Below are 288358 nucleotides of genomic sequence, written 5' to 3'. Positions count from 1 at the left end.
GGACTCCTGGGCGGTCTGCATAAGAGAAGGGGTCCCTCTATAGCCACTCACCAGGATCCCACCATACTCCTGCCAGTGGACAACACTCCCAAGCCCATAGCCTCCAATGTCCAGTCTCAAGAGCTACTGGGTCAGGGTCTATGACGCAAGTCCTCCCACAGATGCCCACAACTGGGATCCTCTGGAAACAACACTCTACTACCTATGGGGCTTCTACTATAACTCGTTGTAATCGTCCCCCACCCTGAAGCTCGAAGAAAAGGGTTGGGACAGTCTCTGAGCAGGCCCTGACTGAAATGAGAACCTCTAGTCGTGTGAAGGCTCCCATCCACCGGGGTGCTACTGGCTCGAGAGGCGTGAGCCACTCATCTGGAACTGACTCTGAGATGTCGTGACACATGCTCTGCACCCCTCTCATGCCCTGTAATAACTGGACACCCTGCACCTCCTCTTACAAACCTGTGAACTCTAGCCAGTCACCTAGAGAGCACGCTGGACCTGCTGCCATGGGACCCCAAGAAACATGATGCCGACTCCGAACCAAGTGGCCTCTCTGAGTGCTAACCATGGGGTTCTAGATGAGAGGCTGTCTCGTAGGCGCTCCTCCGTGCACGTCAGCTGTCTCTGCTCTAGGCCACGCCGTAAGAGCTCCCAAGATCGAAGAAAACTCACAGCAAAGCGGTCCTCCAGTCTCCTGCTCAAACCAACTCGGCGCAACTCTGTAAAGATCCATCTGGTCGAAGGTTGCCAAGGGCCTCCTGACTGAGGCACCCTGGCATGAAGCCTCTGCAGCAAGAACTCCTTCCAGGGCTCCTCGCCTGGAATAATTCCTCTGACAACAAACTTCCCAAGAAGGGCTCTGCTCTGCTCTGCTAGATCAATGATCCCAAGCCCTCCCTGAGAACAAGGAAGTGTGATGACCAACCAAGCCACCTGACCAAAGAAAGTTCCTGATCAGCCTCTCTACCTGGCTGATACAAGAACTCGAGAAGATCTAGCAAGAAGTGATGTACCACATAGTCGCCAGCAAAACCTGGTTGGCAACTACTACTCTACCAGCCAACGAAAGTCATGCTGAGCTCCAATGTAACATCTTTGTCCTGATGGACAGGAGAAGAGGAGCAATCTGCTGCTCGGGGGACAAGTCCAAACCAACCTGACAACCCAAGTACCAAACTGCAGTCCCTGGAGGGATCCACGTGAAACCCTCTCCTGGCATCCAATCTGGCACAGGAGCACTGCAAACCAAGATAGCCACTATCTTTCTCCAGTTGATAAGTGCGCCCGATGCACAGCAGAAGGTCTCCAAAGTCTGCTCACATGTGTGTAGATTGGCCTCCTGGCCCTTTGAGTACAAGGCTGAGTCGTCAGCAAACTCAGCTTCCAGAAGCTCATCTCCCCGTATAGGGAGTGCTAAGCCCCTCAGACCAACCTGCTGTGACACCAAAAATCTGCTCATCGCCTCCGCATAGAACAGAAAGTGAAAGGGGGCAAGAGGACAACCCTGTCTGACTGATCTTGTGAGCATGAAGCGCTCACCTCTACCTCCTGCCAAAAGCACCTGACTGTGAGTCTTTCTGTACAAAGCACCTGACCCCTATGATCCAAGCATCTGAGAAGCCCATCCTGCGTAGAGTGCCCTCTAGAAAGTCCTAGTCAACTCTGTCGTATGCCTTCTCAAAATCAAGAAGAAGAATCACAAGGTCCTCCCCACGGAGCAGTGCGAGGGTAGAAGCCTCCCAGAAAGTGAAGATGCTGTCAAGGATACTGCGTTCCTTGACAAAACCTGTCTGAGTCCCATGTATAAGGCTCTCCAAAAGTGGCTAAATCCTCAAACTCAGAGCCTTGGCAAGAATTGTGTAGGCTGAGTTGAGGATGGTGATAGGGCGCCACTCTCGAATCTCATCCAGGGAGCCATCCTCCTTTGGAATGAGGTAAATCAGGCCCTCACTCATGCTATCTGACATCACTCCTGTGTGTAGAATGTATTGAAAGGCACTACAAATATCTGGGCCAAGCAAGTCCCAATACTCCAAGAAGAAGTTGGGAGTCAGCCCATCCTCACTTGGACAACTACCACAAGGGAGGGCCCGAAGAGCCATGTGCAGCTCCTCAACCTGAAGAGGCATCTCTAGCCTCTGGCGCATCTCCTCAGTCACAAGACAAGGCATCTGTGCCCAAACTTGCTCCCTGCATGCATCCTGCCACTCTGACTGGGGCTCAGCCGATAGTAACTCACGGTAAAAGTTAGTAGCAACTGCACGCATATCCTCGCGCTCACAAACAACTGACCCATCGGGTCTCCTCAACTGATTGACCTTAACATGCGAGTTCCGAGATCCCACTGTCTCAAAAAAAGCACCTGTCACTCTATCACCCACCTGAGTCCACTGAGCTGCCTGTCGGTGAAAGGAAAACTCATGACGCTTCTCCTCTGTGCAAGCAAGCTCCTGTCGGGCCTGCTGTAATTGCTCCTCCAACCATGGTCTGTCTGGATGCTGCTCATGCATCCTCTGTAGTGAAGCAATGTCTCGTCTCAGACGTTGCTCCTCCTCTCTCGCTGCAGCCCGTCGAGCCAGAGACTCCTGGAGAAAAAAGTGGCTAAGCTGAGCTAAGCCTAAGGCCACTCTGTCTGCAGGTAGAGCCTGGCTATCCATACCCTCTATCCAGAGAGCCTCTACCCTCTCTCTAAGTGTTGAGTCCAACAAGACCCGCTCTGGGATGCGAAGCATCGTGCTCCCACTCCTCTGTCTGTCTGCCACTGTGAGGATCACTGGTGCATGGTCCGAGAAGGATGTCCCTAACAGGATGCCCACTGATCCCCCAAGTCACTGAAGTGGTCACTAGTGTAGAAGCGATCTATCCACGATAGATTCACTCCTTCCACTCTGCGGTCCGACCTAGAGAAGGGAAGACTCTCTGGAGGCCTCACACAGCCTGAGTGCTTCCATGTATCTGAAACCCTCAAAGTCATACACAACCTCTCCCAAGCTGCTAACTCGACTCCATGCACAGTAGCATGGCTGCCTCCAATCCTGTCAGAAGGGTCCTCCAACATGTTGAAGTCTCCTCCTACACACCAATGGTCAGCCTCTGGCAAAGACTCAATAATCTGTGACCAAAACTCTGCACGAGCACTCACCACATTGGGCACATAGATGTTCAGGAAGCTCACAAGGCCACCCTGAACCTGCATAGTAATCCACTCAGCCCTGCCTGGAACAATAATCCCTCTTCCCACAATGGCTTGCTGCAATGAGTCCACAATAGTCATACATACCCCACCCTGGATGCCTCCAAGTCCAAAAGCAGCTGACCAAAAGGTATCATATTGTCCATGCAAAATCTGACCACATTGCCGAATGCGGCTCTCAGACAGATGGTGCTCCTGAAGCATAAGGAGATCAATCTCTCCTCCCACAAGGCAATGCTGAAGCTCTTGATGCAATCGGCCCCGCTGTCGCTGAAACTGGGGCCCACCTAGTCCTTGCACGTTCCACAAGACGATGCTCATGGGGAGCGAGAGAGAACAAATGATGCCACAGCAGCAAGACAGATCGTCTTCGAGGCTGGCTTGGATGGGGAGTAATCTGCATCTGAGCGTCCTCTAGGTAGGCGAGACTGTAGTGAGTGTCTCACCCAAGCCCACGCAAAGCGAGCCGTGCGTAAAGCAACCTCCTCTATCTAGGAGTCCTCATGAATGTATACATAGCAAGGAAAACATTGCATATCAGCAAAAAAGTACACCACAATGTGCCTACATCCTGCTGAGTCTGGGGGTGTCACCGCAAACTTGGCCAGTGGCCACAAAGTGTGCAACAAATCTGTAACTCCAAGTTCTCCCATGTGGTGAGAGAACTCAAGAACCTGTGTATGCAACCATCCCACCACTGAGTCGAGGGACCACTCTGTCTCGGTCCTAACACAGAGGGGGAAGGAGAAACCAACTGCTGAGTCCAAGGCCTCTGTCCCCCTAGCGGCGAGGAACAAAGCATGGACCCTGAAGCAGGCTGCCTCGTGGTCTGCTGCGGAATTTCCGAGAAAGTGAGTGAACCTGTAGTCGAAGAAATCCAGCGGCGTCGGAGGTCAATACTTGTCAGACCACGAGGGATAGCTGCAAGGGAAGATGTCTGAATCTGCAGAGGGGGCCGCAAGAAGGGCTGACCCTCTCTCGCTAGGCGACTCGTGGCAAAGGCGCTGCCGAGAGATCTCCTAGCCGCCGACGAGGGACCAGTCTCTTGAGTCGACTGTGGAACTGGAGCAGGAGGGGGGGGAGAAGGAGCTGGGGGGGGGGGGGGGGGGTGGCGGAGGGGAGGAAAAGCGAGGTGGGGCGACAAAAGTAGAGGGGCGAGGTGGGGAGTGGACGGGAGAAGAGAGCGGGGGGAGAGAAAGAGGAGGAGGAGGAGAACTCTGAAGGGGGGGCGACTGGCGAGGGTGAAGCGGAGGTGGAGCCTGGCGTAGGGGGCTCCTGTTGCTCAAGAGGACTAAAGCGGTTCCCCGTGGGAACCCACTGCTGCTGAGTAGGCACTTGAGGGCCACTCTGAGTGCCAGGCTGTCGCTGTGGCCCCTAGCGTCGGCGGCCACGGGCCTACTGCTGCTGCCACCCCTCCTCTGTTGGAGCCTCAGGCTCGGAGGGTGACTTTGAATATGTGCGCTGTGCCGCTGGCTGCGGCCCACTGGCTGTGGCCCAGCCTTGGCAGGCTGGGGTTGAGAGTAATGTGCAGATCGTGGCCTCCTCCGTGGACAGGCCTTCGATAGGTGGCCCATCTGTCTGCAAATGAAGCACTGGTTTGGGAGAACCGAGTACTCCACACTCTATCTAAACCAACCCCCACTCACCCGAGGTAGAAGGATGACCTTCGGGAGAGTGTGGGTGCCTCTGACCAAAACTCCAAGTGAGGGGATGCTAGCCGCCTTGGTAGCTACAGATACTGCCGTACGAGGAGTCTCCAGGATAGTCCCGATGGCGGAGCCAATCCTGGAGAGAAGTGGTAGGTACTCCCTCCGTAAACGCAGAAAGAAGACTAAGATGGAGATGTTAGCATCCTCTACTAGCACATCTGAAGTCCGCGGTCAAAACCATGTCGCCACTGTCAAAAGTGGGTGCGTGATGCTCGAATGGCAAGTGGACTCATAGCTATGATCTTGGAAGCCATCTCGGAGGTCTTGAACTCGATCTGGTAGTACCCCTGTCCGAGAATCTAGACATCCAAGATCTTGCCCACCTCTACGAGAAGGTGGGCTTGGAGAAGGTTTAGCAGCTCTCTTCTGCTAGGACGGGTGCCGAGAATTTTGCAGATGACCGTAGTCGCCTGCAAATGCTCAACCTCAGCGGTAAGGCTTGCTTGCTGTGTCGGCAATAGATCAAGTCGAATGGTGAGCTCAACGGGGTCAGGCGAGGGGGCTTCAGATGAGTCCCTCTGTGATGGAGCTGTGGCCTCCATCTCTGTCTACTGCTGTGGCGAAGAAGCGGACGGTGAAGAGAATCTTCAACCGAGCACGCCGAGCACTGTCTGAAGAAACAGTGTTGCAAAGCCAAGTGCAGGAACCTTCTGGAATGACGAAGACGGGGGGGGAGAAAGGATAAGGCAGTGAGCTAGCATTCAAGGGGTAGCGGGCGGAGGGGGGGGGATAACGGTGCGAGAAGGGGGCAGCAGACGGGCCAAGGGGCAGTGCGAGGTGAGTACTGATGCGCGCAGATGGGCTGGGCTGGGCAGAAGCGCGCAGGCGGGCGGGCTGGGCTAGGCAGAAGCACGCAAGGGCAGGCGGGGGACGGGAGGCAGCACGGGGGGGGGGGGGGGGGGGGCAGCAAGGGTGGGGGGGGCGAGCAGTAGTAGCGAGCGCTGGATGCACTTATCATTGTGAAGCAAATTTTAGGTATTTGGGATTGTAAGAATGGAAGGCTAAGGAGAAAGGTTGATGCCATCCGTAAACTCTTCAATCAATTTGAAGAAGTACAATTGTATCGTATTCCTAGGAAACAAAATGATGATGATGATTTGCTTGCCCAAAAAGCAGTTGCATGTGTGGAGAGTGAAGTGCAGGTCATCATGGAATCAACAGTGATAAAGCAACCAAGGTACCAAGGGATGGAGTCATCGGCTCCCATTGTGAGCTACATTTTAGAGGGCGAGTTTCCAGAGGGCTTCACTAAGGCTCAAAAGCGGAGGCTCATTAAGAAGGCGAGTTCATGTTTGTTTTTGGAAGGTGCCCTCTACCAAAGGGGAAAAGATCAATTTTGTAGGAGAATACCGACAACCAAGGAGATTCCAGCCATTCTTGAAGGTTTGCATGAGGAAGCATGTGGTGGTCATTTTGCACAGGAACTCACTGCACAAAAGATTTTGCTTGCCGGGTATGTTTGGCCAAGCTTGCACATTGATGTTCAACATTGGTGTAAAATCTGCCACAATTGTCAGATTAATGGAAACAAGCACCTATTACATGGTCCACGTCAGTTAGTCCTTGCAAATGGTCCGTTTGAAAAATGGGGCATTGATGCTATGGGTCCATTTCCTAGGACCAAAAATGGAAAATTGTATATCTTGGTGGCCATAGACTACATGCTAGGTGGGTATAAGATTAAAGTGTGGCAAGAGTAAATGAGAGGACAATTAGCAAGTTTGTGTACACTCACATTTGTTGCAGATTTGGCACACCTTTGGAGATTGTTTCTGATAATGGTCCAGGATTTAGGAAGGGCTTGCTCACAGAAGTTTGTGATGAGCTTCACATTCTACATCGGCATAGAACACCCTACTATCCTCAGTCAAATGGTTTGGTAGAGAAGGCTAATGGCATCATTGCAGGAATCATCTGAAAGATGGTAAAGAACAAGACAAAGCTATGGGATGACTTCTTGGATGGAGCATTGTGGGCCTATCGGACTACCAACAAGGGAGCGACAGAGTTCACACCCTTTCACCTAGTCTATGGTCAAGAAGCTTTGCAACCCATCGAGCTCAACATTCCAACAATGCAACTTCATGGAAAGGTGGCACAAGGAGAAGACGTAGCATGGGAAGATCGCCTTCTCACCCTAGCAGAACTAGAATGGAAATGGGAGGCGGCTTATGAGTGCTATAAAAGAAAGGCTACGCAAATAAATGACAAGCTCAACAAAAATGTCAAAGACAAAGGTATCAAAGAGGGAGACCTTGTACTAAGGTATGACAATCGACTTGATAATCGGTTTGATGCCAAATAGAGACCAGATGGCAGGGACCATACATTGTCAAGAAGATCTTCAACTCTAGCTACTATAAGCTCATGGATTTGGATGGAAAGGAGCATGCTAAGAAGGTAAATGCCTACCGACTAAAGCCATATTTAAGACGCCTCCTTCCAAAGAACTGCCATAGGGTCCACTCTTTGCTAGTAAGAACCATTCTATGCTCTATATTGGCACCCTATGGCGTGAAGGCCATATGGTCCCCTGTATGCTAGTAAGAACCTCTCGATGCTCTATCCTATGACCCCAAGCGCACAAGGTTCCCTCTATGTTTTGAAGAAACCCTTCATGAGGGTTTTTTGGCAACCTATGGACCCAGGGCCATAGGGTGCTCTCTATGCCAGTAAAAACACTATTTTCTCTATATTGAGAAGACCTTCTGGGCTGAAGGCCATAGGTTCCCCTCTATGCTAGTAAGAACCTATGCTTTCTCTACGTGGACACCCTACGGCCTAAAGGCCATAGGGTTTCCTCTATGCTGGTAAGAAGCTCTCTATGCTCTATGCTCTATATTGACATCCTATGGTCCCGAGGCTAGAAGGTGCCCTCATTGTTTTGAAAAAACCCTCATTGTTTTGGCACCCTATGGCCCCATATATAAAGTACTATTTGGTCTCTCTATGCTAGTAAGAACCGATCTATGCTCTATATTGGCACCCTATGGCCTTCAGGCCATAGGGTCCTCTGTATGCTAGGAAGAACCTCTCTATGCTCTACACATCCTATGACCCCAAGACCACAAGGTGCCTTGTATGTTTCGAAGAAACCCTTCATGAGGATTTTTTGGCAACCTATGTACCGAGGGCCATAGGGTGCTCTCTATGCTAGTAAAAAACACTATTTGCTCTATATTGAGGAGACCTTATGGGCTCAAGGCCATAGGGTCCCCTCTATGCTAGTAAGAACCTCTGTTTTCTCTATATTGACACCCTTTTGCCTAAAGTCCATAGGGTTCCCTTTATGGTAGTAAGAAGTTCTCTATGCTCCTTGCTCTATACTCTATGCTTTATATTGAGATCCTATGGCCCCAAGGCCACAAGGTGCCCTCATTGTTTTGGCGCCCTATGGCAACAGTTATAAAGGACTATTTGGTGTCTCTATGCTAGTAATAACGGATCTATCCTCTATATTGGCACCCTATGACCTGAAGGCCATAGGGTCCCCTGTATGCTAGTAAGTAACTCTCTATGCTCTACACAGTCTATGACCCCAAGTCCACAAGTTGCCCTTTATGTTTTGAGAAACCCTTCATGACGGTTTTTTGACAACCTATTGACCCAGGGCCATAGGATTCTCTCTATGCCATTGAGGAGACCTTGTGGGCCGGCGGCCATAGGGTCCCCTCTATGCTAGTAAGAACCTCTGTTTTCTCTATATTGACACCTTGTGGCCTAAAGGCCATAGGGTTCCCTTTATGCTAGTAAGAAGCTCTCTATGATCTATGTTCCAAATTAATATTGACACCCTGTGGCCTAAAGGCCATAGGGTTCCCTTTATGCTAGTAAGAAGCTCTCTATGCTCTATGCTCCAAATGAATATCCTATGGCCCCAAGGCCACCAGGTTCCCTCATTCTTTGGAAAAAACCCTTATTGTTTTGGCACCCTATGGCCCCAGGTATAAAGCACTTTTGGTATGTTTATGCTAGTAAGAACTGATGTATGCTCTATATTGGCACCCTATGGCTTGAAGGCCATAGGGTCCCTTGTATGCTAGTAAGAACCTGTCTATGCTCTACACATCATATGACCCGAAGGGCACAAGGTTCCCTCTATGTTTTGAAGAAACCCTTCGTGAGGGCTTTTTGGCAACCTATGGACCCATGGCGCTCTCTATGCCAGTAAAAACTACTATTTGCTCTATATTGAGGAGACCTTGTGGGCTGAAGGCCATAGGGTCCCCTCTATTCTAGTAAGAACCTCTGCTTTCTCTACGTTGACACCCTATGGCGTAAAGGCCATAGGGTTCCCTCTATGGTAGTAAGAAGCTCTCTATGCTCTATGCTCTATTCTCTATATTGAGATCCTATGGCCCCAAGGCCACAAGATGTCCTCATTGTTTTGCACAAACCCTCATTGTTTTGGCTCCCTATGGACCCAGGTATAAAGCACTATTTGGTCTCTCTATGCTAGTAAGAACCGTTCTATGCTCTATATTGGCACCCTATGGACTTCACGCCACACGGTGTCAACATAGAGAAAGCAGAGGTTGTTACTAGCATAGAGGGCACCATGTATGCTAGTAAGAACCTCTCTATGCTCTACACATCTTATGACCCCAAGGCCACAAGGTTCCCTCTATGTTTTAAAGAAACCCTTCATGAGGGTTTTTTGGCAACCTATGGACCCAGGGCCATAGGGTGCTCCCTATGCCATTGAGGAGACCTTGTGGCCTGAAGGCCATAGGGTGCTCTCTATGCCATTGAGGAGACCTTGTGGGTTGAAGGCCATAGTGTACCCTCTATGCTAGATAAACTTTTATTTTCTCTATATTGAGACCCTATGGCCTGGGTTCCCTCTATGCTAGTAAGAAGCTGTCTATGCTCTATGCTCTATGCTCTATATTGACATCCTATGGCCCCAAGGCCACAAGGTGCCCTCATTGTTTCGAAAAAACCCTCATTTTTTTGGCACCCTATGGACCCAGGTATAAATCACTTTTAGCGATGCTGCAAAACCTTGTATAACGACGGTCATAGAGATGCCCGAGAGAAAAAAAAAATTGGTGAATGCCCTGCCACCCATCAACCATATTGAATGTTTCAATAATTGAGTAAACCTAAATGAATCCAAGATAAACCCAGATCCACCTTTGAAAGAATGTGCAAGGTTAGATATAAACCCAAAGTAGTCACCCACAAGAAAATATAACCTTTAACTCCATCATCCATAGTATTGTTTGTAGAATAAAGATACAAAACTGACAAAAGTAAATTGATGAAAGTAAATCAATGACAATTGTACACATCATAGGCAAAATCATTTGATTGTTAAACTTTGCAAATGTAATAGTTACAACACCATTGTCATTATTGAATAAAAATACATGGTTTTCAAAAAGACGTATAAACGTCATCTCATGATACATATGATATGACAAAAGGAAACTAATGCTATCTAGCTACGGCTAGACTGATGTTGTCTAATCAGACGTCTCATCGCGTCCAAGCAGTGTATCTGTCGGATTCCGCAAAGAAAAAACAATAAGACAGTTTTCTGTAAGTATAAACATATAATTTATTAAACAATACAACAAATAGAAAACTGTAAACGCTAATACTAACCATGCCGCCGTGAGAACTCAAAATTTCCATCAGAGTGTTTAAGTCCTTTCTGCCTACGTACTTGCGATCGTACGGTGTGGGGTCACATCATGTCATCGACCACTATCAAAACATACAAAAACCCTAAACCCTAAACTATCAAACCTAAAGAGCACTGCAAAAACACTTACAAATTCGGCCTCAAATGATGCCCACCTGCCGCTCCCCAAATGGTGCGAGATCCCTGTCTCTACTCGCACTCTGGCTGCCTCCTTTTGTTGCTTCCACTTGTTGGGATTCTCGCGCGCTGCTTTCTTCGCATTCTTCCAATCTTCTTTGGCCAGCCAATCTCGCTTGTTCCACCCATGCTTAATTGATTTTTTCACTTCGGAACGCTAATGCTTGCAATATTCACGCATTCGAACCTTCGTCAGCTCTTCATTGAAGCGGTCATCCCGTCTTGAAACGGGAAACTCGTCATGCAGCATGCTGGTGACTCTGCCTTTTAAATCACTAGGTACTTCACTTCGGGTGTTTAGTATGTAGTGTGTAAACACTAGAAAGCAAAGACCGTGCATGCGCAAGATCACCTTCTTGCCTTCATCATCCAAGATGATACCGCCTCCGAAGTCGACGGAGTAAGACAAGCCCTCTCGCTGGTGATGCTTGAACTTGGGTGTTCTGATAAGGGTCTCTAGCAGTGTGTCAACGGGGGTACGGACATCAGGTGTCGTCTGGGCCCCAAAGCGAGGAGTGGTGACTGGAGTGACTTCTGGAGGAGTAGCTAGTGGGAACGGCCGTCAGCTGCGCAAAACCTCGTGTAGATGGCGATGTCGTGGCTGGTGTGGAGGCGGGCAAAGAAGGGGAGGGTAAAGATCCTTGTCGAACATGAGGCAGTGTCAAGGCATCGGCGGCGGCATCCCCACAACAACCGCCACTGCCACCACTAGAGCGTTGGTGCCTAAATGAGTGTGAAGATCGTCTCCTCGACACCGAAGCTTTGGAGTACGCTGAATGCTCCGAAACAGATGGAGATTCTACAAGAGTAGGAACACGTGATGGTGTCTTAGAGCGATGACGCTCCACGTACCACTATCTCTACTGGGGTGACAAAGAAGAAAGAAACTCCTCATCATCCATACGTGCATTAGACACACGAACATTTGAATTTAATATTGAATGAATGGAGAAGAAAACATGGACGAGTAGAGAGAGAGAGAGAGAGAGAAAGAGAGAGGGGGGACTCATAAGGGGGAGGGATTCCTTTGTAGAGAGATTTCATAAATTTCTGTGAGTTTGTAAAAGCACTGCGCTCCGGGTGCGATGGAGACTGAAGCTGCATCACGAAGGTCTATTCATAGAAGTTGCTTGCCCCACCACTAAATCTAATTGATCGGGTGAAAAAGATGTTGAGAAGCAGTAGTAGTGCTTCTTAGTGTCTCTTTCACCCAATCAGCTAGATTTAGCGGTGGGACAAGCAGCATCTATATTGAGCAGACCAGCTTCGCAATTACAGCTTCAGTCTCCATTCCACTCGAAGCACAGTGCTCGTCATCCCTGCTTGTGAGAACATACCTAGAGCATACGTACCTAGAGTGGACACAAAGACCATTAAATACAATGATGCAGTGATGCATATAGACAAAAATGGACAAAAAGCCACGTGAATACAATATACATTGAATGGAGCTAAATTGTTCAAATACAGTATTTATGCCTTCAAGAGGTCTCTCTCTCATCCTCGCAAAGCTCAACATAATTTTCTATGTCTATATAGAGCTCTCCGTTTAAACAGATGTCCTCTGTTTCATTTTGTAGATCCTCTGCATGCACCCCATAGAGAGTAGTAGCTTGATGCTCTTCTGGTACCACCTCAGCGGCTTCTGATTGAGCATCTTCTCCGATCTCCTCCATTGATGCTGTTGTGATTGGCACATGGTAGCCTTCACATGTTCGTGCTCTACGAGGGGCTACCTCTATGACATACCACCAGTTTGATGTAGACTTTGTAGGATGAAATATCACCTACCAGAGCCACATAACTTACATAAGAGCTCCAAGCATATAACTTTTAAAATTGGATGTTAACTATTTACATACTTACTGTTAGAAGCTGGACACACCCTACAGAAAATGACTGCTTGGCAAATTATTATTTTTTATAATTACTCATTTATTGAGAAAACCCGACATTTCACCTTTGTAAATATTGGGGCTTACAGAAGTTTCTAGATTGTATCCCAGTTTTGACATTTAGATTGAGTAGATGGTTAAGTTGGAACATTAGGGTTTTAGAATTGTAAGGTATTTATACCACTTTTTGACCTTAATGAAAAACCTTTTGTCATTTTAAAAAAGTTTTGAAGTCTGTGAGTGAGCGTACTGTGTACGAGAGAGAGTGAGAGTTTCATCTTGACTCTACACACGCATCGATGGTCGGAATCGAGTGCGGACAAGTGCAGCGTGTTGCCCCCGACAAGAGCTACGTGCCAATACCTACATTGTGCGCGTACGGTCTAGTTTTGCGAGCTCCATCTACAAGCTTCATCTGGTGATTCAGTGAGCGTACGCTGTCCGATTTTGCATTGCAGTATATCCACGCGTTCACATTGAGTAGAGCTACACATTAGGCACTTTAGTTTTCAAAAAAGACGACCTGCAAATTTCGGCCAGAAATCCTACGTGATTTTGCAGTAGGTGTTTTGGGTTGGGATTTTCGTTCATAGACTTTAGAGAGAGCGATCTATTGGTGTTAGTAGGGTCTCCTTCAAGTTTTGTGTAATTTCAAGATTGTTTGATGGGTATTGGGCTCTAGAAAGCCGTGGTAGGAAGTTTCCTCTTATGCACTCCTAAAGACTGTAGCTTAGACATTGGGTAGAGACCTCTGTAGGAATTAGTAAGGAGTCGATCGAGTGTAGGTTGACACCCTATGCTTGCTTCCACGTGCCTGCGGGTCAAGCTTTGTCCTTAGCTGATAAATCTTTTTCAGTGAGTTCTCGCTGTGCTGACGTCCGTCGTGGTGTATCCGTCCAACATTGGCGCCGTTGCCAGGGACGAAAACCCTAGGTGGGTGACCGAGACTAGTCCTTGAGGATAGGGATTCTTTGTCTTACCAAGAGTCTCGTTTACATTTAGATAGGATCAGAGAATAGAGGACTCTCTAGGTCTTAGAGGGAGTCTAGGGAGCGTGTGTCTGGCCTAGATCCTTCTACTTAGGTAGACATAGGTAGTTTTAATTGAGTTGTGTTGTAAAGAGTAGAAGTTGGAGTGGTAGTAGCAGTGAAAGGAGAGCTTGAGAGTCCGGAGAGGCCAGGTAGCAGCCAAAACACCATTATCACCATTTCACATGAGGAGTAGGAGTAGAGTAAGTAGGACATCATGATTCAGGGTCTAGATCACTTCATGCATGTATACTTGCTTGTTAGATTCATCACAAGGTTATAAAAGACGCAAAAGTGTGTTTGAAGCTGAAGTGAAGTCCAAAAGTTGTTGTGAATGTTTTTGATAGAGCTGTAGAGCATCAGGAGCATTTTTGTCAGGAAAAAATTTAATTTTAAGCCAGGTGACATCCTACGCGTAGGATGTCTACAGGCTAATCTGGTGGGAATTTTGGAATTTTGAGTTGACCAGTGTGTTTAGAAGGTAGTTTTTGTCCTATTTTCACCTAGAAAGTGGAAATTTGACCATATCTTGACAAGATAAGGCCGGATAGACAGAAATTACCAGACATCCTACCCAAATTGTGCCAAGGCATTATTTTAAGACCAAAACCATAGGATGGCTGCATGAGCATGATCTGCATGATATACTGAGTGACTGAGAGAGGTTTCATCTCATTTGGGTGAGAAAATTGGGTTCTAAGCAGACTTTAGCACTTTTAACTGAAAAAGGCTAGAACAGCTAAAATTGGGGACTTTTGAAATCCAAACCAAAATCTAAGCATACCACTGGGTTGTTGACATCAAGCGGAAGCTATGGGTCAAGTCTGGGGTCAAACAGACCAAAAAGATATCCTACGCTTAGGATGTCATCTGTGTGATTTTGCACTCCAAATCCAGATTTGAGCATACCAAAGTGATCAGCACCTCAAGAGGAGTTTGTGCTGTGCATTTGAATCCATTATGAGCAAAACGACATGATATACGTAGAATGTCTAAAGCAATAAATTGAAGCTAAAAAGTTGATTCTAGGCATAGCAAGGTGTTGTATAGCCTAAGGCAAGCCTCCTAGTCAATTTTGGTCCAAATTGGAGTTGATTAGACTGATCAAGACCAACATCAGGCTGTCAGAACAAATTTTTGATCCATTGACCAGCTTATACGTGTCCAAATCAAAAAGTAAAAACAGCTATGGACTCAGAACATCAAGGGGAATCCATAGTGCAAAAATCCACGAAAAACAGAGTAGGAGACATCCTACTCGTAGGATGTCTACTAGGGCTTAGTGAAGAGTAAATTTGACTGAGCTTATACAATGAGGTTCCATTTGACTTAAGGATTCCAAAACTTCTTTCAGAAGTGAATTTGGACCTTGTTAGACCTTTTGACGGAGCAAAGACATAATTAAGACTTTTGAGGTAAATTGACCAACATCCGAGGGAAGTACAGTTCCAAATTAGTAGACCTAATTCAGAACATCAACAGTGTATAAAATACAATAGCGGTTGAGGTCAACTCTCCAGTTATACCAATCATTTCTAAGATCACCTCTAGCGGTTAAATGCTTTGATTTGGTTGCCAAAATTAAACGCTTGTGTACAGGTATATTGAGGCAAAGCAAGAATTTGTGCGGAGAGTGATCCTTTGCCAGGTGAGTGGTTGGATTTGTAATAAATTGCATTGCTAAGTTTGATGAATTTAAGATCAAGAAGACACATTTTTAGAGACCAAAAGGTGGCAAGTGACCAAGGTAGCTTAGTGTCCACCAAAGAAAGTGTAACTCAGGCAAGGCTAGATCCACTAGCACCGATTATTGAGGAGGGTGATACTGACACTTCATCAAACAAATCCTTCTTCATGATGGGTAGTCAACAGCCAGGAGGTTTCACTTATGACGGACCAATGCCAGGAGGAAGCACCTCCATAAATCCTTTGAATGATTCCAAGTTCACTGTAATCTTCTTAGAAGGAACAAACTCGAGGGGAGCCCTAGTTTATTCTGACTATCGAGGGCCCAAGTGCATTTGTATTGAAGAAAGGCCGGCTCAGAGACTGGAGATAATTCGAGTCTATGATGATGGAGATAGATTCCAAGACGAAAAGGGGAATCACTATCTGATAGTTAGTAACTCTGAGGATTACAATAGATATGGAGATAACATGGCAAAAGGAAAAACGGTTTCAAAAACTCAAGAACCACTTCCAAACATTGATCGACCTGGAGCGATTTTTATGTATGATAAGAAAACGACCAGGGTTTCAACCTATAATGAGAATGTGGGAGTTTACAAACATGAGAGCGAGGGAATAGTTTCTTACTTTCGCTGCAAAGAACCATACCCAAACGAGTTAAGCAAAGATAAGATTCTTTACTTATTCTCTTATGAAATTTCTATGGGGAAGGATGTCGTTTTTGTTGATAGGTACGGGCGAGAATACCAACGTATTCTCCCAAAGGATGTAGAAAAGGCAACAGTTCTAGGAGCATCAATATATGCCCCCGATGAAGTGCCAAGAGCCACCTACACCCCTAGCAAGTTGACAAATCCCTTTTCAGAGGAGTATGACGCGACCTCACATTCTACTCGACCGCAAACATTCAACAACCAAAACCAACCAACAACTCAGTCATCATTGCAGACATGGCTTTGACAGAGTGCAACATTAGAGCAAGACCAAATCCGAGATGGTTATCAAGCCGCATGAGGGCTAAGGGGTTTATAAGAACCACCACTCTATGCACGGTATCAAGGAGAGAGTAAGCCAAAAACTCAAGGGTAAACAGAGCTTGGAAGACCACCCATAGAACGAGTTCGAAGAGATGAACCATCTCTTGCAAGAACTATTAGAAATTATGGCTGAGGAACACCATTGGGAGAGGAACCAGCCTACTACAAAAGACCAGAGGAGGTATATCGTTTAGGACGTGGAGATCCAATGATGATATTTGTAGACCATCGTAGAACTAGACCTTCTCAAGTGCAAAAATGGGTAAACAAGAAATACACGGGAAACAGGGATCCTAGAGATCATGTAGCACCTTTGTGCATGTAATTAGAGCAGAAGAGGTGTTAGAATTCCCTACCCAATTTGCAGGGTTTGGACTAACCCTAGAGGATGACAATGCTACTTGGTTTGATTATGTGGAGCGGAGAGACTTTGACTTTATGGAGGAGGTGTTTGACGAGTTTATTGAGGAATTCTCACAAAGGGGGATAGCTCATAATACAGTCTCACAAATCCATAAATTCAAGCAGAAAGAAGGGGAATCTATGCGAAAGGTAGCCCTAAGACTAAAAAGATATGTTAAGTTCTGCCCTGTGGAGGAACTACCAACTCAGTCCAGACTTATGCTTATATTTATCCAAGGACTAAGGAATGCAGATCTCCAGAAGGACTTACATATGAAGAGGAGCACGATGTCGAATGAGTTAACTAAGGAGGCTCTCTACCTTGTAGATAATTGTGCGGTCTACAAAGAGGGTGAGTTCAAGGATCTTGACAACGATTCATCCTCACAACAAAATGGAAGCAAGTCTTTTAAGACAGCACCTAAAGGAGAAGTAGCTGTAAACCAAGAGCAGCTTGTAGAGGAAGTGCTAAAAAAGATTAACTTGTACACCAAACCCTAGGCTAAACAGCCCAAGTGGTGTGCTATTGAACAAAAATGGACAAACCATGGGATGGAGGAATGTTATTATAACAAGGGATATGTGAGAGAGAGACCTTATGCTCCCCAAGCTCAGGTAGCATCTCCTCTAATTCCATCGATGCCTAGGTATTAAGCAGGAAACCTACCAGGACCTGTAGGTGTAGAAACACCACAACAGTGTTGGGGCAACAACCACCCCTACGAGAATTACGACCAGTCGGCATAAGATACACACCAATAGTAACCGAATCAGAAGAGAAGGCTTTGGTGCCTATGCATGCATATTATGAAGATCCCAATGGATATGCTACAAATCCTGACTATAATCCATCGGAAGAACCATGGAGCATGATAGGAAATGCAGGACCACCAACCGCTGCACAGGCAGCAAGAGAAGGAAGATATAGCTTGGATGAACGAACATTGTTGTTCATAGCCAACGGAGGCATGGGCAGGTAGAGACATGCATACCAACAAAGAGGAGCTCAAGGAGCACCTCCACAGCCGAAAGGACCCTTCTACAAGTGTGGCGGAGACCATTGGATAAGAGACTGTCCTCATGATGAAACCATTAGAGTCAACGCATATTGCACCGAGTGTGGAGTTACTCATTTGATTCTTGATTGCTCTAAGAACCCGAGCAAAGGAGCAAAAACTACCTTGAACATGCTGGAAGCAGTGCCTTCCAGTGGAGGATCAAAAAACGAGGCAATCATACCTATTCAGGTAGTGACACGAGCCCAAGCTCAAAGAATGACAAACGAACCCATAATTGAAGAGCCAAAAACCGATGCCCCAAGTTCAGAAACAAAAAATTTGAGAAGCACTTGGAAAGCTAGAAAGGTGCGTATGAAAGCTAGGAGAGAACGAGAGCAAATAGCTCTATCCGAGGAGTTAAAACACACAAAGGATAGATTAGAGCGGCTAGAGGATCTAGCTAGCCTAAGCTCACACACTGCAGAAACCATAGCACCCAAGGAAATAGCAGAACCCCAAAGTACAAGATCAGGAGGATCAATACTAGCAGACAAGGTAAAAAAGCAGTTAGATGCAATTTTAAAAGCTTACGAAGCCAGGCTCAAAAAGAACCAAACCCAAGAGCAAAGGTGGATGACTTATCCATATGCTGAAATAGAAAAATAGAGGTTGGAAATGTGTAGAAAGATGATTGAAACAGCTCAATCTTTGATAGAAAACCCGACTTGGTAAATGTGCAAGTACTAGCTCCAACCCCTATCAAACCAGCTTTAGAGGAACAAGTAGCAACGAAGAAAAGACTCACAAATGCCTATGAGTCTAGTGGAGAGCCGATCATAGTGCCAAATACAACAGATGAGATAAGTGACGAGTTTCAGCCTAAAACATTGGTAGAAATGGGTAAGGATTGTAACGTTCTAGATGATCTATGGAAGCAAATCCGTGAGGCCAACGAAGCTAATAGGGTGAGTTACCACATGAACAGCACGAGAAAAGAAAAAAATGAGATCTTACCTCCTATTGAAGAATTTGAGGCAAGATCGCAAATGAACTTTGATATACATTCACAAGGGGGGATCAATTAGTTTCGGGCACAGCCAACCAGACTCGCTGAAAACTCTACCCTCTTACCTAGGAGAGTATGAAGCCAAGTCTGAGGTGAGAGCAATCCAATCTCAAAGACTTTCATCTAACAGAGTGATGGATTCACAAGGCTTGATTGAGTTATTGTCCACCCCGGTGGCATGCACAATCACATTAGCCGAACTCCTAAGGTTACGATCAAACATGTGGACCACAGTAGGCAAATGCCTAGAAAAATTTGGAGTGAAAGACCCCACCTCGAAGCTTCAAGAAGGGATCAAAGAATTGGACAGGCCTCAACTAAACACTAGGCGAGGGAGAAGATGGAAACACCACGCTACCAGTAGAATTCCAAGGAGTAGTTTCCAAAGCTATTCTTGACAGTGGAGCAGGAGTTGCTATCGCCACCAAGGAAAGCTGAAAAAAATAGGGAAAACCAGCTTTGAGAGCTACCAGAATGAAATTGCAATTGGCAGATGGATTCATGGAGAAGCCTCTAGGACTCTTAGAAAAAGTGATTGTCAGCTCATGCGGAATCGAGTATGAACATACATTTGCAATAGTCGATTTCGACAAAAATAACAATTACGAGATCGTCTTGGGAAGACCATTCATGAGACAATTAAAGATGGTTCAGGATTGGGGTTACGACCACATATACCTCAGACACGGTGAGACAACAACCAAAATTCATTTGAAAGACCATAGTTACAAGGATGTGAACCAGACACCAGTATAAGAGTTTGATTCAGCTACATTGGCAGGGCCGGAACTCCCACCATGGTTAGGGCAACAAAAAGAGCTATGCATGTGCGGATCTTCACATTGTGGGAGCTTAAAAAGAGAGGAATGCGTCTTAGAAAGAGCTATTGAGGACAAGGATTATATTCCAGAACCGTTTCCTAAAGATGCCTTGGAACCTCTGGAATGGGAACACATACTAGCAACCTTGGATGTCTATACCATTACAGATAGTCCAACAACAAAATTTTGCGATAAGGATGGCTATGATGTGCTACATTATTACATGGTAAGCCTTATACCAGGAGGAGACGAAATGGTAGAACCACCAGAACAAGAAGAGTTTTATAACTTCTCTGAGCATTTGGAGGTAAATAACAATGCAGATAATGAGTGTTCAAACAACTCAAGTGAGCGTGGGGAGAAAATATAGAATATCAAGTTTTATGATTTTGCTAATCAGCTCCCTAGACGCCAGGAACGCTATAGGAGAAAACGGACAGAAAACAAAATGAGAGAAAACTGATGCCCAGGATAAAAGATAAAACTGACTATCTAATGCTTGTCAAAGCAGAGGATTGTGTAAAAGATCAAATATCAGGAAGATTCTCAAAAGTTCTAAGGGAAGGAACGCGAGAGGAAATAAGACAAGTATGGAAAGCTAAAACAGAAACAAAATCACAAAAATCACAAAAATCTCAAAAATCAAATCGAGAAACAACAAAATACCCAGAGTGGACCAAACTGGAGCATAAACAGAAATACCAAGAACTACAACGGTCTTTACGAGAGGTATGGACTACTGAGGGAGATAGTGATGGTAAGGGGGAGTTAGAAAAATAAAACATGAATGTACCATCACACTATCGGAAATTCACCATCCAGGACAGAAAAATCATAATGACACCACCAATCAGGGAAAGAACAAACCAGGAATCTTACGATGGTCCGGAAAATGCAAAAAAGATAGACCTCGCTGCACCAGGTGAGAAGTCCCAGACGGTATATATCGCAACCAATTTATGGCCTGAAGAAGAAGAACTGCTAACACAACTTCTCAAGAAGTATAAAGATGTGTTTGCATGGTCCTACAAAGACCTCAAAGGAGTTGATCCATGGATATGCCAACATACAATTCCTTTGAAATCAGATGCCAAACCTAGCAAACAACGTCCTTATACATATAATGACACATTTTCTAAAAGAATCAAAGAGGAGATTGACAAGCTGATAGATGATGAAGTCATCTATGAAATTGAACATACAGATTGGGTGTCACCCATTGTGGTTGTCCCCAAAAAGAACGAAAAATTACGAGTGGGTGTAAACCTCAAAAAGGTAAATGCAGCCACCATAAGAGATAATTATCCCTTGCCAATCAACAGAACATGTACTTGAGAGGGTGGCTGGGAAACTGACTTATTCCTTTCTAGATGGGTTTTCAGGGTATAACCAACTGGCAATTGCAATAGAGGATCAACACAAAACAGGGTTTGCCACAGAATGGAGAATATATGCGTATCGAGTTATGCCTTTTGTCTTAACTAATGCCCCAGCTACCTTTCAAAGGTTAATGACGCATGCGTTCAAAGAATACCTGAGAATATTCTTAGAAATATACATGGATGATCTTTGTGTACACTCTCTTCTACGAGAGGAACCTATGGACCATTTGCAAAAGGTATTTGAAAAATGTAAAACATATTGAATCTTTCTTAACCCGGAAAAGTGCATTTTCATGGTTAGGCAAGGCCGCATCTCAGGACATATTGTCTCAAGAAATGGCATAACCACTAACCTAGACAAAATCAAAGTCATAGTAGACCTACCAGGGCCTGCTAATGCGAAACAAGTGCAATCCTTCATGGGACACTGCGGGTATTATTGAAGATTCATATATATGTATGCAGCCATCGCACAACCTCTGTATCGTTTGTTAGTGAATTTCGACTGGACTAAGGAGTGTAAAACTTCATTCCAAAAGCTGAAGGAAAACCTTGTATCAGCACCTGTACTTAAAGCACCAGATTGGGAAAATATATTCCATGTTCACATTGATGCTTCTGCATATGCAATCGGGAGTATTCTGGCTCAACCTGGAGACGGAACAATGGATTTTCCAGTTTGTTATGCAAGCCGACAGTTAAATAGTGCGGAAAAGAACTACACAACCACCGAAAGAGAGGGGTTAGGAATGATTTATGCTGTAAAGAAATTTCGGCATTATTTGCTCGCAAACAAATTTGTGTTCTTCACAGATCATCAAGCTCTTTTGTATTTGGTTAATAAACCATGCAATACTGGGAGGATTGTACATTGGTTTATTATATTGCTAGAGTTTGATTTCACAGTGGTAGTCAAAAAGGGTAAAACTCATCTACAGGCGGATCATCTTTCAAGGCTACACAACGGGGAAGCTCCTGAGGGAGTAGATGATGACATAACAGATGCTTATCTTTTCAATATTGAAATGATACCTAGCAACTTTAGTTTAATTGGGAACCAACTCTATAAGCGAGGAAAGGACAATCAACTTAGAATCTGTGCAAGTGAAAGTGAATACCTGCTGACTCTAGAACACACACATGGAGGCATAAGTGGAGGCCACTTTTCAGGTGCGATAAGACGACAAAAATTGTCTTAAACGCAGAAATATGGTGTCCTACATTGCATATGGATGTTGATGAGTTTGTAAAGCGTTGTGACCCATGTCAGCGCACCAAGGTGCCGGTAAAGAGAGATGAGATGCCACTACGACCAATGACGGGAGCAAGGGCATTTACAAAATGGGGCATTGATTTTGTGGGACCTATTTCACCCCCTGCATATCGCACCCATACCCAATATATCATTGTGGCTACGGACTATCTCACGAAATGGGGGGAAGCCAAGGCAACACAAAAACCAAATGCACGAACCACTGCACAATTTTTGTATGAGAATGTTTTTATACGATACGATTTACCAATAGAAATTGTCAGTGATCGAGGAACACATTTTCTTAATGAATTCATTGAACATATGCTAGAGGAATTCATGGTCATACATAGAAAATCTGCTCCATATCATCCATAGGAAAATGGACAAGTGGAGGCCACAAATAAAACACTATGCATGGTTTTGACTAAAATTGTATCAGAGTCAAGAACAGACTGGGATCATCAGTTACACTCAACACTATGGGCATATAGGGTAGCTTACAAAACATCGATAGGAACGACACCGTACAACATGGTGTTTGGCCTAAATGCTATATTACCCATAGAGTTTTTAATTCCAACTCTACGAGTAGCGAAACGCTTAGAATGGACAGGGCATGTGCTCTCTTCAAGAATAGATGATCTTGAAAAGCTAGATGAACTTCGATGACGAGCCGTAGCTTCGATCTATGCTAAACAGAGAAGACAAAAGGACTTTTTTGACAAGCATGTGCACACGAAAGAGTTCAAAACAAGTGATTGTGTACTTGTTTATACCTTGAAACAACATGCCAAGAAACTTAAAAAGCAAGGGATGGGACCCTTTGTGATTAGTGATCTATCACAAAGTGGAGTTGTCAAGCTTGCTACATTAGCAGGTGAAGAAATGTCAAATTGGATTAGTGGGTGTCGATTGAAGAAATATCATTTACCACTAACACAGGATATGCTTCAACAAATCCATCAAGAAAAACAACGGATGAAGGAGAAACAGAGGGTACCAGAAGAAGCTCAAGCAGAAGCAAAAGAACGCATTGCAAAAAGAAGGCTTCTACAACAACAACAACAATCTAGAACATCGTTGCCAATCAGTGCCATTCGACTAACGAATTTTGATGAAGATATAGTGGAGCCAACAATTGCAGTGAAAGTGGGTAGCAATCAAGTTGAATCGACGGCATTTCTTGATTCTGGAGCTCAAGAAAATTTGATCTCTTAAAGATTATACAAACAACTCAAGCCCACATGTCAACTTCATCCTACTTCACAAGTGCTGGAAAGTAGTACATCACATTCGCTAAAAACATTGAGCTAAACTATATTGCATGTACAAGTACATCAATATGTTTACCCTCACAAGTTTTATGTGGTCGAGGATGAAAGCACACAACACCCCATGTTGTTGGGATAACCTTGGCAAAAAGAGTACAATGTGCAAATAGATTGGAGTGTAAAGCGAGTCAAAATTCAGCATGCACAAGAACAACAGGTGGTAGCCTTTGCTTAGCAACCCCAGAAGAATCAGCTGCCAGCAATGCAATCACTGGATAAAGAACCAAAAGGAAGGGTGACACTAAAAAGCACACAAGGAACTGCCAACCATGCTCACTACATGCATAAGAAGTCACCTACCGCAGTGAAAAGATCAAGGTTACCAACACAAGAAAACAAGTATGGGTGCAGAAGTATAGAAATGACATGGCAGACAAATCACAATACAACAGAAACAGATAGTTGAACCAAAAACCAAGGAAATAAAAAAGATATGGATCCCAAAGAAAATGCTCAGCAACAACTCCAATACGACTCGCATCTGGATCCCGAAACCGATGCAAACGAAACTCCCTTCATTACAAGCAACATCAGAAGGCAGACAACTGCATATGAAACCAACAAACCGATTTATGTGGGGTGCCAATCAACAACAAAACAATGGCAACCGAGGCAGTATCAATAAACCTATAGAAACCGGAAAGGAAAAGCTACACATGGAAAGCAAAAGCGACAAGGTCTACGGCCAATTCTGCCACAAAAATTCTCTCCAAGGAGACGACTACATCTCGACAGTAGCGGCAACACTCGTGACTGTTGCAAGAAAAACGATCAAACAAAGAGCGGTAGAGTTAAAACTTTTACTTGCAAAGAAACTCCGCCCACCAAATCAACAACAAACAGGAAACCTCGACGGCGAATTCCAATAATCATCTTGCTTATACCCTTCTCTTACAAAGCATTAATTTTTCCATCTATAGATGGCTGGATAGTTCACTATGTGGGAACGTCTTCTTAGAAGATGGACACAGCGAATTACTTAGTAATTACTACAGTAAACACGAAGTGTATAAATAGGGCCCATTACATTGTAATCGAATCGGCAATTATTAGCATTTGGGTTAGCGCCTTGGCTATACTTGTACTTGAGAATCATTGGCAGTATTGTCGGCTGTACTTTCTCTCTGTAAATCATATTCGGTGTAATCTTGATCTGTACTCCCAATCATGACGTATATTTCAGTTATACTTACTTCTCGTCCAGTCTTCTGAATCTGAATCTGAATCTGAACCTTATTTCCAGTACATAAGTCTGATTCTTATTCCAGTATCCACATTCCAGTCTAGTCTCTTATTCCTGTCCAGTCTGTTGTCTGAAATCTTCCTACACTAGTAGCTGAAATCTTCCAACACTGGAATTAGCTGTCTCAAGAGATCAGCTCCAATTCCATTTTGGTGATCACGATGGATCAAGCTGAAGCTCGTTGACTAAAAGACTCTTCTCCCAGTTCGAAGTTTTCAGCAATGGCACCAAAATCCAATCATGGCCGGAAATCCACCATTCGTGTTGACCCCATTTCTGAGGAGTCAAGAAGGGATTCTGACCCCAAACAAGAGAAGATGATTGACACTGAGGCTTAGGAGGAGCATAGTCAGGCTGATGAGGCGCAGGACTCACAGCACTCCAGTCATTCTCGACGCAGACGGGCATAACAGGAAGCACGGAAGTCAAAGAGTTCCAAGAGGTCTCGGTCCCTACAGAGAGATAAGGATACCAAGGGAGGTAAAGAAAGTCACCGTACTTCTAGCAGACAAACCAGAGAAGACACTGACACTGAGACAGAGACAGAGATTGATTGGGATGCTGACACTGACAATTGCAAGAAGACTCCCAAGCGTCATTGTGAATCCAAGAAGAGAAGTGGCAGGATCAGTAGTAATCGGAATGATTACACAGCTTCCCTGAAGATTTATTTTCCAATATTCAAGGGAGGGAAAAAGGATGATCCAGATTTTCACATAAAAGCTTTCGAGAAGTATGCTGAACTGAAAAATATTGATGAAGATGACTGGGGGGAATATTTTCCACAAACCATGAAGGAGGCAGCGAGGAAATGGTATTACCATTACCCTGCTTGCGAGCTCAGATCATATAACAAATTGCTCAAAGACTTCAGGTTGGAATATTCTGACAATAGAGGGGACAAAGATATTCTCTGTGAATTAGATAAGATCAAACAGAGAAATTTTTCAGTCTGCAGTTATGTGGAAAAGATCAAGGAGCTAACCAGGCAGTTGCAATAACCGCCATCCGAGAAGAGATTGAGGGCATGGTTCCTGAATGGGTTCAGAAGCAAGAAGCTAAGGGAACAAGAGGTACTAGCCCCTACCAAGAAATTCAATGATCTAGTCCAAAGGGCATTAAAGCTGGAATAGCAGGCTAAGAAGGAAAAGAGCCACAAGAAGCGAAGGACCAGTAGCAGTAGCTCTGCTACTGAAAGTTCTGATTCCAGTGAGATGTCCAGTAGCTCAGAGAGTAGCTCTAATGAAAAAGCAAAAGAGAAATCAAAGAAGGGATCCTGGACCAAGAAAATTGAAGAGATGGCTAGGCAGATTTCCAAAATTAGCTATACAAGACAGCCAATTCAAAAGATGGAGGCTTGGTGTTCAAGATGCAAATCCAAGGACCATATCTCCACTTAATGTCCGCAATGTACCTACTGCAAGGCCTTTGGTCACCTATGGAATAATTGTGGCATTAGAATTCACCACTTTAAGAAAGGAAAAGATCTGTCAGTGGTTGCCTACTCTGAACCAGTGAAGGTAGAACCAGTCAAAGTAGCTCAAGAGGAGAGACCAGGTACCAGTGGTACTGGTCAGGGACGTGGCCGATTCCAACCAGGTATGGGTAGAGGCAGAGGAAGAGGCAACTTCCAGAACAGGAGCATGAATTGCTATACTTGTGGGAAGTATGGTCATTTTGTGGCCCAATGTCCAGATGCACCTGTAACGACTACTACTAAGGCTAAGGCACCAAAGCCAGTCCCAGTCAGGGTAGTTACGAGGAGCAAGGGGGTAGTCATTGAAGAAATCCTAGACACTTCAAAAGCACCAGTCAATCCTAACAGCAGTACGTGGGCTCAACAAAGAGAAGTTTGGAAGGCCAAAGGTAAAGAAAAGGTGGTAGATGAGTGGCAAGAGCAGAGGGAACTAGCGGCTAAAATCACCGAGGATTTAGCTAAGAAGCTGCCAGATCAGCCAGAAAGTTTCGAAGCTAGAGTCATTCAGAGGATACCAACCCAATTGACTGATAAAGATCAATCTCGGTACCGACCATAACTGAGACCATGCTGGCTGTGGTACATGGAGTAGCTGATGAAATGGGAGTGGATGGAAAGAATGAAATCACTGCAAGAGAAGAATGGCAATGTGAAGATATTAGTTCTGTGAGGTCCCTGCCCCTTGTCCAGATAAGCAGAGTACCTTTGATAGGTCTCCAATCCTGAGAAGGAAAAACCAACGGACATTGCCTTAGCTACTATGTAGCCACGGGCATGAACCGTTAGTGAAGGATTGGTCCTATCTCGCTATGGCGGAGCGTGACCACCATAACCCTATCTAAAAACTATCTATAATCAAATATACCTAAAAGTATAAATCTTAGAGTGACCAACCTGTGCGCTTTTTTCCCCATGTTTCAGAAGCACAGCCCAAGGTTTGTCTCTTTTAAGATTTATGACTTAAAAAAATAATTTCTAGCGTTGGAAAGTTACCCGACTCATCGGGTCCACCCGTCCATAGAATGATACCGTCGGGGTATCATTCTCCCACTTTCCACACCACACTCACCCTTCTTTTGTTATCTAATTACTACCACATTGTTTAAACATACATGTTCCTTTACTTTATTTATGATACTGGTTCGTTAAAACAGCCCTTCAAATAGTATTACAAACAATAGTCAAACAAGAAATCATTCAATTTTAAATCAACAACCCTTGGATTAGGTTCACTCAAGAATCTCTACTAGCGCTATTATGTCCGATCTGTATATACATTATTTATAAAAACCCTTGTCCTCATGAGCATCCCATACCGCTCGATAAGTACTCGTTGTGCTAATTTGGACGTACTCCCGTCACAGCAACAACGGTACCAATCTGGGCATCATCCTCATGCCACGGAAAAACAAAACTGCAGTATCTAGTTAGGCTAATCTGGGTGTACTCCCACCACAGCATCAGCGGTGCCATCCTGGGTGTCATCTCACGCCTCGACAACCGCCACATAATACCAGCGCTAATAAGTAGAGAGACTTGAGAGAAACCATACCGAAGGTTTTGGACAAACATTCTTTCCTATAGCAATCAGTTTAACCAGACAATCTTTCCTACTTGTCAAACGTTTGACGAGTTTCTTGGGGTTAAGCCCCGTGGTTTTGGTCCGTGTCTTCTTTTCATAAGGTAAATAATATATTCCTATGGTCTCGCATATGCAATGATGCATAACTTGAAATTGCAATACTAACCTGTACCATAGCTCCGATTGGTTCGATTAGTGGAGACATAGCATGTTCCGCAGGGGTTCCACCGTTACTTGTACCAGCTTCATGATCATTAGCGCCTTGAGTTCGAGCACGCTTTGGAGCCATTTTTTTGTACTTATTAGTCCACTAGAATTTTTTTGCTCTCTTAGTGGTTTGTGGACACCTTCTCTCTAAGAGAAGTGGCAGCACTTCGTGAGCACTATAGAGGCAATCTCTATGTCTAAAGTGTGAGCATGGATGCTCTATTTATAGCAGAAAAGAAAACATCCAAAAATATTTTCTCAATTTTTTTTTAAAAAAAAAATTAATTATTTTTTAATATATATATATATATATATATTTATTTATTTATTTTTTCCCCCCCCCAAAAAATCATACCCGCGTTTTTGGTACCCTTGTGGTACCCATCAGCTTGACCACTTTGTCATTATCATCAAAAGATAACGCCACACATGCCCCCCCTCATTAAGATTAGTCAAGACTAGCCTCTCCTTTTCATGTGACAGTGTGTCCCACTTTGTCCCCTCCTATGTGAGTCCAGGTGAGTCCATGTGCCTTCATTTGTTATCCCTGTGTATTCTTTTGTCTTTATAATTATTTTATTTATTTCCTTAATGATAATTTACTTTACATTTTTAAGTTAAACTTTAGAGTCTTATATTAACTTTACAGTAGTAAAAGAAAATTCTACAATGAGTAAATAAGTCTTGCAATAAGTTAGTTATTGATTCATATAGCTAAACATGTCAGAATTTTGTAGCGTAAATTTTAAATTTTAGGTTTTCTCAACCTACGATTCATAATATGAACTCAAATATCTTAAATAATGAGTGATGGTTAAAAAAATTCAAATGCGTAATAGAACTTGTGTGAAATTTGAAAGTAGAGACCTTACAATCTCCCCAACTTAGAATTTGAGATGCCCTCATCTCAAGAACAGTGAAGGGTAATCCTTAAGAAGGGATGTCTCATCTTCACAAGTAGCATCTTCTATAGGGAAATCCTTCCATAGGATAAGATTTTCTTTGATGGATCTATTCCTAATCTTTCTCTCCTGAGTTTCTAGGATAGTATCAGGTTGGAGTTGTAGAACATCTTGAGCACGTAAAATGATTTGCTCATCATCAAGGACATAATCAGGGTTATATACATAAGGTTTTAACAGACTTACATGAAATACATCATGCACTTTGAGCTGAGAAGGGATTTTTAGTCTATAAGCTTGATCACTTACAACCTTGATTATTTTGTAAGGTCCACAATATCGGTAGCTAAGCTTCTTATACCTTCCGAGAGATAGATTGCTCTTTTTGGGTTTTACTCGTAAGAAAAATTTGTCACCTTCTTTGAAAATCCGATCAGATCTTTTTAAGTTGGCGTACTTCTTTTGTCGATCTTGAGCCGCTTGAATATCCCTTCGAATAGCTTTGGTTTGAGCTTCCATTTCTTCAAGCATTTTCTTTGAGGCTTCTACCCTTATAGTGGGGTCAGAAAAGTTAAGAGGTGATAAACATTCTTGACCATAAAGAGAATTAAAAGGTGTCATTCCAATACTTCTATGAGTAGAGGAATTGTATGCATACTCTACCAAGGGTAGGTATTGAATCCACTTGCGAGGTTCTCTATTGCAGTAGGCTTCTGAGGATGTCTTCAATTACTTGATTTACTCTTTCAGTTTGGCCAACAGTTTGAGGATGATAAGGAGTACTAAAACATAATTGGGTTCCAATAGCTTGAAACAATGATACCCAAAACTTTGAAGTAAACTTGGCATCACAATCATTGACAATCCTCTTGGGTAAACCATGAATTATGAAAACCTCTTTCACAAATAGACAAGCAATATCTGAAGCTGTAAAGGTTGTCTTGACTGGGATTAAGTGAGCCACTTTAGTAAGCAAGTCAACTATGACCATGATTGAATCATATCGAGCTTGGACAAAAGGAAACCCGGCGATAAATTCCATGCTAATACATTCCCATTTCATTTGGGGAATATCTAAAGGATGTAATTTACCTGGCATCTTTAGTGTTTCTGCCTTGATCCTTTGACAAGACAAAAACTACTTGACATAGCGAAGGACATCACCCTTCATACCTTGCCAATGGTAACTTCTGCGAATTGCATTGATGGTTTTGGCATAACCTGGATGTCCTGAAGTTGGGCCATCATGTGCTTCATATAGGATAGCATTTCTTAGGGTAGAATCCTTAGGAATGCATAGTCGATTCCTATAGTAAATTTTTCCATCTTCTAAGGAATAATGTAGAGGTTTAGGTTGATTTGATGATACCCTCTCTTCACATAGGATACTAGCAAGCATCTGGTAATTTGCATCTCTGACAGCAGCATCCGAGACCTTGTCTAAAATAGGGTTGTGAGCCATGGAAATTGCCCTCAAAAAAGCTTTACGGCTTAGGGCATCTGCCACAACATTATCCTTACCTGGTCTAAATTTAATATCCAAATCATATTTGTGCATGAGCTCTATCCATCTCCTCTGTCTCATGTTAAGGTTAGGTTGGGTAAAAATCCACTTAACACTCTTGTGATCTGTTACCAATTGGAATTTGCGTCCCAATAGATAATGTCTCCATAGCTTGAGAGCATGAATAATTACTAGCAATTCTAAATCATGTGTAGCATAATTCACTTCATGAATCCTAAGCTTTCGATAAGTATAAGCTACAGGCCTTCCTTCTTGAGTAAGGACTCCTCCTAATGCAAGGTTACTAGAATCTGTGATCACCTCGAATTCTTGGGTGAAATCTGGAAGTTTTAAGAGAGGTTCTAAAGCAAGATACTCCTTAAGCTGTTTGAAGCAAGATTCATGTTTTTCTTCCCAAAGTATCGTAGCTCCTTTCTTTAGCAAGTCGGTTAGTGGTGCATCTTTAAGAGCATAGTCCTTTACAAAGATCCTGTACCACCCTGTGATACCTAAGAATCCTCTAACTTCGGTTTGTGAAGTGGGTTGAGGCCATTCCACAATATCTTTGACTTTGTCAGGGTCAACCGAGACTCATTCAGGTGAAATGATAAACCCTAAGTAACATACCTTAGGGGTAAAGAAGGTACATTTGCTTTTCTTTGCATACAACTTATTTCGGCGTAAAAGCTCTAACACTTTCCTAACATTTCCTTCATGCTCTTCCTCTGATTTGGAATAAATTAAGATATCGTCAAAGAATACTAGGACAAAATTGTCCAAGAATTCTCTAAAGATATCGTGCATCACATGATTGAAAGTTGCAGGAGCATTCGTAAGTCCGAAAGCCATCATTATAAATTCGTAATGACCATAACGAGTGTTGAAAGCTGTTTTGGAGATATCAGCCTCCTGGATTCGAATTTGATGATAGCCAGATTGAAGATCAATCTTTGAGAATATTTTGGCTCCATGTAATCTGTCCAGCATCTCATCAATATGAGGAATTGGATTTTTATTCTTGATGGTAACCTGATTTAAGCCCCTATAATCTATGCAAAGTCGAAGAGAGCCATCCTTTTTCTTTTGGAAGAGAACAGGTGCACCCCATGGAGATGTACTAGGTCGGATAAACCCTTGGTCAATCAACTGCTTGAGCTGCTCCTTGAGTTCTATAGCCTCTGGAAGTGACATCTTGTACGGCGCTCTTGAGACTGGTTCACTACCTGGAAAAATTTTGATTTCATGGTCTACCTCCCTAGGTGGTGGTAGTTCAGAAAGTTCAGCGGGGAAAACATCCGAAAATTCTTCTAGCCACATTGGTTCAGGGTTGGAAGAAGATTTTTCTACTTTGTTTAGCTTGACTACAAAAATTTGTTGACCCTTGCGTAACCCTTTCAAAAGACGATTAGCTTTGACCAAGTAAGCTTTTGGTCGTCCATTCTGGCCTTGAATAGTGACTTCTTGACCTTGGTTGTCCACAAAAGTAACACTTCCTTGGGCACAATGGATATTGGCATTATGACTGGCTAACCAATCCATTCCAAGAATTCCATCATAGATTCCTATGGGTAAGGTTCGAAAAGTAGCAGAAGTAGAGTATTCTTCCAACTTGAAATCTATTTTTCCCACGGTGTACTGAGATAACACCTCCTTTCCATTGGCTAATTCAACTCTCATTTTTCTTGCAGGGTGTTGATTAAGTCCTAACCTCCTTAAACATTTAGGTGACAAGAAAGAATGAGTACTACCACAATCAATAAGAAGCTCAAATTTTTCACCTTGGTGATTTGCAGGTGTTTGAATGACAACGTATTGTTGTCTAGCTTGCTCTTGGGTTATCAATTGCAGCATGTCGAGTTGCTCTTTCCTCTTGTTCTTCTCCCAATGTTGGTTCTCCTATGATAGCATTGACTCTCGCAGCCATTCTGCGCCCTCGACCTCGTCCTCCATTTCTTCCTCCACGATTTATTATTTGGCCTCGTCCTCTAGCTCGATTAGGTGTATTTGTTGCGGAGACTCGCCTAGTACATACATTTCTGAAATGTCCTAGCTCGTTGAATTCATAGCATCTAAGATCTGCATTTTGAGCTCCATTTGCTGAAGCTGCAACTATTGGATGAGTTTGGTGAACTAGGTGAACTTGCCTTTGGTTCCACATCATAGGCCGTCCTCTCCTTCCAGCATTCCTTATATTTCCATTTCGCACCCTTTGAGAGTTTGACATCTCTTCAGCTAAGGGTTTAGCTCTTAAAAGAGCATCTTGCAAATTTATAGGCCTTATGGCTTCTAGACGAGTATTTAAAGGAGCATTTAGCCCTTGGCAAAAACGGGCTACTTGTTAATCTACGGTCATTGGCGGAGCATAGCGCGTAAGAGTTACAAATTTGGAGTAGTATTCTTCCACTGTAAGATGAAACTGACGTAAGTTGAAGAATTCATTCATCTTAAGGGATTCGTGTGCAGGTGGAAGATAACGTCCTTTGACAACATACTTAATATCTTCCCAAGTTTTAGTGTTTTGAGCTACTTGATTATCTTTGCAGTGCTGTTTCCACCAAAGCTTGGCATCCCCCGTGAGAAGAAACATAGCCAACATTGCTTGGTTATCGGGAGTAGTACCAGCAGCAGCAAAATAATCTTCCATCTGTTCAAGCCACACTTCTGCATCGCGCTCAACTAGGGCTCCTTCCCCTTTGAAAGAGGGAAGTTTAGCTTGCTTGAGAAGTAGCTTTTTCTCTTGAAGAGATGTGTACACCGCACTCTGTACAATATAGATTAAGTGAAACTTTGTTGGATACTCTAACTTTAATCCACTTTAAGGCAAGACTTGATCATACAATAATACAAAAAAAAGATAATATTAATCCAAACTTTATTTATACACATATTATTTGCTACCAAGGTTGGTAGTCTTTAGGTACAAGGATTGTGATGTCTCTATATTTTGAGTTTAGTGACTACAAAAGGATAGGCTAAAGGATCAAAATAATAAGTTTCTTTTGACCCTTGAAAGCTACGAGATACACATATGGGTCGAATCCTACCACCATGGATAACTTTTGTAACTTGGTTATAGACCCATTGAGTCTGAGATACCTTTTCTCCTCCCAAGGTAATGGTAGCATCCGGATTCTTAGTACCAATGAAAAGATACAATTCGATGACTTTTAACTCCTCTGCCCATCAAAGTTTCTTAAGGTTGGTATCCATGCACCATATCTTGTCAGCATCGATGGTATAGATTCCTCCAGATGGACTCCAGTTGATGCCCCATCCTCTATGCACCCTTGGAATAGGTGGTGCAAACACCCTATCCAAAATCATCATTACCCTTTTTTGAAACTGATAATTTGGTGATTGGCATGCATTTTCAAACATGATGGTGAACACCTGGAATTTCTGGTAGGCTGAATGAACATTTTCCTGTACCAGGAAAGTTCAATCTTCCATACCATATAAAAATTCAAATCAATTTTTCTACGTTCTTCTATTATTTCAAACATTCGCATCCTTCAATATCCAAACATCAATCTAAAAATCTCCCCAAGCTTTAACCTAGGCTCTGATACCAGTGTGAGGTCCCTGCCCCTTGTCGAGAGGAGCGGAGTACCTTTGATAGGTCTCCAATCCTGAGAAGGAAAAACCAACGGACATTGCCTTAGCTACTACGTAGCCACGGGCATGAACCGTTAGTGAAGGATTGGTCCTATCTCGCTATGGCGGAGCGTGACTACCATAACCCTATCTAAAAACTATCTATAATCAATTATACCTAAAAGTATAAATCTTAGAGTGACCAACCTGTGCGCTTTTTTCCCCATTTTTCAGAAGCATAGCCGCAAAGGTTTGTCTCTTTTAAGATTTATGACTTAAAAACATGATTTCTAGCGTTGGAAAGTTACCCGACTCATTGGGTCCACCCGTCCATAGAATAATACCGTCGGGGTATCATTTTCTCACTTCCCACACCACACTCACTCTTCTTCTGTTATCTAATTACTACCACACTGTTTAAACATACATGTTCCTTTACTTTATTTATGATACTAGTTCGTTAAAATAGCCCTTCAAACAGTATTAGAAACAATAGTCAAACAAGAAGTCGGCCAAATTTAAACCAACAACCCTTGGATTAGATTCACTCAAGAATCTCTACTAGCGCTATTATGTCTGATCGGTATATACATTATTTATAAATACCCTTGTCCTCATGCGCGTCCCATACCGCTCGACAAGTACTCGTTGTGCTAATCTGGACGTACTCCCGTCACAGCAACAATGGTGCCAATCTGGCGTCATCCTCCCACCACGGCAAAACAAAACTGCAATATCCAGCTGGGCTAATCTGGGTGTACTCCCACCACAGCATCTGCGGTGCCATCTTGGGCGTCATCTCACGCCTCGGCAACCGCCACATAATACCAGCGCTAATAAGTAGAGAGACTTGAGAGAAACCATACCGAAGGTTTTGGACAAACATTCTTTCCTATAGCAATCAGTTTAACCAGACAATCTTTCCTACTTATCAAACATATGACGAGTTTCTTGGGGTTAATCCCCGTGGTTTTGGTCCGTGTTTTCTTTTCATAAGGTAAATAATATATGCCTATGGTCTCGCATATGCAATGATGCATAACTTGAAATTGCAATACTAACCTGTACCATAGCTCCGATTGGTCTGATTGGTGGAGACATAGCATGTTTCGCAGGGGTTCCACCGTTACTTGTACCAACTTCATGATCATTAGCGCCTTGGGTTCGAGCACGCTTTGGAGCCATTTTTTTGTACTTATTAGTGCACTATAGTTTTTTTTCTCTCTTAGTGGTTTGTGGACACCTTCTCTCTAAGAGAAGTGGCAGCAATTGTGAGCACTATAGAGGCAATCTCTATGTCTAAAGTGTGACCATGTATGCTCTATTTATAGAAGAAAAGAAAACGTCTAAATTTTTTTTCCAAAAAAAAAATATTTTTTATTTTGTTTTCCCCACAAAAAATTATACCCGCATTTTTGGTACCCTTGTGGTACCCATCAGCTGGACCACTTTGTCATTATCATCAAAAGATAAGGCCACACAGCCCCCCCCTATTAAGATTAGTCAAGACTAGCCTCTCCTTTTCATGTGACAATGTGTCCCACTTTGTCCCCTCCTTTGTGAGTCCAGGTGAGTCCATGTGCCTTCATTTGTCATCCGTGTGTATTATTTTGTCTTTATAATTATTTTATTAATTTTCTTAATGATAATTTACTTTACATTTTTAAGTTAAGCTTTACAGTCTTATATTAACTTTACAGTGGTAAAAGAAAATTCTACAATCAATAAATAAGTCTTGCAATAAGTTCGTTATTGATTCATATAGCTAAACATGTCAGAATTTTGTAGCGTAAATTTTAAATTCTAGGTTTTCTCAACCTATGATTCATAATATGAACTCGAATATCTTAAATAATGAGCGATGGTTAAAAAAATTCAAATGTGTAATAGAAATTGTGTGAAATTTGAAAGTAGAGACCTTACAAGATCTTCAAGCTCTGACAATCAGTCTGACCAAGAGAGAGAAGAAATTCATGTGAAAATTTGTGATAGAATTCAGAAGCTGACTGTAGAGCTGGAGGATATAAGAAAAACCTTGCCTGAGGTGGCCAACTTTATCAAACAGCGCAGGAAAGCTGAGGCAGAGGCCAGAACAATGGACTTGATGGCTATCCAAGATGATGAAGTTCCACTTATTCAGGTAGACTACAAGGTCAAGAAGCAGTGGGAACCTCTCTCAAGCGTTATCCTGGATGGAGAGGCAGGAGTCAACATAATGGGATCCCATCTTTAGCAAAGACAGAGTATCACTAATATGAAACCAGCACCATTTGAAGTATGAATGGCAGATCATAGAGTCGTACAGGCGACGAGTATGATTGAAAACATGTAGATAAGAGTTGGGAGGGAGAAATTCAAAACCAGTTTCCTAGTCCTAGATGTGCAGGGAGTATATGGGATGCTACTAGGGTGCTCATGGTTGAGAACAGCACATGTTGTTCATGACTATGCAAACCAAACTTTGACCATAGAAGGGGTCAGTGGCAGAATCCAAATCCAAACCAACAATACTAGGAGCTGGAAAAAGGAACTGAGGCCGAAGGAGTTGTGACAAAAGTATAGAACCAAGAAGATCAAGGGAATGCTAGCGGCTATGAACATATTCCCTTTGGAAAAAATTGACTTGAATGCAGGCTTATTGAACAAAGATCATGCTGACAAGCAAAGGAGACAATTTCCTGATCAGTTTACCGAAGTCAATATAGGGAAAAGAACAGTTCAGCTAACTGGAAGGATGGTGGAGCTAGCTGATACTGGTATAGTAGAGAAACCAGTATGTTATGAAGAGTACCCACTGGATCAGAATATTGATTCAAAAATGAATGGAACATCTTGGGATTACGCTGAAGAATCGACCAAAGAAAAGAAGGCGGACCAAACTGGTTGCTGCAGACGACCAAGAAGTAGAAGAGTGGAACCTAGGATCAGAGGAAAATCCCAGAATGATCAAGGGTAACAAGAACCTCAACCGGACAATGAAGGAAAAGGCACGAAAAATGTTCCAGAGATATAAATATGTGTTTTCCTGGGAACATACAGATCTGAAGGGAGTAGATCCTGAAGTATGTCATCACCAAATACCACTAAAACCGGATGCTAGGCAAGTACGATTGCAAAGATACCGGATGAACCCCAACTATTCAAAAAAGGTCAAGGAGGATATTGATAATCTTCTCAAGGCTAGGTTCATTACGGAAGTGGCAAGTAGTGATTGGCTATTTTCCATAGTCGTCGTCCCCAAGAAGAATGGAAAATTGAGAGTTTGTGTCGACTATAGGAAACTAAATTCCCAAACTATTAAGGATCCATTTCCCTTGCCTTTTACTGATATGTTACTTGATGAGATCGCAGGATATGAAATGTATAGCTTCATGGATGGTTATAGCGGCTATAACCAGTTACAGATCCCTCCTGAAGATAGAGCCAAGACCACTTTCATCACAGAGTGGGGAGCTTTCATGTATCTGGTGATGCCTTTTGTCCTGTGCAATGCACCAGCTACCTTTCAGTGGTGTATGATGGAGATGTTTAATGAATTTCTTCATCAATTCCTGACCATTTTCATGGATGACTTCACTTTCTATTCAGATGAGGAACAACACCTTCTATTCCTAGAAATGGTTTTCAAACACTGTCAGGAGAAGAGGATTTGTTTGAATCCATTCAAATCTGTTTTTTGAGTCTGGGAGGGACAGCTACTGGGACATGTGGTTTCCCGCAATGGAATAGAGATGGCCAATGACAAAATTCAGTGTGTTCAGCAAGCTAAAGCACCCAGAACTGCTTCAAAGTTGAGTTCTTTCTTGGGTTATGTGAATTTCTATAGAAGATTTGTACACAAGTTTTCTTCTCAAGCAGTACCACTATATGAGCTTACAAAGAAGACCAGTAAGTTCAACTAGACTGCTAAATGTGAGGAGAGCTTCCAGAATCTGAAAAAAGCCATTACCAGTAAACCAGTCCTTAGGCAACCAAATTGGGATATTATTTTCCACGTACATGTCGATGCTTCGGGATTGGAAATGGGGGCAATATTAGCTCAGCGAGACAGAAGAACTGATTATCCGGTTTATTTTTCCAATCGTAGATTCAGTCAGGCTGAACAAGGCTATACAACTACTGAGAGAGAAGCCCTTGGAATGGTTTTCAGCGCTACAAAGTTCAAGCATTACCTATTAGGAAAGTTATTCCATTTTTATGTAGACCATCAAGCTCTTCTGTTTCTGATTAATAAAGTCATTATTCAAGGCAGGTTGATAAGATGGATGATGTTCCTTATGGAATTTGAATTCAGAATTTTCCATAAGCCTGGCCGAAACCATTGTGGAGCTAATTTTCTTTCAAGAAGTACGGAAGGATATTCAGAATCACCCTTGAGAGATGAACCAGTGGATGCTGATTTATTTCAATTAGAGGAAAAAGACTTAGCGGATCCTGAATGGTATGATATTTATCAATTTCTTTCCCAAGGTGCCTTTCCAGCGGATTGGAAGCAGAATCAGAAGAAAGTTCTGATCATAAAAAGCCTGAAATTTACTATCATAGGAGGGTTACTTTATCGACTTGGTATTGATGGTATACTTCGACGATGTGTCCCTATGAAAGGAAGAATGCAAGTAATTACAAAAGCGCACAATGGTGAATCTGGTGGACACTTTTCCAGCGAAGTCACCTACAAGAAGATTCTGCAAGCTTGTCTATGGTGGCAAACACTAATTGCTTATGTCAGAAGTTTTTGTAAAACTTGTGACATATGCCAAAGAATGGGTCGACCAATAGCTGCAGATATGACTCCCTTGATGCCAGTCCAACCACTGGGAGTATTCATGAAATAGGGACTAGATTTTATGGAACCTTTTAAGAAGTTTACTCCCAGGAAGAACAAGTACATAGTAATGGCTACTTGTTATGTAACCAAGTGGGTTGAAGCCAAGGCTCTTCTTGGCAACACAGCCAAGTCAACTGCAAGGATTCTATTTGAGAATATTGTCTACCGATATGGATGTCCAGTACAGATTGTGACTGATCAAGGAACACATTTTATCAATGACACTATGGAAATCCTGTTGGATATGCTTTCAGTCAAGCATCGGAAATCTACTCCTTACTATCCCAGATGCAATGGAAGGGCTGAGAGTAGCAACAAGACAATAAAGACTATTCTCACTAAGGAGGTGCAAAAGAAACCAGACCAGTGGGATTTGAAACTTCAGATTGCTCTATGGGCTTATAGGACAGCTTATAAGGTAACTACTGGAATGACACCATTCAGAATGGTGTATGGCACTGAAGCTGTGGTTCCTATGGAGTTTGTGATCCCAAGTCTGAGAATGGATGTGAAGTATGGCTTAGACTTCAACCATAATCTTAAAAAACGGCTAGATGAATTGATGCAATTAGATGAACTCAGGCAAAGGGCTATGTTGGAACAAGAAAATGTTCAACAACAAAGCAAGCACTGGCATGATCGCCGAATTAAAGTTCAAGAATTCTAGAAAGGAGACTTAGTGCTTCTATATCAGTCTAGACTGGGTCCAAAGAAGCCAAACCTAAAGATTGCCTGGGCAGGACCTTTTGAGGTAGACTGGGTCTTCTCCAATGGCACAGTCAGACTGAAAGATTTATCTGGATCGTTGTTGCCATGAGTATATAATGGGGCAAAGATCAAGCTTTATTATTCAGACACCAGAGAAACTGGGCCAGAACAAGGTACTAAGGAACTGAAACTTGATGATCAAGAGATACCAGAATCAGACATTTTCGGACTTTTTCATGTGCACCAGTTTCAATTTCAGAACCAGTACCAGAAGAACCAAATCAGGTTGACCTTAGCATCGGTCCCAATATGGTCGAGCCAAACTAGAAATCGATCCAGTATCAGTGGGGACACACTTTCCAATTTTTAAGCGCCCAACGGTCAAATGGCACGCTAGTAGTAATTATTTCATGGATGGGTTGCAGTCTTGTCCAATGCATTTCTGCCACGATATCAGCGACGCACACAAGTTTAGGAACGACGAGTGGTGGAGCTTTTATGGTGCGAACACGTATAGCAGTCAAGAGTGTTAGCATTTTTCCTCATAAATCCCCTGCACGACGCTTTCCTCCTGCTAACCATTCGCCATCGCCAAGCTCGCTACAGCCGCAAACCTCGACCTCTGAAGAGACAGTTGACTGTCAGATAGCCTTGCCAGCGACACCAGGAAACGGCTTTGACACGACAATTAAGTCATCTTCTCGCATGTTTCATCGTCATCGTCTTCACAGTGTATGGGTAGAAGGAAACGCTCAGAGAAGATGAAGGAGTCTCTTGAGGAAACTCCAGGCCATAGTTGCCACTGCAAAGCCAAGCCTTCCCATTATACCGTACAGTAAAATCCAGCGTTATGTATTCAATGACTCTGCTACAACTCTGGGATCTTCGAGTTGTGTTGCAAGCTACAAGAATTTATTTTGACGCAGACATCATCAAGCAAGTTCTTGATTCTTTCGACATTGAAGATGGCAATGCCATGCTAAATGGTAGGAAGGTGTCAGTGACATAAGAAGCCACAGCATTTGCATTCAGAATGCCCAACGAGCCCAAACCTTCTGTGGGAACTGCACAGCAGATAAGTATAGCTCTGAAGGAGGATGAAGCAGCTAAACGTAAGCGCAAGGCAAGTGGTCAAGGAGTTCCAGTAGCAGGACTGGAATCTTCCACTGCTTACAAGTTTGTAGCCGAAGCAGTAAGCCTTAAAAACAACCCAACGTATGTATCCAAAAAATTGTTTGCTATGTTGTTGGCCAAGATATTGGATCCACAGATTCCTATTAATCTTTGTCAAATTCTATCGCACAATGTACTCCAGCAGACTGCCAAGCTAAAATCTCAAAATGTTTTCAAAGCTTGGTATGTTTGGCAATTCCTGTATTAGGCTACTGCTGCAGATGTTAATGAGCAGGTAAAGAAGGCTTGAAGTGAGAAGACAATTTCTGAGACGAATAACATTGAGTTGTCCTCAGATGACGAAGAAACGAACAGTCAAACTATTTCAATAGACCTAAAAAGGAAAGCAACTGTAGAACAGGCTGGCAGTTCAAAGAAGCCAAAGACTACACTGACAAAGAGCAGTGAGTTTTTGAAGCAGATAGAAATCCAGGTCAAGACAGTAAACACTGAGAAAGCTTTAGTGATCCAGATAGAGCAGCAATCTGCTCAGAAGACTTTGCCTAACCAGACAATAGCAAAAAGTGCAGTTGCTACTAGTTCTAGGAAAGATCAGGCCAAGCCAGCCACTTCTGAAAAGATAGAAGACCAGTCACAGGACAAAGACAAGAGCCAAGTGGACAAAGGAAAAGGTTCACCTTCCACGACTCTACCAGGTGGAGTTCATACTCCCAATACTGAAAACATTCTGCAGCTGGTAAAACAGGACAAGTTGCAACAAATGAAGACTAAACAATTGAAAGGGCATCTTCTGCTATGCAAAGTTGATTATGCAACTTTACCCTACATAGCTCTAGTAACAATATATGAGCCTACTGATTCTGATCCAACCACAATCAAAGACATATGTTCAGTCCTCATACAGTCTTCTTGGAATACCATTGTCAGTTATATGGGACAACTGATGGAGGCTGCAGGATCACAAGATAAAGTCAAAAAGCTTAAAGCTGACTTGACGGAGGCACAAGATCAGATTGAAAAGCTCCAGAAAGCCCGGGAAGAGCAGAACATACAACACAGGGTACTGGAAGCTCATTCAGAAAGGACTAATGAGTTGTTAAAATAAACAAAAAGTTAGCTAAGGCTGAATCTGAAATAATGATCATAAAAAATCAACGAAATGAAGCACTAAGAGTTGCAGAGCGGGCTGAAACAATGCTCAGGATGAAGCGGGAGGAATTCAAAAACCTGTTAATGCTCCATACAGCTCTGAAGGCCTCTTTGACTGAAAGATACATCTATAGCAGCTTGTCTGAAATTCTAAATCCATCACGCAATGCTGTTTTCAATCTAGAGAATTTGAAGTCCTTGATGGAAAGTATGCAGAGTGATTTGCAGGACAAGGTAACTGAGTATAATAATGCTCTAATGAATCAAGCTATATTAGATTATATTGAGCAGCAGACTTCTCCGGATGAGGAAGAAGAAGACCAAGAAGATGAAGCTGATCAAGAGGAGGATGATCAAGAAGCTGGGAATACAAAGGATGATGATGATGCCACACCACCATCTCCACCTCCAGGACCTGGTATTGGTGAAACAGGGACAACTGAAGGAGGCCAGTCACAGCCAAACCAGCCAAGCTAGAATGAGGACCAGCAGGAAGGACAGGAAGAAGGGCACCAGTCGGGTAACCAGCAGACTGAAGAGCAGCAGCCCAGTCAACTGGGAATCAGCCACAACAGATCAGTCCCAACTCTGCAGAGATGCTAAAGGGAAAATGAAAGTGCAGGATGAGGGACTAGTTGTTGATCATCAACATTCACAGCAGCTCATTACCCTGAATAGGAAATTGAGACATCAACAGGCCTCCATAACCAGACAGTATCTGGAGGATGATGATCTCTTGACTGATTTGGAAAGATTTCAAAGGCTATATGTTGGAGCCACGGAAATGGTAGAACATTGGAAATCAGCAGCTTTCCATGATAAAGAAGCTTGTCGTTTACCTGCGCATCCTAGTACAGTCCCAGCTGCTGGAATGAGTTCCTGAATGGATACTCAATGCTGATAAGAGAGTGGCAAACCCGCACTTGCAAAGGCAATCTACTGCAGATTGTCGCTCCCTTGCCCTGGAACTAGAACTTCTACTGGGTAACAAACCAACTTACCGATGTATGAAGGATGTTAGGGTACAACTCAAGGAAGTTTTGGTGCAAATGCAAACTGCTAGAGGTGTTTTGGATCAAAGAGTCAAAGCCATTCTTGAGGAGGACCAGACAGCCACTAGCGAAGGACCTCAGACGAGAATGTCAGTCGGAGCACAGGCAACTGCTCTCTGAACATTGTTCCAGCGAGTGAGAATCACCAGAAAGATGATGCAGCAAGAGAACCAGGCTGTTCTCAATTTCTTATAATTTGTGCCTGATTCTCCAGTTCTCTTGTATGCTGTTCCAGCAAGAGAAACAGAGCTGCCAAGATTCTTTCCAGCACTGTATCCTCAACATCCAGAACCATTTGATCGCCTCACATACTTCAAAATCACTGACGAGCTTCAGGATTGGTATGAACGATCGACTATGGAATGGAAGACTTGGTAGATGTTGTTCAATGATGCTCTCCAGATCAATGATATTCAGGCACTGAAAGAGGAGATGCATAGGATCCAGCTGTGTATGGGCCAGTGGAAGATTCAAGTCAGAGGACTGACCAGGATTACTAATCAGTTGCTACAACTTACGGTCGAATCTTCTAAATTTCCTGAAAAATACATTGCAGCAAAGCCGGGTTTGGCACCACAGTACAGGGAGATGGCTGTGATTCTTTTCGAAGCTCGAGTCAAAACTAATCAGCCTCTTCCGGAAGGATGGATCCATACTAATTCGCATTGTCATAAGCTGGCCAGAACCAGACTTAGCAAGGGCAGGCGTACACTCTATGATCCTGACACCAAAACCTATCATTCCCTCACGACTTATGAAGTAGAGATGACCACCGACGGGCGGGATCAGCTTGAGCAGGAGGCCATTTACCGATTGATTCAGAAGGATAATGTTGGTATTGGGACTTCTCAGGCAACATCCAGGTCAAAGGGCAAATGGAAGACGGTCCAATGGAAGGATACTGGGTAGTTCCATCTCAGAATTCAATGGTGACTTTTCTCCTCAGCGGGGGCGGGTGGAGATGACAGCTCTACCTTGGCTTGATGAGAGCTACACCTTGGCCTTTTCAGCTGCCTAATCGCAATCTTTGTATGGCCATTCTGTTAGTGGTCAGGCCGGATTCCCAACATGAGAACCAGATGATGGATTTTTCAGTCTCACATCAGAATTAGACAGGGGAGTTTTTCAGAAATTTTGGAATCTTTCCAAAATTCATGAAAGAAGGGAAGGATGTAGACGGCTAAATAGTTCACTATGTGGGAACGTCTTCTTAGAAGATGGATAGCGAATTACTTAGTAATTACTACAGTAAACCCGAAGTGTATAAATAGGGCAAATTACATTGTAATCGGGTTGGAAATTATTAGCATTTGGGTTAGCGCATTGGCTATACTTGTACTTGAGAATCATTGGTAGTATTGTCGGCTGTACTTTCTCTCTGTAAATCACATTCGCTGTAATCTTGATCTGTACTCCCAATCATGGCATATATTTTAGTTATACTTACTTCTCGTCCAGTCTTCTAAATCTGAATCTGAATTTGAACCTTATTTCCAGTACATAAGTCTGATTCTTATTCCAGTATCCAAATTCCAGTCTAGTCTCTGATTCTTGTCCAATCTGTTGTCCGAAATCTTCCTACACTAGTAGCTGAAATCTTCCAACACTGGAATTAGCTGTCTCAAGAGATCAGCTCCAATTCCACCATCCATTGACCGAGTATGCATAAAATAGGGCCACATTACACGGACAAGCATTAGCACAATTTTTTCAACCCATACATGGCACATACACCGAGGTGATACCTTGTCGTCTGGGAGGACTTGGGCTAGGAGGGGGTGAGGCATTCTCAAATGCGGACCCAATGGTAAAAAGAGAAAAAAAGGGCATGTTTTTTGACTATTTTTAAGGGATGTTGTTTGATTGCGAATTTTTTTGGACTGACCCAAGTACAAATGCCCTTATACAGCATGAATCTACAAGTATATGGGCCAAACGCCAAATCAAGCCCCTAGGTGTGGGTATATAAGTAAAAATAGGTGTGTGCAAAATTTTCTGGACTGACCCAAGTACATATGCCCTGATGGGGGCTTTTCACAAGCCAAGCTCCCATACCCCTCTTCTCTCGCCCCCACCCCATGAAAACCCCCTCTTAGGGAGGGAGTGATAAAAGGCATTGAAAAAAGTAAGAAAAAGATAAAGTATGATTATGTAAATATATGAGAAAGGTAAAATAGGCCACCTCATGCCTGTGGGGCAGCCCATCCCCACCTTACCTCCTTTTTCTTCATTGTTGCCCCGCCGTGTGTCCCTTTTCCTCTCCTCCACTCAAAAGGTCAACCCCCTCTCTCTTCCCCTTGTCCTTTCTCCTTTCTCTCTCCCCTCAAGCTACCCCACCTCTCACCAATAATGCATTATAACTCACCAATAATGCACCCTAACTCACATGCAACTTATGCTATCTTCCAAAATAGTATACCCCACCCCCCTTTTCTCTCTCCTACACTCTCCCATGATCCAAATACCCCCCTCTCTCTCTCTAAAATTCAAAATCTCTCTTGTCTTGTAGCCAGATGGCGTCCCCCACACTCACACACACTCAATTTCACTGAAAAAGGTGCCCACAGACCCATCCCCACCCAGTGGTTACCTGATTTTCTTGTGTTCACACACATCTGCACACAGATTCACCTCTTAACACACTCCCCTCTCTCCCCTCTTGTAATTACTTTATTCTCCATGTCACCTCTCACTTTTTTTCATCAACCCATCTCTCTCTCTTAGTCTCTCTCTCATGAGACTGCTGTTCTGGCACATATACACACAGCCAGACAAGTGGGGCCCACAATCACATGGCCTATGTAGATAATGATTTCTTCATTTCTAAATTCTAGAATTTCTCCCCCCTCCTCCCCTATATAAAGAGGGGTCACTATCACACTAAACACACACAACATGACCAAAGAACACACTATGCACTGTGTGTGCCTAGTGCACACACACACACACACACCCACACCATCACCGTCACCGCAATCGCCATGCTTGTCTTGAGCATGACCTCTACACCCTTGGCTATGGAAGATGAAGGGAAACTAAATGAAGGATGATGGCCTTAACCCTCGTGCGAGTCTTCGCCATCAACTCCCACCTATCCGCCATCTGCTCTACCACTCTCTCCCTTCTCATTCCCCTACCCTATGCTCCCAATTTCATCACCTTATTCTCTAAATAAAGCTTGAGGTTTTGTGAGTATGTTTTCTTGCAATGTTTTGTCCATGTCAGGTGTACGGAATCACCACCTAGTCTTGTGTTTGGAGTGAGCTTGTGTATGTGTGAAGGGTGTGCGGATTCGCCATCCTTTTGTGGTGCCTAAGTACTAAGCCGCTATACCCCCTCCCTCACTCTCTCTCTCTCTCTCTCTCTCTCTCTCACTCTCTCTCACTTGCTCTCATTCCCTTTCCTCTTCATCACTACTCCCAAGCATCCATCTATCTTGGATGAAAACTTTGTTATGGTGGTGTGTTGTTTGCGTCCTAACCGCTGAAGCTAGGTGGTGCCCCCTGTTTGCTTTACCGTGACAGCTCGAGGCGCGCCATTCGGCCCCCGGTGTTTTAGAGGCCGTCGGGGTTCGGGGTTCGCTTTGCTCCTGTCAGCCCTTATACAACATGAATCTACACATATATGGGGCTAAACTCCAAATCAAACCCCTAGGTGTGTGTATATAAGTAAAAATAGCCATTTTTCGGGCAAAATATTGGTAAAACGAAGAAATCCAATCATAAAAATTGCATGTGAGTGTATATAATGTTTTGCGGTGATGATTTTGATTTATTATGATTTTTGGGGATTTTTTGGGTTTGATTTGCTATTTTTCTTTTAATTTTGCTAATTTTCAGCAGAAAAACTTCAAAAATACAAAAAGCAGGTGAACAATAGTCGTAATGAAAATCAAAAAGTATGGGGATGATCAGTGACTATAGGACAACCTATGGTACAATGGGGGTGCAATTATGAGACTGGAGCGGAAAGCGTGTTTTGGCAAGATTTTGACCGAAACGTCAAATTTCTTGTAAACTGGGCAAATGGAATCCAAATCAAGAAATTTTTTAGCCTAAACCGCATCTCGCAAGAAGCTGGGAGCACATGTCAAATTTCATGAAAAGTGGGTCGGGGACCCCCATTATAAGAATTTTTCACTTCATTTTATGCTCATTTCCACTAGTGACCTTTGAGAGAGCGCTCCTGCCACCTAGAGCGAACGGAACTTTGTCGCGAAAACTAGCGTAGGGTTCACACAGAAAGCGGGGAGTAGAGACCTACAAGTAGAAGTGGCCACCTAACGGCCAACCCAAAAGCAATGAGACTTCATCGGCAGCTTACCCTAGCATAGGAGACCAGTCTTGGATGCCCAAAGACAGTACAAAACCATCAGGAAAAACCCTAATTCCTAGATCCCCGCAAGAGGCCACCAAATGGGAAATCGGCAGAGGCGCCCAAATGCTACCAAGATTCATGGGTAGGAGCATCTCGACATGCGGGACAAGTCTATGTAGCCCACATGACCAAAAGGTGACCCAAAGCGACACTAAACTTCAGAAACGGCATCAGACACACAAAGCGTCAAATGGCTCTCGCGGTCAAACCGCATGTCCGTTTGCCACCAATCTTCACGAGCGGATTTTCTAGACCACCAACAACGAAGTCCTATGGTGGTAGACCACCACAAGTCATCGAAGACATGTAAACGCAACCACCGGTGCTTCTAGAGCGACAAATTGCCAAACGGAGCTCCGGTGAAGCCAAAGTCGACAAAAACCATACGGCATGGATCCCCAAGGGATCGGGAAGCTACAGTGACCAACATCAAGAAATTTCATCGCCGAAAAGCACTCCAAAAGTTAGAAAACGGCTTGGAGGCTCTGAAATCCACACAGGGAGTTAGTTTCTATCTATTTGACTTTTCTGTTGAAATAAGGCTTAAAAGGGACTCAGGGAGACTAAGGGCAGGCACTAGTAGCATCTTCAATAAAAATTTCATCAGGAGACAGCCTACGTGTAGGATGTCTTAAGGCCATTTTTGGGCACAAAACCCAACATTCCTCATTGCACAAAGTTTCTAGATAATCTTTACATGCTAGCCACCAAGTTTCATCACATTTGGGCCAAAATTGACCTCATATGCATGAAAAAAATACAAAGTTAGGGCATAGAGGCATTAATGGGCCATAGACCTACCAAAACTTGTCCAAATCATATGAAACTTGCACAATACATTCATGGGCACATTGCCAACAAATCTGAGTGGTCACCTGCAAAAAATGATGAAGTAGACATCCTATGCGTAGGATGTCTAAATGACATTTTAGGCCTATAGAGGATGTTTTTCAATTACAGATCTATTCATATCACCTTCAACAGCTCATATATCAATTTTGAAGCCATTCTAATCATTTTTGAGCCCAACACCTCCAAGATACACTTTTTTGAGCCTAGAAACACTACACATGGTCTTACCAACATCAATTCTTGTCCAAATCAAAATCCAAGAGCATGGCCACGTTCCACAGGCCAAGAGCTACCCACAGGCCAAGAGCTACCCACAGAACAAATCTCAAGCTATTTTGATGAAATAGAAATCCTACGTGTAGGATGTCTCCAGCTCAATTTTGATCTTCTGTGCAAAAAATGACATCATGAGAGCCATTACCATGGTCCAAGGAGCCCATATATCAAATTTCAACCCATTTGGATATCATTTGCCACCTGCTGCGGATATCCTACCCAATTTGTGAGCCTAAAGCCTGAATCTGCCCAAAAATGCACTTTTTGATTCCCAAACCCAATTCCAATCACGTAGCCATGTTGCACAGACCAAGGACCACCAGCATGCCAAATTTCACCAAAAACTGATGACATCCTACGTGTAGGATGTCTAAAGGATAAATTTTGGCCTGAATGACACTATGAGCACATGCACAGTTTCCCAAGTTCCTTTTAAGTTTTATTTTCAATTTTCAAGTCATTTGGATAGTTAAAACTCAATTTCTCTGCTAATATGGAAAAAACGCTAACTTCGGACTACTGAGTGCAAAAGGATCTATGGCAGCTACAAAATCACTGGAAAAGAAGAAGAGGATGACCATAAAAGACTATTTGGAACAGGTGGAGCAGTTTGTCATACCAGAAGGAACTCCAAAGCCAACCAATATGTGGATTCAAGAGGACTTGCTAGAGTCAAATGATCTGAAAATCTACCAAGGCGTGTTCAAAGACACTGAAGGAAATGTAATAGAGCTACTCCTGCTACCGCAGGAGCTCAATGAGTTTGTCAGAAGCAAAATGGCAGAGTACCTGGAGAAGACAGATCTCCATAGTTATTTTGAAGTTGTGCCAGCTGGAATTGACATAAAAAGAGTATGGGAATTTGTGACTCCAATCAAAGAAGATGGAGTGGCCAGAGTTACGGATCTACAGGGCAAGCCAGACACTTTGATTGTAATCACAGAAAAAGTAGTGACAACTGCACTAGACCTCTCCAACAAAGGGGATGGTGTAACCAAAAGAAGAGATGAAGTAACGGTGTACACAGAAAAGAAGAGCAACTACACCTTTGAAGACATTGCAAACCCCAAAGTGGCCATCATGAGTCAGATGTATAACCAGTATTTCCACATGTGTACAAATTGGCCATAGACGTAGAGAATGCCGCCTGGAGCAATTGCCACAACATTCACCTGGGCAATGCAGAAGAGCAAGACGAAGGTGATCAACTATGCTGCCTATATCCATGATAATCTGGTGAAGATGGGCAACAAGAACCCCACCTACATTGTGTCGGGTGAGCTGATCACAAAAGTGGTTTATGGGGCATTGCACGCCAAGGGAAGATGGCATGACCCTCCATCACAGAATGACTGGCTAAGGTTGAAAGAAGATAAAGAGGATGAATAGCCAAAAGCACCTAGGGTAGCAACACGTTTGAAGTACCGGTTAGAGACCGTGCAAGAAGAGCAGCCAGAGTTGAAGAAGGGAAAGAAGGAATCTGTACAAGTGCCGGTCAAAGAGACAAAATCACAAAAAGCGGCATGGCTAGAGCGGCTAATGGAAAGCTTCAGAGCCGAAAGAGCCCTCAAGAGGGATTTGAGCGAGCTATGGAAGCCATTAGGAGATTTCGGAGGTCTTTTGGAGGGCCTTTTGGAAGAGAGAGGAAAATAAGCTCCTCCAATGAGAGAAGAGCCTACGTTACATAGAAAAATAGATTGATATTAACAAAAATATAAAAGGTGTCCGTCTCCTCATTTAATAATCTAGTGGTCCTTGAAGACGATCACTCTCTTTCATTTAATGCGAGCACCTTTTTCAGAAGGTAGATGCAGTGCATTTGATACGGCTTACGTCATCACTAGAATTCAAAAAGTTACAAAACTATCAAGTGGTGGAAGATTTTGAAACTTTTGATACTGTCAATGCGTCCGGAACGCCCAAATATCCTAGAAATGAATGTCCAATTGCCTAGCTCCGACATCCAAAGAGGCAAAGAATGTCAAAAACCCCTAAAAGAACATTTTACTAACGGCGCGCGAGGGGGCATTCCAAAATTTTGGAATGCCTCATTGCGCGCCGTTAGTAAAAAGCCCCTTTTTTCCTCTTTTAGAGAGCTTTTTGAGAGGAGAATGTCAAAAAATCTCTAAAAAGACCTCCATCTATCACATAGGTTTTTTCTTCATCATCTTAGCCTTAGAGATCATAATTTCGGGTCTATAGGAGTGAGCACACACACCCATTGTTACAATTCTACAAAGTGCATTTTGATCACACACACACACACACACACACACAGAGACAGACAAATATAACATACACACAAACACACAGAGACACAAATATAACATACACATACACAGACAGACACACACACTCACAAACACACAGACACACAAATATAACACACACACACACACACAAACACAAAGAGCCTCTCTCTCTCTCTCTCTCTCTCTCTCTCTCTCTCTCTCTCTCTCTCTCTCTCTATACTATAGGCCCGCGTAGAGAGGCACAACCGGTGTGCATGTCTCTATGCGCGCCTTTAGTACTGTGCATCCACCAGTGTATGTGTTTATGTGTGTATGTGTGAGTGTTATAGAGAGAGGAAGTAAGGCGGGGGAAAGATAGAGAGAGAGAGAGTCTTTTTATTACCTTATACTAACGGCGCGAGGAGGTGTTTTTTGAGGTCAAAACATGCTCCACGCGCGCCGTTAGTAATGGGAGTCTCTCACTCTCTCTCTCTCTTTAAATATGCTAAGCTATAGAAAGAGAGAGAGAGAGAGAGAGAGAGAGAGAGAGAGAGAGAGAGAGAGAGAGAGAGAGAGAGAGAGCATGGTGCAAAAGTGCAATAGAGAAACATGGGTAGGATTTCTTGAAAGATAATTGTCCAAAACTCACTAAAAGGAGCTTTGTACTAACGGCGCGTAGAGGGGCATTCTAGCATTTTAGAATGCCTCCTCGCGCGCCTTTAGTAAAAAGCCCATTTTTTGGGATTTTTTGACATTTTTTGCCTCTCCGGATGTCGGAATGAGACAAGTATACATTCGTTTTTAGGGTTATTTGGCGTTCCGGACGCATTGGTGGTGTCAAAAGCCTCAAAATCTATCACTATTTGACAGTTTGTGACTTTTCAACTTTCAGTGATGATGTAAGCTGCCTTGAATGCGCCGCACCTGCCTCCTGAAAAAGACGCTCACATTAAATAAAAAAGTGACCGTTTTCAAGGACGATTGGGAATATAAATCTACTTTTTAAAGTGTCTGGTTGTCCTTTTGGACGTACTCACAAGGTGCAAGTGCATTTTAAAAAATGTTTCTAGAGAGAGAAATACAATTTCTTACAAGGCCCTCCAAATGACCTTCGAAATTTTCTAATGCATCATTGGAAACCATGTCGGGATCATCCCGATGGGTGCACAAAGACAAATTTGAAGATTATATCAAAAATTTTGAGATCCTGGATGCTATGGCAGAAAATATCCCAAATATACCATTTACAGAAGTAGAAGTGGATGAAGTACGGCGGCAACTGCTAGAAGAGTAGGAAGGCCAAGAGAGAGAGAGAGAGAAAGACAAAGGCAAACAGGGACTTCAAGAAAAAGCCGGCAAATCCACCATCCAACCCGGAGACCAGCCCACCGCCATCACCACCTCCTCGTAGCCCTCCACAAACTCAACAAAAGGAGGAGCTCGACAAATCTGAAGATCAAGAAGATTCAAGGCAAGAACAGAGCCAAGAGGAAGAGAAAAAAGAAGAAGCTAATCCCAAAAGTGAGCATCCAAAGCCAAATGAAGCAAGGTTTAACACGTTTCTTGATCTAATAGCTGTTGGATATTCAAAAGAAGAGGCAGCCACAGTCACATTTGACTTCGCAAGCACAAGGCCCAAAGAGCAGATGCAGAGCCTGCGGTTAGTGGAGCTAAAATAGATGGCCACTTATATAGTGTACCTGCAGCCACCCACCAATGATTGGGATGTGGTGATGACCAAGCTAGCCGGGCTCAGGGTGCAATCAATGGCCACAGAAAGTGAGGTTGACAATCTCAAAGCCAATGAAATTCAGATCAAGGCCGAAGCTGACTCTCTCCAAAAACAAAGCCAAGGGCATATAAAGAAAGAAGTAGAGCTACAAGACAGTCTAGCCACGGCATTGTAAAGATGCCAGGAGATGGAAAGAGAAAATCAGGCAGCAGCTCAAAGACTGCAAGAAGCTACAAACGAATACAGAAAACTAAGCAAGTCATTGACAAATGCAGAGAGGGAAAAGGATAACCTAACCCTACACCTTGCTAAAGAGTCCAAGGAAGTGGAAGCCATGCAGAATGCCAAAGAGAAGGCAGAGATAGAGCAAGAGGCTAGACAGGATGAGGTCATTGAGCTCAAGGACGAGATTAAAGCTAAAGATCAAACCATCCAATGGCTACAGGCATCTCCTGCCAGAGTCAAAGCGACTAGCTCGACTCACACCACTTCAGAGAGTCAACTTTATGAAGAACAAATGAAAGAGCTCCATAATGAGTTAATTTTAGAGAAAAAGCAGAGGCTGATGATGGCCAAGGGGTCAGTAGTCATGCAAACCCGCATGGAAGAAGAGCACAAGGCAATGCAGAAGGAGCTGGAAACCATCAAGAGAAAGCTCGAGGAGGCGGACAAGATAAATGCCGGTTTGAATGACCTGCTTGTGAATATGGGAGAGCAAGCTGAAGCATAAAAGAAGACATTCCAAAAGCAAATAGAAGAGATGAGAGGCCAGCAGGCAGAAGAGCAGTTCAGCACCGGGCTAGGAGCATGGAAGGATTAGATTTAGAGAATGTGACAGATCCTGTGGACACACCCATGCAAGAGGAAATCCTTGTAGGACCCTCTCAAGAGCCACAAAATCTGACACAAGAAGAAGATGTAAAGTTGCGAAAGGCCATAGAAGCGGAAATCAGAGACACGGCCAAAGAAGCCTTGAGATGGGAGCAGAGGGTCTTGAAATCAATGACTATTCAAAAGATAGATGCCAGCAACCTTCGGTGTGAATGGATATAGCCCTCCCTCCCATATCCTCTGCTAAAGTACGAAGCTGCTACAATCAACAAGCGAATCAGAGAAGAGCCAACAGTGCCACTGTACACAACAGACATCTCCAAGCCTGAAGGGGTAAAGTTGATAGTCGACTCTCAGCCCAGGTGGAGAAAGGCATGGCTAACAAAGTATCCACAGTATCTAATCCATCTAGTAGAGGCACCAAAAGTCATCAAAGTTGATAGTCGACTCTCAGCCCAGGTGGAGAAAGGCATGGCTAACAAAGTATCCACAGTATCTAATCCATCTAGTAGAGGCACCAAAAGTCATCAAAGATGTGGAAGGCCCAAGAGCTATTGCAAAGAAGCCAACCTACTTGGCTAAATTACCCGAAGCTGCCAGGCTTGAAGGCAGGTGAGAGAATAAGTGTTCAATACATGGTGAAAACCCTAACGGACGCCATCAAATTGTTCACTGACTTGCCTGACCTATCTTGCATTACGATGAGAAAGATTTGCAAAACACTTTTGGCAGTCTTAGAGAAGTTCAAACCAGGCCAAGGGACAGACAATATCTTCTTCTTTCAAGATACATATAGATGTGCATACGATCTGTCTGGTCATCCTTCCAAGGAGGTGATACATGCATTGTATCAAAGAGTCATGTTTTGCCATCCTATCACCTCCAGGCCTTTGAAGAAGCTTTCTACACCGGCTTCTTCACAATCAGCACTGACATATTCGGCCCGACACTACTGATTCAACATGCCAAATATGAGTCACTGCTCAAGATGAGAGAAAGCCTAAGATAAAGAAGCATCTCAATAGCCATGTTAGGGAGGACATGAGCAAGGAGGGGGGGAGTGTTAGAAGCTCGACACACCCTACAGAAAATGACTGCTCGGCAGATATTATTTTTTGTAATTATTCTTTTGAGAAAACCCAAAATTTTACCTTTGTAAATATTGGGGCTTACAGAATTTTCCAGATTGTATCCTAGTTTTGACATCTAGATTGAGTAGATGGTTAAGTTGGAACATTAGGGTTTGAGAATTGTAAGGTATTTATACCACTTTTTGACCTTAATGAAAAACCTTTTGTCATTTTAAAAAAGTTTGAAGTCTGTGAGTGAGCGTACTGTGTACGAGAGAGAGTGAGAGTGAGAGTTTCATCTTGACGCTATGCGCGCATCGGTGGTCAAAATCGAGTGCGGAGAAGTGCAGCGTGTTGCCTGCGACGAGAGCTCCGCGCCAATACCTACACTGCGTGTGTACGGTCCGGTTTTGCAAGCTCCATCTACGAGCTTCATTTGGTGATTCGGTGAGCATATATTGTCCGATTTTACATTGCACTGTATCCATGCGTTTGCATTGAGTAGAGCTACACATTAGGCACTTTAGTTTTTGAAAACGACGACCTGCAAATTTTGGCCAAACATCCTACGTGATTTTGCACCAGGTGTTTTGGGTTGGGATTTTGGTTCATAGATCTTAGGGAGAGAGACCTATTGGTGTTAGTAGGGTCTCCTTCAAGTTCTGTGGTGTTTTGAGATTTTTTGATGGGTATTCGGCTCTAGAAAGCGTAGTAGGAAGTTTCCTCTTATGCACTCCTGAAGGCTGTAGCTTAGACATTGGGTAGAGACCTCTGTAGGAATTAGTTAGGAGTTGGTCGAGTGTAGGCTGACACCCTATGCTTGCTTTCACACACCTGCGGGTTGAGCTTCGTCCTTAGGTGACAAATCTTGTTAGGTGAGTTCTCGCTGTGATGACGTCCGTCCGCGGCGTATCCGTCCAACACTTACTTGTTCACAATGCCTGGGTAGTACGAAAGTGTCTCTTAGGTCAATCCATTTCTTAGTTGAATCCACCTCAGAAAAGCAGAATCTCCTCTACGCACAGTAGCATTGCGACCCTCCATGATTATCTTGAACCATTTCACATTGAACAAGTCGACAAAAAATCCTCTATAATCGATCCTCAAAATCTCTTGTAGCGTGCCAAAGTAAGTGAGTTCCACCACCACAAGATGTACATCAGAGGACCGTTGTCGAGTAGACTGTCAAATTTTTCCATGATTCCATATTCTTGAGTATAACGCTTTTTGTCGATCCGTTCCACCCTAAAATGTCGACCTTTACACCACGCTGCTGTGTATGACTTAACTACAACCAACAAAGATTACGAGTGGCCGTTCAAACATCTAGAAAGTCAATAGTTGTACATTGCAAACTTACCTCTGTCGCTCATGAATGTTGGTAGGCTCTCCAGACCCGTCCGATAAGGCATCGATGGTCGTCTTCCCCGTCTCCACTCAATTCGTGCCCTTTGTCGCTCTTGCTTTGCATCCTCATATTGTGAAATCCACTTTTGCATCATGGGATTGTGAAGCATGTAAAATCGGTTGGTTTTAGCCTCTAGATCTTCCATCATCTTCTTCTCAACACCGAGATTGCACATGAAAATACCATATATGCGCTCATCATCTATGGTTCGCCATAGCGTGTCCCAGGCTTTATCAAATCTGTCTAGCCACTCGTCACTGTACACTAGGGACTTTGATAACAGCCAACCTTATGCCATGCTACCCTCCCAACGTGCCTTGTGATGCACATATCCCTTGAAAGTTTTCATGAAACCTTTTAAAAAGAACATCCATCTGGAATGTACTATGCCAGATATTTCCACCTCATCAATTATGTGAACAAGAAGATGCACCTGAATGGCTATCATGGTAGTAGGAAAGTGTTTCTCAAACATGCACACAACCTCCGCAGCATTTAGTTTAGTGAATGGTATGAAGTCTACGTTGATCTCCTTTTGTGAGATCCATTGCACCAACTTCGCAAGTTTTTAGATTGTGTTACTGATGTCAAGAGACAAACATCCCTCAATGGCCACCGGTAAAATAAACTACAAAACACGTGTAGCAATGATATTAAAGTCCACACAAAAATTTGTTACACAATTCCCACTATGATATATTCCACTATGAACATACCTGACACATTTTATGCAAGTCGTGTGACTTCAAACCGGTGAGCTTTCCTTCTTTAGTAAAACACGTTCAGAGCGAGTGCATTACGCCAGTGGGGGTGCGCAAAGATCGAATGGTCTCTTTTACTTTGCGTTCTTGGGCTTCTCTGAAAATCCATGGCGCTTTAGGGAGTTTTATCGATCCATCAGATGCTGTCTGCGGCTAATATTGCTCCATACGATCCACATTTCTAAGGTCAACCCTAGCTCCCAAAGTATCTTTCTTGCCGGTTAGTTGGTCCCATAGCAGATTACCCACATTCTTGAATATGTGCATTGGATCGAGCAAGTGATTGATCATGAGTCGGGGCCAATATGGTAACTCGTACCATAGAGAGAGTCTCTTCATCCCTGGGGGGAAATCATCATCACACATCTCCTTCTGCTCTAACCATGCTTGTGCAGACATCCTCGGTGGCTCTCTTCCCAAAAAGTCATCGCGTAACATATGATTCTCTGGAAGATACGCTTGATGACCTTCGTAGATTTTCTTTTTCAATGAGGGTGCCCGACGTGCATTTAGTGTAGGTCCACATGTGACACATGCTCTGTATCCGCTTGTTTGAAGCCCTGCATGTATACACATGATAATAGTTAAGTTTGAGAAAAACCAAGATTTACAGTGTTTGAGTTTAAGTGTAAATCAACTGAGCATTCTGTTAGTCCGGGATAGTTGCATATTCTTCACTTTATACCGCCCTGGCACAATTAAGCTTATCCATAAGTGCCCCTTCTTCGTAGTCAACCACGGGGGAATGTTGTAGTTGAGGATGACAACAGGCCATAAATTGTAAGATTTTGATCTTTGACCAAATGGATTTACGCCATCCATAGCCAGGACTAGGCGAAAATTTTGAGCTTCCCTGGCAAAACCCGACCATGTTTCATCTATATGTTTCCAGGTTTTGCAATCTACAGGAATCTATAGCACACCATCCGAAGATTTATTCTCCTCATGCCATGATGCTAGGGCGGCTATGGACTTACATTCAAATAAATGCTTGATGTGAGGAAGCAGAGGAAAATGTCGCAAAACCTTTTGTGGAATTTTTGTTCCATGGAGATCTACTCGATATCTCTCGGAATCACATTTCGGACACTTCTCCATGTCTATGTATTCACCTCTGAAAAGAATGCAGTCGTTAGGACAAGCGTGGATCGAATTGTAATCCATCCCCAAGTTTCACAAGATCTTTCTTGCTTCCTCTCTGGAATCTGGCATCACATTATCAGCTGGCAGTATGTGCTCTTTGAGCAATCTACACAACAAAAATAATACGGTACAATTGTGTAAAAATGTATCAGATCATTATACATCTAGAGTTTTTTATTAAAGTAAACACATTGCAATAGATCACCTGAAAAGCGTTGTGATGCTAGTGTCACTCCATACAAACTTTGTCTGAATGTTGAGAAGAACCAGGACCGCCTTCAATCTAGACACACATGCTCCATCATACAATGGCGTATTGGCTTCACTTTTCATATCATCATAGATAAGACTTTCTGAATCCATGATCGTCTCGATCATTTCATCGATCTTGGGCTCAAACATTGCCTCGTTGGGAATGTGGTTTGCATGATCATCCGCCGAGTTGTCAGAGGCTACATCTTGTGGCCTCACATATGCTGCTTGACCAAAGCGCCTGTGAACACGTCTATTGGGTTGCGAGATCGCTGGCTGTTGGCCAGTGTCAGAGTACGATGAGTTATAATTGGCAACAACTCGATCTATAATGGATGGATTGAACTCGCCAGATTCGCGAACATGCTGCAAAGAAACGCATCTTGTTCATCGCACAACATGCTTGCATTGATTACAAGGACATAAGATCCTCGTTGAGAGATAGGTATTTCGGTTGGACGGCCCCACATCCTTGTCACTACTCATAATGAGGGTAAAATACTTAGAACTTGGACAAAAAATTTAATCTTCTATTGGCATTCTCCGTATTTTATCTCTCTCTCTCTCCCTCTCTCTCTCTCTCTCTCTCTTTGTTTACACTGTAAACTACCTCACATTCTCTAGTCATGTCCAATCCACGCACACCTCAGTCTAGAGGTGCACGGAGATCCGAACCACCGAGTTATAATCTCGTCTTTATTGGTCAATGCCTATATTTGTGGGTACAAGAAATCTACACACCCACATCTACATGATAGTGGATGTAGTGGACAAAACCCCTTTGCCTCTTCTCTAGCTGTAGCATTTCACACCATCTTAACATCTTTTCACAGTAGATCTTTGTTCGAGGGATTACTTAACATATTACATGTTGGCCTCCAATCTGAGTATCATGCCATTGAAAGAATTCCAGCTCAAGGTCGCATCCGTAGAGAGGAAGAGAGGGATCACCGTTCGTCTAACTCTAATTTTTTACCGTAATCTCAAAGGTAGACCTAATATAAAAACTCAATCCGGAATCTAATCTTAAATCTAACCTAACTAAACATGTGGTGATTCGCTCCATTCAAGGGTAAAAGACATACCAATGGGGCTACTAGTTGTGTACATGTGAATGGGCCTCACTTCATAACACGATTTTAAATTTCAAATTCATCGTTTTCTCGCGTGTGCACGCTCTCGCTCTCGCTCTCTCTCTCTTGGCAGCAGGAGCCGAACATGCAGGTGGAATTGCTAGTCCGCATGGTCCATCAAACATAAATATATATCTAATTTAATCTTAAACTCAAAATAAACCTAAATCTAATCTAACATAAATCTAACCCAAAATTAACCTAAATTTAATTTAATCTAACTTAAATAAACCTAAATCTAATCTAACGTAAATCTAAATCTAACCTAATCTTAAACTCAACATAAACATAAATCTAAATGTAATCTAACCTAACCTAATGTAAATTTTAACATAATCTCTTTCTCTCTTTGTTTTCTCCCCTTACCTCTCTCTTTCATCTTCTCCCCCTGTCTCTCTCTCTTTGGTTTTTTATTCTCTCTCTCTTTCTCTTTGTTCAACAGGCTTGAGTTCAACTCCTTGTCGGCTAGATCTTTAAGGTCTCTTGGGATAGTTTCCTACGACGTTAAAACTCTCTTCTTCTCGGTTGTGTGTATGTGTGTGTGGGTATGTGTGTGCACCCATAAAAAGAGGAAAATGGTAAACCTTTCTATCACCCAAGTATGGTAGATTGGTTATGTCATTTCCCTCTTGAATAACAGGTCTTCAGTTCAACTCCTCGTCGGCTAGATCTTTAAGGTCTCTTGGGATAGTTTCCTACAATGTTAAAACTCTCTTCTTCTTGGGTGTGTGTGTGTATGGGTGTGTGTGTTTGCCAATAAAAAGAGGAGAATGGTATAACCTTTTTATCACCCAAGTGTGGTAGATAATTGGTTATGCCATTTCCCTCCTGAATAACAGGTCTTGAGTTTAACTCCTCGTCGGCTAGATCTTTAAGGTCTCTTGGGATAGTTTCCTACGACGTTAAAACTCTTTTCTTCTTCTTCTTCTTCTCTCTTTTCTCTCTCTCTCTCTCTCTCTCTCTCTCTCTTCCTCTCTCAATGTGTGTGTGTATGCATTCTTTGTTTATGCATGTGTGTGTGTAGTTTGTTTATGCATGCTCTCTCTCTCTTTCTCTCTCTCTCTAAAAAAAACAATGTGTGTGTGTGTGAGAGAGAGAGAGAGAGAGGGAGAGAGAGAGAAAGAGGGGAAGGGAACATGAGAGAGAGGAGAGGGAAAGAGCATACCTGGCTCTCCTTCCTCTCCTTGTGTATGTGTGTGTGTGTGTGGAGAAGAAAGAGAGAGAAAGGGAAATGCGGGTTACCTTTGCTTGCTTGAGCTTCAGATCTGAGTTTTCGGGCACTCTCGGTTTATTTTTTACCCCTGTCCGTGTCACTATGAGCGCTGTTAAGTTACAAATAAACTAGCAACGCCCATAGCAAAGCCATGGATTTTCACTTTTAAGTGTTACACTGCGAGCGTCGCTAATGTGAAGTACCTCTTGTAGTGTTTGTCAGTAAAAAACACTATTTTCTATATATTGGCATGATGTGGCTTGAAGGCCATAGGGTCCCCTATATTCTAGTAAGAACCGCTCCATGCCCTATATTGGCACCCTTTTGCCTAAAGTCCATAGGGTCCACTCTATGCTAGTAAGAACTGATTTATGCTCTATATGGCACTATGTGGCCTGAAGGCCATAGGATCACCTGTATGCTAGAAACCACTATGAGGGTTTTTTGCAACCTATGGCCCTAGGGCCATAGGGTGCTCTCTTTATGGCCATAGGGTTTGTGGTATACTAACGAAACCTCTCCATGCTCTATCTTGGCATCTTAAGGAGATTGTGCTGAGAGGCGGAAGTGAAAAAATAGACCCGGTGGCCTCTACACCAAGACTATGCACAATGGCCTCATCATGCGGAATACGCAATAGGGGCACCACCTAGCAAGATATGCGGTTAGGACGCATACATATACACAATGAAACATGCCATGGAAAACAATTTCAAGATTCACACCCAAATGTGGAATGGGGTGGTCAGAGAATAAGGTGAGAGGAGTGGTGAGTGAGTGAGAATGGGCTCGCTACTCGTGCATGTAGTAAGGAAGATAACGAGGTCAGGGATACATGCAAGTATGCTCACTTCTCATACAAAAGGTGGTGAGTCCGCACACCTCAAGATGGAAGTAGCAAGATGATAGGAATATGAGAGGGAGAGAGAGTGTGTGTGTATGGTGGCGAATCCGCACACCTTAACATAAGCAGAAAAAAAAAATGGCAAGGAACAAGCATATACCATACTCACAATGAGATGTATCCAAAGCGACACAAAGTATCGCACCAAGATGGAGTGTGTTGATTGCTTGCAAAAGATGAATACAATAGGTAGCGTATGGCAGGAAAATGAGAAGGGAACAAGATTGTAGGAGGCATAATGGAGAGATGGGAGTTGATGGCGAGGAATATCATGAGTGTTTCCACCCTTCTTCTTCTTGAAATCGTGCCTTCAATCCTTAATTACAAGTGGTGTGGAGGTGTGGTGCTCATCTTTTGTGCATGGTGATGGTGATGATGATGGTATTGGGATTATGTGATTAGGGTTCATGCTACAAGCATGTAAAAGCATGCACAAGAGTGTGTATGGATAGGGGTGTGTGTGTGTGTGTGTGTCCCTTAGTGAGATCTCATGGCCTCCTTATATAGGGAAGGAGGGAAGGTTTTATCAATGTTTCTAATTGAGGTGAGTGTCCCACTCTGGTGACTAGGAAAATGGGGTGCATGTGACTGTGGCTCCCATCTTGTCTCCTCATTATTTAAAATACCACAGTCAATAGAGAGAGAAGAAGAGAGAATGTGGGTAGGATGTAGAGGATAGGAGATATTTACAATAGTCTAGCTTTGGCTAGACATAAGCTTATTAGGGAGAAAAGAGAGAGGTAAGAAATTTATAAGAGAGGTTGTCGAAGGTGGATAGTTGTTGATGAGGATGGATCCTCCAAAAATGGTGATAGAATCACTCTAGACTTGCCAAGACCTCATTAAAAGATCCTTGTCTCTTGTAATCATGCTTGAAGACTTGTAGAATCATAGCCATTCTAGAGGGAAGAAAATTGGGGATGGCCTATGTCACCATTACACGAGAAAACTGGGGTCCACTACAAAAATCATAGCTCCGCGTTCATAACTCCAAAAATTCTGAAAAAAAAATTGAGCTAAAATTTGAGATCACGAGCTACATCTTTCATGTTGAACGCTTCTTCAGATTCAGGGTTCTTCTTTACTTAAACAATTCAACCAAATAATGTATTATTTGTGGCTGCAAAAGTCTTTTGGTGGTCCCCTTTGAGTGGACTTCTCTCTTGCCTTCAAGTGTAAGCTCCTTCATGTGTATGAAAACATGACCTAGAGTTTTGAAAATATTGGCAATCATCTAGATGGAGGTATTATTGAAATTTGAGAGTGGGGTTGAGGTTTGAAAATGAAAACTAGTGAATAAAATATTTGGTAGGGTGGAATAATATATATACATGAAAAATATATTAAAAAATACTAAACTATATAATGTAATTTATATATATTTAATATTTAAGGTCAAAAGAGATATCAATAAAGAAAGCTTACTTATTTATGCTACATCGTGATTGATTAGCATAAGTCTTATTTATTTAATAAAGGATAAAACTTTTGTGAAAAAGGGAAGAAAAATCAAAAGTAACTTATATAATAGGAAATATTTTGGTAAAAGGGCAAAGATATATGGGGGGGTTCCCATGCATGGAAAATCTTGCCTCATTAGCCCTCCCCCAAAGGCTAGAGATATTCATGCCTCTAGCGTTGTAGTTGATTCTTCTTCAATTGAGGTGGAGGAGTCTCCCTCCTTGGGGATTTCCATCATAGGTGCTTGATCAAACCTCAAAAAGTACTGCTTCAACCTCCATCCATTGACACGTGTTTTGTGGAGCCTACCATCTGCATCCATCAATCGGTAACTGCCATTGGCGTAGTGCTTTCTAATGACCAATGGCCCCTCCCATCTGGGTGAAAAAATTTTATCCTTCCTAGTGTCAAAATGTTATCATACCGTAGGACCAACATACCTTTCTTGAGACCTTTTGCCCTAAGTTCCTTGTTGAAGGTAAGTCGGCGTTGCTCTGCCTGTGCTGCATAATAGTTGATAGCATCTTCTCTATCTAGTTGAACCCTCTCTAGATCAAGAATGTGGTTGTGGAGATGAGCATTAGGACGTTCCACCTGCCCAGCTAGCACCCTGAGACTAGCCAATTGTACTTCAATGGGTAAAATGGCTTCCTTACCAAACACCAAGTGATATGGTGTGAACCCAAGGGATGTGCGAAATGAAGTGCAATAAGCCCAAAGTGCAGCCATAAGATGCTTGTCCCAATCACTTTTGTGATTGTTTACATGTTTAGTGATGATCTTGCAGATCATACCATTTACCTTTTCCACCAAACCATTGCATTGTGGGTAGTAGGGAGTTGAGTGTCGTCGTGAGATACCTAACTTCTCCATTAGCTCTCCTACAAGGTCTCCTCTAAAACCTGGTCCCCTGTCAGAAATTATTTCAAGAGGAGTGCCAAAACGGCAACAAATGTTTTCAAATATGAACTTAGCCACTTCCTTAGCTGTAATCCGGGTGGTGGCAACTGCTTCAGCCCACCTGGTCATGTAGTCCACACCCATGATGATATAAAATTTACCTGATTGGCTCCTTGGCAAAGGCCCAATAGCATCAATTCCCCATTTCTCAAATGGTCCATATGAGATTATAGGAGTCTGTGGCTCATATGTGAGCCTCCTATCCCCTGCCTTTTGACATTCCTTGCATGTTTTACACCAATGATGCACATCCCTATGTAGACTAGGCCATACAAACCCGACTTGTAGAATCTTTCTTCTAGTGATGTCAAGTGCAAAGTTTCCTCCGCAAACACCATCATGGCAACTTGAAATGATTTCAATGATCTCTCTAGAGAGAGGTACATGCCTAAGAATTAGATCCTTACCCTTGCAGTAGAGGTCGTCATTGATAAGGCGGTATTTTGTTGCCTTGCGCACAAGCCACTACTTTTGGCCCTTAGTAAGATCTTTAGGACACTCTCCTGTGTCCAAGAAACTCATGATATCAGTCATAGCATTACTACCTTGGAAGAGAGTCAGCTTCAATTTGATAGCACCCACCACTGAAACATCTTGCAGCTTCTCTCTAGCTAGAGCATCTGCTTCTTGATTTTCTGCTCGAGGGACATGATGTAATTGTACAACTTGAAATTTTCCTAAAAGTTCCTTGACTTTGCGCAAATGGCCTAGCAAGCTATGATTTTTACAAGCCCAAGTTCCTTGTATTTGTTTTATTAAAATCATGGCATCACCAAATACATTTAAACGTTGAATGCCCTGTGTCACACACCACTCTAACCCAAGAGTTAAGGATGCATATTTTGCCTCATTGTTAGAGTGAGAATCCAAGAGATTCCCAATGGAGGAAACCTTATCCCCTTGCTCGTTCAAGATGACAATGCCTGCTGCAGCTTTGTCCACTTTCCTTTTGTAGGCTCCATCAAAGAAAAGAGAGTGAGCCTCCTCTACCTTAGGGACTTCCAGCACAGGTGTAATATCTTGATCATTTGGCTTTATCTTTAGCTTCTTTTCATAGTGGCGATGAGTGAGAATACCTCCTAGACTCGCCCTTGTGGAGTTCTCCACTTGCATTGTGTAGTCAAACTCTTGTAGCCTTGTGAGTCATTTGGAAATCCTAGAAGAAACATCCATGTGCTACATTACATAAGGAAATACTTCTTCCATTGTTAAGATTATGAATGGTCTAGACAATAAATAAGAGCGAAATTTGGTGGTAGAAAACATTAATGCAAGCACCATGTGCTCCACTACCGTGTATCCCTTTTCTGATGGAGTCATCATTCGACTAGAGAAGTAGATAGGACGCATGAAAGAAGTTTGAGGATCCTTTTGCATCAATACAGCCCCAAGTGTGTCATTGCCCACACTAGGGTTTACATAAAATGGCTTGTCCCACTTTGGAGGTGCTATGGTGGGAAGTGAAGCTAGAATTTGTTTTACCTCATTGAATTGTTGCTCATTTTCTTCACTCCAAGTGAAGATCTCTTGCTGGGTAACTTGTTGTAAAGGGAGAACCACTTGGGAGACCAAGTGAATGAACCTACTCAAATACCTCACCTTTTGAAGAAAAGAGACCAACTTCTTTGTTGTGGTGGGAGAGGTCAAAGCCACCAAGGCTTGAACCTTGCTTGGGTCAGCTTCAATGCCATTGGCCGAGATCACATGGCCAAGAAGAGTAACCTTGCTTTCACCAATGTGGCATTTCTTCACATTGAGTTGGCCCCCCAAAGCTTGTAACCTAGCTAGACCTTCATAAACTTTCTCCAAATGAAGAGAGCGAGAGCTATAGATACAAAAGTCATCAATAAAAAAACGGATTGATTTTCCAAAGAATGGATGAAAAAAAAATGTCACATATCGCTGAAAAGTGGCTGGAGCATTAGTGAGACCAAAAGGCATAACTCTGTAACCAAAACATCCCCATGGTGTGATGAAGGTTGTCTTCTTTTGATCTTCTTCAGCGATGCTAATTTGGAAGTAGCCCGAGTAGCCATCACATACCGTGTAGCGCTCATGTCCTCTTACCTCATTGAGTATTTCGTCTTGAAAAGGAAGAGGAAAATGGTCCCTCTTTGTGGCTGCATTAAGAGGCCTGTAATCAACACAAATCCTCCACTTACCATTCTTCTTTGGTGTGACTACCACTAGAGAAACCCACTCAGAGTCTTCAACAGGATAGATAAAATTGGCTTCTAGCAATTTCCTCACCTCTTTGAGCAGGGCTTCTTGTTGAATTACTCCTAGCCGCCCGAGCTTCTGCACTACAGGTTTACTTCCCTCCTTGAGCTTAATGTGATGTTGAACTACTGTGATGCCAGTGATTTTATCATATTCATCAATGAACAATGTGGTAAAATCACTTAGCATCAAAATATAATCTTCATGCTCCTTCCCACACAACTCACTAGAGAGCATTTTATGTAGCTTACGTGCTTCTACCAGAGGTTGTATACTTGGTGTCTCCCCTTGGTTTGATGATGAGAAATCAGGTTGCTCCATCTTCTTAGGGTCCTTGAGAATGATTCCCATCACCTCAATGCTACTGTCACTTTCTTCACTCACTGTTGACTCCTCCTCTAAAGGTGTTGAAGAGTCACCACTAGAAAACTCATCCATAGAGGTTTCTAGATCCATGTTGCATTGCCGACCTTTCTTCATGTCGTAAAGTATTGGCCTCCCTTTTTCATCCTTCATCTGGATTATGCCGGTGTCCCAGTCTTGCTTAGCTCTCATAGCATAATACAAGGACTCCCTAAAATGATAGGATAGCCCTCCCCTTTGTGTGGCATGACAAAGATGTCCACATCTACCTCGGTGTTGAATGCCTTTATCCTTACTCCATTTATGACACCAACACATTGAACTTTTAAATTATTTTCCATTTTGGCTCGGCATGGTGCCGGCCCACTCACCTCTAAACCCAAATGGTGCATCATGTTTTCACTCATGACGTATATTTGTGCGCCACCATCGATGTAGATATTGGAGATGTGTTGCCCTTTGATGTAAGCATCCATCACTGGTAGTATGTCATCTAGATTCCTCCCAGAGATAGCCCCAGCTATCTTTGGCTTTGGTCGTCTAGTGCTAACCATCTTTGTCCATTGTCTCCTCACCCTAGGTGGTAGGTGGAGTAACTGGGGCCAGGTGATTTTTGGGCCCTGCACAGAAACATCTTGAACCAAATCATATGGTTTAGAACATTCACCCAAGGAGAAATCTACAATGTCAATTTTATGTCGTGACTTGGACGGCTTTTTTCTAGATTCCCCTTTAGTCTTCATCTTTTCTTCCTTTTGGGAAGATTCACCATGCCTAGCGCGTTTTACCCCTATGGCATCTACTCCTTTAACTTTGGTCTTATCCTCCTCCACTTTCTCCTTTCCTTTACCTTCAAGACTGATGACGCTTACTATTTGATTTCCAATTGGTGGTGGGGGTAAGGGTGGAATGAGAGGTTGTGGTGGTGGTGGTGGTTGTGTTTGAATGGGTGGTTGTAGGATTTTCACAGGTGGTGCTTGTTGTGGTGCCCTCGATGGTGGTGGTTTTGCTCTCGGTGGTGAAACCTGGTTTTGCTTGGCTCCTCTGTTGAAATTATGCCTTCTTGGGTGTGGACAGTAGTGCATGCCATGACCATCCTCCCCACAATTGTAGCAGTGGTATTCTTGGTTTTGCCTTCGTTGTCCCCTCCCTTGCTCTTGGTTGTGATTGTGTGCATGCCCTTGTTGTATCAAATGGACTGAGAGATTCTCAAGTTGATTGGTGATTTGGTTGAGCAGGTCTTGTTGATCTTCAATTGGTTCTTGTGGTTGAATCCTCTGGGCGGCTGTTGTAGGTGGTGCTAGAGGTGGTTGGGTCCTAACGGCTTCCTCTTCATCGATATTCTTGGCTTGTAGGCGCAACTTCTTGTCTTTAAGGCATGCCACTTCAACTGCTAGCTCATACGTAGCAGGAAACCTTCCCTTCACCTTCTCTTTAAGAGTTGGCCATAACCCCCGATCCTTCTTTAGGAAATCAGGTGCCCCCTCATCCTCTCTTAGCGATGCAACCCATCACCCCCATAAATCTACAAACTTTGACTCATTTGATGCGTATTCCATCATACTTCCCTGCTTCAACTCTGTCAACAATTGCCATAGCTTCTCTGATGTTGTGCCCTCTCCAAAACGCTTGACAAAGGCTGCTCTTAATAAGTCCCACCGTTCCTTGGTTGCTTGTGCCAAGGCATTGTACCATGATCTTGCCTCCACCTTCATTAGAAGTGGGAAGATGGGCAAGCGTGAAGCATCATCATCTCTCGTAGAGATGACACATGCTATTTCCAAGTTGTCTAGAAAGTCTGCAGCATCTTCACCCACCTTACCAGTAAATGTTGGAAATGCTACACTTGCCATTGTGAGAGTGAGAAAATTAACTCGACTTAGATTTTTTTTATTTTTTATTTTATAGAGATTCAATACATGGGTGCTCGGTGGATGGAAAACATACTATACAAGGATGAAAATAACTACATCAAAAGACATTTCATGATTAATCATAGGGAGGATAAAGGGTAGAGAAGAGGTGTTTATCTCTTGCAGTTGTTCTCTACCAAACCTGGTTGTAATGATCTGCTGATAAAACATCTTGCGGTCCAAGATTACTTTGATTGATTGAATTCGTTGTGGTGCATAAGTTTGGTTCCTTGTAAAAGGTTGATATGCTGGGTCCATCACATGATAATTCGAAAAGGATCTGTCCTTTGTGGTGGAAGGTTATAGTCGGAGGTGTAGAGCTCTTCGTAGTAGAGTTCAAATTTATAGTACCACCGGACAAGGTTGTCTTCATCTTCTAGCTCTAGGACTGTCCCTCTAGCAAGCTCTTGGAAAAGCTCGAACTCTCTCTCTTTGAGCAACTTCACTTTCCTGCAAGATGGAGTGCCACAGGTGTGATGAGGTAGGTGGTGAGTCTTACCACTTGTATCAATCCAAGTTGGATGGATACATAGCAAGCTGTAAATTCGTCATCACAGCCTTGATTCACAAGAAACACCCCTTGAAGGTGGAGGGTCTTGTCTTTCCGCCAAGCAAAACCAGTTTCAAAGACCTTGTCGATGACAAGCTCCGCCACTTCACTTGGTAGACGACGTAGAATCCATGCTGCTGTTTCTAGTTCCTAGCTCATGAGATGAGAGTGAGGTATAGAAAGACTTTGGAGGATTTACCCTTTTGTTTTGGAGATGGGGTGATTGTCGGCGCTGGAAAACCCTTGAATCTTTTGGTGCAAGGGAGAGGGAGGGACCACGTGTTCGTAGTAGCTTCCTCAAGTTGTGAAGGCTTGTTGTGGGCGTAGGTGGAATAGGTGGCAAAGATGTGGACATAGATGTAGAGAAGCCTGGCGCTACTTGAAAGCCTACTGATGTGAGAACGCCTGTCCAGATGTAGAGGGAGAAAATGATGGCCTTTTCTTCACTTTGGGTTGCACTCATGTCGAAGGTGCGGTTTTTGGCTACAATGTGAGCATGATGCGCTTGTGCCTTGCTTTTACGTTTGCGAGGATGATGAGAAATGTAAACAATTTGAGTAGGGAAAGAGGGTCTTACCACCTCTTCTATGCTAACAATACGACACCCTGGCAAGAGTGTCTTGATGACATGAGTCAAACCTTCTTGAAGCTCCTCCTCTTCAGTGGTCCAATTACAGAATTCAAGAAGCCACTCGTCCATGAAGAGAAGTAAACATGTCAGCCTTGTAAACTGAAGGTTTCAAGAGCCCTCCTCCGTGGGGGCACCAAATGAGAGGCGGAAGTGAAAAAATAGACCCAATGGCCTCTACACCAAGACTATGCACAATGGCCTCATCATGAGGAATACGCAATAGGGGCACCACCTAGCAAGATATGTGGCTAGGACGCATACATATACACAATGAAACATGCCATGGAAAACAATTTCAAGATCCACACCCAAATGTGGAATGGGGTGGTCAGAGAATAAGGTGGGAGGAGCGGTGAGTGAGTGAGAATGGGCTCGCTACTCGTGCATGTAGTAAGGAAGATAACGAGGTTAGGGATACATGCAAGTATGCTCACTTCTCATAAAAAAGGTGGCGAATCCGCACACCTCAAGATGGAAGAAGCAAGATGATAGGAATATGAGAGGGAGAGAGAGTGTGTGTGTATGGTGGCGAATCCGCACACCTTAACATAAGCAGAAAAAAAAAATGGCAAAGAACAAGCATATACCATACTCACAATGAGATGTATCCAAAGCGACACAAAGTATGGCACCAAGATGGAGTGTGTTGATTGCTTGCAAAAGATGAATACAATAGGTAGCGTATGGCAGGAAAATGAGAAGGGGACAAGATCGTAGGAGGCATAATGGAGAGATGGGAGTTGATGGCGAGGAATATCATGAGTGTGTCCACCCTTCTTCCTCTTGAAAGTGTGCCTTCAACCCTTAATTACAAGTGGTGTGGAGGTGTGGTGCTCATCTTTTGTGCATGGTGAAGGTGATGATGATGGTGTTGTGATTATGTGATTAGGGTTCATGCTACAAGCATGTAGTACAAGAGTGTGTATGGATAGGTGTGTGTGTGTGTGTGTGTGTGTGTGTCCCTTAGTGAGCTCTCATGACCTCCTTATAAAGGTACGGAGAGAAGGTTTTAGCAATATTTCTAATTGAGGTGAGTGTCCCACTCTGGTGACTAGGAAAATGGGGTGCATGTGACTGTGGCTCCCATCTTGTCTCCTCATTATTTAAAATACCAGAGTCAATAGAGAGAGAAGAAGAGAAAATGTGGGTAGGATGTAGAGGATAGGAGATATTTACAATAGTCTAGCTTTGGCTAGACATAAGCTTATTAGCGAGAAAAGAGAGAGGTAAGAAATTTATAAGAAAGGTTGTCAAAGGTGGATAGTTGTTGATGAGCATGGATCCTCCAAAAATGGTGATATAATCACTCTCGACTTGCCAAGACCTCATTAAAAGAGCCTTGTCTCTTGTAATCATGCTTGAAGACTTGTAGAACCATAGCCATTCGAGAGGGAAGAAAATTGGGGATGGCCTGTGTCACCATTACACGAGAAAACTGGGGTCCACTACAAAAATCATAGCTCCGCGTTCATAACTCCAAAAATTTTGAAAAAAAATTGAGCTAAAAGTTGAGATCACGAGCTACATCTTTCATGTTGAATGCTCCTTCAGATTCGGGGTTCTTCTTTACTTAAAAAATTCAGCCAAATAATGTATTATTTGTGGCTGCAAAAGTCTTTTGGTGGTCCCCTTTGAGTGGACTTCTCTCTTGCCTTCAAGTGTAAGCTCCTTCATGTGTATGAAAACATGACCTAGAGTTTTGAAAAGATTGGCAATCATCTAGATGGAGGTATTATTGAAATTTGAAAGTGGGGTTGAGGTTTGAAAATGAAAACTAGTGAATAAAATATTTGGTAGGGTGGAATAATATATATACATGAAAAATATATTAAAAAATACTAAACTATATAATGTAATTTATATATATTTAATATTTAAGGTCAAAAGAGATATTAACAAAGAAAGCTTACTTATTTATGCTACATCGTGATTGATTAACATAAGTCTTATTTATTTAATAAAGGCTAAAACTTTTGTGAAAAAGGGAAGAAAAATCAAAAGTAACTTATATAATAGGAAATATTTTGGTAAAAGGGCAAAGATATATGGGGGGGTTCCCATGCATGGAAAAGCTTGCCTCAGTGCCATATGCTAATAAGAAACCACCATTTCTCTAGGTTTGTGTCCTATTGCTTTACGACAACATGGTGTCATCCTCCATGCCAATAATTTAAAATAAACTAAATGCTCTACATTGAAACCCTATGGCCCACGGCCCAGGTGTGCTCTATGCTACGCTAAACCCCTCTATGCTCTACGTTGACACCTTATGGCCCCAAAGCCACAAGGTGCCCTCTCTCTCTCTCTCTCTCTCTCTCTCTCTCTCTCTCTCTCTTTGATTAAATGGTTTATTTGACCTTATTACCTCTCCTCCCTCTCTCTCAGCTTCCTCTTCTCTGTTTGTCTTTCTTACTCTCCTTTCTCTCTCACTCCAAATAACTATTTTTCTCCCTCTTCTCATCTCTCCCCATTCATAATAGCAGGCAGCCACTTGTGAATTTTGGGCCTCAATATCTACCAGTTTACGTGTATCATCGTCATTCAGGCACCCCCTACCACGTCTCCTCTTTCTAGGACCTCTCTCACACCAACAAAAAGCGTACAATATAGAAGTTAGTTCTTTTTTGTTTTACTGTTTTACTACTTTTTATAGAGAGAGGTAAATAAATGTTTAAAAAAAAAGATTTAGCTTACCTATGAGCGGTGTCATGAGGCAGTGTTGTGTTTGGGAGAGAGGCGCAGAGAGGGAGAGAGAAGGCGAAAGAGGCGTCACCACAGGATGCTGCACATTTGACAGAGAGACTCAGGGAGGCATTCGATGTTGCACGCTTGAGAGGCACACGGAGGGTGGCAAAGGGTGGCTATTCATTCGACAAAGGACAGCGTGAGGTGCTGTTTGTTTGGGAGAAGAGGTGCATCAAGGACGACAGAGGGGTGCTCTTTGTTTGAGGTGCTTCGAGGCGTAGAGAGGGCACGCAGCAGAGGTGGCACAAAAGAGGCACTTGGGAGAGGCGTTAGGAGGGAGGGCGTTTGGAAAAGGCGTAGGGAGCGCGCACGGAGGGCGTTTAGGAGAAGCGTAGGGAGAGCGCAGAGCAGAGTAGGGTTTTGAAGAGAGAGAGAGAGAGAGAGAGAGAGAGAGAGAGAGAGAGAGAGAGAGAGAGAAAGAGAGAGATAGAGCTAAGGTTAATAAATCTTGTTAATTCAAAATTCAAAATTTGACTTTCAAATTTTAAACCTAAACTTCCCGCTCTCTTTTATTTTGAATATTGAAGAGTTTAAAATCGTTTTCTTAGGAGGAGAGTCATACCAAAGGATAGGAAACTGAAAGAGCTTTTCACAAAAAAAAAAAGTATATAATTTTTTCAAAAAATTCAGACTTTGTCAGTGCTTGTGTTGTCTTGCTACGAGTGGAATGACACCCATGGTCGAAATCACCATCCCGGGACCAAAAATTGCATATTTAAAAATACACTAAAAAACATTCAAAATTAGAGAATTTCTCCTCGAAAAAGTGCGATATTTTTTTGTGCAGTATTGATCGGGAGACTTGAAAACCCATTTTGGAAAAATTTGGGGTAAGAAAAAAAAAATCAAAAATTTTTGCCTTTTTTTTGCACGTGCAATTGCACACTAATTGCACGTGTTTTATAAGTGTGAGCATACATGCAACATACATATATTTATACAAATAGTATTTAAACGAGGAGACCATATACTAAATGGGTTGCAAAGGTGCTGGTGTGCTTTTGCGAAGAGACTTGTAAAGGTGCACATACGCAATTTGATCACACATTTGATCATGCGATGCGTGCACACCGTTGTTTTTTATGTCCCTTCAAATATGTAAACATATCATATGGATGTACATCCATGGGACTACTTGAGACACGGTCTCTAGATATAATCAATGGTTGTGGATACACCACATGGCATATGATCAATGAATGTGGATGCACCACGTGGCATATTGTGCGGCTCATACGTACCCCCGTATGTCCTGGTTGGCTCTAGCTTTCTGAAATCACTATATATAGCACCCTATGGCCTAAAGTCCATACGATGCATATATAGCTAACCACAAAACACGAATACATAGTACCGTGTGGTCATAAATCCATAGGATCTATATATACTTAGCTAGAAACATCAACTATAGCATCCTATGGCCTTTTGTCCGTAGGATGTTCATATAGTCATCATGAAACACCTACATAAAGGGCCCTATGGACCTAAGTCCATAGGATGTATATATATAATCATATCAATACACCTACATATAGCATCCTATGGACCTAAGTCCAAAGGATGTATACAAACTCATTGTGTCCATAAAGCCACATGATGCTATATACCCATCATGAGACAACATATAGCACCCTATGGTCCTCAATACAAAACACCTTGATAAAATGTCATATAGACTAAAGAACATATGATTTATATATACTCAACACAAAACACCTACATATAGTGCCCTATGGCCTTAAGGCCATAGAATGTTATATACCCATCATGAGACAACTACATATAGTCCTCTATGGCCCTTAGGCCATATGATGTGTACATATACATCACGAAACACCTACATATATCATCCTATGGCCCTAAGGCCACAGGATGTTATATACCCATCATGAGACAACTACATATAGTTCCCTATGGCCCTTAGGCAATAGGATGTGTACTATTGCATCGTGAAACACCTACATGTAGCTCTATATTGGCCCTAAGTCCACAGAATGTTATATACCCATCGTGAGACAACTACATATAGTGCTCTATGGCCCTCAAGCAATAGGATGTGTACAGTTGCATTGCGAAACACCTACATATAGCTCTATATTGGCACTAAGGCCAGAGGATGTTGTGAGGTCCCCTCCCCATCTCCCCTAGACGGAACTGGAGGACACCTGATGGTCACTAGATCCTATGCGGAAGCAAACAAAAAAATTGGCTAAGAAGAACAAGAAGTACAGTGTATGGTCTCTTATCACTTAGTGAATTGAATCCAAGCCACTAGTGAAAAGGACTCTAGCTCCGTCCCGCAGGCTAAGCGTAATTTCTATCGGTCCTATTCTTATCTTCCAGGAGGAGAAGTAACCTCAGTGCCTTTTCCCCATAATTTTCAGAGGCATGTACACCGAGTTCCTTCCGCGCTCTGGCGTAATGAGCTATCTAATGACGTTCTCTATTGCTCAAGGCAAAGATTTCTCGACTAATCAGGACCACTTGTCTCATAGGCTTTGGCAACCTGAGCCAAGCCCCCACTTTCCACCCCGCACTCACACAGAGTCTTGTGTGGCCTAATTACTAACACATTGTTGTTCAACACTTAGGGTTCTTTTTTATATTTCCTCGACACAAGTTCGTTAAGACGGCCCTTCAAACATTGTCAAATCGGCACCAAAACATATCTTTCCTAGGAAAAATACTCAGCAAACAATATTTAATTAAAAATTCCAATGTCTTGGAGTCGTGAGGATCTCCAACCAGTGTTAACTCCATCCATTGTCAACTGGCCACCCATACAACCAGTCCATGATTCCACCCAATTCATAGAATAACTCTCCGGGTAAAAATCATGTATTAACCGCATAGAAAGCAAGCCATTGACATATCCACCACATAGAAATCAAGTCGTGGATTTAGCTCCTACAATAACTTCGCGAGCTACCGCCCTGTGATCAGTAGCGGGTTTCGACTAAATCAACATTCGAATAATGAATGAAACTTGCTTGAGATAGTTTTTCCTACCAACCATTATTTCCTACTTCCAAGCAGCCTTTCCATAAAGCATTTCTTCCTATTTACTTCAACTTAAATTAAAAAATAAAATCTTTAAAAGATACCAATGCCATTGTCACAGTTGGATTTCCAACATAGTTTGGGGAGTTTAAACATTCCAAAGTTATCGTAATGCAATGTTTATGTAAATACAAAAATTAAATTCATCTAACCTCATAAGCTTCCTCCTCGATGCCTTGTGAGATGGCCGGATTTTCTCCTCTCATTGCTGCTTTACCGTTGTTCACCATGCTGCTAGTTCCCACCTCGTGGTCGTTAGCACCACCAAACGGGGTTCTCTTGGGGGCCATATCTCACTACTAGGATTAGTTCTTTTGGAGAAACAAGAGACCATGCGTAATTCCCACAACAACCAATGAGAAAACTTGACAAGGAATAACCTCACTCTTACACATAATGTTAGATTAAATGCCAATCCTTCATACTGCAAGTATGCAAGCTAACTCAAGAATGCCACGAGATGATTAAGTCTTGAAAACTCATACCTCATCCTAAGATTATCATGACCAAAACTTCCTTCGTATGCAACATGAGATCAAGATTACTGTTCTAATTAGATGAATCATTCTAACATACAATGGTAGACTATAACCATGAAAATACCCAATATAATAGATGATTCATACACAATTTGGTAAAGCAACACAATACCCTACTTGTACATCTTTTGTTTTTTGTATGCAAGAAGTCTCATAATTATGTCCTAATTTCATGGGAAAATCAAGGGTTTAATTTCTTGATTAATCCTCAATTTGGGTGCACAAAAAGTCTCACCATATCTTAGAGAATTGTAGGTGAAGAGCTTTACACATAACTATGCATAACATGCATAACTGGAAATGATGATTATATGCATAAACCCATGCTTAATTAAAGGAAAATTAACTATATTTAAGAATCAAGGTGCTCCTTAACCCAACAATGGAATATAATCAATGAATGGAAACCATTGACAATACCCCACATATAATAGAGAATAGAATTATTTAGTGTTGTAGCTAACTAGCATAATTAAGCTCGACATAGGAATCTTCTAGAGAAAAGAGACTATGTAGCAATAGGATGTGCATAAATATAATTAAATTACCCTCAATTAAGTCCTCCTTTGTGTGTTATGTGATGTATAAAGGCTTCACAAAAGAATGATCTGGCAGCAGCACTTCCCTACACTGACTTGGGAATTGTGTGTAAAACTAGGTGAGAATGCTCCTTATATAGGCTTCTGGGGTTGCTTGATGGCCAAGGCATGCCCGTACCTCCCTAGCTCGCCCCCTCTTTCCAAAAGAGGAAGTAGATGTGTAACAAGCCTCTCACTAATCCCACTAGAGGTGTCCCCTTTTACCTAAATTAAGTGATACACATCTCTAGTCCATACTTAGCCTCCATGCAACATTCCCATATACTTGACCCAACACTTGGCACAAGCTACCTATACACATGACCCATGGCCATACATGATCGGGTTACATGCCCATGCATATCCATACATCCATATGCACATCCATGCCATACACATACCTTAGAAAATGCTAACCTTAGGCTAACTTGATCTATACTAACCCGAATTTAATTTTGAAACTTGCTAACTGAAGATAGACCTACAGGTAACGGATACGCCTACCTGCTATAAATAGCAGCTTTCAGCGTCGGGACCTATTTTTAAGGACATCTGGGTCGGTGCATAGTTTGACGAGCCAGTTGACCCTAGACCATACCGGGGGTCAAAAACTTTCTATTTTTGGGAATTTTATACAAAAATTGAATTTGACCAGAATTAAAAGTTCTACAAGGATCACAACTCAAAAATGACATTTGATTAGTGAAACCTGCTAAAACTAGAATCTTTTGCCCAAACTTATATGTAGACTTAAAATTTTACATAGGTATCCCTCTTCTAGGACAGGTGGAGACCTTACATTCTACCCAATGTGAAAGATTTGAGATGCCCTCATCTCAAGGGTAAGTCTGGGTAATCCTTTTGAAGTGTTAGTTGATCTTCCAACGTTGCATCTTCTTCTGAAAATCCTTCCACTTGACTAGATGTTCAATAATGTTCATATTCCTTAGATTTCTTTCCCACATCTCAATGATGTAATCAGGTTTTAGCTCGAGAACGCCTTGAGTAGGAATAATAACTTGTTCTGCATCGACAAGATCATCAGGATTGGGAATATAGGGTTTAAGTAAACTCACGTGAAAAATGTCATGAACTTTAAGGTTTGAGGGTAACTGCAACTTGTAAGCTTGGTCACTTACAACCTTTACAATCTCATAAGGTCCACAGTATCTTGGGCTAAGCTTTTTACATTTTCCCAAGGATAGATTGCTCCTCTTGGGTCTAACCCTGAGAAATACTTTATCCCCTAACTTAAAAGTTCTTTAAGATCTTTTCTTGTCTTCATAATGCTTCTATCTGTCCTTAGTTGCTTCAATATCCTTGTGAATTGATCTAGTCTGTGCTTCCATGTCCTCTAACATTTTCTTTAAAGCCTCCACTTTAATAGTTGGATCAGAAAATTTTAGTGGAGCTATACACCCTTGTCCATAGAGTGCCTTGAATGGTGGCATTCCTATGCTTCTATGATCAAAAGAATTATAAGCATATTCCACTAAAGGAAGATATTGAATTCATTTCCTTGGCTCTTGTGAACAGTAAGCTCTAAGGATATCCTCGATTACTTGGTTCACTCTTTCAGTCTGCCCGTCGTTCTGAGGATGATATGCTGTATTGAAGCATAGCTGAGTTCCAATTGCTTGAAAAAGAGAAGTCCAAAACTTTGAAGTAAACTTCGCATCTCTATCACTGACGATTCTTCTCAGTAAACCGTGAAGTCTAAAGATTTCCTTGATTAAAACCCTACTGATGTCAGAAGCACTATAGGTCGTCTTGATAGGTATCAAGTGAGCCACCTTAGTGAGCATATCAACAACCACAAATACAGAATTTTAGCCTCTGACAGAAGGTAATCCGGTGACAAAATCCATACTGATACACCCCCATTTCATTTGAGGTGTATCAAGAGGTTTGAGTTCCCCAGGAAGCTTGATTCGTTTGGATTTAATTTGCTAACAAGATAAACACTGCTTTACGTAAGAAAGAACATCACCTTTCATTGTTGGCCAAAAATAACTTCTTCTGACTGCATTCAAGGTTTTTGCATACCCTGTGTGTCCAAAAGTCGGGCTATCATGAGCCTCAAATAATATTGATGTCTTTAGTGCTAGATCCTTAGGTATATAAAGTCTTTGACCAAGATAAATAAATTCCCCTTGAAGAGAATAGTCTTTAGCCAGTCTAGAAGTTACTTTAGGTCCTTCGCCTTGTTGAATCTGTGTTAACAGTCTCGTTGATACTTTGGGTCATTTAAAGAAGCTTCTCTGATCCTTTCCAGAATAGGATTATTGGGTATAGAGATAGCATTGAGGAAAGACTTACGACCGAGTCCATCTGCAACTACATTGTGCTTCCTAGGTCGGTACTCGATATCAAAATCGTACTCCTGAAGAAGTTCAATCCACCTCCTCTGTCTCATGTTGAGGTTGGGTTGCGTAAAGATCCACTTTAAGCTCTTGTGGTCCATAACTAGCTGAAATTTGCGACTCAAAAGATAATGTCTCCATAGCTTCAATGCATGGATGATAGCGAGAAGTTCTAGATCATGAGTCGGATAGTTCTTCTCATGATTTCTGAGCTTGCAAGAGGTAAAAACTATTGGTCTCCCTTCTTGAGTAAGAACTCCTCTTAAGGCAAGACTTCTAGCATTGGTGACAACTTCAAAATCCTTACTAAAATCTGGAAGCTTTAGAATAAGAGAAGACACCAAATATCTCTTTAACTCACGAAAACTAGTTTCGTGCTCTGCTTTCTAATCAAAACGCATCCCTTTCTTTAGAAGTCTTGTCAACGGTGTTGCAATAAGAGCATAATCCTTGACAAAAATCCTATACCACCCTGTAATTCCAAGAAATCCTCTGACTTCACTAACAGAAGAAGGTTGAGGCCAATCCACTATATCCTTGATCTTCTCGGGATCAACTAAAATTCTGTAAGACAAGAGAAGCTAGAGACGGAGTGTCCACCACCCAAGCACCCATATAGGAAATCCCATGGCCCTTTTCCCTAGTTGGACTCCCCGTTCCACACCGCCTAGCCCGGCCATGCCCTTGTCTAGTCTGGCCTTGCCGGTATCCTGACATAACTCCCCCCTTAAGAAGAGTTTTCGTCCTCGAAAACAAAAGTGGGGAACTTCTTCTTAAGAACACTAATGTTTTCCCAAGTGGAATCCTTCATGGATCAGCTGTTTGGTTGATCGGAACACGATTCAGCAAGAGGTTCAATGAAACCAAGAGTAACATCTTGATTTTTCACATTGTTGTCCATATGAAACCTTCTTGTGTTACCGATTCCTATCCAATCATAGTGTGTAGAATCCATTTAGAACACACATGAGTATGCAAAAACGAGTTATCACACAAAGATGTACCCTAAAGAGTACCTCTTTTCACTTTCCATGAAAGTAACTTGCTAACATGACTCATCAGCCAAGTTTAAGTCCTTGACTTTTTTTCCAAGTTCAACAGTAAATGGCCTCAAACGTGAGATCCAAAACCATTAGTGCCTTGCATAGTTTAAACTGGTAGGGATTTTGTGAGGTGGTATTTCCTATTTTGCCAGTTTGTCAATCTTGTGTGCCACTGCTCGTGATTCCAAGTCATTGGGCAGTACCTTGGCACAAGGGAGAATCCTTGCTTCATGAAAAAATGTCAAAGAGCTTTGCTTTGTACAAAAGCATTAGTTTTCAATGTAAATGTATAAACATGGAAAAAATAAACAATACTGAACACAGTCTAACCTGGTCATCCTGTTGTAACCAGTTGTCTTGAGATGTGTGAAGAAAAACTCGCTCAAATGTAGATCTTCATCTCTGTTGTGCGAGAGAAAGTTGGCCTGAAATCCCTTTAATATCCTGAAATTTAAGAGTCGTATATTGAAGCCTTGCTTCACATAAATATCTTTGTGCTGAAACCAGTGTTGTATAAGCATCCTTCGTGAGCATGTAAAAACTATGAAAAAGAGTCGGCCATGCCGAGGAACTTGCTTCCTTTTTCAAGTCTACTAAGAGGCCATGCATGTCTCCTTTGATGCATCTTAGATATATGCAATAGAGGTGATGTATGTTCCATCTAGGTCAAATGCTTCATCAATTCATGGTCGATGATCAAAAGATGTATGGTAAGTGCATGACACCATTCTCATATATTACCTTATGTAGAGATACGACCAGAATACTGTAACCAGTTATGCAAATGACAATAAACCCAAAATCAACCGCGTACCTCATTAAGCACTCCTGCCGACCAATCTTGTCTACCCTAAAATTGAATGTGTTAATGAGGGGAAACTACAAATAGTACGAAAGCAATAACCCAACATTGGACTACACCGGTCGTGCTCATTAGCACCCTTGCACAGAGTCTTGCTAATGGCAATAGCAGTTATAGCCTTATTGAACATTACTGCTAGACTAGGCAACGTTGCCGCCCTGCATAAACCATGAGGGTAATCAACTTGATTAAAACAAAATTGAAAGAGGTTACCTTGTTTTTGTTCTTGTATTCAAATATGGTGTATTCAAAGCCGTGCATCGCAATCATGTGTTGATGTTGGACTACTTTGGCCAGTCATAATTCATACCGAGGTCCGTGGCCCATTTTCAATTGTCAGATAAACCGAGGTGTAAGCCCCTCAAACCGTTGAAGTTCCGTCGTACTGTAGCGTCAATAAAACGAGGACATAATGTATTGACCATGGTCATAGTTGAGCCGTAGGTAAGCTCTCTTATATGATCCGTACCATTGTCGAGAGGGTCCTTTTGTATCACGAGTGCGTGCAGGCCTAAAAGCCGTCACCATTCATGTTTGACTTCATGCATGAGTCGAGACGGAGATTAAAATTGTATGCATATTCTGCGTAAGAACTGCCAGGAACGTTAGCGGATGCAGCTTGAAGCTTCTCCAAATCCATGTGATTGCCAATCCATGTCGAAATGAGAAACCTTGTTTCCCTAATGTCATGGTGAACTAGAAGCCTTGCTTCTTAAGCACTGCTCGTCATGCATGCCTTGGACTCCGCTTTCAATCCCGCCATGGAGAGATTGCAATTCTCTTTGTATAAAATATATTAAAAAAATTGTTTGCGTCAGCACCTTGGCCAAGGCCGTATTGTGAAGCGCACGTGGCTCTGGAGCATCCCGACCCTTGCAAGCATAACCGGGCATGGGTCCTTGCCCCTACCCAAGGGATGGCCAATTTTATTTTTTTGAAAATTTTTACCTAAAGAGAAAAAAGAGCTTCAAAAAACCAGAGATGGCGATCTACAAAACTGCGTGTCCGCTGAGATGAGCTCCATGCATGCAAAGTAGAGCTTGACTGCCCACGGAAATTGCTCTACCTGGAGGTGCGCACCTGCCAAGCTCACTAACATTCGATTTCGTAAAGGTGATTTTTTCTCCCCATCCCGGCACAAGCGGCCTGTCCAGCCATGCGCTGCTCGATCCATCCCGCTCCTAGGGCACTTGCACACGGTCGCCCCCTTCCTGTCTTCAGCCTCTCACCAAAGGAACTTGCCCATGGAATTCCTCTACGGAACCCTCACGAGCTTCTTTCTTCACGCCATGACGGTTTGCCCCCAAAGAAAGAGAGAGAGAGAGAGAGATAGAGAGAGAGAGAGAGAGAGAGAGAGAGAGAGAGAGAGAGAGAGAGAGAGAGAGAGAGAGAGAGAGAGAGAGAGAGAGAGAGAGAGAGAGAGAGAGAGTTGGGAAGAGAAAAAGAGAGAGTTGGGAAGAGAAAAAGAGAGAGACCATGCATGCAACCATCAAATCTCATGCAACCTTCTCCCCTCCTCCATGGCTCCTTCTCCCTTAGCTCTGATACCAATGTAAGAGAAGGGAAGCTAGAGCTTGAGAGTCCACCACCCAACCACCCATTATATAGGCAAGCCCCTGGCCCTTTGCCCTAGTTGGACTCCCCGTTCCACACTGCCTAGCCCGGCCCTGCCCTTGTCTAGTCCGGCCTTGCCGGTGTCCTGACAAATTCCATCGGTGCATATAATGAAACCTAAATAACTAACTTGGGGAGTACAGAAAGTACACTTGCTTTCCTTAGCATAAAGCTGATGCTGACGTAAGATTTCCAACACCTTCCTAACATGTCCTTCATGCTCTGCTTCATCTTTAGAGTAAACCAAAATATCATCAGAAAAGACTAGGACAAAGTCATCCAAGTAAGGTCTAAAGATATCATGTATTAGTCAATTGAAGCTTGCAGGTGCATTAGTAAGACCAAAGGACATAATTGTGAATTCATAATGCCCATACCTAGTATTAAAAGCTGTCTTCGGTATGTCTAATTATTTGATTCTAATCTAATAATATCCTGACCGAATCAATCTTTGAAAAGATCCTGGATCCATGGAGTCTATCCAACAATTCATCAAGTCTTGGAACTGGATACTTGTTCTTGACAGTCACTTGGTTAAGTCCACGATAATCTATGCATAGCCGCAAAGATCCAACCTTCTTCTTTTGAAAAAGAACTGGTGCACCCCAAGGAGAAGTACTAGGTCTAATGAACCCATGCTCAATCAGTTGCCTAAGTTGTTTCAGGTAACGACATTTTGTATGATCTCTTAGAAACAGGTTCACATGCTGGTATAGTTTCTATTTCATGGTCAACCGAATACTAGGTTGCACCACATCCTCATCCTCTACCTCCTCTTCCTCGTCCTCCATGATTGTTTGGTTGACCTCTTCCGTTGGCATTGAGAGGTACTACATTTGCACTGGATGCACGAGTTTTCTTGCGACATCTGTTTGTGTAGTGGCCGTACTCTTGGCAGTCATAACACCGCACATCGGGAAATTCGGTAGAGATTGAAGTAGCTACCACAGGACAATCCTGATAAGCAAGGTTTTCCGGTCTGTTATCCCAGTTATTTGGTCTGGCCCTCTTTGCTAAGTAATTTCTTCTGCCCTAAGAAACTTTCATGATTTTCAGAGCTAATGGCTTGGCTCTTAACAAAGCATCTTGCAATGTTGTTGGTGTAAGAGCTTCCAATCTAATGTTCAATGGTTCAATGAGGCCTTGGCAGAACCTGGCCACTTGTTGTTCCAAGGTCATCTTGGGTGTATATCTCTTCAGAGTCACAAACTTGGAGTAATATCCCTCTACACTCAAGGATAGTTGCTTGAGTGAGAAAAAATCGTTCATTTTGATGGCCCTATGAGCTGGCGGTAAGTAGCGTTCGGTCACTGCAGACTTAATCTCTTTCCATGACTCAGAGAATCCAATAATTTTGGAATCTTGACAATGTTGTTTCCACCATATTTTGGCATCTCCAATAAGTCAGAACATAGCAAGCATAGTTTGATTCTGGGGATGAGTTCCCGTAGCTTCAAAATAATCCTCCATGGCTTTGATCCACACCTCTGCATCTCGTTCCACGTTAACCCCTTCACCTTTGAAGTTGGGGGGTTGTGCTTGCTTGAGAAGAAGTTTTTTCTCCTAAACCGCGGTATAAAGAGCAGACGTAGGTACCTACATGATTTCATAAGATCGGTAGACTGGCAATTTTAAAGACTTATCACACGGCTAAGATTTAACTTCAAAATAGACACAAGATCAAGATACTCAATTCAAAAGACTTGATTATTTATTCAAAAAGTGAATATTTACAAGGATAGCCTTACAAAAGAGGCTTAGGGTATCTCATCCTAACTTATTGTAAATTTTTGTGACCTCTAAAGAATCCGCATAGCTGGCTGACTTGGAATATGGTGATACAAATGATGGGTGTTTGTAGTCACATTTCTACAATCTTCTATCTGATTGGTATAATAGTTCTCATACTCATTGAAAATCGGAAAGTAAATTACAAGATCCAAATTCTCAGGGGTATTATGAGAAAAAGTTCTGATTCTTCGATATGGAATTATCTCCACCACTTTATCCCATACCCATTTGTTCAGGGGTTTCCCCGTGCCTCCTGGATAAGTGGGAACAGTGATACTCGAGTTTGTACCCAAGAAGTAGTACAAGTGAACCACTCTTAGTTCCTCATAGTTTCTTTAAATCCGTGGTTAGACATCCCAGCTCTCTCATAAATAAGCTCGAAGACTTGAAACTTGTGATATTCAACCACAGGATCTTCCTTAAATATCGACGCATAAGCCTTGGATTCGCTAACCAATTTTTCTTGTTTTTTAAATTTTCAGACAGTACAAATTTTTTTTTCAAACTAACCCAGGCTCTGAACACCTCACTCTGATACCAGCTATGAGGTCCCCTCCCTGTGTCACCTAGACGGAACTGGAGGACACCTGATGGTCACTAGATCCTATGCGGAAGCAAACAAAAAAATTGGCTAAGAAGAAAAAGAAGACCAGTGGATGGTCTCTCATCACTTAGTGAATTGAGTCCAAGCCACTAGTGAAAGGGAGTTTAGATCCATCCCGCAGGGGAAGCGTAATTTCGTACTATCGGTCCTATTCTCATCTTCCAGGAGGAGAAGTAACCTTAGTGCCTTTTTCCCCATAATTTCATAAGCACGTACATCGAGTTCCTTCCGCTCTGGCGTAATGAGCTATCTAATGATGTTCTCTATTGCGCAGGACAGAGAGCTCCCGACAAACCAGGACCACCCGTCTCATAGGCTTTGGCAACTTGAGCCAAGCCTCCACTTTCCACCCCGCACTAACACAAAGTCTTGTGTGGCCTAATTACTAACACATTGTTGTTCTGCACTTAGGGTTTTTTTATATTTTCTCAGCACAAGTTCGTTAAGACAACCCTTCAAACATTGTCAAATGGGCACCAAAACATATCTTTCCTAGAAAAAATACTCAACAAACAATATTTCATTAAAAATTCCAATGTCCTAGGGTCGTGAGGACCTCTAGCAAGTGTTAACTCTACCCGTTGTCAACTGGTGTTGGAGGCTCGCCATAGCATAGGCAATCTCCCACAAAATCTATCAATCCGGAGAGAGAGCATGACCCAGCTAGGGCTTGGAGGCATCACACAAAGAATGTGCGAGAGTGTCATCGGATGCAAAGATTGAGAGGATTCAAGAGGGTGCAACCTCTAATGAAAATAGAAATCATCCCAAATCAACTAATGCTAATCGCAGATCAAGCATCAATACAAGCAAATCATCGACACACATCAAGCAATGAAGTGAAAAACACTAATCTTGGAGTCTCTCAAGCACAACTCTAATTACATGCATTGACGATTAAGCACACAAGATCACATTCAAGTCGGCCACCCCAACCATGCCAATCATGGTGTTCAAATCAAGTCACACATAATCAAATTAAGCTCAAGGCTTCTTAAACCTATATACACACAAGCACACCATTAGAGGACAACTCTAATCCCTCAATCACGAGTACGTCCATTCCACTTAATCGAGAGAGTTATATAAGGTCTCCACTAATCGGAGTAGCTTAGCATAAGTAAGAGTTAGATTAGAAAAGATCAACACTTCAAAACAATGACGGAAAGTAGAGAAACATGATTGACAACATAATGAGAACTAGATTAATTAACACTAGAATGGTAACCTAACAGGACATAAAAGTGTCCTTTCAGGGTTTTGGGAAAAATTTCCAAAACCATAGTAGATCCACTCATTTTGAAAAATCCTTTCATGAGCTTATAGTTCAATAACTACTACATATGGGAAAAATGAGAAACTTGTAATTTTTCTCATCCCTTGGTCACTACAAGCCTCCAAAGTTGATGGACCAGTGCATTTTGCCCAAAACAGCAATTTCTTACAGCTGATTGCATATAAATAAGAGTGGAGATTTTTGTAGGACATGAGATAAAATGCCTCGTTAACTTCAATGGGTTGGTGACAAAAACATATGGTTGCTTTTACCTCACTAATTTTTTTTTGGGCAAAAAAAATAGGTACAAAAAAGTTGCATTTTTGCCATTTTGCGGACCTATCATCAAAGTTTCTATAGTCACACTCAATACAGATACTATATACATGTTTTCTTAGTTCCCTTTGGGCCTTTGGATTCAAAAGGAGCCATGGAGCATGTCAAAATGATAATGGATCTCTTACAATTGGAACCTTGGGGGCAATGATAAAGTGCTAAATACAGCAAACATGAAAAAACTGGGTTTAGCATTATGACCTCTAGAAACCCATAGAAAATACTCAATATCTAGCCAAGTTTTTAGTCTATGATTAGATATGGTTACTACCTACAAAATACACACAATTGGCCTAAGAAACTAGCAATATTGAGAAAGTTATACTTGCTACTCTAAAATGCATAGTATTCTTCAGCAAACAAAAAACTCAACCATCATCATATACTATGTTATATAGCATATTAGGTCCCCCAAACTCAAGGAAGAAAATTGAATTTGGATATCAAGAAAGCCACCAAAAAAATCATAAAAGCGCTAATTTTGGCCAAAAAACAGGATTATTCAATTCTTGTAAATTGGTCACAACTTTCAATTTTAACACTTAGCTCTCCCTACAAGCATCAAAACATGTTGAGAACTATGAAGGCCTAACCTATAGCCATCTAAACCTCACAAACATGAAGTTTAGAGTGGTATAGTTGCCAAAAATTGAAAAAAAGCCAAAAACGGGACCCGTTTTTTCACACAGTTTAGGTTCAAAAATGTTGTGCAAGAGTAAGGTTAATGGTGAGATCAATACTAAAAAAAAAATGCTAAGTTTTTTTCAGCTCCTAAGGCAAATTTGTGGATATATAGCACCTCAAAATTCATTTTCATACTCTTCAAATAATTCAAGCAAAATGGTCACTTAACAGGACACAAAAGTGTCCAAGGACATAAAAGTGTCCTGTTACTGTTCTAGTGCTAAGAAAGGATTACACCAGTTACATGTGATTAGCACTAGCCTTCTAAGCATGGGAATTAAGTTCAAAGGCTAGGCCATCAAGACCTACTCTAGGGAGAGAGTTCTCAAAAGGACAACTCCAGAATGACCTCTTTGCATAAAAGGGTTCCTTATAAATGCATGCACCACAAACCCTCCTACTATGGGATTAAATTGAGCTTTATGGCTAGCATATACAACTTTGGAACTCCCAAATGAGCCCAAGACCTTATACAGTGTGAATAGAAAATATTGTGCACTATAGCACATCCACAGCTTGGTGCCTAATTGGTGTAGTCTGTGTTAGTCGCTGCTAAAATTCCCCCCTTCCTAATTTGGCGCACGTCCTTGTGTGCCGGTGAATCAAGACACGGTGACATGGTAGAAAGAAATTTCTTGGAAGAAATGTTAAGCTTCAAAACATAAGAACAAGTAATGAGAACAAAGGCCACCAAGAATGAATAAAACATAAAGCACAAATGAGCAATCATGCAAAGTGATTTTTTGCTTCTAAAAGATGGATCAATCATATTCAAAAACTAGACAACATAAAGCAAAAAAAATACTCAAACTATTGTGAAGATTAAACCACTTGAAATTTCTGTTTTATGCATGAAACACAAGCAATCAATTATGACCCTAGGCTAATGAAAGTTAATAAACCTACTAGCCTAAAAACTATGTGAACAATCTTAATAAATCATTTAAGTCTATCATGTCTATGTGAATAATCTTAATAAATCATTCAAGTCTATCATGTCTATGGGCTATAAAAAAGCTCCTAATCTATTAGTACATTGTCAAAGTTTTTTGAAGCTCATGGAACTTTTGATTTAGTCATTCATTGAAAACTTAAAGCACAATCACAAGGCTACCACCCCAAGGCAAGTTTAGGTGCGACCTTCAGCTCCTTGAACCCTCAAGAAGGTGTTCCAAAAGCCTACTAGCTTACCAAGGTGACGGCTAGCCCCTATCAACCGAGGGCATCAGTTTAGGGCCTTGACCAAGCGAGCCAAGGTGATTCCCCTCGCTTGCCAAGTGCCGATAAGGCGCTAGGCCTCTCAAAGACACAACATAATAGATATTTTTTATTTTCATGTGCCTTAGTAGCATTTTTGCTACTTTTTGGGACACTTCTTTGCTTCATGGTTCATTTTTTAGCACATTTTTATTGCTTCCTTTATGAGATACTAATGGCAATTGGACTAAAAATACTAAAGCCTAATCATAGCCCTAGGTCATGACAAAAATGAGTGGAGTATTAAGACTATCACTAAGAGTCTAGGACTAGCAAGAAATGAACCTACATTAACCTAAGGTCAAGGCCAATTACCTATGATTAGCACACATAAAACCTAATTTATTTATTTTTGATGAGTTAATTTTCACAAAGCAAAGTGTTGAAACTTTAAAATGCCTAGCTTTATAACATGAAAAAACCATATCTTAGAAGGAAAATTTCACTTAAACCAAGCAAGAGAATGAAGAGATAAAAAGAGCAAAATCTTGGAAGGATTACACCTATTCATGCTCTTTGAGAATCCTTGAGCAAGCATCTTTTGTGTAGAGAAGTCTCTTGATCTTTTTATTTGCAAAAGAAACTGACTTGAAGACAAGTGTAAACTCAAGCTACAAAAGCCAATTATTGAAAAGCCACACAAAAACATTAATGAATACCTAAAGCTAGGGTCTTGCATACCCGAATTTGCCAAAGGGAAAAAACCCAAGGGAAAAAAATGCCTTTGGTTATGCAGATGATGCTCTTTGATAGCAAATTTATGCATACATATCAACCATGAGAGATAATGAGCTTCTACCTAAGCAAATTTTACAGTTTTTACCACCTCTCATGCATGATTCAAAAGTTGACTAAGTGTTAGCTTACTTAAAATATGGAATTTAAAACAATTCAAGAGATAAAAAATAATGCAACTTTGATGAAATGAAGTGGCTCTCGATAGCCAAATTTTATAATTTAAAGCTTTCCAAAAAGTTGGCTAACAACTAGATCACATGAAATTTTCAAATTTTTAGAGCAATCTATGAGCTAGAGATGACTTCAACTTGATGAAATGAAAATGATTGGCTCTCAATAGCCAAATTTGTACTTTAAAAGCTCAAAAAGTTGGCTAAAACACTAGCTCAAATGAAAAAAATTGCATTTCTAGACCAAGCTATGAGCTAGCATTACAACTTTAGTCCAAACAATTGGAATGGCTCTAATTAGCCAAATTGTTGCAATACATTGCAATGATGACCCCTCCTTGGATCAATGAAATCACACTCCTGCCACACAACCCTTCAAAACAATTCAAATCATTAGTTCTCTTAAGCATTTGGAAATTCAACACAAGCACTAATAATATGCTCAATCACAAGCCCGAAATTTTATTATCCCATGGTCATCCAAACTAGCACGATGGTTAGTGCTATGCAAGAATTTTTCTTTGAAAGTAAGCACAAAAATTGTATCAAGAAATGCACACTCTCGACCCTCTCTCGACCAAGTATCCATGAATCATTCGGTTGTTGTCAAAAGTGAAGCTTACTAGCATATAAAAATGAATTTGTCTTTTAGTGTAAAAATCTTTTGATCAAACCAAACACCATTATTCTCAATCATAATTCAATGGTCCTTTGAGCAAGCTCAATGGTTAGTGTCATGTAGTAATTTTTACATTCAATTTGGACACTAACATGCAACAAGATAATCCAATCCAAGCACAAAGTCCCAACCAAACAAGCACACTCATCATTTGTCAATGTGATTCTCATGCCCACATGCACATTACAAAGAAAAAAATTTCCTTTTTGCGACCAAGCTTTCAATCTGGATGGCACGAAACCAATGCATAAGGCTCATATTGGTGCATTTTAAAGCTCATTCATGTATTGAAGTTCTTAATCAAAGAATACCTGAAACCAATGCCCATTCCCTTGCTCCTAAACTAGCAAATATGGCATATATAGGAAATGAGAGAGAGTTTTAGGATGATGAAATTTTGAACTTTTTCAATTGGTTAATCAAAACCCAATACGATACTTCATGGACAATCAAAAACTCTCAATTTTTAGTGCTATGTAGGGGTTTTCATTCAATTTAAACCATTAAAAATGCATAATCACATACCAAGCACAAGTTTTGATGCACACTATTGCACAATGTACTCTCACAATCGAAACTTACATGAAATATGTCCTTTAGTGCAATGAAATGCCAATTAAACCAAGCACTGAACCATGAATAAGCCAAGAATTTGGTGCAATGCAAGTTCATTTATGCATAAAGATGTTCATGCAATCATAGCTCTCATTTAGCAAGTATGCCATGCATATCATAAGAGAGAGAAATCATACGATGAAGTAATTGTCATCTCTCGAGACGTTGTTGGGCGCATTTCTGACACCTCGTTTTTTTGTAAATTTGTACATACGGACATGACTCCCGATGTCAAAAGGGCGTGTGGGATTTCTTTTTGTGGGTTTTTTAGCTTGCTTTAGCAAGCACATGTACATGCACTGCAAGTCGCTAGTCTAGTGACAGCTGTCGGGCTATTGTAAGTACCCGTGACTAAGTTTTTTTGAAGTGAGCCTTGTATATAACTTGAACTCATGTAAAAACTAAAAAAATTTCAACCAAAGATCAAAAATTTGCAGGTTTTAGCTCGTTCTGTCTCCTTGGTGCTCTTGGATGCAGTTTTTTGCCCCGACTAGCCTTCTCTACATGTAGTCGTGCTGGGACAGCTGTCTGTTCGCGTCAATTTTGCTCATGGGGGCGTATGGAATCAATTTTAGTCATCTTCAGCTTTCTCGCCAGTCATTTTTCAAGATTTATCTCAAGCTTTAAAGTGCCCCAATTGGAGTTGTGCTAATCCGATTACGACTAGTTCTCTGAAGGGTTATGGTTGTGGCAGCCTAGTGGCAAATTGTGTGTAGACAGATTCGGAGGGCATGTATCTATGAATTGTGGAATTGATGTTGAAGTTTTGGGTTTTTGATGTTTGATTGTGGAAGGAGAGGCTCTTGTCTTCATATGCATTGGTCGGCGTGTGCTGTAAATCCATGCTTTGGCAGGGTTTTGCTCCTATGTGACATAGTCTCTTGGGTGGGCGACGGCTAGTAAATTCCCAAGGGTCTACTCCTATTGGACTTGTGGTGTTTCAGAATGATTTGGAAAAGATTTTTTCTTCTTGTAGTTCTCTTTCAACGCTCTTGGGTGACATCACTATAGAGGTGTTTCAATTTGCTTGTTTCCCAACAGTGTTTTGGTGCCCGCCACCGAGGAATCGCTTCAAGTTACCTTCAGTTTACAGGTTTTGAAGACATGGCGTTTAATTTTCCGGATTTTAGTGGGAAATCAAATGAAAGTTCCAAAGCTTTCATTGAGAGAATGGAGTTTGCTTGCCTTCTTGCTGACAAGCAAGACCCAGCGTTGGTGCTACGAATCTTCTACTTCTGTTTGAAGGGAGATGCTAGAGAATGGTTGGAAGGCTACGAAAAGGAGCTACAATCAGCCCAACCTCCTCAAGTCATGACTTATGAAATGGTAAGGCATGCTTTTCTTACACGCTTTCAACAGGTGGAAGACCCACAAAAGGTATGGCAGTCTATTCAAGGCTTAGTACAAGATGAAGGTCAAACCATAGAAGACTTTGTCAAGGCATTCAATGCGTTATGGGCAAAGTGGTGTGCATCTTTGGGGGCTGAAATTCCTCCAGCCATGTTAAAGAGGGACAGGTTTATTGCAAGCTTGAGGAGTAACCGACGCTTGAAGGTAGAGCTTAAGCAGCCAAGGACCTTTGAGGAGGCATTTGAAATTGCAAAGAATAAAGAGTGGAAAGCAGAGCGTCTTCATCAACTTGGAATCAATGTGGAGCCAAAGCTTGAAGTGAACGCGTTAGAGCAACCAAGGGTCCTCATCAGGGAGCCAGGTTATGATCAACAAGCTTCTCATGATGTGAATGCCTTTCGCAAGGAGATGCAAGAGGTTGTAGGTCTTATGAAGAATCTTAGTGTGCATATGATGGGAGGTGGAAGAGGTCAACGTTATGGATATGGACATGGTTATGGAAGCAATGAGGGTTATACAGGTGGTAGAGGAAGAGGCATGGCTGGAAGAGGGGATATGTTTCAACGCTACAATTGTGGTGAATGGGGTCATAAAAGCCCTCAATGTGACAAGCCAAAGAGAATGGGTGGCGACATGTTTCCTCTTCCTCCACAAATTCCTTCTCGATCTCAAGATTATGGTATTGAGATTAAAGGGGAAGCAGGACCAAGTGGATTGACAGCAGAAGAGAAGGGCAAAACAAAAGTGGTAAGCATAATCCGTTTGGAGAAGAAAGAGGATGATTTGAGAGCTATGGTCATGCCTGTAGGTAAGATGGTTACAAGAGAAAATGGTAAAAAGATGGTTACAGTGAGTGGCATAAAATGGTAACCATCTTTTTGCAACATTTCTCAACCTACTCAACGTCCTCTTCCTCATATGTGTATATATTTTTCTACGCTATTAAGTTATCTAGAGTAAATTCCCTCTCTTCGTTTAACCTTTGTGGCGACACATACATTGTACTCTTCCCAAGAATGTCACCTTAGTCATATATTTATATTACCACCCTTTTCTTTTTGCTTTGTAAATAAAAGTAAGCATACAATAACCAACTATATACCCCGAAACTTTCTTACCTCTTGTGAATTAGTAGTAGAAAAAATAATATATCCATCTTCCACTCCATATAGATAAATTCCCATGGAAATCAACTCTCCACTTGTCTTTACCAAAGATTATGGTCCCTCTCTACAAGTCTTCTATGTTCCCTACACAGGTGGCCCAATATCTCTTAAGAATATACATATAGTTTCTCTCCTTTCAAAAAGACTCCAATTGTATATTCTTTTCACAAGAAAATAATATTGGTCCCTCCTCTATTTGTTTAAGCATCATAGCCTTTTGAAAAAGCATGATTCCCCTTGGATGCATACAAGCAAAGGGCCCATACAAGAAGACTTGGAAGCAAAAGGTTCCCCAGCCTAGTGTGGACCTCCCAAACCAAATTCCTTGGTGCATGAGCGTGAAGAATAGTCCAAATTCATATCAAACATGTTGAGAAGGTCAATTTTGCCTTTTGAAGCATGTCATTCCGAGCTACAGGTAAAAAGTTATGGTCAAAATAGTGTAAATCTGTCAGATTCGCAGCAAAAGGGAATTGTAAATCAAGTAAATCAAGAGGGTGAGATCTTATTTTTCCCCTACTCATCTTCTAGAAGAGCAATGAGTGTTCAAAGTCACTTGTATGTGATGGGACCAACCTAAAGATGCTTTCTAAATGCCAAGACAGACAAGTTGAGATACCCCGCAGGAGCCACCCGTAGGGAATCATGGTGGGGCCCACCTACATTATGCACCCCTATGGAGCCTTCACGGTCTAAAATGATATTTTTGGTGAATAAATAGTCCCTTTTATGTCCAATATTCAATGAGTGGTCAAAGGACACTTAATTAGGTCTAATCACTTACTCTAATTAAGTGTAGCATAATCCCACTCCTACACAACTATAAATAGCCCCCCTTGGAGACACTCAAGGACACACACACACACCTATATTTTCAACTTCATGTTGTTTTCTTGATCAATAGTAGAGAAAACCCCAACTCTCCCTCTTTCACATCCTCCCTCCTAACCCTCCTCTTTGGAGGAAGTGCAACTCTATTCTCCACTCTTTCCATTCTACAATCTCTTACTCCATCAACCCAATAAATCATTTGTAGCACCTCAATAAGTTGTAAATACATCATGATCTCTCTCATGGTTATGTTAATGATCATGAAATCATCTTCAAAACTTTCAAGTGTCGCAATTCGTGATGGTTAGCCAGCGTCCGTCCTCCCCTTAAAAGGTGTGCGAGAAATCAAGTAAGTGTTCTATTCTCAATTTACCATTGGTTTGTTTCTCCACACTTATTCAATTGGTCTAAAGAAATTTCTCACTCCAACTCTCTTTTGCTTCATTACATATGCATGTGGATACCTCTCATGGTGATTTTATTTGTGTCACGGCATTGCATAGATGGAGATGAGCTCTCTATGCAAAGTGTGTTAGTTTGATGTAAGTGATTCTCTTGTGTGTTTGAGAGGCAAGTCTTGTGCGCATGATTTTTTTTTATGAGTGCTTGAGAGAGGAAGAGTTTGGATGTATTATGGGTATTCTTATGGGGAGAAGGTGAATGCTATTCCACAAATTGCATATTTCATTTTGATGCACGTCATTGGGTTGCATAATCGTTGATGGTGTTCAAGTGTCCAAAGTGTATATAGAGTAAGGGGGTTTTCAAAGTGTGTTGCTTGAGTGGGTGAGTGCAAGTGTTATTTTGATTGGTCTCCTTCTCCACTCCCAAAAGAAGGTGGTGCCCCAAGTAGTGTGCGTACCTCTTTACGAACATTTTGTGAGGGTAGGCCCATTGGTTTGGGTTTAGAGGCCCCATTTCAAAAATGTCGCCCTCATAAAGTGGTGCCCCCACTGAGGACATATTTCCAAGTTACCTTCAAATTTTTTAGTGATGAACAATGGAGTTCCCATCTATCCATTTCATTTTGCACAACACATTAGAGTAAATGCTCACATAGATAGAAAAGTCTTTTTCCAGCAACGCATTGTTTTTATGTTTGGTGCAGAAAGACTTAGAGAAATACTGGCATCACCCAATCCAATTATACTTCCAATCATCAATTATGAAACTTCTTTTGATGTTCATGTTTTCATTTTGTTTTAAAGGCAGGAACAAGGAGTGGTGAAGGGGTGCCCAAGGGCCATATGAAGGAACGAGGTCTTCAAACCAACAATGAGGAGTAGCACATGAATCACGATCAAAACAATGAACCTTTTAGGCCTATTGCTCGGCAATCCATTCATATAATCATTGCAACTAAGTTTAGGTTTCAATGTATCATAAGGAGGATATTTGGATCCACTGGCCTCAATGAAATCAATGCTTCAATTAATCCATTTATTCTACCTATGATAAAGTATGAATTAACAATGGATGTGTACATCTTCATTTTAATGTAATCAGATTTATAGTGTCAATAATCTTGTGCGGCCCGTAAGAGAAAAGTTTCTTTAAAAAAAAGAGATTTCAAAAAGTCTAAACAAAATGTCAAGTTCTTTTCCCACGTTCTATGCAAGAAGTGGGGAAGATGCGCAAGAGTTTCTTGACAACTTGGAGATGGCACATCTCATATCCGGGAGAGATGAAGAGGAAGTAAAGCTACAAGCCTTCCCATTGGTTCTAAAAGCAGAAGCTAAAGCATGGTATGAGACCTTGCAACCCCAAATCAAGTCCAATTGGGAGAGACTGGGAGCAAGCTTCCTCTCCAAGTTCGGGCAAGGTGATACTTCTGAAGGACTATGGAAATGTATTATTGGACATAAGCAGGTATCACTTGAAGACTATCCCTCTTATAAAGCAACCTTTGTCAATCTATGGGGTAGGTGGGAGGCTACATTAGAAAATCATGGTGGTGTACCTAACTTTTTAAAAAAAGAGAGATTCATGGTTGGCTTGTATCCACTTTTAAAGGCTAAAGTAGAGCTAAAATTCCCATCCACCTTCGAAGAAGCACGTGAGGTAGCCACCATCAAGTTTAGAAAACTACACTTCCAAGCACATAGAGCAAGGGGTTTGAATGAAGTGAGTGAGAGGGAGTCTTCACAAACCATGGAAGCACCAATTAGGGCCCCTCTTGCACAATCTTCACAAATAGGAGATAACTCTCAACAAGAGGTTTTACAAAGGCTAACTCAACAGCTTGAGAACCTCACTCTGAATCTAGTACAAGGCCTACCTCAACAACGGCAACCAAGAGAAGGGAATCGCAATCAACGAAGACAAGCTCAAGAGTTGCGATGTTGGAATTGCAATGAAATGGGCCATGGCATGTACAATTGTCCACATCCAAGGCGACTTCCGGGAGACATATATCCCCCCAGACCGCCTCCTCTCACTGTGCAGCAAGAACAAGCTCAAGGCCCACAAATCCTTCGTCGACCACCACCACCAGAAAATATACCTCCCGTCCCACATGAGGAGGAAGAAAGAGGAGTCAACATCATCAAGCTAGAAGAGGTAATAGATGAGCATACTCTAAACTTTGATGTTATGCCGGCAGAAAAACGCACAAGAGCACATGATAAGGATGAAGACATGAGAAGTGAAGGAACAAATTCACCCAGAAGGGACAAGAAGAAGAAGTCAAAGATGGAAGAAGCTGAAAGTAGCAGGAAGAAAAGATCAAGGCGAAGGGAAATTGGTATCAACGACTTCCCATTGGGAAAGGAGCTAGAGCCCTACAACATCCTGGAGGATTTACAAACCCAAAAGCCAAACATTTCATGGCCTCAACTTCTACTCCTATCAGCCAAAGTAAGAAGGCAATGGCCAAAGTTGGTAAGTACAAGAATTCCAAAAAAGAAAGCAAATCTTTCCGTTAAGGTTGTGGCCTCAAAGCTACAAAAGGATGTGGAACCCATTGTGGATGCTTACATAAGGGGTAAAATGGTGTCTAATGTATATGTTGATGGTGGAGCTCAAATGTGTGTGATCACGGAAAAATCAATGAACAGGTTAGGGCTTGAAATTACAAAGTCCTCTAATTCTCAAGCTTGGCTAGCCAACAACTCAAGTGTGAAGTGTTTGGGGATCATTGAAAATGTAAAAGTCTCTGTATGTAACATAGATGCACGAGTGGATATGTATGTCATGCCAGCTAAGGGGGAGGGCTATCCCATCATCCTAGGGAGGCCTTGGCTCATTGCTGTGAATGCAGATCAAAAATGGGGAAGTGGTCGTTTGATTCTTGAGAAGGGTCAACCGGTGGTGTATGATTGGCGAGAAGGAAAGCAACTAGATATCAACTATGAAACCATGGCAGATGAAGAGAGCGAGGAGGAGAGTCCTTACTCAAGTGATGAGGAAGCATCAACCAGTGCATCAACCAGTGAAGAGGACTCTTCTTTGGAGGTAATGGGAATTGTATTCAACGCCAACACTCAAGATGTTCCAGTAGAAGAAAAGCCAACAGACAATCACACACGAGGGGATGAAAGATGCCACCACCTTGAAGAAGGATTTGAGAAGATGCTTGCAAAAGATCTTACTTGTGAGGAGAAGAGGTCCTACATCAATAGGTTAAGGAAGTATCCCAATTTGTTTATCACTGACTACTCACAAATAATAGGTGTAGATGTAATAGAGCATCGAATTGAATTGAAACCAGGGACCAAACCCGTGGCTCAAAAGTTAAGGCGACTAGGATCTGTGCAACAAAAGGCTCTCCTACAAGAAGTGAATCGACTCTTGAAGGCTGGATTCATCTATCCAGTATCCAACTTCCCTTTCCCTTTCCAAGATGAAATTTTGAATGAAGTAGCAGGTCACGAATGCTACACTGTGTGTGATGGGTATTCAGGATATTTACAAATTAGAATAGCAGAAGAGGACCAACCAAAAACCACCTTCATCACACCTTGGGGATGTTTTGCATTCAGAGTAATGCCTTTTGGGCTCACCAATGCTCCTAGCACCTTCATGAGATTCACAATATTTGTATTTCAACCATTCTTTGGAAAATCCATAAGAGTCTTTATGGATGATTTCTGTAGTTATAGTTGTAGATCACTTCATTGCCAAAAGGTTGAAGAGGGGCTTAAGAGGCTCCATCAATTTGGGGGACAACTCAACCCAGAGAAGTGTCATATCGGTGAATCTCAGGTGGTTTTTCTAGGCCATGTGATTTCTTCACAAGGAATTCAAGTGGATCCCTCTAAAGTAGAGGCCCTTTTGTCATTATCTCCACCAACAACAACTAAGGAGCTAATGACCTTCAACCACAAAGTGAGGTACATGTCTCGCTTCATCCATCTCCTAGCAGAAGCCATCGCCCCTTTGCATAGGTTGGCAAGCCAATCTACATTTGAATGGGGGAGGGAACATGCAAAATGTTTTGAGGAAGTGAAGGGAATTCTTAGCTCTCTCCCGATCCTAATGCCACCAGATCCAAAGGAAACCTACTATGTCACTCCAAGTGTAGGTTTCGAAGCAATTGGTGTTGTTTTGATGCAAAAAGATCCTAAAACATCATACATGAGGCCGATCTATTTTGCAAGCAAGGTGATGACTCTGGCCGAGAAGGGATGCACTGAAATGGAGAAAGTGGTCTTTGCAATCTTGTTTGCGGTAAGGAAGTTTCGATCGTATCTTCTCCCTGTGCCATTTGTTTTTCTCACTTTAGAGCACAATCTACCATATGTAGTACAACACATGAGCCTCTCATCTAGAATAGCAAAGTGGGTGCTTGAACTCCAAGAATTTAAATACACTTTCCTTGTAGAAGATAGCACAAGAGCAGGACTTGCAGACATTCTCACCTACAAAGTGAGAGAAAGGGAAGGATCACAACTACAAAGAGAGGAAGGCTCAAAACAATTCAAAGTGAAGGAGATTGATAATGCCCATACTTTATGCTTTGACGGAGCTTATCAACGCCAACAAGACAAAGCAGCAGGGGGAATCATCATTTTGAACCCACAAAAGGAGGTAATGGTTAGAAAAGGTATCACTCTACCCAGTGTTCACTCTAACAATGAGGCTGAGTATGCTGCTCTAACCCTTGGGTTTGAAGAATGCAAAGAATTAGGCATACAAAGACTTATTATAAAAGGTGATTCTTTGCTAGTGGTCAGGCAAATCCAAGGGACTTGGAGGTGCAAGAATCGTACATTGTTTGAGTGGCTTAGTAGTGTAAGAGCTTTGATGAAGGGTTTTAAAGCAACACAGGTACAACACATTGTGAGAACTCATAACAAGGAAGCAGACTTACTCGCAAATGAAAAGCTTCAAATGGCGGTAGGAGGTGTGAAACTATATGAACCCAAATATCAAGGTCAAGAGGAGCTAAAAGACATTATCTTCTTTCTACAAGCAGGTGAGTGTCCCAAACACTTAGACAAGGTGCAAAGACATAGACTAGTTAAGAAGGCGACACCTTACCAGTTGATCGGGGATGATTTATATCACAAAGGGAAAGATTTGGTCTTGAGGAGAGTACCAGGTGTGCAAGAGATAGAGAAAATTCTTCTTTCATGTCATGATGATGTCTGTGGTGGTCACTTTTCTCAAGATATTACAAGTAGGAAGATTTTACAAGCAGGTTTTATTTGGCCGAGCTTACATCGTGATGTCCAATATTGGTGTAAGGCATGTAAGCCGTGCCAAATTGCTGGGGATAGACGACTAACATATGAACCTCGAGTCCCAATAATATCTTATGGCCCTTTTGAAAAGTGGGGTGTGGATGCAATAGGTCCCCTACCTCGTACTTCTACAGGGAAGGTTTTCATCATCATGGGTGTTGACTACATGACACGATGGGCGGAAGCAACAAGCACAACCCGAATCACAACTGAAGAGGTATCAAAGTTTATTTTTGATCATATTTGTAGTAGGTTTGGAACACCCCTAGAAATCTTATCAGATCGAGGCCCGGGTTTTAGGGCTGACCTTCTGAATGATCTCTTGAGGAGGTTAAAAGTGAAACACCTGCATTCCACACCCTACTATCCTCAATGCAATGGATTGGTGGAAAAAGTGAATGGATGATATGTAAGATCATTTCTAAGCAAGTTGTGGACCGGCCTAATGATTGGGATCGCCATTTGACGGCTGCTCTTTGGGCGTATAGGACATCTTTCAAGGTATCTACCCAATTCACCCCTTTTCATCTAGTTTATGGACAGGAGGCACTTCTCCCCATTGAGGTAGAGCTCCCAAGCTTGCGCGTTCTTGCAAGAGTGGCAAAAAAACCAAAAGAGGTTCTACATGAAATGATCTTAGATCTCCAACGACTTGAGCTAGATAGAGAAGAGTCCATTGATCACTACATCACCAAAGCAACAAGCCAAAGGGATAAAATCAACAAGAAGCTCAAGGGGAAAGGATTGAAGGAAGGAATGTTGGTTCTTCGCTATGATAACCGACTTGATACTCGACTTGACAAAAAGTTTTTGCAAAGATGGGAGGGACCTTTCATGATAAAAAAAAAGTTTGGGAATGGTAGTTACAGATTAGCAGATTTATCAGGAAAACTCCACAAGACCAGAGTCAATGGATGGAGATTAAAGCCCTACTTTCAACGTATCAATCCATTGATATGCAGTCATCTACCTACATCGTCTAAACTCCAAATTGGCATGGCTCCCTTCGGCTTGGCAAATGCTCCACCTATTTTTAAAGCTTTGATGTGCAAAGAAGAACCAGCCTTGGAATCTGAACATACCCAAGGCAACCCTCCCATCTCCGATTTATGGGATTGAGGTAATAAAAAACAGGTCTAAAGGAGTAAAAGAGTGCATGACACTCCTCCTATTGAAAAAAAAAAGAAAAAAAAATAAAAAAGGAAAAATGACAAAAAAAAGAGAAAAAAAAAGAAATAAAGAAAGGAAAAAAAAAAGCAACACCGTCCTCCTAAAGATATGAATATCTTTAGGCTTGGGGGAGGGCTAATATGAGTGGCATAAAATGGTAACCATCTTTTTGCAACATTTCTCAGCCTACTCAACGTCCTCTTCCTCATATGTGTATATATTTTTCTACGCTATTAAGTTATCTAGAGTAAATTCCCTCTCTTTGTTTAACCTTTGTGGCGACACATACATTGTACTCTTCCCAAGAATTTCACCTTAGTCATATATTTATATTACCACCCTTTTCTTTTTGCTTTGTAAATAAAAGTAAGCATACAATAACCAACTATATACCCCCAAACTTTCTTACCTCTTGTGAATTAGTAGTAGAAAAAATAATATATCCTTCTTCCACTCCATATAGATAAATTCCCATGGAAATCAACTTTCCACTTGTCTTTACCAAAGATTATGGTCCCTCTCTACAAGTCATCTATGTTCCCTACACAGGTGGCCCAATATCTCTTAAGAATATACATATAGTTTCTCTCCTTTCAAAAAGACTCCAATTGTATATTATTTTCACAAGAAAATAATATTGGGCCCTCCTCTATTTGTTTAAGCATCATAGCTTTTTGAAAAAGCATGATTCCCCTTGGATGCATACAAGCAAAGGGCCCATACAAGAAGACTTGGAAGCAAAAGGTTCCCCAGCCTAGTGTGGACCTCCCAAACCAAATTCCTTGGTGCATGGGCGTGAAGAATAGTCCAAATTCATATCAAACATGTTGAGAAGGTCAATTTTGCCTTTTGAAGCATGTCATTCCGAGCTACAGGTAAAAAGTTATGGTTAAAATAGTGTAAATCTGTCAGATTCGCAGCAAAAGGGAATTGTAAATCAAGTAAATCAAGAGGGTGAGATCTTATTTTTCCCCTACTCATCTTCTAGAAGAGCAATGAGTGTTCAAAGTCACTTGTATGTGATGGGACCAACCTAAAGATGCTTTCTAAATGCCAAGACAGACAAGTTGAGATACCCTGCAGGAGCCACCCGTAGGGCATCATGGTGGGGCCCACCTACATTATGCACCCCTATGGAGCCTTCACGGTCTAAAATGATATTTTTGGTGAATAAATAGTCCCTTTTATGTCCAATATTCCATGAGTGGTCAAAGGACACTTAATTAGGTCTAATCACTTACTCTAATTAAGTGTAGCATAATCCCACTCCTACACAACTATAAATAGCCCCCCTTGGAAACACTCAAGGACACACACACACACCTATATTTTCAACTTCATGTTGTTTTCTTGATCAATAGTAGAGAGAACCCCAACTCTCCCTCTTTCACATCCTCCCTCCTAACCCTCCTCTTTGGAGGAAGTGCAACTCTATTCTCCACTCTTTCCATTCTACAATCTCTTACTCCATCAACCCAATAAATCATTTGTAGCACCTCAATAACTTGTAAATACATCATGATCTCTCTCATGGTTATGTTAATGATCATGAAATCATCTTCAAAACTTTCAAGTGTCGCAATTCGTGATGGTTAGCCAGCGTCCGTCCTCCCCTTAAAAGGTGTGCGAGAAATCAAGTAAGTGTTCTATTCTCAATTTACCATTGGTTTGTTTCTCCACACTTATTCAATTGGTCTAAAGAAATTTCTCACTCCAACTCTCTTTTGCTTCATTACATATGCATGTGGATACCTCTCATGGTGATTTTATTTGTGTCACGGTGTCAGGAGTTTTTTGGAGCAAGGGATTGCGCATATGTACATATACATGCATGGTGCATCAAATAAAGAATTGCCCATTTTTCCAGAGCCAGGTGGTTATGTGGGGCCCACATGTGTACAGGTAGGACAGGGTGTACATAGTGCATCGATTTTCACTATTACCAGTACCATTGTGTTTTTTCTACAATAATGAGGAGTTGGTAGCGCGTAAAACTTCTCGAGGAAGCTATCCGCGGGCCGACGACATGAGGTAAGCAGGTGCGTCAGATGGCATCTAGTGGCGTCAGAAGGGCGAACGAGGTCAATATTTGCACGCGGATGAGGACGGACACAACGTGGGTGTTTTCTTGTGAGAGTTATGCAGAAAGGTCATCATTAGGACCAATTTTTGGGGCCACTTCACGTGGTGGCGAGATGCATTATTGGAAAAAAGCTGAGTGCCAGGTGTGTGAATGATGCAAAAAGGTGACAACTATGCACTGCGAGGTCAGTTTTTGGCCTGTTCGGGGTCCGTTTGAGGTCATCTAAAAGGCCAAAGGTGCCCAAGTAATAAAGCTAAGTGTGGGAACTGAAAAAACTGAGAGAAGACCAGAAAAAATGTGGAGAAGAGAGGAGGAACAGCCGCAGCTGTGTTTTTGCTCATTTTGGAGCCTGTTTTGGCCGTAAACTGCTCATCCGAGGTCGGATTTGAGCACTTTGACATTGTAGACTGGGGTTTTGGGCCGTTCCGGACGCGATGGCACTGTCCATTTTGCCAAATTCCTCACTCTTTTCCTGCTGTTTTTCTGTGTAAGTTTCTCCTATGAGCGAAGTTTCTTCTCCAATTTGTGATTGTATCTGGCTTCTTTTACCCATATTGTGTGAGCTATTTGCCCCATTTGTGTTGGCCCAAGCTCAATTGTATCTAAACATCAGAAATTCTCCTCTTTTGAGCTGAGTTTTTTGGGTGTGTGTGTGTGTGTGTGTCTCTGTGAAGTGGACAAGTGGATAGTTTCTCTCCTCTCACTCCAGAGGTGTGTTCCCTGTCTCGGCCAGGTGTGTTGTCTAAGCCGAGTGGTGCCCCATAGTGTGTGTGTGTATCTTTCCAAGAGTGTGTGTCGGGTCGTTATAGAGGCGCTGTGTGTGTTTTCATCCCCCTCACATTCTTTTGGCGCCCCCACTGAGGATCTTCTTCGAGTACCTTTTGCTTCGAGCTTCAAGCTTCGAGATTCGGGATTACAGGTTGCAGATTACAGGTTACAGGTTACAGGTTACAAGGACAGGTACAGGTACAAGTGATTCACACAGGTACAGGTAGCTGGAGTACAGTGATATATAGCAGTGGTGTCACTTGCAGTTGTTGTGGGTATGCATCACTTGGCGCCTATTTGAGCGCATTGTCTGCTGGATTGTACGTTAGTTGTGGAAACTTCCATTGTACGCCTTTGTGGAGCCATATATGGTTTTATTTGGTAGTCCCAGCCATTTCTGAGACTTGGTCTGGAAGATAGTCATTTCTGAGACTTGACTATACGCGATTTGCATTAGCTTTCGTGTGAGGGTCGATAGCGTGAGGTTTTTATTGAGCTGGGGGATTCTCAAATGTGGAGATCCTTTCGGTGATATAGGTAGCTGGAGCACCCTTTTCGTGACCTCGCCATAGGCTATGTACTAGTGAGTCCTACTTGATGCTCGGGTTCTATTGTTGACAGTTTATGCATACATAGACATTCTATATTTTGGGTTCCTACTGCTCTACTTCTGGGGAAACTCTCTCAAAATTTTTCCAAGTTATGATGGCTGGTTTTTTGGTATTTTGAGCCATTTATACTGTTATGCTGCTGAAATTTTGGCAAAATTAGAGGATAAGACAGGTGTGCCTTCTTGGGAGCTTCATGGTTGGCTTTAATGGATGATCAAAATGGACCTCAGTTCACTCCTTTTCATTTAACTCAAAGAATCCAGATTAATGTTCATGTGTCTAGAAAGATCTTTTTCCAGCAGCGCATAGTCTTTATGTTTGGGCCAAGAAGATTGAGAGAGATCGTGGAATGTCCTTTGCCTGTTGTCATTCCGATGATTAACTATGAAAACTCATTTGATGTGCATGTGTTTGTCCTTATCTAAAGTTGAGCTCCATTGAAGTTTCTGGGGATTGGGTAGTCAAAAGTTTTGGGTTCTTGCACGTGTGTTCAAAGGGGTTCCCAAAGCATTGTAACTTGGGTAGCCATGGCTTTCTCTTATCCGGAATTTCATGGAAGAAGTGGTGAAGATGCGGAAGACTTTCTGGAGCAAGTCGAGGTGGCATGCATAAGCAACAAAATGTGTGATGAGGACAAGATTTTGAGGCTATTTGGATTGCTTTTGAAAGATGAGGCCCGTGTTTGGTTCATGGATTTGGAAGCTAAAGAAGCAGTGGCTTCTTCTTATGGTTTGAGTCTTGACAAGTTTATAGAAGCTTTTTTAGAGCGTTTCCAGGTTGTGGAAGATGCAAATGCAGTATGGAATGAGCTCAATGCTCTTAAGCAAGGTTCTTGTCAAGGTGTTGATGCCTATGTACAAGGTTTTACAGATTTATGGACTCGTTGGTGTGTTGCTCTTAAGGATGAGACCCCCCCTTATTCATTGAAGAAAAGTTTTTTTGTTGAAGGTTTGTCACCTTGGTTGCGGTTCGAGGTTGAGTTGAAGAGGCCCGAGTCTTTTGAAGAAGCAGTATGCATTGCAAAGCACAAGGAATGGAAGTTTAAGCATCTTGAGGAACATGGTATCAGTACAGGTATGCATGTGCAAGATGGATTTGACATGGAAGATGAAGTTAAGCCTAAGCAGGTGAAAAGTAGCCTATCCTATGATGTTTCTCATTTCTTCCCAAGGTCTATTGTGAAGCGTAAAGAGGTCTTGCAGATTGATAGGTTTATGGAAGAGCCTAAAGAGGTGAGTAATGCTTTGGATACAGGATTGAAAAGTCTTGAAGAGGATGCATTGGCTACTTGTGTACCTTGTGATTCTGGGTGTGAGTGTCAGGTCGAGGTTATTGATGATGAGCACGTATCTTTAGATACTAGTTCCTTGGAAATTAGGGAAGAGGGCAAGGTTGAGAGCCATTTTGTGGATTTGTTGGATGTGGAGCCTGTTTTGAAGCCATATTTTGATGTATATGCAGTGATTGAACCAATTTATGAGCATGATTGTGGTTTAGAGTAGGGATCTGTATTCTTGGAGACTGATGAACCCATGCTAGAAGCTATGGATAGTGGTGCTAGCCATGATTATGATGTGGATAAAGTTACGTGTGATGATGAGTATGCTTATGATGATGAGAAGGGGTTTGGCATATATGAGTCCAATCTCAGCTATGTGGATGCCTATGCTAGGGATATGTGTGTTGCGGGGATACTTTTGTGCTTTGGATATCAACAACTTTACCTTCACACAATGCTTTTAGCTACTTGGGTGCATGATTTGCAGGTTGTTGCTATGGCTGGTGAAGCCAAGATGCCAGGTGATGAGTCACTTCAGTTGTCTCTATCGGTTGGGTTGAATGCGGCATGCAATATTTATGATTTTGGAACTCCAAACAGGGGGGATGTGTTAGTTCGATATGCCTATGGTGCATTTTGGTTGATTGGTGACAAATATATGCGTGGTGTTATGATGCTTCTTCTGAATCAGGCGATATGCCTTTGGCCTTTTGATCCAGGTGGAATGAGCATCTACTAGTGCTGTTGCTGCTGAGCATGAATGCTCTAGCAGGCTAGGGGGTGGGCAAATTATGTCAGGAGTTTTTTGGAGCAAGGGATTGCGCATATGTACATATACATGCATGGTGCATCAAATAAAGAATTGCCCATTTTTCCAGAGCCAGGTGGTTATGTGGGGCCCACATGTGTACAGGTAGAACAGGGTGTACATAGTGCATCGATTTTCACTATTACCAGTACCAGTGTGTTTTCTCTACAATAATGAGGAGTTGGTAGCGCGTAAAACTTATCGAGGAAGCTATCCGCGGGCCAATGACATGAGGTAAGCAGGTGCGTCAGATGGCATCTAGTGGCGTCAGGAGGGCGAACGAGGTCAATATTTGCACGCGGATGAGGACGGACACAACGTGGGTGTTTTCTTGTGAGAGTTATGCAGAAAGGTCATCATTAGGACCACTTCTTGGGGCCACTTCACGTGGTGGCGAGATGCATTATTGGAAAAAAGGTGAGTGCCAGGTGTGCGAATGATGCAAAAAGGTGACAACTATGCACTGCGAGGTCAGTTTTTGGCATGTTCGGGGTCCGTTTGAGGTCATCTAAAAGGCCAAGGGTGCCCAAGTAATAAAGCTAAGTGTGGGAACTGAAAAAACTGAGAGAAGACCAGAAAAAACGTGGAGAAGAGAGGAGGAACAGCCGCAGCTGTGTTTTTGCTCATTTTGGAGCCTGTTTTGGCCGTAAACTGCTCATCCGAGGTCGGATTTGAGCACTTTGACATTGTAGACTGGGGTTTTGGGCCGTTCCGGACGCGATGGCGCTGTCCATTTTGCCAAATTCCTCACTCTTTTCCTGCTGTTTTTCTGTGTAAGTTTCTCCTATGAGCGAAGTTTCTTCTCCAATTTGTGATTGTATCTGGCTTCTTTTACCCATATTGTGTGAGCTATTTGCCCCATTGGTGTTGGCCCAAGCTCAATTGTATCTAAACATCAGAAATTCTCCTCTTTTGAGCTGAGTTTTTTGGGTGTGTGTGTGTGTGTGTGTGTCTCTGTGAAGTGGACAAGTGGATAGTTTCTCTCCTCTCACTCCAGAGGTGTGTTCCCTGTCTCGGCCAGGTGTGTTGTCTAAGCCGAGTGGTGCCCCATAGTGTGTGTGTGTGTATCTTTCCAAGAGTGTGTGTCGGGTCGTTATAGAGGCGCTGTGTGTGTTTTCATCCCACTCACAACGGCATTGCATAGATGGAGATGAGCTCTCTATGCAAAGTGTGTTAGTTTGATGTAAGTGACTCTCTTGTGTGTTTGAGAGGCAAGTCTTGTGCGCATGAATTTTTTTATGAGTGCTTGAGAGAGGAAGAGTTTGGATGTATTATGGGTATTCTTATGGGGAGAATGTGAATGCTATTCCACAAATTGCATATTTCATTTTGATGCACAGCATTGGGTTGCATAATCGTTGATGGTGTTCAAGTGTCCAAAGTGTATATAGAGTAAGGGGGTTTTCAAAGTGTGTTGCTTGAGTGGGTGAGTGCAAGTGTTATTTTGATTGGTCTCCTTCTCCACTCCCAAAAGAAGGTAGTGCCCCAAGTAGTGTGCGTACCTCTTTACGAACATTTTGTGAGGGTAGGCCCATTGGTTTGGGTTTAGAGGCCGCATTTCAAAACTGTCGCCCTCAACAGGTACAGGTAAAGAGAAGAAGAAGAGAAAGCCCAGGAAACATTACAATGCATCCGAATTTCCTTTGGGAGAAGGGCAACCAAATTATAGTTTAAGGGCTGATTTGGTGGGTAGAAAGGCTGATGTTACCTTTGGGCAACTCATGGAGATGTGTCCCAAGTTAAAGAGGCAATGGAAGCACGTAGTCAACCCCATGAAGAAGGAGCCTGCAAGGGGTTCAATGAGAGTCTTGTCTTTGAATGAGCTACCTGATATATGTCCTACTATGGATGCATGGCATAAGAGGAAGTGCATTGGAGAGGCTTATATTGATGGAGGTGCACAGGTATGTGTTATTACTCAAGCTTGTGTATCAAAGTTGGGACTCAACATGGTGAAAAATTCAGGTTTTCGCATAAATCTTGCCAACCAATCAAGGGTGAGGTGCTTGGGAGTTGTAAAGGACTTGGAGGTAGATGTATTTGATGTTAAAGTGCTGGTCAATTGCCATGTTATGCCCGCGGGTATTGGTGCTTTCCCTCTCATTCTTGGAAGACCATGGTTATAGGCAACCAAAGCTATACAGGATTGGGGACATGGTACCATCACTCTCTACAATAGAAGGGGTGATAAGAAGAGGTTTGACATGGCTAGCAAGCAATATTTGGATGCTGATTTTTATGAGAAAAATGATGAAGAAGAGTACTCAAGTGAAGAAGAAGACACTGGGGATGAGGGCAGTGAAGTGGAAGATAGCAGTGATAGTGATCTAGATGTTTCCTCCTTGTTTCTTGAAGAAGAGCATGATGAGAAACAAAGATTTCTTAGCCTTATGGAGAATGAGGATATCTCTGGTCCTTATGAGCAAATTGAAGAGCTGATGCAACCCAAAGTTCAACCTAATGTCAAACAGGAGCTGATACAAGGTATGTTGTCTCCCGACTTGACTAGCCATGAGAAGAGTGAGTACCTACATATGATACAACACTTTTCCCATTTATTCATCACTTCTTATAAGGAAATTAGAGGCTTTAAGGGAGAGGAAATCCACATTCCAATCAAGAAAGGAGCTCAGCCCGTACGCCAAAAGCTAAGGAGAATGGGACAGGTACAACTTAATGCTTTAAAGGAAGAGGTAGACAAGCTTCTTGAAGCAGGTTTCATATGTCCTGTGAGCACTGCAGAATGGGTGAGTCCTGTTGTTGTCACACCCAAGAAGGATGGAAAGTGGAGGATATGTGTTGATTTTAAGCCTCTAAACGCAGCCATGAAGAGGGATCCATACCCTCTTCCTTTCATAGATGACATACTTGATTCTATTGCAGGGCATGAGAGGTATAGCGTATGTGATGGATTCTCTGGATATTTTCAGCTCACCTTGGCTTTGGAAGATCGAAAGAAGACCACATTTATCACGCCATGGGGATGCTTTTGTTATTGTGTGCTTCCTTTTGGTCTTATGAATGGCTATGCGTGGTATCAAAAGCGTGTCAACAAGGTGTTCTCTCCCTCTCTTGGCAAGTTTGTGAAGGATCTTATTGATGAATTTTGTGTTTATAGCTCTAGAAAGGATCATTGTGCAAAGCTTGGGATGTCATTGAAGCAATATGATGAAAGTGGAGGTCAACTCAACCCAAAGAAATGTCATCTTGCTCAACCAAGAGTGAAGTTTTTGGGGCATATGATCTCAGAGAATGGGATTGAAGCGGATCCTGACAAAGTGAAGGCTTTGGTGCTCCTCCCATCACCTAAAGATACAAAGCAACTTTCTACTTTTATTCAAAAGGTGAAGTATATGGCAAGGTTCATTCCTTTGTCCTCTCAACTTCTTTATCCTCTATAACAAGTAGCAAGGTTGGCTCCTCTACAATGGACAAATGAATGTGAAGAGGTTTTTTAAGGTATCAAAGAGGTTCTTGGTTCTCTTCCTGCTATGAAAGCTCCTAATTGGGATAAGGAGTTTTATGTGAATCCATCAGTAGGTGAGGATGCTATTGGAGCTATGCTTCTTCAACGAGGTAACAATTCCCACTACATGAAGCCTATCTATTGTGCTAGCAGGGTGAAGCTAGAGGTGGAGAGAGGCTATACTGAGGTGGAGCTCATTATGGTGAGTGTGATTTGTGCATGTAGAAGGTTTAGGCACTACCTTCTCCCTAAACCATTCACATTCCTCACTAGCTACACTCTTTTACCTCAATTGGTGAATAGCCCTACTTTGTCAAAGAGGCTCATGAAGTGGATTGTGGAGCTACAGGAATTCCAATTCTCTTTTCTTGTTGAGGAGAGTACAAGGGCTACATTGGCTGATTTGCTTACCTATAAGGAAAGCCCTCTTCTTCTTAAGGAGGATGCAGTGAAGAAGCAACACATGGAAGCTCCTGACATAGACAATGCCTATCTATTGTTTTTTGATGGCTCTTACAGGAAAGCACATGGTGAAGCTTCAGGACGTGTGGTAGTTTATGATCCTCAAGGTGCTTTGGTAACTAAAAGGAGTTTGAAGCTTGCAGCACAAAGAAACAATGAAGCTGAGTATGCTACTTTGGAGAAAGGTCTCAACCTTTGCCTTGAGCTTGGCATCCGTCGTGTGAGGGTAAGAGGTGATGCTCTTTTGGTAGTGAAGCAAGTACTTGGGGTGTGGCAAAGTAAGAATCCAAGGCTGAAAAATATGTGTTTTCAAGTGAAGAATCTGCTTAAGCATTTTGAAGCTTGGAGTTTAAGGCATGTGGACAGGTCTCAAAATGAAGAAGCACATGGTGCAGCGCAAGCTTCAATTGGGAAATTGTATGTGATAAGGGCTGATTCTCCTCTTTATTTGGGAAGGGAAGATTTAGAGAGAGAGGAAGAGTTTCTACAAATAGGTATGCTTCCATAAGAGTTGGAAAAGCCAAAAAAGTACGCCTTCCTACATCGTGCCAAAAGGTATGTGCTACTTGGTGATGCCTTGTATATGAAGGGGGCTGATCTTGTGATGAGAAAAGTGCCTTGGAAAGAGGAAATTTACAAAATTTTAGAGGATAATCATGAGGGTTCTTGTGGTGGTCACTTTTCTGCAAAGATCACTTTGCATAAAGTCTTGCAGGAGGGTTATGTGTGGCCAAGTGTTCAACGTGATGTTCATCATTGGTGCAAGTCTTGTAAAGAGTGTCAAAGCATGGCAAATAGGGTTCTCAAATCATAAATTAGAGGCACCATTGTGGCTTATGATGTGTTTGAGAAGTGGGGTATTGATGCAATAGGTCCTCTACCTATGACAGCTAGAGGCAAATGTTACATACTTACTGCTGTTGACTATCTATCCAGGTGGGCCGAAGCCAAAGCTGTTAAGCACATCACGAGTAAAGATGTTTCCTTATTTATATATGAAGATATTTTCTGCAAATTTTTCATGCCATTGGAGTTACTTTCTGACAAGGGTACAGGTTTCAGGGGAGAGTTGGTGGATTATCTATGTGAAAAGCTTCATGTGCATCGTAGATTTACTACTCCATATTATCCCCAATGCAATGACATGAATGAAAGGTTTAATGGAGAGCTCATAAGGATGCTTACAAAGATGACAAGAAACAATGTGAAGACTTGGGATTTAGAGCTACCTTGTGCTCTATGGGCTTATAGAACTGCCATCAAATCAGGTACTGCTTTTTCTCCCTTCCATCTAGTTTTTGGCAAAGAGGCTTTACTTCCTATTGAGGTGGAGATACCATCCTTGAAGATGATGCTAAATCTTGAAGAAGAGACCAAGGATGCATTCAAGGAAAGACTTTTATATTTTCAATGTGTACAATTGGATAGGGTGTTAGCTTTTGAGCATTATGAGCAGGTCTTGAAGAAGAGTCAAGCAAAGGCAAATGAGAAGGTAAAGAACAAGGACATCAAGAAGGGTGACATGGTGCTTCATTACAATAGTAAGCTTGATAGCACTTTTCAAAATAAATTTCAAATCAAGTGGCAAGGTCATTTCTTGGTCTTAAACAGGTTTCCGAATGGCACATATCAGCTTGCTGACTTGGATGGTACCCCGCATAAAGCACGTGTGAATGGCTACAGGTTGAAGAAGTATATTGCAAGGTTGATGACTGTGATTGAGGATGAGACTTCTTTTGAAGAATTTGCTAATCATGTTTTTAATGATGAAGATGAGTTGAAGACTCCCTCATGTGGTTTACAGGATCTCTTTTGTGCTGCTTATCATGAATGATCTAGCAGGCTGGGGTGTGGCAAACTATGTTGGGCGCATTTCTGACACCCCGTTTTTTGTAAATTTGTACATACGGACATGAATCCCGATGTCAAAAGGGTGTGTGGGCTTTATTTTTGTGGATTTTTTAGCTTTCTTTAGCAAGCACATGTACATGCACTGCAAGTCGCTAGTCTAGTGACAGCTGCCGGGCTACTTTAAGTGCCCGTGAGTGAGTTTTTTTGAAGTGAGCCTTGTATATTACTTAAAATCATGTACAAACTAAAAAAAGTTCAGTCAAAGATCAGAAATTTGCAGGTTTTAGCTCGTTCTGTCTCCTTGGTGCTCTTGGATGCAGTTTTTTGCCCCGACTAGCCTTCTCTACATGTAGTCGTGCTGGGACAGCTCTCTATTCGCGTCAATTTTACTCATGGGGGTGTATGGAATCAATTTTATTCATCTTCAGCTTTCTCGCTAGTCATTTTTCAAGCTTTCTCTCAAGCTTTAAAGTGACCAAATTGGAGTTGTGCTCATCAGATTACGACTAGTTCTCTGAAGGGTTATGGCTATGGCAGCCTAGTGGCAAATTGTGTGTAGACAGATTCGGAGGGCATGCATCTATGAATTGTGGAATTGATGTTGAAGTTGTGGGTTTGTGATGTTTGATTGTGAAAGGAGAGGCTCTTGTCTTCATATGCATTGGTCGGCGTGTGCTGTAAATCCATGCTTTGGCAGGGTTTTGCTCCTATGTGACATAGTCTCTTGGGTGGGCGACGGCTAGTAAATTCCCAAGGGTCTACGTCTATTGGACTTGTGGTGTTTCAGAAGGATTTTGCAAAGCTTTTTTCTTCTTGTAGTTCTCTTTCAATGCTCTTGGGTGACATCACTATAGAGGTGTTTCAGTTTGCTTGTTTCCCAACAACGCCATCAATGCCCAATTTTGTGTAGTTGGCCAATATACGCCTTCAAAATGAAGTTTGATCATTAGTGAATGAAACCATTTATCATACAAAGTAAGATTTAAAAAGTCACGATCCATCAAAAATCCAAAAATTTAGTGATATCCCATGGTCAATCACCAACAATCAATGCTCAGTTTTAACACATTTAGCATATATAAAACTTGAAAAAGATCAAGCATTATTGCCTGCAAGGACTTATCATTTAAACCAAGCACCAATGCTCAAAACCAAACAAGCCTTCCAATTCTATTCCAGCCTATGCAAGACATATGGCCGCTCACTAAAACTTTATACTCAAATGGTGGGAATGTCCGCTTGATGATGTTCTTTTTCTTAAAAAAATTGAGTCAATGAATTTTCTTTTTTATTTTTTATTTTCCAATTCTTACAAGCAGCGCTCTGCAGCCTACGAAGACAGACGGCGTAGGTGTGTTGTTAGCAGGTCCGAGCATGGGTGTGTGTGGAGGTTTGTGGGTCCACAGATGGTGGGTAAATAGGATGCACTCAGTGGATGCAATGGATGCACTTTTGTGCCACTCACCATTGCATCATCGACGGTAGCGTTAGAGACAAATTATGTCCATATCTGTAGCAAGCAGGAGATTATTGGCATGTGTGGTGTGTGTTTATCTTGTACTGCGTTCGCCAGAGTTGGGCCCCCTCGCAAACTGCACTCGCCTCTTCTCCCTCTTGCTGTCTCTTGAAGATTAGATTTCTCTTACAATTCTCTGATAGGGACCATCCCATAAAGCTTTGGAGACCTCCCTTCTCTTACGACTCATGGCATGAGAGTCTGTGTGCCTATATGTTGAGCTGCAGCCAAACGTGCATGGCGGGCTGAGTCTGGATAGTGAATGAAACCATTTATCATACAAAGTAAGCTTTAAAAAGTCACGATCCATCACAAATCCAAAAATTTAATGATATCCCATGGTCAATCACCAACAATAAATGCTCAATTTTAACACATTTAGCATATATAAAACTTGAAAAAGATCAAGCATTGTTGCCTGCAAGGACTTATTATTTAAACAAAGCACCAATGTTCAAAACCAAACAAGCCTTCCAATTCTATTCCTGCCTATGCAAGACATATGGCCGCTCACTAAAACTTGATACTCAAATGGTGGGAATGTCCACTTGATGATGTTCTTTTTTTTTTAAAAATCGAGTCAATGGATTTGCTTTTCTATTTTTTATTTTTCAATTCTTACAAGCAGCGCTCTGCGGCCTGCGAAGACAGAGGGTGTAGGTGTGTTGTTAGCAGGTCCAAGCATGGGTGTGCGTGGAGGTTTGTGGGGCCACAGATGGTGGGCAAATAGGATGCACTCAGTGGATGCAATGGATGCACTTTTGTGACACTCACCATTGCAGCACCGGTGGTAGCGTTAGAGACAAATTATGTCCATATCTATAGCAAGGAGGAGATTATTGGCATGTGTGGTGTGTGTTTATCTTGTACTGCGTTCGCCAGAGTTGGGCCTCCTCGCAAGCTGCACTCGCCTCTTCTCCCTCTCGCTGTCTCTCGAACATTAGATTTCGCTTACAATTCTCTGATAGGGACCATCCCATAAAGCTTTGGAGATCTCCCTTCTCTTATGACTCATGGCATGAGAGTCTGTGTGCCTGTATGTTGAGCTGCAGCCGAACGTGCATGGCGGGCTGAGTCTGGACAAGAGAGGGATAGAGAGAGAGAAGGTTGAAGGGGTAGTGTGATGAGTGAGTGAAAGGCAATCGTTACACTGCTCTTCGGTTGCAACTAGAGAACAAGCCAGACTGAGTGTGTGCGCGAGCAAGGGCAGGACCCAGCTTCACAAAAGAGCATGTGTGTGTGTGTTTAGAGTTACTTGACAAGCTTGGCAGGGAATGCGGGTGTACAAGACAGAGTGAGTGTGTGTGTACACGCTTTTAAGGCAACAAAATTGGGACCCAGGATTGCTGAGCTATGCAAGGTCTTCAAGGGGGCCATGATGGCGCCAGAGCAGCTTTTAGTGTGTGTGTGTGTGTGTGTGTGTGTGTGTGTGTGTATTGGTGGTTGTATTTGTTGCAGTCTAGAGCAATGATGGAGGGTGGTGAGGAGTGAATCTTGTCAGTGAGCAACCCCAACAAGTGGTTTTGAAAGCGGTGATGGGCAGGCTCTGAGTATCATAAGCGAGTGTGTGTACACACGAGCTGGAGATTCATGTTGAGAAAGACAAACGGCAAATGATGGGACCTCACGGAAAAACAGAACGAGACGAGAGTGCATGTGGGATTTTGGCGGTATGCCCGCGATAGAAATGGGCAAAGGGGGCACCATCAAAGGACCTCCCGCTAATCTGGGCCAAACCAAGCAAGTGGACAAAGAGCTGCCAACGGTGTAGCCAAGCACGGGGATGTGTGTGAGGAATTTGTTTGAGCGCATAATCAGGCCAAAAATGGGTGTGTGTGTGTGTGTGTGTGCGCGTTATTTTTGCGCCTTTTTAGGCCCCACCGAGTGTGTGTGTTAAGTGAAAAAAAAACGAGACAGGCAAGTGGGTCTCATGACCGGCAACCTCTGACTTACCCATTGAAGACACTCTTTTTTTTTTTTTTAATTCCTTTAATATCTTCCTTGAGGGGCATTCCCATTGTAGGCAACGAGGTAGTGAAAGTGTGTGTGGATTGGCGAGGAGCATAAAATCAAAATTCATACATGAGCTCCACATTCATCCTCGCAAGTGTATTCCTCTCACGATATCAATGATCAAAATTTTACAATGGTGCAAACAAAAAATGGATTCCAATCATAATCTTCACTCACATAAGCCTCAAATGAGCTAGCATGATCTACTTCCATTCTAATTTGTATTGCAAACACGACATGCGGCGAAAAAAGACCCAAATTTATGGCAAGAAAAGCATGCACACACCAATCAAAATAATTGGATGCATTGACCATCATTTTAATCATTGCAACATAAATTGCTCATTATATCTTTGAAAATTCCCAAATTCAATACCACAGTGCCATGTTCATACAAATTTTCAATCATACAATGGCATACAAACAATCTGTCCACAATTGTGCATCGATTGAGCAATCAGCTTCAACCGTTTTGTCAAATTTGTGGTGCATCTACTAACCTTTAACCAATTTAATCATCTTAATTGGTAAAATACCAATTAATCATTCACAATTTAGGCATAATTGGCCATTAATTAGGCGCACACACCTAAATTTAGGCCGTCGATTTGTGCAAAATTTTCATTAAACACTCATTGCATTTCATCAATTGCACTCTTGATCACACATACATGAGTATGTACATGCTAAATTAACTCAATTTTAATCAAAAATTGATCAAATTTTAACTCAATTTAGCATTGCACACACACAAAAATTAGGTGCACAAATCCAATTTTTTTGCTCAATTAGCAACGAAATTAGGCCAATTCCTAATGTTTGCACACACATTTCTTGCAAAATCATCAATCTACAAGCATTTAGGTGTTCAATTTGACCATAAATCTTCTCATCAAAGTTATTTAAAATGGGCACACACATTCAAATCTTGCCCTAATTTTGGCAATTAGGCCTACTCCATGACCAGAATAGCCTCACATACACATCAATTTAGTGATTTGCACGCACAATTTATGCAAAACTACCATTCCACAAGCATCTTGGCATCCTATTTGATTACAATTTCATTCCAATTTCATCAAATTAGGCATAAATTCCATCAATTAGGCACACACACCTAATTTTAGCAATGATTTAGCAACTCAATGGGATCAACTTAATCAATCAAAAATTGAACGGAGTAGGCCAATCCTCTTACAATTGATTGCTTGCTCGCTTAGTCCTTGCTCCTCGTGTAGACACTCCATTGCACACACATGTGTGCAACTCCAATTTGGTCCAAAATTGATCAAAAAATTGACCAAAATCAACACTCAATCACATGATTAGGCATAGACTAGAACAATTAAGAGTGATGATCCTCCTCAATTAAGGGGATTTAGCATACATTCCAAATCAAAATTAGTGGTTAGGTTAGCACAATTAGCATGGAATTAGTACAATTAGCACGAAATTAGTATGAATGGGATACAAAATTAGTGAAGGTTAGTGAAAAATTAGCAAAAATGACTCTATACACATCTATATTAAACCTAATTACACTACACACAAATCAAATCCTACCTAATTATAAGAAATCAGTAATCAAATTACTCTTATCTTTTGCAACCTCCACTCCACTAGCGTAGGCAACCCGTTCCCCGCCAACGGCGCCAATGTTGGAGGCTCGCCATACCATAGGAAATCTCCCACAAAATCTATCAATCCGGAGAGAGAAAGCATGACCCGGCTAGGGATTGGAGGCATCACACAAAGAATGTGCGAGAGCATCATCGGATGCAAAGATTGAGAGGATTCAAGAGAGTGCAACCTCTAATGCAAATAGAAATCATCCCAAATCAACTAATGCTAATCGCACATCAAGCATCAATACAAGAAAATCATCTACACACATCAAGCAATGAAGTGAAACACACTAATCTTGGAGTCTCTCAAGCACAACTCTAATTACATGCATTGACGATTAAGCACACAAGATCGCATTCAAGTCGGCCACCCCAACCATGCCAATCATGGTGTCCAAATCAAGTCACACATAATCAAATTAAGCTCAAGGCTTCTTAAACCTATACACACACAAGTACACCATTAGAGGACAACTCTAATCCCTCAATCACGAGTACGTCCACTCCAGTTAATCGAGAGAGTTAGATAAGGACTCCACTAATCGGAGTAGCTTAGCATAAGTAAGAGTTAGATTAGAAAAGATCAACACTTCAAAACAATGACGGAAAGTAGAGAAACATGATTGACAACATCATGAAAACTAGATTAATTAAGAGAGGATTACACTAAATACATGTGATTAGCACTAGTCTTCTAAGCATGAGCATTAAGCTCAAAGGCTAGGCCATCAAGACCTACTCTAGGGAGAGAGTTCTCAGAAGGACCACTCTAGAATGACCTCTTTGCATAAAAGGGTTCTTTATAAAGGCATGCACCACAAACCCTCCTACTATGGGATTAAGTTAAGCTTTCTGGCTAGCATATACAATTTTGGAACTCCCAAATGAGCCCAAGACCTTATACAATGTGAATAGAAAATATTGTGTACTATAGCACATCCATAGCTTTTTGCATAATTGGTGTAGCATGTGTTTGCCGCTGCTAAAGACTGGCCGCCCATACAACCAGTCCATGATTCCACCCAATTCATGGAGTAACTCTCCGGGTAAAAATCATGTATCCACCACATGATCGAGAAAATCATGAAAACTAGATTAATTAAGAGAGGATTACACTAAATACATGTGATTAGCACTAGTCTTCTAAGCATGGGCATTAAGCTCAAAGGCTAGGCCATCAAGACCTACTCTAGGGAGAGAGTTCTTAAAAGGACCACTCTAGAATGACCTCTTTGCATAAAAGGGTTCCTTATAAAGGCATGCACCACAAACCCTCCTACTATGGGATTAAGTTGAACTTTCTGGCTAGCATATACAATTTTGGAACTCCCAAATGAGCCCAAGACCTTATACAATGTGAATAGAAAATATTGTGCAGTATAGCACATCCACAACTTTTTGCATAATTGGTGTAGCATGTGTTCGCCGCTGCTAACAACTGGCCGCCCATACAACCAGTCTATGATTCCACCCAATTCATGGAGTAACTCTCCGGGTAAAAATCATGTATCCACCACATAGAAAGCAAGTCGTGGATTTACCTCCTGCGATAACTTCGCGAGTTGTTGCCATGTGTGATCAGTAGCGGGTTCAGACTAAATCAACATTGGAATAATGAATGAAACTTTCTTGAGATAGTTTTTCCTACCAACCATTCTTTCCTACTTCCAAGCAATCTTTCCATAAAGCATTTCTTTCCTATTTACTTCAACTTAAATTTAAATAAAATCTTTAAAAGATACCAATGTCATTGTCTCAGTTGGATTTCCAACATAGTTTGGTGAATTTAAACATTCCTAAGTTATCATAATGCAATGTTTATGTAAATACAAAAATTGAATTCATCCAACCTCATGAGCTTCCTCCTCGATGCCTCGTGAGATGAACGGATTTTCTCCTCTCATCGGCGTTGTTCACCATGCTGCTAGTTCCCGCCTCGCGGTCGTTAGCACCACCAAACCGGGTTCTCTTGGGGTGTCATATCTCACTACTAAGATTAGTTCTTTTGGAGTAACAAGAGACTATGCATAATTCCCAAAACAACCAATGCGAAAACTTGACAAGTAATAACCCTATTCTTACACATAATGGTAGATTAATGCCAAGCCTTCATACCGCAAGTATGCAAGCTAACTCAAGAATGCCACGAGATGATTATGTCTTAATAACTCATACCTCATCCTAAGATTATCATAACCAAAACTTCCTTTGTATGCAACATGAGATCAAGATTACTGTTCTAATTAAATGAATCATTATAACATACAATGGTAGACTATAACCATGAAAATACCCAATATAGTAGATGATTCATACACAATTTGCTAAAGCAACACAATATCCTATCTTTTCTTTTTGTATGCAAGAAGTCTCATAATTATGTCCGAATTTCATGGGAAAATCAAGGGTTTAATTTCTTGATTAATCCTCACTTTGGGTTCACAAAAAGTCTCACCATATCTTAGAGAATCATAGGTGAAGAGCTTTACACATAAACTATGCACAACATGCATAAGTGGCAATGATGATTATATGCATAAACTCATGCTTAATTAAAGGAAAATTAACTATCTTTAAGAAGCAAGGTGCTCCTTAACCCAACAATGGAATATAATCAATGAATGGAAACCATTGACAATACCCTACATATAATAGAGAATAAAATTATTTAGTGTTGTAGCCAGCTAGCATAATTAAGCTCGACATAGGAATCCTCTAGAGAAAAGAGACTATGGAGCAATAGGATGTATAATTAAATTACCCTCAATTAAGGCCTCCTTTGTGTGTTATGTGATGTAGAAAGGCTTCACAAAAGAATGATCTGGCAGAAGCACTTCCTTGCACTGACCTGGGAATTGTGTGTAAAACTAAGTAGGAATGCTCCTTATATAGGCTTCTGGGATTGCTTGATGGCCAAGGCATGCCAAAAGAAGAAGTAGAGGTGTCACAAGCCTCTCACTAACCACTAGAGGTGTCCCCTTTTACCTAAATTAAGTGATACACCTCTCTAGTCCATACTTAGCCTCCATGCCACATTCCCATACTTGACCCAACACTTGGCACAAGGCTACCTATACACATGACCCATGGCCATACATGATGGGGTTACATGCCCATGCATACCCATACATCCATATGCACATCCATGCCATACACATACCTTAGAAAATGCTAACCTTAGGCTAACTTGATCTATACTAACCCGAATTTAATTCTGAAACATGCTAACTCAAGATACACCTGCAGGTAACGGATACGACTACCTGTCATAAATAGCAACTTACAGGGTCCGGACCCTATTTTTAAGGAAATCTGGGTCGGTGCACAGTTTGACAAGCCGACCGACCCTAGACCATATTGAGGGTCAAAAACTTTCTATTTTTGGGAATTTTTCACAAAAATTGAATTTGACCAGAATTAAAAGTTCTACAAGGATCACAACTCAAAAATGACATCTGATCACTGAAACCTGCTAAAAATAGCATCTTTTGCCAAACTGATATTTAGATTTGAAATTTTACATAGGTATCCCTCTTCTAGGGCAGGTGGAGACCTTACAGATGTTATATACCCATTGTGAGACAACTAAATATAGTGCCTTATGTCCCTCAGGCATAGGATGTGTGCAGTTGCATAGCAAAACACCTACATATAGCATCCTATGGCCCTAAGGCCACAATATGTTATATGCCCATCATGAGACAAGTACATATATCATCCTATGGCCCTAAGGCCACAGGATGTTATATACCCATCATGAAATAACTACATATAGTGCCCTATGGACCTCAGGCCATAGGATGTGTACAGTTGCATCGCTAAACACCTACATATATCTCTATATTAACCCTAAGGACACCAGATGTAATATACCCATTGTGAGACAACTATATATAGTGCCCTATGGCTCTTAGGCCATAGGATGTGTACAGTTGCATTGCGAAACACCTACATATAGAATCTTATGGCCCTAAGGCCACACGATGTTATATACCCATCGTGAGACAACTACATATAGTGCTTTATGGCCCTAAGGACACAAGATGTATATTTACTCAACACAAAACACCTGCATAAAACATCATATTGACTAAAGGCCATATTATTTATACATACTCAGTATGAACCACCTACATATAGCATCATATGGCCCTAAGTCCATAGGATTCTGTATACCCATCATGAAACAACCACATATAGTTCCCTCTGTGTATATAATCATAATGAAACACCTACATATATACTCACAAGGAAATGACTTTGTGATGGTTTTCTTAACAAATATTTATTGAAACCTTCTTGCAAGTATGGATTTTAATCAAGGTGATATAGTATGCATGTTTGTAGCCACACAAAAGGTTTCCCTTGAGAGTGTCTGTGAGTCAAACCCAAAAGAGTATTTCTCGGTCATGTTTATTGGTGAAGAAAATGTATCGGTGTCAGTTGATTTGTGTTTTCAAAAGAAAGCACTTATTCCATTTCCAACAATGGATGCATTGACAGTGGGAGATGCTTTTCACAGTATTGTGAAATGGAGTATTGGGTTGCTACAACATATGGATGAGATACACTACGAAGGGGTTTCTATGTCTGAGACTCACAAAGGAATAGGAGCATTCGAGGCACAGTCTAGTGGAATGATCTATAGGGAGGTTTGGAAGGATAAGAGGGTTCAACTTTGGGATGAAAGCAAAACACATGTAGTAGCTGAAGGGGTTGTCATGATGTGTGTCCATTGGATTCCGTGAACTTTGGTGAGCTAGGTGAAGATAACATCGGTATTGGTATTGAAACATCCTATGCTTGTGAGTCTACTATTTCTGCACAATCTGATGTATGCGACATCAATCTGGTTTTTTGGCCTATCAAGAGAGTTACAAATATGGATGGAAAAGCGTTGCTACAATATGAGGATTTACATGCTAATGACGCATTACAAGATACATGCATTGAATCAGCTTGTTTGGTAGAGCCTATTTCAAAAGAACAAAAATATTACTTTATGAATAGGAAGCCAAAAATGTCCGTGAAACCTTCTAAGAGATCCAATCAAGCATCCCTATCATCTATCCAACTTGTTTCAACCATAGATTTTTGTTCTATGAAGTGTTGTCAATATACCAATATAGATAAGGTCATGGTTATGCGGAATGAATTTTGGGGACAAAGTTTGCAAAATAGAACCAACTATGTGTATGATACAATGTTGACTGCTTGGTGTGTGAACAAAACAACTGTAAATACTTGCTATGTATTTTCTTTTAATGGCAATGAGGTCTGTAGTAGAGCTTGGTATGAAATTCATGGCATTCCAAAAACTTCATTTTATCGTTACCGTGAACAGTTGAAAATGGGGTTCGACGCTCAGTGCATGGTAATGATGGTGTCATAAGAAAAGGAAGAGACCATACATAAATGGGAAGGGTATTGATGCACTCTTTTGTAGATGAAAACTTAGAGAAATGCCACATAAGAGTAGAACTATGGAAGATGGTACCAGAGAAACCTTGCTTGCAATACGAAACATGTACAAGCAAATAGACATCTTACATGATGTCAATAAAACACTCGAGAGTATGAGTCTCAAGGCAATGTCTAGCACTACATTCATTAGGGTTTGGAGTATAGAGTTTGCTAATGTGACCTTGTCAAAAACAAGTGAGTTCTTGAAATGTGTTGTGTGTAGTCGGATAAAGTCTCAACTAGAGTCAACAAAGGAAGATGAGCTGATTTCACGTTTGAAGGATGAACGTAAAATTCACATGATGCAACGTCAAAGCTGTAGAAATGGGTACTACGCCTGGCGTAAGTTCTAGCAAATGAAAAAGGATAAGTACTTATGCATTATAGATGATAAAATGGACCAAAAAAAAGACAGCAATACCTAGATTGTGAGTGAACTCAAAAGACTATGCGAATGCATATTAGTTGCAAATATCATTAACAGGTATGAACACATGGGCACGGGCATGGGATGTATGATCATTTCTCATTGAATGGTCTATGGCCTTCAGATCCAAATGCTACAATTGGTTCCCTTGCATTATGCTTACAGAATTTGGAAAGAACAGAAAACCATGGGCTAGGGGCTTTATGCCATGATGGTATGCCATGCAGCAATGTAACATTGTTCAATGCATTGAATTCAAGGACAACTCTAGACCACAAAACAGAATGATGAAAGAGAGTGAGAGGAATGCATCATCAACAGTAACAACACCGCTGGCTATTGAAGGATGTAATGGAGAGATTTGTAACTTGCAATCATCCTCCTCTCAATGTGTTTTGGATACCATGTCCACTTCCGTGTTTCAAAAATTGCCTGAGAATCTTCCGCTACAGCTAGATAATTGTGCAGGAGAGAATAAGAATCGATATATATTTGCATACTTATCCTGGCTAGTAGCAAAAGGTGTTTTCAAAACCGTGCATTTGGGATTCTTAATGTGGGTCATACACATGAGGACATAGATGCAGCGTTTAGTAGGTTCTCAGAGAGATTACGAACAGGAAGGACCTACACTTTTCCACATTTGATGGAACATTTTCAAAAATGTGAAAGTTCAGCTCCAGCGCCATTTTTGATGACGCGAGTTCCTGACTTCAAATCCTTTGCTAAAGGGTACATCTATGATGGACAAGGTTCTCTTCTTGGACACTCTAAGCCACTTCAATTTCGTTTCTTTATGCAAGGTGAAATCCCAGTAATGTAGTACCAAATTCAACCCAAATCACCTGATTGGATGCCGAGGGAGTCAGGAATTGAGTGTGGAAAAACGATGATCAAGGGAAACCAAAATTTCCAGTAGGTTGTCTAGATGTGGTTCCTATATCAGACTATGAAATGATTGGGGGGGGGTTTTGTGAATGATTATCCACTCTTCTCACTAACCTCACCCTCTATCATCTCTAACGTCTACCTATCGCACTAGGGTCAACTCAAGTGGATTCAATGTGACTCTCACACTAAAACCAACTCTAGTGATCTCCTAAACTATCCTAAGTGTAATGTAGAGTGCACCGAACTCTACGATTTCATGAGAAGTCAGCCTACCTCACTCAATCTCCTAATCCTATGATAAAAGTATGCGTGACCAATTATTGTGACACACGCTAAGGCCAAAGAAGTGCCTACTCGGTTCCTAGTACAACGAACCGGTTTCTAGTGGCCTCTTTTGTCACAATTTTTGGCCATAAGTACCTTTTATACATTTCCTCTTTGTTGGCAATGGAGATGCAATATTCCCAGTCTTTCTCAATCATGCATGAGACACCTCCTTGTGCTCCTCGTTACATTGCATTTTTTGTCCACATCAAAGAATGCACGTTGTACTTGTCCAATCAATGTATTTTGTGTATTTTGTAGGGCCCTCTCTACTCTCGTCTCTAGTAGTGGTATCAAAGCACAAGGCTACGCTCTTGGTAACAATCAGTCGAAAGATCCAAATCTAGCATTTGAGCCAGGATCTCAATGACTATGCACCAAAGCTAAGTGCACTTACATATAAAAAAAAATTTGGTGTATTAAAATCTTGTCATTTTATTTCTCTTTGACGATACCTAATTATTGCTAAGCGTTCATCCTACATTAATTTGTAATTAGAAAAAGAACCGGACTAAGATACAAAAATTATGATATTTCATATATTGAGGAAGACGTAAATATTGCTAAAATCTCATTTAGCACTTGATAAATATTAAAATAGCTTGTTAATGTTTCACGAGATGTTAGATATGACCAAAGACATGAATAGTAGAAGGAGAAATTAGCTATATTGAAGCAAACCTAGCTTCTAAAGGGTCAACCCTAAGAGGAGTAGAAGACGAGTTATATCATAGGAAAATTTCTAGGAGATCTCAAAGATCTAGCCAAAGAATCTTTGATCTCATAAGAAGCAAGACTCAAGATCTACTACACGAGGGTGATGTCTGAGGAGAAAAGCAGACAGAAGATTTGTTTCTTATATATATATGAGGAGACCTCCCCAATATATTTGAACTCTAGACCTCTCCTTCAAGGATGCTCCATCACAACTCATGGCTATGGGAAACCACCCTAGGATGAAGAGTTTATTCATGAAACAATAGCGTCAAACTCTAGACCTCTCCTTCAAGGATGCTCCATCACAACTCAAGGCTACGGGAAACCACCCTAGGATGAAGATTTTATTCGTGCACCAGTAGCGTCACTAGCCAAATTATTGCAGTTGATGTTAACCAATTTTTCTATGGCATTGTCGATAGAGTTTTTGCAACAGCAAATGGCAACGGGCATCAGATAATGGCACTCAAAAATGGCGACGCCATGCAAAAGGTGGCCACCAACCTTAATCAACATTGCACATGGCAAGCCGCTCATAGTTCTACTCACCATTTTGACGTTTCCTAAGAGCTTCAAACTGCAGTGTATCAACCATACACTATCTCTCTCTCTCTCTCTCTCTCTCTCTCTCACACACACACACACACACACACACACACACACACACACACACACACACACACACTTGGTAATAGCATCTGACCTTGAGAATCTGGGGGGCTTCTGATTGTGTCCTGAATCACTGTATCTGGCTACAAAATATGACAACCAACCTTTTACACTCAAACTAGATTTGAGTTGTTGCCCTATGGGAGTCTACCTTATGCTTTACATAATAATTACGGCTATCTCTTGCTATGGGGAAACACTATGGCTAAGTGAAGCTTTCCACTATGCTGTTTTGGTAGCATAGTACCTCTAATAACCTAACCCTATGGGAATATTCCCTTGTGGAAATAACCCTTGGAAAGTGAAACCCCTTGTGGTTCTAACTTTAAAAATATTTTTCTGTATCGAGCCACAAAGGGAAATATATGTCACCACGGATCCCCTTCCCTTTCTGATGAAGATGGCGGCTCGGCGAGGCTTGTAGCTCAACCTTTCACAATATCTCTAGGGCCTGCTCATGATCCCGAAGGGGATTGCGCACAGTGGAGGGCTTGCAGAGGGCAACCATACCTAGCATGTTTTTTGGGTGACGATTGCGAACATACACACAACCACTAACCCTATATAAAGGTGAGGGGATCTTCCCTTCAATTAGACTTGGGTCTATCTAATCCGCTACTGTGTTGATTATTAGGATGGCTTCCACTTCAAAAGTTTTTTATTCACTATCCTTAATGTGTACTATGCTTGTTTACCACACTGGCTTTTTAACACTAATCTAGGTTTGACAGAACCTCGTGCTTATGATGTATAAATGATGGTTGAATGGTTGATATTTTGATGAATCGGGTTAAGGAAGTAACCCACTCAAATGATAAATTTGCAAATTTTATCTAGTTATAAATACATACACAAATAATACCATAATGGTTATCCGACTTAGTATTTCTACTAAGGTAAGTTACTGATTTTTTTACTACCTAAATGTGTTATATTACGGTGAAAAGGGGGGAACTGTTCTGACTGTGTTGAACACTGGTTGATATTCTGGAATGTTATGTGACGGTTCATATTCCTTCAGTAAGTATTCTGGTGCGTTATGTGGTGGTTCATAATCCGGCAGTGAGTTACATTGGGATTTTGTTGAGAAAGGATTTTGGCTTACTAGTTTTTACAAAACCATAAGAACTGATTTACTGATGGAATCTCAGCTTGGAAATTACAGGTTCTAAACTAGTTATGATACATATACCTTGGAGATAAAACCATGATTATCTATTGTTGTCTGACTTAATCTCTCTACTAAGGAGGAGATGCTTGTTTGCTTTGACTTATTTACATCCCGTTGCAGATTATTGGTTAGCTTTTTTTTATGAGGGATATCTTGCTTAGTCCTGAAAACTTGTTTTTTTCAACTACAGCTAGCTTTTGAGGGGTACTGCCATAAATTGTATGTAAAACTTATACATACATGCATATTCTAGGTTTGATTCTTGGCATAAAATCTATGGATACTGATTTGTTTTTTGGTGCTTTACTGCCAAAATTTGTCATGGTATCTGCGTTAGATCTTACTCTCATAAACTGGCTATATTTGGGTATGGTTGGAGATAACTGGATTTCGCTCTGGTTTTGACTAGTACATCTTTGGCTCTGGCTAATACTACTCTGAGCTGTTTTTAGCAAGATCTTTTCTTCTTTGCTGACCTTGCTGGACTTTGTCATGCTGGCTTTGACTCGCAAAAAATCTGACATACAGCATGCTGCTAATTACTAGGATTAAGGTATGGATTCTTGCTTTATACATAATCTGGTTTGTCTTTATACATGATCTGGTTTTTTTGGCATAAATTTTGATATGGCCTTGTTGCTAATCTGGTGAGTATTGAGCTGGTCTTTTGGTGCTTTAGTACCTGAGTATGGTATGGTATTGTGATATGGGGAAGGCTATTTGCATTGACTAAACAAAAAAATTGACCTGCAGCTTGGTACTTAGATTGCTGGCTTAGATCTAGTCCTTTTTCAAATAACCATATTCACTACATCTGGCTCTTTGAGGTGATGCTACCTTAAAGTATATGTAAAACCGTATGTATACATACATATTCTAGTTTTTTATGCTTTTCTACCTAAAGATTTGGCATAACCTAGGATTGTAACCAACATATGGTTACTAATCAGGTTTTGATGCTTTTAATAGCTAAACATATTATGATGTTGAGATATAAGGGAATCTGTTAATCTCTCTACTAAGGTGGGTGCTCTTGGTTGCTTTGATCTACCTACACCTTGACTGCTGATTAGTGGTTGGCTTTTTGGGTCTTGGATATCTGGCTGAGTCCCAATTAAAAAAAATCATCTAGCTCACTTGATTTTTTTGGTGGTACTTTACTACCTGGTTTTGGTGCACTGAGAGAGCTGAAGTTTTACTTAAAATGTCTGAGAAAATATCTTTTATAATCTAGGCAGGTCTGCTCACTTGGTCTCCATGATTTAATAGAGATAAAATATTGAAATTTGGCTTCATCACAAAATAGGTTGGAATTTTTCTGGCCAACTATGGCTTAAATTTGGATAATTGTACTTCGGGCCTGCTCATTGAGCTTGAGAAAAAACTATCTAAAAAATTTTGTTGTTATATCAATAACACTTTTTTTGGATCATTGTGGCACTAATTAAGGGGTGACTTGAGTGGTTTTCTTCCATAAGAAATGAGCTTCATTTTTTGTATGGCTCTGGTTGATATTTCCTAGGCACATAAATCCAGCTTTTATTTTTGATACCAAAGAAAATCTCTTTTTGGTACTTAATGGGTGCTAATAGGTGATAAGGCCTGTTGAAAATTAATAGATTACTCATTTAGAATTAGGTTCTTGATGACTGACCTAAACCTCGGTTTTCTCATACAATTTTTAGCTAAAGAAATACATAGAATGATATGGTTTAGACGACTTCTTCTCACAGTAAATGGTTATTGTAAAAAAGAACTGTTATAACACATGAGGAAATTCTGGTAGTATTACTTTGTATGTAGAAAAACCTTGAGATATTATCTACTTTAATGTATAGGACAATAGCTAGTCTAATAATTTTTAAGTTTGACATTGATAATAACTGATAGGTTCTTTGAAGTCTGCCATACATAGCCAAGTCTAAGACATTTGTTGTCTTGACTATATGGATGCAGGTGAGAATTCTATCTTGGCTTAAAAAGGTTTAGCATGCTGCAGTCCTAACCTTGATAACACTGGATGATTTGATTGGGATAGTTATAATATTTTTGTATAAACTCATTTGGATGATACCTCATTCCTATTATGTTGTACAGATATGAATCTAAGACTAATTCTTTTTTGTACAAATCTTTGCCTAGACATCTTTAGCCAGTCGTCTTTTGAACGTCTTATTCCTTGGTGTGTATTTATTAAATGTAAATAGCTGCACACACACACCTAAACACTAGGCCCTCCTATGCAACTAGGAGGACCAGGACACTGGCTTTGGGTACTTCTTGTCTATAGGCTTTGATTGACCCATTCTCTACTTCCTTGGCTGGTTGACAGGTGCTAGGTGGTCTCTCCTTGACTATAGACTGGATTTCTACTGATAGTCCTTTTTCGGCTCTCCATAATTGCCATAGTGAGTTACCTAACCCTACCAAAATCACCTAAACACTATGGCTATTATTACCTTTTCACTGTACATAGGCGTGTGTGAGTTAAGAAAATTTTTCCACATCTCCTTAAAACCCTCAGCTATCTAGTAATTTGGGCTAGTTGAGACAAAAAAATTAAATAAATTCAAAAAATAAAATATATTATGACCCATTTGTGTGTAAATATTGCATTGTATATAGGGCCTAAATATAAGGAACTTTCATTATTATTTAAATATTTCTACTTAGGTGTGCGTTATTTGTCTATGTATGCTATGTACATTGACTCATCATTACCACAAATTTTCTTATCATTTTTCATACTCTTTATTCCATGTAAAATATCTTCACATAAGCTTCTCTTATTTTTGGTGTGAATCCACTCCAAGGGAAAACCTCAAAAATACCTTTCACCATCAGTCATTGCCTTTCACTAAATTCCTAATTCCTAGAGGTATTTTTTCTTATTTCTTGTAAATAAATATACTTCAATAAAAACAAATGAGGGTCCCCTCATTTGATTTCTTATATTTTCATATATCTCTTTTTTCCCTTTTATATTTATATATAGCTGACACTATTATAGATCCATAAATTGTTTATATATACTAGCATGTTTTTTCCAATCATATCCATGTATTATATTTTTTATGATCGACAACCATGCATACTTTAAAACCCCTAAGAATCAATTAGCTCATTCTATAATGCAAGGAGGGGCTCACCTTTGGATCCATATGCAAATTCAACAAAAGAGGGGTCACTTAAGACTTTTTTGTGTAGAAAAATAGGTATTTTGGTGGGATTTTTAATGTCCCTCTCCACTCTGAATTTGAAACGGTGGTCAAAAGAGAAAATGTGGACCAAGAGCTAAATAATCACCTCAAACATTTTGGTGATTTTTGGAGCAACCACTGATGAGCTACGATATTTGAGTGGACCCCAGTCTGCCCACTTTTTCTCACAAGTAGCCCATAGTCTTCTCTCACCTCTTTCCACACTTCTACACACACACAAACACACTCATTCCTCTCAATCCCTCACTCAAACCTGCACCTTTTATGGTTTCTCTCACCTTCTTCACGATTAACATCCCCTCTTACTCCCATAGCTATCATATGAGCTCTCCATGTACATACACCATCTCTATGCCTCTATCTATTACTTCCAAAGTACAATTCCATATTATTCCTTCTCTATATACATAAAATTCAGCATGTAAACCATGCTTAACCTCTGAAAATTAAGAGATATCAACCTAATTTTCATTTTCATCGCGATAATCAACCTTGGCGGCGGTGGCGTAAAGAAGAGAAGACGAAGAAGAAGATCGATAGTCATTTTGAGAACCTACACAAGTAAGTCAAAAACATCTTCAAGCTCCACCATCACAAGGATTTCCTCACTTCATTCAACCATCTTACTTCAACCATCCACCTCATTCTACCCATTGTAAATATAACATTAACTTTCTAGTGATTACTAACACTAACCATTAACATACAAACACAAAATAGCCATTGACCTAACCATAAAAGACACCTCACTTCAAGACATGTGCATAGTAACCCTCTCCCTCTCTCTCTCTCTCCCCCCTTCCTTAACACTCTACTTTCACCTTATCTACCATCAATAATGCTCTCTTTTGAGCACACATTCATGACTCAAGCAGACAAAGAAGGCCCACAATGTTTTGATATTTAGAAAAATCATAATCCTAATTTGTTAGCTTATAAATTAGGATTTCCAATAGTCTTAATGAGGGGTCTCCAACCTATAAATAGGCCCCTCTCCTTCTTGTAAAAGAACCTCCAATATCTCACATAGCACCCCAACACTCTATGCGTGAGGAGAGACTTAGGTGTAGCAACCACTTTGTGAGCTTCACGTTTGGTGTGAGAGAAGCTTTCAAGGTAGACATTGCAAGTAAGAGAGCGTGAGTTCAAAATCTCAAAATTACTATTGTATATGTTCCTCCATCATCAATAAATTGAGGTTTGGTGCATCAAAATCCTGATTCGACGTTCATATCTTCGTCCTTTCACTTGTGTAATACGGTTTGATGAATTCAAGGTGACTTGTGTATTTTGAGTTTCTATCAGTTGATCTTGTTTTTAGAAAGTTTTTTAGTGTGTTTTTATTGCCAATTTTGTGTCCATTGTAAGAGGCTATTGTGGTGAGAGGTCTCCCACACCCTAAGACAATGTGTGTGTGTTGGCAATGTTTAGCATTCACTAAGCATTGAGTTAGCTTTGTACAAGCTCTACGATAGCATCATAACGAACCATCTCCATTTTCAAGTCATAGACAAGGTATTACGCAAGTTCCAGTCCTCTCTCTCTCTTCCATGTTCTCTAGCTCTCTCTGCTCCATTTGGTGTGTCTCTTGGCGTGAGATTGTTTCTGTGTGTTTTGTGGCACATCTTCTTGGTTGTGACAAAATATCTCTTGCGTCCTAGTTCGCATACCATAACTAGGTGGTGCCCCTATCTTGTTTGGGTTTGGCTATGGGTTTGTTGTTGTGGTGTGCTTGTGGTTGCTCCAGCCCCAATTGAGCAGTACGACAGCCTTGAGGGGTGTTTAGAGGTCGCCTCTCTTGTTGTGCACCCCGGACTGCCTCAATTTTGGTGCCCCCACTGAGGAGGGCTTGTGTTATTTTTGTGTAGGATCAACCTTGAGCATAGTCAAGTAGTTTGCATGAATCAAGAGAATTGGTATGATCCTTCCATTCCCATTGCAAGGAAAAAGGTACACATATTTGTTAGTAATAAGTTGCAATTTCAACGTGTAATTCGTAGAATTTTAGGTCCTCTTCGGTTGGTCGAGATAAACGCTTTAGTAACTCCTTTTATTTTGCGGTACGACCTTAGTTTGGACATCTATATTTTTGTTTTGTTTTAAGCATTAGGTCATGCATAGACAATGGATAATGGCCCAATAATAATTAAGTTTTTCCCCTTCCATTTCACTCCACACAATAGAATAAACATTGCAATTAGTAGGAAAATCCATTTTCAACAACGTATGGTGTTCATGTTTGGTGCCCAAAGAGTAGGAGAAATTATCGCGTCACCAAACCCTATCACCCTGCCTCTTATTGATTATCATAGGTCATTTGATGTGAATATTTTTATTTTGTTGTAGAATAGATTGAAATTTAGAAAATATTATTTTGTAAATCTTTTTAAGAAAGAAAAACAAAAACGTGTTGTCACTTTGAAACTGATTCAATGAAGGCCCAACGCCAAATGTTCGGATATCCTCTTTTCTTTGGAGAGCATGGAGAGGATGCAAAATTATTTTTAGCAAATTTCAAGATGTCTTGCCATATCAAGAGGATAGTAACTAATCAAGAACGTGTAGAAATGTTTCAGGTGGTCCTTAGGAAAGATGATAGCACTTGGTTTGACTCTTTGCCTGAGGAAGTTAAATGGAATTACATGGAAGTTGTGAATCATTTCAAGAGATACTTCTTTGATCTCCAAAACACTCAAAAGCTATGGCAAGACATTGTTTCTCACAAACAAAAAGACTTAGATGACTACTACATGTATAAAGAAGAGTTTCTACGTCTTTGGGCTGTATGGGTGAGAAATGTTGCTAACCTTGGTGATGGTGCAGAGTTACTAAAGAAGGAGAGCTTTATAGCCGGTCTCTTTCCCACACTCAAGATAAAAGTTGAGACGGGTGCACCTGCTACCTTTGACGTAGCTGAAACTAGGGCTGTTGAGAAGTATAGAAAACTCAAGTGTCTAAGAGGAGAGGTTCCAATAGAGGGTCCTAGACCTAAGGGAAAATTGCAAGCATCAATATCCAGAGAGATTCGAGAGGTAACAACAAAGGTAATTGAAAATTTAAATGAATCCTTAAGTAACTTGTCAATTCACCTTGCACAAGCTGTAGGTCCCAATGGACAAGCAAAGAAGTCAGAAGAGCGAGAGCCACCACGACCTAGGAGAGTCTTGCAATGTTGGAATCGCGGAGAGTCTGGACATGGGATGTATAATTGTCCTTGGCCCTGTGGGAGCCAGGGAGACCTAACTTGAATTACCTAGTGATGAATGCAGGTGAAGGAACTAATCAACAACCACGACTTCTGCAAAGACCGAATGGGGCAAGACCACCTCCAAGAGGAGTGGAAGGAGTTCCACCTCTGCCAGATCCAAATGTGCATGTGGTAGAGGTGAAAAATTCAAAAGAGGTTGACATGGAAGCAAATGGCATTAAGCGTGGCCAAGAAAAAGGTAAGGACAAAGAAGGAGTCATGTCACAAAGTGATCATGGACAAGAAAAGAAGGAAAAGGAGACCAAGGAAACCAAGAGGAATCGGCGTCGTATCAACCTCCAAGACTTCCCTCTTGGACATGGTATGGCTCCGTACAACTTGTTGGAAGACATGAGAGGTAAGGGTCCTGATATCTCATGGACTCAATTTCTTGCATTATGTCCACAAGTTAGGAGGGATTTAACAAAGGGCAATTAGCACTAGGACAAAGGTAAAAGAGAGTGTGCCTGTTGTAAAAATTACACAAGCTGAAATGAATGAGGACATTACACTTGTGCTAGATTGTTACATCAAAGGAAGATTGGTTAGGAAAGGTCTAGTGGATGGGGGTGCACAAATTTGCATCATGACAGAGGGACTTATGCAAAGACTAGGCATGCACATCCATGAGACACCTGAAATCTAAGCAAGGGTAGGTGTGTAGGCATTTGTTAAACTGTCTTTGTATAGGCCTTTGGCATTAAGAAGGCAGTGGATTTTTATGTTATGTCGACCAAGGGAAGTGGTTATCCATTTATCTTAGGCATTTGTTAAAATGTCTTTGTAGAGGCCTTTGGCATTAAAAAGGCGGTGGGTTTTTATGTTATGTCGACCAAGGGAAGTGGTTATCCATTTATCTTAGGAAGACCATGGCTAATGAAAATGTGATATTTGCAGGACTGGGAGAGTGGAAAATTAATTTTCAGGAATGACAATCATAAGAAGGTTGTCTTTGACATGAAGGAGCAACTCCAAGAGGAGCTCCATGAAGAATCATCTCAAAGTGAGACGGAAGAAGATTAAACCTATAACACTTCAGAAGAAGAAAGTAGCGGTAGCATTACTGAAGAAGAGTCTTCCATCGAAGTCATGGGGGTAAGGTTTAATCCAACCAACCAAGAGACCTCTTGTCAAGGTTTGGAGGAGGTAGGTTCCTAAGAGAACCAACATGTGGAAGATGAAGGAATGTTAGAAGGTATGTTGTCTACAACACTTACAAAGGATGAAAGAGAGGAGTTCAAAGGTGTGTTAAGGAAATTTACTAAGCTTTTTTCTAAAGACTACACCGACGTGCGTGCAGTAGATGATGTTCAACACAAGATCGAGCTAAAGCCAGAGGCCAAACCTAAAGCTCAAAATCTACAAAGGCTAGGAGTCATCAAGGAGCAGGCTTTACTCAAGGAGGTAAGAAAGCTTCTAGCAGCAGGTTTCATTTATCCATTGGAGAATTCAGAGTGGGTCTCTCCCGCTGTTGTCACTCCCAAGAAAAATGGCAAGTGGAGGGTGTGTGTGGATTACCATCAACTCAATGAGGCAACAAAAAGGGATCACTTTCCCCTTACATTTCAGGATGAGATACTAAATGAGGTAGCTGGTCATGAGAAGTACACTGTGTGTGATGGCTACTCGGGTTACTTTCAAATAGGTATTGCATTGGAGGATCAGTTGAAAACAACCTTCATCACTCCTTGGGGTTGTTATGCTTTTAGAGTTATGCCATTTGGCCTGACAAATGATCCTACAACTTTCCAACGTTTCATGAACATGGTGCTTCAAGCATTCTTTGGAAAGTCAATTAGGGTGTTCATTGATGATTTCTACATTTATAGTTCAAAATCATTACATCTACAAGGGGTAGAAGAAGGTTTGAAGAAGCTCTATGACATGGGAGGTCAAATTAACCCCGACAAGTGCCACATAGGTGAGGATGAAGTGATTTTGCTTGGTCACAAAGTTTCTTACAAAGGCATCGAGGTGAATCCTTCAAAGTCAAAGGCTCTTATTGAGTTACTGTCATCGAAGAGTCTTAAGGAGTCATCTCATTCATTCAAAAGGTGAAGTATATGTCACGCTTCATTCACTAAGCTTCGGAGTTGCTTCACCCTTTACAAAAATTGACACAACAAGTCGAGTTTGTTTGGTCTGATGAGCTTGAAGAATATTTTTGTAACATCAAAGTCGTTCTGTCATAGCTACCAACACTCATGCCTCCTTGTTGGGAGTACACATTATTTGTTAGCTCTAGTGTTGGGAAAGAAACAATTGGTGCTATTTTGCTACAACAAGATCCCCACAGTACCAGGATGCGACCCATCTATTTTGCTAGTAGGTTCATGAATGCCTTGGAGAGAGGCTACACGGAGGCAGAACTCATGATGCTTTCTCTCATGTTTGCGGTGAGAAAGTTTAGATCCTACTTGCTACCAAAACCTTTTGTAATTCTCACTGCAGAAAATTTGTTCCCTTGAGTGTCATCTCAAATGAATCTTAGTACTAGGATCTCTAAGTGGATTATGGAGTTGCAAGAGTTCCAATACTCTTTCAAGGTAGAAGATAGTGTGCGTGCACAATTGGCAAGGATTCTCACTTATAGGGTACATGAGAAGGAGATTAAGGTGCCTGAAGTGAAAACCCTACCATTGCCACCACCTAAAAGTATTCCTAATGCTTTTACCTTATTCTTTAAAGGAGCTTTTCGACAAGTCACAGGAAAAGCAGGGGGAGGGCTAGTGTTGTTCAACCCAAGTGGAGAGGTGGTCATGAAAGAGAAGGTCGATCTACCAGGTTCAACTAGAAACAATGAAGCAGAATACGACACACTACTTCATGGTTTGAAGATGTGCATTGGCCAAGGTATACAACGTCTCATGGTAAAAGGGGATGCACTTCTCATTGTGAAGCAGATTTAGGCATTTGGGCATGCAAAAATGAAAGTCTAAGGACAAAAGTTTATGTCATTCCTAGATTGTTTATCAGTTTGAAGAAGTGCAACTATATCATATTCCTAGGAAACAAAATGAAGATGCCGATTTACTTGCACAACAAGCAGTTACATGTGTTGAGAAAGAAATGCAGGTCATCATGGTGGCAACAGTTGTCAAGCAACTGAGATACCAGGGGTTGGAGTCATTGGCTTCAATTATTGGCTACATTTTGGAGGGAGAGTTTCCACAAGACTTCACTAAAGCTCAAAAGAGGAGACTCATGAAGAAGGCAAGTTTCTATCTCTTCTTAGAATGATCCCTCTATCAAACAGGGAAGGATCAAGTGTGCAGAAGAGTACCAACGATCGATGAAATTCCAGCCATTCCAAAAGGTTTGCATGAAGAGGCATGTGGGTCATTTTGCCGAAGAATTAACCGCGAAGAAGATTTTCCTTGCGGGATATGTTTGGCCAAGCTTGCATGTGTATGTCCAACATTGGTGTAAAAGTTGTCACAACTGTCAGGTAGATGGAAATAAAAGACTGGTGCATGGTCTGAGCCAAATAGTGCTTGCAAATGAACCCTTTGAAAAATGGGGCATTGATGCTATGGGTCCTCTACCTAGAACAAAGAATGGTAAACTCTACATTCTAGTGGGTGTAGACTACATGACTAGGTGGGTAGAGGCTCAAAGTGTGGCAATGGTAAATTAGAAAACAATGAGCAGGTTTATCTACACTAATATTTGTTGTAGATTTGGCACACCTCTAGAGATTGTTTTGGATAATGGTCCAGGGTTCAAGAAGGGTTTACTCACAGAAGTTTGTGAAGAGCTTCACATTCTACATCTTCATAGCACACCCTACTACCCACAATCAAATGGTTTGGTGGAGAAGGCTAATGGTGTCATTGCAGGCATCATTAGAAAGATGGTGCAAAACAAGACAAAATTATGGGATGACTTCTTGGATGGTGCCTTGTGGGCATATCGAACCACATATGGGGAAGCCACGGAGTTCACACCATTTCACTTGGTCTATGGTCAAGAGGCTTTGCAGCCTATAGAGCTCAACATCCCTACGATACAGCTTCATGGAAAAGGTGCACAAGATGATCAAGAGGTATGGATGGATCGACTTCTTACATTAGTGGAGCTTGAGTGGAAAAGAGAAGCAGCTTACAAGTGCTACAAGCGGAAAGCCACACAAGCAAAAGAAAAGCTCAACAAGAAACTGAAGGACAAAGCCATCAATGAAGGAGATCTTGTGCTAAGGTATGACAATCGACTTGATAATCGTTTTGATGCCAAGTTTGAAACTAGATGGCAGGGACCATACATAGTCAAGAAGGCTTTCATTTCAGGTTACTATCAACTTATGGATTTGAATGGGAAAGAGCACTCCAGAAAGGTAAACGGGTGTCTCTTGAAGCCCTAATTGAGTCGCCTTCTTCCAAAGGACATCCGAAGAATTTTCAAAGAGCAACATTCTCATGTAACTTTTGTTGCATAACCCATGAGTGTAACTCGAGCCAAAATTCTAAGGGTCCAAACAATGAAGATCTCATCAAGGACTCTGAAGCACTCTCTTTGGATAAGATGCTTTATGAGGGTACATGAATATACCATCATCCAGGGGGAGGGCTAATGATAGCCGTTTGTCAGCTCTCCATAATTTCCATAGTGAGTTACCTCACCCTACCAAAATCACCTAAACACTGTGGCTATTCTTACCTTTTCACTGTACATAGGTGTGCGTGAGTTAATGAATTTTCCCATATCTCCTTAAAACCCTCATCTAGCTAGTAATTTGGGCTAGTTGAGCCAAAAAATTAAACAAATTCAAAAAATAAAATATATTATGACCCATTTGTGTGTAAATATTGCATTGTATATAGGGCCTAAATATAAGGAGTTTTCATTATTATTTTGGTATTTATTTAAATATTTCTACCTACGTGTGCATTATTTGCATATGTATGCTATGTACATTGACTCATCATTACCACAATTTTTCTTACCATTTTTCATACTCTTTATTCCATATAAAATATATTCACACAAGCTTCTCTTATTTTTGGTGTGAATCCACTCCAAGGAAAAACTTCAAAAATACCTTTCACCATCACTCATTGCCTTTCACTAAATTCCTATTTCCTAGAGGTATTTTTTCTTATCTCTTTGTAAATAAATATACTTCAATAAAAACAAATGAGGGTCCCCTCATTTATTTTTTTCATATATCTCTTTTTTCCATTTTATATTTATATATAGTTGACACTATTCTAGATTCCATAAATTGTTTATATATACTAGCGTGTTTTTTTCCATCATATCCATGTATTATATTTTGCATTATCCACAACCATGCATACTTTCAAACCCCTAAGAATCAATTAGGTCATGCTCTAATGCAAGGAGGGGCTCACCTTTGGAGCCATATGAAAATTCAACAAAAGGGAGGCCACTGAAAACTTTTTTGTGAAGAAAAATAGGTATTTTGGTGGGATTTTTAATGTCCATCTCCACTCCGAACATGAAGCGGTGGTCAAAAGAGAAAATGTGGACCAAGAGCTGAATAATCACCTCAAAGCTTTTGGTGATTTTTGGAGCAACCACCGATGAGCTAGGATTTTTGAGTGGACCCCAGTCTGTCCACTTTTTCTCACAAGTAGCCGATAGTCTTCTCTCACCTCTTTCCACAATTCTTCACACACACACACACTCATTGCTTTCAATCCCTCACTCAAACCTGCACCTTTTATGGTTTCTCTCACATTCTTCACCATTAACCTCCCCTCTTACTCCCATAGCTCTCATATGAGCTCTACATGTAAATACACCATCTCTATGCCTCTCTCTATTACTTCCAAAGTACAATTCCATCTTACCCCTTCTCTATATACATAAAATTCAGCATGTAAACCATGCTTAACCTCTGCAAATTAAGAGATCTCATCAATCGAATTTTCATTTTCATCGCGATAATCAACCTTGGCGGTGGTGGCGTAAAGAAGAGAAGACGAAGAAGAAGATCGATAGTCATTTTGAGAACCTACACAAGTCAAAAACTTGTTCAAGCTTCACCATCACAAGGATTTACTCACTTCATTCAACCATCTTACTTCAACCATCCATCTCATTCTACCCATTGAAAATATAACATTAACTTTCTAATGATTACTAACACTAACCACTAACATACTAACACAAAATAGCCATTGACCTAACCATAAAAGACACCTCACCTCAAGACATGTGCATAGCAACTCTCTCTCTCTCTCTCTCTCTCTCTCTCTCTCTCTCTCTCTCTCTCTCTCTCTCTCTCTCTCTCTCTCTCTCCTTCCTTAACAATCTACTTTCACCTTATCTACCATCAATAACGCTCTCTTTAGAGCACACATTCATCACTCAAGCGGACTTCATTTTTTGTATCCAAACATTGGGTTAGATGCATAAGGATTGTCTGAGCTCGATCCCATGGTCTTTTGAAGATGAGTAATATAAAACATTTCAATTTATTTCGCTATCTCTATTTCCTCTTCCACTACGACTCCTTACAACAACAAACATTGAGGACACTCTTCAGAAACCAATGCAATCCTTTCTCAGACAACGCCCAATGCTAAGCATCCACGTACACTGACGATAATCATGATAATTTTGATGTGGCGCTTGCCGGTTTTTAGTTTTAATCTTTCAATCTTTTAATGTACTTTATTTTATTTTATACCCAGGCACTGGAATAGATACACAAGGATTGTACTAGTTTGCTCTCATAGGTAATTTTGGCCTTTTGCCGATGGTTAATATACCATTTCATTACATTTCTATCTCTTTTCCCCCCTCTCCCCCTTCCCTTTTAAACCGTGATTGATATCAAGACTGCAAGCATGCTGCGGACCCTACCTTTGTATTCCCCAGCCTCGCAGGTCAATGACCTCTTGCCCCCCACACACACTCACTCGTCAATTCTGATGATATATGTACACACACACACACACACACACACATTGTAAGTGCTCTATATGATCTTTCATTGCTTGGAGCTGATGTTCGTGTCTACGTGCTATATTTAAGGTGGAGATAAGCACTGCTATGTCTCTTGGTATTTTGGTGTTTGTTGTATCCATTCAAAGATGACCATCGAAAGTAGTTCCTATGAAATTTTTCATGAAAAATTAATATTCTCTTTGGATCAGAGTACTCATAGCAATGTTTGTTGATCGAGTTAGGGCTTGCCAAAACAATTTTTCTAACTAAAGACAATAAGGGCACACCTAAAGCTTTTTTTTTGTGTTTAGGACAAAAACTCAAAGGTTTTCAAGTATTCACACAAAAACTTATAAAGATTTGCCGATTTACGTGAAGAAAAGCATGGAATCTAGCCGATGTTTTTCTACTTTAACTACTTTCAATAACACTGGTGAAATTTTATTAATCTTCTTGCGACAAAAAAATCAATGGTTTAAACACTTACCCACATATACAGTCCACCTCGCCGATATCTGACATCCATCTGTATGACTTGAATTTTGGTTTGTTCTAACTTGCATAACATTACTCACATGATGAATTTTGTTGTTGACCTTTGCTTTCAAGAAATTGTTTAGCATTTGCCGATTTGGATACTAGTCACTTCTGCAAACAACCTCCAGGTTCGTAATTTCTCGTTGTTTTCCACGGTATTTTAATTCTCCTTAATGAATCCATTCCTATATATATATACGGCTATCATATTTCTTAAGATCACATCACTTACGCAACAGATCTCGTCTGCCTATATTGCAATGACATCCCTTAGCATACTCCTACAATCATACTCACTTCTCTACTTGCTGGGAAGTTTATATTGTTGGTGCATATATTTAAGGACACAACGTCAAGCAGTTTGCAATAAGGATAATACCATTGGACAATTTGAAAGGGAAAAAAAAAGGATCTTCTACTTCCTTGCATTTTCTTATGGCATATGAAATTAAGAATCCCTAAAGTTCTGGCTTGTGCTTGCACCGCATGTAATTTCTATTGAAAGGCATTAAGCTATGCAACTACTTATATGAGTTGCGGTATTTTGAGTTAGTGAAAAAAAAAAAATTAGAATTACTCTGCTACTCAACTACACTCCAATGCGGTGTCCCACAGGTAGTACATGTTTTGTCTTTTTATGTCTTGTCTAGTCCATTGGTCACATGCACACAGATCCGCCGATTTAGCCAGTATGTAAATGCTCATCTTGGTGTAGATTCGTCGATTTAGGCAACACCAGTTATCTGTGCAGATCCGTCGACTTAGGCAGCATACTGAAAAATTACAGATTCACAAGTATAAATGCAGATTCTTCGATTTAGGCAGCACATCAGGTGTAGATTCGCCGGTTTAGGCAACATCAATCACAAAATCATGCTGCAGCGATTGGCCACCACTGCAACTGGTATGATTCTGTTACCCGGGTACAGAATGAAAGTGATTTGGATTTGGACTTATATTGTGGAATTGGAATTGGATTGGGATTTGGTATCTGATGATTACTTTATCACGACAGTGTTTATGTGATGAGAGTCGACATTATGAGACTGATGATGAGTGTGACCAATGATATCCTGATTCATCAGGGTATGACATATACTACTTATTCTAGTGGTATGGGACACTAGAATAGGTAGTATGTGGATGACGGCAGGCATAAGCTAATGTTGTTTAGTCTCATAATTTTTTCTTTTATTATGTAATGTTTTTGACACAACATACTAATCACTGTTTTTGACAAGTATTGTTTGCAGATTTTTATATTCGCAACTGAGGACAGTTTCTTTCCAACGGAGAGGTATGTTATAGAATTATATTTTATGATTTATTACAGCTGACAGGTGGAAAAGACTAGACCCAGCTTGGCCTATGCAAATGTATTTGTATATCATGTACATTTTATTATTCAAGTACTCTTTTATGAGCTTTGGCCAATTATGACCGGCCGGCCAGTTTGTAACCAATTTGACCATTCAAGAAATCTATAAAAAAAATACGTGCAAGAGGGAAATGGTCACTCTTGCACGGGGGGAGATTGCACCCAGTGTCCGTCTCATTCTTCTTCCTCTCTTCTCTCCTCTCTCGCCGTGCCAGGCGTAGCACTCCGCTCTAGGAGGTGCGTTTGCACATGTTCGTTTCCTCTCTTTCGCTTGTTGTCTCTCTCTGCTCGCGTACATCGCAGATTATGTGCTAGTGGATGTGTCAGGTATGCAGATTCGTGTATTTCGTTGTGTATAGCATAGTATTTGTATATTTTGCAGGGGCGCCACGACTCCCGTTTGTAGCATAATGGTCATTGGCTTGACTTGGGGAGAGCCAATGAGGGATCAGCAAGAGCAAATAGCAAGAGGGCTCGCCCAAGAGAGAGAGGGGGCTGATTTTTGCAAGGCATTAACACACACACACTCACACAATCTCAAGGGTGAAGCAAAGAAGACTATCTCTTCCCAAGCTTTAATGGAGAGCTCATCACCTACTCCAAGCTTGTGAGATAGAAGCCTACATCAACACTCTCTTGGCATGTGGATGCAAATCCAGCCAAGAGCCAAGCTTCAATGCATGCTCATCTCCTCTACCATGCTAATGACGAAGCTAAGCTATGCTAATATGAGTGATTATGTGAGGAGATGTACATCTTTCTCGTAAGGTATTCCTTCTTCCTCTCAATCTACTCTCATACCCTGCTAGCTCTCACCATCTTCGAAGGTGTGTGAGGTCTTGGGTCTGAGAACGGGGATAATTCAAGTTGTGTTTGCTAAGTGTTTTGCTTAGTGCATGACGCTTTCATCTTCATTGCACTAGCTAGTCTTGAAGGAACACAAAGAATTGTATTGTACAATGTCTCTCTTGATGGGAGAAACCACAATACAAAGCCTTTTGGAGGGGGGACCGGCTCCATGCAAATCCGGTCCTCAACTGTTGTCATTAGCTTAATTTCTCTCTCTTTTGAAAGTATTGTCAATGCTATCTAACTAGGTGTTATGCTTTTTGTTGCTCTCTCCACCCAAGCACTCTTGTAATTCTCATTAGGAATCTATTCTAATGAAATGCCCACTATGTTCATGCTCATTCCGCTACACACAAGTTATTAGGCCATTAAATGTTACAAGCTGCAAGTGTTTCTTACTATCATAGGTGACAGGAGCAAATGCTTATATCACAAGGTTGGGAACAAGGAAAGGGATATTGTATGCAGGTGCTATGGAGTTTATGATATGGGATTTTGATCAAGATGTCTCCATGACGCTCTACTTGCCAGGATATGTGTGCGAGATGTGGAGTTTAGAAAGGTCAAAGATGCTTTTCCAACTCAACTGGTCGGAGAGCTTGAAGGTGCCAAACGTTGATGGATTTATCTCCAAAGCGAGACTTGCTATGTATGCAAAATGGGTACTCCAATTTGGCAAGCTCAAGCTCTTTGGGTACTTGCCGGTTGATGGCTAGCAAGTCTCCACCTCGGACCTATGTCAAGGAGTGGAAGCTTAACTCGATTGGCGGTCAAAGTGGTTGTAGTCTTTCTCCGCAAGATCTCGATACCTGGGAAGTCCTTTTATGAAGCGGGTTCCATCTATTTGTGGCCAGGAGGCCATTGGCACATAGGCTTATTTGGCAGCATACGAGGCAGTGAGTTTGGACCCACGGCACTCGATGGCGTGTGAAAGAACACCAAGGGAAGAGTTTTAAAAGGCTTGCTAAAGATATATATATATATTTAAAAAACAAGGCGACTATTGGATTGCATGGGGTGGCGACGCCATGTGGATGGTGGAGGGAGTGCAAGTCCAGAAGAGGGCCGTCAGGGATTGTTATAGAAAGAGGAGCGCCATTGTATGAGAGGGGCCGGTTATAGGAGGGGCGACCAATGGCGAGGTCGCTAGTGGCCAAAGCAAGGTAGGCGAGGGACTGCTCAAGAGGAAGGGCAATATAGTGGAGCAAGAGGTCGAGTTGCAGAGGGGTGTTTTGTTGAAGGGGTCAAGAGCGAGAGCAGTGGTAGCTACGATAGAGGAGGCCGAGGACAGCCTGTTGTATAAGCGAGGCCTCCTAAATGCAGGACAGGAGGAGCACTCTAGGCTTGAAGGCGCAAAAAGGGTGGGCTGCATGCATGTTGATGGGCCGTTAAGGACTGGCCCAATACAATAAAGAAGAGCTGAGGAAGCGGTGTTGCTCGGAGGAGCTCACAAGGAGCACAACGTCAGTTGTGTAAGGAGAGAGGGTGACTCCAAGAGCTGCACGCCAGAGGGTGGCTCGATGAAACACTACAGAGGGACGTCACCCTTGCAGAGTTGTCAGAGCAGTGCTACAGAGAGGACAGGGCTGGTCATTGGAGAGTTTCAAAGGACTGGCCACCTACAGAATAGAGAGGGAGGAGTGAGGTGGCTGCCAGTGGAGTTACAAGCCGAAAGAGTGAAAAAAAAATTGACTTTACAGAGCAAAGTTGATACAATGAAGGAGGACTAAATGTGTGCTAATTTCAAAGCAAGCTTGTGATTGTTCTTTCTTGGTCGACCAGTCAAGACATGGGGATAGTAACTCGATCATGAAGCAAAAAGAAATGCATTTTTTACAAAATATCATCATTGTGCATGTAATTTTAAAGGAATCTACCATGATATAGGATATGTCAGCTTTGCTCTGAATCCTTGTACATTTTCTCTCTCGCTCTCATGTCTATGTGTGTGTGTCTATATCCAATTGGTTTTAGGTGAGTGAAGTGGATGCTAAGGGTGCATAAAAGCTTGGGTGTCTCAAGTGTCTGGCGTGTTCTCTATAAGGTTGTGATATGCATCTTGAGGATAAGTTATGGTTGGTCGGGTTCGGGCTTGGACATTGATTGTTTCCAGATCGGGAGTTTAGGTGCGTGTTTACTAGGGGATAGGGGTGTTGTGAGATCACTGGGCTATAGAGAGGCATTCACTGAGTGTGCTGGGTGTTTTCCGACTTTCCCCTTTCCAACGTGTATAAACAACCATTTGTCAAATTTGTTTAGCAAACATATAACCTTAACAAGTATTACTAATGTATCCCAAAAAAATTCAGGCCATTGAAATTATTCCTGATACAATGTGTTCAGAATGGTATAATAAACAGATTTGACCAGCACCTAGGGACTCTATCATGACACATCATTAGGAAACATGCACCAATGTCAGTCCTAGAGACTCATATTCTCCACATGTGGAATATGTCTCACACAAGGATTACAAAAAAAATACATCCTAAAAGTACGAGATGTACTAGTGTGTGGAGGTAACTTTAAACACTCAGTGACATGAGTGAGAGGGACCCTCGTAAACATTACTCCATACTAGCTAAACCAAACTCCATGAGTTCCTAGACCATGTTTCTCTTCTTGTGACAACATGTGCCAAACAAAACTCTACCATGTAGGTTCTTAACTGCATAATACAGAAATATATTTCGACAACTATGGCCCAAACTACTTTGTTGCTACATGACCGTGTCACGTCTCTGAAAAGGAAAATGGATGGACGCATAGAAGCGTATATATTTGACTTGGAGAAATCAATCAAAACATATATAAAAATGACCTACAACCAAATCAGATGCGTACCTAGGGGTTGAACATAGTGTTCACTTACCCGTAGTCAAATGCACATGACCAAATATCATGAAAAGGCTTAGTAATACTAATTGAAAGATTAGTGAAGATCAAGTAGTATATATCGGTAACCCTGGGTATTGCCTTTGCAATCAAAACCCCTTGGTTTAAACTCTACCTACTACCCCTTAGTAAATTGCGAACTTCTTTCCTTGAATTTATAAATATGATGAGATCATATCATGACTCTCAACACCTATGGAGTGGTTATATAGTATCTAGGTCATAGCCCTAAAATTAATACTCCTAGAGACACAATCAGTGCTGCAACTAAGCATAGATTGTTCCAAAGTTGAAATCTTATTCAAAACTAGATCTTGAAGAACTCATATCTCTCCAGGAAAGTTTCTTGGGTGTTTAATCAACAGATCACCTACGTTGAGGCTCTTTGAGCCTATTTATGTGTTTTCCCATGAATTATTTTCTTGAGAGCAAGGCCATGCCTACTTGCTATATTCCACAAAAAGAATCATCTATAATGCTAGCACCTTGTGCACAAAAATTGCTCTTTGTCGTAATCATATAAAATGGTCACAAACAATGATACCAACCTTAACTCTTTCTAAACATAGTAGCTGATGTTATAGCAGAAGCGTAAACTATGTTGTGGTGGAATAAGTCCACAATATTGGCATGCCATGTATGCATATCAGAAAAATGGTGTGATAAGCCCTTGACTTCAATGACAATCTTCACAAACTGAGAAGATGTCATTTGTGCCTTGCATGATGTGTGTTGGCATGGATACATCATAATTGGTTATTGTAAACCATAATTGTGAGTTTATATCCTCTTATTTCCAAACTTACGTGCCATTATCCATGGTCCTAAATCAATGGATAGCACTGTGGCACAAAATATAATCCTCGCTTTGCATTAAGTCTGTCAAAGCACTTTGCTTTGCACAGGAGATAAATAAAATGTTAAAGATAGAAATACAAGTAGAACTTGAAACTGTCTAACTTTGTCGCCCCTCTGAGATTGATTGTCTTCACTTGAGTCTGGCTCATAGCTATACATGTTGAGAAAGTTAGTGCTACTGGATGTACCTTGTATGCCCTTGTGGCTTGGTTCATACCCAGGGGATTCACTCTATATACAAAGCGGTATGCCACCTACGAGCGGATAACTTTGATAAAACCCCTATATATGAAACATATTAGGGAATATAAGCCCCCTTTCTATGCTTATATGACAATCAATTAAGAAAACTATCGTACCCCTATCTTACATATAAAATTTAGGTCTCACATGATCTAACTGAGTAAAACTACTAGCAAAGTGTGTAGCATAGTGACTGGCAATATACTAAGGAACCACTTCTGTTGATAACTAGATGTACCCTCAATGTGTCTTAGTTTGACTTACAAATTAGAACTTTGGCTACTCGTTCAATTCTCACCCATCCAAATTTGGTGTAAAAATCAACCCTTGACCTACTCCAAATCAGCCCTTATCTATGACCGGCTTGATGCAAAATTGGATGTGTGACCTAATAAAAACTTACTCTAAATTCATCCAAGTTCTAGTACACATTAGTGACCAACTGTTGTCGTGTTGTGACACGTACATAGTGAGAACGCATGCTACAAGAGTTATCTTGTAACATTTTAGATACATAGTTATATTTCCTATAATGTACATATGCATATTTAAGTATAATAATATGTTTTCTATCTCATCCTATTATTTTTTTCAAGGGTAACCTATTTTTACTTTACCATCAGAAAATACTATGAGAAAAGCCTCAATAGCTCCGCCTCTTTCACTTGGGGTAAAAAGCATTGATTCTTTATTTCTACTGTCTCATTATCATCTCACACACTAGCTAGATCCTATATCTAGGGTAAACTCAAATATATATATATTCTATGTATTTTTCTTATATTTCTTTTTAAATAGCTACTAGGAAAGAATCAAATCCTAGTGGGACACTAGGTGGCATGATTTCAAAGATACACTTATTTTAATGCATTATTGTAAGCATGATTACAAAACTTTGTCAAGGAGCAATGTCATGCTTTCATATGGCATGAGGTGTCCTTTGGAATCAAATGAAAGTCTAAGCTAAGGGGACCACAGGAACACTTTTGCTGCCAGAAATGGACCCTATTTTGATGATTTTTTAACACAAGGTTCCAATCCGAATTCAAAAATGATTTTAAAATGAAAACCGTAGCTAATGAGCTGAATTTTATGCCCATATTTTTACTTTTTTATTTGGAGCCACGGTTGAGGAGATATGATCCAAATACTGGACCCCAGTCTGCCCACATCATGCAGGGACAGCTCATTTCCATCTTTTCCAGTTTCTGTTCACACTAGCTCTTCTCTTCTTGTGTAAACCCTTGGGGGTTTCCTTCACCTATAAAAGGGGACCTCTTCTTTCTTGAAAATAACTCAAGCATTCAAGCCATTGATGAGAGGAATTCATAAGGGAGGGAGTAGTAATGCCAAATTGTACTTAGTCATTAACATAAGCCTAAGCCTACACTTTCTCCTAGAAGAAGACTAGCCATTCTTTCAACAAGCTAACCTTGGAAGATCAACTCTAATCAAAGAAGGTCTTGCACGTGGTGTATCAATCAAAGTGGAATTATCCACTCTTCTTCTCTCTCCATCCATAATGGTGCCGAAGGGTTTGTCAAGTAAGATATATGTGTTCTACATTGATGTTTTCTTGATTTCTTGTTGTTTTCTTTTTCATCTCTAATCCAACATATATGTGTGTGTGTGTGTGTGTGTGTGTGTGTGTGTGTGTGTGTGTGTATCTAATCTCATATCCTTAACCAAACCTATCTCTCTCATTCTTAGTAATTCATCCTCCTTACAAATTCTAGGTTCTCTTTGCTACATGTACATCTCTCCCCGCAGTATCCTTATTGCCTACGGGCAAGAATAGGGCTTGGGAGGGAAACTTCTCATCTCTTCACTTCTCTCATATTTATATTTCTCACATACTATCCTAGATGAATAACCCACATGATGATCATTTCTATCGCTTTCACTCTGTACAATCTATTAGAATTAACGTATGGATTAGCCGTAAAATACACTTTCAACAACGTATAGTGTTTCTCTTTGGCCCAAAAAGGCTCAATGAAATACTTCTATCATCGGATCCCATTATACTACCTCTCATAGACTATAACTTTTCTTTTGATGTGAGCGTAGTTATCTTGCTATGAACCAAGAGGATTTGTACACACAATTAATCCCAATCACTAGACAAAATATATATATATTATGGTAAGCACAAAACTACAATTCCAAACAACAATTCGTAGCCTATTTGGTCAACCAAGATTGAATGCCATTAACACATCTATTAACCCTTTCATATTACCCATGATACGATATGACCATAGCCTTGATGTTTTCATCTTTGTGTTGTTTCGACATTCTCTTTTGTGTTCTTTCTTTGTATGTGTGAGTGCAAGAGAGAAAGAGTGGGTCTTCTTTGATTGCACTTCTTTCCAAACCCTAGTCTTCATGGCATCTATGGTTTAACTCCTTCATATAGTTTTTGTTGAGTTCTCTCACAAACTCTCACAGTCATAAGCCCAGTGCTTTCCTGGCAAGACCACAAATTTCTCGACACCGTTACCAGTAATCATCTCGAGTTTGTTTCCACCCCCGCCCCCCCATAAATATGATACCCCCCTCCATTATTTTTCAGCTTGGGAGATAAATTATTGGTGTCCTGCCCCTAACTTATAAGCTTATGTAACTTGTAAAAAAGAACCCCTCCCCTGCACTTAAGTGGTGTGATAAGTTTTCCATGGTGAATCCCCCGGGGTTCATACAGACTTCCAACACTACAAGAGGTTTTGTGCTCTTGTGACGCTGTTAGCGACGGAAATACATTGGGTTTTTATAACCCCCGGCGTCGCTAAAACCGTCGCTAGTAGCGTCGCTAAGAGAGCGTCGCTATAATCGTCGCTATAGGCGTCGCTATATGCGTCGCTATGAGCGTTGCTATATAGCGACGCGTATAGCGATGCGTATAGCGACTCATATAGCGACGGTTGTAGCGACGTTTACACAGAAGACTATAAGCGACGCTCATAGCAACGCTACAGAGCCAGAAATAGCGACGGTTATAGTGACGCCCGAGAGAATTTTTTTTTGGTGACAGGGCATTCAATGCCCTGCCACCCATCAACCATATTATACTTGATTCACTTTTTAAAAAAAGTGCAAGGGTAGATAATAGACCTAAAATAGTCACCCACAAGACGCATTGTTTGCAAAATTGACAAGCGTAAAATTGACAATTGTACACATCATAGGCAAAATGAATTGATTGGCAAATGTAATAATGACAATTGTACAACATCATAGGCATAAAGAATTGATTGGCAAAAGGAACTGCGGTGACAAATGTAATAATATACATGGTTCAAAAAGACGTATAAAATCCGTCTCATGATACATAAGCTATGAGAAACCCTAAACTAATGCTATCTAGCTATGGCTAAACTGACGTCGTCTAGTCAGACGTCTCATCGCGTCCAAGCGGCGTATTTGTCGGATTCTGCAAAAAAAGACAATAAGATAGCTTTCAGTAAGTATAAACATATAACGACATTTATAAAACAATACAAAAAATAGAAAAGAGTAAACCCTAATACTAACCATGCCGCCACAAGAACTGAGAATGTCCATCACCGCGTTTAAGCCCTTCCTGCCTGCGTACTCGCGCTCGTATGGTGTGGGATCACGTCCTGTCATCGACCACTGTCAAAACATACAAAGATTTCATTATGTTAGAATTAAAAAACTCATAAACCCTAAACTATCGAACATAAAGAGCAATATAAAAACACTCACAAAATCGGTCTCAAATGATGCCCATCCACCGCTCCCCAAGTGGTGCGAGCTCCCTGCCTCTACTCGCGCTCTGGCTGCATCCTTTTGTTGCTTCCACTTTTGTTGATTCTCGCGTGCTGCGTTCTTCGCATTCTTCCAATCTTCTTTGGCCAGCCAATCTGGCCTGTTCCACCCATTCTTGATTGCTTTTTTCACTTCGGAACTCTTGTGTTTGCAGTATTCGCGCATTCGAATCTTCATCAGGTCTTCATTGAAGCGCTGATCCCGTGTTGGAACGGGAAACTCATCATGAAGTATGCTGATGACTCTGTTTTTTAAATCACTTGGTACTTCACTCCATTTGTTTAGTATGTAGTGTCTAAATAGCTGATAGCAAAGACCACGCATGCGCGAGATCACCTTCTTGCCGTCATCATCCATGATGATGCCGCCGCTGAAGTCGACGGAGTAAGGCAAGCCCTCTGGCCGGTGACGCGTGAACCTGGGTGTCCCGGCAGGGGTCTCTAGCGGCGTGTCGATAGGTGTCCATAGCCAGGCCTAAGCGCAAATTTCGAGCTTCGCTGGAAAAATCCAACCATGTTCCATCTATATGTTTCCAGGCTGCGCAATCTGCAGGAATTCGTAGCACACCATCCGAAGATTTATTCTCCTCATTCCATGATGCTAGGGCGGCCATGGACTTACATTCGAAGAAATGCTTGATGCGAGGAAGCAGAGGAAAATGTCACAAAACCTTTTGTGGAATTTTTGTCCCGTGGAGATCTACTCGATATCTTTCGGAATCACATTTCAGAGACTTCTCCATGTCTATGTATTCCCCTCTGAAAAGAATGCAGTCATTAGGACAAGCGTGGATAGAATTGTAATCCATCCCCAAGTTTCGCAAAATCTTTCTTGCTTCATCTCGGGAATCTGGCATCACATTGTCAGTTGGTAGTATGTGCTCTTTAAGCAATCTACACAACATAAAAATACGATACAGTCATGTAAAAATCTATCAGATCATTATACATTTAGAGTTTTATTAAAGTAAACTAATTGTAATAGATCACCTGAAAAGCGCTGTGACGCTAGTGTCACTCCATCCAAACTTTGCCTGCATGTTGAGAAGAACCAGGAGTGCTTTCAATCTAGACATACGTGCTCCATTATACAATGGCGTATCGGCTTCACTTTTCATATCATCATAGATAAGCCTTTCTGAATCCATGATCGTCTCGATCATTTCATCAATCTCGGGCTCAAACATTGCCTCGTTGGGAATGTGCTCTGCATGATCATCCCCCGAGCTGTCAGAGGCTACATCTTGTGGCCTCACATATGCTGCTTGACCAAAGCGCCTGCGAACACGTCTTTTGGGTTGCAAGATTGCTGCTTGTTGGCCAGCGTCAGAGTCCGACGAGTTATAATTGGCAACAACTCGATCTATAATAGATGGATCGAACTCGCCAAATTCGCGAACATGCTGCAAAGAAACACGTCTTGTCCGTCGCACAGCATGCTTGCATTGATTACAAGGACATAAGACCCTCGTTGAGAGATAGGTGTTTCTGTTAGACGGTCTCACATCCTCGTCACTACTCATAATGAGGATAAAAATCTTATAACCTGGACAACAAATTTAATATTCTATTGGCATTCTTCGTCTTATCTCTCTCTCTCTCTCTCTCTCTCTCTTCTCTCTCTCTCTCTCTCTCTCTCTCTCTCTCTCTCTCTCTCTCTCTCTCTCTCTCTCTCTCTCTCTCTCTCTACCTCACATTCTCTAGTCATGTCCAATCCCCACACACCTCGGTCTAGAGGTGCATGGAGATCAAAACCACCGAGTTATAATCTCGTCTTTATTGGTCAATACCTATATTTGTGGGTACAAGAAATCTACAGACCCACGTCTACATGATACTGCATGTAGTGGACAAAACCCCTTTGCCTCTTCTCTAGCTGTAGCACTTCACAGCATCTTAACATCTTTTCAGAGTAGATCTTTTCACTGTTCGTCTAACTCTAAACCCTAAACCGTAAGTAATTCTTGCGTGGACTCGATCTAACGTAAATAAGCGTAAATCTAACTAAAAATAAACCTAAATCTAATTTAACGTAAGTCTACATCTAACCTAATCTTTAACGTCTTTTGGGATAGTTTCCTACGATGTTAATACTCTCTTCTTCTTGTGTGTGTGTGTGTGTGTGTGTGTGTGTGTGTGTGTGTGTGTGTGTGGATAAACCTAAATAAACCTAAGTCTAATCTAATATAACATAAATCTAAATCTAACGTAAATTATGTTATATTTAAAAAAAAGAACTAAACTAACAGGGATTATAAGAACCTTAAAGCTGATTTAACACATAATTTTTCACATAACATCGGCAAGAGTTGGCATTCTCATCACTAAAGATGTGAGAGTTAACTTCCGGTGGTGACGCTGCCTCATCTCCATCCACATCTGACGACAGCAATTGGCCCTTTAGACCGTTCTTGCTCTTGTTACTAACTTTGAAGTTGCTGCTGAATGACTAGCGGTTGTCTACATGGTCATTGTGTCGGGGATGTAGTGACTCTTGCCGCCCTGAAGATCCACCTTCTTCCCTATCTTCTGAAGACATTTCACCAGTACTTTTGGATCGACGGAGCCCACCATGAGTGAAGGCAGCAATACCCTATATTCCATTGAGGGCTTTCTTCACCCGCTTCATGCAGGCATCGCAGTCTATGGAGACCTAAATCTAATCTAATATAACGTAAATCTAAATCTAGCGTAAATAAAAGTAAATCTAATTAAAAATAAACCTAAATCTAATCTAATTTAACTTAAATAAACCTAAATCTAATTTAACGTAAGTCTACATCTAACCTAATCTTTAACGTCTTTTAGGATAGTTTCCTACGACGTTATAACTCTCTTCTTCTTGTGTGTGTGCGCGTGTGTGGATGTGTGTGCCAATAAAAAGAGATAAATGATATAACCTTTCTATCACCCATGCCAAGTATGATAGATTGGTTATGCCATTTCCCTCTTGAATAATAGGTCTTGAGTTCAACTCCTCGTCGGCTAGATCTTTAGGTCTTTTAATTTTAATTAGTTTTCTACGACGTTAAATTAGTTTCTCTCTCTTTCTCTCTCAATGTGTGTGCGTTTTTTTGGATCGTATGCATGTTTTCTCTCTCTTTTCCTCTCTCAATGTGTGCGTTTTTTGTTTATGCATGTTCTCTCTCTCTTTTCCTCTCTCAATGCATGCGTTTTTTGTTTATGCATGCTCTCTCTCTCTCTCTTTTCCTCTCTCAATGTGTGTGTGCATTCTTTGTTTATGTATGTGTGTGTGCGTTTTTGTTTATGTTTGTACTCTCTCTCTCTCTCTCTCTCTCTCTCTCTCTCTCTCTCTCTCTCTCTCTCTCAAAAACACTATGTGTGTGTGTGTATGTGTGTGTGTGAGAGAGAGAGAGAGGGAGAGAGAAAGAGGGGAAGGGAACATGAGAGTGAGGAGAGGGAAGGAGCATACCTGGCTCTCCTTCCTCTCCTCGTGTGTGTGTGTGTGTGTGTGTGTGTGTGTGTGTGTGTGTGGAGAAGAAAAAGAGAGAGAGAGAGAGAGAGAGAGAGAGAGAGAGGGAGAGCGTTACCTGCTCCTTGCTTGAGGGCACCGAAGAACTCAGATCTGAGATCTGAGTTTTTGGGCGCGCTCTGTTATTTTTTTAGCCCAGACGGCGTCGCTATGAGTAGCCGGGATTTGCGACGCTCATAGCGACGCCGGGATTTATTTTTTTGAGCGTCGCTAATATGAATAGCCTCTTGTAGTGCAATAAAACATAGGTGGACATCTTGCCAAAAATTTCCCTAAGTTTGTATGCTACCAGCATATTCCAAACTTTGGAAACCTCTCGGAAATATTCCCTAAAGTAAAGTCTTGCTTTACATAAGTTCATCTAGGAGATGAAAAGAAGAAAGCATGAGTTCTCATAGCTAACAACACCATCACCATCACAATCACCATGCACAAAATGAGCACCATATCTCCACACACTTGTAATGAAGAATTAAAGGCATGATTTCAAGAAGAAGAATGATGGACACACTGATGGCCCTATGCTACCTATTGTATTCATCTTTTACAAGCAATCAACACACTCCATCTTGGTGCCATATCTTGTGTCGTTTGGGATAGAATTCATTGTGAGTATGGTTTATGCTCGTTTCTTTCCATTTTTTGCTTATGTTGAGATGTGTGGATTTTTCAACATACACACACTCTCTCTCTCCCCCTCTCAATAGCATACTCATCTATCATTGAAGATAGATCATTGTGAGTTGCTATGGAAACCGCATTCACTCTCAATCGTCTTGAGAGTGCATCAGTTACTTGATTATGCTTGCCAACAATGTGAGCAATATGAAAATGAAATTGCGAAAGGAAATTTTCCCACCTCATTTGTTTGTCGGAGAGCTTGGTCTGCATCATGAAGTACTTAAGACTTTGGTGATCCATTCGCAGAATGAAAGGAGTCCCCAATAAATAGTGCTTCCATGAGTCTAAGGCATGTAAAACTGCAAGGAGTTCCTTTTCATATATGCCTAGAGCTTGCTCAACAGGGTAGAGCCTTCCACTCTCATAGCCTATGGCGTGCCCTTCTTGGAGCAAAACAGCTCTAAGGCAATCACCACAAGCATCACATTGGACCTCAAATGGTTTTGAGAGATCAGGTAGTGTAAGCACAAGTTGAGAGATAAGCTTTTCGAAAGCATTGTTCTCCTTAGCAGACCATGTATACCTAACGCTTTTCTTTGTTAGGTCATGTAATGGTCCAGCAATTTGTGAGAACTTTTTCTATGAAGCGTCTATAGTATGCACACATACCTATAAAGCTTCTTAGTTCATGAAGATTCCTTGGTTAGGCCATCCTTTTATTACCTCTAACTTTGATGGATCCATTTGGATGCCATCTTGAGAGATAATCTGATCAAAATACAGAATCTCTTGCAAGAAAAATTCACTTTTCTTTTGACTAACATAAAGTTTATTCTCTCTTAAAACTTGAAATATTACCCGGAGGTGTTGCTTGTGTTCGTCTAATGAATTAGAGTAGATGATGATATCATCAAAGAACACTCCAGTGAAGGTTCGATGAGGCCTGAACAGCTTCTCCATCAAGCGGTTGAATGTGGCTGGTGCGTTGGTCAAGCCAAAAGGCATGACAATGTATTCGTAAAGACCAAATGTGGTGCGAAATGCGGTCTTTACAATGTCTTGATCAACTATCCTTATTTGATGATAAGCACTTTTTAGGTCAATCCTATTAAAGTAGGTCAATCCTTGTAGCTTATCAAATAGGTCTTCTACCCGTGGAACGGGAAACCTATTCTTGATAGTGATCCTATTTAGTGCTCTATAGTCGACAAACATATGATGTGTGTCGTATTTCTTTTGCACTAATAGCAAAGGTGAGAAAAATGGAGATGAGCTAGGCCTAACCATGCCCTTCTCAACTAACTCATGCACTTGCCGCATAATCTCCCCTTGTTGAGCTTGAGAAACTCTATAAGGAGGTTTTGTTAGGCGGTGAACTTCCTGGAAGAAGTTCAATTGCATGGTCATCATTACCTCGTTTAGGAGGTAGTTCACAAGGGATGTCGTCAATAAAAACATCTTGAAACCCCTTGAGAAAATTGGATAACTCTAATTCCTTTTGGTTGCTTTTATTTTCTTTTGCTAAAGCATTAGGTTCATTTTGAGAATCTTTAACAAAAATCATGTACACGGAAATAGAGCTCTTTATTTACTTGTTGAAAGCTGGTGTATGTACAATGGGGATAGTGTTACCCATTTCCTTAGCATCTATATACATGTCTTTTTCCCTTAGCTTAAAGGAGATTCTCCTTTCAGGAAATTTACATCGGCAGCCAGGCGGTCAAACCATGGTGCCCCTAGGATTACATCCTCATGCCTGAGAGGAGATATAAAGAAGTCCTCTTTGTCCACATAGCCTTGGACATGAAGCCTCAATTTCCCGATTAAGGGAGTGACTGAAGCTTATTGCCCCTTGAAGGCACTATCTGCGGGTAGGACATCTCCCATCTCGTAGGATTGTATGCTAGCTTGGTGGCCAATTCTATAGATATAAAATTGTGAGTAGAACCAGGGTCAAAGAGAATAAAAGAATCGTGTTCTCTTACCTTTCCCCAAGCATGGCATAGAGGAGATCCTTTGTGGTGATTTTGGTGAGTCTCCTTCTCTTGGATTTCAACCAAGGAAGCTCTAGGAGGATCTTGGCGGTTGTTCTTTTGGGGACAGGCGCGGTACACATGCCCTTGTTCGCCGCACTTGAAACACCGATTATCCTTGCAATAACGCTCAATCTCTTCAGGAGAGAGTTTGTTCTTACCTTTGTAAACTCCCTTCTCTTTAGCTTTGTTGGAGTTGCCCTTAGGAGACTTTTGGACATTGTCCTTCCCCTTAGGCTCATTGGAACCCTTGTTTTCTGGGGGCTTATTATTTCTTTTAGCCCCCATTTGGAAATTGATTCGAGAGGCCACCATAGTATGGTGTATTACTGCCAATATGGTACGTGGCCTTTGGGAGTTGACATACTCCGCCATTTCCTCGGTTAAGACCGCACAAAATTGTTGCTTTTGCTCTCCAAAATCCATCTTTTTGAAGATAGTGGCTTTGAGTTGTAGGTCCCAAAACTTTTCTACATATTTGTGGATAATTTCATAGGGAGAGAGCTTTAAGCTTCGACATTCGGTGAGTACTTTGTCTTTGGCATCGGTGGCCAAAAACTGCTTCATAATGGAGGCTCTTAAAGCTTTCCATGTTCATGGAGCTTCACCGTTGGCTCGTAGGCTAGACCACCATTGCCTGGCGGACTTTTGAAAGTGTATAGCTACATGGCGTAGCTTAGAGGACTCCGTGAAGCCCTCATCTCCAAACGCCGCATCAAATTGTTGGATAAAGGCCAAGACTTTGTCCGTAGCACCAAAGGTACCATCATAGGTAAGGAAAGAGATGCTCTTCCCTCCCTCTTTGAATTTCTTCAGCTTGGACGACCTCTTCCATGCGGCATAGGATTTCTTATGGCCTCTTCTTTTTTATGGTTCAAAGGTTGCACCATCACCTTCTTCAGATGGTGAAGAATTTGAAGAAGGTGGAGAAGAGGGTGACCTCTTTCTCGCCTTTTTCTTGTCTTGATCTTCGTTGTCTTCACCATCACTTTCATAAGAGGAAAAGGATGAAGAAGATGGAGAAGAGGATGTCCTCTTTCTCGCCTTTTTCTTCTCTTGCTTTTTATCATCCCTCTTTGAATTATGGCGTGGAGAAGAGTGTGATGGTCTTCTACGCTTTGGTGGTGATGGAGAGCGTTTAGCCCGCCGTCTTCGTGGAGCCATCTCTGCCGAGGTGGTGGGAGACTCACTTCTTTCTTGTTCCTTCGGTGGAGGCTCTTGAGTTCTCCTTTGGGAAGGAGATGCATCATCAAGAAGTAAATTCTTGAGCCCTTCATACGGATTCTTTTCTTCTTCCCGAATCGGAGAGAGACCTCTTTTCGGAGTCTCACAAGGAGGCTTCCTAGGTGTTCTCTCGTCATGGTGATGAGCTTGGAGAATCCCGTGAGCACGGAGCTGCCGTTGCACTTCGCTTTGGAGAGATGGATTGCCCATGGCTTGTTGAAGCCTAGAAACAAGATAGTTAACAAGAATTGGAGCATCATTAGTAGCTTGCTCATTAGCAAAATCAAAGTTATCAACATTAATTTCACTCTCTTTACTATTGTCAGCCATTCTAACAACTTTTGGGTGTAAACGTTTTAGGTGTACTTTGGCACTTCAAGCCCTAGTTGCTACTCCTCTTTACCCCTTTAGAAAAAGCACTCAAGCTATTGTACCCGCGGCTCGAATACCATTAATTGCAAGGAATAGAAGAGAGGGTCTTTCAACACCAAAACAACACCAGCTCCTGTCAAGCTTCTAATAGCTCAATAGTGCTTAAGCCGTAGGCAAGCCCCATAGGACTCCACTATTAAGACCATAGCTCTCGATGGTGATGCCCCGTTAACTGCACAAAGGCAGGCGCACTGCAAGGCTGAAAAATCCCTATTCTACTTACTCACAGGCAATTAATAATACCAACCATTTATATCTATCTTGAGGACATGCCTTCTTGAGCAAGAAAAGAGAAACCTTGTGCTCTGATACCAATGTAACATTTAATGGCTGTTTTAGGGAAAAACTACTCCCCTGTTCATACTCACGAGCACGACACAGACAACATACTTATCATCCGATGACACGACTAACCTGTAGGTGCACGTAGGCAATCTCGTTAGCTTGTCAGGCTGAGACCAATCTACACATACGCACTTTTATGATGCATCAAACATTAACCCTGGTAGAATGCAACCCACTCTATCCCTAAACGCTCACAACACTGTTTACACTTCCAATGAACTCGGAATCGCATCAAACTTACTAGGCACCATCCTCTCACTAGGATATACTTACCTATAAGTCTAATCTCACCAGATTTGAACCCTAGTTATCTCGAATACAATCGCAATAGACTAACAGGTCATAATCCAAAAGTGGGAGAAACTTAAGTTTATGAGTATCTATGTGTATCTAATCTCTTTCTCATTCCATAAAGCACTTGATTATTGAAAACAGACACTGGTTGTGCTACTTACAAGCAAAACAAGCTCGAGGAAGGATCGATCGCGATCAGCTCGAAAAGGTGAATGCGTGGCGTGGGCGCGTAGCTCTCGGAGAGACTACCGCGATGGTGTGGTCACGTCGTGAATCCGGTGAGGGAGAATCGCGTAGCGAAGAGGATAAGACACTCTCTCTCTCTCTCTCTCTCTCTCTCTCTCTCTCTCTCTCTCTCTCTCTCTCTCTCTCTCTCTCTCTCTCTCTCTCTCTCTCTCTCTCTCTCTCTCAGACTCATCCGACATAGAATTAATATTCAAATGTTATCCAAAAATGGTTCTAAGGTGAGTTTTATACTTTAGTCACCTTAGCTCAAAAATGTACATGGGGTTCTCTTACTCCTTATTACAAAGTGGGAACAAATCTGAGTCCTGACTAACTGATTAATCTTTACATAACCCAAACGAATGGATCAAAATGATAAGACATCTTTGACATAAAATGGGAATTTGATATGCTTTACAAGATGGGCTCATTACAACAATTGGACCAATGGGGCTCCAACACTCTCCCCCTCCTAATTCATGTCTACCACGACATGATCGTCTTTGTCTTCATTGTCGTTGTCGTCTTTCTTGGTTGATTTGATGTAGAAATGTATCATATCGCATAGACTCGCTTGCCATTAATGGGCCAAAATTTTTGACTTGTACATGAAGAAGCCTGTGTAAAATGCTTCTTTTAAGGTTTGTAGATGGTAGCTTGGCAGAAACATTAGCCATGTGAAATAGGCATACAATACTGGCTCTGTAGGTGGTCCACTTAGATCGTATGACAGCTCTGAGATGCTTCTTTTGGTATTCATATACTCTGACGTCCAGCTTTCTGAGAAGACTGTGAGACAGGCCAAAAAGGTTCGAGCTATTTTACATAGCATCTTGCAGGATAGGTCGGGAGAGCCTCCGAATTCTACGATGGCGCCCTGAAGGGTTTTCACCATGTAAGAACTGGATATTCTCTCTCCCTCTGCTGGCCTTGGCAATACTGGATAATTTAGCCATGTCGGATTTCTGCTCTGTAGTGCTTTATGTTGGCTGTAGGTGTATGTTCGCGGACTTGGGCAAAAAGTTCTGTCATTCCTCACCTCAGACGGTGCATTGACTAAGTGGATCAGGTTATTAGGATGATCCAAGAGCCATTGACGCCTCCACTTTGGCTAGCTGTCTACTATTCTGTTTTTCTGTTCTTGATCCTGTACTTCTCCTTCAAACACTGGCACGTGTGCTTCTTTTTCGAGCTGCCGTTGATGTGTTAGAGTTTCAAATTTCAGCAGAGCATATGGTAACATAGGAGCATTCCATTCCTTCCGTAGCTCTGCTGCTGTTTTGCCTGATCTGGAGAGCCCTTGTAGCAACTTCTTTTCTAGTTGCATTGCCTTGTACCATATCATCTCTGATTGTTTTACCATCTGCTCGGCCAGCCTCTGCTCTTCCAATCTCGTGACTGATTCTCCTTCTATTTCTTGGTCTTTGGAGCCAGTCTGATCAGTCTGTGTATCTGGGTCCTCCTGTTCATCTGATTCTTCCTCGTACTCATCTTGACCCCCATATACTTTGACAAGTCCAGCCAAATTCGTTGTTGCTTGCTCCAGGTGCACTCATACCTGTCCTTGGTGTTGCCTTGCAGTTTGTAGACTTGCGATTTGCGCAGCCATTGTTCTACTATTGATTTGTAGAGCTTGAAATTCCATTTCTTTTTGAGCTGTAGACTCCTCTAACTATTTTACCCTGATGTGCAAGTTTTCATTTTCTTCCCTGAGTGATTTGGAAACAATGCTTTCCATTTCACTGTCAGGAGCTGGTCCTTGTTGCTGTTCACTTTGTAAGTCGGAAATTTGCCTTTGTAGTTGATCCTCTGCTCTAAGCGCACTTTCGGCTATCATTAAGCGTTGTTTTCTTTCCAACTCCAGCTCCCTCTTCAGTGCATCCACTTCTTCTTCTGGTTGGACTATCGGTGTTGTTGGTAGCGGCGTTTTTTGCTTCCTATATTTTTCGATTTCCCTTGCTTGTATATATGTTACTGCTCTCAAATCTTTGATTTCAATTTGTAAGTCATCGATGACGACTTGAAAACTTTTGACTGTCTCCAGCGCATCTTGCTTTTCTTTTTCCAACTTATTTATGTGTTCATCTCTGTCACTGACATCTTCAAGGAATACATTGATTGTATCTTCACATATGGCATTGAAGTCTTCAGACTCCTGTAAATTGTCTTTGAGGAGATTCACTGTGCTTTTGAGCCCCAAGATCTCAGCATCTCTGATGTTGATCAGCTTTAGAGTGTCCTCCCTTTGCTCCTGCAGTTTTTGAACTTCTCCATGGGTTTGTTGTAACCTCATTTTGTTGGACCTGTTCTGATCAGCTAGCCATTGACTATGCAGTCTTGTTCGGTTTAGTATTGTCGCCATTGACTGCAAATCTTCATCTATAGTAGCTTCCAGCTCAATTTCTTGAGAGGAGGAAGCTTTATCTTTTGCCTGATCCACCTCCTTTTGCTTGCCTTTATCACTTTTTGATATGGTTCCAGTGTTCGCGTGACCATCCGTTCTTTCTTCTCTTCTTCTTCTTCTTCTTCACTGGGAGGTGTATGAACTCTCTCATCATGATGTGAGCTTCCTGAATGCAAAGTAGATTCAGCAGGTGGGCTAGATTGCCTCTCACTTGCATCTGGCCTTGGAGATGGCGGCGGTGTTTCCTGATCTCGTGAAGTTGGCCTCAACTGATCTCTCAAATTTTGGAGATCCTCCTCTTCTAGTATCAATTTTGGTTCGTCCCTAGCGTTTCTTTCTTGGATGTACCTCTCGAACCAGTCCAACTCGAAAGCTGGGTTGTTTCTATTCTTCGTTCTCAGTGTGTAAGTGCTACTAGAAGGTTTCCAAGTGGCGCCTACATCGCCTCGTAGAGATCTCTCTAGAGCAAATCCTTCTAGCATCCTTTCCATTTTTGCTATCTTCTGCAACCTGGTGTTGTTTTCCATTTCCGCTTTCCGCTTCTTTAGTCGGGCATCTTCCTCTTCTGTTCTTCTTTCTTCTTCCATCTTTTCTTGTGTACTTCTTGTTACTCTTTCCAGCCTGCGTCCTCCAATGGTGTTAATAGAGGCAGGTACTTTCCTTTGTGATCTGTCTTCGATATTCTCTCTTAATACCAGCCAGTTGTTCTGATGAGGGGCAGGTGGCAACTGATCTACAGTGCCTATGGCCTGGTATATTACTCTGGTCAGAACTTCTCCTCCTGCAATGTAATTTGGTATGTCCTGCCTTAGCTTTGTCATTTCTTCAAACAGATATGACGCGTGATCTATATAGAACTCATGGGTCATTCCCATAGCCCATGTCAGTGTGGTTGAGATGCTCCCGTGCGGTGTAGTGTATCTTGGCGGTCGTTTGCTTTAGCTCAACAAACACTGACTGTAGATCTGTGTCAGTTCTCTTACTTCCGGATTTGCTATGAGTTTGAAAGAAAGTAGTTTAGACTTTTGTAAGTAGACTGTGAGTTTTTTCCTTCTTTCTCTCATGTTTGCTCCTTGATCTGACAATTTCAATGCCTCTTTGATGATCTCTTTGGTGATCTGGATCTCCATCACTTCATTATCCATGCCTGTCACTCTGCAAGTTCCATCTTCTTGGATAGTCTCAATTAGGTGTTGTACCCTCTTGAAATCTATCCCTACTGGTGGTAGTGATACAAAGTTCCACAAGCCAACTTTTTTGAGCCATGACCTTTGCGGTGATCTTTTCAAGTAATTATCTGCCTCCTTGGGGATCATCATTGTATCCACTAAGTTTCTTTTGTCATCCACATATGAACCTTGATAGATCTGAAAGGCTGCTGCTTGTTGCACATCTGTAGGTATCCAGGTGGCTTCTGGCTTTAGGGAATTGGGTAGAAGTGCATAGGGTACTGCACCTTCCGTTGCCAGGTTCTTGCCTTTTCTTTTTCCTGGAGAAGCATCTATGGATCCTGTATTCACAATTAACAGTTAATGCACAAACATAGTACTACTCTTCTAAATTGATTACCACTTAATCATGCATCTAGATGAGCCTTCTAGTCCCCAGATTAGTTAAGGTAAAATGCTAGCAGATAGACAAGTTCTTCCATTGTGCGACTTTGACGGCTTCAAATTAGTGTTGTTGGTGAAGGTGGACAAGTCCAAATGCCTTGAAATTTTGTGTGGTGTATGTTAACAAGGCATGTAAGGTCACTCCATAAGCCCAAGCTCAAAATCTGTTCATTTGCAACTTTTTCTCTGTCTATCGCGATATACTAGACTTTTTTTTTTTACCAGGGACCTATTTTGCAGTTGTGCCATCACCAATTGGTTTCCCATACCTTGCACATGATCTGATCCCATTTTCACCTCAAATGAATGTCAAGTGATCCCTTTTTGGATCAACTCCCATTTTTCCAGATTCCTTCCACGGAGATGTTGGTCTATCTCCTTCATTTTGTGTTGTTTTGGGCTCAAACTTAGTGGGTGGTCCTCTTGCATCATGTTGAAGACAACTGTTAATTCAAAATTTTTATAAGATGGTACAGTATCCCTCTGCTTAGTCTATTGCGATAGACTGGTACTTAGTGTCAATTTGTCATTTTTTGGCTCTGTGATCATATGTCTGCCTTCTCCCAGTTGATGTAAGGTTTCTTGACCCCTCACATGTGAATTTTACCTGTCTGCCCTTGAGATTTCCTGTTCTGACTCTGAGTTGTCAACATGTCTTTCTCAGCTTGCCATATGAGTCCATCCTGTCACCAAATTTGGTGTACTGCCTTCCTGTGCTTCCCCAAGTCTATTTTGTTAAAATTTTGAAAAGTCTTTCCCCCAATTATTGGTGTAGCAAGTCTATCGCGATAGACTAAGTTATTTGACCAAAAAAGATCCCTCTTGCACTTTGATTTGATAATGCTGGTTAATATTCCTTGTTAGCACCCCTCATGAAGCCAAAGTCCAAATTTCACTTGTCTAATTGTAAATTCAATTCTATCGCGATAGACTAGTACTTGGTCAATTTTACCAGTTTTTTTTTTTTTTAATGTTAGTTGACCACAATGGTGTTAATAGGCCCTCCTAGACACACACATCAAGTTTTAATCAATTTAGAAGAGTGTACTCCCTGTTTGCAGCACTTAGCTGTCTTGGAGTCGAAGTAGACCACTTAGGTGATGGTCGCTGTTCCTTTTGGTCATTGTATGATTTCGGCTGTCTTTTATTTCCTTTTGACCTTCCATCCAAGCAGTCAGTTGTTGTTTTGGTGATTACAACACCAAGAACGACAATTTGGACATCTTTCTGGCCTGTTGCCGGCATTTGCCCTAGTGGAAGAGCTTTTTTCGTGATTGGACTTATCCATCTCGTAGTTGACCTCTTTTGGATGTACCTTGTTAAATTTGGTGTCATTTTGTCGCTTGGTCGGCCCGTTAGAGTATCGTGACGCTTTGTGCGGTTTTCGTCAGATAGGGACTTTAGGCTCCGTTTTGGCGAACTTTTTCATGGTCTAACCCTTCAGTCGGTTTGTCGAGGTTATTGGCTTGCTGTCTATGAATTTTGGCTCATTTCCGATCACCTTGGTTTAGTTGCCCTTTTGCAGGTCCTGTGAAATTAGGGTTTTCTGAGCGGCTTTCTTCGCGCTTTTCGAGGTCATAGGCTCGATCCCTAAGCTATAGGCATTGTGCCTTTCAATTTTGGTTCCATTTGGTGGCCCCTAGGTCTCCCTAACAATCGGTCTACCGTATGTGTGCACAGGTTGTGATTGTGATGCCGGCGAGGTTTTGCGACTAACTGAAGTAAACAACATTTAGAATCAGTGTTGACGAGCATACCTCTCATATTTGATGTCGATTGGTGACCGTGCACGATGGATGAGCTTTTGGAAGTCTCAACTGCTGTAGGGAGCTCTCTCTCTCTCACTATGGAAAATGACTCAAATGAGGGATTTCTAGCCTAGCCTCTCTATATGTAATCGAGACTCCAACACCAAATTTTCCCATCTTTTACCTGTGGCCATAACTTTTTGCGAGATGCGGTTTAGGCTCGCAAATTTCCTTATTTGGACTTCGGTTGCTCCAGTTTTACCATTTTTGTAGATTTCTCCTGTTGGAGGTCCCTTCATGACAGTGGTCATTTTTCCCTGTCACCTTTGCAGTCCCTATTTTTTCTGTGTCTTCTTTACCTTGCTTCAATCAGGCATCTCTTCTTTTGTGTTTCCTTCTGGATTACGGATTTTTTTCTATAATTTTTGCTAGAAAATGGCTAAAATAAAGCAAATAAATCCCAAAATAGCCCGAAAATAGCAATTCTAACCTAGAAAAATACCAATGAAAGGCAAAACACTTTGTAGCTCCCTTTTCTCTCGTCTATGTACATTCTCGCTCATTATCGTCAACCTTGTCTTATTTTTTTGTTGTTTTTAGACAGTTTTTGGCCAGATTTGACTCTCTTTATAGTCTATACACATCCCTAGGGGCTCATGAATGATGATTTGGTCCCCAATTCTGATTAATTATGAGGGCATATTCTTTTTCCAAAATCACACAATAAAACGCAAAAATGGTTGAAAAATTGCTCACAAACATTGCCCTCTAATATATGACATGAGTCCGCATTTGGAATGCCTCCCCCCCTCCTAGTTGGAGTCCTCCCGGACGATAGGGTATCATCAAGGGTATGTGTTGTGCATGGGTTTGAACTCGTGCTAATGCAGTCCTTGTAATATAGCCCTATATGCATGTACGGTCAATGCATGTAGAAAGAATTTATGCAGTGTAAGAGGAAGGTATAAGCGATACGCTTATTGGCATTTGTCGTTGAGGCTTCGTGTGGTAGCTTGAGTTGGCTGGCAGATTTTCTTTGCAAGGATTAGTTGTAAATCTACCGCTCTTTGTTTGATTGTTTTCCACTGGTTTTGAATTGGTGTATGTGGTTCCTTTGAAGTCGATATTGTCGTATCTGGTGGAACATTCTTTCTTTCTGGTTCAATGACTTGGGTCTTATAGATCCTTGTAGTTTTTGTTGTTGATTCTGTTTGTTTTCTCGTGCTGTTTGCATGATGTGGCTTGACCTTGACAGTTGTAGATAACTGCTCGATTGTCATCTTTGGCCTCCCTTCTTATGTTGTTGGCCCGTTTTGAATTGGCAATTTTGGCCACCATACCAATATAGTCCGTTGCGTATTCGACAGATTGACTATGGTTCTTTGAAGTTTTGCTAGCTTTCGGTGTTTTGTCTATTCTTCTGACTCCTTTTTTATAGGAATTAGGCTATCGTGCCTTATCCAAACTTTGTATTTCCTCTTTTGATGTAATTGTGCCTCCGTCAGCTATGTACGCCTTACCCAAACTTGCCTGGTTCCCTGCATGGTTGTTGATTTTTTATAAGACGTTGCTGGACTTGTAAACTTTGTTTATTGCTGGGCAGATCTTTGCGTTTGTATTGACTTTTGTTTCCTCCTTGACATGAATTGGTTATATGATAAGAAGGGTTCTGAAAATTTTTCATTTTTGAACAGTGCTTCATTAGTATCCAAATCAATGAATACCCTGTTAGCTTTCATCCATGACACTGCTAAGATACACGGCGTTGCTGATCTACTTGGTGGCAGTACATGGAATTTTGTAGTATACGGGTGTGCCTGCATTGTGATTGGTATTATAATAGACCATAACGTGGTCACCTCATCTCCCGATGCTACTTTCAACCGGTGTGTCTCTGGGATCGTCTTTATTGGTCCAAGTTTCTGAAAGAGCTCAAAGCTAATGACACTCATTTTTGCTCCAGTGTCAAGCAATGCATAGATTTCAACTTGTTTTGTGCCTACATAAGCTTTTATGTAAGGACTACACCAAGTATCTTCCAAGTCGTCAATGATGCTATCGTCCTGAGCCCTAAGGTCTGTCATGGTCTTTTCTAATTCGTCGCTTTTTATATCCACTTCGATTGGTTGGGATGTTGAAAGAGGATATTCGTCAGTCATCATTGGGGTGACTATGTTTATTGTCCTGAGAAATTGCTTTCGTTTAGCAATCCGTTCCTTTGCTTCTTGTTGTGCCTGGTCCTGAATTCTTTGTTGTTCCTGTCTATAAGTTTTTCCATAATGCAGTTGAAACAACATTTCCGGTGTTAAAGGTAGATGATATTTTTCTAAACGACACCCACTAATCCAGTTCGGCATTTCTTTTCCATCTAGTGTCGACACTTTTACTGCTCCGCTGGACGATATTTATTGGATTAAATAAGGCCCCAGTCCCCTTTTCTTTAGCTTTTTGGCATGTTGTTTAAGGGTGTATACCAAGACATAGTCGCCCGTTTTAAAGTCCTTGTTCTTGACATGTTTGTCAAAAAACTCTTTCTGTTGTCTTTTTTTTGCATATATGGCTGCTACAGCATTGAGTCGTAACTCATCTAATTTTTCAAGGTCCTCTAACCATTCTGAAAGTTCATGCCCCATCCATTCCAATTGTGTGGCTACCCTTAGTGTGGGGATCAAAAAGTCAATAGGCAATATTGCATTTAACCCATATACCATATTAAATGGTGTAGCATTGAGTGTTGTTTTATATGCAACTCGATAAGCCCACAATGCCGAATAGAGCATCTGATCCCAATCTGTTCTTGTTTCACTAACCAGTTTCGTAAGAACTGTGCACAATAGTTTGTTGGTCGCTTCCGCTTGGCCATTGGCTTGTGGATGATAGGGTGCAGATTTGCGATGAATTACCATAAACTCATTTAAGAGATGTTGGATAACTTCATTTACAAAGTGTGTCCCTCTATCACTCACCAGCTCGATTGGAAGGCCATAACGTGTAAACACATATTCATATAAGAATTGTGCCATGGTTCTAGCATCTGCTTTCGTTGTGGCTTTTGCTTCCACCCATTTGGTCATGTAATCCGTGGCCACTATGATATATTGTGCTTGTGAACGATACGCTGGTGGAGTGATAGGACCAACAAAGTCCAATCCCCATTTAGTGAATGCTCGAGCACTCATCATTGGTCTTAAAGGAATTTCGTCTCTTTTAACTGGTACCTTAGTGCGTTGACATTCATCACACCTTTTCATGAATTCTGCTGCATCTTGAATCATGGTCGGCCACCATATACCTGCAACCATAATGATTTTTACGGTTCTCTCTGCTGAAAAATGACCTCCTGCTATGCCTACATGAGCTTGTTCCAATAATGGAAAGTAGTCATTTTCATGAGGAACTAACCTCAGCTGGTCATCAGTTCCTCTTTTATACAATTGGTCACTAATGAGGGTATACCTATTCGCTTCGATTTGTAAAGCCTTTTGTCTGGCTTTAGACCAATCTCCTGACAGCTCCTTATTAGTCAAATATTCCACAATAGCATGACTCCATGCGGGTGCTACTTTCACTTGGTATAATGTGGCATAATCCACAGTGGTATTGGATGTGCAAAAGTCGCATTTCTTGATGTAATTAGCTACATCGCCTGCCATTCCTGGCCAATACACTCCAAGTCTTCTTAATTGTTCATACATCATTTGATTTCCTCTATGGAATCCCCCTGTTTGTGTATGGGCCTCGTCTAGATACGCTTCGTACTCCTCTGGGCCTATACACAACCTTAGAATCCCATCGTTTCCATGATGGTACATTCTTCCCGCAAGCATTGTGTAATTTCGTGCTTGTCTAATGTCTTCCACCATGTGTTTGTCATCAAGATTCATTCCATATGTCAGCAACGGAATAATTTGCTCTGACCATTTCAATACCATCTCTATATTAAACAAGTATGCGTCTGGGAGATCATCATCTACCTCGGTAGCTTTTTCCCCATGTAGTAATCAAGAAAGGTGGTCTGCTCTTTGATGAGTTTTTCCTTTCTTAACTACTATCGTAAAATCAAACTCCAACAACACAATGAACCATCTTACAATTCGTCCCGTGTTACAAGGTTTGTTTGCTAAGTACAAGAATGCCTGATGATCCACAAAGAACGTGAATTTGTTCGCGAGTAAGTAATGATGAAATTTCTTTACCGCATATATCATACCCAATCCTTCTCTTTCAGTGGTAGTATAATTCTTTTCTGCACTGTTGAGTTGTCTACTAGCATAACTGATTGGAAAATCCGTCTTACCCTCATCTGGTTGTGCTAGTATACAGCCTATTGCAAATGCCGAAGCATCTACATATACATGGAAGATCTTTGACCAATCTGGTGCTTTTAGAATTGGTGCAGATACCAGTGCATCTTTTAGTTTCTGGAATGACTCCTCACATTCATTTGTCCAAATGAAGAGCGTGATTAGACTATACAAGGGTTTTGTTATTACAGCGTACATGTAGATAAAATGTCGGTAGTATCCACAATGTCCCATAAATGATTGTACCTCTCATACAGTGTTTGGTCTTGGCAATTCTATGATCACCTTTACCTTGTCTTCATCAGTGGTAATTCCATTAGCCGACACTATGTGGCCTAAGATTTTACCTTGTCGTACCATGAATACAAATTTTTCTGGGTTGAGGCAAATCCTATACGTTCTGCATTTCTCAAATACCTTTCTAAGATGATCTATATGGTCTTCTCTCAATAGAGAATAGACACACAGGTCGTCCATGTAAATATCCAAGAATTTTCGCAAGTATTCTTTAAAAGCGTGTGTCATTAATCTCTAAAATGTGGCTGGAGCATTGGTCAAGCCAAATGGAATTACCCTAAACGCATATATGCCCCATTCTGTTGCAAATGCTGTTTTGTATTGATCTTCTAGTTTGACCCCCAATTGGTTATAACCAGAGAATCCGTCCATAAAGCTATAGGCTTGCTTGCCTGCTACTCGTTCCAGGACGTGTTCAGTGATAGGAAGAGGGTAGTTGTCCCTTATTGTTGCTGCGTTTACCTTCTTGAGATTCACACACACTCGTAATTTCCCGTTTTTCTTTGGTACCACCACTATCGGGGACACCCAATCCATGTGTTCTATCTCATAAATAAATTCAGCCTCCATACGTTTGTCTATCTCCTCTTTTATCCTTTTGGCGAATGTCTCATTATACGTGTATGGACGTTGTTTGCTTGGCTTTGTATCAGACTTCAGAGGGATTGAATGTTCACAAATGTTAGGATCCACTCCCTTCAAATCTTTGTACGACCATGCAAATACATCTCGAAATTCCTTGTGTTTTAATTAGTAAGTCCTCTTCTTCTCGACCTAGATCTGTGGCAATGTAAGCAAGTCGAGGATTTTCTCCTGGCTCTGCTAAGTCTATTTTCTTGGCGTTCTCTGGCCCATCCACTACAACACTAAATGAACATATCGACGCGTATATATCGACGGCCATGCTTTTCCACGCGTATATCGACAACATTAGCGGGCGTCGCTATACATGTCGTAGTGTGCGTCGATATACGCGTGGAAAGGCTTTTATTTTCCACGCGTATAGCGACCCGTGTATCGACGCGTATAGCGACGCAAAAAATTTTGGGGGAAAAAAGCGAAACCCGCGCGCAGGGGCCATTTTCGCTTGCTCGGGTCTTGGCCGAAACCTGCTGCGCAGATATTATGTCCATCTCCACCCTCCCCAACCTCTCTCTCTCTCTCTCTCTCTCTCTCTCTCTACCTCTACATCGTGTGTGTGTGTGTGTGTGTGTGTGTGTGTGTGTGTGTGTGTGTGTGTGTGTAGAGGAAAGAGAGAGAGAGAGAGGTGTGTATGTGTGTGTGTAGGAAATAGAGAGAGAGAGAGAGAGAGAGAGAGAGAGAGAGAGAGAGCGGTGTGTGTGTGTGTAGGAGAGAGAGAGAGAGAGAGAGAGAGAGAGAGAAATGTGTGTGTGTGTGTGTGTGTGTAGGAAAGAGAGAGAGAGAGAGAGAGAGAGAGAGAGAGAGAGAGAGAGAGAGAGATGTGTGTGTGTGTAGGAAAGAGAGAGAAAGAGAGAAATGTGTGTGTGTGTGTGTGTGTAGGTAATCAAAGAGAGAGAGAGAGAGAGAGAGAGAGAGAGAGAGAGAGAATTAATGTATGCTTAGGAAATTAAAATTAAAGAAAAAAAATTAAAGAGAGAAATGAAATGAAATGTTATATTAACGTCTTCGAAAGGCCAAAGTGACCTATGAGACATGAGACAAGAAAGTTACAATGTGATGGATCTGATACAAAGTCAGAATAAGAAGATGACAAAATAAAATATTATGGAATCCTAAACTGCTGGGTGTGGACTAAATGGCTAAACGAGCTAGTTGGGATAGGCAGATCTCCTCCATGGTCAGTACTCTGATCAGGCGTTGTGCATGTCGAGCCAAAGTGACCTAGCTAGATCCTCTGATGTAGCCTCTGTCAATGTTGTGTAGTTCTCTGCAGTTGTGGGCATCTAAATCTCCCTAGATCAGTCGCTCGTTCGATCATTAGAGAGATAGGGAAGTAGAGAGCGAGCGAGAGAGAGAGAGAGAGAGAGAGAGAGAGAGAGAGAGAGAGAGAGAGAGAGAGAGAGAGAGAGATAGGAAATAGAGAGATAGAGAAAGAGAGTTATATATATATATATATATATATATATATATATAGAGAGAGAGAGAGAGAGAGAGAGAGAGAGAGAGAGAGAGAGATAGGGAAGTGGAGCTCCAGGAGTTATGGCAGAGAAATAGGAAAATAGAGAAATAGAGAGAGATAGGAAAATAGGGAAATAGAGAGAGAAAGAGAGATAGCGAGAGAGAGAGAGAGAGAGAGAGAGAGAGAGAGAGACAGAGAGAGAGAGAGAGAGAGAGAGAGAGAGAGAAAGAGAAAGAGAGATAGCGAGAGCGAGATCGAGAGAGAAAGAACGAGAGATAGGGTACGTAGACAGAGAAGAAACTATGGAACTAAAAGAGGCAAAGGGGTTTTGCCTGCTACATGCATTGCCATGTACACCTGGGAGTGCACGTATGTGTCTACCCATATAGGATTTGACCAATAAAGACGAGATTTTGACCCGGTGGTCCTGATCTCCGTACACCTCTGGACCGAGGTGTACGGAGATTGGGCAAGACTAGAGAATGCGAGGTAGTTTACATTGTGAGGAGTATATATATATATATATAAACAACATTCATAATCATTGTAGATGGCAATGTCATCAACTAACATGGAGGAAAATATTGCATGCTCGTGCACACTCTGCAAGTATCAAATCCTGCGCAAGCGTAGGATATGTAATGAGAATGTGCACAAGTACGGAGTGTTTGCTAGAGAAACCGTACAGAATCTACGATACGACTCCTACGGAACGGGCATTGATTTCTGCGACATAGCACCTACATCTGAGAGAGAGAGAAAAAAGATTATGCGTGAAGGTCCGACCAATATAGAGCCACGGATGGAAGCAGAAAAGGGCTTACAGATAGAAGACGACGGCATGGAGGAGATGTTGGATGCCTTCTTCCAGACAAGCGAGGAGAACGCCAACGAAGAAGCACCAGAAGCCGTGCGCTTATCTCATGAAGACATGTTGAGTAAGTTGGCACGTCAACCAATCTATGAAGGCGCCAAAATATCTGTGCTTCGTACTTGTCTGGCGTTTTTGAATCTTCAGTCAGTGTACGGGTGGTCAGATGCAAGCGTCACTGCTTTGTTTAGATACGTAATTTACAAAAGAGATTTTCCGATTGCAACGGTGATGTGCTCGGAGAGCTTTTTAATTTAATGTGGCTTAAACAGGTTATTACGGGAGCAACTTCTCTCGGTTGGGACTGAAATGCCCCCCTCCAAGCCAGACGCAAAGCAACTTCTGACCTCAGTTGGCTTGGACTACAACAAGATTCATGCATGTCCAAATGATTGCATTCTTTTTCGCAATGAATTCACAGATTGTATGTCGTGTCCTAAGTGCGGAGCAATGCGCTACAAACAAGATGCAGTTGGCGAGACAGTGCCAGCTAAAGTGTTGCGGCATTTCCCTATTATTCCTAGGATTAAAAAAATGTTTCGTTGTGGTTCCATTGCAAAGTTGATGCGGTGGCATTCTACGAATAGATCCACTGACGCAACATTTAGGGTGCCCACTGATTCGAAGGCTTGGAGGCACATTGAAGATACCTGGCCACATTTTAAGAGTGAACCACGTAATTTGCGTTTGGGCATGGCAATGGATGGAGTCAATCCATTTGGCTTGAGAAGCTCGTCATGGAGCACTTGGCCTGTGTGCCTTATCAATTACAACCTCCCGCCGTGGCTTGCTATCAAGAAGGGTCATTTGATTTTAAGCTTGATTGTACCTGGTAAGTTTAAGTCAAAAAACATGGATGTTTATCTAGCTCCAATAGTTGACGAGCTCCAGGAGATGATTTGCAGATGGTTGGAAAGATGCCAGAGCTGTGGCCTTTCACCAATGCAGCTGGTCAAACAAAACTTCCAAGAGCGCCATGGGTATTGATAAAAAACGAAGAGCGACAAGTGAAAAGGGTGATTTCAGAGTTCACGACGCCAACAGGATATATGCGATGTCTCAAGACAGCATTCACCCATGACGATCAACTGTCAGGGTTGAAATCGCATGACTGGCATAAGTTCTTGCAATTCATTCTTCCAATTGCGATCAAGGGGTGTTTAACGGAGGAAGTGCGGACCTGCATATACAAGATTTCAGAGCTAGTGTGGTGGATCTCTTCCAAGGAGATACGGGAGGAATCTATTGCAGTCGCAAGGGCTAACTCCATTGAGGCAGTTTTCATGATTGAGAAGTATCTACCCACGAGCTGCCTAACTATCCAAATGCACTTGCTCATCCATGTAGTAGATGAGGTTGCAGTGGCAGGTACAGTCCACAGCCGTTGGATGTTCTTTCTAGAGCAGTTCATGAAAACACTTAAGGGTTTTGTTCGCCAAAAAGCGCGTCCAGAGGGGAGCATGGCAGAAGGATGGCTAGTGCAAGAGTCTCTTGTATTGACGACCGAATTTCTATCCGTTTCTGACCCAGAAATGCCTCGACTGTGGAGCGATGAGGAGGATGCAAGACTGGTGGGAGAGGAGCCGCAAGGGCAAGGGGTGCCGAAGAAAATGAACCTGGCCATGCGAGAAAAGATCATGAAGTTCTGTATACTAAATTCAACACCGATGCAAAAATGGCTTGAAAGGTACAAAGAAGAGAAAGAGAGACGCAATCTAGAGCGACAGGATTTCAGGCGAAGTCGAACGACTAGAGGCTTACCCTTGCCAGACTATCTCGCTCCTCTACCTGAATTCCCTACAATGGCATGGTTGGACAAGACAGTGAGAGCAGCTCGACAAATCGGAGAACCCATATCTCTAGAAGAGGAAGAGTTGGCTATTGGATGTGACTAGAAGTATCTTACATACATGGCACTGTGGTCACATGGAAATCATTTCAGAACACAACAAATTGACAGCAGAAGAAACACGTTTGACAGTGGGGTAATGGTTAGTTTCATGCAGAAGAGCGGGGCCAGTGCTAGAGACACGAATGAGAGCACTAGCAACCTGGATTACTGTGGTCTGGTGTCAGATATCTTGAAAGTAAGCTTCGGGCGGTTTGAGATGTTTTTGTTGGATGTGAAGTGGTTCAAGGTTATTACTTATGGTCGCAATGCAACGGTACGCAGAGATGGAAACAAACTTGTGAAAATAGATTCTACAAAGATTTGGACAGATGCGAGCGACACATTTGCTCTCCCCGAACATTGAGAGCAAGTGGTCTTTGTACCGGACCCTCGAGAGCAACAATGGTGGTTTGTGGTTCAGGTTGCTCCAAGAAATAAACAAGTATTTGAAGGGCAAGATCTCCTGGAGGAAAGTCAGACAGACGACATCCATACTACTGTGACATTAGATGAGATGGACGAAGGTATGGCAGAGGAAGCTGACAGATATACGAGGGATGACACAGACGAGCCAGAATTGACACTTGTAGATGAAGATGCAATGGATGAAGACAATCTGCCAGAACGAGTTGGGGCAGAGTTATGTTTGCAATTAGAGATAGATGATGATACGGTGCAAGATCTTATCGATGATTCCTCACTCGTCGAGGCCTAGGCCTGTAAGTGTTTGTGTGAAGACTTTGATTTAAAATTAAGCTTAAAGTTAATTTAAACAACTGTGTTCTGATGCTTTATTTTACTTTCTTTGTGCATGACATTAGTATGGCAGACGAGATTTCAGATCCTGCTTCCATTAGTGCACATGCATTCATGGGCTTCGTTACACGGATGACGCCTGCTCAGATGGCCGAGGATTCTCAGTACAGGGTAGCCAGAGGCACGGGTACTACACCATCGGGCTTCACACCCGAGGGTCTGACGCCTAGGGGGGGGACACCTACAGGGTTCAGGATGCCTATGGGTACGATGCCTTCTTCTCCCATCACGGCCGCTTCGACACCTAGGGGTGGGGCAGAGGCGGGTACGTCCTCATCTTCGCAGCACAGGCGCACTCGCCGATCTCGGCGATCGTCAGGTGAAGGTGGTGGTTGTTGTGGAGGAGGGTCCACAGATGCTTCGACCCCTCCTCGCTCACGACCCCCGTCCTACCAAGGCACACCTCTCGACACACCTCTTGGCACACCTCGGACACCTTGAGAGGGCACACGATCCTAGTGCCTCCAAGCTCTATAATGTACGGGGAGATGGTTCTGTTGACATGGATAGAGTCGGGACTGAGATGCGACAGCGGATTCGCCAGCTCGTGGAGCTGTAGTTTTCGACCAGCATTCTAACGTCTTGGGATCAGCAAGAAAAGGAAAAAGTCACTTACATAGTGGAGACCATCCTGAGAGAGTACCTGCCTGCTCTAGGTTCTTCCGTTGTTCCGGTGCGGTGGATCAAGGGTGTTGTACGGGACACCTTGAAACATCGACGAGATGCAACTCGGAAGGCTTTCAGGATCGGCTCGCCGAAGCCTTCGGGCATCCCACACGAGACGTGGCTGCAAATCAGGGAGGATGAGCGGACAGCGGCCACGCAGTTCAGACAGCAGCGTGAGGCCGCGTAGGTACGATAGATGACTAGGGAGACATCTCATCTTGGCAGCGGAGGCTTCGACACCTTTCGCTATGAGTTTGTGAGTTTCTAATCCAATCTTAACTATGGCGTTTTTTAAAACGCGATGAATCATGTATTCTTATTACTTTGATTTTTGTATAAACGCAGAATCTTGCGATGCATCGAGCTCCGACACGCGAGGAGGAGTCAGATGGATATCGCACAGATATCTATGAAGTACTGAATGATCTTGAAGCTTCAGGAGAGCCTGTAGACTGGGAGGCCTTACAGTCTCGCTGATCGCTTGAGGTGAGACGTTAATATGTGTAAGTTGATTTAATTAAGTCAGTATATGTGAAGTAATATCAATACTAATTTTGTGAGTTGTCCTATGTGCAAGTTGCAACGCCTAGTCATTAGTGGACCAGATTTCATATATATGCTTTGTGAGACACAGACACGCTTCTGTGTCTCTTTTTTGTACAAACAGTTAGTGTTCAGACAGTTATTGTTTCCCTTATGGTTATGATTATTGTCATTGTCATTGTATAGACAGTTATTGTTTCTCTTTCTAGTTATGCTTATGGTTATTGTTAATTTTGTTTATGGTTATGGTTATCTGCATTATGGTTTTGATCAAAGTGGTTATAGCCGGTTATGGTTTTAAGTTATGGTTATGGTTCGTTATGGTTATGGTTCGTTATGGTTATGCTTTTAAGTTATGGTTATGGTTCGTTATGGTTATGCTTTTCAGTTGGTACGGTTGTCTTTCATTGGCCTTAAATCTCATGTGAGATCCTACATGGATAGCATGTAGCAGGCGTATACATGATATGGTTTTTTTTTAAGTTTATGTAAAAACAAAGGGAACTCTGCCGAAATTTCTGCGTGCGGGAGCATGGTTGATATTTTGGTGCTGCTCGCTTTCTTGGGCAGAGGGCAGGAAGTCTGGTTGTAGCTGTGTCCATCTTTTAACTGGACATAGGCCAAGCTACCTGCCCTCTACCCAAGAAAAAAAAATTATGTTATGCTCGTCGCTATGTGCGTGGCAATCTGCGTCTCTATACACGTCTATACCTGCGTTGCAAATAGCGACTGATTTCACAGCGATGCGTATAGCGACGTGCCGCGTCGATATCTGCGTCGATGACACCTTATTTTGTTGTAGTGATCGTAGGACTCGTTTGATTTAGGCTCCCTCATTGGTTGTTGAACCACCAATCTTCTTTCCTGAATGTTGTACTTACAATAGTGAGGAGGTACATCTATCTTTTTACTCCCATCACTAGCGTTCGTTCCATCGCTACTTTCCATTTCAGTTGTCCATACATTTTTAATTTTTTGTTTCAACTCATTGTATCTCGTTTTCCGTTCAATTTTCGTCATAATTGGACTACCACAGACATTCAGTTTTTCTGTTGCAACTCTTTTTTTTGCTTTGCTGGTTTTCCTAGGTTTCAACAGTCTGGACTTAAATCCTGAGTCTTCAACAACCTTAAGAAATCTTCCTGACACTTTATCCTTAGAACAATCAACAGCATGAATGTTCATAAGGAAATGTGTCTTACCCTTAAACTCCAACATGGGTCTCAGCTTGGTTGGTGGACTGATATGGTGTCGTTTACTCTTGTATCTTTTTTGGCGTCTCTCACTTTGGTTTGGGAAATTGTAGAAGACGTCATTGTCTTGATCTTGATTGTCGTATCCCTCCGTATTTTCTGACTTCTCGTCATCCGCGTTATCCTTGTTTTCACTTTGATCAGAAGAATCATAAAATTCTTCTCCCTCCTGCTTGATTTCTTTAGTGGGGATGTCCACATAGCCCACTATCTTAATCTCAAGTTTTGTTTCTGTTTTATTTATCCTCATATTCTCAGTATCTCCATCGTTCTCGTCCTCCTCCACAATTTAGCTCAACATGTAGTATGGTATGATATCGTAGCCATTCTCATCACAAAATTTGGTGGGAGTGACTTCATTGACGCATACATCCAATGTAGCCAAAATTTGAGACCATTCTAGGGGTTCGATCTTTTCTTCAGGAAAAGGTTTTCGAATATATGCATCGTCTTCCAAGACCCTCTCTAGTGTCCTTTCATTGTGGTCAAATTCACTACATTGAGATGCCTCGCACATCCATATCTCCTTTTTCTTACAAAGCCACGCTAGGACTTCTGATCCACTAATGGTGGTTGAGTCAAATTCTTCCACAGGGGTTCTCGTGACATCATGGTAGCTATGATTTTTCATATTTACGTGTGTTGTAGTTTCAGCATGTCTTAGATACAAATAATCATACCCCCAGTCCTGCACCATTTTGAGTTGCCTCATGAACGGCCTACCAAGGATAATTTCATAGTTGTTTTTCTTGCCGAAATCTACTATGGCAAAGGTATGTTCGTACTCTATGCCACAGGAAGATACCACAATTGCCTCAAGCAATCCTATAGGCCTTTCTATGTGCCCATCCGCCTGTTACAATTTCATTCTAGTTGTTCATATTGCTGGTTTTCCCCATTTTTCCCATAGCATTTTGGTCGCAATGGCAATGCCATCTCCACTATCAAGTATTGCCTTAGTCTCTATGTCGTTATACTCAACTGGTAGGGTTGTGTTGCCGTCTTCACCTTCACAATACTCTCCTACCTTGTTGAGTGGCATTGGTCTAGTGTTGACTTTCTTCGGTTCGGTGTCATTAAGCTCGGTTTTCGAAGAACTTAAGAGGTCTCCTTATGCCAAATTTTTCAACACATTTGCCCACTTCCATCCACATGCTTGGCCTAATTTTTAACAATTCTACCAATGTGATTGTGCACTTGACCGGAGTGGTCAATAAGTTTGTCAGGATTTTAGTGTCCAATTGATTTGACCCGCCTATTCTCTGAGAAGGTACTCTTCAAATTTTTGACCTTGCCTCATAGTTCCCCATATATGATGGCAAAGTTCTGAGTGATTCTGGTCTGCTATCTTCGGATGCAACTGAACCATTATTCCCTTGAAGTGATTTAACGTCTAAATCCCATGGAGGCTTATTCAAGTTCAGCTCCGAGAAAGGCGCCGACTCGATTGTTTTTGTCTCATATTTTTCTTGAGCTTTTCGCACCGTTTCCCATAGCTCTTCATGCCAATTTTCTTCCACAATAAGGGAATATGGTGGAAAATCTTTCAATGATTCATCAGTGCTATTAGGCACGTCTTTTGCATCCTCAACATCCGGCAAGGATTTAATGTTTTCTATCTTGTCGGGTATCCTTTGTTCGGTTTTGTGAGGTGTTTCATTATTTGGTGGTTTGATTACTCTATCTCCCGCTTCCATAAGTGGAGGCTCCAGTAAAGCTTGTGCAGTTTCAATCAGCTGTTTTCACATCTCTAGTCTCTGTTTTTCTATCTCTGGATATGGATATGTCATCCACCTTTGCTCTAGAGTCTGTCTTTTCTTCAATCTTGCTTCATATGCTTGCAAGATTGCATCTAAGGGTTCATTGATCTTATCTACCAATACCGACCCTCCTGAGCTTGCACTTCTTGGTCCCTCCGTTGATTTTAGAGAGTTGGACTCTCTTTGCTGTTTAAGTTGCTCTCGAGCTATCGTTAGCTCAGCTTCTACATCTTTTTGTTTTCGCTCACGTCTAGCTTTTATTTTCGCTCTTCGTTCTTTCCCAAGATTATCACGACTGATACTAGACTTGTCAGTCTTGATTTCTTCTTGATTTTCATCGTTACTCTTGGGCTGATTGTCATTTTTCCTTACTTGGGCTCTCGTCAAGACCTTAACAGGAATTGGAGTTTTGTTTTCTGACCCTCCACTGGAAGGCTGCGCTCCCAGCATATTCAAGGTAGTTTTTTCTCCTTTGCTCGGGTTTTTAGGGAAATCAGGGATTAAGTGAGTAATTCCACACTCCGTGCAATATGCGTTGACCCTAATGATTTCGTCATGAGGGCAGTCCCTCAGCCAATGGTCTCCACCACACTTGTAGCATGGTCCTTTAGGTTGTTGAGGTCCTCCTGGAGCTCCTCTTTGTTGGTGTGCAATTCTTTGCCCGCTCATGACTCCGTTGGCTATGAACAATAGTGTTCTTTCATCCAGGCTATATCGTCCTTCTCCCGCTGCCTGCGCAGCAGTTGGTGGTCTTGTATTTCCTATCATGCTCCATGGTTCTCGTGTAGAGGGTTCTTCCGGTGGATAATAGATAGAGTTCACAACATATCCATTGGGCTCGTCGTAGTATGCATGCATAAGTACCAAATCCTTCTCATCCGACTCAGTTACTGTGGGTGTGTATCTTATGCCGACCGGTCGTAATCCTCGTAGGGGTGGTTGTTGGCCCAACACTGGTTGTGGTCTTTCTACACCTGTAGGTCCTAGTACGTTGCCTGTTTGATATCTAGGCATCGGTGGGACTTGAGGGGATGTCGCCTGAGCTTGCGGAGCATATGGTCATTCTCTCACATATCCCTTGTTATAATAACACTCCTCCGTCCCATGGTTTGTCCATGTTTGTTCAATCGCAAACCATTTTGGTTGTTTAGCTTGTGGTTTGGAATACAAGTTAATCTTTTTAAGCACTTCCTCTACAAGCTGCTCTTGGCTTACCGCTACTTCTCCTTTCAGTGTTGTCTTAGCAGACTTGCTTCCGCTTTGTTGCGAGGAAGAATCATCGTCAAGATCCTTGAACTCACCCTCTTTGTAGACCGCACAATTGTCCACAAGGTATAGAGCTTCCTTGGTTAAATCATTCAACGTCATGCTCCTTTTCATATGTAAGTCCTTTTGAAGATCTGCATTCCTTAGTCCTTGGATAAATATAAGCATAAGTCTGGACTGAGTTGGCAGTTCTTCTACGGGGCAGAACTTAACATATCTTTTTAATCGGAGGGCTGACTTTCGCACACTCTCCATCTTTCTGTTTGAATTTATGGATTTGTGAGACCGTATCATGAGCTATTCCCCTTTGTGAGAATTCCTCGATAAACTCATCAAACACTTCCTCCATCGACTCAAAATCTCTTCGCTCCACCGAGTCAAACCATGTAGCAGCATCATCCTCTAATGTTAAACCGAATCCTGCAAATTGGGTAGGAAATTCTAACACCTCTGCAGCTCTAATTACACGCACAAAGGCTGCTACATGATCTCTCGGATCCTTGCTTCCCGTATATTTCTTGTTTACCCATTTTTGCACTTGAGAAGGTCTAATTCTACGATGGTCTACAAATATCATCATGGGATCTCTCCGTCCTAGTCGATATACCTCCTCTGGTCTTCTGTAGTGGCCAGGTTCCTCTCCCAATGGTGCTCCTAATCCATAATTTCTAACAGTTCTCGCGAGAGATGGTTCATCTCTCCGAACTCGTTCTCAGGGTGTTCTTTCAAGCTCAGTTGACCCCTGAGTCTTTGGCTTACTCTCTCCTTGATACTGTGCATAGAGTGGTGGTTCTTGTAAATACCTTAACCCTCGTGCGGTTTGATAACCCTCTCGGGTTCGGTCTTGTTCTAATGTAGCACTCTGTCAAAGCCATGCCTGTAATGATGGCTGAGTAGCTGGTTCATCCTGGTAGTTGGACGTCGGTTGTTGGGTAGAATGTGAGGTAGCATTATACTCTTCTGAAATGGGATTTGTGGACTTGCTAGGGGTGTAGGTGGCTCTTGGTACTTCGTCGGGGCCATAGGTCGATGCTCCTAGAACTATTGCTTTTTTAACCTCTTCTGGGAGAATACGTTTGTATTCTCGCCCGTATCTGTCAACAAAAACAATATCCTTCCCCATAGCAGTTTCATAAGAAAATAAGTAAAGAACCTTGTCTTTGCTTAATTCGTTTGGGTATGGTTCCTTGCATCAAAAGTAAGAGACTATTCCCTCGCTTTCATGCTTGTAAATCCCTACATTCTCATTATAGGTTGGGACCCTGGTTGTTTTCTTATCATACATAAAAAGGGCTCCAGGTCGATCAATGTTAGGAGGCGGTTCTTGGGTTTCTGAAACCATTTTCCCTTTTGCCACGTTATCCCCATATCTGTTGTAATCCTCAGGGTTACTCACTATCAGATAGTGGTTCCCCTTTTCGTCTCGGAATCTGTCACCATCATCATAGACTCGAATTATCTCTAGTCTCTGAGCCGGTCTTTCTTCAATACAAATACACTTGTGTCCCCGATAGTCAGAATAAACTAAGGCTCCCCTCGAGTTAGTTCCTTCCAAGAAGATTATAGTGAACTTGGTTTCGTTTAAGGGATGTATGGAGGTGCTCCCCCCTGGCATTGGTCCTTCACCGTTGAAACCTCCTAGCTGTTGACTCCCCATCATGAAGAAGTACTTTTCCGACGAAGTGTCAGTATCACTACCCTCTTCAATGATTGGTGCTAATGGGTCTAGTCTCGTCTGAGGTACACTCTCTTTGGTGTACGTGGTGCTTACTTGACTTTTGACACTTTTAGCTCCCGACTTAACAAAGGCTCTTGACCTTAAATACATAAGAATGAAAGTTGGGTTGCAAACTTAAAGCTTACATGGACTCCTTCTTCCTGTGTGGCTTTGTGATGATCTCCTTCTGGGATCTACACAAGGATGGTTAGTCTGTTCACAAGGGTTTTCCCTGAATTACCAAAAAATCTATCAAGTATATACAACAACCCCTTAGTCAGTCTTCTGGTGGTCCAATTTCAAATATGAAATGATGGCTGGGATCTATATAGAGAGTATGTCCTAGCAGTATAGTCACAAATTGCAAAAAGTGTCTGAATCACTACTTTCTTAGTCTATCGCAATAGACTGACAATTTGCTCAGCACAAGTCAATTCAAAATTGTGACTTTACCCTTGAGTTCCAGTTACCCTCTATAGCCTATCCCTCAAGTTTTATGAAGTTTGGACACTTGGGTTGGGTTTTGGTCCCATTTTAGTATTTCAGTCAGAGCTTGATTCTCTATCTGACCCTCAGATTGACCTTCAGTGATCTAAATGCCTTGAAATTTGGTGTGTCTGCTATATAGTCCTTGATAAAGCTCTCCCTAGGGGAAATTTGAAAGAAAAGTTCCCCAGCAGCAGTTTCCTTGGTCTATTGCGATAGACTTGGCACTTTCTCCAATTTTAGCATTTTTCTCAAGTTTTCTCCACAGTTGGTTCAGCCTCCCCTTGTGTAGTGCATTGACCAATTTTGGCACTGTTTGGACATTTGGTCAAAGACTTCTTGCCCTTGTCTCTGAATTCAGACTCTAAACACCAGTTTTGAAGTTTTGTGGTCAAGATGGTGTTCAAATTCACTCAATTTTTGTGAGTACCCTTGTATTGATGTGTTAAACCTGTGGTATAAAGGTTTTTTCCTTGTTGCTAGTCAATCACCACCTTCATCAGTCTATCGTGATAGATAGGCACAGAGAAATGGGGATTTAATTTTTTGTCTGTTTTTGCATAGTCTTGTTCCCTGTGCCCATATAAGTCTATCCCCCAAGTTTTATGAAGTTTGGATTTATCTTGACCTTAAACACAAGCACTTCACAAATTTCACTTTTCTCTGACAATTCACAACTCCATTGCTCTTGAAGTGATGCAAATTTGATGACACTTCATCTTAAACTTGTGAACATCAGTCGTACCTCATGACACAGTCAGTTTACCCTAGGCTAATGGTTATATCTCTTCTTGGCCTCTTTAGGTTTACTTAGTGTTTCCTTATGACAATCACATGTTTCTTTTTTGTTGGTTTTGGTCGCAATTTTTATGTTTTCTCGAGTGTTGGATCATAAATTTCAATGTCGACTCTTTTCACCCCCTTCAAGGGTATATGGGGTGGGTTTTGCTTTCAAGGCAAGCAAACAGCCTTATTGTTTCTTCTTTTTGTTTGTTTTTTGCGTTTTTACAACGTTTTTCTACTCTATTTCTTCACAAGTATAACAAGCATTCAAAACCAAAAACCATAACTCCACATTATCCTACTTAACTAAATCTATCTAGTCGCAGACCCTCGGCAAGACACAGGCTTCCTGACTATCCACTAGACCTCAGGATACTCTATCTTGGATCTTGTTCTAAAAGTTTAAGCTCTCTCTAGTCAAAACTAAAGTAAGCTAACCATCACATGAGTGACGTAGATCTCCCTACTTAAGGTTTTGTGTCCCCGGCAACAGCGCCAATGTTTTAGGGCAAAACTACTCCCCTGTTTATACTCACGAGCACGACACAGACAACATACTTATCATCCGATGACACGACTAACTGTAGGTGCACGTAGGCAATCTCGTTAGCTTGTCAGGCTGAGACCAATCTACACATACGCACTTTTATGATGCATCAATCATTAACCCTGGTAGAATGCAACCCACTCTATCCGTAAACGCTCACAACACCGTTTACACTTCCAATGAACTCGGAATCGCATCAAACTTACTAGGCACCATCCTCTCACTAGGATATACTTACCTATAAGTCTAATCTCACCAGATTTGAATCCTAGTTAGCTCGAATACAGTCGCGATAGACTAACAGGTCATAATCCAAAAGTGGGCGAAACTTAAGTTTATGAGTATCTATGTGTAGCTAATCTCTTTCTCATTCCATAAAGCACTTGATTATTGAAAACAGACACTGGTTGTGCTACTTACAAGCAAAACAAGCTCGAGGAAGGATCGATCGCGATCAGCTCGAAAAGGTGAATGCGTGGCGTGGGCGCGTAGCTCTCGGAGAGACTACCGGGATGGTGTGGTCACGTCGTGAATCCGGTGAGGGAGAATCGCGTAGCGAAGAGGATAAGACACACTCACTCTCTCTCTCTCTCTCTCTCTCTCTCTCTCTCTCTCTCTCTCTCTCTCTCTCTCTCTCTCTCTCTCTCTCTCTCTCTCTCTCTCTCTCAGACTCGTCCGACACAGAATTAATATTCAAATGTTATCCAAAAATGGTTCTAAGGTGACTTTTATACTTTAGTCACCTTAGCTCAAAAATGTACATGGGGTTCTCTTACTCCTTATTACAAAGTGGGAACAAATCTGAGTCCTGACTAACTGATTAATCTTTACATAACCCAGACGAATGGATCAAAATGATAAGACGTCTTTGACATAAAATGGGAATTTGATATGCTTTACAAGATGGGCTCATTACAACAGTTGGACCAATGGGGCTCCAACACTGGCCTAAGAACTTGTGTATAGTGGAAATTAGCATGAACATAGTGGGCATTTCATTAGAATAGATTCCTAATGAGAATTACAAGAGTGCTTGGGTGGAGAGAGCAACAAAAAGCATAACACCTAGTTAGATAGCATCAACAATACTTTCAAAAGAGAGAGAAATTAAGCTATTGACAACAGTTGAGGACCGGATTTGCATGGAGCCGGTCCCCCCTCCAAAAGGCTTTGTATTATGGTTTCTCCCATCAAGAGAGACATTGTACAATACAATTCTTTGTGTTCCTTCAAGACTAGCTAGTGCAATGAAGATGAAAGCTTCATGCACTAAGCAAAACACTTAGTAAACACAACTTTAATTATCCCCGTTCTCAGACCCAAGATCTCACACACCTTCGAAGATGGTGAAAGCTAGCAGGGTATGAGAGTAGATTGAGAGGAAGAAGGAGTATCTTACGAGAAAGATGTACATCTCCTCACATAATCACTCATATTAGCATAGCTTAGCTTAGTAATTAGCATGGTAGAGGAGATGAGCATGCATTGAAGCTTGGCTATTGGTTGGATTTGCATCCACATGCCAAGAGTGTGTCGATGTAGGCTTCTATCTCACAAGCTTGGAGTAGGTGATGAGCTCTCCATTAAAGCTTGGGAAGAGATAGTCTTCTTTACTTCACACATAGATTGTGTGTGTGTGTGTGTGTGTGTGTGTGTGTGTGTGTGTGTGTGTGTGTGTGTGTGTGTGTGTGTGTGTGTGTGTGTGTGTGTGTGTGTGATAATGCCTTGCAAAAATCAGCCCCCTCTCTCTCTTGGGCGAGCCCTCTTGCTATTTGCTCTTGCTACTCCCCATTGGTCCTCCCCAAGTCAAGCCAATGATTATTAAGCAGCATAAGTGATAGTCTTTTGACATGTGTCCCCCTTTCCCCTTTTGTGAGAGCTTTAGGTAATTTAATAATTAAACTAAACTCTCATTGGACCCCTTTGCCTCCTGGCCAATAGGAATCAAGCAAGCCATTGGGCTCCTGAATGCTCATTGGACCCCTTGGGAGACTGTCCAATAGTCTTCTAGGAGACTTAATTCTCATTGGTTCTTTTATTAAGTGTTTTTAAATTAATGAAACTAGATTTACTCTAGCCTAATTCTCATTGGTCCACCTCCAAGGCCATCCAATAGAAATTGGGCACACCTTGTGGGCATGTGGGCTAGGGAGCTGACATGTGTCCCTAATTCCCTTTGTGTAAAGGGAGCCTGTGTGTGTGTGTGTGTGTGTGTGTGTGTGTGACTTTCTCTCTCATCCCCTACTCCCAAGGCTTGCCCCCTCCTATGTAGGGATTTGAAAAGACTTTTTGGTCACACACAAAGCATCCAATTTCCCCTAGGTTTGACCTTTGGACACAACCTTTGAATTTTGGAACCTTAGCATTTTGGAAGTCTTAATGGGCTGAACCTTAGGGTATTTTTAGCCCATTGTTGCACATGGCTCTTTTGCAGATGGCCCCCCCTTTGGATCCCTATTTTCCCTCCTTTGGATCCCTACTGTGGCCGGTCTGCTAGCTTAACCAATATTCTAGCTTTTTCTCCCCTGGCACTTCCCCATATTAAATGATCAATTTAACATGAGAAAATCATTTAGGAGAATTAGATATTGATTATTATGACACACACTTTATCCCCCTCTTTGTATTTTGGATGTTGCATGCGATGTAGATCTGCACTTTCCTTATACTTGGATTGAGCTTCTTTGATATGAATTGTAAGTTCTTTATGAATTGCAGTCTGCAGATAACTTTTGTGCAAGATGAATAGCATCTGGATTCTTGATTTGATGGTGCTTGTGGATATCCTGTTTGGGATGTTGACCATAATTAGAAAAGAATGGAGTGTGACGGGTGCAGACATGAAAACTGTTATTGTAGGAGAATTTTGCTAGCGATAGGGGCTCGACCCAATTATCCTGGTGCTAATTGATGGTACAATGGAGATACTATTCCAGAACTTGATTTACTCTCTTTGTTTGTCCATCACTTTGTGGGTGATGGGCCGAGGAGAGGTTGATTTGTACTCTGAGTAGCTTGAATAATCTTTTCCAGAAGCTAGAGATGAATTGTGAGCCTCGATTAGAAACTATGTCATCCAGTAATCCGTGATAACGATAGATATGTTGCAGAAAGATTTTGGTTGTACCTTCACTGGTGATGGTTTTAATAGTGGTTGGAATGAAGTGTGTCATTTTTGTAAACCAATCCATGACTACTAAAATGGAGTCAAATCCTTGTGACAAGGGTAGCTCTACAATGAAATCCATGGAGATGGATGACCATGGTTTGCTTGGAATGGGCAAGGGATAGAGTAACCCATGAGGATGATGACGAGGGTCCATTGATCTATTGCAAGTGTCACAAGTGCCTATATACTCCTTCACAAGCTTCCAGCATTTGAGGCCACCAAAAGTCACGGGAGAGAAGCTCAATTGCCTTATTAACCCCAAAATGCCCTTCTGCTGATGCAAGATCATGCCGGTGTTGAAGTACCTCCAAGCGTGTTGGTCCCCCGGGGGATTCACTCTATATACAAAATAGGACGCCATCTGCGAGCGGACAACTTTGATAAAACCCCTATGTACGACGCATATTAGGGAATATGATCCCCCTTTCTACGCTTATATGACAATCAATGAAGAAAACTATTATACCCCTATCTTACATATAAAATTTAGGTCTCACATGATATAAATAAGTAAAACTAGTCAAAGAGTGTGTAGCAAAGTGATTGGCAATGTACTAAGGAACCACTTATATTGATATCTAGATGTACCCTCAATGTGTTTTAGTTTGACTTTTAAACTATGTGCCCAATCAGCCTGCACTCTGGCTACTTGTCCAATTCTGACCCATCCAAATCTGGTGTAAATCAACCCTTGACCTGCTCCAAATCAACCCTTATCTTTGACCGGCTTGATGCAAAATTTGATGTGTGACTTGATAAAAAACTTCCCCTAAATTCATCTGAATTCTAGTGCACACCGGTGACTAATCGTTACAAGTAATCAACCCGGGTCAGTTCCCCCCCCCCCCCCCCCCCCCCCCCCCCCCCAACCCTAAATATGATACCCCCCTCCCTTATTTTTAATCTTGGGAGATAAATTATTCAGGGCCTGCCCCTAACTTATACGCTTATGTAGCTTGTAAAAAAACCCCCCTCCCTTGCACTTACGTGATGCGGTAAGTTTTCCATGGTGAATCCCCCAGGGTTGGTCCTGGTGGAATATAGAGAAGACCCTTATAGTCAATTAGTCCATCAATTTCTTGAAAGTCCTCATTTACCCCCTTTCCTTGTAGTTGTTGTCTAATATTCTGAGCAATGGGTCCTTAGCAATTTGCATCTTCACCTTAGAAAGAAAAGTAGAATCTTCAGGAGCTTGGCTTATGGTGGCATTTATCTTAAGCTGATCAGGTTTCAAAATCACTAACTCTTGTTGATCAAATGCTGCGTTTCCTTCTCTAGGTGCAAGGTAGGATCTTCTTGATAAGGAATATGTCTTACCTTGTTGACGGCCAGGCCTATATGAGATAAGAAAATCAAAACCTTGATAGGATATCACTCCACTTGGCTTGGCGACAATTCAAGACGCTGGATGCCATGAAGTATTCCAAATTCTAGTGATCTGTATAGGCAGTGATCTGTATAGGTAGTGATCTTATGAGGAGCTCCTTCAAGTAGATGACGTCAAGTTTCGAAGGAGTCGATGATTGCTAGGAGCTCTTTGTCATGGATTTCATAATTGATTTCTGCAGCTAAAAACTTGCAGAATGAAAAGTCACTGGATGTGCTTGACCATCCTCATCTACTTGGGATAGAATAGTGCCAAGGGAAAAATCTGACGTGTATGTTTCTAGGATGAAAGGCTTTAAAGGATCTGCGTGATTCAGAATGGGTGCGGTCGTGAAAGCTTGCTTTAGAGTCTAAAAAGCTCACGTGACTCTGAGTCCCAAACAAACTTATTATGGCCTGTCAACCTTGTGAGTGTTGTAATCACCTTGGAGAATCCCTGGATAAAGATACGATAGAAATTTTTAAATCAGAGGAAACATTGGAAATCACTTAACGAGGTGGGTGTCTCCCAATCAAGGATGGCTTGAACCTTCTTTGGATCCATGGAGATTCCCTTTTTAGAGATAACATAACCAAGAAATTCCACGTTAGATTGATGAAACGAGCACTTCTCCAACTTTGCAAATAACCTTGATGCACGAAGTTTTTCAAGCACTAACCGTACATGGTTCTCGTGCTCTTCTTAATCCTTGGAAAATATCAAGATATCATCCAAGTATATTACCACAAAATAATCGAAATACTTGCAAAAGATGTTGTTCATTAAATGTTGAACTCCTGGGGCATTTGTGAGACCAAATGGCATGACGGTATATTCAAAGTGGCCATACCTTGTGCGAAAGGTTTTCTTCCATTCATCACCTGCTTTGATCTGACTAGGTTGTAAGCACCACAAAGGTCTATTTTTGTGAATATTCTTGCCTTGCTGAGGCGCTCAAGAAGCTCTGTGATCAAGGGAAGGGGATAGTGATTCTTGACGGTGATCTTGTTCGGGCCCCTATAATCCACACACATCCGGAGAGTTCCATCCTTCTTTTTTACAAAGAGTATCGGAGCTCTTGTTGGGGACTGAATGCCGTATGAATATCTTAGCAAGGTTCTCGTCAATATTTTTTCATAATTCTACTAATTTATCTTGAGATAGCTTGTATATTGGGCCAAAAGGAGGTTGGGTTCCCTCCTGAAGCTCTATAGAACAATCATAGGGTCGATGCTCCGGTAAGAGGTCTGCATTCTTCTTCTAAAAAAAATCATTATAATCTTGATATTGATGGGGAAATTCCTCCATGGATTTTTTTGTTGACGTATCGGTCGGTGTTCGAATATCAAGAAAGTTGGATGCTTTTTGGCCACACGCATGAAGACCTTGGTTGCAAGATATATTGGCCTATTATGCATTCCCTTCTTGTTTTGGACTTTTTGTGGTTCAATTCTTTGAGTCCTCTAATTGATGTTAGGTTTATGTAATTCAAGCCACGGTAGCCCAATAACAATTGGAATGCTGGGGCTTTGTATGATGTTGAACGCTATGCTTGAAACATGCTCCTTCAATGTTACTTTTACCGGGCGAGTTTCATACCTGACATCCCCGAAAGCGAGGGGATGACCATCAATGACTTCTACAGTTGCTAGATTACACTTATTTACAAGTGGTATGCCTTGTTCTTATGCAAATTCTTTATCCATGAAGCACGCCATTGCACCTAAATCTAGTAATGATTCACAATCATATGTGCCTACTTGGCAAATGGATCTTGACAAGTAGCATGAAACTTGAAGTGGAATCAGTCGAAAGAAAGAGACCTTCTTTTACGTGTCTTTTGTCCAACCGTCCGGTCTCTATTGAGGTTGGACATCCATGGTTTCTGAGCACATTGCTCAGGCCGTTGCACCATGAACCTTCATCCTTGTCTTCCTTGGACACCATTGAGCAATGTGCCCTTGCTCTCCGCAATACATACATAATCCATTAATGTGTCGCCTTTGCTTTTCTTGGGTTGCGAGAGGTTGAAACCATGTTGAATCAATTTGCATGGGCTCAATGCTTGATTCATGGCCCTCTTTAGGTGTGTAGCCTTCATATGTCACTTTTGTTTCAGACCACAATGGTGCCCCAAGACGCCTCTCTTGTTGTGTCTCAAATAATCAGTTATCACATTCTATTGCTTGAGAGATGAACTCACTTACTGTGTGAACCTTTGGCATAGTGAATAAAAGATCTTTTATATCATCCTTTAATCCCCACCGAAATTGTCTAATGAGATATTCCTCATGCCAAGTTAAATCACAAGTAAGTTGTCAAAATTTGGATGCATAGACGAATGCAGGTCTTGACCCTTGGTGGAGATTTTGAAGTTTGGTTTCGGCAACCCTAGCTCTATAAGTATCCCCAAAGGTTGCAGAGAAGTCTTGCACAAAAGCTTCAAAGTCATGAAGGAGAGGAGATTCTTTTTCAAGTAAGTGAGCAAACCAAGAGAGATTCGTGCCCGAGAGGAGGTTCCCAATAAGGCCTACTTGAGAGGCATCATCTGGATAACACACTCGTTGCATTTGGATGAAGAGACGCACTTGTTGGAGAAAACCTCTAAACTTTGATCTAGTCCCATCAAATTTTTCAGGCATGTTGACTCCTTCTTATGTTGTTGAGAATCACTAGATCTTGCAGCATGTGCTTGATGTGTGCTTGTCTCTTGAAGCTCTTGAATTTGATGTTGAAGATCTTGCAACACCATTCCCAAGATTAGGGGTTTCCCTGCTTGAAGTTGAGCGTTACTCTTGTGAAGTTCTTGTAATTGATCGTGGATGCTCTGCAATGCATCGATGACACTTTCCATCGTCGGCTCCATGATAGCTTGAAAAGATCAAGAGATGGTAGTCTTGCCAAACTATTATGAGCGCATACAGAGCTAGAAGAGAGTAAGAGGAGGCACTCACAATGTACAAGAACTTAAGACTCGATGATAAGCTTAATCTTGATTACAATACTTAATACTTTATTAAGAGAGCTAGATACAAGACTTGGTTACATGAGTTGAGTACAAGACAAGGCTTGATTGCAAGGACAAGACTTGAACATAAGACAAGAACTAGATGAGGGCTTTCCTCATAGGAGCCTCACAACTGGTGTTGGCAAGACTGAGGGGCTTGTAGCCCAAGACCCCTATTTATATTAGTGCTTGAGGAGGTTACTTGAGGAGGTTAGAATCTTCTAGAAGCTTCTTGATCCTTCTAGTTCTTCTAGAACCTTCTAGAACCTTCTAGATCCTTATTCAACTTTGTAGATCTTTCCAAAAACTTCTAGATTCTTTCAGAATCTTCTTCAAGCATCTAGAAACTTCTAGAATCTCCTTGATACTTTTAGAAACTTCTACAATCTTCTAGATTCTTTTAGAGTCTTCTAGTGACGATGCAAGCAATGACATAGGCGATGACACATGCGATGATGTAGGCGATCAACTGACTCTCAAGCATCCATGACAGTAAGAGCATGGGGAATTTGGGAAGCATTGAGATTGGCCTTAAAGGAGGACTATTTTATGATGATGGAAGATTCATAGGAGAGTGACAAAAAGAATATTTTTTAGAATGGATAGCCAAGCCAAAGGAGGACTCTCTCCAATAGAGTTTCTCAAGAAATTTGAGTGACGATATGCTCAACTAACAAGGACAAAGAATGCCACACTAGAATGAAAGAAGACAAGAAAATCAAGAGAAAAGTATGAAAAATTTAAAGGTAGCAATAGATATAGCTCCAATTTTATATGTAGTGGATCCCAATAAATCTTTTGTGGTCGAGACAGATGCTAATAATTTTGTTATATGTGCATTTCCAACTTAGGAGGGTTGACTAATAGCTTTTGAAATCAAACAATTAGACCATGCACAACAAAATTACTTAGCATAAGAGAGGAAGTTGTATGCTCTTATCCATGCATTGAAGAAATGGAAGCACTACTTATGGTCCTAAGGTTATGATAGTGTTTGATCAAGAAATCATTAAATGAATTCCCAATGAAATAAGCTAGAAGGGTTTAACTCTTACAAGAATTTGATTATGAGCTTAGGTAGCCCAAAGGGAAATATAATGTGGTAGCAGAGTCCCTTAGTAGCATGCCTATGATAAATGAATTGAACTTTACTCAATTCAATAGTGATCTACTTGAATCATTAAGAGAATAATGTCATGTTGATCCTGCTCCAAGATATGGAAAACCATCTAGAAAGGGGACCTTGAATAAGAGGTTTTCAATGAGAATGAAGTATTGATGGGTTCTTTCTCCATCTAAGTCTTTTATCATTATTGATATGTCATTTATTACATTTAACCACATATTCTAGGACCAATAAAATTGCCTTTTCACACGACTACAAGTCTTGTTTACACGGGTGTCCCGCACTTGGAGGAGTGCTTAATTTTTGGGAGCTTCTAATTTAGAGCTTTTTTAAAAAGATTTAGGTCTTTTTAGCAAAATTTGGAAAAATCTTGTAGTTGTAGAAATTTTTTTATTTTTCAATTATATGAGAATTTTCATTTCCTATATTATTAGCCTTCACTTTCCTAATTTATGTTCACCCTTCCAATTTCCATAGCCTTCTAGTTTCCACCAATTTCCCATTGCAGCTCTCAATGTTTTAGCGTAAAGTAACGATTTTTCGTCTTTTTCAAATTGTGATGACTTTGATGAGCTCTAAAAACAAACAATATAGTCCCCATATTTCATATAATAGATTTTCTAGTTACAGGCTACCCAATAAATAATAAATGCATTTTCTTTGAAATATACATATGATGTGAGCTCAAATGTTGACCTAGTGGACCATATGCATCAAAGTTGGTAGCATGGCATTGGGTACAAAATTCCAAAGAAACCTTGGCTTGATAGTAACCTTGATTACAAAGAGAAAAATAAATTTGGGTATAGGTAAGCAAAGCAAAAAATGGATATCTAGCATGTTAAGGTGGCAAACAAGGGGTGAGAATGTCTAGCAATATGAACAAAAATCTATTGAGGAGATAGGTATGGAGTGAGATTGCAATTCCATTTTCAAGATTTACCACCTAAAATCATTATGGGATGCACTTGTACATGAGTCTTTGTCCACTTTGAAAGGCAATGGTATGCGAAAAACCCTCATTTATCAAGTTGAAGGAAAATTGATTTCTCTTTTAGAGGGGACCTTAGACTTGATGATTGAAAATAACTTATTGTATCTTTAAGGGATACTCAATGACAATGAATATTTAGATTCTTTTTTCCTAATTGTGGTGAAAAGAAACAGTTAAAACACAAAAAAATTATGAACTCTAAAATCCCATAAACCTTAAGTGAGGCTGGTTAGTTCCAAATACTTTCTAACACACTTTTTGACATTTCTTATGTGTTGGTGTATTTTGATTCTTTTTTAGAGGGTTGGAAGGGGCAGAATCCCACCATACGAAGTATAAAATTATATGATAATTTATTAGGTAGGAAAATACATAAAGCAGATACAAAGTCAAAGCCTAAGCATTTTGAACTAGAGTCCCAAGTCTATGTCTTACATGTATACATCTCCTTTCATATGTATAAAATGATGGTAATTTATCTTGTCGTTTAAGTTCTATTACACTAAGTATGTATTCAATGTTTTGTTTTTAATTTTTTTAGAACTACATCAGGTGATCAAAACCATCAGTAGCTAGAGTGGCATGCAATATCATTTTCATTGCAGCTATATGCAACCTTTTTTTTTAAGACATACTAGCAAGTTTGAGTGGATATGTTAGCTTAACTCAACAAATAATGAGCAACAAGCCTTAAGTACTACATGTGACTCGAGGGGAAAACCCACTTCCCAAAAGGTGATGTATAATTCATAATCAAAAGACCCAGCAACTTCATCCAAAGGTGGTGGTCTATTAAATTTTTCCCCTAAAGGGCCCCATCCAAGCAGTTGATGTAATGTATGTTTCTATTCTTTGACCTGCACAATTGTCCCTACTCTTGACTCTATTAAATATATAATCTCATTGCTTTCAGGTATGATATCATTGAGCTGAGCTATCACAAGGATTCCACAAAGGTTAAGTTAGCAATATCTAGCTATTTGTGTGCACACAAGCACTTTTTGGTGCTAAAATCTTCTCCCTCTCGAAAGCAAACCATTCCTAAAGAAGAGTAACTTCCATGTCATTTGTGCCCATTTGCAGATTGACCCTGTGAGGAAGGAAAATATTTAAATAGATGTAAGGGATCCTACAAAGCTACTTTGCACCCAGAGATTCAGAGTAGGGATAGGCCCCACAACACCTTCAAAGTGATTATCTTTGTTGAACTTGGCCATATTTTACTTTCCAAATGTATTTCGTAATTTCTAGCCCCTTCTCCTTTGACCAATTAACCCTCCACAATTTGGTGTGTAGAGTGAACCATTTTACATTATGAATTGCACATAATTTCTAAGACTTTATTGATCATTATCCTTTCATTTTAGATTCAAACTATGTTGCACCACCAATTAGTTCAATCCTTTCAATAATAGTTGCCAACATTCGAGAAATGTGCCAGCTTGGAGATTCCTTTGTTACTCACCATTTTCTCTCCAAAAGGTATTCAAGGATCCTCCTCATAACTAAGAGAGAAAAGGGACCACTGTAAGATGGAGTACTTGAAGTATTCAAAGGTCTCTCTCCATTTTAGTGATGATACCACTTTGTTGCATTTTTGAGTGTCCTCTAATGAGCTTTAGCCTCCTTGTCTACTTTGGTAATCATATTCCAAGACATCACCACCCAATCCTACCTTTGACTTGATAACGATACTATTAACTTTGCACACACGACTTAAGTTGCATGTAGTTTTGGGTTCAATATCCCAATGCCACATAGGTCCCAAGGTCTTACCACCCATTCCCATTTCACCCCACTACCATCAAGCTATGTTTCTTATGTTATTTTTTCATAGGAGCTGTTTAATGAGTTCTAAATTCTTTCCTATTATATTTGGTCATTTTAAAAATAGGTGAGACAAAGATGTAAAGATACAAGTGGAATATGAACCAATTGCAAAGTAACTATAGTAGGAATAAGCACGCAACTTTGCTTGATTCATCTTTTCACTTCAAGCATTCCTACTATAGTATGGCCAATGTGGCCAACAACTTAAACATGAAGGCATGTAGCAAGATTATATTGACTTAAAAAAAACAAATTTTAACTTGGGAGAAATTAATATTATCAAACAAACTAACATTTGTTCTTGTACATGTGAAACCATTTGATCCACTCATGATAGGAAAAAGGGCTAAAAACATCCAAACTCAGTCGCCTCCTCCCCCCTTGAGTTGTGGCTCCGTCTCACTCGCAATGACCAATGGATGTCGCCTCGACCTTGACCCCCCCCCCCCCCCTGGAGACACGCACCTAGCTCTCAGGCCGCCTTCCCCTTGACACTTGTCATCCTCGCCCTTTTCTTTTCAAACCCACAATGGGGATCTTTTGAGATTTTGCTTTTGAAAAAATGGGTCCTCCTCTATTGGATTTCTTGTGTGTCGCCTCTAATGGGCTTCCGGTAGCTTCAATTGCTAGAAGAATAGACTAGGGCAGTGAGCACGCAGACCAGTCACACATGGAGAAAGAACAATTCCCGCTTGAATTTTGCAAGAAAATAATGTGAATATATTAAAATATACTTTTATTTGCAAAAAATGGAGTGGTTTTTTTCCATGAACAACTAGCCACTTACTGACCACGCTAACCGTTCGCGTGCGCGCAGACTTTTTCCATGAACAACTAGCCAAAAAAAACCACTCCATTTTTTGCAAATAAAAATATATTTTAATATATTCACATTATTTTCTTGCAAAATTCAAGGGGGAATTGTTCTTTTCTCTCTTCTCAATTGATTTTCTCCAACTTCCAAGTAGCTCAAGGCTAAGTCGAGAGACATTTTTCCCCACTCTTCGGAATCTACACTCACATTTATTATAAAGTATTTCTCATAGCTTGAGCTCATTGTTTGTTTGCACGCGCGCGGACGGACAGTGAGCTCAACAAGCTATGAGAAAATATACCAGAGGAAGCATAGATGAGGAGCGTGCTTGGGCACGGCTTACAACAGGCCATGCTCGGGCAAGATGGACCACTGGAGCAGGTGTGTGGCTGGCTAAGAGAGCAACGCCAAAAACTGGCCTTGGCTAATTGGTGGATTGAGCCACATGAGGAGCAACCATGTTGGCAAGAAGGGGCTCAATCATGGTAATGTCACCAATAGCAGGAGGTGCAACAGCGCCTGCAATAGCATCTTCTTCTGCAGGAGGAATTGCAGCAGGGCATTCGTCTGCAGCAAGGCATTCATCTACAAACAGGGTCGTCCTCTGCGCGACAAGGCATTCTTCTGCAGCAGCAGGATCATCGTCTGCAGCAGCAGCAGGATCGGCAAGGGTCGGGGTCTCCCTTTCGATGGAGAGTGGGCCGTGGCTTGCCTGATATCGAAGGATAGAAGTGATTCGTTCGCATACTGTTGCATTGCATTCAGCAACAGCAAGTAAATGAGCTAGGTCACATGGAGCCATGGGGTTGGAGGCACGGTGCTTTGCCACAGCGGGGAGTGCGGCTAAGGACACATGGCGGACCTGCTGCTACAGGGCAGCGTGGAGTGCAGGCAATGGGGTTGGCGTGTGATGCGCAGGAGGCATGGCTAGCTGGGCGTAGGGCAGTGTGGAGAACAAGGAATGCGGAGGAGCATGGAAGGCATAGGGCAGCCAGGATGGCCTGTTGTGATGATACCATGTGAGAAACACACACGCTACACAGTAGACAGATACGACAAAGGTGATGATCTTTGCATTAAGAGTGGGTGTTTGAATTACCCAAGACAGTCAGTTAACAAGGCACTGTTTCCATTCTCCTTGGTGAGTCACACGACTCCTGGGATTTTGATTTAATAAATAAAGTTACTTTTATTGGTTGCGCCACATTCTCCATTGTCAGTACCTTAAGGTGGCCGTCTTGGATTGTGGTAATTCAAACTGCAGCATCCCTGAAAGTATTGAGTAGGAAATGAAGGAAGATCATAGGGAGAGGAGGTTATGAGGCTCGTAGAAATGCTAGAGGTCCCTCCAAATTGAAGCTAGAAGACAGAAACTCTTTAAAGAGAATTATTGCATGTGAAGTTGATACCATGTAAACTGAATTTGAAGGTTTTTGCACTTAATTTTGTATGTATTCTCACCTTTCAATTTAAAACTCACAGGTTAGTTTTAAAATTGATAGGTGGTATTATCATTTTGATTATTTACAAGCAGTGTTGGGGAAAATGTTTCTCAAGTTACAATTAGGTCGCTTTGAGATTGAAAATTGTCGCTTGAGAGTAAGAGGAAGAGAAAAATTGCATTTGGATTTTTAGAGAAATAGTGTGAAAATATTCTTTTGGAGAACTTAGGAAAACAAAGTATGTAAGGTATTTCTAAACATTGTCTGTAAGATTTTGAACTATTTTTTAGACCTAAATGCAATAGATGCATAATGACACTTTTAAAAGTCTACCACATCTCACTCTAGTCAACCTCAACTACTCCTACCAACAACCTCATTTGACTAGCAGTCATGTCAAAGTCGATGATGCGAAAGTGGAGAGAGAGAGAGAGAGAGAGAGAGAGAGAGAGAGAGAGAGAGTTGAACCAATCAACCTTGGCAATGAATCACTGATGAGTGTGTGATAAAATGGATGCAACGTGTTTCATATATATAACATCTCAGTAAATTGCCCTACCCAGAATTTGACAAATAAGTAAAATAAATAATGGGTTCACAATGGGCAGTTCACTTGAGATGTCAAAACTCTTTGTAGCTCATAGAGGACATAAATAGTCAGACCAAGTTGATGAAGAAGCCACCATGGACACACCAGCAACACCCGTCATGCTTGATACACCTCCAATTTTCTACTCTCAACCTTGTACCTTAGAAGAATGCCATCTTGAGCATCGGTTTCCTTTTAGAAAGTTTGAACCTATAGACTACACTATGTCCAAGAATCCCCAATCGTGAATTGTGAACACCCCACATCCAAAAATAATACTCCAAGATTATGGACTATGGAATAAATCATATCCATGATCCAACCAACAACAATGGATGGTGCACTCATCCATAGTGTTTTAGATACATCTAATTGGTTCCCTACTAGATGCATATGCCTTGAACTCCAACCTATGTGTTCAAACAATTGTGCCTAGGTCATAATGAGTGGGATGCAACAATATTGATCATTGATCACCTTTGAGAGCAGTTGTGATGAAGCTCTTAACATGTCGTGTTTCACAAGTTGCTTATCGATTCTACAACATCTGTTGTGGTGACTTGGTATATGAGAGTTCAAATTGGAGGATCGAAAGTTCTTATTTGTAGTTACACACAGTGCTCATAAATTTTTGTTTGAATTTAGTTACTTCAATAGAGTTTTCTTAGTTATATAGTTTCTAGAATAAAAATGAAAAAAATGATTAGATTATCCTTTATAAATAAGCGATTCCCTCTTTGATGTGATGCTCGCAACAATTAAGCTCCTACATGTTCTAGTTTGTAGTGTGAATAACCAATCAAAGATAGAAATATCCATGATCAACAATTTTCATAGAGTGGGAACAACAACAACAAGTGCGCTCAGGTGTATCTAAAGCAAGGACTAATACTTGAAGTGCACTCCTTAGAGGTGAATTTACTGTATTGAAAGTTTAGACACTTAATTTCTCCAATATTTGTTGGAGTCCACACCTCCTCATGGAAGACGTGGAGACAATTTCATGGTGGGAATTCACTACACTTAGGCTTTTTCGTTTTTAAGAGCATCCCTCCACCAACTTTTAGAACTAGAAAAATTTTGCATTGTGCATGAGCCTACCTTAATCTTGATGTGACCTGACCGTTGATGTTGGAAGTTATAACTTGGAAGAATAAAGAGTCAAAGAAAAGGTAAAAGGTACAGTGCAAAAATTTTGAGTCTCGAGAGTCAAGGTTGTTGACTTTCTAGCCTTGAGTCTCACATGGGCTAATTGCAACTATGGAGCAGAAGGCCACTACCATGGAGCCAATTTTGATTGCCAGCTCAAAGGAGTGCTCAAAATATATCCTTAGTTGTAGTAGTTTAGGGGAACCCCTCAAATCACTAAGTAGTTGCTCTTTCCGAGCTAGCTTCCCACCAGCCCTAGCATGTCAACAACGGCTTTCTCTTCACCCAACACATGCATAACGTGCCATCTTTTTGTCCGGGTATTTTTACTCCTCCTACACGCTGTTATCCCTCCACCTTGATGCATACAATCTTTCTACCCCTACCATCATCCACCTATTGTGCATTATCGACTCTATGAATCCTACATCCACTTAGCCTTTGACAGGGCCTCTCCCTAGAGGACCCCTTTAATGAGATTTTCACATGCAAACCAGCATCCCCGAATACAAACACAACTCCTTCCTCATAAGTGCATACTACTTTTGGGGCTTCAATGAGTCCAAGTGCTCCTCCCCCTTGACAACAATGCCCCCTGCACTATCGTTTAGTCTATACACCAATTTTTTTCTTGTAGCAATGGCGGTTCTGATCTCAAACATTAATTTGATACATTGGTCTCTTGGGTTTGTCACGTTCTCAATTGCCTTATTTGTCTTGTAGTTTGTTTATCATTTATTAGGTATTTCAATAGCTCTATAGTTTGAAATTCAATTATTGGAGTCCTGAGAGAGAGAGAGAGAGAGAGAGAGAGAGAGAGAGAGAGAGAGAGAGAGAGAGAGAGAGAGAGAGAGAGATGCAAAGCAAGGTTTTCTTTCTAGATGCAGTGTATGGACTAGACTATAGAAGGATATGCCGGCAAGGGCTGGCAACGAAAGCTTTATTTATTTTTTTAAATTGGGTGAAAATAAAGGACATCTACCAAATATAGTCATATTTATCCTTGTGCTCTGAAACCTTGTAGTCACTAAGATCTAATGGATGAAATGTATATATATTGACAATACTATTCTTGTATGGTTGTATTTTTGGATTTTTTATAGAGTTTGGTTTTCTATTACGGTTTCTTATTGTAGTTGGAAATTGTGAGGTAGATAGGGTTGCCTTTGAGTGTGTATTTTATTCTAGTACCAATTCACCATATCATGTCTCTAAATGAGTAATATCTAGGAATATACTACAATGACTGGATACATTTAAAGCAAGCTAGGATGTAGCATTAACATACAAAAAAAAAAAAAAGATCTCAACGTTAATGTTCCGTGTCCCACCAAGACTTGATGCTCTTTCACTCAAAGTGGCTTGATCTAGATTAGCAAAGCAAGTAGCTCTCACCCTTCTTTATAAGGAGAAAGGCTTAAAGTTATATCAAAGAAAAGACACACATGTATATTCAAAACAAGTACATAAAAAGCTGCTTTTGTGGGATAGAATCCAATTTCTATTGAATATAACTTTACAAGGAACTTAGAATATCAATATAAACTCTTGAATAAATAGCTATAAAATAACATCAAAAGGCAGTACGTTTGGGAGCATTCTTGTTTGTACAATAAGCCCATCTAATCACACAATTAAAAAGATCTAAATTTGTGTCAAAATCTCTAAATTAAAAGCTTACAAAATTATTATCCCCCACTTGGACTATCATGACACTCATAGAGTAGAGTATCTAATCACACAATTAAAAAGCCCATCTAATCACACAATTAAAAAGATCTAAATTTGTGTCAAAATCTCTAAATTAAAAGCTTACAAAATTATTATCCCCCACTTGGACTATCATGACACTCATAGAGTAGAGTATCTCCATGGACTTTGAAGTTGGATTGCCTAGAACACGGAGGGGGCACAACTATGTATGGGTAATAGCGGATAGACTAATAAAAATGTCTAGGTTTATCCCAGACAAATCTGATGTTAAATCTCCTGAATTGGCTAGATTATTTGTAGGGAATCTCTATCAATTATATGTTTTTTTAGCAGCCAATGTGTCAAATAGAAACATGAAGTGTTTAAGAGGTCACAAATGGCATGCTATGAGCATATGTAACTAAACAACAAACTAATTGGGAAGAGTACTTACCTATAATAGAGATTGCATACACTAGTATCAAGCACTCTGCACTAGATAATATAGTCCATTTATGTTAATGTATGGGTTCCAACATAGAGCTCCTTATGCAGTGGGATTGCAAAAGGAAAAATTTGAAGCAGCTAAATACTTTTTAGAAGTTATGAATGAAATGTTTAAACTTTTTAAAGACAGTATTTGAAAGGGCTCAAGACAGAGCAAAGACTTATATTGATTTGCATAGAAGGCGTCTTACCTTTGAGTAAGGGGAGCAAGTGCGTGAAAACTTTGAAACCATGAAGACAAGACCATGTTATTACCAAGGTATTGTGGACCTTACATAATACTAAAGAAAGTTGGAGATATGGTTTACAAACTTCAATTACCAGAGACAAGTGCATACATCTAGCATTCCACATTAGTAGACTCAAAAAGAAGTTGGGTCAATCTGATAATATTATTCAATATGATTACATATTGGAACTCATAAATATTTAATCTCTTTCACTTAAGCTAGAGAAAATACTAAACACTAGAGAAAAAAGAACTAGAAATATAATTTATAAAGAGTGTCTACTTTAGTGGAAAGGTTGTGCAAAAGAGAGTTCAAAATGCAAGCGAGTAAGCAGTATTCAGAATAGGTTCCCCAACTTTAGAATTATTTCTTCCAGTGAAATTTTGAGGATGAAATTTTTTCTCAAGGAGGAAGGAATGTGATGTATCCTATAGTTGGGTGCATGCACAAAACTAGAGACCGTGGCCGTGGGAACCACCTCTAAGCATTATTAAGTGCCAGGTGTCAATATGTGAAGGATTTTATCCATGTAAGGAGGTGGAGTTCCGTAGGACATGAGAGGGGAGTGGAGGTTTCTCTGGTGTGTGTGTGTGTGTGTCCCTTGTTGTGAGTTGCAAGCCTTGCTTTCTTTCTTCGTTACAAAGCCTGCATGCTTTGTTACAAATGTAGGGACATCTTATCTTTCTTTGCAATTTTGCATAACGTTGGCATTCACCACATACCTTTGTAAAGAGTGATGCATACTTAAATAACCCGGGCCACCAATAGCTTGATTGTAATACCTTTCTAGGAGTCAAACCTCCTAAAAAGTGACCACCAACTACGTCCATATGTGCTTCTCCCAAAATGTACAAATACTCATCCTCCGGCATGTACAATGTTTATGGAATTTCATTACTTGGAATTCATTGATTGCATTATATGACCAACATAGGTGTGGCAAGGAATATTTGATATATTTTAACTTGATGTGAAGAGAAGGCCTTTCTCTAATGCATTCACCTAAGCTTGCATCTTAAAGGAAAGTGGCCTTACAAAGGATATTGACATGGTCAAGAGAATTAACCGTGAGATTGTTGGTCAAGGGATATCAAAGAAATATGTTGTGCTAGAAAATTCTTTGGAGAATATGTATGCCATGTGGTGGGGCAATGGCTGCCCAAGAAGTGATGGTTGCACATAGGGTTAAAAAGGAAATTCAATGTGAATTACAAAGGGGAGAAAAAGAAAAGCATGGCATAGGGAAACGAGAGAGTGCAGGGGGGATGAGGATCTCATGATGGCCGAGCGATGCTTGGATGAGCTCAAGCATGAAGTGAAAAAATATATGCAGGCAAGGGAACCTTAGTCTAGCCCTACTCCCAATGACTTTGGTGCTGCTCAAGATGTCCTACTACCATGTCATCAATGAGATTCCCATGCTACATCAATAACACCCATCATGGCTGTGGTGGGAAGACAAAGGAGGGGCCAAAAGAGGGTTTTGTTTTTAGCAAAGCGTGTGTGGGGGAATAGGAGAAAACGACATGAGCCAAGAAGAAGGGGAGGACAAGGGGTTTGGAGGCAAGGAAATGTGGGAAGGAAAGCTTTTTCTTTCACGAGCCCTCACTTGCTCTCATTGGAGGAATTCTACTCTCTCCCTCTCAAGCTCTCACTCGCTCCTGTTGGTCAAAAGGGGAAGTTCTTCTAAACCTCAGCAAGGGTAAAATAAAACAGGGAGATGGAAGAAAGGAAGGAAGGAAATTTTAGCAAGGCAAGGAGAATTTTCTCTCTCTGAAACTCTCATTGAAGGAAACCTCGAGATCCATACCTCCGATGTGTGTGTGTGTGTGTGTGTGTGTGTGTGTGCGCGCGCGTGTGTGTGTGTGTGTCAAACTCTCATTGAAGGAAACCTCGAGATCCATACCTCCGATGTGTGTGTGTGTGTGCGTGCGTGCATGCGTGTGTGCGTGTGTGCGTGTGTGTGTGTGTGTGTGTGTGTGTGTGTGAGAGAGAGAGAGAGAGAGAGAGTCCTTTAAGGAACAAAAAGGAGGGCAAGAGGAGAAAGAGGAAAACGAACAGCATTAAGGGTTTGAGGAGGGCAATAAAGAGAATTTAAAATGGGTTAATTTAGAAATGTCAAGAAGGAATCAAACTTCTCCATCCATGCTTTGTTAGTTGTGCCATTAATCTAAGACTACGGGGACTCACCCATGCAACTCACCACCCATCCTCACCATTTATAGGCTCATATCTTGCTAAAATGGCACCCCTTGATTGCATGTGATTCTTGGCCCTTGGTCTGCCCGGACATTACTTCCCCCTTGGAGAAGCATTTTCATCATTGAAAACAAAAGTGGTGATGCTTATTTGATTGATACATGGTTCATTAGGAGGTTCAATGAAATCAAGCAGAACATCTTGATCTTCCACATTGTTGTCCCTTGCAACCATCTTGTATAACCGGCCCATATGCACCAACATAGCATATAAACTCCTTCTAGAACTCACTTGAGTATGCTAAATGAGTCATTACAAGTAATATGTATAAAAAATGAATACCTTTTTGCACTTTCCATGAAAGCAACTGGCTGATGTAACTCATCAAAAAGGTCTAAGTCCTTGACTTAATATCATTCTTCATCAGCAAACAACCCCACCATAACCGGGGTTGAGAACCTAATTTAAATAGGAAGAGGGTAAACTTAGTTGCAACCTGCTTTGTCTCATGATAAGCAAACTCCAAGTAGAGAGATAATATTTCTAAGTGGGTTACTTGGTGCTAACGTATGCGCTTAGCATATCCTTTAGCACAAGATTAACACGTGGAAACTGCCTATCCTCTCTGAACAGTATTGAGGTGTATTTCCCCATCGTTTACAGAAAATCCTCCAAAATGACTAGTAAACAGTGATGACGACAATTCCTCACATTATTAATAAGTAATCCAAAATTTTAGAGACAACCATCTTGGTTAACTATAGTGAGATAATCTATAAGAATTCAAACCAAGCCATGACCTCTGTTTGGTGATTGGTAGATCTACAATTAATCACATACATGTAGTGCAAAATGCTTTAAAAGCTACTACTATAGTTTGTCATGAATATGCATGCCGCTCCAAATCAACCTTTGCTAAACACTAGGACCCATAACACCTCATGTGCATCCATTTAGAAAAATCAAATCCGAATTTGCATATCCATAACCGTACCTGCCAATTCTAATGGCTAATGGTATGCTCACAAATCACCAAGAAAGAATTAATATATTTCACATGAAAATCATACTAACATATTTGGACCATAAATCCCTCACATCTAGCTCACATCTAGGTACCAAATGAGCTTGTTCATTAGCAAACATAGTAATTTTTGTGACATTGGTGCAGGCAAACTGTGTCGACCCATGGAGGTGCAAGAAATCCAGGCATGGCAGTTTGCAGGCAAGTGACAGGGACATTGGGCAGGTATTTGATGGAGCTAGGAGAAAGGTACACAGGGATGGAGCACTCTCTAGTGGAAGCTGCAAGTGTTTCTTACTATCATAGGTGACAGGAGCAAATGCTTATATCACAAGGTTGGGAACAAGGAAAGGGATATTGTATGCAGGTGCTATGGAGTTTATGATATGGGATTTTGATCAAGATGTCTCCATGACGCTCTACTTGCCAGGATGTGTGTGTGAGATGTGGAGTTTAGAAAGGTCAAAGATGCTTTTCCAACTCAACTGGTCAGAGAGCTTGAAGGTGCCAAAGGTCGATGGATTTATCTCCAAAGCGAGACTTGCTATGTATGCAAAATGGGTACTCCAATTAGGCAAGCTCAAGCTCTTTGGGTACTTGCCGGTTGATGGCTAGCAAGTCTCCACCTCGGACCTATGTCAAGGAGTGGAAGCTTAACTCGATTGGCGGTCAAAGTGGTTGTAGTCTTTCTCCGCAAGATCTCGATACCTGGGAAGTCCTTTTATGAAGCGGGTTCCATCTATTTGTGGCCAGGAGGCCATTGGCACATAGGCTTATTTGGCAGCATATGAGGCAGTGAGTTTGGACCCACGGCAGTCGATGGCGTGTGAAAGAACACCAAGGGAAGAGTTTTAAAAGGCTTGCTCAAGGCGACTATTGGATTGCATGGGGTGGTGGATGGTGGAGGGAGTGCAAGTCCAGAAGAGGGCCGTCAGGGCTTGTTATAGAAAGAGGAGCGCCATTGTATGAGAGGGGCCGGTTATAGGAGGGGCGACCAATGGCGAGGTCGCTAGTGGCCAAAGCAAGGTAGGCGAGGGACTGCTCAAGAGGAAGGGCAATATAGTGGAGCAAGAGGTCGAGTTGCAGAGGGGTGTTTTGTTGAAGGGGTCAAGAGCGAGAGCAGTGGTAGCTACGATAGAGGAGGCCGAGGACAGCCTGTTGTATAAGCGAGGCCTCCTAAATGCAGGACAGGAGGAGCACTCTAGGCTTGAAGGCGCAAAAAGGGTGGGCTGCATGCATGTTGATGGGCCGTTAAGGACTGGCCCAATACAATAAAGAAGAGCTGAGGAAGCGGTGTTGCTCGGAGGAGCTCACAAGGAGCACAACGTCAGTTGTGTAAGGAGAGAGGGTGACTCCAAGAGCTGCACGCCAGAGGGTGGCTCGATGAAACACTACAGAGGGACGTCACCCTTGCAGAGTTGTCAGAGCAGTGCTACAGAGAGGAGAGGGCTGGTGATTGGAGAGTTTCAAAGGACTGGCCGCCTACAGAATAGAGAGGGAGGAGTGAGGTGGCTGCCAGTGGAGTTACAAGCCGAAAGAGTGAAAAAAAAATTGACTTTACAGAGCAAAGATGATACAATGAAGGAGGACTAAATGTGTGCTAATTTCAAAGCAAGCTTGTGATTGTTCTTTCTTGGTCGACCTGTCAAGACATGGGGATAGTAACTCGATCATGAAGCAAAAAGAAATGCATTTTTTACAAAATATCATCATTGTGCATGTAATTTTAAAGGAATCTACCATGATATAGGCTATGTCAGCTTTGCTCTGAATCCTTGTACATTTTCTCTCTCGCTCTCATGTCTATGTGTGTGTGTCTATATCCAATTGGTTTTAGGTGAGTGAAGTGGATGCTAAGGGTGCGTAAAAGCTTGGGTGTCTCAAGTGTCTGGCGTGTTCTCTATAAGGTTGTGATATGCGTCTTGAGGATAAGTTAGGGTTGGTCGGGTTTGGGCTTGGACATTGATTGTTTGCAGATCGGGAGTCTAGGTGCGTGTTTACTAGGGGATAAGGGTGTTGTGAGATCACTGGGCTATAGAGAGGCATTCACTGAGTGTGCTGGGTGTTTTTCGACTTCCCCCTTTCCAACGTGTATAAACAACCATTTGTCAAATTTGTTTAGCAAACATATAACCTTAACAAGTATTACTAATGTATCCCAAAAAAATTCAGGCCATTGAAATTATTCCTGATACAATGTGTTCAGAATGGTATAATAAACAGATTTGACCAGTACCTAGGGACTCTATCATGACACATCATTAGGAAACATGCATGAACACATCATTAGCAATGTCAGTCCTAGAGACTCATATTCTCCACATGTGGAATATATCTCACACAAGGATTACAAAAAAAATACATCCTAAAAGTACAAGATGTACTAGTGTGTGGAGGTAACTTTAAACACTCAGTGACATGAGTGAAAGGGACCCTCGTAAACATTACTCCATACTAGCTAAACCAAACTCCATGAGTTCCTAGACCATGTTTCTCTTCTTGTGACAACATGTGCCAAACAAAACTCTACCATGTAGGTTCTTAACTGCATAATACAGAAATATATTTCGACAACTATGGCCCAAACTACTTTGTTGCTACATGACCGTGTCACGTCTCTGAAAAGGAAAATGGATGGATGCATAGAAGCGTATATATTTGACTTGGAGAAATCAATCAAAATATATATAAAAATGACCTACAACCAAATCAGATGCGTACCTAGAGGTTGAACATAGTGTTCACTTACCCGTAGTCAAATGTACATGACCAAATATCATGAAAAGGTTTAGTAATACTAATTGAAAGATTAGTGAAGATCAAGTAGTATATATCGGTAACCCTGGGTATTGCCTTTGCAATCAAAACCCCTTGGTTTAGACTCTACCTACTACCCCTTAGTAGATTGAGAACTTGTTTCCTTGAATGTATAAATGTGATGAGATCATATCATGACTCTCAACACCTATGGAGTGGTTATATAGTATCTAGGTCATAGCCCTAAAATTAATACTCCTAGAGACACAATCAGTGCTGCAACTAAGCATAGATTGTTCCAAAGTTGGAATCTTATTCAAAACTAGATCTTGAAGAACTCATATCTCTCCAGGAAAGAGGAGAAATTATCAACACCCCAAACAAGGTAGTCTTACTAAAGTTTCTTGGGTGTTTAATCAACAGATCACCTACGTTGAGGCTCTTTGAGTCTATTTATGTGTTTTCCCATGAATTATTTTCTTGAGAGCAAGGCCATGCCTACTTGCTATATTCCACAAAAAGAATCATCTATAATGCTAGCACCTTGTGCACAAAAATTGCTCTTTGTCGTAATCATATAAAACGGTCACAAACAATGATACCAACCTTAACTCTTTCTAAACATAGTAGCTGATGTTATAGCAGAAGTGTAAACAATGTTGTGGTGGAATAATTAGTCCACAATATTGGCATGCCATGTATGCATATCAGAAAAATGGTGTGATAAGCCCTTGACTTCAATGACAATCTTCACAAACTGAGAAGATGTCATTTGTGCCTTGCATGATGTGTGTTGGCATGGATACATTATAATTGGTTATTGTAAACCATAATTGTGAGTTTATATCCTCTTATTTTCAAACTTACATGCCATTATCCATGGTCCTAAATCAATGGATACCACTGTGGCACAAAATATAATCCTCGCTTTGCATTAAGTCTGTCAAAGCACTTTGCTTTGCACAGGAGATAAATAAAATGTTAAAGATAGAAATACAAGTAGAACTTGAAACTGTCTAACTTTGTCGCCCCTCTGAGAGTGATTGTCTTCACTTAAGTCTGGCTCATAGCTATACATGTTGAGGAAGTTAGTGCTATTGGATGTACCTTGTATGCCCTTGTGGCTTGGTTCATACCCAGGGGATTCACTCTATATACAAAGCGGGATGCCACCTACGAGCGGATAACTTTGATAAAACCCCTATATATGAATCATATTAGGGAATATAAGCCCCCTTTCTATGCTTATATGACAATCAATCAAGAAAACTATCGTACCCCTATCTTACATATAAAATTTAGGTCTCACACAATCTAACTGAGTAAAACTAGTCACAAAGTGTGTAGCATAGTGACTGGCAACATACTAAGGAACCACTTCTGTTGATAACTAGATGTACCCTCAATGTGTCTTAGTTTAACTTACAAATTAGAACTTTGGCTGCTCGTCCAATTCTCACCCATCCAAATTTGGTGTAAAAATCAACCCTTGACCTACTCCAAATCAGCCCTTATCTATGACCGGCTTGATGCAAAATTGGATGTGTGACCTAATAAACACTTTCTCTGAATTCATCCAAGTTCTAGTACACATTAGTAACCAACCGTTGTCGTGATGTGACACGTACATAGTGAGAAGGCATGCTACAAAAGTTATTTTGTAACTTTTTAGATACATAGTTATATTTCCTATAATGTACATATGCATATTTAAGTATAATAATATGCTTTCTATATCATCCTATTATTTTTCTCAAGGGTAACCTATTCTTACTTTACCATCAGAAAATACAATGGGAAAAGCGTCAATAGCTCCGCCTCTTTAACTTGGGGCAAAAAGCATTGATTCTTTATTTCTACTGTCTCATTATCATCTCACACCCTATCTAGATCCTATATCTAGGGTAAACTCCAATATATATATATTCTATGTATTTTTCTTATATTTCCTTTTAAATAGCACTACAAGAGGTTGTGTGCTCTTGTGACGCTGTTAGCGACGGAAATACATTGGGTTTTTATAACCCCCGGCGTCGCTAAAACCGTCGCTATGAGCGTCGCTACGAGAGCGTCGCTATAGGCGTCGCTATATGCGTCTCTATCAGCGTCGCTATATAGCGACGCATATAGCGACGCCTATAGCGACGGTCTCACAGAAGACTATAGCGACGCTACAGAGCCATAAATAGCGACGCTTATAGCGACGCCCGAGAGAATATTTTTTTGGTGGCAGGGCATTGAATGCCCTGCCACCCATCAACCATATTGTACTTGATTCACTTTTTAAAAAAAAGTGCAAAGGTAAATAAGAGACCCAAAATAGTCACCCACAAGACGCATTGTTTGCAAAATTGACAATTGTACACATCATAAGCAAAATGAATTGATTGGCAAATGTAATAATGACAATTGTACAACATCATAGGCATAAAGAATTTATTGGCAAAAGGAACTGCGGTGACAAATGTAATAATATACATGGTTCAAAAAGACGTATAAAATCCGTCTCATGATACATAAGCTATGAGAAACCCTAAACTAATGCTATCTAGCTACGGCTAAACTGACGTCGTCTAGTCAGACGTCTCATCACGTCCAAGCGGCGTATCTGTCGGATTCTGCAAAAAAAGACAATAAGACAGTTTTCAGTAAATATAAACATATAACGACATTTATAAAACAATACAAAAAATAAAAAAGAGTAAACCCTAATACTAACCATGCCGCCGCGAGAACTGAGAATGTCCATCAGGGCGTTTAAGCCCTTCCTGCCTACGTACTCGCGCTCGTACGGTGTGGGATCACGTCCTGTCATCGACCACTGTCAAAACATACAAAGATTTCATTATGTTAGAACTAAAAAACTCATAAACCCTAAACTATCGAACATGCATAAAGAGCAATGTGAAAAGACTTACAAAATCGGCCTCAAATGATGCCCATCCACCGCTCCCCAAGTGGTGCGAGCTCCCTGCCTCTACTCGCGCTCTGGCTGCATCCTTTTGTTGCTTCCACTTGTCGGGATTCTCGCGCGCTGCTTTCTTCGCATTCTTCCAATCTTCTTTGGCCAGCCAATCTGGCCTGTTCCACCCATTCTTGATTGCTTTTTGCACTTCGGAACGCTTGTGTTTGCAGTATTCGCGCATTCGAATCTTCATCAGGTCTTCATTGAAGCGCTAATCCCGTGTTGGAACGGGAAACTCATCATGAAGTATGCTGATGACTCTGTTTTTTAAATCACTTGGTACTTCACTCCATTTGTTTAGTATATAGTGTCTAAACAGCTGAGAGCAAAGACCACGCATGCGCGAGATCACCTTCTTGCCGTCATCATCCATGATGATGCCTCCGCTGATGTCGACGGAGTAAGGCAAGCCCTCTGGCCGGTGACGCGTGAACCTGGGTGTCCCGGCAGGGGTCTCTAGCGGCGTGTCGATGGGGGTACGGACGTCAGGTGTCTCCACCGGCGTCTGGGCCCCGAAGCGAGGAGTGTCGAGTGGGGTGGCTCCTGGCGGAGTAGGTAGAGGTGTGTAGCTTCTAGGAACAGTCAGCCGTGCAAAACCTGGCGTAGACGGCGATGCTGTGGCTGGTGTGGGGGCGGGCAAAGAAGGGGAGGGTAAAGAGCCTCGTCGAACACGAGGCGGTGTGGAGGCATCGGTGGCGGAATCCCCACAACAACCGCCACCGCCACCACTAGAGCGCCGGTGTCTAGACGAGTGTGACGCTCGTCTCGTCGACGCCGAAGCTTCGGAGCGCGCCGAATGCTCCGAAAGAGAGGGAGATGCGGATGGTGTAGGAACGCGCGATGATGCGCCAGAGCGATGACGCTCCACGTACCACTGTCTCTGCTGCGGTGACAAAGAAGAAAGAAACTCCTCATCATCCATACTTGCATTAAACACACGAATATTTAAACTTAATATTGAATGAATAGAGTAGACAATGACGCAAAGACCATTAAATACAATGACGTAATGACGCATATAAATACAATGACGCAATGAATCGAGTGATAGAAGAGGCAAGTCAAAAACAGAGCTTTTACAGCACGGAGCAAAATTGTTCAAATACAATATTTGTGGCTTTAAGAGATCTCTCTCTCATCCTCGCATAACTCAGCATAACTTCCTATATCTATATAGAGCTCTCCGTTTAAACACATATCCTCTGTTTCATTTTGTAGCTCCTCTACATGCACCCCATATAGAGTAGTAGCATCTTGATGCTCGTCTGGCACCACCGCAGCGGCTTCTGATTGAGCATCTTCTCTAATCTCCTCCATTGATGTCATTGTGATTGGCACATGGTAGCCTTCATACGTCCTTGCACTACGAGGGGCTACCTCTATGACGTACCACCAGTTTGATGTAGACTTTGTAGGATGAAATACTACCTACCAGAGCCACATAACTTACATGAGAGCTTTCAAGCACATAACTTGTAAAAGGGGGATGTTAACTATTTATATACTTACTTGTTCACAATGCTCGGGTAGTACGAAAGTGTCTCTTAGGTCAGTCCATTTCTTAGTAGAATCCACCTCAAGAAAACCAGACTCTCCTCTACGCACAGTAGCGTTGCGACCCTCCATGATTATCTTGAACCATTGCACGTCGAATAAGTCGACAAAAAATCCTCTGTAATCGATCCTCAAAATCTCTTGCAGCATGCCGAAGTAAGTGAGTTCCGCCACCACAGGATCTGCATCAGAGGAACGTCGTCGACTAGACTGTTCAAATTTTGCCATGATTCCACAATCTTGAGTAAAACACTTTTTGTCGATTCGTTCCACCCTAAAATGTCGACCTTTACACCATGCTGCTGTGTATGACTTATACTACAACGAACAAAGATTATGAGTGGCCGTTCAAACGTTTATAAATAAAGTCACTTGCTAGTCGTACATTGCAAACTTACCTTGGTCGCGCAACCCCGAGAGTACTCCCACTCTTCTTCAGTCACTTCGTCACCGCATTGTTGTGCGCTTTTCAATTGGTTGTGCAACCATCTTAAGCTCATGAAGGTTGGTAGGCTCTCCAAAACCGCTGGATAGTGCATCGGTGGTCGTCTTCCCCGTCTCCACTCGATTCGTGCCCTTTGTCTCTCTTGCTTTGCATTCTCATATTGTGAAATCCACTTTTGCATCACTGGATTGTGAAGCATGCAAAATCGGTTGATTTTAGCCTCTAGATCTTCCGTCATCTTCTTCTCAACACCGAGATTGCACATGACAATCCCAGATATGCGCTCATCATCTATGGTTCGCCATAGCGTGTCCCGGGATTTATCAAATCCGTCTAGCCACTCTCCAATGTACACTAGGGACTCTGATACCAACCAACCTTCTGCCATGCTACCCTCCGGACGTGCCTTTTGACGCACATATCCCTTAAGCGTTTTCATGAAACGCTCCAAGAAGAACATCCATCTGGAATGAACTGTGCCAGATATTTCCACCTCATCAACTATGTGAACAAGAAGATGCACCTGAATGGTTAGCATTGTAGTAGGAAAATGTTTCTCAAACATGCACACAAGCTCCGCAGCATTTAGTTTGGCGAATGGTATGGAGTCTACGTCGATCTCCTTTTGTGAGATCCATTGCACCAGCTTTGCAAGTTTGTAGATTGTGTTACGGATGTCGAGAGACAAACATCCCTCAATGGCAACCGGTAAGATAAACTGTAAAGTATGTGTAGCAATGATATTAAAGTCCACATTTTATGCAATGATATTAAAGTCCACTATGAACGTACCTGACACATTTTATGCCAATCGTGTGACTTCAAACCGGTAAGCTTTCCTTCTTTAGTAAAACACGTTCGGAGCGAGTGCATTACGCCAGTGGGGGTCCGCAAAGATTGAATGGCCTCTTTTACTTTGCGTTCTTGGGCTCCTGTGAAAATCCATGGTGCTTTAGGGAGTTTTATCGATCCATCAGACGCTGTTTGCGGCCAATATTGCTCCATACGATCCACATTTCTAAGGTCAACTCTGGCTCCCAAAGTATCTTTCTTGCCGGTCAAATGGTCCCATAGTAGATTACCCACATTCTTGAATATGTGCATTGGATCGAGCAAGTGATTGATCACGAGTCGGGGCCAGTATGGTAACTCGTACCATAGAGATAGTCTCTTCATCCCTGGAGGCAATCCGTCATCGCATATCTCCTTCTGCTCTAACCATGCTTGTGCAGACATCCTTGGTGGCTCTCTTCCCAAAAAGCCGTCGCGTAACACATGATTCTCTGGAAGATACGCTTGATGACCTTCGTAGATTTGCTTCTTCAGTGAGGGTGCCCTACGTGCATTCAGTCTAGGTCCACATGTGACACATGCTCTGTATCCGCTTGTTTGAAGCCCTGCATGTATACACATGATAATAGATCAACTATGGGAAAAAACAAGATTTACAGTGTCTGAGTGAGGAGTGTCAATAGATCACCTGAGCATTCTGTTAGCCCGGGATAGTCATGCATGGTCCACATTAGAATACCTCTGATCAAAGCATTCCGTCGTCCTGTGTGTCGGCTCATATCCACCACCTCTATGCCAATCCACAATTGTTGTAGCTCTTCCAATAGTGGACGAAGATACACATCCATATTCCCCACTTTATATCGCCCTGGCACAATCAAGCTTAGCCATAGGTGCCCCTTCTTCGTAGTCAACCACGGGGGAATGTTGTAGTTGACGATGACAACGGGCCATACACTGTAAGATGTTGATCTTTGACCAAATGGATTTACGCCATCCATAGCCAGGCCTAAGCGCAAATTTCGAGCTTCCCTGGCAAAATCCGACCATGTTCCATCTATATGTTTCCAGGCTGCGCAATCTGCAGGAATTCGTAGCACACCATCCGAAGATTTATTCTCCTCATGCCATGATGCTAGGGCGGCCATGGACTTACATTCGAAGAAATGCTTGATGCGAGGAAGCAAAGGAAAATGTCGCAAAACCTTTTGTGGAATTTTTGTCCCGTGGAGATCTACTCGATATCTTTCGGAATCACATTTCGGACACTTCTCCATGTCTGTGTATTCCCCTCTGAAAAGAATGCAGTCATTAGGACAAGCGTGGATAGAATTGTAATCCATCCCCAAGTTTCGCAAAATCTTTCTTGCTTCATCTCGGGAATCTGGCATCACATTGTCAGCTGGTAGTATGTGCTCTTTCAGCAATCTACACAACATAAAAATACGATACAGTCGTGTGAAAATCTATCAGATCATTATACATTTAGAGTTCTATTAAAGTAAACTAATTGTAATAGATCACCTGAAAAGCGCTGTGATGCTAGTGTCACTCCATCCAAACTTTGCCTGCATGTTGAGAAGAACCAGGAGTGCTTTCAATCTAGACATACGTGCTCCATTATACAATGACGTGTCGGCTTCACTTTTCATATCATCATAGATAAGCCTTTCTGAATCCATGATCGTCTCGGGCTCAAACATTGCCTCGTTGGGAATGTGCTCTGCATGATCATCCCCCGAGCTGTCAGAGGCTACATCTTGTGGCCTCACATATGCTGCTTGACCAAAGCGCCTGCGAACACGTCTTTTGGGTTGCAAGATTGCTGCTTGTTGGCCAGCGTCAGAGTCCGACGAGTTATAATTGGCAACAACTCGATCTATAATAGATGGATCGAACTCGCCAAATTCGCGAACGTGCTGCAAAGAAACACGTCTTGTCCGTCGCACAGCATGCTTGCATTGATTACAAGGACATAAGACCCTCGTTGAGAGATAGGTGTTTCGATTGGACGGTCCCACATCCTCGTCGCTACTCATAATGAGGATAAAAAACTTATAACCTGGACAACAAATTTAATATTCTATTGGCATTCTTCGTCTTATCTCTCTCTCTCTCTCTCTCTCTCTCTCTCTCTCTCTCTCTCTCTCTCTCTCTCTCTCTCTCTCTCTCTCTCTCTCTCTCTCTCTCTCTCTCTCTCTCTCTCTCTCTCTCTCTTTATCTCACATTCTCTAGTCATGTCCAATCCCCGCACACCTCGGTCTAGAGGTGCACGGAGATCAGAACCACCGGGTTATCATCTCGTCTTTATTGGTCAATACCTATATTTGTGGGTACAAGAAATCTACACACCCACGTCTACATGATACTGCATGTAGTGGACAAAATCCCTTTGCCTCTTCTCTAGCTGTAGCACTTCACTTCATCTTAACATCTTTTCACAGTAGATCTTTTCACTGTTCGTCTAACTCTAAACCCTAAACCGTAAGTAATTCTTGCGTGGACTCGATCTAACGTAAATAAGCGTAAATCTAAATAAACGTAAATCTAACTAAAAATAAAGCTAAATCTAATTTAACGTAAGTCTAATGACTAGAGGTTGTCTAGATGGTCATTGTGTCGGGGATGTAGTGACTCTTGCCGCCCTGAAGATCCACCTTCTTCCCTATCTTCTGAAGACATTTCACCAGTACTTTTGGATCGACGGAGCCCACCATGAGTGAAGACAGCAATACCCTATATTCCATTGAGGGCTTTCTTCACCCGCTTCATGTAGGCATCGCAGTCTATGGAGACCTAAATCTAATCTAATATAACGTAAATTTAAATCTAGCTTAAATAAACGTAAATCTAGTTAAAAATAAACCTAAATCTAATTTAATGTAAGTCTACATATAACCTAATCTTTAACGTCTTTTAAGATAGTTTCCTACGACGTTATAACTCTCTTCTTCTTGTGTGTGTACGCGTGTGTGGATGTGTGTGCCAATAAAAAGAGATAAACGGTATAACCTTTCTATCACGCATGCCAAGTATGATAGATTGATTATGCCAAATCTATCTGTATTGTTAGAAATGGCTACTTCACCAGAGGCATGCACTTCTATTTTTGATGAAAGGTACCCTTTGTCTTTTCCTCAAGTGTTCTACGTATGCTACCCTATACTTTCTTGCGAATGGGATTTGATAGAGAGCCTTGCATGTGAGAGAAATTTTGAGGAGTTAGAATGGCTGATACGTCTATGGCTAACTAGTGATCCCTACCCAGTAGCGAATGTGTCTCCAGTGGCACATGCTTATTCTTTTGCACAAGATGAGTATCCACGCATCGTGAGGTTCTTGATTAGCATGCTTGCACAAGAGGATGATGAAGAGGAACTAATAGAGACCGAGGAAGACTATGGCCTCACGGACAACGATTTTATTTATCTAGATGATGAGGAAAGAGGCCTAGCCTTAGGGTGGCCACCCGGTTTATATAATATCCTCTTTCCTTGATTCTAAAAGGGGTGACAGATAGGTAGGTTAGGGGTCTAGATTGTGTTTTCAATTTGTTTTTCAGGAGTTTTAATTTTTCACACTGACATGCCTCCTAGAGGTATAGTGCCTGTTTTTGGATGTGTTAGGTAGGACTTATATGGATCTCCATCCACATGGCTGAGGACATCTGCTTCAACGAAATGAGCCACTCCATACCTCCAGGTGTACTACTTTCCATGATTCATGTTGGTGGATATGTGTAATTGCTAATAATGATTTTTCATGCTTTGTTTGAGTGCAATAGTTATGATTGTTATCTGCCATTATAGATGTATAAAATTGTCTTTGCTTAAGTTGATTGAACTCCAGTTTAATCTTATGGATGAGCCTGGAGATTAGGAGACCGTGACTTTAGGTTAACTCATTTACTTGACCACTAGGCCTAGCTAATAAAATTATCCGAGTATTTGAGACCTTAGGAATGTTTTAGGCAGAGAAAGGCTTGCTCACTTAAACAACAAAAAACACTAGTGCGAATACCAAGGAAATGGAAGCAAAAAAAAAAAAAAAAACAACATAAGTGCCACAAATGAAAAATCTTACGCTGGAAGAGAAATCCTGGCTTGAATTGGTACTTCACTCACATGTATTGTCTATGGTACTAGAGCCCTAGAGGTTCCCAGTGTGGGCGCTTTTCCTTGAGAAGCAAAAAACCCCGGACATACAAAATAAGCACACACGTCACATGATTGTGACCCAAAGTAAAAAAGTATTAAAAAAAATATAAATAAATAAATAAAGAAAAATTAAAAGACTTCCATTGAGCTTACAGTTAACATTTCAAGCTTTTGTTTGCAGTTGTGAGAGCGAGTTGGCTAATCAAAGCTGAAAAGCATAATTAGGGAATCTTGCATTTAGATAATCTTCTTAGCTTAGCTAGTACTAGAGTAGTTGTTTTAACCTTAGTCATAGCTAACTAATTGATAGACTCACCCATAAACTCAAAACTCTTGATTAATTAATTTACTCAAAGTGCAATTTATTTGTCCTTAATGGCAGTCTAACATTTCATAAATCTTGCATTTACTCATTTCCACATGTACTTTACATTCCCCTCATGATTTATGGCAATATAATTCCGCTTGCTAAAACAGTGACTTTGCCTTGCAGATTCAAATCTAGATGCTCTACAACATGGACATACCAAGCTTCAACTCAATAGCTTCCGAGGACGGAATCTACATCAGGAAGGGGGGCAATGTTAACCCTCGTGGCTCATGGACACCCTATCGCCTACGACGGACACCGTAACCGTATTATTTATTTAAGTAGAGTCAGGCACCGGGCTTGTCGGTCCAATAGGGAAAGGTAGAGTGATCGCCGATGAGAGGCGCACTCTAACACGAACATGCTAGGGTTAGTTGGCTAAGCATGGGCGCCCAAGTGTGAATGGGGTGAGCTCACATAAAAGCCAATTAAACCTAAAATTGAGTCATTCTCTCATTGTGCAATAGAAGCTGCTCTTGCTCCATCTCCACCTTCTCCTTCACCATCTCCTTGTGTGTGTGCGTGTGAGAGAGAGAGAGAGAGTGTGTGAGAGTGTATGTGCGATCGAGCGTTGCGGCGGCACGACGGCGGCGAGCGGTTGAGCGCAGCGTAGCGGCATCTCCCTCTTCTTCGCGGCGCGGGAATCCTTCATTCACAACTACGCAGGAAGGTGAGTGACACACCGTTCTTCCTTGTGAGCTTGTCTGTTGTATGAGTGTGTGCTAGGAGCCTTTGTGGCTCGCACACGGCGCGTAGCAAGTCCCTAGCCTTGACAGGCCCGGCGGGTAAACTAATTAGCCCGGCGGGCTACGAGCCGGTCTCCAGGTCTAACTCCTCGTCGGTTAGATCTTTAGGTCTTTTAATTTTAATTAGTTTCTTACGACGTTAAATTAGTTTCTCTCTCTTTCTCTTTCAATGTGTGTGCGTTTTTTTGGATCGTATGCATGTTTTCTCTCTCTTTTCCTCTCTCAATGTGTGCGTTTTTTGTTTATGCATGTTCTCTCTCTCTTTTCCTCTCTCAATGCGTGCGTTTTTTGTTTATGCATGCTCTCTCTCTCTTTTTCTCTCTCAATGTGTGTGCATTCTTTGTTTATGTATGTGTGTGTGCGTTTTTGTTTTTGTTTGTACTCTCTCTCTCTCTCTCTCTCTCTCTCTCTCTCTCTCTCTCTCAAAACACTGTGTGTGTGTGTGTGTATGTGTGTGTGAGAGAGAGAAAGAGAGGGAGAGAGAAAGAGGGGAAGGGAACATGAGAATGAGGAGAGGGAAGGAGCATACCTGGCTCTCCTTCCTCTCCTCGTGTGTGTGTGTGTGTGTGTGTGTGTGTGTGTGTGTGTGTGTGGAGAAGAAAAAGAGAGAGAAAGAGAGAGAGTGAGGGAGAGCGTTACCTGCTCTTTGCTTGAGGGCGTCGAAAAACTCAGATCTGAGATCTGAGTTTTTGGGCGCGCTTGGTTTTTTTTTTTACCCCAGCCGGCGTCGCTATGAGCGTCGCAAATTTACAAATAAATTTGCGACGCTCATAGCGACGCCGGGAAATTTTTTTCTGAGCGTCGCTGTGTGAGCGTCGCTAATATGAAGAACCTCTTGTAGTGTAGCTACTAGGATAGAATCAAATCCTAGTGGGACACTAGGTGGCATGATTTCAAAGATACACTTATTTTAATGCATTATTGCAAGCATGATTACAAAACTTTGTCAAGGAGCAATGTAATGCTTTCATATGGCATGAGGTGTCCTTTGGAATCAAATGAAAGTTTAAGCTAAGGGGACCACCGGGAAGACTTTTGCTGCCAGAAATGGATCCTATTTTGATGATTTTTTTACACAAGGTTCCAATTCAAATCGGAAAAATATTTTAAAATGAAAATCGTAGCTAATGAGCTGAATTTTCTGCCCATATTTTTACTTTTTTATTTGGAGCCACGGTTGAGGAGATATGATCCAAATACTGGACCCCAGTTTGCCCACATCATGCAGGGACAGCTCATTTCCATCTTTTCCAGTTTCTGTTCACACTGGCTCTTCTCTTCTTGTGTAAACTCTTGGGGGTTCCCTTCACCTATAAAAGGGCACCTCTTCTTCCTTGAAAAGAACTCAAGCATTCAAGCCATTGATGAGAGGAATTCATGAGGGAGGGAGTAGTAATGCCAAATTGTACTTAGTCATTAACATAAGCCTAAGCCTACACTTTCTCCTAGAAGAAGACTAGCCATTCTTGCAACAAGCTAACCTTGGAAGATCAACTCATAAGCCTAAGCCTACACTTTCTCATGAGGGAGGGAGTAGTAATGCCAAATTGTACTTAGTCATTAACATAAGCCTAAGCCTACACTTTCTCCTAGAAGAAGACTAGCCATTCTTGCAACAAGCTAACCTTGGAAGATCAACTCTAATCAAAGAAGGTCTTGCACTTGGTGTATCAATCAAAGTGTAATTATCCACTCTTCTTCTCTCTCCATCCATAATGGTGCCGAAGGGTTTGTCAAGTAAGATGTGTTCTACATTGATGTTTTCTTGATTTCTTGTTGTTTTCTTTTTCATCTCTAATCCAACATATATATATATATATATATATATATATATATATATATATATATATATATATATATATATATATATATATATATATATATGTATCTAATCTCATCTCCTTAACCAAACCTATCTCTCTCATTCTTAGTAATTCATCCTCTCTACAAATTATAGGTTCTCTTTGCTACAGGTACATCTCTCCCCGCAGTATCCTTATTGCCTACGGGCAAGAATAGGGCTTGGGAGGAAAACTTCTCATCTCTTCACTTATCTCATATCTATATTTCTCACATACTATCCTAGATGAATAACCCACATGATGATCATTTCTATCACTTTCACTCTGTACAATCTATTAGAATTAACGTATGGATTAGCCGTAAAATACACTTTCAACAACGTATAGTGTTTCTCTTTGGCCCAAAAAGTCTCAATGAAATACTTCTATCATCAGATCCCATTATACTACCTCTCATAGACTATAACTTATCTTTTGACGTAAGCGTAGTTATCTTGCTATGAACCAAGAGGATTTGTACACACAATTAATCCCAATCACTAGACAAAATATATATACATTATGATAAGCACAAAACTACAATTCCAAAGAACAATTCGTAGCCTATTTGGTCAGCCAAGATTGAATGCCATTAACACATCTATTAACCCTTTCATATTACCCATGATACGATATGCCATAGCCTTGATGTTTTCATCTTTGTGTTGTTTCGACATTATCTTTTGTGTTCTTTCTTTGTGTGTGTGAGTGCAAGAGAGAAAGAGTGGCACTTCTTTGATTGCACTTCTTTCCAAACCCTAGTCTTCATGGCATCTATGGTTTAAGTCCTTCATATAGTTTTTGTTGAGTTCTCTCACAAACTCTCACAGCCATAAGCCCGGTGCTTTCCTGGCAAGACCGCAAATTTCTCGACATATTTTTGGTGAACCCGACGTGAACAAGCCGGGGTGAGAGTACATAAAGATGGCTAGCAAAGTGGAGCAGCTATATGCTGAAATGAAAGAGCTTGCAGACAGATGCAAATGGCTTGAAGAAGAAGACCGGATTCAAAAAGCGATTGAAAGCGCTAGGCATTCATATATAATGAGCTTAATATATTTGAAGGCTATGATCCAGAAGGATATCTTGAGTGCTATGTGACAGAGATGAGGCTTCAAGAAATTCCAGAAGCTCGGATGATTGCAGCATTTGTTGAACTTGTAAGTGATGATTTCAAGCACCAAGTTCAAGACTATGCAAGTGTATATGCAAGCAACTGGGGTGAGTTTTCTACAGCTATAACACAGGTATGCTTGGAACATCAAGACCAAGAGATGGAGCAGAGTGGAAGTGGATGTGACCAGCTAGAGTTGGTGTCTCCTGTAAGCCATGCAAGTGTCAACACATCCATACAGGCTAATTTAGAAGCAGTAATAGATGCATATCTTTTGCAAGATGCAAATTTATTGTATGCAGATGAAGCAGACATAGTGGAAGCTATTTATGCACGTTTGGGTCTTGTAACCTTCGTATCTCAAGATAATGACTCTCATGATGCTATCCAAGCGCCTGAAATAGCTCAAAGTGACTTAGAGGATGATGCAAACTCGTCGGCTATGATAGATGATTTGGACGCTCCGTTTGATTCGTTTGAAGATGCACATGAGTGTATATACAAGGATGAGGATGCTATGGTTTTGACAGAGGATGTGAAGGGAAAACAGGTGGAAGACGGCTATATTAGTGATGTGCTACAATCTACTTTTGAGCAGATCCAGGAACTTTTACCAAGTTTAGAAGAGTCAGATGCCTATGTTGAAGACATATACCAGGATGAAGAAGTCATTATCAATGCTTTCCTATGCGAGTTTGATGCATGTGGTACTACCCAAATGGATATGCCTAGCTGCGAAAGTGCTAATTTAGAGGGGGTGACTGAAAATCTCTTCCTTTGTGAGTATAGCTCTGCTAGTAGCATTGCGGATTGTGAAGTACCTCAGCTAGACGAGGTGGAAGAAGAGGAGTGGATTGACAAAGTAATATGTATGTCTTGTATATATGGGGTAGCAGATGTGATGCAGATGACTCATGAAATTGTGCCTTATTTAGATCTAGATGCATCAAGCTTTCACAATTCCATGGTAGAGGAAGGAATGACAGATGCAGATTCTCTGCATGAGGATTGGGGTTCTGCGGATGAAGCTATGAATCTTCAAGATTCAAAAATCAAAGATACAGAAGTGTTTGGGAATGCTATACACGTTGAAGTGACATCAAAGGATAGAGTAGAAGAGCAAGAAACCTCTTCGAATATGGTCTGTGATTGGGGTGATATTTCTGATCTGTGTGAAGATGCAAATAAAGATGCTTGCCATAAAGTGCCTACTATACAGGGTTCTAAGCATTTCGGTTGCCTGCAGGTATGAAAACAATATCTGAGGCATAAAAGGGATTTAGGTCTTATGTCACAGGGTATAAATTGCAAGCATTTTTGTGAGCATCTATCTGCTATGGATAGGAAGGGTATACATGGTGATTCCTTGAAGCAAGAAGAGGATGCTAGCTGTATGCTGACACCAGAGTCATGTAATGAAGAAGGGTTCTCCCTAGATGAGTGGAGACATGATTCAGTTGAAGATAATTTAGGGATGGGTCAAAAAGGAAGAAGGGGTGAAGATATTGTGTCATAGACTAACTCCAAGGAGGTTTTTGAGCAGTCGGTTACAAGTGACCGGGAGCATACCTACCAGGATGATTTAGAAAGGGAATTAAACACCATATTTGAGAAGTATGCAAAGTTTTATGATGTAAAGCTGGAGAGGTATTTGGTAAAAGGTGAGAGAATTGATGAGAGGTTTACCATGCATATTTCTGAGGTTTCTCTCGATGTTGAAGAATGAAGATTCTTTTGAGAATGAAGATGTAGATTCAGACTTCTATGTGAAAGAGGTACATATGGATTTAGAGGTTGGTGAGAAGGTTGAAGTGCAGTTTCAAAAATCTTTTGAGTATATTACAGGAAGCCTGGAAGTGTTTTTTGAAGAGGAGGATGAGGAACTTATGTCTCTTACTCATGAAGATTTTGCGCATAATGGAGACATGTTACAGATGTTTTGGAGACAGATGTATATAACAATTCCTTCTGATCCGAGAGGAATTAAAAGATGCGGAGAATCTCAATGCTTAGTACAATACAAGTTTTTGAGTTACCCATATGATCCTGGAGGAGGTGATGGGATGACAGGGGATACAATTGCTTTCACAAGTTACCATGAGACTGGCACATGCCAGAGGATGTGCAGGTTTAGAGGGGGTGGATGTCGTGTTGTGACACGTACATAGTGAGAATGCATGCTACAAGAGTTATCTTGTAACTTTTTAGATACATAGGTATATTTTATATAATGTACATATGCATATTTAAGTATAATAATATGCTTTCTATCTCATCCTATTATTTTTCTCAAGGGTAACCTATTCTTACTTTACCATCAGAAAATACTATGGGAAAAGCATCAATAGCTCCGCCTCTTTAACTTGCGGCAAAAAGAATTGATTCTTTATTTCTAATGTCTCATTATCCTCTCACACCCTAGCTAGATCCTATATCTAGGGTAAACTCCAATATATATATATTCTATGTATTTTTCTTATATTTTTTTTTAAATAGCTACTAGGAGAGAATCAAATCCTAGTGGGACACTAGGTGGCATGATTTCAAAGATACACTTATTTTAATGCATTATTGTAAGCATGATTACAAAACTTTGTCAAGGAGCCATTTCATGCTTTCATATGGCATGAGGTGTCCTTTGGAATCAAATGAAAGTCTAAGCTAAGGGGACCATAGAAAGACTTTTGCTGCCAGAAATGGATCCTATTTTGATGATTTTTTTACACAAGGTTCCAATCCGAATTGGAAACTGATTTTAAAATGAAAATCGTAGCTAATGAGCTGAATTTTTTGCCCATATTTTTACTTTTTTATTTGGAGCTACGGTTGAGGAGATATGATCCAAATACTGAACCCCAGTCTGCCCACATCATGCAGGGACAGCTCATTTCCAACTTTTCCAGTTTCTCTTCACACTGGCTCTTCTCTTCTTGTGTAAACCCTTGGGGGTTCCCTTCACCTATAAAAGGGGACCTCTTCTTCCTTGAAAAGAACTCAAGCATTCAAGCCATTGATGAGAGGAATTCATGAGGGAGGGAGTAGTAATGCCAAATTGTACTTAGTCATTAACATAAGCTTAAGCCTACACTTTCTCCTAGAAGAAGACTAGCCATTCTTGCAACAAGCTAACCTTGGAAGATCAACTCTAATCAAAGAAAGTCTTGCACTTGGTGTATCAATCAAAGTGTAATTATCCACTCTTCTTCTCTCTCCATCCATAATGGTGCCGAAGGGTTTGTCAAGTAAGATGTGTTCTACATTGATGTTTTCTTGATTTCTTGTTGTTTTCTTTTTCATCTCTAATCCAACATATATATATATATATATTTATATATATCTAATCTCATCTCCTTAACCAAACCTATCTCTCTCATTCTTAGTAATTCATCCTCTCTACAAATTCTAGGTTCTCTTTGCTACAAGTACATCTCTCGCCGCAGTATCCTTATTGCCTACGGGCAAGAATAGGGCTTGGAGGGAAACTTCTCATCTCTTCACTTATCTCATATCTATATTTCTCACATACTATCTTAGATAAATAACCCACATGATGATCATTTCTATCGCTTTCACTCTGTACAATCTATTAGAATTAACGTATGGATTAGCCGTAAAATACACTTTCAACAACGTATAGTGTTTCTCTTTGGCCAAGAAAGGCTCAATGAAATACTTCTATCATCGGATCCTATTATACTACCTCTCATAGACTATAACTTTTCTTTTGACGTAAGCGTAGTTATCTTGCTATGAACCAAGAGGATTTGTACACACAATTAATCCCAATCACTAGACAAAATATATATATATTATGGTAAGCACAAAACTACAATTCCAAAGAACAATTCGTAGCCTATTTGGTCAGCCAAGATTGAATGCCATTAACACATCTATTAACCCTTTCATATTACCCATGATACGATATGACCATAGCCTTGATGTTTTCATCTTTGTGTTGTTTCGACATTCTCTTTTGTGTTCTTTCTTTGTGTGTGTGAGTGCAAGAGAGAAAGAGTGGGTCTTCGTTGATTGCACTTCTTTCCAAACCCTAGTCTTGATGGCATCTATGGTTTAACTCCTTCATATAGTTTTGTTGAGTTCTCTCACAAACTCTCACAGCCATAAGCCCGGTGCTTTCCTGGCAAGACCGCAAATTTCTTGACACCGTTACCAGTAATCATCTCGAGTTTGTTTCCACCCCCCGCCCCCCCCATAAATATAATACCCCCCTCCCTTATTTTTCAGCTTGGGAGATAAATTATTGGTGTCCTGCCCCCAACTTATACGCTTATGTAACTTGTAAAATAGAACCCCTCCCCTGCGCTTAAGTGGTGTGATAAGTTTTCCATGGTGAATCCCCCGGGGTTCATACCGACTTCCAATAAAACATAGGTGGACATCTTGCCAAAAATTTCCCTAAGTTTGTATGCTACCAGCATATTCCAAACTTTGGAAACCTCTCGGAAATATTCCCTAAAGTGAAGTCTTGCTTTACATAAGTTCATCTAGGAGATGAAAAGAACAAATCATGAGTTCTCATAGCTAACAACACCATCACCATCACAATCACCATGCACAAAATGAGCACCATATCTCCACACACTTGTAATGAAGAATTAAAGGCATGATTTCAAGAAGAAGAATGATGGACACACTGATGATATTCCTCGCCATCAACTCTCATCTCTCCATTATGATTCGTACAGTCTGGTTCCCTTCTCATCTTCTTGCCCTATGCTACCTATTGTATTCATCTTTTACAAGCAATCAACACACTCCATCTTGGTGCCATATCTTGTGTCGTTTGGGATATACTTCATTGTGAGTATGGTTTATGCTTGTTTCTTTCCATTTTTTGCTTATGTTGAGATGTGTGGATTTTCCAACATACACACACTCTCTCTCTCCCCCTCTCATATTCCTATCATCTTGCTACTTGCATCTTAAGGTGTGCGGGTTTGTTACCTCTTGTATGTGAAGTGATCATACTTGCATGTTTCCCTTACCTCATTATCTTCTTTACTACATACATATGAGTAGCAAGCCCATTCTCACTCACTCACCATTCCTCTCACCTTATTCTCCGACCACCCCATCCCACACTTGGGCATGGATCTTGAAACTGTTTTTCATGGCATGTTTGATTGTGTATATCTAGCGTCCTAGCCGCATTGCAAACTAGGTGGTGTTGGGGTTAAGGCCTATGTGCCTTGACCGGTCGCCCAGGTCATGGGCGCCCGCCCACTCTTACCCTATACTTATAGTGAGTATACTGTATAGGGGGAGCTGCCACTTCACAGTCTCCCCACCCACATCGTGTGTGTGTCTCCTTTTCTCTCTCTCTCACTCTCCGTCTGTGGTACTCCCCGATCCCCTTCAATTGGTATCAGAGCGTAGGTGTGGAGGGAGCGCGTGTGTGCATAGTCAGACGACAGCGGAGAGTCAGTTTCATTCCCGAAATCGCGTCCGCGCGCGCACACACTTTCAAGAGTGCAAACAAGGTTTTGACTTCGGCATCGGCAAATTCAGCTTTCCGAGAGCGTTTTGCATCAGGGGCCCTGGTGTTTTATCCCCCTTTCGAAGCCATTCGAGCCATCAGAAACCTCATTCGAGCTACGGTTGAGGAGCTGCATTTTTCAGCCCTCTTTTGGCAGTTTATGTTGCGTTTTTGGGTCGAAACGGAGGTTTTTTGGCATAGCTTTCACACCCGGACTCAGATACATGTGATCAAGGAGTCTACCTTGGGGTTTTGGCATGCTCCGGACGCGCTCGTTATATCAGAATTTTAAAATTCTGAACGCTGAATTTTCTGCAGCAGCAGTGGTTTATTGTGTGTCGAGGATTCCACACATGGTTTGCTCTCAGATGTGAGAGTGATATTTGCTGCAAGTTTCCTCACAGGTGGGAGGATACGATGTATGCCTTATGTGGTTTGATGCTCAGGGAGACTAATGTGATTGCATTTTGAGCTCGGCAATGTATGCCTCGAGCATGTTTTTTGGCAGTCACAGGTAGAGCAGATATTTGTGTACTAGATTTGCAGGTGTCTGCAATGATGTATGCAAAGTGTGGAGATTGGTGCATGCATTTGGAGTGCGGTCTGATGCGCTTTGGTTGCTCATGGTTATGAGCGTGCAGTCAGTTTGGTTACTGGTCTTGTGGCCGTTTTACTGACAAAACTCTGGCAAAATTTTCCCAGGATTTTTATGCGTATCATTTATGCGATCTAGGTAGAGATTGCGGGTTGTACTCAGCATTTGTGTGCGGTGTTCTCTGCAGGTGGGAGATTTGTGCGTGTGTATGCATCGATACCGCACAGTGTGGGCTTGGTGATTAGCTCACAGATTGCAGTGTGATACTAGAGCAGGCGAGGCTTGTATTGACATCGCGGGAGCTCTATTTTGGAGTGTGTCTCACAGGTTTTACATTGTGTTTCTAGCCATATTTTTAGACAGTTTCTAAGTGTTGTTGGTGAGGTGGTTTTGCTATCTAGCTTGCTACTTGTGCTCATGGTAGAGACAGGTGATCGATCAGATTGTGACCTCTCACAGATGCGCGTGTTTGATGGGTCAGACTTTGCGGCATGGAGAGAGTGTATGCTTGATGCATTGACACAGCGAGGGTTGCATCGACCATTGAGTGGTGATGTAGGTAGACCTTCAAACATGTCTGACGATTAGTGGCAGGAGCTAGAGGAGATGGCACTATCTACACTCTCTTTGCACCTTGCGGAATCTGTATATGCTCTTGTTATGTATGAGACTACTTCGAGAGCACTTTAGCGCAGATTACATGAAATGTATGATAGATCTGAGTCATCATGGACTCGTGTGAGACATGTACATTCACGAGCACTCCGACAGGTGACATGTTGGTATTGTGGTCATTCTGGACACGTTAGACGGCGTTGTTTTTGTCGTATGCGACATCGTAGGAGACATGGCAGTCTCAGAGATGTATATAGTGATGCCATGGACTCAGTTGCTTTGACAGTTGAGGCACATGTAGTGTCGGAGTATACTAGTGACGGGGATGTCACTTTTACCTCGAGCTATGCACGAGATGCTATACATGTGGATAGTGCACTCCCTTCGCAGTGGTTGCTAGACGCAAATGCTATGTTTCATGTCACGCCACATCGTGCATGGTTTTGTAGCTATTCTAGCGGGATGCTTGGCAGTGTACGTTTGACCGATGGATCGGTGCATGCGATAGCAGGTGCAGGAGATGTGAGACTGTCATTACCGAGTGGTGCATCTTACTTGTTACGACATGTGCGCTATGTACCGGATTTGACAGTGAGTTTTATCTCGATTGGTCAGCTTAGAGATTGTGGATGTCAGATTTCGCTACGAGAGCGAGATTTTGTGATTCATTTGGGTTCGCTAATGATTGTGAGAGGTGCCAGGAGTGGTACAAGTTACCCATTGCATGTGGATCACGGGAGAGACGGTGTTGTCTCTGTGATCATGCAGCCAGGTAGAGAGCGAGAGAGCAGGAGAGTCTCTTTTGCTTGTGGGTTGCAGGATGCTTTGCATGGAGTGCAGAGCAGTGACCTTGTTGTGCAGGTTGCGTCTACGGATGCACAGGTAGAGTGGGACAACTCTAGTGAGTCACAGCAGGATGAGTAATCAGAGGTGATGATAGAGATGACTCACATGGATGCTGAGATGTTGGCTATTGTGGAGTCATTTCTTGATATGCTTATGCCAGAGCTTGATGCAGATTCAGGACAGATGGATACTCTTGGTACACATGTGATATGTGGTGGGCACGAGGAGTCACTCCAGAGCTCGGAGTCAGAGTGCCATGGTCTCTATGATAGGGGACAGGATTTCCATGAGTTGAGTTCTGAGTTGGAGGTGGCAGAGGTTGCCAGGGTTGCATCAACATTCGGTGTCCTCATGTACGAGATGCTAATCTCTAGGCCCGACATAGCAGCTGCAGTGGGAGCATTTGCAGCAGGGTTGATTAGTTGTTCGATTACTGATCTCGGCATAGAGCATAGGGGAGGTTTGCAGGTATTGGACCGATACTTGCAGGAGTGCATGAGCTCTTGTAGACTCTTTGCAGAGCTTGGAGCTAGCTCTGTGTGGCTTCTGCAGCGGGATGTTTGTCTATCAGTAGAGCCGGATGCACTAGCTCATCGAGAGTCAGTGGGCATAGGTTGAGAGAATATCTCACCTTCTATTAGTTGTACACTAGTAGATCTTGCTTAAAGGCACATTGGCCTTTAAGTGGGAGGTTGTTGGGGTTAAGGCCTATGTGCCTTGACCGGTCGCCCAGGTGATCATGGCCGCCCGCCCACTGTTACCCTATACTTATAATGAGTATACTGTATAGGGGGAGATGCCACTTCACAGTCTCCCCACCCACATCGTGTGTGTGTATCCTTTTCTCTCTCTCTCACTCTCCGTCTGTGGTGCTCCCCGATCCCCTTCAGGTGGTGTCCCTATTGTGTACCTCTCATGATGAGGCTATTGTGCATAGTCTTGGTGTAGAGGCGACCGGGTTTGTTTTGTGCTTCCACCTCTCATTTGGTGCCCCCACTGAGGAGGGCTTTGCAAACCTTCAGTCAACATAGAGTAGCGATGCATGCCATCAATCATGGACAAGTGGCTACAAGAGTTTTCAAATTTGAGGATTGAAGAAGAGGAGACTGTAGAAGCACTCAAGGCCTTCATCAAAGTGCTACTACCAGGTTGTAGCATCATTGATATCCAAGAGGTAAGCTCCCCATCGTGCATTGCTCGTGCTAATCGCAAATCAAGAGCATTAAGAGGGCGGGCTATGAAATTTCATCACTGCTGTCAACCAAAGCATTATGTCAATGAGTGCCGATAGAGGAGGTGAAGAAAGAACGGTGAGTTGCTTTTGAAAACAGTATAGCACTCTCACATTAGTCAAATTTTGTGTAGCACTAAGAGTTTTCTCTCCAACGGTCAAGAAAAGTCATCAACTACATCAACCACAAAGTCCAAGCCACAAAGCCTAAATCATTTGGTGGAAGCAAGTGGTCCTACACTCTCTCTAAGCCTAGAGAGTTCAAGTGAAGTACGACTATCCAAGCGACACCATCGCATGCAAAATGCAAAACCGATTGAGGTAGACTCTTCTCGCCCTACCTGTTTTAAACCCAATCTGGAGGATTATGTGGACTTCAACAAGAGGTAGAGTCTTGTGGTGAAAGTGTCACCTTGTCAACACTTAAGGTATGAAACTCTAGTGGTCAAAGCCTTGCCCTACACCCAACATGGATAATAACAATAGTCCAGAAGTCTTTCCTTTTTGTTTCTTGCAACACATACATGTAAACATGTACATTGATAGGAAGATATTCTACCAACAAAAGATTGTTTTCCCATTTTGGAGCAGAGATGCTTGATCAAATCCTTAGATCCCCATGTCCCATTATCTTGCCCATTCTTGATTACTACCACTCTTTTGATGTAAGAATATTTATTCTATTCTAGCCTTGCACTCTTCTTAGCTCCTGCTCAAGTTTTCCACCCATGTATAAACCTTTATGAATCACTAAGTCATCCCAACAAAATATATATATGATTGTCTGCTCATTGATTTACTACCACGGCAAGTTTCTCTTTTCCTACATTCAGTGGCAATAAGGGAGAAGACATCACCACTAATTTTTTGGATAACTTTGACATCGCTTGTGTGGTTATGTTGACGCCTCACAGCTATGAATCTTTCCTCTACTGCAGAAAGTAGAGGCCAAGTCTTGGTACAATGCTTTGCCCCAAGCTACCAAGGATGCATGGGACTTACTTCATGTTGCATTCGTGGAGAGGTTTGGTGGAGGCACAACATCAGAAAATTTATGGCAACTACTGATAGAGTTAAAGCATGGAGGTCTGCTAGAGTATGCCACTTATGAATCCACAACTTTGTGTATTTGTGGGAGCGATGGGTTGCCTCACTAGAGGAAGGTGAAGGAGCACCTAATTTCTTGAAGAAAGACCGTTTCATTGCTGGCCTGTGGTCACCTCTTAAAGAGAAGGTGAAAGGGAGATTCCCTGCAACGTATGAGTTAGCAGCAAGAGTTGTTGATTCACATCACTACTCAGCTAGAGAATCTATTTGTGCATTTGGTGCAACAAGGACATGAACACAACCGTAATCAAGAGAAAGGGAGAGGACAACAAAGTCAAAACCAAGAATACCACTACTACAATTGTGGGGAGGATGGCCATGGCATGTATTACTGCCCACACCCAAGGAGGTGAAAATTCAACAGAGGAGCAATACAAAACCAGGTTTCACCATCAAGAGCAAGACTACCACAACCGAGGGCACCACAACAAGCACCACCTGTGCAAATCCTACAACCACCCGTTCAACCACATCCACCACCACCACGACAACCTCATTCCACCCTTACCCCCACCACCAATCGGAAACCATGCAGTAAGTGTCATCAGTCTTGAAGGTAAGGAAAAGGAGAAAGTGAAGGAGGATATCAAGGGAGTGGCGAAATGTAAGACCAAGGTTAAAGGAGCAAATGGAGGAAAGCATGTCATTGTTCTAGTCTTTGTACATGACCCCCAATCCACAATGCCTGCATAGACCGGCTTCTGTCCAAAGTGAAGCATCATGTTGCGGGAGTGAAGATCATTGTGGAGATAGTCATGCACATGTAGACACTTCAATGTCTACAAAATGTTATTCTAAAATAACTCTATTTTTCCTTCTATGGTCACATAATTGCGAATGGCAGGTTGACTTCCATGTGCAGTGCACTCTCTTATCCACTACTCTACATGGCCGCCATTCCAAAAACGTGAAATGAGCATTGGATGCTCTATATGGTGGACCATGGCAAGTGGATAAATAATGTCATGATGAGTGATGTCCAAAGCTGTGTCTTTGTCCTTGACCTGTTGATCCATTGTGGGTCCATGCAAGTGGACTTTGAATATTTTCACCAGATACGGTGGCTCTTTAAATGCAGGGTGTGTGACGCCTACACACTTCATGTGTTCCCATCTCCCTTCTCCCAGCAGAGCTGTGAAGCTTGTATGTTAAATATTTCAGTTTCTAGTAAAAGATGTAATATAGGGGGGAGTTGAGGCTGATCGAGAGCAAGAGTGGCACTAGCATGAGACTCTACTCTAACCATAGTCTGTGGCTCTGCAGTAGCATCAGAAGATCTGACTTCCACTCTTGTGCACTTTGTTGTTCTTTCCAACCTTTCCTTGCTCTTGAACTCAGTATACAACTGTTGCACAAGTTGTATGCAAGTAGCTATGCCTGGTAAAGTAATGATTTTAGAATTTTTTAGATCCTAAAAAATGTTCGCAATCTGTCCAATAGACTACTTGACCATGTTCAATAATGAACCTGATGTCATTAGATGTGTCAAAAGCAACGTGCGTACATGTGTGTTGAAGCTGCTTAAAGACAGACTTTGCTAAGGCCTCTGTGAACTGCTAATATTGTTCCGGAGCAAAGGGGCTTAGGCAACGACAAAGCTCAGGCTCTGACATGTGATGAAAGTGACATACTATCACTTTGAAGCTGAATTTTTTTATATGTATTGTCAGTTTAATATCCTCCATATTTGCAAGATATAATTTTGTAACATAAATGGTGTCAAAGAAGAGGGGAAACTATCAAATTTGTGTCATGTTTGATAATCCAGATTCCATACACCAATTTGGCTTAATTCATAGCAAACGACGATATATTATGGTTGCAATACATATATTGTACAATAGAAAGGAGAATACACAAAGAGAGAGATGGAGAGAGGTGAACATGCTAGGAGTGTGAGGTATGCTCATCACAAGAACTGGACCATGTTATGTGGTTACATAATACACGTAAACAATCGGAGCATTGAATGTAAACAACCCAACTTGTGTGGCGTACGCTCAACACAAGTCTTGGACGTTGTTGCAATGTTGATTGATATTTTAACCAATTTAATCCCTCATGAAATGTGTTGAACACACAGCACAACCATCAGCGGACAATTTAAAATTCTTGGATTGTGGTCAAACATCATACATATTTACATCCAAGACAACATCAAGTCATCTACTGATGAGTGGCATATATATGGATCAGAAAGTACAAGGCGTGTCATTCTAAGATGATGAGGGCATAGGTATGCATCTCTCCACTCTTAGGTAGACAAATGTATCCCTCATATTTCTATGTATAGTAAGAACAATGATGTGACTTAATCCAATCCAATCCAATCCCTGATGAAGTGTGTGGAACTCACAACACAAACATTAGTGAACAACTTAACAATCTCATATGTAGGCCAAATATTGTATGTATCTATATCCAAGACAACACCAAGTCATCTAGTGATGAACAATGATGTGTCTTTGGAGTTCAAAACACAAGAGTAATCAGTGCGTCACACAGGGCATAAACTATGCATCTCTCCACTCTTTGTTTGACAAACAGAACTCTTGTGTGTCTACATGAAACAAACAATAATTTGAGCTGATCTAAAATTGAGCAACCTATAAGTCACTCTCGAGTGAGAGGTGTAGCATCATGCCTGATTCACTCCACGAGTCGATCGCTAAACCCTAAACTAAGCCCTGTCATGAGAGATAGACAACTGTACCACACAAGTGAGAATCTAATTCTGTCCTAAAATCCTTCTGTAGTGAACCAAATTGTTGCACATCACGAGAAAAGTGACTAGTTTCTACACAATTCTGGAGTGATCCGAATGGCTACACATCACGAAGCGGCCAATAACCTGCAAGCCAACTCTATGGTGAGAGTAATGAAGGAGTACGAGCGGAAGTGCGACGCGAGAGAGAGTGCGAGAAGAAGAGCACGACGATATGGTGAACTCGCTCTACTGTAATGTGTAGAGCATAGTGAGTTCTTATTAGGTTTTTACAAAAGAATATGTGTACATACCTGGCGGCCCGCCCACTTACCTGGGCGACCACATTGGGCTTTATACCCCAACAAGTAAAACAACTGCACCACACGAGTCTGGCACAACACAAAAAAACAAGTTAGAAAAGAGCAGGACAAGTTGAAAATTTTACCTCAAGCTCTGGCTGTCCCAAAATCCTCTTCAAGCTCTGACACTATTTTTGATCAAAACCGGTGACGGTTTCTTATATAGATATTTCTTGATTGAAAGCCTTTTTGATCGAAAAGCAATAAAACAGCTATACGGTGATTATACGGGATTTCAGTGTATAATGATATTTTATACGTATATTTTCTTCGGTACGGGCGTATAAATGCAACACAGCCTCTTCTATGAGAAATGAGCATACTTGCATGTTTCCCTTACCTCATTATCTTCCTTACTACATGCACGAGTAGCAAGCCCATTCTCACTCACTCACCATTACTCTCACCTTGTTCTCCGACCACCCCATCCCACACTTGGGTGTGGATCTTGAAATTGTTTTCCATGGCATGTTTGATTGTGTATATCCATGCGTCTTAGTCGCATTCCAAGCTAGGTGGTGCCCTATTGTGTACCTCCCATGATGAGGCTATTGTGCATAGTCTTGGTGTAGAGGCCACTAGGTCTACTTTGCGCTTTCACCTCTTAGTGTGTTTGTGGGTTGGGTGGTGTAGTTGACAGCAATGAGATTCAAGAAGAGAGAGGGAGCACGAGTGTTGCGAGAGCGAAGCACAACACCTATAAAGTGCATGATACTCATTACAAATGATAACCACAACATTTTCTAACTCTCAGAGAATAAGGCTTTGTTGAGTCAGGACATGTTGTTGACCCACAAGTCAACACTCCCCCCCTTCGAGTTCATGCAATCTCTGACATAACTTGGTTATCAATGTCGGTGCGGTCTTTGTTGTTGTTTTGTCCTTTTATGCTCCACTACTTGTACTTTTGTCAAACCACAACAAGAACTATGATCCAAGAAAATCATAATTGATGACGAACTTTATGTCCTTCACATCCAAGCTCTGAGCTACGACATCTGCTGCTGTCAACTGACAACTTTGTAAGGATTCTATAGAAATTTTTTGGCTAGACCTTCAACTTCTGTAGGAAAAAATTTCACTCCAATACAAAGTCTGTCTGTCGTGCCAAATCTAGGAGATAATTTTTCTTATTTAAGGTTCAAAAACCATGTCCAACATTCGATCCGCCTCATCAAGGACAAGATATGTAACCTTGCAAAGGTTGGTTTTTCTACCACTTGTGTTTGCTTTTCTTTGTTGGTGACTCCTTTGTTCTTGCATCAAGGTGATCAAAGTTGCATTTACTATAGTTAGCTTTTGTGTGATTTGTAAATCATTATACTGCTTCAACTTGATACATGACTTAATTAAAGCCCGACAAACCCCAGTTAATTTCCCAAGTTAGTAACTTGCTTCAAAAAGGGCTTATTTGACATCATTTGTGATAGATGACCACTTATGAGCTATCATAGTCCATTTGTCCTCAAAGCTCATATACATGATGTACATGGTATGTATACGGCTGTCATGGCTTTTGATTTGAAAAAATTGCATCTTTGTCTAGGGGTTAGGCTTTTTTTTTCTTTAACCCTTAGCTTGTACTCTCTATTCATAGCCTCTTGACAAAGTTTGGCTTGATTTAGACTTGTACTTGGCTTTCTAAGCTAACTTTTTGGATTTTGGTCTCAAAAATGACTGATGGACATCTCTGGTACCTTATGGCTACCAAACACATGTAGAACCAATGATGATGACCAAAATTCGTCTTGATGATTGGTTGCTCCTACAGACATCTATCATGATAGATGGCTGAATTGTCATTTATGCCCCTTTTGTTCTTGTCAATATTGTTAGTCCCTTTCGTTTGCTAGGCTTCATTAAGGCACGTACAAGATAGAAGATTGACGATACGGCCTTGTAGCTGCATGAACTGTCTGATAGGAAATTTTACACTTGATGGGTGCTTTTGTTTAGTTGCATCACCAACTTCCTTTGTCCTTGTAGTACATCTCGGAGTTTGATGACCATTCTCAGTCTTTTTTGGCCTCATTGTGTTGTTAAAGACTGATCAGCATTTTTTTCTTACCTCTAACATTACCCATTGTGCATAAGGCTTTTGAGACATACCTCATGAAGTTTCACTATTTTGATGTACCTTCTTTAGTCTGTTCTTCACTTGGACTATGGATTTTTTCCTTCTTCTTTTTTTTTTAAAAAAAAGAAAATCTCAAAAATAACAAAATAAAACCAAAAATCAACTCAACAGAAAGAAAAATCTTTCTAATAGAATTCTTATCGCTATGTACATTGTACACATGTCCCTAGGGGCTCATATATGGCTTTTGTCCCCGTACTCCTCTTGTAATGCTCTTATGAGGGCATATACTCTGAATTTTGTCAAAAAATCATCGCAATCAAATGTAAAAATTCAATACAACTCACAAAACGTTGCCCTCTAATATGCATAATATTAGGTCCACATTTAGAATGCCTCCCCTTCTCCTTTTTGGAGTCCTCCTTCACGACAGGGTATTGCCAAGGGTATGTGTTGTGCTTGGGAAATCAAAAATTGTGCCTATGCAAGCCTTGTAATGTAGCCCTATTATGCATACACAGTCAATGCATGGAAAAAATTATGTTGTGCAAGATGTGGGTATAAGCAATTTGCTTATTGGCATTTGTTAGCGAGGCTTCCTAGTCTAAGAAATGTGATGATCTTTGAAGCTCCAGTGTCGTTTGCTTGATTCAAGGTTCTAGAGACTTTCTGAAGACTTACTTATCTATTTGATACTTCTTTGGGATCCATTTTGGCCTTGTGGTTGGTTTTTGTATTTGGAATTGTTCCTTAGGAGTGCATTCCCTTCTAACTGTATTGTAACTGTAGGAAGAATTGCAAAAATTCAAGCGGCAGTATAGTGACAATAGTTTTATTGGTTTCCTTTGGGACCCATTTCTTCATGATTACTGGTTGTTTTGTTGATGCTACTCATTTGGGAACTCGTACTTGTCCCTGCTTTGTTTGTGTTTGAAGATACGTCTTTGGGATCCACCTTGTCTTTGTGTGAGTCTTCAGTGGTCTTTGTTTTAGCCCTTGTACCCTTGGTTGGGGCAAGATGCAGACTTTGGGAGTTGATACTCCAATTGTTTTGGAATCCAAATAAAATCTTAACCTTTTTGCGCTTGCACCAACTTATTTGGAACCCAAATCTGAGGTGCAAAAGCTTGCGACTTTCTGATTTTCTTAGCCATTCTTGCATGCTTTATGTGTTCCTTTTGGAGTTGGATCTTGTGATTTCGCATCAAAGATTTTCATGTTCTTGATCCATACCTGCTTTTGTCCAACTTGGCTCTTTCGTATCCATATTTATCGAGCTTTTTGGCTCTTACTTGTTCTTTTCTTTTGGCCTTCTATAGTTGTTATGGAAATTGCTAGTGATAGTGATGACCTGAGTTTCTGGTATGGGATGTCATAATCATCAGTGTCACTACTATCCTCATTAAGGTTTAATTCTAGCACTTTCCTTTGGGGGTTTGGCTGGTTATGGAAAGTTGTTATCCGTTGCTCTTGGATTGATGTTTCTCGGAGGACTTTTCTATCCAATTGATTAAAGTGTTGTTATCCCGTTGACATGGTTGTGTTCTTCTTGGCTGAGTCTTTTTTGCCACGTATAAGGATGCTTGTTCTAGTTGTTCATGTCACATGCTGGGTACTCTAGATTTCCATTGTGGGAATATTCTTGAAGCTCCATGTGTTCTACAAAGTCATAGAACTCATCTTCGTCTTTGTCTTCATTTTCCTGGATCACACTCACTGCAAAGTAAGGAATTACATCATAGCCATTTTCATCACAAAACTTCGTTGTTGGACTGTCTTGAATAGCACACACATCCAAAGTAGCCAAGATTGTTCCCATTCAAGTGTCTCTAAAGCTTCCTCAAGAAAGGGATCTGGGATATAATCCGTATCTTCAATTTCCCTTTCTAGAATGCATTCCTCTCGCTTTAAGCTTCTGCATTGCGAAGCTCCACATGTCCACATTTCTTTAGGCTTACTCAACCACCATGCTGGAAGTTTTGATCCTACTACAGTAGGGGAATCAAACTCTTCTACAGGGGTTCTCGTCACATCCTTGTAGATATGGTCCTTCAAATTTGTTCTTGTATTGGTTTCCATATGTCTCAGGTAGATATGGTCGTAGCCCTAATCTTGGACCATTGTCAATTGCCTCATGAATGGTCTTCCTAGAATGATATCATAGTTGTTCTTCTTGCCAAAGTCAACAATAGCAAAGTTATGCTCATACTCAATGCCACAAGAAGTAACAACTAATTTCTGTAGCAGTCTTATGGGCCTTTTTTGTGTCCATCTGCAAGCTGCAGTTTCAATCTTGTAGCCCTCAATGCTGGTTTTCCTCATTTTTTCTAGACCTCTTTTGTTGCGATGGCAACACCAGCTCCACTGTCAAGGATTTCCGTGGTTTTTACACCTTGGAATTCCATAGTAAGAGTGGTGTTCTCATCTTCTCCCTCATAGTACTTGCCTACCTTGTTTAGTGGCACTAGCCGAGTGTTTAGCTGAGGCATTTCAAGTTCTTTGATCCCTTCTTCAATTTGAGTTGTTGGGTTTTTTATGCCAAATTTCTCTAGGCATTCTCCCACAGTAGCCCACATGTTTGGTCGTATTTTGAGCAACTCATCTAACGTTATCGTACAGGTGACTGGTGTCGACAATATGTCTATCAACCCTTTCAAACCAATGACCTTGTTGGGAGACAGTCTCTGTGATGAGACTGCAACAACATCTGACTTGGCCTCGTACTCTCCCGTATAGGATGGTAGTGTTCTTAGTGAATGGGGTTGGCTTTCCATATACTATATAGATCCTTTGTCTCCCCAAAATGATTCCACTTCTAGATTCATTTGCGATCCAACCTCAAATTCTTCTATTGGTGGAAGAGACACTCCTCTTTCATCACCCGTTTGGTTTACTTGTTTGCTTATCTCACTTTCTTCTTGGCCTCTCTGACTTGTTTCCACAATTTTTCAACACCATCTATTTCTTTACAGCTATCAGGTATAGCTATGTGAAATCCCTCGAAAGAGTTATCTATGGTATTCAACACTATCATTGGTTCTGATGCAAGGTCCCTGAGCTTTGGTCCATGATCGTGAGATTGGAATCTAGCTCTTTTTGTTCCTAGTTTGGTGGGACTACTGGTGTAGGTGGGACAAGGATCACACCCTCAGGTTTTCCAACTTGTGGTTCTAGTAAATCTTGCACTATTTGAATCATTTTCTTGCAGATTCCAAGCATGTTCTTTTCTACTTTTGCACATGGATATGTCATCCACCTTTGTTCTTGGGTTTGGTTGTTTTTGAGTTGTGTTTCATAGGCTTTTAGGAGGGCATCTTATGGCTCATTAACCTTCTCGACCAACACTGATCCTCCTGAACTAGCACTTCTTGGTTTCTCCTCTATGTATGGTTCTCTAAAGGTTGAGATGTTTGCATAAGAGAAGGTGCAACTATTTCCTCATGTTGTCTTATCTTCTCTTTAGCTTGGGTAAGCTCCTCAACTAGGTCTTTTTTCTCTTGTTCCCTACGTGCTTTCATCCTAGCCTTTCTATCTTTCCAACTATTCATTTGCTCTTGGTTTTTCGACTAGGTGCATCAGTCTTTGGTTCACCCATCTCTGGACTCGCGTAAGTTTCCGGATTCTCTGTCTCTAGGTTCTCATTAGCTTCCTTTTGAGCTTGCACTCTCGTAACTACTTGAATTGGTACAACATTTTCATTTTCTGAGCTACTGGGTAGCTGAATAATTCATGAGACATTTGTCATGATCTTTCTAACTCGGTTTGGATTTTTTGAACATTTGAGAATCAAGTGAATGACGCCACAGTCAAGACAATAGGCATATACTAGTGTGATCTCCATCTGAGAACATTGTTTGACCAAGCATGTAACATTAAATGGTCAAGTAACTTGTGTGTAGCAGAAAATAGCATAGACATAATGAGCAGTTCATTAGAATAGATTCCTAATGAGCATAGCAAGAGTGCTTGGATGGAGAGAACAACAAAATCATAACACCTAGTTAGATAGGCATGAACAATACTTCAAAAAGAGAGAGAAATTAAGCTATTGACAATAATTGAGGACCCAATTTACATGGAGCCGGTCCCCCTTCCAAAAGGCTTTGTATTATAGGTTTTCCCCATCAAGGGAGACATTTTACAATACAATACTATGTGTTCCTTCAATAAATTGTTGGTGCAATGAAGATGGAAGCTTCAAACACCAAGCTCACACTTGTAAAACACAACATCAATTCCCTCACGGTCTCAGACCCAAGACCTCACACATCTTTGAAGATGGTGAGAGCTAGCGGGGTACGAGAGTAGATTGAGAGGAAGAAGGAGTATTCTTACGAGAAAGAAGTATATCTCCTCACATAATCACTCATAATAGCTTAGCATAGCTTAGTAATTAGCATGTTAGAGGAGATGAGCATGCATTGGAGCTTGGCACTTGGTTGGATTTGCATCACAAAGCCAAGAGTTGTCGGTGTAGGCCTCCCTTGTCACAAGCTTGGAGTAGATGATGAGCTTTCCATTAAAGCTTGAGAAGGAGATAGTCTTCTTTACTCCACACGTTAGATTGTGTGAGTGTGTGTGTGATAATGCCTTGCCAAAATCAGCCCCCTCTCTCTCTTGGTTGACCCCTCTTGCTTTTTACTCATGTTGGCATCCCATTGGACCTGCAAATCTTAGCCAATTATAATTAAGAAGCATAAGTGATAGCCTTCTGACATTGTGTCCCCCTTTCCCCTTTTATGAGAGCTTTAGGTAATTAAATAATGCAATTAAACTCACATTGGACCCCTTAGTCTTTTGACCAATAGGAATCAGGCAAGCCATTGGGTTGTCGAATGCTCATTGGACCCCTTGGGAGACTGTCCAATAGTTTTCTAGAGAGATTCATTTATATTGGTTCTTTTATCAAGTGTTTTTAAATGAATTAAACTAGATTTACTCTAGCCTAATTTTCATTGGTCCACCTCTATGGACATCCAATAGTATTTGAATGCACCTTGGGGGCAACTGGGCTAGGGAGTTGACATGTGTCCCATGTTTCCTTTGTGTAAAGGGAGCTTTCTAGAGAGAGTGTGAGCGTGTTTCTCTCTCATCCCCTACTAAAAGGGCTCGTCCCCTCAAGGATACGGATGTGGGAATACTTTTGAGTCTTCCCACAAGCATCCAATTTACCTAGAGTTTGACCATTGAACATAACCTTTGTATTTTGGAACCTTAGCATTTTGGAAGTCTTAATGGGCTAAACCTTAGGGTATTTGAAGCCCATTGTTTCACATTGCTCTTTTGCAGATGCCCCCCCCTTTGGATCCCTATTTTCCCTCCTTTGGATCCCTACTGTGACCGGTCTACAAGCCTAACCAATACTCTATCTTTTTCTCCCATGGTACTTCCCTATATTAAATGATCAATTCAACATGAGAAAATCATTTAGGAGAATTAGATATTAGATATTATGACAAAGCAGTTGTCACGGCTTTCATGGCACTCTATCTCTGGTTGAGGAGATTCTCCATGCCTTTCCCCTTGGCTGCAAATAGGCTCTGACCTAGCTACGCCTCTTTTTACAATGAACCGCAGTGTCCTTTTGTCCATCTCATACCTTCTTTTTCAAGTCAAAACACAGGTGGTGGAGGTTGTACGAGTCTCCCCACTCCATGTGTTTCTCTCATCTTCTGTCTCTTCAAAGGGCAGTACCCGCTTATGTTGTTATAATACTTTGTAGTTGGTACAAGCACTTGTTTGTTAGATGCTTCCATCATCATTGTGTATCTCATTTCTACAAGCATTCTAGCACCTGGCACTAGAGGTTGTTGTCCTAAGACAGGCTATGTCCTTGAAAATCCTAGTAAACTTGGTGCATTCCCCATAGCGTATTTGGGTGGAGGAGGTACTATTGGAATAGATTGTACATACCTCTCCCTAGCAGATTCCATGCTATAGTAGCACTCTTTGCTCATATGGTTTGTACATTTTCCCTCAATTTTATACCACTTAAGCTCCCTCGGATCAGCATTTACAAGAGGGGCTAACCTCTTGACCATTTCGTTAATAAATGTTTCTTGATCGATAGGTGACGTTGGTTTCTCAACGGACTCACTCGTCTGTGAATCGTTGTGCTGAGAGGATGTGTCATCCTCTTGACTCTTACAATAGTTTTCTTTAAATTTCTCACAGTTATCCACCAGATAAAGATCTTATTTCATTAGGAAAAAAATGGACTCTCCATGGGCCTTGTAAGAATCCCTAATTTAAAGGAAGCCTGCCAAGATTAAGGGGGACAAAGGCTTTGAATGGGGCTATTTTGGTAGGGTCTCCTCCACCTTTGACCCCTAAAAAGGTAGGGGGAAGGAGGGGGGTAACCATTTAAAAAGTAGGGAAGGGGGGGGTAAACCATTTGAAAAGTAGGGGGTAGGGGGTCTTCTCTCTCTAGCTTTTTGGCCAACTTGTAAGTGGCCTCTTAACTCTCCCATGCCACCTAAGCAAATCCGTGGGTCAAAGAGGTCAAAAAAATGACTTTTTCCAAAAACTTTTAAAAAAACTCTATTCCCCCTAAAAAGTACCCCCAACATATACACATAATAAAAAAAAGATTTTTAAGTTAAATTACTCCTAATTCAACATTTTTTGACTCCTCCAAAACTTTTAGGAAATTCCCCCCAAAATTGAAAACTTTCCCTCCTAATCTAAGCTCCTCTCCTACACCCATCCCCCTTGCACCTGCACCTGCTGTTGCACCTACACACCCATCTCTCCATCCTTCAAGCTCCATCTCTCCATCCTACAAGCTCTATCTCTCCATCCTTCAAGCTCCATCTCTCCATCCTACAATGCCTCTTGACGACGTGACCAATGTCCCAGCAAGCTCTTCACGCGGTAGGTCTCCAGGGATTTTCCTACGCCTACCTCAAGAGTATGTTCCGACAAAGAAAACATGCTTGGGTACATTACCTTCAGCCAACGAACGCCGCGCTCAAGGGGAGAAGAATGTGGATCTCTGGAGAGACGGATGCTTGTATCCAAAGGATCCTTCTCTCAATGTTCATCCGTCTTTTACAAACATTCCATCACTGTTGCAATACGTTGGAAATGGAGAGCAAGGTTTGTTGGTCTACTACAAGAGACTCAACAAACACGAGATTGCGCGGTCCGAGATCTACTTGCGTCATTGGCAGTTGCTCAATGGGAGTTTCCACAATCTTCAAGATCAGATGCAAACAGCTACTAGTGCGCTTGAGGAGGCAAAGAGCACCATCACAACCAAGGAAAATGTAATTAAAAAGCTTGAGGATACTCTTTCACACATGAAGAGTACTGCCATGGGAGGTAGGGTGAGGAAACGAGAGTTGTTCGAAATTCAGACTCTTGCACCACGTGGAGGTGCAAGAAAACGAAGGGTGACAGCTATGAGGTAACATGTTCTGTCCCTCATGTTGTTTAAGTCTAATACCGCTCATCATTGTTGTTTTGGGCAATAGGAACTTCGTCCAAGAAACGTGCGGCGGTGAGAATGCGTCAGCTAGGGCTACTTTACTTCGTTCTTGTTTCAACAAAGAGGATTTTAATGGGATGCTTGATGCTCCAGAGGCAAAACACTTGAAAGACGCAATCACTAAGAGAGTTCTTAGTGAATTTTCTAATATTGTCACTGATCTAGATGTTCAGGATATTTGTGATGCTGTTGGGATTAGTACCAAGGGCTATCAAGCAATACATCAAGTGTTAAAAGATGCATTAAGAATTCGAGGAGTCACGGAAAACCTATTTCCACTTCCTCACAGAGTGGCGATTGCCAAGAAGGTGTCAAATGGAGATGTTGTTCACCGATTAGGGGACTACTTGTATATTGAAGACACGATGCCTCTTCAGCCGCTCCGTAGCAAATCAGAAGGAAGGAAGGGCCGCAGGAAGGGAAGTGGTGTTGTTTCTAACAGTGTGTTGCGGACCGAAGGGTTTGTTTACACCAAATTCAACAATATCTTTGTGAACTTGATATGATTGCAGCAGTCCATGGCTATTTTCTACAATTTGAGTGATGCAAGTTAGTTTAGAGTTGCCTACATGCTCTATGATGTGTCATAACATGCATTCTGAGGCTTTATATTGTTGGCAGTTCTTGAAGGCAAGCTTGTGTTCGTGCTGAAGTTGGATGAGTGTGTAATTGTTAAAAGGAGAAAGTTGGAGAGAATGAGCATCACGCTTATGAATGAAGCCCTAGCTTATGCCAAAAAATCTTGCAGTTCGAGTGAAGCGACAAAGCCCTCTTTTAGTGTGCAATCAGAGAAGGATATATGGTGGCTTGGTGCAATTGAAGTTCCGAAAGAGACACATGAAGTCCTTGCATGGATTTTCAGTAGAATCCCATGGGTCACAGAGGTCATTAAAGCTCAAATAAATGGTGAGAAGCTCATGGTTCCAGGACGTGGGGAGTTTGATGTTGAATGGCATTTAGGTGGTGATCTAAAGACCATAAAGTGCATGCTTGGATGCAAACAAGGTGCAAATTATTTACTTCCCTGTCCATTCTATACGAAAGGGCATAAGACAAGTCGAGCAACTCAAGTGGAAGGTCGGGACGAAGATAATGATGACCATATAAATAGGGAGTGGAAAACTTCGGTTCTTTCATGTGATATGCTGCAGGTGCCCAATAGGGATAGCAAAGATCCTCGGTGGAACCCCATAATTCCCTTCTCCCTCAACAATGTTCACTTTTGTACATTGCATGCTTTTATGCGAATATTTGATAGGATCCTAAAGCATCACATTGATTATGCTTTCACAATGAAGCCCCTTCAACGGTCAAAAGACTCCTTGCAGGGGGTGGAGATGCTCCTTAATGAGATTGGATGTCACCGATCAAGGGTGAACATTGTAGAAGAGACTTGTAAAGTGAAGACATATGAGGTGGCACAGAAGGTTTCCATGAATGGAGCCAAGGCACGTCGATTTTTCAAGAAGATGTCAAAGTCTCCAATGCAGGTATCCAAGGCAAGTGTCGATCTAGCAAGTGAGAAGCGGTGGGAGTTGTGGAAAGATTTGTGTTCATCCACGACGGACAAAGATCCCAATGTGGAGGTTGCTAACCAACGCAAGCTAGTATGGTCATCCTTTCAAAAGGTTGTGCAATTGATGAATCTTTCAAGTACCACCGTTGAGCAACGAGAGGAATTCAAAAAGGTGCTTTATGAATTCACAAAGGCTGCTAAGGACGGATGGTCTGAAAGAAAGATTACACACTGCATGGTTTGTTTTAACGGACTTAATACATATGCAATGTTTGAAAATGCAACTTTTCTATTAGCTTATCTCCTTTTTGGTTGTTTTAGCACATTCTCTATGCGCATGGTGCATACTTCATGGACCGCTATGGTTCGCTTGATATATGGAGTACACAAGGCATGGAGAAGTCCCACTATCGAGCAAAAGGAGTCTACTTCAAGAATACTCGGCATGGTGGTAGTAGTTCACACTCCAACTACCTCCAAGATATGTTTAACTGGTTTTTTAGGCACACCTTTGGGAGAACTCCTACTATTGAGAAAGCAAGAGAGTCGATGTTAGCAAAGCAGTTACGCAACGCCTCCCGTACTGCAGCATCCGAGAAGTGGAAACACTCGCGAGCGTCCGTGGGCCATGAAGCTTGGCGTGAAACTAAGTATCGAAAAGGCAACGTTTGGGCGTCGCGTCAGCCTTCTGCATGATCCAGGTTTAGTTGTTAAATTCAATTGGTTTATTTGAGTTTCACTCAATTGGCCGCATAGTGTGAAAGGGCCCAAATCTCAAAAAAACCTATTTAAAGGTTGAAGGTGCTCATTTTGTCATTTTCCCTACTAGGTGCTACCATGGCAAGAACAAAACAAACGTCTAGGATTGCATATCCAGAGGGGCCGGATGGCCAACGACTCAAAGGTACAGCAACAGAAGCTGGAACTTCACAAGCTCAAGGTGAAGTCCACACAGAAGAAGTTGGAGCTTCAAATCAACATGGCCAGTCCTCTACAGTAGCAAAAGAGAGACAGAAGCATCGCCTTGTTGTCTATTCATCAAACTCCAACGATTCTGATGGCAACAGGGAGGATGAGAGCGACCAAGGCAAAGAAACAAACAGCCAAAAGCAATCGTCAGAAGGCTCCGAAGAGACGCAAACGGATGAAGATGCCCCATGGGTTGGCGTCCAAATACAAACTTATCAGGCTCACATGTCTATTGGGGATAAGACACTTCCTAAAGGGAGTGGACCTACACCATCACATGCGGTCAATAGTGAAGAGCACGAATCAGATGGAGAGTGGGTGGAATCAGATTATGAGGTGTTGGAAGTGCCTGTGCAGAAAAAAAAGAGAAAGAGCATTTTCTACAAGAAGAGGAAGCAAGCTGCCCCAACTCGTGCCAAAAATGCACCTCCACGTCGACCTCAGAAGGTACGAAAGCGTAGCCGTGATTTTGCGGAGATTCGACACTATCAAAAGAGCACCGAGCTCTTGATTCGGAGGGCCCCTTTTACAAGGCTATGCAGGGAGGTTTTGCAATTGTACAACACTCAGTTTCGGATGGGCGCCGTGGCCATAGAGGCAGTCCAAGAGGCAGCAGAGCAATATTTAACTAGCATATTTGAGGATTCTAACCTTTGTGCCATCCATGCAAAGCGTGTAACCATTATGCCCAAGGATATGCAGCTTGCTCGCCGTTTGCGCCATGAGGAGTAGCTTGTAATTAGGCATCAAACCTTTTTGTATTTACGGAACTCCAAGATTTGGAAGAATTTGAATACAAGCGTCTTTTGATTGTATGCCCCACTCTGTGCATTGTATTGAAAAGAATTTGAATATAAGCGTCTTTTATTGTATACCCCACTGCGCATTGTATTGTTTTAATTCTGTACCATGCAATGTAGCATTGGTCCAAGTTTTGTCTACCTTCTATTGTATGTATGTAGCCATTAGCTTGTTATTGTGAAAAATTGCCTACGTTTAGCACCTTGGCTAAGTGGGGCATGCACTTCCTGATGTATCCATGCTATGTGACTCACTATTGCATGGCAAAAGCATCTACAAAGTGTTGAAAATGGCTTGGAATGCCCCCAAACTGGCTGCCACAAGGGCGCGCAGTTGGGGCTCCAGAGGCCTATGGATGGACACAATGCGCGCCCTTGTGGCAGCCTTTCCTAGTGCTTTCCAGACACTTCCAATGGTTTCCAGACAATTTGGACAAGAAATAAGTATGTTTTGTTTGCTTCAATGCTTCAATTAGCATAGATACTTTTGGCAATCATCCCCCCTTAGTCCATGTCAGTCCTATACTCCAAAAAGGGCTAGATATTGCCACATGGTTTACTCTTGTGGTTTGTTATTACAACTTTAGGTATCTGGGGCAAGATGGGCTTAAGGTTACCTGGGTATCCATGTCTTTCTGTTTTGCAACTGTGTATTAATGTCTTTTCACTCTGTTTTGTACCTGGGTATGCTCTTAGATGTGTCCAAATTCATCTGCCACAAGGGCGCGCATTTGCACACTTCATCTGTTGATGGAAGGCCCCAATGCACGCCCTTGTGGCAGCATATTTTAGGGGCTTCCAAGCCCTTTACTAGGCACATCCATAACTTTGGAAGCCTAGATATAACAATGTATGCATTTTATAAATTTTAATGCCTGCCAAACCCTTTAGTAGTCATAGCAGAAATTATGGTGCTTCTCATACACAATGGAAGCCCAACATATAAGAAATTCAAAACCTTGCAAGAAAGAGAGTCATAGACAGCAAAAAGTAGTTTCATTAAAGAAGTCAATGCTTTACATGATATTAGGCTTTTGCTTTAGGATCTTTCTAATTACAATTTTCTGGCGCTTGGCCTTTTGGGGTGGCTCCCTGTTAAGTAAAGTGGTTGTGATTTCTTGGGTGTCATTAACCCCTACAGCTTGGTTCATGCCAACATGGGCAATAATGCGCCCGCGAAAGTTTACACCAAAAGTGGATATTGCAAAAGCTTTCTTTACAAGCACTACAAGGTTGGCCGTTTGGGCAAGTGTTGTTAAACACAACGCCTTGGAGAGTGAACGGAGAGCAAAAATGTTGTAGCGACCATTCGGAGAGTAGTCGGCATGGAAAAACACCACGACACCAGTGGGAAGTGTGCCGAGGTAGTGAGCAAGTGCCGCTTGAGGTCCGAACGGCGTCCTCCTCCCCCCTGACCGTTGCGCCCAGGCGTCAACCTCCAGAACATCCTGCAAAACATAGGTTTTCTGAGATAAGGCACAGAATTATGATATATCATTAACAAAATCATTTGTAACAATCAAATGTAAGTGAGCATCTATACCTCTTGTCTACGATCCTCCTCATCGGCGTCCGGGTGCAAGTAAAGATCCACGCTTGACTTCCCCTTTGGATCAAGCAAAACAGGTGTTGCAGCTGGTGGTGGTGAATCCACTCTTGCGCGTTTAGCCAAACACATGGCTTGCATGGCCACAAACTCCTCCTCACAGACCTTGGCCTGCTCGGTCGCTGCCACCTTGGCTTGTGCGATCGCCACTGTGTCCGCCAAAGTATTCCCCATGGGCAGTAGGAGATCATCATCATGGGAGGTGGTGGTATCAACCTCAAACTTGCCATGGGTATCGAGGATGGCGAAACACTCATCCATGCGAAGCTCAAAGGATTTCTCCAGATCGTGCATAAACACAAACTCCTCCCCACCCACCACAATGGAGGAGAAGCGGGTAATCTCTACCTCAGGGATGGCATCCGGAGTGGTGGTTCCTTCTGGCGGTCCCGAGGATGAACCGAATGATGGAGAGGCCTTCAAGAGGCCTTGAATCCCTATAGGGTAGGTCAAGGCAAGCGTCCTCTCCTCTGCGGATGAGTCAATGGCCGCGGGCTTGGGTGTTAAGTATGGAGCCTGATTTACCCTTGTAATTTTCTGTGGTAAAAGCACACATTTGTAAGGCCCCCATTATGAGGAGAAGCCATCGTGCGTGAAGGAAAATCACTCACCGGAAACCAAAATTTTCACGGACAAGAATCAGGGGCAACTTTAAAGGCCTCGGGGGTGGAGGCCCCCGAGACTTTTTTTTCGCCGGAATATTCTTTTTCGCCGGACTATCATGGCCGGACGGTGGCCGAAAAGTGGTTGGAAAACAACCGGTCGGTTGGCCGGTGGCCGGTAGTCAATGGCCGGTGGTCGGAAGTCAGTGGCCGGTGGTCAGAAGTCAATGGCCGGTGGCCGGTGGCCGAATTCAATGGCCAGTGGCCGAATTCAAAAGCGGACTTGTCTTCTCAAGGGCGGCCACACATGGGCGGATTGGAGGGTCCGATTTGGACTTATTCGCACAAGGGCGGCTACACATGGCTGTCTCTCATAAGAGAGGGCAGCCCTTTTGGCCATAAAAGGAGGCCATTTCTACACACATTTCATAGTGTGAAGTTGATGCAACAAGGTGAGTGTGAGGTGGTGAGAGTGAAGCAAGGCGGGAGCTCCATTAAGGGTATAATCCCTTTATAAACTACTTCTTGTTTTGAAGTACTAAAGCCATTGAGTGGCTGCTTTCCCGTGGACGTAGCCCACATTGGGTGAACCACGTATATCGTGTGTATACTCTCTCTACTCTATAATCTCGTGTATATAAATCTGTCTCTCTCCATTAAGTAATCTACTCAATTATCTATTTAGCTACGTCTTATTTCCTAACAACTGGTATCAGAGCAAGGTTTGCTCGTAGCTAAATTATCTCAAGGAAAGGATTCCTTGAATTGAGTGGGAGTTATGGCGGAGGAAGGGAAGATCAAGATTGAGAAGTTCAACGGCAAAAACTACCAACATTGGAAGATGCAGATTGAAGACTATCTCTACCAGAAGGACCTCTATTTGCCACTAGGCGGTCTTGCGAAGAAGCCCGCAACAATGGCAGATGAAGCATGGATTGTCCTTGATCGAAAGGCACTGGGAACAATCCGGTTAAGCTTGGCGTCAACGGTGGCCTTCAATGTTTCGGAGATGAAGACCACGGAGGACTTGATGAAGTCACTTGACGACTTCTACGAGAAACCATCTGCATCCAATAAGGTATTTCTTATGAAGCGCTTGTTCAATCTAAAGATGGCAGAGAATGGTTCAGTTGCAGAACACCTAAATGACTTTAACACAAACATAACTCAACTTCGATCAGTGAAAATCAATTTCGATGACGAAGTGCGAGCTCTCCTTATACTATCATCTCTACCGGATAGTTGGGACAGCCTTGTGATGGTTGTAAGTAATTCTATCTCTGGCACAAATACTCTTAAGTTTGATGATGTTGTGGGTGTTCTCCTAAGCGAGAAAATGCAAAGGAGAAGCACAGGAGAATCATCAAGTGCTGCACTATCAGTGGAAACAAGAGGAAGGCTTAAGGAGAGGTTCAAAAACCAAAAGGGTCGTGATTGCTCAAGGCGGAGCAAGTCACGCACAAAGTCAGTTCTTGAATGTTGGAACTGCGGCAAGAAGGGCCACGTCAAGAAGGATTGTTGGTCCAAGAAGAAGAAGGAGACAGAGTCTCAAGACAACAAGTCAACATCGGAGGCCAATGTGGCAGGTAAAGTAGAGCAAGATGCTCTAATTCTCTCATTAGACAATGTGTCTAATTCCTGGATAGTAGATTCTGGGGCTTCATTCCATGCGACACCACACAAGCAACATTTCCAAGACTACACCAAAGGTAATTTTGGGTATGTATACTTGGGAGATGATGAAGCTTGTGAGATTGTCGGCAAAGGTACAGTTTCTGTCAGAACTGCTAACGGAAATGAATGGAAGCTTAAAGATGTTAGGCATGTTCCTTCTCTTCGCAAAAATTTGATCTCTACAGGACAATTGGACGATGAAGGTCACAACATTGCATTCGGAAACAAACGGTGGAAGATCTCAAAGGGATCTTTGGTGGTTGCCAAGGGTGAAAAAGTCGGTACACTTTACTTGTGTACTGTTAGCACGCAACCTTTAGCTTGTGCAGCAACTACAGAAGTTGACAGTGCGGTGTGGCACTACCGACTTGGGTATATGAGTGCCAAAGGAATGCAAATCCTTCAAACAAAGAAGCTTCTACCAGGTTTGAAAGAAGTGGACTTAGAGTTCTGTGAAGATTGTGTTTATGGTAAACAAAAGAGGGTAAAATTTCAAAAATTAGGAAATGAAAGAAAAAATAAAAAACTTGAGTTGGTTCATTCTGATGTTTGGGGTCCTGCAAGTACACCATCACTTGGTGGCTCATTGTACTATGTAACATTCATAGACGATGCGACTAGAAAAACATGGGTTTATGTCATGAAGAATAAATCCGATGTATTTTCCATATTTCAAAGGTGGAAAGCCTTTGTGGAGAATGAAACAGGTACCAAGGTTAAATGCCTCAGATCCGACAATGGAGGCGAATATTGCAGCCAAGATTTTGAAAGCTTTTGTGCTAGCAATGGCATTCGGAGGCAAAGGACAACCCCAAGGACACCTCAACAAAATGGGATTTCGGAAAGGATGAACAGGACAATCATGGAACGAGCACGAAGCATGCGGCTACATGCAGGCCTACCGCTTGAGCTTTGGGCGGAAGCTATAAGTACGTCTGTGTACTTAATCAATCGGTCACCCTCAACGGCATTGGATGGGGGAGTTCCAGAAGAGGCATGGACAGGTAAACCGGTGAATTATGCATTTCTCAAAGTGTTTGGGTGTGAGGCTTTCATGCACATAGATAGAAGCCTAAGATCAAAGTTAGATGCAAAGTCCAAAAAGTGTTTCTTTATTGGCTATGGAGAAGGAGACTTTGGGTATCGCCTATGGAATCCTGAAGATGGTAAAATCTTAAGGAGTAGGGATGTAATTTTTAACGAACAAAATATGTACAAAGATTACTTGGAAAGAAAACAAACAAAAGAAACAGGTGATGAGTACATGGAGCTTGAGGACGGTGAAGACTGAAGGACTGCAAACGGTGACAATGTGCAACAACGTCAACCAAATGAGGAGCCTCAACCTATTCCCCGAAGATCTACAAGAGCAAGTAGACCTCCAGAAAGGTTTGTTCCTTCCTTCAACCATCTCTTGATCTCAGATTCTGGAGAGCCGGAATCATATGAAGAAGCTATGCAACATGAATCCAAAGAAGAATGGACAAAGAGCATGCAAGTGGAGATGGACTCACTACATCGCAACCAAACATGGGAGTTGGTTGAGTTGCCTAAAGGTAAGCGGGCACTTCAAAACAAATGGGTGTACAAGCTAAAGGAAGAAGAAGGTGGGAAGAAAAGGTACAAGTCTAGGCTTGTGGTAAAAGGTTTTTCTCAAAAGAAAGGTATTGACTTCAATGAAATATTTTCTCTGTTGTAAAAATGAACTCAATTAGGCTTGTCTTAAGCCTTGTGGCTGCTCATGATCTAAATCTCGAGCAAATGGATGTAAATACGGCATTCCCTCACGGTGACTTAGAGGAGGAAATCTACATGCTTCAACCAAAGGGGTATGAAGTAAAAGGTAAGGAGAAAATGGTTTGTAGATTAAAGAAGAGCTTGTATGGTTTAAAGCAAGCATCAAGACAATGGTACTTGAAGTTTGATCGATGGATGTTGGATCATGGATTCACAAGATGCAACTCGGATCACTGCGTCTACACGGAGAATTTGGGAGATGGGAAATTCATCATCCTAATGTTGTATGTTGATGACATGTTGATTGCAAGTGCTAACATGCAAGACATCAAAGACCTAAAAGAGGAGCTGTCCAAATCTTTTTCAATGAAAGATTTAGGTGCTGCAAAGAGGATACTTGGTATGAAAATATCAAGGGACAGGACGAAGAAGACAATAAAGCTATCTCAAGAAGATTAAATCAAGAAGGTACTAGAAAGGTTTGCAATGCAAAATGCAAAACCAGTTTCTACACCTTTGGCTGGTCATTTTAAACTAACGAAGGATATGTGTCCAAAGACACAAGAGGAGATAGCCTATATGTCTAAAGTTCCATATGATGCAGCGGTAGGTTCTCTAATATATGCTATGGTCTGGACAAGGCTAGACATTGCACATGCAGTGGGAGTTGTGAGTAGGTTCATGGACAACCCAGGTAAAGAGCATTGGCAAGCTGTGAAATGGATACTTAGGTATCTAAAAGGGACAACAAAAAATGCTTTGTATTTTGGAGGAACTGATATTTTTCTAGAAGGGTATGCTGATGCAGATATGGCAGGTGACAAAGATACTCGAAGGAGCACTACTAGCTATGTGTTCACGGTTGGAGGCACAGCAGTAAGGTGGGCTTCAAAGCTGCAGAAAGTGGTTTCACTTTCTACCACGGAAGCAGAGTATGTAGCAATGACGGAGGCAAGCAAAGAAATTATGTGGCTTCACAGATTCTTAGAAGAGCCTGGATTCAAACAAGACAATTGTGTCTTGTACAGTGATAGCCAAAGCGCTATCCATCTTGCGAAGAACTCAGCCTTTCATTCAAGGACAAAGCACATTGAGGTGAGATATCACTTCATACGCACTCTTTTGGAAGAGAGACAACTAAAGCTAGAAAGGTGCATACAAGTGAAAATCCTGCAGACATGTTTACAAAGGTGGTCAACAAGGAGAAGTTGAGCTTTTGCTCATCTTCAATCGGCATTCAAGGATAAGAAGCCAGAATGGAAAGCACTCACAGGTTTGGTTTGGAGATCAGTCTCCAAGTGGGAGATTGTTAAGTATGGAGCCTGATTTACCCTTGTAATTTTTTGTGGTAAAAGCGCACATTTGTAAGGCCTCCATTATGAGGAGAAGCCATCGTGCGTGAACGAAAATCACTCACCGGAAACCAAAATTTTCACGGACAAGAATCAGGGGCAACTTTAAAGGCCTCGAGGGCGGAGGCCCCCGAGAATTTTTTTTTTGCTGGAATATTCTTTTTCGCCGGAATATCATGGCCGGACGGCGGCCGAAAAGTGGTCGGAAAACAACCGGTCGGTTGGCCGGTGGCCGGTAGTCAATGGCCGGTGGTCGGAAGTCAGTGGCCGGTGGTCAGAAGTCAATGGCCGATGGCCGAATTCAAAAGCGGACTTGTCTTCTCAAGGGCGGCCACACATGGGCGGATTGGAGGGTCCGATTTGGACTTATTCGCACAAGGGCGGCTACACATGGCTGTCTCTCATAAGAGAGGGCAGACCTTTTGGCCTATAAAAGGAGGCCATTTCTACACACATTTCATAGTGTGAAGTTGATGCAACAAGGTGAGTGTGAGGTGGTGAGATTTAAGCAAGGCGGGAGCTCCATTAAGGGTATAATCCCTTTGTAAACTACTTCTTGTTTTGAAGTACTAAAGCCATTGAGTGGCTGCTTTCCCGTGGACGTAGCCCACATTGAGTGAACCACGTATATTGTGTGTACTCTCTCTCTCTCTCTCTCTCTCTCTCTCTCTCTCTCTCTCTCTCTCTCTCTCTCTCTCTCTCTCTCTCTACTCTGTAATCTCGTGTATATAAATCTGTCTCTCTCCATTAAGTAATCTACTCAATTATCTATTTAGCTACGTCTTATTTCCTAACATTGGGGTCCTTCACATCAGCCAATACCCCGCCGATCTGCAAATGTGGTAGCACTACGTCAGGGCCTGCTGGGCACTCGTGAAGGAGGAAGATCATTATGGCCTGAACAGAGAAAAAAGTGTTTCCGATCCTTCCCTTACGCATTGCTCGCACATCATCAGCTTCAAGCCGCACATATTGTCCGGCGGGTTGTGCTATGGTGGCAAAGCATGCAAGCTGCTGGTGAAATGGCATGTCCCCTCTGTAGATGTGGTGGAGAAGGCCTTCAGGGACCCATTGCCCTGGCCGGTTTGGTAACTCAACAATGAATCTCCCCATGCACATGGAAATGTATGAAGTAATGTGCTCAAGAGATTGAGAGTGGAGGGTCAAAGTGGTTTCCAAATCGGGTTGGGTTGTGAAAAATGCTTGAAGCTCAGGGCAATTTGCATGCCCAACCTCAGTAAGGAATGCATCTAAAGCACTAGTAGCAGCCATGTCTTCTCTTTGCGTGATTGGGTATGCTAGGTCTCTCTGCAATGCTGGGATGAAAATGGTGAAATGAGGAGGTGGTCCTCCTTATATAGACATATTCCATCTCGAAAAAAATAAAAAATATGCATTTAAAAAATAAATTTACACCACCTTAAAACTCAAGTACAACACCTTAAAACTTTTCAAAATCTTTAATAAAATATCCAATATATAAACGATTAAAGTTACAAGCCAATTCACTTAGACAAGATGATTTCGTCTGTAGCCCAATCTTTGTAAACAAGCATAGTGGCCTCCATCCGCCTTCCAATCTATACAACCAAAAAATGGGCAATCAAAATACAAAAACCCACAAAAAATAAGAAAAGGTATCTAAGCAAGCACAAAGCAAACCTTGCGTTGTTCCAATTTGAAACTTGCATTACCGACATCCTCGAATCCCATTATGACAAAGTGTTCCCGAAGATTGGCAAGAGTCCAATGCGGATTCACTGCAACCACCTCCACCTCGTTATTGGGCATGCGGACACGAATTTCAAAGGATTGAACCTCTTCGACTGTCAGTTGCAAGGGTAACCATTTTCCACGTTTGTGCATCCACCTCTCGTAGCTAAACCATGCATACAAGGTGCACCTTGCTTTCAAATACCGAAGGCAAAGCTGTGTGGGGGACACATTGCACTTATAACGGTCACCATCATGCAAACCGTCAACATAGCCCCAATTGACACCTAGAATGGTGTCCATTGCATCTATGTCAACTTCTTTGCAAACAAACATTGTTGGTGTTTCTACAATCGGCAGAGAGCGGAATGCATGCACAAACAAATGAATGGGACAATGCCAACTGAGACCCACCGATCTGGTTGCCTTACCAAACTTTAGGGACCCTTGGAAATCTTGTAGCACCCTGCGCTTGAAAGAAAGCAAAGCCCAATGGTCTGGAGTTGGCCATTCCTCCCCCTCTAGGTGATATCCCAAGAGCCTTCTCATTGGTTCTCCCTTAAGCCTTCACTAATCAAAAAGGCCCAAGGAGAGTCCATATTTTTCCTAATGTTGATCAATTTGTTTAGCATCAAGCTCCTTATTATATGTACGTAGATCCTTTTGAAGGCCAACATGTTTCATTCCCTAGATAAAGGTCGGTATCAATCGTGCTTACATAGGTAGTCCAGCTTTTGGACAGAACTTGATGTATCTCTTGAGCCGTAATGCCGCTTTGCATACTAATTCACCCTCTTTCTGCTTGAATCTATGAATTTGTGAGACCGTATTGTGAGCTACGACTTTTTGCAAGAATTCTTCATTGAATTCCTCAAACAGCTCGTGCTCAAAATCCCGTCTTCCCACTGAGTTGAACCATGTAGCCGCGTCATCTTTCAGAGTTAGTCCAAATCCGCAAACTGTGTCGCAAAATCTGGAACTTCCTCTGCTTTGATTACTCTTCTGAAAGCCGCTACGTGATCTCTCAGTCTTTATACCCAGAGTATTTTCTATTTACCCATTTTTGGATCTGTGACAGTCTAAATCTTTGATTGTCTACAAATCTAACCATAGACTCTCCTAATCCTCTCTCGTTTTAGGCCTTCTACTATGGCTAGGTTCTTCTTCGAAGGGATTGTTCATCCTGTCGAAGATTGGTCCTTGAGAAGACATGTTTATCATCTCTACGATCATTTCATCTCTCGTTATCCCTCTAGAAGGGAATCCAGGTGGCTCCCTTTTTGAAATTCTTTTAAGAATTCTCATGTTTGGTGGACGTATCTGTGGTCCTTCATTGACCAAATTACCACCTCTTTCTAATGCAATTTGTGGGTTTGTGCTTTGTACAGCTCTGTATTCTCATCCATACTTGTCAACAAATATAGACTTCCATTGACAGTAAACTTTGTATGTACAGACATATAAGTGCTTATAATCTGTTAGCTCTTCTGGGTATGGCCCTGAGCACCTATAAAGGTTGACCTCACTGTCGTCAACGTATCATTTCCAACCCTCCTGTGTGGTCAAAAGTGCAATTGGACCTTTAGATCTTGCCTTGTGACATCATACGCGTATGATGTTTATGTGCTCGAAGTTAGCCCAAACTTTGCATTCTCATCCATACTTGTCAACAATTATAGACTTCCATTGACAGAAAACTTTGTATGTATAGACATATAAGTGCTTATAATCTGTTAGCTCTTCTGGGTATGGCCCTGAGCACCTATAAACGTTGACCTCACTGTCATCAACATATCATTTCCAACCCTCCTGTGTGGTCAAAAGTGCAATTGGACGTTTAGATCTTGCCTTGTGACATCATACGTGTATGATGTTTATGTGCTCGAAGTTAGCCCAAACTTGGTCTCTAAGCTTGTTTTGTGGTGCTAAACACTCTGTAAGGTTTGATGTCAACTTTGGTCCCTAAAATTGTCCTTTAAACATCATACGCATATAATCTCTATCTGGTCAAAATGAAGTGAAATTCACTCCAGAGGTCTCCCACTTCACAAGAAACTCACAGCAACTTTCAGAATTCACTTTCAACACTTGTTGTGCAAGTTATGATCAATACAAGCATTCACTTTGCCTAGATCCGTCTTGTGGCCTTTACAAGCCCAAAAATGCTTCAAATTCAATGGAATTTGGCCTATTTGTTTCCCAAATTCTTTAGATCACAACCTCAAATCTTGCCTCTAGGACATCATACACATATGATGTCTATCTGGTCAGAATGGACTTTTGTTTCTACCCAAGGTGGTCCTTGGTATGCACAACAGGCATATGTGCTCACAACAAATTTTGGAAACCAAAATTGCATAAAATCACCACTTTTTGACAAGGAAATCCCCTGAAGAGTAAAATCCCCCCAATACTCAATTTATATGCCCAAATGAAATGAAATTTGGTGTATATGCTCAACACAACATACAAAATATGGGTATAATGTCAAAAGTTCACTTTTGCTCCCAAAATTACTCTTCAGACATCATAGGCGTTGTCGTGTTATAACACGTACATAGTGGGAACGCATGCTACAAGATCTATCTTACAACTTTTTAGATACGTAATTATATTTCCTATAATGTACATATGCATATCTAAGTATAATAATAAGATTTATATCTCATCCTATTACTTATCTCAAGGGTAACATATTCTTACTTTATTGTCAAAAAGTACAATGGAAAAAGCGTCAATAGCTCCGCCTCTTTAACTTGGGGCAAAAAGCATTGATTCTTTATTTCTACTATCTCATTATCATCTCACACCCTAGCTAGATCCTATATTTAAAATAAATTTCAATATATATATATTCTATGTATTTTTCTTATATTTCTTTTTAAATAGCTACTAGGAAGGAATCAAATCCTAGTGGGACACTAGGTGGCATGATTTTCAAAGATACACTTATTTTAATGCATGATTACAAAAAATTTTCAAGGAGCAATGTCGTGCTTTTATATGGCATGAGGTGTCCATTAGAATCAAATAAAAGTCTAGGCTAAGGGGACCACAAAAAGAATTTTGCTGCCACAATTGTACCCTATTTTGATGATTTTTTTACACAAGGTTGCAATCCGAATTCAAAAAACGTATATAAAATGGGAGTTGTAGCTAATGAGCTGAATGTTCTACCCATATTTTTACTTTTTTATTTGGAGCCACGCTTGATGAGATATAATAAAAATACTGGACCCCAGTCTGCCCACTTCATGCAGGGATAGCTCATTTCTAACTTTTCCAGTTTCTGTTCACACTGGCTCTTCTCTTCTTGTGTAAACCCTTGGGGGTTCCCTTCACCTATAAAAGGGGACCTCTTCTTCCTTGAAAACCATTCAAGCCATTGATGAGAGGAATTCATGAGAAAGTGAGCAGTAATGCTTAATTGTACTTAGCCATTAACATAAGCCTAAGCCTACACTTTCTCCTAGAGGAAGACTAGCCATCCTTGTAAGCTATCCTTGGAAGATCAACTCTAATCAAAGAAAGTCTTGGACTTGGTGTATCAATCAAATTTGAATTCTTCCTTCTTCTTCTCTCTCCATCAAAAAAGGGGCCGAAGGGTTTGTCAAGTAAGATGTGTTCTACATTGATATTTTGTTGTTTTCTTTTCATCTCTAATCCTACATATATATATATAATCTCATCTCCTTAACCAAACCTATCTCTCTCACTCTTAGAAATTCATTCTCTCTACAAATTCTAGGTTCTCCTTGCTATAGGTACTCTCTCCCCACAGTATCCTTATTGCCTACGGGCAAGAATAGGGCTTGGGAGGGAAACTTCTCATCTCTTCACTTCTCTCATATCTACATTTTTCACATACTAGAGTTATCCTAGATGAATAATCCACATGATGAGAATTTCTATCGCTTTCACTCTGTGCGGTCTATTAGAATTAAAGTATGGATTAGCCATGAAATACACTTTCAACAACGTATAATGTTTCTCTTTGGCCCAGAAAGGCTCAATGAAATACTTCTTTCATCGGATCCCCTCTTAAAGACTATAACTTTTCTTTTGATGTAAGTGTAGTTATCTTGCTATGAACCAAGAGGATTTGTACACACAATTAATCCCAATCACTAGACAAAACATATATATTAGGGTGAGCACAAAACTACAATTCCAAACAACAATTCGTAGGCTATTTGGTCAAAAATATTGAACGCCATTAACTCATCTATTAACCCTTTCATATTACCCATGATACAATATGACCATAGCCTTGATGTTTTCATCTTTGTGTTGTTTTGATATTCTCTTTCGTGTTCTTTCTTTGTGTGTGTGAGTACAAGAGAGAAAGAATGAAGCTTCTTTGATTGCACTTCCTTCCAAACCCTATACTTCATAGCATCTAAGGTTTAACTCCTTCATATAGTTTTTGGAGTTCTCCCACAAACTCTCACAGCCAAAAACCCAGTGCTTTCCTGGCAAGACCGCAAATTTCTCGACAGCGCATGATGTTTGTTAATGAATTTTTGGCCAGAATTCAATCATAAGCATCCCTAAGTCTCCAGCACTAGTTTTCAAGCACTTTTACCAATTTTCATGCAAAAATATGCTCAAAATCATAAGTTTCTCTTCTTTCCATTTTTGACACTCTATCTTTTGTCTTTTGGGTACTAAGTATTGTTCAAAACCCTAGTCTCAAGGTGTACTTATGGTAAAACACCCCTTTATAATACTCTACTGCAATCAGATTTGTCAAATTTGGTTTCAAGGTGCCTCTTGAGACGTCATACGTGCATGATGTCCAAGTTTGTTGGATATTAGCTTTTCTTCATAGAACTCTTGCAAATGCCTTCTTATATGCACAACATCACTCAGTCATGGAAAAATGTCAACGTAAACCTGTTTATTGCATTTTTACCCTCAAAATCAACTTTTCAAAGATAGTGAATGCAAACAAGCACTTCAACAAATAAATGAGTGATGAATAGCTTTAGATCAGAATCAACATGTCCTACCTAAAACTACTCCTACACATCATATGGGGTTTTGCATTTATGAGTAGAAAAATGTTTCACTTCACACACAGACTAGCAAACACTTTTATCACCTCACAAAACACTTGACCACCAATAACTACTCTAATCAACAACTATACTACAAATCCTAACTTAATCTATCTAGTCACAGAGCCTCAACAAGACACATGCTTCTTGGTTGTTCACTTCATCTTGAAATATCCTCTTCCGGAACCACTTAAGAAAAATACTCTCTTTAGTTGAAACTAAAGCAAGAAACCATCATACGAGTGTTGTAGGATTACCTACCCAAGTCCTTGTGTCCCTGTCAACGGTGCCAATCTTGCGGGAGTTAATCACACCACCTATAAAGTGCATGCAGCACTACCTAGATCAACATAATGTCAATCGAGGACACAGATGACACAATTGGCGCACAGAGGCAATCTCTAAAGCTTGTCAGGCCAAGGTCATCCCACACATACAACACTCTGGAAGGCCAACTAAACCACAATAGAAAATCTCACTGCTCTTAACTACACCACCCAATCCACATACACACAAACGGAAGGAAACTCACCAAATCATACCAGAATTGTACGAAACTTAAGGAACACCGTCCTCACTAGGATACACCTATCCCAAAGCCTGTACACTCAAAATCCTCACTCCAAACCCATCTGCAAAAAACACGTATGAAGATTTTTTATTTTTATTTTTTTGGAAGTGCTCGAAACTGAAATCTATGAATACTCATGCATAGCTCATGTCACCCAATTCTAACGACTACTTGCACGCAAAAACTAAACATCATTTGATACACTTACAACCACAAATAGCTTGTAGATGCGCTAGCGCACGTACTCTGTTTCGCGTGGAATGCTTGGCATTGTTGCATAGCCCTCTTTGAGCTTAGCACAATGGTGCATTTGGATCTCCAATGCAATGTGCGAGTAGGGAGTTGCGTCAAGATGAAGCCCATTGTTGACCCGTAGGTCAACAACATGACATAACTCAACAAAGCCTTATTCTTTGAGAGTTATGAAATGCTGTGGGTTATGGTTAAAAAATATAATTTGTAATGAGTAGTTAGTCTAGTTGCAGAAGCCGGGGTGCAATGTCACTATCAGGTTGTACATACAAAAAAATTTTACCCCTTGAACTCTATTTTAGGTTTAACCTATGGTAGCCTTGGTATATAAGGTACCTAGGTTATTTTGTAAAGAAAATTCTTATCATAATCAAGTTTTAAGCTGCCGTCGACTGTGTGTGAGAGAGAAAGAGAGAGAGCGTGAGCTTCATCTTGGCGCTACTCTCGGCTCGCTCATCGTGCTGGAGAATCAATGACACTATTGTTCTAGGCTTGATGAGAGCTACACGACAACGCTAACCATTCCAAGGGAGATGGAGCATGCGCACTAATGCATCTAGGAGCCATTTGTGGTCGTAAGTGTATCAAACGATGTCTGTTTTCTACCTACAAGTAGTCACTAGAATCATGGTGACATAAGCTACGTATAGGTACTCATGATTTTAGTTTTGGGCACTTTCAAAATCCAGCTGTATCTTCATTCCCATTTTTTGAGATGGGTCTAGAGTGAGGGTTGTGAGTGTAGAGGCTTTGGGACAAGTGTATCCTAGTGAGGGGATGGTGTTCCTTAAGTTTTGTACAATTCTAGTATGGTTTAGTGAGTTTCCTTCCGTTTGTGTGTATGTGGGTGGGTGGTGTAGTTGAGAGCAGTGAGATTGGGGGTTGTGGTTTAGTTGGCCTTTTAGAGTGTTATATGTGTGGGATAGTCTCAGTCTGACAAGCTAAAGAGATTGCCCATGTGCACCTATTGTGTGATATGTGTCCTCGATTGATATTTTATTGTGATCTAGGTTGTGTTGCATGCACTTTATAGGTGTTTTGATTCGCTCCTGCAACATTGGCACCGTTGTCGGGGACACAAGGACTTGAGTAGGTAATACTACTAACACTCGTGTGATGGTTGCTTGCTTTAGTTTTGGCTAAAGAAAGCATTTTTCTTAAGTGGGTCCGGAAGAGGTTATTATGAGATCAAGTGGACAGCCAAGAAGCATGTGTCTTGGCGAGGATTTGCGATAGATTTAGTTAGGATTTGTAGTATTAGTTGTAGACTAGAGTAGTTGTCCGAGTGGTCGAGTGATTTGTGAGTTGATAAAAGTGTTTGCTAGTCCATGTGCAGTTTTTATAAACAGAACCCTTGCACATGCCCTCTTATATGGATAACACCAATCAGTCATTAAAAAATTTCAACAGAAGCTTTGTTTATTGCATTTTTTTCTCAAAATTATACTTTTTCGTGATTCCAAATGCAAACAAGCACTTTAGCAAATAAATCAATGATGAATAGCTCTAGATCATGATCACTTATCTAAAGCTACTCCTACACATCATATGGGGTTTTGCATTTATGAGTATTAAAATACTTCTTGATAAATATGACTTCACCAGAGTGTTCAAAAGGGGAGTTTTACCCTAGGTACACACTGAGACCAGAGTTTTGACTAACTCGACACCCAAGAGACAAAAGACGCAGTGTCTGAAATGGAAAACAAAAAAACTTGTGATTCTGAGCAAATTTTTGCACGAAAATTGGTAAAAGTGCTTGAAAACCAGTGCTAGAGACTTGGGGATGCTTGTGAATGAATTCTGACAAAAAAAATCATCAACACGTATGATGTCTGAGGGGTGATTCTGGTAGCAAAAATGATCTTTTGACATTATTCCCGTCTTTTGCATGTTGTGTTGAGTACATTATTTCATTTCATTTGGGCTTATAGATTGAGAGTTACAGGGATTTTATGCTTTCAGGGGATTTCCTTGTCAAAAAGCGGTGATTTTGTGCATTTTTTAGTTTCAAAATTTGTTGTGAGCACATATTCCTGTTGTACACACCAAGGGGCACCTTGAGTAGAAACAGAAGTCCATTCTAATCACCTAGACATCAATGACGTCTTAGAGGCCAGATATGAGGCCAAAAGTTACAACTGAGTGTACCCTTGTGATCTACAGCATTTAGGAATCATATAGGCCAAATTTCATCAAATTTGAAGCATTTTTGGGCTTGTGAAGACCACAGCAGATCTAGGCAAAGTGATTGCTTGAATTGACCATAACTTGCATAAAAAGTATTGGATTTCAATTTTGAAAGTTTTTGTGGGTTGCCAGTGTAGTGAGGAACCTCTGGAGTGAAATCCACTTCAAACTGACCAGCCAGATATCTAAAGGGCACTTTTAGGGACCAAAATTGAAATTTGAGCATACCATGGTGTTAAGAACCACCAAACAAGCTTATAGACCAAATTTGGGCCAATTCTGAGCACATAGACATTATACACGTATGATGTCTCAAGGCTAGATCTGACAATCCAATTGCACTTTTGACCACATAGGGGGTTGGAAAATGATGTGTTAATCTTGCTTGCAAAATTTCAACTCATTTGGACACATATCTTTGAATCTAAGGAGATTTTTGCAGATTCAAGAAAATAAAGGTGAAAAAGTAGTGATTTAGAGCAATTTTGACATCCAAAATTTGATGTAATCACATATTCTTGTTGTATGCATCAAGGAGTACCTTGGGTATAAATCTAAGTGAAATCTGAGCCAAAAGATATCATACTTGTATGATGTCTTGGAGATTGTATGATTGTATGAGATTGTACCTCTTTACTTCATAATTGATGTCATTCAGTTGGCAATACAATTAATATCGATAGGCATCTTATTTTAGATCCAAACTTTGGCTTTTAGCCTCAATATAGTGTGACCTTGCTGAGAGTTACCTGACCTTCACTTAGTCTTGGACTGCTTCTAGGTTGCTACTCCGGCTTACATTTTGGTTTACTTTTCTAGGTTTGCAATATGGTTCTCACTATGGTTTACAATCTGACTAATCTCGATTTGTGCTTTGTCCATCTCTTACTCTGGCTTTGCTTATGCATTGGCTCGGATATGGTTTGCCTAAGGCTGCTCCCAATATGGATGATTAGTATGCTTTGAGAAGGGAATATTGGCCCTCTCATCCTCTTATCTTACTAAGAATTGGTAATTGTTGGCAAGGCGATACTGGCTTGCCTGCTTGCGTACATGTTGTGTCACTTTTTGCCCTTCAAATTTTTTCTTCAATGGCCCAAGTTTTAATAATAATAAACTAGCACGATAAATTCATGGCACTCTGATACTTCTCATATTTATTGTTAAGAATCAGATTCTGCTTAGGCTTGATCTTTGATATGGTTTTCCAGGCTTAAGATTTATTGATGCTTGATCTGGTTGTATAATGATACCCACATTTTCCCTCATAAATCCCTTGACACAATAGGGTATTGTTGCTAGATTTTTGAGGTTTTAGAATAGCAACAAATGTTGGGGTTGCTTTGTAGTTGTGGTTGCACTTCTTGTTTAATGATCACTTTGTGAAAATGCTTAAAGACGGATTGAAATCACTTTCAAAACATAATCAATCTTAAAGATTCTTTGACAATTAGATTTCTTGGTTTGAGTAAAGAGTTACTTTAGGATAAGGCTTGCAAAGATCTTGAGAATACTACTGGATAAAGTGGTTTTAAATTAGAAACTTCAAACTTGAATAAGGAAAATTACTTGAGATTGGCTCATACTTTTTAGACAATAAATTAAACATACTTCTTGAGAAAATATTTTGTCGCGCATTAAAGACAAGTATTTTCACTTGCATTTATTCTCTTATCTGTATGCAAATAAACCTTTTCGGATAGTAGTTTAAGTTAAAAAATTTAAGGACATAACAACTGATAGGTTCTTGACACCTGTAATACATATTCAAGGCTAACGATTTTGTTGTCTTGTGAGAATGCATCTTTACTTGAAATAGTTTAGCTTAGATGATGCCTGACTCTAAAGATGATGCTCGACTTCAACCTTAATACTTATGTATAGGATCATTGGAATGATAGCTCATTCTTACCATATTATACAAAAATAGCTAATACTGAGTCATTTTGTAAAAAAACATTGTCCAGTTTTCTAAAGCCAGTTATCCTTTGAAATATATGTTCTTTTGTGTATAAGTATTATCAACAATTTACTTAGCTAGGTCTTTGACCAACGAGGAACTTCCATATCCTTTAAAGGTTCCCTAGCAGATGTATATGTGGAACTTGGTCACCTCAGCCCTACAAGAACCACCTCTCTTTTACCAAACCTCAAGCAATGGAGATTAATTCTTGGTTGATAGATCATATGTACATTCAATGCAATGGAAGATCTTATCGCCAAGTCAGTGGAATCCCTATGGGACTTGCTTGTTCCCCAATTTGGTGTAATCTCTATCTTCATGAATTAGAATATAACTACATCAACTCTTGCCTAAAAGATCCTCTACTCCGACTTCAGCTCCATCAACTTAGGTTCCCCTTTTGGTACTCTAATGAAATCCTTTGGTGGATCAACAATGAGACCCCAAAATATTTCACCATCACTCATCCATAGATGACAGTGCCACCACTTTGTACACTTGGAGTAAGCACGTTGTTCTTAAGCATGAGGCTGATAGTTCACCATAACTAGTTTCAAAGAGCTAGATTCAATAAGTAATTGATGGTGCCAATAAAGGTGCTCAATTTTATTCATAGAAGTAGCAACAAACCTTCAAGATGGGCGCATAAAGTCATCCTCTCCCAAATCAAATCCATCATTTTCAATAGAACAAGCAAGCAAAGATATCAAGAACCTTCTAAAGGCTTTCTGCAACAATGGTTTTGACCAAATCAGACTCTGGCGAATCATCTACGAGTACTTAGACTCTTTTGAGGAACTGCAATCTTGTAAAGAGTTTAGAAAAGTCAACTCATGCCTCAAAAGGTGGCCACTAGGTCCCTAATGGGGGCCTAGTGCCCCCATTAGTGGACTCTCTATAAAAATCATGATTTTTTCCTGACCTAGTGCGGGTTTGGATGGAGGGTTACACACATCATGTTTTTCTTCACTTGAGAATTCTATAGGAATTGTCCCATAGTTTTAAGTTTCTTATCATTAAGGATTTTTGGAAAATATAAAAGGGGTACCATATGATGTGGGCAACTATCATGTGAGGGGGGTATAATCAAGGTACCGCCTTACAAAAGTTCACTATCCCACTATCTGGATTAAACCCTTGCATGGTCGGAGCCATCAGAAAAGCCTCATGCAAGTCCACCACCTCCCCCACCACTTCCACTCCCTGACCGCCCCACTCTGCATTCTAAATACCATAAATCCCACCTTTATTCCCTTGGATGGAGCACCTTCAAATTTATCTGAAGGTGGTGTCCCTTGATCCCAAGCCTTCAACTTGCAATATTTCATCATTGGGTCTTACATCGCCAACCAATTTTACATGGACCTTCCTACTCAGGTTATGGGCAACACGAGTACTTCTTCTCTTTAGTTTGTGTACAGCATATAATGGACATCAATAACAAGTGCCCCACTTATAAGACACCTGCAGTCAATGAGTTAAAGTACTAACTTGTTCTTTTCTCATAATGGATGGAGGTATCATTTGTGGATATTTCTATATTCTACACAGAATTTTCCCTAAAATTACTCTATCATAATTGTCAACCTTAAAGGAAGTATTTTTTTTAATAATCCTTTTACTATGCTTGTATTAATTTAAATTAATTTGATGTCACCGCTTCCTTTATTGAAAGCTATCTACACACACTAATGGTCTTGGCAGTTCACAAACTGACCAAGATCCTTTGTCTTAATAGATGAGCTTATATTATCTTTGAATAAAATCATGTAGAACAACGTAGCTACTTGGCATGAAGATCTCATGTGGCTAGTGTACTTTGATTGATTACCTGTTGTAGCCTCTTTCATACAAGGCTTACTGCTTTGCATATGGGACCCCCTCTTCCAAACACCATCGTTAAACATGATCTTGCATGTGTCAATGTTGGAGCAAGGTTTGACACTCTACTCTTGGACATCTTGGATATCCTAGCATGGTTGTGCATATATGCCTTGCTCGATAAAATCCCTCACAAGCCACTGAGAAGGTTCGAGAAATCTTTACTTGCATCCCAAGTATTCTCAGAGAAGACTCCCGGGAAAGCAAGGAATGGTGGTAAAACTCTCCTTCCATATGAGGAGATTTATGGAGATGCATGCTCGGGGGGTGCACCTTTAAGAAACTATTCATATAACGTGCGTTCAAAGGGTATAAATACCCCCTTTACTTACATGCTTAAGGTAATAAAATGACCCCTTTTTCTTACGGGTTTTTATCTAAAATCAATCTAAAACCCATTCTGTTAATATAATCATGTTAAAATTTTAACATTTTGGCAATTAAAGAACCCATACATTTGAACTCACGTGGTAACTTACATGTCTAAGAGGTGCAACACCCCCCCCCCCCCCCAAGGATGCATGGCAGAAAAACTCTGGAATGACCCTCTAATCATACAAAGAAGGAAAAGTATGTTGCAAGGGACCCCTATGTTTTCATTTTCCCCACCTTCAAACCCTATGAGTAACCTCATGCCAGGTGAACTCAAGGATGATGAACAAGAAGCTGTCAAGGAGGAATTTTCTATTGTCGGGGCTCCCCTAGAAAAAGTTTTTAAAACCTATGGAGGCTTACACCGACCCTTTCATCCCACAATGATGGTTGGAACCAATGTTGTAAGACACCCATCAAAAGATTTGGGAACTATGCTCTACTACACCAGAAGTTTTGGACAAATTCTCACAATAATTCCCACATTGTAACTTACCTTAACATCATGAGCTTCTGTGAGGCAGGCACCGCATACCTAGCCAGGTACGATTAGGACCAGGGGACCACCGGCCAGGTGGGGGGCCCGGCGGTCCCCTGCCCCCAATCATACCTAGATAGGTATGCGGTGCCTCTCGAGCACAAGCTCATGATGTTATGCATTACATGAAAAACACTGAAAAAGTCTCTGTTTTCCTACATGAGAAACTTTCTTAATCTTCTTGTGCTAGCTCCTATTAATGAGAAGTCTCTTCTCACCTTGCTAAATGACAAGTATAAGGAAGTAACAAGAACTGGTCAACACATTTTTGTGACGAAATCCTCCAATAGTATTGAGCCTCATCTCATTGGCCGCCCATTCACTATGACACATTTTGAGACACAGAGATGTTCTATCAACTTGGGTTCTGTTTTTGGGGTAAAAGGCCGAGATCCTAGCTACACCACGGTTCTTTAATATTAACATACCCTTTATAAAATGTGAATGTGATTTTAGTGGCAAAGGAGACCACTGCCGTGATGGCATTGTACTTTGGTTTGATCATGCTTTATGGCTTTGATGATTTTTAAAGTTACTTCCTTTTTTCCAATTAATTCCTTAAAGAAAATCACCCTCAAGTTTATGAAATGGGTTTCAATTAAAGGTCAACAAGGCATAAAAGCACTCTTCATTCACTTTATGTATTGATGGGGGCTTTTCACAAGCCAAGCTCCCATACCCCTCTTCTCTCGTCCCCACCCCATGAAAACCCCCTCTTAGGGAGGGAGTGATAAAAGACATTGGAAAAAAGTAAGAAAAAAATAAAGTATGATTATGTAAATATATGAGAAAGGAAAATAGTCCACCTCATGCCTGCGGGGCATCCCATCCCCACCTTGCCTCCTTTTTCTTCACTGTTGCCCCGCCGTGTGTCCCTTTTCCTCTCCTCCACTCAAAAGGTCAACCCCCTCTCTCTTCCCCTTGTCCTTTCTCCTTTCTCTCTCCCCTCAAGCTACCCCACCTCTCACCAATAATGCATTCTAACTCACCAATAATGCACCCTAACTCACATGCAACTTACCCTATCTTCCAAAATAGTATACCCCACCCCCCCTTTCTCTCTCATATCATATCCCATGACCCAAATACCCCCCCCTCTCTCTAAAGGGCGCCATGTCTCTTGTCTTGTAGCTAAATAACCTCCCCCACACTCACACACACTCAGTTTCACTAAAAAAGGTGCCCACAGACCTATCCCCACCCGGTGGTTACCTGATTTTTCTTATGTTCACACACATCTGCACACAGATTCACCTCTGAACACACTCCTCTCTCTTCCCTCTTGTAATTACTTTATTCTCCATGTCACCTCTCACTTTTTTTCATCAACCCATCTCTCTCTCTTAGTCTCTCTCTCATGAGACTGCTGTTCTGGCACATATACACACAGCCAGACAAGTGGGGCCCACAGTCACATGGCCTATGTAGATAATGATTTCTTCATTTCTAAATTCTAGAATTTCTCCTCCCCTATATAAAGAGGGGTCACCATCACACAAAAATACACAACATCACCAAAGAACACACTATGCACTGTGTGTGCCTAGTGCACACACACACCCACACCATCACCATCACCGCAATCACCATGCTTGTCTTGAGCATGACCTCTACACCCTTGGCTATGGAAGATGAAGGGCAACTAAATGAAGGATGATGGCCATAATCCTCGTGCGAGTCTTCGCCATCAACTCCCACCTATCCGCCATGTGCTCTACCACTCTCTCCCTTCTCATTCCCCTACCCTATGCTCCCCATTTCATTGCCTAATTCTCTAAATAAAGCTTGAGGTTTTGTGAGTATGTTTTCTTGCAATGTTTTGTCCATGTGAGGTGTGCGGAATCGCCACTTAGTCTTGTGTTTTGGAGTGAGCTTGTGTATGTGTGAAGGGTGTGCGGATTCGCCATCCTTTTGTGATGCCTAAGTACTAAGCCGCTATACCCCCTCCCTCACTCTCTCTCTCTCTCTCTCTCACTTGATCTCATTCCCTTTCCTTTTCATCATTACTCCCAAGCATCCATCTCTCTTGGATGAAAACTTTGTTATGGTGGTGTGTTGTTTGCGTCCTAGCCGCTGAAGCTAGGTGGTGCCCTCTGTTTGCTTTACCATGACAGGCTCGAGGCGCGCCATTCGGTCCCCGATGTTTTAGAGGCCGTCGGGGTTCGGGGTTCGCTTTGCTCCCGTCATTTGGTGCCCCCACTGAGGATCTTTTCATGAAACCCTTCAGTTTACAAGACTGAAACCCCTAAACTATTGTGAATGGATGAATGGCTAGCAGGATTTGCTAATTGGACGACAGAAGAAGAAGAGCTCCAAGCACAACTAGACGAACTCCGCATCTCCATCGAAGCTCGAGTGCCAGGCGTAACGGTAATCGATTTGCAGTGGGAGAGTCAACCAACACGCCAAACCCAGTGGATATACATAGGCCAAGTGCCAAGAAGAAGAAGGAGAAGGTCGAAACCATGTCCGCAACCTACAACCAACCAACAACAACAAAATGGAAGGAGCTCTGCACAATAGAGAATCAACACTATTCTACTTTGAGAATCGGGTAACTCAAGTCACCGAGGTAATTATCACAATCAGTTTTCAAGTCGCGCTTGATGCTGCAGCACAGATAACGAAATCATTGGCTCACACTCTCACTAGAGAAACTAGGGATCTACTGAGTTTGTTTCAGGAAAGAACTCCACCCTCTCCCACAAGCTTGGACAGTGACTATGCACCTCTAAGCTTCACATGAATCAGTGCAACCTACCTCAAGACAGATCACACATACCAACACGTGTACGCTCAATCAAGGTAATACTGGACTTGAAGGCTCACTACCAGCACGTCATTGACACCATGCTGGGTGGGGAGCGGCTTTTTGAGGTTCTGGCATCAGATCAGCCATTTGTCTTACCTTTGGTACAAGGCAATGTACTGTTTGAAGTTTTAATCTATGTCCTAGTATAAAAGGTTATACACGCTGAGTGGCATAAAATGATAACCATCTTTTTGCAACATTTGTCAGCCTACTCAACGTCCTCTTCCTCATATGTGTATATATTTTTCTACGCTATTAAGTTATCTAGAGTAAATTCCCCCTCTTCGTTTAACCTTTGTGGTGACACATACATTATACTCTTCCCAAAAATGTCACCTTAGTCATATATTTATATTACCACCCTTTTCTTTTTGCTTTGTAAATAGAATAAGCATACAATAACCAACTATATAGCCCCAAACTTTCTTACCTCTTGTGAATTAGTAGTAGAAAAATAATATATCCATCTTCCACCTCATATAGATAAATTCCCATGGAAATCAACTCTCCACTTGTCTTTACCAAAGATTATGGTCCCTCTCTACAAGTCTTCTATGCCCCCTACATAGGTGGCCCAATATCTCTTAAGAATATACATATAGTTTCTCTCCTTTCAAAAAGACTCCAATTGTATATTCTTTTCACAAGCAAATAATATTGGGCCCTCCTCTATTTGTTTAAGCATCATAGCCTTTTGAAAAAGCATGATTCCCCTTGGATGCATACAAGCAAAGGGCCCATACAAGAAGACTTGGAAGCAAAAGGTTCCCTAGCCTAGTGTGGACCTTCCAAACCTAATTCCTTGGTGCATGGGCGTGAAGAATAGTCCAAATTCATATCAAACATGTTGAGAAGGTCAATTTTGCCTTTTGAAGCGTGTCATTCCGAGCTACAGGTAAAAAGTTATGGTCAAAATAGTGTAAATCTGTCAGATTCGCAGCAAAAGGGAACTGTAAATCAAGTAAATCAAGAGGGTGAGATCTTATTTTTCCCCTACTCATCTTCTAGAAGAGCAATGAGTGTTCAAGGTCACTTGCATGTGATGGGACCAACCTAAAGATGCTTTCTAAATGCCAAGACAGACAAGTTGAGATACCCCGCAGGAGCCACCCGTAGGGCCTCATGGTGGGGCCCACCTACATTATGCACCCCTATGGAGCCTTCACGGTCTAAAATGATATTTTTGGTAAATAAATAGTCCCTTTTATGTCCAATATTCAATGAGTGGTCAAAGGACACTTAATTAGGTCTAATCACTTACTCTAATTAAGTGTAGCATAATCCCACTCCTACACAACTATAAATAGCCCCCCTTGGAGAGACTCAAGGACACACACCTATATTTTCAACTTCATGTTGTTTCTTGATCAATAGTAGAGAAAACCCCAACTCTCCCTCTTTCACACCCTCCCTCCTAACCCTCCTCTTTGGAGGAAGTGCAACTCTATTCTCCACTCTTTCCATTCTACAATCTCTTACTCCATCAGCCCAATAAATCATTTGTAGCACCTCAATAACTTGTAAATACATCATGATCTCTCTCATGGTTATGTCAATGATCATGAAATCATCTTCAAAACTTTCAAGTCGCAATTCGTGATGGTTAGCCAGCGTCTGTCCTCCCCTTAAAAGGTGTGCGAAAAATCAAGTAAGTGTTCTACTCTCAATTTACCATTGGTTTGTTTCTCCACACTTATTCAATTGGTCTAAAGAAATTTCTCACTCCAACTCTCTTTTGCTTCATTACATATGCATGTGGCTACCTCTCATGGTGATTTTATTTGTGTCACGGCATTGCATAGATGGAGATGAGCTCTCTATGCAAAGTGTGTTAGTTTGATGTAAGTGATTCTCTTGTGTGTTTGAGAGGCAAGTCTTGTGCGCATGATTTTTTGATGAGTGCTTGAGAGAGAAAGAGTTTGGATGTATTATGGGTATTCTTATGGGGAGAAGGTGAATGCTATTCCACAAATTGCATATTTCATTTTGATGCACGGCATTGGGTTGCATAATCGTTGATGGTGTTCAAGTGTCCAAAGTGTATATAGAGTAAGGGGGTTTTCAAAGTGTGTTGCTTGAGTGGGTGAGTGCAAGTGTTATTTTTTATTGGTTTCCTTCTCCACTCCCAAAAGAAGGTGGTGCCCAAGTAGTGTGCGTACCTCTTTACGAACATTTTGTGAGGGTAGGCCCATTGGTTTGGGTTTAGAGGCCCCATTTCAAAAAGCTCGCCCTCATAAAGTGGTGCCCCCACTCAGGACATATTTCCAAGTTACCTTCAAATTTTTTAGTGATGAACAATGGAGTTCCCATCTATCCATTTCATTTTGCACAACACATTAGAGTAAATGTTCACATAGATAGAAAAGTCTTTTTCCAGCAACGCATTGTTTTTATGTTTGGTGCAGAAAGACTTAGAGAAATACTGGCATCACCCAATCCAATTATACTTCCAATCATCAATTATGAAACTTCTTTTGATGTTCACGTTTTCATTTTGTTTTAAAGGCAGGAACAAGGAGTGGTGAAGGGGTGCTCAAGGGCCATATGAACGAACGAGGTCTTCAAACCAACAACGAGGAGTAGCACATGAATCACGATCAAAACAATGAACCTTTTAGGCCTATTGCTCGGCAATCCATTCATATAATCATTGCAACTAAGTTTAGGTTTCAATCTATCATAAGGAGGATATTTGGATCCACTCGCCTCAATGAAATCAATGCTTCAATTAATCCATTTATTCTACCTATGATAAAGTATGAATTAACAATGGATGTGTACATCTTCATTTTAATGTAATCAGATTTATAGTGTCAATAATCTTGTGCGGCCCGTAAGAGAAAAGTTTCTTTAAAAAAAAGAGATTTCAAAAAGTCTAAACAAAATGTCAAGTTCTTTTCCCACGTTCTATGCAAGAAGTGGGGAAGATGCGCAAGAGTTTCTTGACAACTTGGAGATGGCACATCTCATATCCGGGAGAGATGAAGAGGAAGTAAAGCTACGAGCCTTCCCGTTGGTTCTAAAAGCAGAAGCTAAAGCATGGTATGAGACCTTGCAACCCCAAATCAAGTCCAATTGGGAGAGACTACGAGCAAGCTTCCTCTCCAAGTTAGGGCAAGGTGATACTTCTGAAGGACTATGGAAATGTCTTATTGGACATAAGCAGGTATCACTTGAAGACTATCCCTCTTATGAAGCAACCTTTGTCAATCTATGGGGTAGGTGGGAGGCTACATTAGAAAATCATGGTGGTGCACCTAACTTTCTAAAAAAAGAGAGATTCATAGTTGGCTTGTATCCACTTTTAAAGGCTAAAGTAGAGCTAAAATTCCCATCCACCTTCGAAGAAGCATGTGAGGTAGCCATCATCAAGTTTAGAAAACTACACTTCCAAGCACATAGAGCAAGGGGTTTGAATGAAGTGAGTGAGAGGGAGTCTTCACAAACCATGGAAGCACCAATTAGGGCCCCTCTTGCACAATCTTCACAAATAGGAGATAACTCTCAACAAGAGGTTTTACAAAGGCTAACTCAACAGCTTGAGAACCTCACTCTGAATCTAGTACAAGGCCTACCTCAACAACGACAACCAAGAGAAGGGAATCGCAATCAATGAAGACAAGCTCAAGAGTTGTGATGTTGGAATTGCAATGAAATGGGCCATGGCATGTACAATTGTCCACATCCAAGGCGACTTCCGGGAGACATATATCCCCCCAGACCGCCTCCTCTCACTGTGCAGCAAGAACAAGCTCAAGGCCCACAAATCCTTCGTCAACCACCACCACCAGCAAATATACCTCCCGTCCCACATGAGGAGGAAGAAAGAGGAGTCAACATCATCAAGCTGGAAGAGGTAATAGATGAGCATACTCTAAACTTTGATGTTATGCCGGCAGAAAAACGCACAAGAGCACATGATAAGGATGAAGACATGAGAAATGAAGGAACAAATTCAGCCAGAAGGGACAAGAAGAAGAAGTCAAAGATGGAAGAAGCTGAAAGTAGCAGGAAGAAAAGATCAAGGCGAAGGGAAATTGGTATCAACGACTTCCCATTGGGAAAGGAGCTAGAGCCCTACAACATCCTGGAGGATTTACAAACCCAAAAGCCAAACATTTCATGGCCTCAACTTCTACAGCTATCAGCCAAAGTAAGAAGGCAATGGCCAAAGTTGGTAAGTACAAGAATTCCAAAAAAGAAAGCAAATCCTTCCATTAAGGTTGTGGCCTCAAAGCTACAAAAAGATGTGGAACCCATTGTGGATGCTTACATAAGGGGTAAAAAGGTGTCTAATGTATATGTTGATGGTGGAGCTCAAATGTGTGTGATCACGGAAAAATCAATGAACAGGTTAGGGCTTGAAATTACAAAGTCCTCTAATTGTCAAGCTAGGCTAGCCAACAACTCAAGTGTGAAGTGTTTGGGGATCATTGAAAATGTAAAAGTCTCTGTATGTAACATAGATGCACGAGTGGATATGTATGTCATGCCAGCTAAGGGGGAGGGCTATCCCATCATCCTAGGGAGGCCTTGGCTCATTGCTGTGAATGCAGATCAAAAATGGGGAAGTGGTCGTTTGATTCTTAAGAAGGTTCAACCGGTGGTGTATGATTGACGAGAAGGAAAGCAACTAGATATCAACTATGAAACCACGGCAGATGAAGACAGCGAGGAGGAGAGTCCTTACTCAAGTGATGAGGAAGCATCAACCAGTGCATCAACCAGTGAAGAGGATTCTTCTTTGGAGGTAATGGGAATTGTATTCAACGCCAACACTCAAGATGTTCCAGTAGAAGAAAAGCCAACAGAAAATCACACACGAGGGGATAAAAGATGCCACCACCTTGAAGAAGGATTTGAGAAGATGCTTGCAAAAGATCTTACTTGTGAGGAGAAGAGATCCTACATCAATATGTTAAGGAGGTATCCCAATTTGTTTATCACTGACTACTCACAAATAAGAGGTGTAGATGTAATAGAGCATAGAATTGACTTGAAACCAGGGACCAAACCCGTGGCTCAAAAGTTAAGGTGACTAGGATCTGTGCAACAAAAGGCTCTCCTACAAGAAGTGAATCGACTCTTGAAGGCTGGCTTCATCTATCCAGTATCCAACTCCGAATGGGTATCACCTATTGTAGTCACTCCCAAGAAGAATGGTAAGTGGAGGGTCTGCGTGGATTACAAACCCCTCAACGCTGCGACAAAGAGGGACCACTTCCCTCTCCCTTTCCAAGATGAAATTTTGAATGAAGTAGCAGGTCACGAATGCTACACTGTGTGTGATGGGTATTCAGGATATTTTCAAATTAGAATAGCAGAAGAGGACCAACCAAAAACCACCTTCATCACACCTTGGGGATGTTTTGCATTCAGAGTAATGCCTTTTGGGCTCACCAATGCTCCTAGCACCTTCATGAGATTCACAATATTTGTATTTCAGCCATTCTTTGGAAAATCCATAAGAGTCTTTATGGATGATTTTTGTATTTATAGTTGTAGATCACTTCATTGCCAAAAGGTTGAAGAGGGGCTTAAGAGGCTCCATCAATTTGGGGGACAACTCAACCCAGAGAAGTGTCATATCGGTGAATCTCAGGTGGTTTTTCTAGGCCATGTGGTTTCTTCACAAGGAATTCAAGTGGATCCCTCTAAAGTAGAGGCCCTTTTGTCATTATCTCCACCAACAACAACTAAGGAGCTAATGACCTTCAACCACAAAGTGAGGTACATGTCTCGCTTCATCCATCTCCTAGCAGAAGCCATCGCCCCTTTGCATAGGTTGGCAAGCCAATCTACATTTGAATGGTGGAGGGAACATGCAAAATGTTTTGAGGAAGTGAAGGGCATTCTTAGCTCTCTCCCAATCCTAATGCCACCAGATCCAAAGGAGACCTACTATGTCACTCCAAGTGTAGGTTTCGAAGCAATTGGTGTTGTTTTGATGCAAAAAGATCCTAAAACATCATACATGAGGCCGATCTATTTTGCAAGCAAGGTGATGACTCCGGCCGAGAAGGAATACACTGAAATGGAGAAAGTGGTCTTTGCAATCTTGTTTGCGGTAAGGAAGTTTCGATCGTATCTTCTCCCTGTGCCATTTGTTTTTCTCACCTTAGAGCACAATCTACCATATGTAGTACAACACATGAGCCTCTCATCTAGAATAGCAAAGTGGGTGCTTGAACTCCAAGAATTTGAATACACTTTCCTTGTAGAAGATAGCACAAGAGCAGGACTTGCAGACATTCTCACCTACAAAGTGAGAGAAAGGGAAGGATCACGACTACAAAGAGAGGAAGGCTCAAAACAGTTCAAAGTAAAGGAGATTGATAATGCCCATACTTTATGCTTTGACGGAGCTTATCAACGCCAACAAGACAAAGCAGCAGGGGGAATCATCATTTTGAACCCACAAAAGGAGGTAATGGTTAGAAAAGGTATCACTCTACCCAGTGTTCACTCTAACAATGAGGCTGAGTATGCTGCTCTAACCCTTGGGTTAGAAGAATGCAAAGAATTAGGCATACAAACACTTATTATAAAAGGTGATTCTTTGCTAGTGGTCAGGCAAATCCAAGGGACTTGGAGGTGCAAGAATCGTACATTGTTTGAGTGGCTTAGTAGTGTAAGAGCTTTGATGAAGGTCTTTAAAGCAACACAGGTACAACACATTGTGAGAACTCATAACAAGGAAGCAGACTTACTCGCAAATGAAAAGCTTCAAATGGCGGTAGGAGGTGTGAAACTATATGAACCCAAATATCAAGGTCAAGAGGAGCTAAAAGACATTATCTTCTTTCTACAAGCAGGTGAGTGTCCCAAACACTTAGACAAGGTGCAAAGACATAGACTAGTTAAGAAGGCCACACCTTACCAGTTGATCGGGGATGATTTATATCACAAAGCGAAAGATTTGGTCTTGAGGAGAGTACCAAGTGTGCAAGAGATAGAGAAAATTCTTCTTTCATGTCATGATGATGTCTGTGGTGGTCACTTTTCTCAAGATATTACAAGTAGGAAGATTTTACAAGCAGGGTTTATTTGGCTGAGCTTACATCGTGATGTCCAATATTGGTGTAAGGCATGTAAGCCCTGCCAAATTGCTGGGGATAGACGACTAACATATGAGCCTCGAGTCCCAATAATATCTTATGGCCCTTTTGAAAAGTGGGGTGTGGATGCAATGGGTCCCCTACCTCGTACTTCTACAGGGAAGGTTTTCATCATCATGGGTGTTGACTATATGACACGATGGGCGGAAGCAACAAGCACAACCCGAATCACAACTGAAGAGGTATCAAAGTTTATTTTTGATCATATTTGTAGTAGGTTTGGAACACCCCTAGAAATCTTATCAGATCGAGGGCCGGGTTTTAGGGCTGACCTTCTGAATGATCTCTTGAGGAGGTTAAAAGTGAAACACCTGCATTCCACACCCTACTATCCTCAATGCAATGGATTGGTGGAAAAAGTGAATGGAATGATATGTAAGATCATTTCTAAGCAGGTTGTGGACCGGCCTAATGATTGGGATCTCCATTTGACGGCTGCTCTTTGGGCGTATAGGACATCTTTCAAGGTATCTACCCAATTCACCCCTTTTCATCTAGTTTATGGACAGGAGGCACTTCTCCCCATTGAGGTAGAGCTCTCAAGCTTGCGCGTTCTTGCAAGAGTGGCAAAAAAACCAAAAGAGGTTCTACATGAAAGGATCTTAGATCTCCAACGACTTGAGCTAGATAGAGAAGAGTCCATTGATCACTACATCACCAAAGCGACAAGCCAAAGGGATAAAATCAACAAGAAGCTCAAGGGGAAAGGATTGAAGGAAGGTATGTTGGTTCTTCGCTATGATAACCGACTTGATACTCGACTCGACAAAACGTTTTTGCAAAGATGGGAGGGACCTTTCATAATAAAAACAAAGTTTGGGAATGGTAGTTAAAGATTAGCAGATTTATCAGGAAAACTCCACAAGACCAGAGTCAATGGATGGAGATTAAAGCCCTACTTTCAACGTATCAACCCGTTGATAGGCAGTCACCTGCCTACATCGTCTAAGCTCCAAATTGACATGGCTCCCTTCGGCTTGGCAAATGCTCCACCTATTTTTAAAGATTTGATGTGCAAAGAAGAACCAGCCTTGGAATCTGAACATACCCAAGGCAACCCTCCCATCTCCGATTTATGGGATTGAGGTGATGAAAAGCATGTCTAATGGAGTAAAAGAGTGCATGACACTCCTCCTATTGAAAAAAAAAAGTGGAAAAAGAAAAATGACAAAAAAAGGAAAAAAAAAAAGAAGAAAAAGAAGCAACACCGTCCTCCTAAAGATATAAATATCTCTAGGCTTGGGGGAGGGCTAATATGAGTGGCATAAAATGGTAACCATCTTTTTGCAACATTTGTCAGCCTACTCAACGTCCTCTTCCTCATATGTGTATATATTTTTCTACGCTAATAAGTTATCTAGAGTAAATTCCCCCTCTTCGTTTAACCTTTGTGGTGACACATACATTATACTCTTCCCAAAAATGTCACCTTAGTCATATATTTATATTACCACCCTTTTCTTTTTGCTTTGTAAATAGAATAAGCATCCAATAACCAACTATATACCCCCAAACTTTCTTACCTCTTGTGAATTAGTAGTAGAAAAATAATATATCCATCTTCCACCTCATATAGATAAATTCCCATGGAAATCAACTCTCCACTTGTCTTTACCAAAGATTATGGTCCCTCTCTACAAGTCTTCTATGCCCCCTACATAGGTGGCCCAATATCTCTTAAGAATATACATATAGTTTCTCTCCTTTCAAAAAGACTCCAATTGTATATTCTTTTCACAAGCAAATAATATTGGGCCCTCCTCTATTTGTTTAAGCATCATAGCCTTTTGAAAAAGCATGATTCCCCTTGGATGCATACAAGCAAAGGGCCCATACAAGAAGACTTGGAAGCAAAAGGTTCCCTAGCCTAGTGTGGACCTTCCAAACCGAATTCCTTGGTGCATGGGCGTGAAGAATAGTCCAAATTCATATCAAACATGTTGAGAAGGTCAATTTTGCCTTTTGAAGCGTGTCATTCCGAGCTACAGGTAAAAAGTTATGGTCAAAATAGTGTAAATCTGTCAGATTCGCAGCAAAAGGGAACTGTAAATCAAGTAAATCAAGAGGGTGAGATCTTATTTTTCCCCTACTCATCTTCTAGAAGAGCAATGAGTGTTCAAGGTCACTTGCATGTGATGGGACCAACCTAAAGATGCTTTCTAAATGCCAAGACAGACAAGTTGAGATACCCCGCAGCAGCCACCCGTAGGGCCTCATGGTGGGGCCCACCTACATTATGCACCCCTATGGAGCCTTCACGGTCCAAAATGATATTTTTGGTAAATAAATAGTCCCTTTTATGTCCAATATTCAATGAGTGGTCAAAGGACACTTAATTAGGTCTAATCACTTACTCTAATTAAGTGTAGCATAATCCCACTCCTACACAACTATAAATAGCCCCCCTTGGAGAGACTCAAGGACACACACCTATATTTTCAACTTCATGTTGTTTCTTGATCAATAGTAGAGAAAACCCCAACTCTCCCTCTTTCACACCCTCCCTCCTAACCCTCCTCTTTGGAGGAAGTGCAACTCTATTCTCCACTCTTTCCATTCTACAATCTCTTACTCCATCAGCCCAATAAATCATTTGTAGCACCTCAATAACTTGTAAATACATCATGATCTCTCTCATGGTTATGTCAATGATCATGAAATCATCTTCAAAACTTTCAAGTGTCGCAATTCGTGATGGTTAGCCAGCGTCTGTCCTCCCCTTAAAAGGTGTGCGAAAAATCAAGTAAGTGTTCTATTCTCAATTTACCATTGGTTTGTTTCTCCACACTTATTCAATTGGTCTAAAGAAATTTCTCACTCCAACTCTCTTTTGCTTCGTTACATATGCATGTGGCTACCTCTCATGGTGATTTTATTTGTGTCACGACATTGCATAGATGGAGATGAGCTCTCTATGCAAAGTGTGTTAGTTTGATGTAAGTGATTCTCTTGTGTGTTTGAGAGGCAAGTCTTGTGCGCATGATTTTTTGATGAGTGCTTGAGAGAGAAAGTGTTTGGATGTATTATGGGTATTCTTATGGGGAGAAGGTGAATGCTATTCCACAAATTGCATATTTCATTTTGATGCACGGCATTGGGTTGCATAATCGTTGATGGTGTTCAAGTGTCCAAAGTGTATATAGAGTAAGGGGGTTTTCAAAGTGTGTTGCTTGAGTGGGTGAGTGCAAGTGTTATTTTTTATTGGTTTCCTTCTCCACTCCCAAAAGAAGGTGGTGCCCAAGTAGTGTGCGTACCTCTTTACGAACATTTTGTGAGGGTAGGCCCATTGGTTTGGGTTTAGAGGCCCCATTTCAAAAATCTCGCCCTCAACGCCTCCTTGTAAAGAAGAAAAAAACTTTTGTGAGTTAAAAAGTGTGTCTTTCTAGCTCTCTCTCAGTAATCATGGCAAGTGTAGCATTTCCAACATTTAAAGGAAAGAAGGGGGAGGATTTGGTAACAGACTTCCTAGATGACTTTGAAGTAGCATGTTTAGTGAGCAACAAAGATACGGATGAATCCCGGGTTAGAATCTTTAAGCATCTCATGAAGCTAGAAGCTAGATCATGGTACAATGCACTTCCACGAGCAACCAAGGATGATTGGGAACCCTTAAAAACCGCTTTTAAGTGGCGCTTTGGGGGAGGTACCACTTCAGAAAAGTTGTGGGACAAGTTGAGAGACTTGAAGCAGGAGGGTCTTTTAGAATATGCCACCCATGAGTCCAAATTTGTGGATTTGTGGGAACGGTGGGTTGAGTCACTGGCTAGGGGGGAAGCTGCACCTGATTTCCTAAAAAAAGATCGGTTCACGCATGGCTTATGGCTGCTTCTCAAGGAGAAGGTGAAAGGTAGATTCCCGGCTACGTACGAGTTAGCCGTTGAGATTGCTCACCTTAAAGACAAGAAGCTACGAATGAAAGCCAAAGAAACCGAGTCAACAGAATCAGGAACATCGCGTCGACCAGCAACTACGACAACCACCATTCCACCACCACCACCGGCTCTTGGGGTAAGAGATGACCAACAAGATATGTTGGCCCATATTACTGACCAACTGCAGAATTTATCTGTCCACTTAATACAACAAGGGAGGAGTCAAGAAAGAGATCAAGACCCTGGAAGAGCACGATGACAAAACAGGGAGTATCATTGCTACAACTGCGGAGAAGACAATCACGGTATGTACTACTGTCCCAAACCACGACAAAACTATAATAGAGGAGGTAGGAGGAACCAATTGTCACCCCCTAGAGAAAGAACACCCCCACCCCGAGCACCACCCCCACCAACACAAATTCTGCGTCCACCCCAGACACCACTACAAGCATCCATCCCACCTCTTCCACCAGCCCCACCACCTGATCGCCCTGTAAACATCATAAGGCTAGAAGAGAAAGGAAAAGCCATAGTAGTGGATCCACCAAGAGCAAAGGAGAGGGACAAGGGTAAGGAGAAGGTAAACTTTTTAGAACCACTTGAAGCCATGACTGTGAAAAGAGCTAGGAGGGAGAAAGCTACACAATCAAATGATGAGAGAAGCATGAGAGGAGAAACTAGCAAGAGGCCATCCAGGCCACGACGGAAATTGGGCATCACCGACTTCCAGCTAGGGGAAAGTTCTAAGCCCTATGATCTAACATTGGATGTGGCAGAGCAAGGACCGAAGATTACATGGCCACAGCTGTTACATCTTGCACCAAAAGTAAGGCGACAATGGTCTAAAATGGTAAGTACAAGACGCTCCAAAACAAAGGTAGCCGGAGCAATTTCGGGATGCAACATGGATGACATCCTTCCAATTGTCGACGTAAACATAAAAGGAAAGAGGGTTGGAAACACCTACATTGATGGAGGTGCACAAATCTGTGTAATGAGCGAAGCTATGATGCTTCGATTAGGGCTCGAGGTTGACAGGCCTTCTCCATGCAAGGCAAAGATGGCAAACAACGCAAAAGTAAAGTGTGTGGGTGTGATAAGTGCCGTGAAAATCAAAGCTTTCAACATTGAGGTAGAGGTAGATGTTTTTGTAATGCCTACTAATGGGGAGGGCTATCCACTAATTTTGGGAAGGCCATGGTTGATGGCCATGAAGGCAAAACAGGACTGGGGTACTGGCCTTCTACGCATGACCGGTAAGAAAGGGGAGACAATCTACTACGACATGAGGATTGGCAAGCATAAGCAAATGAATCTGGAAACATCGGCAGATGAAACCACTAGCGAATCTTCCAGTTCTGAGGAGGAGACCACATCCACCGACGAAAGTGACAGTTCCATTGATGTGATGGGTATCATTATGAAGGATCCACAAAGGGTAAGCACAACTGGTGATCCATCACCAAAAGGGCAACCCAATGAAGAGGAGAGCAAATCACTTGGCCTAGGAGGAAGTAGGTTGACGGGTATGTTGTCTACGGAATTAACACTTGAGGAGAAAGATAGTTTTTTGCAAATGTTGATGGGACTTCCTAACCTGTTCATTGACAACTATGAAAGAATCACAGGCATTACAGTGGTGGAACATCATATTAAGCTGAAGGAAGGGGTAAAACCAGTTGTGCAAAAGCTACGATGATTGGGGTTCATACAAGAAAAGGCACTCTTGGCTGAGGTAAGGAAACTGCTGGAGGCGGGATTCATCTATCCTATAGAAAACTCAGAATGGGTGTCACCCGTAGTGGTGATGCCTAAAAAGAATGGTAAGTGGAGGGTCTGTGTTGACTACAAACCACTAAATGCAGCTACAAAGAGAGACCACTTTCCTCTCCCTTTCTTGGATGAAATTCTGAATGAAGTAGCGGGTTTTGAATGCTATACCGTCTTTGATGGTTATTCTGGATACTTTCAAATACGCATAGCCTTGGAAGATCAGCTAAAAACCACTTTTATCACGCCATGGGGTTGTTTTGCATACAGGGTTATGCCATTTGGTCTCACAAATGCACCTGCCACATTCCAAAGATATGTCACATATGTTTTTCAACCGTTCTTTGGAACATCCATAAGAGTGTTCATTGATGATTTTTGTATATATAGCTCCCGTATTTCATATTTAGAAAAGGTAACTGAAGGTTTGGCCAGGTTGCAGAGCCTAGGTGGGCAATTAAATGTGGATAAATGCCACATTGGGGAGAGTAAAGTCATTCTACTAGGCCATGAAATTTCAGCAAAAGGTATCAACGTCGACCCAAGTAAGGTGTCCACACTCATAGCCCTACCTTCACCAACGACTGCACGTCAACTGGTCTCTTTTCTACAGAAGGTGAGGTACTTAAGTAGATTCATACATCTACTATCACAACTTGTTCTACCACTGCAACAACTCACTCAAAGATCAACTTTCACTTGGGACGAGGAAAGCGAACATCACTACAACAAGGTAAAGGAGGTCTTAGCCACTCTACCAACTATCTCACCACCTAAGTGGGATGAAAAATTCTATGTCTAAGTTGGTGATGACTCATTGGGGGCTGTGCTACTCCAAAAGGATACGACGACATCTTTCATGAGGCCAATCTACTTCTCTAGTCGAATGATGACAGCAGGAGAGAAAGGTTTCACCCATGTGGAACACTTAGTCCTAGCTCTTAGATTTGCAACTACAAAGTTTAGGTCATATTTGCTGCCTAAGCAATTTATGATTCTAACCACGGATGAAATATTTCCCTATGTTGTACAACACATGGATGTGTCTACTAGAATTACTAAATGGCTAGTTCGTCTGCAAGAGTTTGACTACACGGTACAAGTAGAAAGCACGACAAGGGCAAGTTTGGGGGGACTCATGACCTACCAAGTCTTTGAAAGGAAGGAGAAGCAATCTAAGGAAGGAGAAGTCCGATTACCTCCAGTACCACCGATGGTAGAAGGAGCATACTCTCTCTACTTTGATGGAGCCTACAAGCGAGCGTCCGACAAAGTAGCTGCAGGCATAGTGGTCTTTGATGACAAAGGGACAAAGGTATTTTCGTTGGGCCAATTGTTAGATTCACATTCTAACAATGAAGCTGAGTATGCAGCACTAACCAAGGGTCTACAATGGTGCGTCTCGCAAGGTGTACAACGCCTTAATGTATTTGGGGATGCTCTACTTCTGGTAAGGCAAGTAAATGGAGCATGGACATGCAAGAATCCTAGTTTAAGGACTCACTTAAGTGGTGTAAAAACCTTGTTGGGTAAGTTTGAAGAAGTTCAAATACACCATATCCCAAGGGCTCAAAACCAAGAAGCAGATGCCCTAGCAAGTGAAAGACTATAGGAAGTGGTGGTTGGAGCAATAAAACTAAAGCTCCCTCTATTTCAAGGAAGTGATGCCTTGCCTGACATCATGCATTTTTTGGAAACAGGGGAATGCCCATCAGATTTAACAAAGGGACAGAAGCAATGGCTGACGCGGAAGGCCACAAGGTATCGACTCATCAATGACGGTTTGTACTGTAAGGGTAAGGACCAAATACTCAGGAAGGTCCCTCTCTCTCAGGAAATCACGGGAGTAATTGCTAGCTGTCACGACGGGGTTTGTGGTGGTCACTTTACCCTAGACATAACAAGTAGGAAAATCTTGCAGGCAGGCTTCATATGGCCTAGCCTCAACCGTGATGTACACCATTGGTGCAAAACGTGTAAGTTATGTCAAAAGGCCGGCACTAGGTCACTTATGCCTGAACCACAGACACCTATTCTCTCATATGGCCCATTTGAAAAATGGGGTATCGATGCCATTGGGCCATTACCTAGGGCCAACTCAGGAAAATTCTACATTATCATGGGTGTCGACTACATGACTAGATGGGCAGAGGCTACAGCCACCACTAGAATCACAGCGGTAGAGGTAGCTAAATTTATCTACGAGCACATATGCTGTAGGTTTGGCACACCTTTAGAGATCATCTCTGATAGAGGGCTAGGTTTCAGAGAAGACTTGGTAGGAGAATTAATGCAGAAATTGGGCATTACAAGGAGGCACTCTTCACCATATTAACCTCAATGTAATGGCCTAGTTGAAAAGGTAAATGGAATGGTTTCTAAAATTATTACCAAGCAGGTAAACAATCACCCCGGAGACTGGGATAAGTATCTACTACCAGCTTTATGGGCCTACAGAACTTCATTTCGTACATCCTTGGGATTCACACCGTATCATCTAGTATTTGGTAAGGAAGCAATCTTGCCCATTGAAGTGCAACTACAAAGTCTCAGAGTAATGGCAAGCCAACTTCAACAACCCAACATGCATTTGAGAGATCACATCATCAACTTGGAAAGACTGCAGTTGGACAGAGAAGAAGCAATAAATTATTATGCAGCACAAGCAGAGCATAGACGGCTTAGCTTTAACGAGCATCTCCGGAAAAAAGAATTGAAGAAAGGAATGTTGGTGCTCCGCTACGACAATCGCTTCGACACGCGCAAGGGTAAGAAACTCCTGCTCCGATGGGAAGGCCCTTTCATCGTTAGGAAAAAGTATGCCAATGGAAGCTACCAGCTTATGGAGGCTGATGGAAAACTTCATAAAACCAGGGTAAATGGTTGGCGACTTAAACCTTATTTTCTTCGATTTGACCAGGCTCCACCTATTGACATTCCAGATGAGGACACACCATCAGCCGCCACCTCCGACGATAATGATCAAACAGATGAGCTAGAGACATGAATGCCTCTAGCCAAAAGGGGAGGGCTAATGATGGGGGATTTTCACAAGCCAAGCTCCCATACCCCTCTTCTCTCGTCCCCACCCCATGAAAACCCCCTCTTAGGGAGGGAGTGATAAAAGACATTGGAAAAAAGTAAGAAAAAAATAAAGTATGATTATGTAAATATATGAGAAAGGTAAAATAGGCCACCTCATGCCTGCGGGGCAGCCCATCCCCACCTTGCCTCCTTTTTCTTCACTGTTGCCCCGCCGTGTGTCCCTTTTCCTCTCCTCCACTCAAAAGGTCAACCCCCTCTCTCTTCCCCTTGTCCTTTCTCC

The sequence above is a fragment of the Adiantum capillus-veneris genome, chromosome 1 (genome assembly GCF_014529385.1).
Source record: "Adiantum capillus-veneris isolate H3 chromosome 1, ASM1452938v2, whole genome shotgun sequence".
NCBI classification, from domain to species: Eukaryota; Viridiplantae; Streptophyta; class Polypodiopsida; order Polypodiales; family Pteridaceae; genus Adiantum; species Adiantum capillus-veneris.
This window is presented reverse-complemented; position numbering follows the sequence as displayed.